This window comes from Vulpes lagopus, chromosome 2, assembly GCF_018345385.1.
Source record: "Vulpes lagopus strain Blue_001 chromosome 2, ASM1834538v1, whole genome shotgun sequence".
NCBI classification, from domain to species: domain Eukaryota; kingdom Metazoa; phylum Chordata; class Mammalia; order Carnivora; family Canidae; genus Vulpes; species Vulpes lagopus.
The window spans coordinates 975608-1252752 of record NC_054825.1 but is presented as its reverse complement, the minus strand read 5'-3'; the positions used below and the strand labels follow the sequence as shown (position 1 = coordinate 1252752).

The following is a 277145-nucleotide window of genomic DNA, read 5'->3' as shown; positions in this document are numbered from 1 at the left end:
GTAAAGCGACCCTCGTTCGTTCGCTTGCGGCCCAAGGCCCATCTCCGCGGCCGATTTCCCTTTTTCTAAAAAACTGGTTGACAAACTGAATCAACAGTGAAATGTAACCGACGTGGCGCGTCTTCCGCGTGATGTTGCACTTTGAAAACGGTCTAGGACAATCTTCACTGAACTAAGCCGAGCGGAACTTTGTGCCAGTGTTGAACCCGAGCTTCCAGGACAGTCAGGAGTGGCTCTGGAGGTTTGCGGTTGCAGCTTAGCCTTTAACTGTAAGATTTCTTTGTGGCAATTCCGCGGGTGTCCTTTGCCCTGTGTGTTCTGAGTTTCCCTTGTCACCCACGTGGGCCTCGGTCATCAGTCAGGGGAACAGATCCAGGGCGTCGTTCTGAGAGTCGTGGCAGCGTCTGTTGTATGGTTGCTGCGGAAGTCAGTGTCCACGCAGACAAGGCTGTGGACCGGGAGAGTGAAGGAGCTGGGGCACACTCGGCAGCGACGGAGACACGTTGACAGGAGACGAGGAAGGTTGGGTCATTGCAAGGAGGTTGCGGTGCCCCAATACCTGGCCGCAGGACCCTGTAGTATCCTGTGTTTGTTGAGATTCACAGCATGTGCCGTGTTTGTCCTGGCCTGAGCTCTCCTTGGAAGAGCCCTTGTAACCCGGCGCTTCCCATGACAACAGCTGGGGCCAGGCTGCATCAGGCAGTTCAGGGCTCAGGGCTGGAGGGGTGCAGTGCACAGAGACATCTCGTCTCCTTGTTGTTTCTGGGGACTCGAATCATAACTCCTGAAGGAAGTATGTACTGTGTACAATTTGATGGCTTTTTTTTTTTTTAAGATTTTACTCATTTATTCATGAGGGACACAGAGAGAGAGAGATAGGCAGAGACATAAGCAGAGGGAGAAGCAGGCTCCATGCAGGGAGCCCAACATGGGACTCAATCCCAGGTCTCCAGGATCACGCCCTGGGCCGAAGGTGGCGCTATACCGCTGAGCCACTCAGGGATCTCCAATTTGATGGCTTTCATTTATTTTTTTTTTTTAATTTTTATTTATTTATGATAGTCACAGAGAGAGAGAGAGAGGCAGAGACACAGGCAGAGGGAGAAGCAGGCTCCATGCACCGAGAGCCTGACGTGGGATTCGATCCCGGGTCTCCAGGATCGCGCCCTGGGCCAAAGGCAGGCGCCAAACCGCTGCGCCACCCAGGGATCCTTCGGAGGCTTTTTAATTCTAACCTAATGCTAGCCAGTTAATCAAAGAACACAGCCGGACCTGCGGCCAATCGTCGTGCTATCACCTGGAAGACACGTCCGTCACACACATCAGAGCACCCGCACGTGAGGGAGCCCAATGGTTAACGGGCCTTCCGACGGCTCAGAGGCAGATGGGCTAAATCTGTAGGATGGGAGATGATGACCCCGTGTCTCCGCTCCTCGTCACAGCCGTGCCGTCACTGCCTGCAACCGTTCCCTCTCACTGTCTCCGAAACTCTCCCACGACAGGCTGGCACCGTGCGCTCCACAGCAGCTGCTCTCGTGCAGCTGTCCAGGGCCACCGAGACGCAGCAATGCCACGACCACGTGGCCCACGCTCAGTTCATCACGCAGCGTTTGGGAGCCAGCCGCTCCCGTCCTGGCTTCCCCAGGCTTGGGACTCCGTGTGCTTCCGAGCTCAGGGTTACTCCTCCCGAGCCTCCCTCCGGGGTCTGCCGGGGTCCTCTTCTCCACCCGCCCTCCCTTCCGGGCTGGGCTCGCCCAGTCTCTCCAAATGCTCTCATCCTCTGTACCTCCAGGCCCCAACTTCCCTGTATGTGCCAGACTTTTCTATACAACTGCCTTTGCAACCGCTCTGCAAGTTCACAACCAACCTCTGCCCCTGCTCGGCTGCTCCTCCTGCAGCCCTTCCCACCTGTGTGCCGGGAACCTCTCCTACCAGGTGCTCAGCCCTCGGGGCACAGCCACCCCGGATTCCCTCCTTTCTCTCCCACGGCAGCTACCTCATCTGTAAACCCCAGGGGCTCTGCTCTCCAGATGCTCATCTCCGAAATCTGACCTGGCCTCACCCCCACCAGCACCTCCATGACCACCTGACCCTCATCCCTTTGCCTGGGTGACCCAATGACCTCTCAGCAGGCTCCCTGACCTCAACCTTGGGCCCCCACTGAGCCTAATCTCAGCAAAGCAGCCACAGTGGCCCTAAGGCCCGAGTCATCACCAGGGTCCTCCACCCACAGCCCCGTGGCCTCCTGTTCTGCAGGGAGCCCAGCCCTCTGCACATGCCCCTCGGCTTGCTCCCTCATCTCCGCCGCCTTCTCCCACCACCTACGGCTACGCTCCCTTCCCTCCTTCCTGCTTCATTTTTCTATCCAGCCCCTTCTGACTTGCTACATATTTGGGGGCTTTCCTCCATTATCGTCAGTACCCGAGGTGTATACTTTGTTCGCTCTGCGCACCGACAGACCCTGGAGACGGAGCTGACCCGTGAGAGGTCTTTGCGGAGAGGACGAACGTCCCTACTTGGCAATGATCATCTAGGGGTGTGACGCGGTCACGGCCGGATTCACTGAACCAGTTATGAGCTCAGGGGTGCCCAGGTGCGGCGGGGGGGGGGGGGGGGGGGGAGCCAGGTGCGGCGGGGGCGCCCAGGTGCGGCGGGGGGGGGCCAGGTGCGGCCGGGTGCCCAGGTGCGGCGGGGAGGCCCAGGTGCGGCCGGGGTGCCCAGGTGCGGCGGGGGGGCCAGGTGTGGCGGGGGCCAGGTGCGGCGGGGGCGCCCAGGTGCGGCGGGGGTGCCGAGGTGCGGCCGGGGTGCCCAGGTGCGGCGGGGAGGCCCAGGTGCGGCCGGGGTGCCCAGGTGCGGTGGGGTGCCCAGGTGCGGCGGGGGGGCCAGGTGCGGCGGGGGGGCCAGGTGCGGCGGGGGGGCCAGGTGCGGCGGGGGTGCCCAGGTGCGGCGGGGGTGGGCCAGGTGCGGCGGGGGGGCCCAGGTGCGGCGGGCGGCCAGGTGCGGCGGGGGGGCCAGGTCCGGCGGGGGCGTCCAGGTGCGGCGGGGGGGCCAGGTGCGGCGGGGTGCCCAGGTGCGGCGGGGGTGGGCCAGGTGCGGCGGGGGGGCCCAGGTGCGGCGGGCGGCCAGGTGCGGCGGGGGGGCCAGGTCCGGCGGGGGCGTCCAGGTGCGGCGGGGGGGCCAGGTGCGGCGGGGGGGCCAGGTGCGGCGGGGGCGCCCAGGGCGGAGCCGACGAGCGCCCCCATTGGCTGCTCTGCCCGTGGATCGCGCTGCCATTGGCCGCGGCCGTCTGGGGGCGGGCCCGGCTCGCGCGGGGACCGCGGCCGCCTCGAGCCCTCCCCGGACCCGGAGGGAGGCGGGCTGCGAGCCGCAGCTTCGCCGCGGGGGGCCAAGGGCGCGCCCACCCGGGACGCTGCAGCCGCGCGCCCTGGACGCCCCCTTCCGGCTCGGGCCCGGGGGGCGGGGCTCGGGCCGGGGGGCGGGGCTCGGGCCCGGGAGGCGGGGCTCGGCCGCAGGAGGCTCGCGCAGGCGCGGTCGGCGCTCCCCAGCCCCCGGCAGCCCCCGCGGCCGCGCCCCGCCCCGCCCCGCCCACGCAGGGGAGCCTCCCGGCGGCCCCGCCCCGTCCGGGCCTGCGGAGGAGGCGGAGGGGGATGACGTCATCGAGCGGGGCGACGGGCATTGGGCGCCATTTTGAAAAGGGAAAAAAAAAATCCCTCCCCGGCAGCCGCGGCGGCGGCGGCGGCGGCGGCGCGGCGGCGGCCGGGCTGAGGTGCTCGGGCGGCAGCAGCGCGGCGGCCGCCTCCTTCGTGCGCCGCCGCCTCTGCGCCCGTCCGTCCGCCCGCCCGCCCGCCGGCCATGGCAGGTGAGGGGCCCGCGCGGGGCGGGGCGGGGCGGGGGGCCGGGGCGGGGGCGGCGCGGGGCCCTGACGCGCCCGGTGTGTTCGCAGGGGCCGGAGGCGGCGGCTGCCCCGCGGGCGGCAACGACTTGCAGTGGTGCTTCTCGCAGGTCAAGGGGGCCGTGGACGAGGACGTGGCCGAAGGTGAGGCCGCGCACCTGGCGGGGGGCGGGGCGGGGCGGGGCTCCCGGGGCGGGGGCGGGGTCACGACCTCCGGGGCGGGGGCGGGGTCACGGCCTCCGGGGGGCGGGGCGGGGGTCACGACCTCCCGGGTCCCCCTGCCCGGCGGGCGCGGGGAGGGCGCGGGGCTGGGGCCCTGCACGGGAGGCGGCGCCGCGCGGTGCTCGGGAGCCAAGGTCACTGGGGTCCTCGGGCGGCTGCGGCTCCCGGGGGCGGGGACCTTGGGCGGGCTCGGGGCGCCGGGCCTGCGGGGGGGGCGGGGGCCGCGGGCGCCCGGAGACTCCCGCCGCCCTGGGACCGCCGCGACCTGCCCGCGGTGCGGTCACCCGCCGGCCCGGGACGCAGGGGCCGCCCTGCCCGCGCGCACCTGCCGCCGCTCCCGCCTCCCCCTCCCGGCCCGGCTCTGCGGGCGGACGGCGCCCGGAGCAGAACAGGCCGGACTGCACCTCGGGGGGTGTAAAGATGTGTACACGGTTTGAGCTTGGAAAGTAGGTGGTTTTATGTAACTGGAAAAAAAAAAATTTATGCCCATTTTAAGCACGTTACTTTTTTGTGTCTTCCCCGTGCACAGGGGTGACGGTTCAGCTGTAGCTCAACATTTTTTTTTTACCAGGAGTAAAGCGACCCTCGTTCGTTCGCTTGCGGCCCAAGGCCCATCTCCGCGGCCGATTTCCCTTTTTCTAAAAAACTGGTTGACAAACTGAATCAACAGTGAAATGTAACCGACGTGGCGCGTCTTCCGCGTGATGTTGCACTTTGAAAACGGTCTAGGACAATCTTCACTGAACTAAGCCGAGCGGAACTTTGTGCCAGTGTTGAACCCGAGCTTCCAGGACAGTCAGGAGTGGCTCTGGAGGTTTGCGGTTGCAGCTTAGCCTTTAACTGTAAGATTTCTTTGTGGCAATTCCGCGGGTGTCCTTTGCCCTGTGTGTTCTGAGTTTCCCTTGTCACCCACGTGGGCCTCGGTCATCAGTCAGGGGAACAGATCCAGGGCGTCGTTCTGAGAGTCGTGGCAGCGTCTGTTGTATGGTTGCTGCGGAAGTCAGTGTCCACGCAGACAAGGCTGTGGACCGGGAGAGTGAAGGAGCTGGGGCACACTCGGCAGCGACGGAGACACGTTGACAGGAGACGAGGAAGGTTGGGTCATTGCAAGGAGGTTGCGGTGCCCCAATACCTGGCCGCAGGACCCTGTAGTATCCTGTGTTTGTTGAGATTCACAGCATGTGCCGTGTTTGTCCTGGCCTGAGCTCTCCTTGGAAGAGCCCTTGTAACCCGGCGCTTCCCATGACAACAGCTGGGGCCAGGCTGCATCAGGCAGTTCAGGGCTCAGGGCTGGAGGGGTGCAGTGCACAGAGACATCTCGTCTCCTTGTTGTTTCTGGGGACTCGAATCATAACTCCTGAAGGAAGTATGTACTGTGTACAATTTGATGGCTTTTTTTTTTTTTTAAGATTTTACTCATTTATTCATGAGGGACACAGAGAGAGAGAGATAGGCAGAGACATAAGCAGAGGGAGAAGCAGGCTCCATGCAGGGAGCCCAACATGGGACTCAATCCCAGGTCTCCAGGATCACGCCCTGGGCCGAAGGTGGCGCTATACCGCTGAGCCACTCAGGGATCTCCAATTTGATGGCTTTCATTTATTTTTTTTTTTTAATTTTTATTTATTTATGATAGTCACAGAGAGAGAGAGAGAGGCAGAGACACAGGCAGAGGGAGAAGCAGGCTCCATGCACCGAGAGCCTGACGTGGGATTCGATCCCGGGTCTCCAGGATCGCGCCCTGGGCCAAAGGCAGGCGCCAAACCGCTGCGCCACCCAGGGATCCCTGATGGCTTTCATTTAAAACAGCAGGGTTTTGCTTCGGCATGGTCCAGGTCAGCGGAGCGCCATCAGGGATTTCTCACCTGCTGCCAGTAGGAGTAGATCTGGGCTCAGCGGGAAACTGGTGCTTTTCCTGCTGATGGCAGGATGCGGGAGTGACAGTCACTACTTCCCCTGCAGTTAGCTGCCTGTGTGTGTAGTCATTCCACCCAGCAGGTGGAATAGGTGAGTACAAACCACGGGGAGGCTTCCAAAAGGAAGTGAGAAGAGAAGTGGTTTGTTAGCATGTGTCTCCGGACCTTGTGCTCTAGGCAGTGAGTGCTGTGCAGAAGCGGTTAGGTGTTTGTGCAGATTTCCAGGTGTGGTACCGGGCCCCAGGCCCTACAACCTTGGGCCACATCCACTGGACAGACGCCTTTTGCAGATGTCACACGATGCTGCAGCCCTCTGCCAGTCTGTCCCCACACATACCTTGTAGAGGACCTGGCCAGCGGACATTGAGTGCTCCACACATGGCTCCGAGGTACAGCCCCAGGAGTGGGGGGACTGTTCTTCCCAGTTCTGGAAGCAGAAGCCAAGGCACAGAGGGCGGTTAACTTGGTCAGCAGCCTCTGTCCCAGCAGAGCCATGGTTTGAAGCCAGGCCGGCTGGCCCTAAAGCCCGTGCTTGCTGGACTGCTTCATGACCGGCTGTGGCCAGTGCTGCTGCAGCCCTCACTGGGACGTGGATGGCCGCCTTGGGACGGCTCTCTCAAAAGCTCAGAAGAGCACTCACCAGCTGGAATTGTAGGAAATGGCTTCTGAAAGCAAATGAAAATGAGATGCCTTGAGAGGAAGTGCCTGTCCCAGTGTTGGAAGGTGAGAATGAGGGTTAAAACCTGGCCTCCAGAGAGCAGGTGTCTCGGAGACGATCTGATGGGAAGAGCCTGAAACTTCACCCTGTGTACCCGGCAGACGATGCAGTAGTTTTTCCTTCGAGTTACTTTAGCACGATTGTAGACACCTTCTTGCAGGGAGCTCTGGGTCCTGCTGCCTTTGCACATTGATTGCTTTTCCAGAGAAGCAGTGGGGAAGGCTGGAGGAGGGCTTTGTAACCAGCCATGACCTGGTTTTCTATAGCTTTCTGTATAGCTTGATGGCAGCTGGTTCATCTTTGGTAATTGTACCTGTCTTGACTTTTTACTTGATGGTTTTGTTTTAATCCATTTCTTAATCCATGATTTGGTCTATGGTTGAATTGGATGTTAATCTTTTTCTAAAGAAATAGTACTAAACACCAAAGGTTCGTCTGTGACTGAAGCTTAAGTCTGGAGAGTCGTATAAATCCTGTGGGTATCTCCATGATGTGATATGGCCTTTCTAAAGGGGATTATGTAGATATATTATGAGAGGAAAACATTTAAGTTGGGGAAGGGAAACAAAAATTAAGGGCACTTGGGTATCAATACCAGGACGGTGCTGTGTTTCATGGAATGTGAGCTACATCTGATTTCACGATATTAACATGCGGGAACCTGTGCTCCCGAGAATCCATGAAATCCAGTATTTATGAATGTAAAACTTTTCATAGTTATTATTTTAGAATATTGTGATTTTTTTTTTCTGAATATAGAAAATGAGCATTCAGTATTTATCGTTTGTTTTTTAAGTTGTGATGGGACATGGTGTCTGGTTATTTGAAGTATTCCCGATCTGATAAGTTGTCTGCATTCCATGGTAGGATTCCCATTTAATATTTATATCTATGCCATTGAAAAAGTCCTTCAGGAAAGCATCTCATGGGGGGAAACCATCAAACAAGAAAATGATCTAGTAACGTTCTTGCTGTTTAACTTAAGGGAGAGCTTCATGGGGGGATTGTGCCAGTAGGAAATCAGATGTGTGTGGTTCTCTTAAGATTAAGGCATTTAACACACTTAGGAGCACGGCTACATTGTGATGCTTCTGAAATCAGGCTGGATGTTCAAGAAGCTGGACTGATCTTAGTTATGTCATCAGATGTAAGTGTAAGATACATGGTGATACTAAGTCATACTCCTCAATTTTTTTTTTATTCCTTGATTTTGAGAGTCTTGTTTTGACAGGAAGTTCTGGTTTTAGGTCCTGTCTGCCATCTATCAGGTGTGAAGGCCCGTTCTGAACCTCAGCTCACTTATCTAGAAATTACATCAGAAGATTTTCATCAAGATTAAATAGTCTTTAGTGCTTTTGTTACTTATAAAGTGTTGTTTGAGTGTCAGGTACAACTGTTAATTAATTCTTATGTGTTTAAAGGTGTTTGGGTTTGATTGTAACTATATTATAGACCTAAAAAAAAAAGCAGCTTCTTGGTTTTTCCTGATTTCTCCCCAGTCCCTTTTCTCCCAGTCCCTTCAATTAGGCCTGGCCTCTTGGCTTTTCCATTATTACTCAGTGCTCCTTTCTTGCTCATGTTTATTGTCCATACTCCTTGATCTTTGCTCATGTTTCTTTCCCAACTGAGAACATCCTTTGTGTTTCCTGCCTGCCTTCCCCACCTTACCAGTCCTTCTCACGGTCCACTTTCTTTATGATTCACTGCTCAGCCACTCTTAACACCTTAGGTTCTTAGCGTGTGACCTTTCCCTTTACATAGCTATCCTGATGTCTAGCCCTAGGCCCTCTCATTGTTTCTCAGGTTCAGACACGGGTTACACTTGTCTCAGCTTGGTACTCAGATACGGAAAGACATTTGGTGCAGATCCCATTTCAACCCTCTTACTAGCTTTGTGGTAACCTGACAGGTTGCTTGTCTTCTGGATTTTCATCTGTATGGCCAGCGTACTAGGCCCTGTGGCCATTACGAGTTCTTGGAAGATTGCACAGAAATGCGGGGAAAGCTCTGGCAAACAGGCACACAGTAACTGAAAACTGTGGAAATGTTATCCTGAGACAGTCCACAAAGAACTTACCCTGTGTTGTCGCTCCCAGGAGCCAAGTTAAGAAAATGAAGGGTGTTACAGGGGCCAGCTCTCAGCTTAGTTCATCTGAAAATTCACAACAGTGTCCTGCAGGGCTGCTGGTGTGGATGTTGGAAGAGAGAAACCTGGTTCCTGCCTCAAGAAGCCCTTTGTTGAGGCAGACAGGTCATTGCACCATCCTGAGAGCAGAGCAAGTAGAGGGAACATGCCTGAAGTGCCCAGTACACACACGTGGGTGGAGAGTGAAGGGGAGGGGATCAGGATGTGGGAAGGGAAGAAAGGGAAGAGGAAAAGAATGTTCCAGATGGAGAAGGCTCAGCAAGAGGAGATTGGAGAGAATGTTGTGCATCCTGGGAAACCAGAGTGCTGGTCAGGTCTGTGCAGAGAGGGGAGTGGCTGTGCAGAGGGGCAGAAATGAGGGCCTGGCCTAGGAGTGCTGAGGAACAACCTTGAGCACCATGCTGAGGACTTGCAGTTGTATCTGGAAGTGATCGTGATTGCAGCCTTTAAGCTAACAGAAGCGTGACATCAGCTTTACCTTCTTTAGGGAGGTCACTCTGGCTGTGGGAGAATGGTTGGTAATGGGGTAAGAATGGAGGCCAGTGAGAAATTCCTGCAGTAATAAAAGCTAGAAATGTGAGCTTACTCTAAATTAGAGTCTGCAGATTTTTTTTTTTTTTTTGGAAAGGGCTAAATAGTAAATATTTTAGACTGCAGGCCAGGCTGTTTCTGTTGCAACTACTGAGTTTGCCTGTGTAGCGGGAAAGCAGCCACAGACCCCACAGAATGAAGGGAAATGGCAGTGGGCCCACGTTGCTGATAAAACAGCAGAGGCAGGATTTCACCCTCAAGTTGTCCTTTGCCAGCCCCTGTGCTGGACCAGTGGTTCTCCAAGCCTTTGGTTCCAAGAGAATCAGAGTTTGTGTGGGTTCTGACAATATTTGCTACATTTGAATTGAGTTCAGAAGAACTGAAAATATTTATTTCACTTTAAAATAATAATGGGTCGGGACGCCTGAGTGGCCCAGCAGTTGAGCATCTGCCTTCTGCTCAAGGCGTGATCTTGGGATCTGGGATCAAGGATCCCACATCTGGCTCCTTGTGGGGAGTCTGCTTCTCTCTCTGCCTGTGTCCTGTCTCTGTGTCTCTCATGAATAAATACATAAAATCTTTAACAAAAATAATAATGGGTTGGGATCCCTGGGTGGCGCAGCGGTTTAGCGCCTGTCTTTGGCCCAGGGCGCGATCCTGGAGACCCGGGATCGAATCCCACGTCGGGCTCCCGGTGCATGGAGCCTGCTTCTCCCTCTGCCTGTGTCTCTGCCTCTCTCTCTCTCTCTCTCTGTGTGACTATCATAAATGAATAAAAATTAAAAAAAAAAATAATAATAATGGGTCTATTATATGTGACTGTAACATCTTTAATGAAAAACAACTTTCCCAAAACAAAAGATTTCGTGAGAAGGCATTGTTTTATACTTTGTAAACCCTAAGTATAGGATTTAGTAGAAGACATAGGAAGTATATGGGACTTTCAGATACTCTGCTTCTGTGTTCAGTCTGTTGAAATTGTTTTTATCGAAATATAAATGCGATGTCAAATTTTCTTCATGTATGTAGTTAGAAAATGGAAGAATGAATTAATAGCCTTTTCACGTAATTCTGGATATTCCTTAATACTACAACAGAACTATGCACATCATGGTTTCTTCAAGTTCACTTATGCTTTAGAACCTATCATTGAACTTTTATTCCTTGTTATATTAAAATCCATTATTTCTACTTTGTACTTATTTTTTAAGATTTTATTTATTTATTCATGAGAGACACAGAGAGAGGCAGAAACACAGGCAGAAGCAGAAGCAGGCTCCCTGCGGGGAGCCTGATGTGGGACTCGATCCCGGGACCCCAGGATCACACCCTGAGCTGCAGGCGGTGCTAAACCGCTGAGCCCCCCCACCCCCGGCTGCCCTCTACGTTGTACTTTGAATGGATCTCTTGCTCATGTGCATAATTTGGTCATTTGGAGGAAGTATGCCAAATATTGGTACACGAGGTTGTTCAGATCTTTGAAATGTTGGTACATTTCATTATAGAAAATAAAATCATATTTGTCAGTGTCACAACTGATCTCCTCAGAAAAGTCATCAAGCAGAGAAGCTGTCAAAGTACCGGAAATAGATACAAGTTACAAGTTTTCTGAAATTCAAATTTCCTCTTGAAAGTGTGGATATTAACATTGGCAACAAATGCCTTGTATTTTGTGAAGTGAGAGGCTCCCTTTGTTCATTTTCAGGAAACTTCCCTACCAGATACCCAGGTCTAAATAACCATAGTTGGTGAGTTGTTCTTTCAAGTGAAAATGGCATCTGTGAGAAGCACAACTAGTTCAGCTTGTGGCACAGAAAATCATGCATGTGCTTTTCCTTGAGACACCGCTCGCTATATTGGAACTGGAGCAGATTGATTTATGCAAAGTGTCCATTTCACTACAAAGAATATTAAAAAAACTCCTACCAAAGGGTTGGGATTGAGTAAAATTAAGGAGTTTGACTGTGTATCAAGGCCATTCGTAGGTAAGACTGGCTTGCTTGCTTTTGCTCCCCTGCGTGTGTGCGCAGTCCGCCTCCCACCGCAGCGAGCGCAGGCGCCAGCAGCTTCCGTCGCCCTTGTTTTTTGGTCATCTGTGCAGATGGCAACACATTTTATTTTGATCTCAGGAACCTCTGGAAGGTTCCTGGGGATGTCCCCCCTCCAGGGATCCATAGAGCAACATTTTGAAAACTGCTGCTTTAAAGTGAGCTATAAGCATTAGGAATATCAAGGCAGATTTCAAGATTAACTGTCCTCTCTCATCTTTACTGGATTTTATTGTTTTTGCATCAGTATAAAAGCAGAGCATTCAATATTTAAGGAAAATCTAATGATACGGATGTGTAAAGAGTAAAAGTGGAATTTCCTCTTCACTGCTGTCCAGGAATCCTCCCCAGAGGTAACTACTCTTAATGGTGTGTGTGTATTTTTAGACCATTTCCTACACATTTATTTGTTTCTATTTTAAAACTCTGTACATAAACAGTTTTTAAAATTTTTCACAAAATGCGAATTCTGATAAAAATATTGTTTTTGTGACTTCTTTGCATTCCTGGTATGTAATTTAAGATCTTACAGTGATCCAGGCTTTCTGCTGAGCCATGTATATACTTCATTTGTCTGTTGCAGCAACCCCTTGAGATAGAAGTGCTACTATTGCCTTTGTTTTATAAATGAGAAAACTGACTCTTGGGAATATTAAGTCCCTTTGCCCACTTTGCTCACAGAGCTAGTGGGTGCTAGAGTTAGGATCCATCGAGTCCAGGTGTTCTGTGTCCAAAGCCCATACTTAAATATTTTTAACCATGCTGTCCTGTTGCATAGCTCTATTTGGTCCCTTTTGATGGCTGCATATTGTTTCATTGTACAGATTATCTCATCTGTTTATTCTCAGTGGTTTCCAGTTTTTGCTGTTACTAAAGATGCCGCAGTAAATAGTCTGGCTCCTCACGTGCCCATGCAGGCATTTTCTGTGGCTAGATTCCTAGGAATGGACACATTGGCAAAGCCCATCGTTTATGTCTTGATGCTGCCAAATTGCCCTCCCAAAGATGATGCCAACTTATACTTTCCCCAGAACTTCTTACCCCATTCACTGACTTGGGGATGTCATTCTTTTTCATGTTAGCTGCCTTCATTGCAAATCTAATGCTGCAGTAATTCATGTTTCTTTATAAGTTAGCAATGAAGATTTTTTAGATGATTTGTTTCTTTGAATTGTTAGATCATATTGTTTATCCATTTTTCTGCTGAGCCTTTTAAAAATCAATTTTTAAAAGCTCTTTATACATTATAAATATTAATCTATAAATATTTTTATTATAAACCTAGAATTTTAATTCTTTTGCCCTCCCTCCCCCCCCCTCCCCCCCCCCCCCCCCCCCCCCCCCCGTTCATACACTCTCCTACCCAGAGTTCAGTTATGGCTGCTAAACATGTGTCTTTTACATGGGGATTTTTTGTTGCTATTGCTGCTGTTGGAAATTAATGGAAGTCAGATCCATGTGTGGGTCAGTGATGGTTTAGAAGGGGAACGATAGGTGGGGCAGAAAGGGTGGAGTTCAGAGCTCCACGGCAGGGACCAACCCTGAAAACAGAAATCCTGGTCAGGGCTTTGGGCTCAGAGTGTGGAATGAACTGTGGCCTGTGTGATCTCCATCAGAAAACTATACCTAAAATAGGGATGCAGTTGTATGAATGTACATTTATCTTTTTCTATACTTTGCACAATACCATGTACAACTTTGTCCCCTTGGACGTGTTTTAATGAATTATGAGTTCTCAGTGAGTCCTCATACTTGCCCCAAAGGTAGCAAGTTCCAGACAAGAATTAGGAAATTTGGGGTGAAAAAAGCAAATGAAAGCTCTTCTTCTTTAATCTTATCTATAGGTGTGTAATTCATTTTTTTAAAACGGATAATAAGTAAAAGTTAATATAAATCACCAAAGAAATGTCATTAATCAGCGAGGAAATTTTAATTAAGGTAGTAACGAAGTTTTACTTTTGTTTCACATTTCTGGAAGGAGTATCTCTATGCTCCTTTTCTGGAGGGCAGTTTAGCGTGTATCTGTTAAACGGAAAGCCAGGCTACAACCCCGTGATTCCACTTGCACAAGTGTCTGAACACTGCAGGAGCGTGTGTTTACAGAGCTGTGCACTGCAGCGATCAAACATCTGGAAAAACTTCAATGCCTGAAGTAGTAAAGTGATTAAAAGCATTATGGTACACCCATGTTGTGCATTAAAGGGGTCGGAAAGCAGCATGTGACGCAGGGAGTTAAAAACAGCAGCCGCTGGCAGAGCAGCACTCGGTGTAAAACGGATTGTCGTGAATGCGTAGGTGTGGAGGTGACCTACCCGGCGGTGCTTGGTGGGTGCCTGTGGAGAGCGAGGGCTCCCATGTACACCCACAAACGGCGTCAGCCTTTACGCCGTACACTTCCGTATTATGACACTTTTCACAACAGCGGTGCATCGTGTTCCGTGATGGTAAGGAGAAAAGGGCCATTAAGAAAAGGAAAAGACTAGCTTTCTGAGAACTGAATGCAGGAGAGTTCCCTCGCTGCTGCTCCGGAGCACCTGCCGTCTGGGCGGCCTGTCACTCCCTAAACACAGTCACTGGCTTCTCATAGTTCTGCTCCTGGCATCTCCCATGACAAAACAGGTATCTGTAAAAGCTTACCTACTCAGAAGCACTAGTATCATTAACTAGATTTCAAACAAAGCAAAACAATAACCCAGCTAATAATTATTGGAAGGGGGTTGGGGCTTCGGTGCCTCTTGTGCGTCACTGCGCTCTTCAGCACACCTGACTTCATAAAACGGCCGGGGATGCGTCTAGCTTTGCTTCTGCCCTTTGCAGTAAACGGTCTGCCTGCATGTTTTTCTTTGTTTTGTTTTAAGAGTTTGTTTATTCATGAGAGACACACAGAGACCACGGCAGAGGGAGAAGCAGGCTCCCTGCAAGGAGCCCGATATGGGACTCCATCCTGGGATCACGCCCTGAGCCGGAGGCAGGCGCTCAACTGCTGAGCCACCCATGCATCCATGCCTGCAGAGAAAGTTTTTTGGTTTTTTTTTTTTGAGATTTTATTTATTCATGAGAGACAGAGAGAGAGGCAGAGACACAGGCAGAGGGAGAAGCAGGCTCTGTGCAGGGAGCCCGACGCAGGACTCGATCCCCAGACTGGATCATGCCCTGAGCTGAAAGCAGATGCTCAACTGCTGAGCCACTCGGGTGTCCCTGTAGGAGAAATATATCAAATCTTCAGATTAAACTGTTTGCCACTTCATGTTTTGATAAACTCTGTAAGTTTCCTTTAAACAAAGTAATAATCTACATATTACTGACATGATAATGATAATAATAAACAGTCATGTTCTCAATATCTGGTCTTATATGCTTCAGATTTTTTTTAAGAAGTAAAAGTTACAGTTCACGTTGAAGTTCTTTTCATTAATTCCCAGTTCCGGTGCTAGCACCTCTCTTGCCCGATGAGCTGGGGAGACCCCAGGCCATGGGACCTCGTACCAGCCTGCCCCAAAGGACTTGCCAGAGGTTCCTGGTCTTGTCCTGAGAAGTTTAAGGATGGACGCAGCAGGGCAGCCAAGCGGGAGAGCCACCAGGGCAGGAAAGTCCACTAAAGGGAGAGCCCGCTCTGGAGATGGGAGCTCCCTGCGAGAGCCCGGAGCTATGGGAGACAGGGTGCTGTGTGACTTGACGGTTGGCTTTCTGTCTTTTACGGACAGTTGTCACAAGACAGTTGTCACTGTCTTTTATGGACAGTGTTCGTCACTTGGGGGTGCAGATTCCTTGGAAAGGGGTTTGTACCTTTTCTTCCTAGTTCGGTCAGGGGACCCGTCCTGACACCCACCGTCTTGGGCCCGTCTGGCTTGATCCAGCTTCGAGAAGTGCGGTCTCCCACGACAGGGTACCCCGTTAGAACCTGACGGCCTGCCTGCGTCCCCTTCCCTCGCCAGCTGCAGCTCGGCCATGAAATGGCATCTGGACTACCCTCACCTGGGAACTGGTACCAGAGCAGACGCACCGTTCCCCTTTCACAGCTTTCCTTCAGGCAAAGGCTGCCCGCCTCCGCCCCGCTGCTCCTGCTGCTCGTCCAGCTCTCCTCAGACTGGGGGATCCGATGGAGCGTTAGAGGGCGCGTTTCTTAGGTTTTGACTTTATGGTACCAGAAAGGATGTGTGTGTCCCGTATTGAAGGCATTGGGAATGTCTGAGAGCCCTGGGAGGAGTGGGAGTTACCAAGTATTCTTGCCCTGCTTTGCACAGAGCCGGGGGAAGCTGAGGTGTGCAGCCGTGATCACAGCTGGGAATTTGTGAGGCCGAGAGAGTTGAACCATTCTCAGTTAATGTTCACTGAGGAATAGTGGAATTCAGTAGTCAAAGGAAGGATTGACTTTGAATTATGAAATAACCGCTTAGGGACTTTCGGTGTACTCTTTAAAATAGCTTCAGGGAAAAGTATGCATCGGTAGGTAAAATAGTAACGTAAATTGTTGCTTTAGAAATCCCCTATTAGCTGTGGGGTTGCTGGCCATGAGGGCCTTGGTGTCCTGGTGGAGGGCCTGCTGGCTTGCCACTGCCTCGAGACTGGCTCCTGGGGTAGCATCTTTTCATTTCATTTGACCTAGAGAAAAATACAGAACGCTCAGGCTAATGTGGCTTTGGACTTTGCTTTTGTGGACTGGGATTTTTTTTTTTTTTTTAAGATTTTATCTGAGAGCGTGAGCATGAACAGGGGAGGGGGAGAGGCAGAAGGAGAGGAAGAAGTAGACTCCCTGCTGACCAGGGAGCCCGAAAGCAGGGCTGGATTCCAGGAGCAGAAGGCAGACGCTTCACCAACCGAGCCCCCCAGGCACCCCGAGGACTGGGACTTTGTTTTTCAGTGAAAGCTCTATCTGATTGCTGTGTTAATATTCTAAGCTTGCTTGCTTATTATTATTTATCTATTTATCTATTTATCTATTATCTATTATCTATTTATTTATTTATTATTTATTTATTTATTTATTTATTTATTTATTTATTTTTGTAGTTGAGGGTTAGGGGCAGAGGGAGAGGGAATCTTAAGCAGGCTCCATGCCCAGTGCAGAGCCCAACTCAGAGTTTGATCTCACCCACCCTGACACCATGACCCAGGTGGAAATCAAGAGTCAGACACTTAACCAACTGAGCTACCCAGGCTCCCCCTGAGTTTATTTTTTTTAATCCCCATCACCTGTTTTCACTCATTTTCCCCCATCTACCCTCCTCCCCTCTGGTAACCATCAATTCTCTCTAGTTAAGAGTCTGTTTCTTTGGTTTGCCTCTATTTTTCCTTTGCTGGCTTGTTTTGTTTCTTAAATTCTATATATGAATGAGATTATATGATAGTATTTGTCTTTTTCTGACTGACTTATTTTGCTTAGCATAATACTCTCTAGCTCCATCCATGCTGTTGTCAATGGCAAGATTTCATTCTTTTTGATGGCTGAGTAACACTCCATTGTATACATACCATACCTTCTTTATCCATTCATTTATCTGTGGACACTTTGGCTATTGTAGATAATACTAATATAAACATCAGGGTGCATGTATCCCTTCGAATTGGTGTTTTTGTATTTTGGGTATAAATACCCAGTAGTGCGATTACTGGATAATAGGGTAGTCTATTTTTAACTTGTTGAGGATCCTCCATACTGCTGTCCACTGTTACTGCACCAGTTTGCATTCCTACCAACAGTGCATAAGGGTTCCTTTTTCTCCACATCCTTCTTGATGTTGTTTCTCATGTTTTATATTCTAGCCATTCAGACAGGTGTGAGGTGATGTCTCATTGTGGTTTTGATTTGTGTTTGCTTGATGAGGAGGATGTAGAGCATCTTTTCATGTCAGTTGGCATCTGGATGTCTTGTTTAGAGAAATACCTGCTCATGTCTTATGCCCATTTTTTAACTAGATTGTTTTTTGGGTGTTGTGTAACTTCTCTCTCTTTAAAAAAAAAAAAATATTTTATTTATTTATTTATTCATGAGAGACAGAAAGAGAGAGAGGCAGAGACACAGGCAGAGAGAAAAGCAGGCTCCATGCAGGGAGCCCAATGTGAGACTCGATCCCAGGACACCCCCCCGCCCAGGAATCACATCCCAGGCTGAAGACAGGCACTCAGCCGCTGAGCCACCCTGGTGTCCCTGTAAGTTCTTTATAGATTTTGAATATTAAACCTTTATCAGATATGTCATTTGCAGATATCTTCTCCAGTTCCATAGAATGACTTTTATTTTTGTTGGTTGTTTCCTTTGCTGTGCAGAAGTGGTTGTTTTGTTTTGTTTTGATGAAGTTCTAAATAGTTCATTTTGCTTTTGTTTCTCTTGCCTCAGGAGACATGTCTAGGAGGAAGTTGCTGTGGCCGAGGTCAGAGACATCACTGCTTGTGCTCGCTTCCAGGATTTTTACGGTTTCCAATCTCACATTTAGGCCTTTAATCCTTTTTGAGTTTATTACTGTGGGTGGTATAAGGAGGTGGTCCAGGTTCATTCTTCAGGATGTGAGCAGCTTTCCCAACACCATCTGTTGAAGAGACTGTCTTTTCCATTGGCTATTTTTACCTGCTTTGTGGAAGATCAATTGGCCATGTAGTTGTGGGTTTATTTCTGGGTTTTCTATTCTGTTCATTGATCCCTGTGTCTGCTTTTATGCTAGTACCATGCTGTCTTGATGACTGCCTCTCTGTGATTTAACTTGAAATCTGGGATTGTGATACCTCCAGTTTTGTTTTTCAAGATTGTTTTGGCTATTCAAGGTCTTTCATCGCCCTGTACAAATTTTAGGATTGTTTGTTCCAGCTCTGTGAAAAATGCTGGTGTTATTTTGATAGAGATTACATTAAATGTGTAGATTGCCTTGGGGTGTATAGACATTTTGCCAATATTCTTTCAACCCATGAGCATGGAATTGGAATGTCTTTTCATTTCTTTGCATCATCTCATTTCTTTCATCAGTGTTTAATAGTTTTCAGAGAACAGGTTATTCACCTCTTTGTCAGTTTATTCCTGGTATTTTATTGGTTTTGGTACAGTTGTAAATGGGATTGTTTTCTTAATTTCACTTTCTGCCCCTTCTTTGTTAGTATATAGGAACGCCACAGATTTCTTCTGTTGATTTTTGTACCCTGTGACTTTACTGAACTCATTTATCAGGTCTAGTATTTTTTTTTTAGTGGATTCTTTAGGACTTTCTATATATAGTATCATGTCATCTCTATCACTTCTTACCATTTGGATGGCGCCTTTTTCTTTATGTTGTCTAATTGCTGTGGCTAAGACTTCCAGTACTGTGTTGAATAAAAGTGGTGAGAATGGACATTCTTGTGAGGTCTGGGAATTTTTTTTTAATTGTAATAAACTATTCAGAGTTTAATATTGGTCATTTTAACCAATATTTGTAAGCATGTAATTCAGTGATATTAATTACAGTCACAGTGTTGTGTGACCATCAGCACTCTGTGTACCTAAAACTTCTTCGTCCGAAGAAAAACTCTGTCCCCATTAAATAACAGCTCCCCATTTTCCCCTTCCCTAGGCCCCAATAATCTCTATTCTGCTTTCTGTTTCTATGGAAATCCCTGTCTATAGTAGGGGCCTCATATAAGTAGAGTTATACAACATTTGTCCATCTGTATCTAGCTTATCTCACTGTGCATAATGTTTTTAAGGTCTGTCTGTGTTGTAGTATATAGCAAAATTTAAAATTTTATTAGAGCAGTTTTAGGTTCACTATAAACTTAAGAGGAAACTACAAAGATTTGCCTCATACCCCCGTCCTCCCCCTCAGCCTCCTCCACTATCAGCATCCCCCCACCAGATGGTACATTTGGTACAACCAGAGAGCCAACACTGATACATCATTATTGCCCAGAGTCGTTATCAACCTGTTTACAGTATGGTTCACTCTGGGTGGTAAACATTCCATGGGCTGGGCAAATGTCTAATGGCTCGTGTCCGTCTTACAATATCCTGCAGAGCAGTTTCTCTGCCCTGAAAGTCCTCCCTGCTCTGACTGTTCCTCTCCTCCACTCACCCCTACAACCACCCATGTATTCATGGTCTGCAAAGTTTTACCTTTGCCAGGGTGTCATGTTGTCAGGGTCACACAGCCTTTTCATTCTGGTTTCTTTCGCTTCATTATATGCATTTAAGGTTCTTTCATATCTTTTCATGGCTTGATGGCTCATTTCTTTTTAGTTCTGAATAATAATATTCCAATGTCTGGATGGACCCACAGTTCACATGCTGGAGAATGAACATCTTGGTTGCTTCCAAATTTTAAAAATTATTATGAATAAAATTGCTATAGACATTTGTGCGCAGGTTTTCATGTAGACATAAATTTTCAGCTCCTTTGGGTAAATGCCAAGGAGCACAATTGCTGAATCGTATGGCAAGAGAATGTTTAGTTTCAGAAATGACCAAACTTTCTTGCAAAGTTCCTGCACCACTTTGCATTCCCACCAGCAGTGAATGAGAGTTTCTGTTGCTCCACATCTTTACCAGCATTTGGTGATGTCAGTGATTTGGATTTTTGCCATTCTAATAAGTGTATAGTGGTATCTTGTTTTCATTTGCATCTCCCGAGGATGTAATGTGAAGCATCTTTTCTTTCATATGCTGATTTGTCTTTTGTATATCTTGTTTGATGAAAGGTCTATTAAGGTTTTTGCCCATTGTGTAATTGGGCTGTTTTCTTATTGTTGATTTTTTTTTTAAGATTTTATTTATTCATGAGAGACTCAGAGAGGCAGAGACACAGGCAGAGGGAGAAGCAGGCTCCACGCAGGGAGCCTGATGCAGGACTTGATCCCTGGACTCTGGGATCACACCCTGAGCCGAAGGCAGATGCTCAACCGCCAAGCCACCCAGGCGTCCCTTTATTGTTGATTTTAAGATTTCTTTGTATATTTTGGATAACAGTCCTTTATCAGCTGTATCTTTTGCAAATATTCTCTCCTGGTATGTAGTTTATCCTTTCATTCTCTTGAATGGATCAGGATTTCATTCCATTTTATGGCAGAATTAAATGTGGGTTTGTTGAAGTAGGAAATTGTACATTTCTAATTTTTTTTGTTTAATTTTAGTCATTGAACTTTTAAATATTTAATTCTCAGAGAATATATTCTTAAAAAGCTATTTGGAAATGGAATTATTTATATGCACTGAATGAACTTACTAGTCAGAAATAACTTGCTACAATTTTCCAAAAATTACAATGGTAAGTAACCATTGTTTGCTTAAAATGTGATAAAACTTTGACTTCTTGTATCATTTACTTCGTAAATATGTCACTTACTTGATAATCTTACCTATTTTAACATTTCTTTAATTTAGAAATATTTGTGAGTTCTTCTACATGTGTTGAAATATACAGAAATGTTGATTTAGTTTTATAAGGAAGCATCTCAGGGCTATGCCTGTGCCTAATAGATACTAATAAAAGATGGCACATAAGGGGGCATCTGGTTGGCTCCATGGGTGGAACATTGGCTTTTGATCTTAGAGTTGTGAGTTCAGGCCCCATGTGGGACACATAGAGCTTACTAAAAATTTAAAAAAAAAAAAAAAAGATGACTGATAAGGAGAGAAATGATAGCAGCCTTGTTTTTCTAATATGATAGGCTAGCTTTAAAGATCATTTCCCAAACTCAGGGATTCTTCCCCTTTTGGTACCAATTTCTCAAAATAATGCCCTTTTTTACATAAACGACAAAAATGCTAGTCATTGTCTTCTTGCTAGTTTGAGTGTGAAATACCAAGGAATGGTTTTGTGGTACCTGGCTGGGTTTGCAACGGGAGGAGTTCTGCTGACAGCCGGTGAGCGAGCAGGGTTAACAAATGAACTCCGAGCCCCTCGTTCTTTTGTTATTTGGTGCGTCCAGTTCTGTGGGTGTGCCACCATGTGTGCGTCCATGCTACTAGCATACCGTGAGCAGAAGCACCAAGACACACATGGTCCAGAGACATAAGCAACTAAGTTGCCATTGTGATGAGGGTTCCAGAAAGAGTCAGCAGGCTTCCCTAGACAGTGGAACCTTGGGCTGTGGTGTGAAGGACGGACAAATATGGACAAATATGGACAGGGCTGAGGGGTAGGAGGAGCTGTCCTGGCAGAGTATAGAGTGTGGAGGAGGGCTTGAAACAGGAAGGATTATGACCAGTTTGAGGAACTAAGGCCTGGGTGATCAGACTATAGAAAGCAAAGAGGAGAATAGAGTGAAGATTTTGATCTTTATCCTAAGGCCAGTTGGGAGTTCACCTGATGCATATGAAGTAGGAAAATCACACAATCATGATTGTGCATAAAAAATCAAAGTTACCCTAGCTGCAATGCATGGAGGTGGGCTGGAATCATTTTGGGGGCAAGATGTTCATTTGGAAAGTGCGTATTTTTAGTTTTCTTCGAAAAAATCCAGTAAGTACTTTGATGATTGTGTTACTGTGTTACAAAGACACTGGCCTGTCTTTGGTAGTCCTGGAGTGCTTTGACTTGCCTTGGCTCAGACTTGTGCGTGGTCCCTGGGGTGGCTGTTTCCTGAAGGAGTCACCGTGCTGAGAGTAAGCAGTCTCCTCCTGATGACCCTTCCCGGTACTCAACTTTATCTGCAGGAGAGGGGAGCATGTTCTGTGATGGCCTTTAGGGACAAGAACTTCACATTTTCTAGGGTAGGGTAGGGAAGAGAGCATGGAACATTCTGTATGAATCAGATTTTCCTTGAAGAGTGGTTAAATCTCTGATGGGCTTTAACAACAGAAGTGAAACATGGTTTCCTAAGTTTTGAAGTCCACCGATGTTGGTCTGACAAAGGCTTGTAGTTGGAGAATGGTGCAAACACTGATTTTCCTGGTCCTCTGTGGTCTTCCCTACCTTATGCGCATACCCTTAAGAGAAGTAGGCAAGAGAAATAAAGGCTCTTTTGCTTTAAGTGAAATGGGATTAAAATAGTGTTTTGTTGAACAGTTCTTAGGTTTTTGTGTGCTTAGAAAAAAAACCTGAAATAATCTGGTCTACTATCAGAATACAGTTGAGAAATGTTACAAATTGAGGGCCCTTCCGGTGACTTGGTCCAGGTCTGCCTTTGGCTCAGGGCATGAACCCGGAGTCCCGGGATCGAGTCCATATCGGGCTCCTTGCATGGAGCCTGCTTCTCCTGTCTCTGCCTCTCTCTCTCTCTCTGCCTCTCTGTGTCTCTCATGAATAAGTAAATAAAATCTTTAAAAAAAAAAAAAAATCCCACCAGCAAAGTATGAGGTTCCAGGTTCCTTCTCTATGACCTTGCCAGCAGTTGTGGGTTCTGTTTTGTTTTGTTTTAGCCATTGTAATACAGACACACAGTGCTATCCCGTTGTGCTTTTGATTTGCATTTCCCTAGAGACTAATGATATCTCATCTTTACCTGTGCTCATTCAACATTCACATAATCTCTTTGGAAGAAATGTCTATTTAAGTCCTTTGCCCATTTTTTAGTTGGCCCTTTTTAAAAAAAAATTATTGAGTTCTTTATATATTCTGGATGCTAGACCCTTACTTGGTACACGATTTGCAAATATTTCTTCTCACTCTGCATTGTTTTTTCACTCTCAGTGAGTGTCCTTAGATGCACAAGAATTTTCAGTTTAGATGATATTCAGTTTATCTGTTTTTTTCTTCTGTCTGCAGTGCTTTTGGGTGTCATATCTAAGAAACCATTGCCTAATCCAAGATCATAAAGATTTGCTCCTGTGTTCTTCTGAGAGTCATATATTTAACTCATATATAGGTCTTAGACCCATTTTGAGTTAATTTGGTGTGTGGCATTAGGTAAGGGTCCAGTGACTTTCTTTTGCATGTAGATATTTAGTTGTCTTAAGTACCATTTGTTTAAAATGCTGTTTTCCCCCCTTGAGTTGTCTTGGCACTCTTGTTGAAAATGAATTGGCCATAGGTGCAAAGATATCTGTGTGGACTCTGAATTCCTTCCCCTTCTTCTGTATGTCTGTCTTTATGCCAGTACCACACTGTCTTAATTATTGTAGCTTTGCAGTAAATTTTGAGAGCAAGAAGTGTGGCTCTTCCAACTTTGTGGTACTTTTTTTCTTGAAGGAGAAGCTTTTTTTTTTTTTTTTTTTTTTTTAAGATTTTATTTGTTTGACAGAGCGCATAAACAGGGGGAGTGGCAAGCACAGGGAGAGAGAAGCAGGCTCCCCGCTGAGCAGGGACGCCCCAGTGTCCATCCCAGGATCTGAACTGAAGGCAGACACTTAACTCTAGGTGAGCTACCTAGGTGCCCCAATTTTGCTCTTTTTAAAAATTCTTTTGGCTATTCTGGGTCCTTTATAATACCACATGCATTTTAAGATTTAGCTTGTCAGTCTGCTGGGGGGTGGGAGAGTAGGGGATACTGCTGGAGTTTTCTAGGGGGTGTTGCCTATACTCTGTACGTCAGGTACTTCCATCTTCACATGAAGTCTTCTAGTCCATGAATGTAGTGTCTTTCCATTTATTTAGGTTTTCTTTAATTTCTTTAAACAATGTTTTTGCGATTCTTCATTTATAAATCTTGCAATCCTTTGGTTCAACTTACTTCTAAGCACTTTAGGATGATACTGTAAATGGAATCATTTTCTTAATTTCATTTCTGGATTATTCATTGCTGGTGTATAGAAATACAGTTGATCTTTGTGTTTGTTCTTGTGTCCTGTGTCCTCACAACACTTACTAGCTCTGATAGTTGTATGTAGGACTTTCTACATACAAAGTCATGCCATCTGCAAACAGAGAAAGTTTTGCTTATCCCTTTTCAATCTGGATGCCATTCATTTTCCTTGCCTAAGTATTCTGGCTGGAACCTTCGGGAGAAAGCTTCCCAGAAATGTTCAGGGTAAACATCCTTGTCTTCCTGATCTTATGGGGAAAGCATCCACATTTTCACCATTAAGTGTGATATTAGGGGATCCCTGGATGGCTCAGCGGTTTAGTGGGCGTGATCAGCCCAGGGCGTGATCCTGGGGTCCCAGGATCAAGTCCTGCATCAGGCTCCCTGCATGGAGCCTGCTTATCCCTCTGCCTGTCTCTGCCTCTCTCTCTCTCTCTCTCTCTCTCTCTCTCTCTCTCAAAGTGTGATGTTAGCTGTGGATTTTTTTTTTTTTTTTTGTAGGTGCTCTTTATCAAGTTGAAGAAGGTCCCTTCTGTTCTTAGTGTATGAGCACTTTTATCATGATCGGGTGCTGGATTTTGTCAAGTGCTTTGTCTACAGATGAGATAACCATGTGATTTTTTTTTTTTTTGTCTTTTAATTCTATTAACATGGTATATTATTGTGTTGGTTTATTCTGAGATGTTAAACCATCCTTGTATTCATTCCTAAGATACAGTTGTTCTTCCTTTTACTAAAATACTATTTATTCTGGTAGCAGAGAAAATGACTTTCAGTTGTCCTTTCTGATTTTTCCAGTTTATTTAGATAATCTGCCACAAACTATTTTTTTTTTTTTTTAGTGATTGACTAGAAAATGATATTCAGATCCTTCTGTTTTGTCATTTTATCCAGTCTACTCATAATTTGGAGAAACTGTTTTAGTTGCTTTTGAGATTATAGTGTGTCTGGTTTAGAACCCTGCTAATCTCTTACAGGTTTTCCATTTTTTATGTTTGGTGAAGGCTTAATTCACTTCTGTTAGTTCTTGTCTGGTTTCTGAAAGAGAACTCTTGCCTTTGATGATCTGCTTTGAACATATAGTTAAAAATGCAATATCTGTGTGTGTTTATATATGTAAAAATATACATTCATATATATACATGCACATTTATTTGTGTCTGCTAGTAGAAAATTTTTTATATAAATGTGTAATTTACATTTCAGAGTGCTCTATCATTGTATTCACCATAATAAGTAGAAATTCTCTATTTATCTGACATTCTCAGTAGACTTTTTGTCCTTGGAGAGTAGATAGTACTCATAAATCTGAATATAGTCAGTATCTTTTAGTGTGGTTTTCCCAAAGCCTTGTGTCACTGGATTAATTATCGGTGTTATAGTTGGGAGTTCCTATAATATATACGCATGCCACTCTAACAGGTACTATGGAGCATAAGGTAAATAGTGTGGTCAATGCCCTTGATACATCTCTTACAGAGTTCAGAGATAGGGGAGAGAATGGGTTTGGTGACAGTAAGAAAGGACCTGGGTGGGTTGAAGCAGGTGATCTTGCTGAATGGTGGAGGCAGACACGCCTTAGAGTGAGCTCCAGAAAGGGTGGGAAGAAAGGAGGTGGAGACTGTGAGACCATAGCACTGTCCAGAGGATGAAGTGGAGGTCAGCTTTTTTTTTTCTTTAAGATGAGAGATTACAGCATGTCTATGTGAAATTAGGACTCATCTCTCTGTTAGAGGGCGAAAATGGATGGTGTCATAGCATGAAGGTTGTCTTCCAAGCCGAATCCTCGAAGAGCCCAGGTCGGGCAGGACCCTCCTGGTGGCACAACTATGTGAAGGATCTGTTCTGGGTGCTTCTGTTTTTGAGTGAAATAGGCAGAATCACTAACAGTGAGGCAGGGGACTGGTGCACAGGAAGTGTAGGCAAGGACGAGGGGCGAAGAGGTGGTTGCCAGGGGGTGTGGGAGCACCTGTGGAGGGCCATGGAGGCGGGAGAGCGAGAGCAGACCCCTCTTCTAGGGAAGGCTGCAGGACAGCTCCGTGATTGGAGGCCCAGGCGCGGGGGAGGGCGGGCTTTTGAGTCAGCCCCTGGGAAGCCCAGGATGAGAGCCTGGGAGAAGGTGGACACCAGTAAACAGGATGTAGGGGAGGTACGATGAGGTTGGCTGCCGATGAAAACACACAAGCATGGAGTGCACACTCCCGGGTGCCTGGGAGCCAGATCGGAAAAGCACCCACCTACCCTTGGCCGTACTTGCACTGTGGATTCAGTTCCCCTGCTTTTGGACTTGATATAAATGGGATCACACTGTAAGTGCTCTGTAGTATTTTCTTTGTGAGACTAATCTGTTTTGCTTGGTGTGGCCAAAATCTGTCCGCTTTCATTGCTGTGTGGCGTCACCCTATGAATGCTCCACCGTGTGTGCCTCTTTCTACTGGACATTCTGGTTGGTCGTTGTGTGAATGTGCCTCTGTAGGTGCTGTCGCACTAAGCGCCTGTGTTGCTGGCGGCTGTGTGTCTGGTGTGGGGTTTCTGGGTCCTTGATGTGTGGCTGCTGAGCCTTGGCAGACGCTGCCAAACAGTCTTCAAGGGCTTGTGCAGTTTTTCTGCCACAAGCAGTGTGTGAGTTCCTGTTGTTCCCCATCCTGTGACACTTGGAACAGCAATTTGGGCGGGTGTGTGGTGGTTTTCACTTGCCTTGGCTGACGGCTGAAGAGGATGAGCACTGTTCGAGATCCTTACTAGCCTAGGATGGGGTGTTGATGAGGCCTTAAGGGGGAAGAGAGGATTGGCTTTCATCGTGACCACTTTCTGGGACTTTTTCACGCAGTGCCGGCAGTGAGGTGAGAAGGTCAGGAAGGGGCCGGTGGTCTCAGGAAGAGCGTGCACAAGTCTGGGTCTCCCCCACGTCCTGCTGCTGCTGTTGGGGTCAGCGGAGCTGCATTCCTTACCCAGGACAGACAGGTCTCTGGCCAGGAGGTTGCGTTTAAGTAATCCTCCACAACTTGAACTACCTGAAGAGAGGAGAGAAAAAACGAAATAGCTGGAAACTGTATCTTCCCTGTCATTGTTGTGGTTTCATTTTGTTTTGACAATGACTCAACAATTTGGGTAGTAAGTTCTGATTCTGTGTACTATTTGGTAAGCGGAGGAGTGCTGACACTTGTGTACTGCTGGGCCGTTAAGCAGGGTGATGGTCCGATTCATGCCTTTGAGAAGGTTCCTTCTCTGCCTTGGGCAGCTGGAGCGCCCACGGGCGTGGGAGGGAGTGGAGCAAGCTAGGCGGGAGGCTGCCGGGTAATTCAGCCTGAGATGACGGTCACTTTGGACACAGGGCAGTGGCAGTACAGATTGACGGACATGGAGGAAATGAAATGTTCACACTTGCATGTTTTGTTTTGAAAAGCTTAGAAGTTTGGGAAAGTGCAAGACTAATCCAGCAAGCACCTGTGTACGCAGGCACACACCCGGACCCGCGGCTAGTGCTGGCCGCCTCCCCCGGCCCCGAGGCCTGACTCCGCGCCACCCCTTGCTCAGTCTGTGTCTCGGCCCCCGTCGTCCTGCTCCTGGCAGGACCCAAACCTGGTCTCCCCATCTGCCTGCCCGAGCGTTCCAGAAGCTCTGCTGAAGGGGCTCATTCATAGTGACTCCACTCACTGAGATGTCCGCCCGGGCGCCAGGACTCCGCGCTCTGTTCCCCAGGGCCCCGGGCAGCCGCCCGCTTACAGCGGTCACTGAGTCTGTCGCTGCACGTTGAGAATCAGCTGCTGCCCCCCTCGGATCTCACCCGGGCACCGATACTGTGGCCGTCCTGCGTTTCCTTGATGAAGTGAAGAGCTGCCATCTGGTGAGACCACCTGTGAACCCGGTGCTCACCCGCCTCTCGTGCGCCCCGCCCTCCCCGACTGCCCACGCCGCCCCCCGCCACGCACCTTCCCAGGGTGGGGGCCCCGCTCCCCCATGTCGCCAGCCCCCCTAGGCCCCGCCAGGCTGCGGGCATGTGAACGTGGCTTCATGATCTCCGCCTTGTTGACGACAGTCTCCCTCTGGCCCCTTCCCCTCCACATGTCCTGTTCCTGCTCCTTCTGCCCTCCCGCGCCTCTCCCCACCTGCCCACCCAGCCCAGAAGCTTCCTTGGGGCCCCTGACCAGGCCCCCTCCTGCTAACGGCTCTTTCCTGGGTTTATTTTGAACAGTAAGTACTGACTTCCTGTTATGGCAACTGATGACTTAGCTTTTTTGCTCACATCACCTTCTACCCACGTGCACCCCTGCCTTCCCTGCAAAAAAAAAAGAAAGGGAAGAGACAGTTGAGAGCATCCTGTGGCCGTCTCCTGCTGACCGTGCGGATAGTGTCGGTCACTAACTGAAGAGGACGTTTTCTTTTCCACGCGGGCTTCATTTCCCAGAGCTAATGATTGGCTCGCGGGGCCACAGCTCGGTCTGTGTCCAGTGCGGTGTCCCCGCCCTGTGGGTCCCTCTAGCCCTCCTCTCCCCCAGTGACGACGTGGCTCTGCGGGGCCCCTGGCTCCAGTCCTGGGACTGTCCTCGCCAGTGTTGGGCTGTCACGTCCCCCATCTTCCTTTGCCTTGGTTTATTCTCATTTGCCAACTTGCATCTTCCAGTGGTTTCCTGAGAAGGGGGGTTTGGTTGTGGTTTTTGATGTTCCAGAACATCTTTACTCCTCTTAAACGCAATTGAAAATTTGGCTTTGTGTAGAATCATAGGTTGAAAATTATTTTCCTCAGAATTATTTTTTTAAAGATTGTATTTACGCATGACACAGAGAGAGGCAGACACAGGCAGAGGGAGAAGCGGGCTGGACGCAAAGAGCCTGACGTGGGACTCGGGCCCGGGACTCCGGGAGCCGGAGCCGGAGCCGGACGCTCAACCGCTGAGCCACCCGGGAGCCCCTTTCCCTCAGAATCTCGAGGATGGCTGGGTTCCAGCCGCCGTTTTCCTGCATCCCGTCTGATGCGCCCCGAGCCCTGTGGTGTGGGACCTGTTGGTTCTCCGTGGAGGACTTGAGAGCCTCCCTCTTGTCCGCGTGTCGCGGTCGTCCCGGGAGGCCGCCTGGGCAGGTCCCGCCCTGGGTCAGGCCCGGCGCTCAGCGGCCGCGTCGGCCGGGGCTCCCGTGCTCCTGCGCCGGACGCACGCCTCGTGGTCCTCGGATGTTTGCGCCGTTTCCTTGTCTCTCGCCTTTCTGGAGCTCGTGACCTGGATGACGCGCCACCTAACCTGACCCTCTGATTATCTTCTCTTTCTTCTCGTCCACCTCTTTGTGTTTTTGCTCTAAGAGGCGTTGAGTTTTAAATTTATTGCCACCGTCTGAATTTCAAAGCACACTTGCCTGTTTTCCCTTTCTCGGTAGTGGGTAGTGGGTAGAGGGTAGAGGTAGTGGGTAGAGGGTAGTGGGTAGTGGGTAGTGGGTAGAGGGTAGAGGGTAGAGGGTAGTGGGTAGTGGGTAGAGGGTAGAGGTAGTGGGTAGAGGGTAGAGGTAGTGGGTAGAGGGTAGTGGGTAGTGGGTAGTGGGTAGAGGGTAGAGGGTAGTGGGTAGTGGGTAGAGGTAGAGGTAGTGGGTAGAGGGTAGAGGGTAGTGGGTAGAGTGGTAGAGGTAGAGGGTAGTGGGTTGTAGGGTAGGGTAGAGGTAGTGGGTAGAGGGTAGTGGGTAGAGGGTAGAGGTAGTGGGTAGAGGGTAGAGGTAGTGGGTAGAGGGTAGTGGGTAGAGGGTAGAGGGTAGAGGTAGTGGGTAGAAGGTAGTGGGTAGAGGGTAGTGGCATGCCGCTCCCCCCGAAGCCTGCTGCACGTGACGGCACGCTGCACCCCAGCACGGGCCGGGGCTGCCGGGAGGCTCACCGGCTTCACGCGGGGCCGTGCTCGCTTAGAACAACAGTAGCTCCCTGAGGACATGAACTGTCGTGTCTTTGACGTTTTGGCGATGCGCTGTGCCTCTTCCCTCCAGCTTCCTTGTTCTGGTATTTTCTTTTCACCATCTGCAGAGCCTGAGCTGCTGGTTCATGTCTAAGATGCAGCCACTTTGGTGCCAACAGGCAGTTCCGTGAGCAGGTGGGCTTTTCACCTGGAGGGCTTCCCTGTGCTTGGTCATTTCTTTAGGGACCCCAAGGGTTTGAACCTTGAAGCCTCTTCTACCCAGATTTATCATTTTGGAGAGGAGGCCTGGAGGTGGTGGGAACTCCTCCGTCCTGGCAGCTGGCATTTGGGCAGCAGGAAGGGGAGGAGCTGCATGCTCTCACTTGACGGGATGGGGACAAGCTTAGGGACTCAGCAGTTCAGTAAATGGCCTCCTGCCATCTCCATGCCCAGCACCTGGTGTGGAGCGTGGCTGAGGCCCCCAGCAGATTTGAGACTTCGGCCCCCCGTGTGCACTGAGACTGTCACCTGCCATGCCCCCCGCCCCTTGCCGTCATCTGCGGGTCGAAGCCTGCCCACCACTGTCGCTTTGTAAATGGACACCTTTCCGGTTCTCTCCGGCACCTTTGTGGTGGTGGGAGGGAAAGGCCCGCGCCCACAGTGGGCCACACCGGACAGAAAGTCAGAGCTGGGTTCTTAGGGCTGCCACACGTGCATCATGGTTTCTGAGTCCGACCTGAACGTTTCCTGAGGAAGTTCTGCATCAGCCAGACGATGCCCTCCCAGCAGAGTGCCTCGGCCCCGGGAGCCTCGCTGCCCCTGTGCAGAGGCGCAGTGCCGTCACCCGTGGCCAGCGGCGCCCGAGCGGGCCCTGCACAGGGGCCTCTAGCTGCCCAGAGCCACCATGCGGTGCGCGGCAGGTGTCAAGCCCCCTCGGCGCCCTCAGCACCATATTTACACTTTTAGCATCACACTAGTTTTGTAAAGTAATGGCCATCATATTGAATTCATGTTGGTATACACATTCTGTTTTGTAATGTTGTTAGTATTTAGTTTGTATATTTATTTTGACTTTAGAGCTCTTCTAAACTCTGCGGACAGCATTTTCTAATTTTAGATTCATACATATTTACATAGCTTAATGAAAATAATTTCTCACCAGTGGCAGTCATGGAAGTTTCTCTTTTAAAAGATTTAGTCCATTTTAATTAAGTTTAAAAATCACTGACAGAGCTAGAATGCCATTAATTATATAATATCGTACACCCCCTGGGTATGAATGACAGATTTAGTCCCATTTAGTCCAATACAGAATGTTTTAATTTCATTTAAGCAAATTGGGTTATTTTGAGGAAATTAATTTTAAAAGTGGCACTTCTAACAAGAAGCCTAGTCTCCTAGTCCTGTTTTTTGTTTCTTTAAAAAAAAGGAAGGAAAGACATCCCAGGCAAAAGGATTCAGTGTGTGTTTAAAGGTCATGCACAGCGCAGGTGAGCTGAGAGCTTGTTTCTCAGGAAGTCCTGTATGAACCATTTGGCTAAAATGTTAGTGCACACCTTTAAGATTTGCAGGACATACGGCAGCTTTGGGGCGGGGGGGGGAGTTCTTCAAGCACTTTCAGTCGTGGGGTCCGTTTCTTAGTATTGGACACACTGGTCACAGTCGCTGTGCAGCAGTGTTGGTCTCTGAACGCTCCCGCTGCCTCCGTGGGGCCCTGCATGTGCAGAGCACTCACAGCTGGCCGGGCCCTTTGCCCTGGTGTCCCAGCAGCAGGGGTGGGTTGGTGCTGACCCAGCTCATCCTCGTCCTCTCAGCAGCCAGAGAGGAGATTGTCCAGGGCAGGTGATGAAGGTGACAGGTCCCTGGGGTGGAGGAGCCTGCCGACAGCAGGACAGCAGCCTAGACAGCAGCCTGTGCGGGACCAAGCCCAGGTCCTTGTCCTGAATCAGTCCACGCGCAGCGCCCCCGTGTGGGAGGAAACTGTCTTTTTTATTTTTCTTGATCCAGGAGTGCATTTCATGAATTCATGAAATTCATGAAGTCGAATCTATCCCTCTAGGCCTTAGCCTTAGGACACCTAAGAACTTTTCTTTCCCCCCTTGCCTGTCTGTACCCTGTGGCCTTTACCCTTAATGAGCTGATGGCCAGGATCTTTGTGTGGATAATGTCAGAAATGTCAGGTGTCCAACGAGCAGTGTGACTAGGTAATGGTGTCATTCTCAATGGTAATGACTGTATCCAGCCAATGAAGGAGGTTTGTACTGTGTATAATATTATTTTGTACAGAATCTAGCAAAAGTTATTGCAAAGGATATTAAAATATCGGTTAATGTCATGTAAGAATCAGATTTATCTAAGTTAATATTAGGCATGCCTGCATGCATCATAAAATGAGACAGCAGTCTTCTAGGACCAATATTTTTGGGGTTTTTTTTTTTCAATTGACTTTCTAAATTTTATTCTGTATTCTTATATAAAGATAGTGCTGTCTAGATGAATCCTGGTGTCCTAGGGACCAAGCATTCAATCCACCCAGCAAAACCCATAAGACCATATGTGCTCCTGGGCTCTGGGTGCCAGAACCACAATGGGCTGCTTGGGAATTACACATTTCCCATGAAAATGTTGCTTTATCCAGGGAGAAAGTTTTATATGTGTCTTTCTTTTGAATCTTTTTTATTGACCTTTGATATTATTATTCCTTTCAAAATCCTAATCTGGTGAATTATTTCTGTATTTTATTGACAGCTGACATCATCTCAACTGTTGAATTTAATTACTCTGGAGACCTTCTTGCAACAGGAGACAAGGGCGGCAGAGTTGTTATTTTTCAGCGGGAACAAGAGGTCAGTGATTCACAGTCCACAAGCCAAATGAGATCCAGCCTTTCTCGTGTCACTTGGAAGGAAGGAAAGGAGCACAAGCACTTTATCTCAGTCTCTGACTTCACTTAGATTCAGTTACATCACATTAACTGTTGAGAAGCTTATCGTGGGGGTGAGCAAGGTTGTATTTCAGCTCCCTGACATCCAACCACTGGGCCCCAACTGAGTCCCTTGTGCCCGTGTCTTCGGGGGGCAGCGAGCAGGGACTCCTTGCCCTACCCACAGGCTGTCGTGAGGACCAAATGCAGGATTTGGTGTGATGGAGTTCTGCCTCTATTTGCTTGCATCCTGTAAGTAATTAAAGTGGCTGTTGGTGAAAATCACTTCGGCCTGTGAAGGTGCTGGCTCCCAGTCCTTGTCCAGCTGTGCAGTGTGCTCCGAATGGCTCCTGCCGCACTAGCTGCAGGGAAGATTCTGTGTGTCCTGGGGGGCCATGAATTCTCTCTCCCTCCTCAGTCAGAGGTGAGCGACCCTGCTGCTGCCCTGCCCCCTGAGGGCCCCACCGTCCTTGCTGGGAGGAAGGGAGGACCCCAAAGATGAATTGCCCTCATGAGCAGTTTTTTTAGGTCACTCCCCCTTTTGGGGGGGAAAGGGCAGAGAAGTCCTCTTTTTCAGAATGGGGCGGAGAACCAGGTCTTGCTGGCACCGCCTCCCCTTTCTGGGGATCCTCATCAGAGTTCGTGCTGAGTGCTGATGAAGGAAGCAAGATCACTTGCTGCTCCGCTGGGCTGCTGTGCACAGGTTTCCAGGCGAGGACCACGGTGCAGCCAGGCCTGGGTTTCTGTCACGATCTGTCTCTTTCCCTCACAGCTTCACACATGAGTCCCTTGTCTGTGTCCAGGCAGGTCATGGGCAGTTACTTTCTCATCTCCAGATTCTAGTCTCTTATTTTTGTGGTAAAACTGATATGGCAGCTGGTGGGCCTCTGCTTCCTTCCAGTAGATGTGCAAGGCAGCGAATGCCGGCCCTGCCACCAGAGAGGGGGTGCCTAGGGGCATCTGCGGGAGAGTGAGCCCTGGGCGCCCCCGCAGTAGGAGTGGAGGGTTGCTCTGGTAAATGGGAAGAGATTTATGGGATGCCAGCATCGTTATTAAAATAGACCTGTTGCAGCTCTAATTTGGATACATCCATGTAGATTTAAAAACCTTTTTAATCCTATTTTTTCTGGTTTGCGATGGTGGAATTCTTTTATGGAGATAGTCTCTCTAGATCTTCATAGATGGTTTGATAAGTTTATAATTTTGCATTCTTTCCCCAGAGGTAGATTATTAGATGGTGCTGTTTTAAAAGAACTATGTATTTTATCCCTTTCAGCATCAGTGGAGTTTATTACTTTTAGCAGAAGGATTATTTAACAGATTACTGAGTCATAGCTGTCGTAAATTTAAGAGTTCACTTTTAGCTCCTTAAAGTTCACCGTTTTAATGATATCCTTATAGAAAATGAAATTTTTCTCATTTTTGTGAGTCACTAAACCTAAAAGATACTACCTTCAAATGTGAAATAGATTATAATTAAACTTAAGCATCTTGTTACAAAATATGTTGAGCATTACAATTTTGAGAACCTGTAGCATGACGTGTTTTGTTCAGATGTATTAAATCATGATTAATAATGTGAGAGAGCACAATTATACAGCAGGGGGTTGTTAACATTGTTTAAATTTGATAATCCTGGCCATCTGCAACTTCATGAACCCTGGGCAACTATTTTCCCCCATGTTTTTCTTCATGTTTTGGTTAACATAGAGCCTTCATGTTCCATCTATTTTGAAACTATTCCAGTGGTTGTCATACATAACCCTCACTGTGACTTGGATTTTTCCAGTGCCGTCAGGTACGCGGCCACTGCCCTCCCTGCAGAGCGCTGGGGCTCAGGCCTGCGCGAGGCACACAGGGTGAGGATGCCGCAGGGCTGCACTTGACGGCCGACAGGGGCCTGGGTGTCAAGCCTGGGGGTTGGGGCCAGAGGGAGCTGTCGGGAGTTCAGTATGTGCACCAACATGCCGTAGGGAACAAAGGCAGTGGGGTGATTTTTGAGCTTTTTTTCTTTTTAGAGCAGCGCCATCCATTTCAAGAAACCCAACGTGTCAGTGAAAGGTGAGCAGTTTAGGGAGGGGGCTCAGCTCTGCAGCTCACTCTGCAAACTATTCTATTTGAGTAGTTCCTCTAGTGACACCAGCACTCCGTGTGTCTGAAAACCAGATGCACCTTCCATCATCTTCCTGTCCTGCTTGTCAATCCTGTTCCCAGCAACTCAGGCTGGCAGCCTCATGGCTCTGGCTCTGCCCTCCCCGGGACCCACCTGCCGCAGGCAGGCACGTCTGTCTCGAGGCCCCTCCTCTTGCCTTTTCTGTACCTAACTCCTCCCTGGACAGAACATGGACACCAGTCCCTGTCAGTGGGTCCTCGAAGGCTGATGTGGGGTCTCACCTATTAGAGGCTTTAGGTGTGGGGGTCGGTGTGGCTCCTAACAGGAAGATGGGCCTGCAGTGCGAGAAGCGTCTGCCCCGGGCTCCAGTTCCTGGAGAGCGTGCCTGGGAGGATGGGCAGCACGTGCATGTGGGCACCTCATAGAGCTGTTCCTATTCTGTTTCTCAGAGTTCATTATAGTCTTGAGGTGTGGGACTAAGTGATTCCACAGATTTTTTTTTTTTTTTTTAAGATTTCCATTTCCTTTTTCTCATTGGCAAATTAGAAGCATCTGCTGGTATTCTCCTTACTTGTAGAGAGGGGTGCGGGCCTGAAGAGTTTATGCACCTCACACACCCGCTCATGGAAACCATGTCCTAGATCCTGGAGTCCATGCATGGTTTCCAGGAGAGTCCAGCACACAAAAAAGCCATGCAGATTCATAATATGCGATCCTAATTCAGAAATATAAAGAAACCTAGACATAAGGGTTCCTCCGTTTCACTTGATTTCTTTGACACACAGCCTAAAGTGTTAAAATATGTGATTTTAGGTGCTGACTATATACCAAGAATTAAAATCTTGGTATCCTTGGTTTTTAATTATGTAGTATTTTTACTGTTTCATAGAAAATGTCATTCTGGGTAACAGATGATTTCAAATTAATACAATTACATTTATGAACCCACCACCCAGGTATTATTCTTTCCTAAAAGAAAAGCCAGCCCTCGGCTCCTGTTGTGCTCTCCCCATCTTGTCCAGCTTTGTTCCCAGATCTTACCTCCTCCTTACTCTGCCTTCCCAGAGTGGGTTATTATTGAAGACAATATGCATCTCCCCCAAAAAAAAAAAAAAAAAAAAAAAAAAAATATGCATCTCCCCAAGGGTGTTCTACTTTTACTGTAATGTGTAGAAAAGTTTTATGTATGTGAAAAAGTGCCATCACAGATGTCCTCTGCTGGGCTGGTCACCGCATGGGTGACTGTACCCCGGGGCGGGGGGTGGGTACAAGTGTGTTGGCTGGCTGTTCCCCGGCTGTGTGCCACACTGCACAGTGCTGCCCCCTGTGGGCCCACCAGCCTCTCCAGAAAAAGTGTAAATGTGCAGGAGCCTCAACTGGCTCCTGCGCAGGCCCTGCTCCGGAGCGCGTGCAGGGGAGCAGGACAGAAGGTCTGGGAACGCCTCTGTTATGGAGTGTCGGAGTGTCGCCTGTCAGTTCTTGACCAGGGTTTTCTTGAACTTTAAAAACTGTGTGTGATCATTTTATATTCAGATCGATGGGACTGAACTTTTCTCCGCACTGTGCTTTGTTCATTAACACAGCTCATGTTTCCTTGCAGAATAAAAGCCGCCCTCACTCTAGGGGAGAATACAATGTTTACAGTACCTTTCAAAGTCATGAACCAGAGTTTGACTATTTGAAAAGTCTAGAAATTGAGGAAAAGATTAATAAAATTAGGTGGTTACCACAACAGAATGCTGCTCATTTTCTACTCTCTACAAATGGTAAGAGCTTTTTTTTTTTAAGTGGTTGTTTGACTTAGGATTTTATTTTTAATTTGCTGAGTGTAGCAAATTTTTACATTACTTTTTATTTTCTGCTTTAAACTCTGGGGAGAAGGTAAATTATTAGCTAGATAGCAGGTGATAGGCTAAAAACTTAAAGTATATGGAAGTGAGCACGCGCATACACTCCCCGTGTGGCATTGCTCTACGGCACATGCTTCCACGTCTTTACTTAATACGCTGACAAAATCCAGGTTTATCTCTAACTAGAAATTAATGTTCAAAGTCTCATAGCTTATAAATCAACATAGAACCACGTAGTTTTTCTGCTATAATACTGGACTAATAGTGGTGCGTGAATCAGTTTTTCTTTTAATATGGAAACTAAGGTTTTTATTTTCAGATAAAACTATTAAATTATGGAAAATAAGTGAACGGGACAAAAGAGCAGAAGGTTATAACTTGAAAGATGAAGATGGACGGCTTCGAGACCCATTTCGAATTACAGCACTGCGGGTACACACTGCCTTTCCTCAAACTACCCAGTTCTCTTCCTAGTGTGTCGGGGACAGCGCCTAATCAGCTGGTAGAGAAGGCGGCCAGTAGGACTGCTGCGACACTGCCTTCTCGTTCGTGGAAGCTGCTTGTAATCCTAGTCGTCAGTTTATGTGTGTGTTAAAATTGGGATTCCTCGTATTTCACATAAGCTGGAAGTCACACGGTATCTTCAGAAAATCTAGTGATCCTAAAGACTCCGATCTAATCCTACAGCAGAAATCTCTCTCTGTGTGAGCTGCCTCACACTGCAGAGGTTGTAAGTAGCACATAGGTGGCGGTGCAGTGCACATGGGACTCAGAGCGGTGTCCTGAAGGAAGCCTTGTGGGCTGTGGATGCAAGACGAGGCGTGCACGGCCAGGGTTCCCATTAGCTGGTGTACTGTTAGCTGAGGCACACACTGAGCTTTCAGAATTCTTTGCCTGACCATAGTATCATCACTTCTTATTCTAATTGTTAAATTTTTTTAATGCTTTTTTTTAAGGTTTTTATTTATTTATTTGAGAGGGAGCATGAGTGGGGGGAGGGAGATCAAGATAGAAGAGCACAAGCAGGGAGGAAAGGGAGAAGCAGACTCCCTGCTTAGCTGGGAGCCCAGCGCGGGGCTTGATCCCAGGACCCTGGATTCACCACCCAAGCCAAAGGCAGTCACTCAACCAGCAGAGCCACTTAGGTCCCCCTGATTGTTAAATTTTTAAGTATCCTTCACTCCCTTTTTGGTATCGCTGGGCACCCTTCGAAATGACCATTTTCATAAGTTCTGATACCTAGATTTTGTCCACATTTTAACATCTGTGAAATTGAGTAAAAGGAATTGAGTCAGGTCCATTGTCTTGTGATTGTCCCAGTGGTGTGCACCCTGGAGGGTGTGTGACATTGGATGGGCTCTGGGGAAAGAGGTGGGGCACCAGGACGCACCGTGCTCACAGGCAGTAGCGGGGGGACCAACGCTGGAAGTAGTTCGACATGGTCCCTAAAACCATCACCTGCTACATTTAAAGTCTGTTGGTTGGCCTGTTTGTTTTTTAACAAAGTTTACATTGTTGAATATTGTTTATCAAGTGAAGACCTATCAAGTGCAGAGTAGTGGTGAGGTGCCACAGGGAGGGACACCACATTGCAGGGACGCTTCCCTGCTCCACACCCCACCATAGCGACACTGGGGGCAGAGTGCATGTGGCCTGTCTCAGGTCTGTCCCTCAGGCTCTCGGTGCTCGGTGCACCACGGTGCTGGGTGGTAGGCGCAGAGGACAGAGCCACAGCCCAGCAGTGGAGGCAGTGCTACCCATGGTTGGGAAGGCAGCAGCGTGGCCAAGAAGAGCAGGATGGCTCATAGACTTAGGTCCAGAGTGTTGCCATTCGTCCAGAGGGTTGACACGGAGAAGCAATGTAATTGACTCAGGTCGAGTTTATAAAACCCTGATGTGAACCAAGATGTTTTGATGTAATCGTGGGCGGGTTTTGTGCCCCCGTGCCCCTGCTTTCACATCCATGTGGCTGTAATAAAGCACTGTGAGTGACAGCACTGGGGTGACAGCTGCCAACATGTGAAACTCTGAGTGTGACAGAACAGAAAAGGCACTGGGTGCCCTGGGGGCTGTCCTTCCTCTGCCCTGGTCTCCTGTCTGTCACAGCCTCCCGCCGAGCACCCTCTCCCTGAGCTCAGCCCACTTCGCCACACCAGACGCTTCCATGCCTCTGCTAGAAGAACCAGGGGTCTTACTGGGCCCAGTGCTGGTTTTCTTCAGAAGCATTTTTATACATTCACCCGGACACACTTGGTCTAATTGGCCAAAGTGTCATTTCATCAGAAATGGCTGTTATTAACACATTGTGGTTTCAGAGTCACAGGCTGTAAATTGACCTTTGTGACTTTAGGCCCATATTTGATTTAATTGCCTCTCTGAAAGCTAAAAAAAGGACTGCTTGTCTAAACTTAGTTCGGTAGGAGTCAACTATTGCTCTTTTGAAATTTTTCTCTTAAATTTTTAGTGCCAGAAAAGGGACTTGGTTAGAAGGAGCAGCCTTTCTGTCCTAGCATGAGAGTTGCCATGTGCTTTGATCACTTAGGGATTCGTCAGAGGGTGGTGGCAGCCTGCCCTGTGCCTGCAGAACAGACCTGTCCTGCTCCAGAAAATGCCACTATGGTGTCAGCACCTAGCTGGTTGAAAGTGAAGGAAATATTAATGCAGGTTTCCCCAAGCTCACTTTTGCAGACTTTTGGGCAGAGCAGATGATGTGAGAGCTTTACTCTAGACTTTCCAGGTGCTCCCTTTGGCTTTTAATTAGAAAAATAAGTTACTACTGTTAATTTTTTTATTTTGCTTTTAAACTTCTGCCTTCTTTCCCACTAGATGTCAGTGACATTGGGACTTTTTTCCTTTCCTTACATGTGGGCACGATCACCCATAATGGCGCCCTGCCTCTTGTGTTGGCATTTGTGCGCTCACACCAACCCCTTCCTCTCATCTGTTGCCTGGCTAACTCCACTCTTTACCTGTTGGTGTAGGTGTCCTATTCCCTGACCACAGCACACAGCACAGAGATGGGTTTTTGTGCCCCGTAAAAAAAAAAAAAAAAAAAAAAAAAACTTTTATTAGAGTATGTTATACATACGAGAAACTGTATCTGCCATAGAGGCAAACTGCTCCATGAGTGTTCACAGGCTGACCTGCCCAGGTAGCCAGCACCAGGTCAAGCATGGCACCTCCTCAGCTCTCTGAGGGCCCTTCTCTGCGCTCTCCCATCCCTGCACCCCTCCCCGGCACAGGGTGTGTGCGCCGAGCAGCAGGGCACCAGGGCAGTGAAGAGGCCCAGGCACCTGGCTGCCACTCTTCAGGGCAGCGAGTGCAAGGACAGAGGGGTTGGTCCTTGACTGGGTCTCTCCACCTACACTTTACTGCAGCTCACTGTGGCTCCGGGGACCAGCAGGCAAGCGAAGCCACGCCGTTAGGCACCCATGCCCTGCAGGCAGTTTGTTTGGGAGCCAGTTTAATCTGCCGTGGTGCTGGCCGCAGGAGGGACAAGACCCTGCCCACAGCCTGTCTCCATAGCTCTGTCCGCTGGTCACTTAGGGTGACCTACAAAACTCTCAGCTCGCAGGGAAAATAGATGTGTTCCTTATTGTTTCCTACTGTAAGTATTGTAATATTATGCTGCGGTGATCTTTGTTTTGAATTCCTATTTCCTTCCATTTCTAGGTCCCAATATTGAAGCCTATGGATCTTATGGTAGAAGCAAGTCCACGACGAATTTTTGCAAATGCTCACACATATCATATAAATTCCATTTCAGTAAATAGTGATCATGAAACATATCTTTCTGCAGATGACCTGAGAATTAATCTATGGCATTTAGAAATCACAGATAGAAGTTTTAGTATCCTTCCTCAGATGGCCGTCTTGGCATTTGTCATAGGTTTGTTTTTCAGGGAAGTTCTCTGTGCGTGTCTGCTCCTGCATTACAGTCTGCTCTCATAAATGTGGCCTGCTGCCTGTGGTGTAAGGTCTCTGATTTAACATGTCCCTAAAAATGGGAACTGCTTTCTACCCTTCGGGAAGGTTCTCTACAGAATGAGAATGACCTCAAGTCCATTGCCCTCCTGGGCTCCTGAAAGGTGATTTAAATAGTGTGTATGGAGGTTCCGTTAGCCTGGTCCCTCCCGCCCCACCCCGATCTGCTAGTGGAGAATAGAAGACACTGGCTTTGGGTAGGCTGGTGGCTAGTCATCAGGCCGAGGAGTGACCGACCGCGTAAGCATTCTGTTTCAGAAGACAAGCTGTTGAAGGAATAGACATTCAGGTCTTTTGGGAAGGCTGCAGTGATGCTGTTACTGTTCCAGTGAAAATCTACATACTACTGGTAGTCACCCATCTTAAAAGTTGTGGATTTCTCCAGAAATGAGAGTCCTGTCATTTGTGCACATCAAGGGGCCTCATCGGAATTTCTCATGTTTGGGAGCATTGTCAGGCTGTCCAGACAGGCTGCAGTTGAGATGGGGTTTGGCATGTGTGTGCTCCCTTGCACTTGAGGAAATCCATGCAAGTTCTACGTTTCACACTTGATTTTTATTATCTGTTGTCCTTTTACTTGATTTGGTTATGAATTTCATTAGTTTGCGAAGAAAGTGCACAACAGTACAGTCATTTGTGTGGTGCCGGCAGCTAGCGGAAGCCGGACCCCACACGCTGGCGGCCAAGGTGCTGGGGAGCTGACGCCTGCTGTGTCTCTTCTTTCTGCAACTTTGCAGGACTTCTCGTCTTTCAGGGTTCATGCGTGTGGGCCCTGCTTTCTCTTTATTCTCCTTAAATTCTTATATTTTAAATCATTCTTCTCTTAATACATGACCATTTTGAACAGAATTCAGATAATTCAAGGGAAGTTCTTCCCCCTTAATCCCCCCCTTCAAAGGTTTAACTGTTGTAGGCAGTTGATGTGTACCTTTCTGACATTTTTATGTCTTTGAAAGGAAGTTTTTGTTTAAGAATGACAGGGTTCATCCTCTACTCAGTGGTAATGAAGTTCCAAGCGCTCGGGAGTGTCAGAGGCCCCCGAGTTCAGCTTGATTGTTGTGCCCAAGATTGCGAATCCGAGAAACCACCGAGGAGCCGACACCGATGCAAGCGCACCAGGGTTTATTAGCAAGCTCGAGCTTGCATCCAAGTGTGCCCGACACAGCGGAGCAGGGACTTGGACCTCGAAGTGAGTTACAGCTGGGTTTTTTATAAGCTGGTCTAGGGGATTTTCAGAAGGGGGGGAGGAATTTCTCCAAGTTCTGTTTACATTCTGATGTGGGGCTTTCAAGGGCATTGAGCTCTGTTCTCATTCTAATATGAGACTTTCTACCATGGGCGTGGGCTCTGTTGTCTTTCTGATAAGGGATTACCGAGGACATTGAGGACATTCTGCAGTTTTTCCCATAAAGTTCAGCTCTTACTCACAGGGGCCTAAGATGGCTGTGCTTGTGCTAATGCTAAACTTTAGGTGGGATGGTCTTAATTTTTCTCGGCCTCCACGTGACGACCTTAATTAGCATTAGGTCACTCTGTCTGCCCAGGCCTTTCTCCTCCTCTGTTAACCCGCGCTCCTGGGGTGCTGCCTGCGGGTGTGTGGAACCCGAGAGCCCATGGGTGCAGAGCTGTCAGCACAGGGCCCGTGCATGGCAGGAAGCCCCTGCCGTCAGCCTCATCTTTGTCGTGATGCATCAGAGCTCTCTTTCCCTGTCGGTGATGCAGGTTTGCGCTGCGGGATGTGTTGTAAACGCTGCGAGCTGTAGACTGTTTCCGGTTCCTCAGCGTTGTGGCAAGTGGCTCTGCTCCCACGCCTGTGCGCTCACACCTGCGAGCCTCGGTCCGTAGGACAGGAGCTGCCTAGCAGGGCTGCGAGTTGGACACTTTGTGCGGGCTTGGAGACAGGGCTGCTCCACCACCCCTGAGTGTTTGTTTTAGGTCCACAACACTGGGTCTTTTGGAAACAACTTTGCACATCAGTAAAGCCAAAATAAGACCATTTTTAATTTCTTTGATAATAGGTAAGTCAGAGTATCTTCTGTTAATTTACTGCCCATTAATGTGAATCTTTTTCCTGTCCTTCGTGATTTTTCTCCTGTGGGAAGCTCATCTTTTTCCCTTCATGATTTGTGAGGACTCTAATTCATAAGTGATTTGTGTACGCAGTCCTATTTTTCATTGCTTTTATAAAAGTTTGCCCCACGATCATGTTTCAGATGACCTTCCTTGTGACCTAGGTTATGAAACATATACTTTCATATACTTACTTATATCCATTCATGCTGTTACTTTAAAAATCCTTCTGATCTGCTCACATGAGAGCCCTGGTCTTGCCGTGCCCCATACCTCTGCACCTGTCTGCATACCGACAGCCATCTCCTCCGCGCACTTGGGGCTTCTTGCCTCCTGGTTAACCTTGCACATCATGCCCTGTGTGAGCAGGGCACTCTCGGGCTATCGAGGTGTGTCCCCAGCAGCCTGTGTGGCTTCTCCACAGGGCTGGTGCTGACCGCTCCTCCCTGAACCTGCTGGGAGTGCTGCTCTGGCGCTGAAGGTCCCATAAGCTTCTCTGGACTCCCAGCAGTCCCCCAGGGCCACTGCCTGTGCTCCGATGTCCAGGGACGAGCTGTGGTGTCAGCTTTCTTACCTGTGTCAGTTGGTTCCATCATGGCCCAAAGCCAAACTCTATCCTTTCCTTGTTTTTTTTTTAGCTGAGCAATTTCTACATTTGGGAAGCTACAACATTAACACTGTTCTTTCTTTTTTTTTTTTTTCTTTTTAAAGATTTTATTTATTCATTCATGGGAGACAGAGAGAGAGAAGCAGAGACACAGGCAGAGAGAGAGGCAGGTTCCATGCAGGGAGCCCGATATGGGACTTGATCCTGGGTCTTCAGGATCACGCCCCAGGCCAAAGGCAGGTGCCAAACTGCTGAGCCACCCAGGGATCCCCCGTTAACACTGTTCTGACTGCTTAGAATGAGCTCTTGATGGCAGATCCAGAAAAGATTCTTGAAAAAGCAGCATCTTGGAATTTGGCAGTTCTCTTCTGTGTAATTTATGGATAGAAGTATGGAATTTTTGTGCAAATGTGGATGCTTGCTTCTTTTTCTTATTCACATCATTAAGCATGTCTGATCTTGCTGTGAACGTCTTCCCATGGAAGGTTAGTGCTAGCAGCAGGATGCAGGCAGTGCTGGTGTGTGCGTGGGTCCGGGCCCGGTGAGGCACATGGCAGGAGTTGGAGCGGTGACCCGGGTGCTCTGACTGGCATGCTCCTCTGCATACGGTCTGGAGGATCACCTCCTGTACGTGTCTGCCCTTCGCCCTCACCGTGGGCTGTTTCTCACCTGCTGTTTGCTTGAATGTGGACCAACGCCCTCCCAGCGCTCTGCCTTAACTGTGCGCCTCCAGACATCGTAGACATCAAGCCTGTGAACATGGAGGAGCTGACGGAGGTGATCACGGCGGCCGAGTTCCACCCGCACCAGTGCAACGTGTTTGTCTACAGCAGCAGCAAAGGGACCATCAGACTGTGTGACATGCGCTCCTCGGCCCTGTGTGACAGACACGCGAAGTGTAAGTGCCCGGAAGGTTCAAAATATCGGTGTTAATCCTCCGTTTTCCAGGCACAAGACCATTTCCCGAGACTTACCGTGTCCTTTGGTCTCCTTAGCCCTGTGCAAGTGTAGGACCTGCTTTTGATCATAAGTCCCAGGGTGGCTCTTTGGTGGGCCTTGGTGGCACCACGCGGACTCCCCAGTAGGTGTCCTGTGGCGGGGCAGCCCGTAGTGTTACTCTGCCCAGAATCTCAGGGCTTCGTCAGAGGGCTCCCCGGCGGCGTCCGGCCGAGAACCATCTGTTGCCTCTACCTCTGTGCATTAGGACCTCGGCTGAGGCTGCCAGGACGCATCTCACTCGTGACGGTTCTCAGCTGTCGGGATGGGCTCTGTTCACAGTGAGCTTTTGCTGGACTTGAAGCCAGTTCCCCCAGGCGAAGCTCTAGCGCTTTAATCCTCTGAGCCTTGAAGTTTCTTCTAGGTGAGGAAAGTTTTGTTTTTATGTTTAGCCATAAAGAGTAGGCCCAGCCTTCTAGGAAACCGGAAGTGTGTGTGTCGTGCTGAGGACTGTTGTGTACTGGAGACTGCTCGTGTCCCCAGGGCACGGACAGGTGAAACCGTCCTGTCAGGAATGTGCGTGGGATCTTCCCGTCCTGTGACACTTTCTCCCTTGGCACAGGCCACTCCCTGATCGTCGGTTGTGTCTGGAGTGTCTCCCCCTATGAAGTGCAGGGACGCCAGCAGTGCCCGACGTTAGGCGTGCTTGCTCTAACTGGCTCTCAATAACCTTGCCTTATTCTCATTTTTCTATGACTAAATGTGTTTTAAAGAACTCCTGTAGGGCTCCTGCAATGAAGAGTGAGCCTCCTGCAACGTGGGCCTAGGTCTTTCACGAGCAGGGGAGGGGCAGGGAGAGAGAATCGCAGTCAGACTCGGTGCTGAGCCCAGAGCCCGACGGGGGCTTGAGCCCATGACCCCGAGATTACAACCTGAGCCAAAAACCGAGACTTGGTCATCTACCTGACTGCGCCCCCACACACACATGTCTGGTTTTTAAACAGAAGCTGAAAACTTTGTGTTTTTCAGTTTTTGAAGAACCCGAAGATCCCAGCAGTAGGTCCTTCTTCTCAGAAATAATCTCCTCCATCTCCGATGTGAAATTCAGTCACAGTGGTCGGTACATGATGACCCGAGACTACCTGTCGGTGAAGGTGTGGGACCTCAACATGGAGAGCCGGCCCGTGGAGACCCACCAGGTGAGGCTGCCACACAGGGATGGCGCCAGACGCGCTCAACACTGTCTAACCTGCCTGTGGTTTCATTAAGGTCCACGAGTACCTGCGAAGCAAGCTTTGTTCTCTGTACGAAAACGACTGCATCTTTGACAAGTTCGAGTGCTGCTGGAGCGGTTCGGACAGGTAGGGCCTGCAGCGCCACAGGCCTCCTCGGGGGCACAGGGGCCGCCCAGCCGGCTCCCCTGCACTTGTGGTCCCGTCCGTATTCACACAGTACACGTGCTAATGAGGTTCCTTTTGACAAAGTTTAAAATGCATTTTAAATATCTTAAAAGTAACTGATTTTGTATCATTTCCAAGATGAGCGAGAAGGCCAAGCATGGTGATGGCCGCATTCTAGTTTGCCTTTTCTTCTGGCGGGGAGAAGAAAGTGCCCTCTGAGTTCACTGGTGGTTGTGCTTGAGCAGCAAGAGGGGTGGGTGGCTGACGGGAAGTCCTGGCGGACTTTACAGGGGGCAGCTGTGGTGTCTCGGTGGGTGGTTTTGTGCACATTCTTGGAAGAGAGTAACGGCGGGAGGGCGGGCCTGCTAGGGGTTTTGTCTTCGGTGTCAGACAACTCCGCGCATTTCTGGGTCTGGAAAGACACTGTCCTGCGTCGTCTCTAGTAGAATTGTGCGTCATGTGGGGCCTCCCCGGATGCTGTGACAGAGGGCCTGTGCTGCTGGCCATAAGGGACCAAGTGGACATTCTGAAAACCCTTTGGCCCCCACACCTGGCCCTGCTGCCTGTGAAATACTGAAAAATGCCTTTAAATTACCCATCTGCAGGAACATTCAGATGCTTTCCAGCAACGCTTAGCTGTCCTTTCACCCTTGCAAACTCTGCCCTGCCTTCTTGCCCAGAAGCACCTGTTGAGGGACAGCATGACCTGGGAGGTGACCTGCACTCTGCCCCCAGGGAATGGGATGGTTCCTGGCCGGCCGCTCGGGAAGCTGGCCCGTGATGTGGTTTGGGGCCCTGGGCAAGTGCCCGGGAGCGCCCCCCACCCCCACCCCCAGCCCCACATAGGCGCGTTGGTCAGGAGAGCCAAAGAGAGAGTCTGTATTGGAGCTGTTTGATCTCTGCCAGGCACCAGCAGTTCTGATGCGTGCCGCTGATGAGATAGCTTCCTCCTGAAAGAATCTCTTAGCAGTCTGTTCCGAGGGGCTGTGGCCGACGCAGTGGAGTGGGAGGAGCGTGGACGTAAGCCGCACGTGGGTGCGCTCCCTGCTCGGCCTTCCATGTCCGTAGCCTCACACGTGAGGCTGAGCCGGGGAGGGCCCCGGGCTGGGTGGTGCTGTGCGCTCTGGAGCTTCAGGAGTGGAACGGGGATGGTTAGCAGTAGACTTTTCTGAATTTATCCTGTTTTCTGGGTGCAGTTTTAGGTGCACTCAGACCCTGAGGGATTTGCTCAGGTGGTCAGGGTCTGCCCCGAGCTGGGCCGCTGTGAGACGGGAGGCCCGGGGCTCCTCAGGAGAGATGACAGGGAGCCGCAGGGACGGGCTGTGCTGCCAGCAGGGTCTGTGGGGCGAGGTCTGAACCGCTTCCTCATCTGCAGTGAGGCTCACTCTAAAGCCACGGGCCAAATCATGGCAACACTGTGAGCCAGGATCCTCCTGGTTTTCTTGAAAAAGACCAGAAGTTTGTACCAATGTAACAGACGTTTTCGACTGCAGACATCGTGGAAGCCGTTAGAATTAATCCTGGACCAGTAAGGTCGTGGGCAGCAGGGCAGCGACTGAGTCCACACTAAGGTCTAGGACGTCCCTTAATGCTCCTGTAGCTTCCTGTGAAAGAACTGTTTGACGTCAGAATACACTAGGACAAGTGTGACTAATGTTCACTGAACACAAACCAGCTTTGAGTCATTGACAGAGTTGCAGGTGTTCAAGACCCGAAAATAAATCACACTGTACTACTGATGGCTGGGACAGATGACTGCGTCCTTTTTTCTTTTTAAAAATGCACTAATGGGCACTGGGCTGGTCACTCAGGAGAACACCCGACTCTTGATCTCAAGGTCATGAGTTCAAGCCCCACTTTGGGTGTAGGTATCACTAAAAAAAAAAAAAAAAATGCTCGTAATTAAAAGTATGGTTGTGCCTTTTTTCCTCTTTTATTCTGTACTATTTAATTTTTGCCGAAGTGATTGCATAGATGCAGTTCAGTAGAAAATTTTCACTGCATTTCTCTCCCGACCATTCTTACTGTCCTTTCATAATTCTACAAATGGTCTTGTTGAGTGAGGGTGGGGGGACCCGCGCTAGGTGTCCAGGGCGCTAGGCCCACCTGCGGTGGGGGTGTTGAGCGCCCTGTCCTTGACGAGCGTTACTCTGTCTTCTTGTCTTGAGCAGCGCGATCATGACCGGGTCCTACAACAACTTCTTCAGGATGTTTGACCGGACCACACGGAGGGACGTCACGCTGGAAGCTTCCCGGGAGAACAGCAAGCCTCGGGCCAGCTTAAAGCCTCGGAAAGTGTGTACAGGCGGTAAGAGAAAGAAGGACGAGATTAGTGTGGACAGTCTGGACTTCAATAAGAAGATCCTGCACACGGCCTGGCACCCGGCGGAGAACATTATCGCCGTGGCTGCCACCAACAACCTGTACATATTCCAGGACAAAGTCAACTAAGGAAGCCAGCGCAGGGACTGAGCCCGGCCGTCTTCTCGGAGGAGGGGCGTCATCCTCCCTGTGAGAAGTCACGGGCCGCTGCCTCCTCCCCTGGGCGGCTGGGGGGCCCGGCCTTCCCCCTGCGGCGAGGCGGCCCGGGCCGCTGCCCGCAGAACACCCGTTCAGCGCGGACGTGGTGGACAGTGCCCAGTAAAGGCCATCACTCAAAATAAATGTATTTATTTCAGTCTGAGCCTTCCTTTCCAATTTGTAGACCAAAAAGTTCCCACCCAGGAGAAAAGCCGTCTGATGGAACGTGTCTCTCTCTGCAGCCTCCCCCGCCCCATCACACTCGCGCCTTCCGCCGCGGCCGCCGTGCCCCCCGCTCCGCCTCCCTCCGAGCCCGGGCAGCCCCGTGGAGGGCACGGGGTCCCCAGCAGGCTCAGGCAGCTTTACTCCCCCTACACCTGTATCTGCCATCACACCTTCTGGTGTGACCACTGAATAAAAGCAACACACTATAAAGTGTTTTTAAATCCAAGTTAAGTATCCGCTTTTTATTTGCCTTCGTTGCACATCATGAAATCATGCAGAATCGTGCTTTGGAACAATCTGAAAACCTCTTGTCCTCGGTCGGCAGAACGGTAGCTCTGATGCCCGTCCCAGGTTCTGCGGCTGTTTGCTTCTGTGGCGTTAGCGCAGGTTATATGCCAGGTGGGGTCTGCTCGGAGCCTCACCTGGGACCACCTGTGAGGAGACTTGGAGCCGCAGAACCGCTGCTGCCCGAGCCAGCGTGTGTCCCGTACACCTCCGGGTCACAGGAACGCACATGCTTGCTTTTTAAACTGCTCTGAAGAGTACTTGTGGGAGGGATATTCTTTTTAAAAACTGCAGAAATTCCACGCGTGCTGAATTTCATAGCGCATTTCAAGGCAGCACAGTTAGCCCGTTGTAATTCCTGCGTGACGCCACCACTGCCTGGGGTGTATTGTAACACAGGGTCTTTGATATCAGAAATCAGGTTTTCCCAAGACAAAACCCAGAGGCTGACGATGCTCTGTGACTAGAAGTCACTGGGATTTCACACACCGTGTCCTCCAGGGGACCGGAGCGCCGCGCACACGCCCTGCTCTTGAAATCGAGGTGTGTTTTGATTATTCACGATCCCCACCTGCAAGGACCAGTGTCTTGATAATGAACTTTCTGTTCATTACCCTGAATAAATGTTAATGGGAGCCGCTTTAATTCACATTAAGGTAGAATTGGAGGATTTAAAAGTACAGTTAATTTAAAGCTGATTGTCAGATGGGGGGCTCCATCGTGGCACAATCTCTGAATCTGGCGCAGAGTTCTCCAAGTACTAGGCCTCCCTGGCCCGTCGAAGAGTTCTAATGGGATCATAGGTGCGTGTTCAACTGTTTTGACCAAAAGGTTAATACATTTTAAATGTTTAACAGGATCCGCACTGTGTTGGGACGGCTTTTCCCACCGAGTAGCACGTGAGCTCCAGGGAGGGGACCCAGCGGAAGGGCCGCTGTCCCCGTGGCTGCCGCGTGGTCCGGGTGCGGGCCCCTGGGCGCAGCTGCAGCTCCTGCGAGACACGCGCTCCCGGGACGTGGCCAGCCCCCTCCTCTGCCTGCGACGCTTCCAGCTTGTTACGCCTTGTGTCCTGCTAGTGAGGTGACCGTCCTGTGGTTTGCAGACTTCATTTATATTTCTTTCTTGTTTATATCCTTTGTGAAATACCTATTTTCTTAGTCTAAAACTTTCCTCTCTTGTTTACAATTACAGACATTGTCTCTGTTCCGGAAAGTTAGTTGTGTGAATTGTTTGCATTCTTAGAATTCTGTTTCCTTGAAGCTCTCGTGCTCTCGAGGCTGGTGACCTGGATTGGGATGAACACGCTTTATTATGTGTGGGTTTAGACACGCTTTTTTTAAAGAAAAATCGAGCGTCTGAAGCCCGCTGAGACTCCAGAGTCAGTCAGCTGTCCACAGGGCGGCGGCGGCGTGACAGCAGCACGTGCCACATCTCGGCCCGCGCCCCTCCGGGGAGAGGGGGCGGCCCTGTGTTCGCAGCCAGGGGACGGTCCCTGCAGGCCGGGCGGCCTGGGACCGTGCAGCCTCATTGCTTCCTTAGGAGGAACTGTGTGCAGCCCTTCCTTGAGGGTGTGAGAAGGTCACAACTGGCGCTTTGACTTTCTGTCCAGCGCGCGCCGTGTGCCGGGTGGAGCCGGCGCCTGACTCGGGCCTGGGCGATGGCCTGTCCTCGGCGCTGCGATGAAGGCACAGCAGGTGCTTGTCGTCCGGAGGATGTGGCGCTGCGCACAGAGCCCCGGCCTGGGGGGCTTGCCCTGGGACCCTGGCGGGGTGCCAGGGGAGGAGCCCTCACTTCCTTAGGACCCAGCTCAGGACCCAGCTCGGGTGCTCAGGCAGGTGCAGGAGGTGGAGGACGGTCTGCCTCGGGCCGGTGAGGTGACTGAGCAGACGCCGGGCCCGGGGCTTCACGGAGACGGGCGCCCTGCTGCCCTGGCTCCCCCGCTCGGCGCCCAGGGGCTCCTGCATGCCCACGGCTGGGCGCCCCCCCGGAAGCTGGGCATGTTGCCCCACGAGGGTCTCCGCACAGGCTGGAGGCGGAGGTCGGGACCCTGTGGGTAAAGGCGGCCCACACACACACACACAGGGCTGTCTGGGAGGGTGGGGGACCGCTGGCCTGGGCGCTCATCCTGACGGTGACGACCCCCCTTCCTGGGGGCTGCGCAGGCCCTGCACAGGCCAGCGCCGCGAGTCCCGGGCCCCACGCTCTGCCCCCATGGAGCGGGTGAGGGGCGAGCGTGTGGGACGAGGGAGCACTTGCCCGAGGGGCTGCGGCCCCGAAGCCCTGCGCACAGTCGCCCGCTGAGGAAGCAGGGTCATGGGTGCCGCACCCGCCAGCACAACCTCTACCTGGAGCATGAGACGGGTCCCAGTGCCCTGCGTTCACCTCCAGCCCATGCAGTGGCAGACGAGGTGGCCCAGTGACACCTGCAGCTCCTCCAGTAAGCACGGTACCGGGATGTCCGCAGAGGAGACTGGCTCCCGCCGTGGCCTGCAGCCGTGTTGGGACGAGAGGCGCCGCACGTCTCTCGTAGGAGGGCCGGATGCCGGGTGCTTGCAGGCTGGCACAGGACGGAGGCCGGTATGGGGCCCTGTGCGCGGGAGCTCCCTGGCACCCATCTGTCATCGGGCCGTGCTGTTCCCTTGGGGTGCAGCATAGCTCCCAACGCGGCTGCGCCCCAACCCCGTCCCTGCGTGCCCCCAGGCCCGTTCATGTCCTCGGAGATATCAAGACGTCTCTGAAAAGGCGTGTCCCATGAGCATAAGGAGCGTTGATCTGTTCCAAGAACGGACTTGCAGAGGGCACTCTGGTCCCGGAGACCAGCATCGTCCCGCAGTGCCATTGCGCGCTTCTCGCTGGGGCTGCTGTCCTCCCGTAGGCGACCCAGACGGGCAGGACTCGGGGTTTGCACACATTGGGGGGAGCCCTGCACCTCTCGTCGCATCCGTCACCACACAGGACACCGGGTGGGCTTTCCTGTGCTGAGAACTTTTAAGATCTTCCCCCGGCCACTGGGTCCCCTGCTGTGGTCCCCACACTGGGCCTCACACGTCCCCCGCTGGCGTTTTCTACTAGACACCTGTGCTTCCGACCCCTTCCTCCCGTCCCGTGTCGTCCCCCCCCCCCCCGGCAACCACCGTCTACTCCGGGAGTGGGAGCGCGGGAGCTGCAGTTCTGGCTTTTGCTTTGTGCTGGTTTGTTTTTAGATTCCACGTCGAAGCGGGATCATGATTTGACTTGGGCCCCTCAGCATCACGGCTTCACAGTCCATTGTGCTGGAAATGAAGGAAATGGTAAGATTTTCTTCTTTTTTTTCTTTTTCTCTTTTCTTTTTTTTTTTTTTTTTTTTTTTTTTTTTTTTTTTTTGCCTGAATACTGTTGCTGTGAGGGACCGAGAGACGCAGCACACTTCACCATCAAGGGACACCTTGGTGCTTCCGAACCGTGGCCGCGTCAGTAGCCCTGTACGTGCTGCGGCGCGAAGATCTTCAGGCGAGTGTTTTCGTGTCTTCAGATGTGTACCTGGCAGTGCAGTTGCTGGGTCTCAGGAGGTTCTGTTCTTAACTTTTTATTTATTTTTTTTTTTTAATTTTTATTTATTTATGATAGTCACACAGAGAGAGAGAGAGAGGCAGAGACACAGGCAGAGGGAGAAGCAGGCTCCATGCACCGGGAGCCCGACGTGGGATTCGATCCCGGGTCTCCAGGATCGCGCCCTGGGCCAAAGGCAGGTGCCAAACCGCTGCGCCACCCAGGGATCCCTGTTCTTAACTTTTTAAAAGATTTTGAGCGAGCGAGTGAGAGGGCACGGGGGTGAGGGGCAGAAGGAGACGCAGACGTGCCCCCCCCCCCACCCTCCAGCAGGGAGCCGCTGCGGGGCTCCACCCCAGGACTCTGGGGTCATGACCTGAGCCAAAGGCAGAGGCTTCTCCCACGGCGCCCCCAGGCGCCTCCACACCGCCGTGCACTGTGGCCGCACCCGTTTGCGTGCCCACCAGCAGGGCACGAGGTGCCTTTTTCTCCACATCGTCCCCCACCCCTGTTGTTTCTCAGGTTCCTGAGTAGCCGTCCTGGCAGGCGTGAGGGGACATCTCATTGCAGGTTGGATTTGCATTTGCCTGGGGAGGATGTGGAGCGTCTCCTCGTGTGCCGGCCGTTGGCATCTGGACGTTGTCTGTGGAGAAATGTCCGCTCGTGTCTCCTGCCCACTTTTAATCCAATTCCAGTTGGAGGAATTATGTTGAATATCAGCCTCTAATCAGATAAATGATTTACAGATGTTTTCTCCTATTTAGTAGTTTCCGTTTCATCGCCTTCCTTTGGCGAGCCTGAGATTTTTAGCGGGCGCAAGCCCCTGGTTTATTTCTGCTTGTGTTGCTTTTCCGTGTGGGGTCAAATCCACAAAACTGTCACCAGGAAGTGTCCGGGAGCTCACTGCCTATTTCTCTCTGGTTTATGGTTTCAGGTCCATTGTTGTTTAACAGTTTTGGGGAGGAGGGGCACCCGGGTGGCTCCGTGGTTTAGCACCGCCTTCGGCCCAGGGCCTGATCCTGGGGACCCGGGATCAAGTCCCATGTCGGGCTCCCTGCGTGGGGCCTGCTTCTCCCTCTGCCTGTGTCTCTGCCTCTCTCTCTGTGTCTTTCATGAATAAATAAGAATCTTAAAAAAAAAAAAAGTCAAGATTTTGGGGAGCATGCGAGCAGAGGCAGTGGAAGCAGGAGAGAACGTCGAGCACACTCCCCGTGGAGCACAGGGCCTGACACGGGGCTCCATCTCGTGGCCCCGAGATCACGACCTGAGCTGAAGTCAGGAGGCAACTGCTTGACCCCAGGCCAGGCGGCTGCCCCATGGGGGCTGTGGCTCACACCCTGAGACAGGACCTCGTGCTCCACCCTCGGGGCCAGCCAGGCGCCTGCGTCGCTGTGAAGCCAAAGAACAGGGGCCCGGGTCCCCCAGCGCCTCCACTGGGGACGTGGGCTGCCCCCCACATGCCTGGGCCAGTTCTCGTGGGGCCACGACCGCGCGTGTGGGTCTCCGCGCTGTCAAGCTTGGAGTTTCCGTTCTGATCCCTCCGTGGGCAGGCTGAGCCCCCTTTGTACCTGTACCTCGTCACCAGAGCTCCTGGGGACTCGGCGGCCATGCGGCCGGAGGCTGCCGCGCCATCAGCCCTCCTGTGTTTACGGGGAACTCCGAGGGAGAGCCTTGCCTCCCCACTTGCTACCCACCCACGTGGGCCCAGGGGCAGCGCCATCGCCGCGGTGGCACCCTGGCGTCTGCGCCCTTCTGGACTCCGCAGCACGCAGGCCGGGCCCTTGGCCCTGGAACCAACTGAAGGGCGACGGGAGGAGCCAGATCCGGAACCTGCCAACTCGCTGCAGTCGTTGCTCATCCGGCCCCAGGGACCAAGCTGGGGGCCTGCCCATCCTGGGGTGCACACACATGATTGCCACGGTTCTGAGAGCTCAGCACCCCGAACGGACAGACACCCCCAGGTAGTAGCCACCTGCCCCCCCCCCCCATGCTGTACCGTGGGTCAGGATTCGGGATTTCAGCTCGGTGAGGTACTGCTGGGGGGAGTCAGAAGAAAGGCACAGGCCCTCCTTCGGCCGCTCCCGCAACCCGAGCCCCCTCGCTCCCCTGGAGGCAGCCAGCCTCCTCCATTTCTATATATAATTGGGATCTTTTTCCAGAAGCGAGTAGTTCTGTGTTCTTAGGCTTCTTGTACAAATGATGGCACACCACGTACATTTTTTTAGAGACTTTATTTTGTTCATCGGCCTGCAATGTGGGCTCAGCGGGTTCAGCTTGGCTCAATGGTACCCACAGGGGCAGCTCCCCTGGTGCCCGAAGGCCCGCGTCCAGGCTGGCCCGCCCCCTCCACGTCCTGCCCCACTGCCCGGCGCCAGCTCCAGTTCCCGTTCGTCAGGAAACCATACGTCCCAAGAATCCCCATCAGTTTGTTGACCCCCCGCAGTTGTCCTGAGAAGCTGTACTGGGCTCCAGCCAGGAAGCCCCGCGGCCCACTCCCCCCTTGCCTGCACGCAGGGCCCGCGCTTCCTTCAGGCGTCTCCTACTGGACACAGACCCTTAGATCTCCAGGCCTGGAGGGTTTAGCTTCGGGGCAGATGCCTACGCTGGGTCACAGGGAACGGGCAGGTGGCTGCCCATCCCCTCCAGAGCCGTACCCACTGTGCTCCGGGTGTCCCAGGGCCCCACCGAGTCTGCAGACTCAGACTCTGCGACAGCAGGTGCCAGGACCAGGAAGCTGCATTCAGAAGTGGCAGCTACGTGTTTCATCTGGTTAAGATCCGCAACTGTTTGAATTATTTAACATAATCCAAACGCGTAAACTTGCCATTTGGTGAATACAGTGAAGAGCACACGGGCTATTTGCAGAAGCTCCAGGACTAAGTGCATCCTGCCCTGAAGGAAGAACCAAATACAGATCCATGCAAATACAGCACTGTCACGAGTAAAATGTCCAGCCCCAGGCTGAGTGTGAGGGGCCCTGGTCTCGACCCCGTGTCACTAACAGCCCTTGGGCACTTGCAGCCAGTTCTGCTCAGTGCTCAGCTAATGCCACCCAGAGGGGGACAGAAGTGACTGCCTGGAGGGCCCCCCCGTCACCCGAGCGATGGCTCAGGAAGCCACAGGGGGGTCCCTGTGCACGAGGGGGTTAATTCTGAAGACGCTGGGCCTCGCTCGGCCCCGACGCTCCAGGCACAAGTAGCAGAGGAATGAGCCCCTTCGGTTCTGATGAAAGGCAAATACAACATCTGCTGTGAGTCACAAGGGCATTTCGCTTGGCCAGAGCATCCACGGGACTTGAATCTTTCTCTTTTCTAGAGAAGTTACATGAAGAACTCCGACGCCATTCATCCAGCTTTCTCCCAATGAGGTGGCTGTCAGCTGCTAGGTCCAAGGTAATCATTTAAATATGAACAGAAATTTTAAAAATTTAAATGTTATTTATTTTAACACAACTGAATTGAGTGTGGAAATGAACAAATACACAACGGGATACACAGTACGCCCAAGAGGCAGCCTTTAAGAGGTCATGCTGTCAGAAAGGTAACGGGGACACCGGGGCGGATGCCTGGTTTAATCAAAAAGCTTTTTGACATTTCATTTAAACCATGTGACTACAGTCATCTCTGAAGGATTTGGCAAAGATTTATTTTTTTCTATTTCCAGTCTTTTGAAGTAGACACAGGTTTGCTTAGAACGAAGCTGATTCTAAGAGCACACAAAAACCAAACACAAAGAGTAGACTAAATTCAGCAATCCAGAGTGATGAGTTAGGATCCTCAGCAGGCGCCCGGGACAGGAGACAGACTGCCCAGGACGGCTGCTAAGTGTCCGAACCGTACAGTGGGGTCTGTATCTGCTCCTCGGATTCCGCTGCGTACGTAACCAGGAACAGCAGAGTTCAGTGTTGTCTTTAGTAAAGACAACCTGCACCCACTTAAATGTAGTGTTTCCTATAACAGTGTGAATATAAGGCCACAATATTCATTTGGGATAAACCCCTTATGTAGTCATTTTAATAAACATTATTCATTCTTTTCAAATATAAAGTATTTTAACTGAATAACTGGTGACAGGTAATTTCTGTTAAAATACTACATGTGTTGTACCTAGTGTGTTAAAATTATTTATACTTCGATATTTATAATAGCCGAACAAAATTTACTACCAAATTATTAGATGTTAATCAGTATGACATGCTTAGTAATTGATCCCATTGTATGATTACAGGTTAGCGTGGTTTTTGTCTTTTCTTTCTACTAAATTAGCAACGCAGCATTTAAGAACAAACAGACCAAACAAGTGGCGCAGCTACCCACGGACCGAGACCGCTCTCCGTTGGTGCTGCCGCCGCCTCCAACCGAAATCCCCGCTATAGGAAAAAAGCCAGGTTCCGACTCTTCATCAGAAGGTGCTGGTGGAAGTCGTTAGACGCCTTCCAATGTAGATCCTTCACAGAGAAAGCAATCAGCGGTTAGCAGGGCACTCGTGCTGGTTACGGCCAGCGCGGTCGGGACCCGCCACCTTCTACCTGTCTTTAAAGCCTCTGGTACAGCATCCGCAGTCTTGTATCACGTGCCTCATAGTCTGGCACTGTGTATTTCATAATCTAATTTAGAAAAAATCCAACTGCTCTGACACGCGGTGTGCTCAGGACCAGTAGAGGCGGCCACTAACCACCAACCGGACGTGCCCTCAGGACATAGCGGCGCTGCCGGTCCCCTTACTTCTAAACTGACCCAGCAGACACTCATGGGGCATCGCTGTAAGCTCACCGCCACCCACCCCTCAGGCATCTACCCCAGCCAGAGAGGGACCCAGAAGGTAAGGGGCGCAAGTGCCAGGCTCCCAGGAAGGAGGGGGCGGAAACGAGAGCAGGCTGGCTGGGAGCGCGCAGGAACCAGCCCACGATCCTGCCGGGGGGGCCTGCTGGGGAGCCTGCTGGGGAGCCACCGCCCATGAGCGAGGGGGTGGACGCGACAGGCGCGGGGCAGCAGCAAGCTCCGCAGCCGGGCAGCAACGGGGAGAGGCAGGGATGCCAGCTGGGGGGGCTGCCCAGGCCCGGCTCCCACAGAACCTGACTTGCTGGTTCTAGAGGCAACGTGGACCCGCTCGGAGGGGCACGGGCAGAATGAAGCTGCGCGTGGGCAGCGAGGGGGTCAGGGGCTGGCCCAGGCTCCTGGAGGGCTCTCCCTCTGGCCACTGCCGTCAGGAGGCCCTGGCCCATGGCAAGCTGTCCCGGGCAGTTCCCAGGACGAGGGTCTGAGGCCCAGAAGGGGGGCAGGCGAGGCAGCCCAGCCCCGTGCTCCCTTCCCACGGGGCTGGTGGGCGAGGCAGCCCCTGGCAGGACCGGTGAGCCCTGGAACAGCCCGGGCCTCATCTGCCCCGTTTGTGGGATCTGGGAGATGGGGGTGACCGTGCTTCAGGGGCTTCCTCCTCCTGCTTCCCTCCGGGCCCCAGACGCCTGCCTCCATCAGGTGCCCATTGTGACAACCCGGTCGGCCCAGCCAGCTGCAGGCACGCAACACCGTGTGCACCGGGGCTTGCAGGCCACCACCTGCCTTGCCAGGCCGGGCTGAGCCGACGCCGGGGACAAGGGGGTCCGCGTCCTGGTACTGCCGAGCACGACCAGAGCGGGGCTGTGCTGGGGGAACGTGTGGCAGGTCCCCAAGGCCCCAGCTGCTGCCGCGGGAGGGAACAGCTTCGAGCACCCGGCCACACAGTGCAAGCAGCTGAGGACTGAGTGACACAGGATGGTCTGGACTGAGAAGCCGGGTGTCAAGGAAGCGCCAGGGAGACACGGTGCCCGGAGTCTCTGCCATGAGGGCCGTCAGGGCGGCCCCCACAGTGGGGCCGGGGACTGGGAGGGGGTCCTCCAGGGTCTGGGCTCAGCACCTGGGCCTTGTTCGCCTGCCTGCGTTACGTAACCGACGGACAGTCTGTACTTGAGCAAGAGGCCTATGAATTCCCTGGACCCAGACCCGCCCGGCCTCACTCACCCCAACCCGATGGCCAGCAGGTGAGACAGCAGCAGGGATGGGAGGAAGACCTTCAGGAACTCCGCCGAGAAGATGCCCCCCTTCTTCATCACGCTCGTGTTCCGCATGCTGAGCGTGGCCGTGCGCTTCGGGTGCTTGAACAGGAGCTCCCTGGGGAGAAGGAGGCCAGTGAGCCGCCACGCGGAGTCCGCGCACACCCCACGCCACTGGAGACACTCACTTGGGGGGGATGTTTTCTGGCCGACTTGACCAATCCCAAATCCAGTCTGAGTTCTTCTTCAAGATGCTCTCAACTTCTTTCCTTCTCTCGATATAATCTTCCTCAGACTACAACAGAAGCAAGGTGAACACCGCTCAGCGCGCAGTGGGTCCCACGGGGCAGGGCAGGCAGGTGGGGCCTGCCTCCCACCCCCCCCCAACCGCACAGACACCCAGCCTGCAAACACGGTCTGGAGGAAGCCGTGCAAGGTGAGGGCAAAGGCGTCCCCACAGAGACGCTGACCACAGGGCCGGGGAGGAGGAGAAAGTGAAAGCCATCTGCAGGCCCGGCGCGGCCGTGGACACGACGGCAGCAAGTGCTGCCAGCTCTGAAGGGCCGATGTCGTGTTTGGTGGGAGGAACAGAACCAAAAGCACATTTACACATACCTGCTGTCTCAAGCTACATCTAAAATATGTAAGACAAGACACAAATGATAAGGGACTTTAGAAAGGAGGAGCACAGGTGCTTTTCTCCCTTTTTGCATTTAAAAAACTCTGAACCTGAGTATAATTCCTCTTGAAAATCAGAAAAAGCACTGCTTCCGTTTTTGGAAATACTCTGGAATGCAGCAGGCAAACCAAGCGGCAGCCCCGGAGGCACCCCGAGGGCACCCAGGGGACCAGGGAGGGTGCTAGGAGGGCCCAGGTGAGCGGGAGGCCCAGAGGGGAGACCCCAGGGATCAAGGGCCTCAGTGGTACCAACTGCAAGACCCTGCTTCCTCAGAAATTTTGAAATAAATACGGAAAAAGACATCAACTATTCATGTTCTCATCATCACTGAAAGCAGCCAAAGGAAACATTTCCTTCGCAGGTGCAGCAGTCCTGGGGGCCAGGGCCCGGGGGGGCGCAGTCGCAGCCCAGCACTGGGGGCCCCCTTCTCAGGGGCCGCGCGGCCTCCACTCCTAGCGCGGAGCTGCGCCAGCCCCAGTCAGCACGGCCAGAGGCGGGGTCTGAGCAACGACGGCGTCCCAGCGCATCAGCAGAGCCCGAGTGTGCAGGTCACGCCAGGCTCCCCCGAGCAGCCGACACACGAAAGCCCACCCCCCACCAGGACAGACACCCACCGAGGGGCACCCGGGTGCCCTTCCCACTGGCCGCGTGGCCCTGTCCGGGCTGCGGAAGCCACCCACCATCCTCGGGTGTCGGGAGGCCCCCACCTCATGGCTTTCAAAAAGGCAAGAGCCTTCGCCTACAGCACACGCTGGTCTCCTCAGTCACTGGAAACCCGCAGCGTGCCGCGCGCACGAGCACCCCGGCCCACCTGGGAGCTGTTTTTCTCTCCGATGCTGTGGGTGTCTACTTCCAACGCTCGGGTCGTATCCTGCGGGGTCTGTGAGCGCGGAGGGCTGCGCAGAGACAGGAGAACGGGAGAAGGCGCACAACGTGAACATTGTCCGTTGTGACCGGCAAAGCCTCCGAGAGGAGGAGCACCGGCCCCCGGCCCCGACCAGGCCCCAGCCCCCGCCCTCCCCAGCTGGGCTAGGCCGGCATCGGGCAGCCAGAGTGGGGGGTGCGGGGCTCCCCACGGCCGCCTTCCCGCACTGGCTCTGTGCCCCGCTGCACAGCCGAGAGCAGCTGACCTTTGATTTCTGACTCAGCCCTGCCGCCGGGAGTCACTGGCAGCGCTGACGCACGGCAGCTCGTGGTGGCCAGGGGGCCAGGCAGGACACGCAGGGGCAGGGCCCCTCAGCTCTGCCGCAGTCCGCCCACAGACCAGGAGGGCGGAGGCCACTCCTGGACCCGGCCCTGCTCGTCCCCCGTGACGTCAGCACCGGAACAGACGTGCGTGTGTATGCCCACCTGTCACAGTGAGAACTCTTGGAGCTACTCCGTCCAGATTCATGCTGGGCATCCAGCAGTATTTTTTCCAGGTCACCGTTATAAATAGAAGCGGAGGCTGGAACGCTGCTCCCGTTCCCGTTGTTGCTGAAGTGCAGCTCTACCCAGGAGCCTGAGGGGACAGGAAGGCCATGCTGGGGGTTTTCCGCCCACCGTGGAGCCTCGGCTAGCACAGGAGCAGCCCGCCTGCCACCCGGGGTGCGGGGACGCACGCCCAGCCAGCCCCGGCGCCAGGTCCCCAGCCGGTGGCCAAAAGCGCTAACCCGGGAAGCCACGGGCCGCTGCAGGCCGGCTGACCACGGTGCGGTCTTGTCCTCACGTCCACAAGAGCCGAAGAGAGTGACATCTGTAAGGTTCACGTCATCTTTTTCCCCACCAGAAACACACTGATCCCGAGGCCCCACAGAACCCCGCCCCGACTGGATTCTGGGTCCCCTCCACCAGAAGCCGGACACGCGAGCTCCACAGAGCCAGGGGGGGCTGCTCACCGACCGTCCCCCAGTGAGTCCAGCCGGAGCCGGAGCCCCCCGAGCTGCTGCTGCCCACGTTCTGCAGATTCCGATCACCCACTTACTGAGACAGAGGCTCACACCCACCACCCCCGCGAGCGAGGCTGTCGCTTCAGCAGCCTGGGTCCTCACAAGCGCACCCCTGGACGTCATGCTGACATTAACACGGCCCAGGGCACCCTCACTGCTGCAGGGCCCTGGGACAGGGCGGGGGGGGGGCTGCATGGGTGCCGTGCTGGGGGGCGCAGGAGCGGGCCTGGCCACCCCCCGGGAGGCTCAGATGACCCCGACTGCTAGGAGCCCGGCAGAGCCCAGGACCTCGGGGCCGGCAGCGCTCGTGGGGACCTGCATGAGAACAGGCACACCCTCTGGCTCCGCCACGACTGTCCACACAGGACGGGGCCTGCTCCACGACTGCTAGGGTCTAAGATTTGAGAGACGCACAGCGCGTGTGTGCAGGAGGGGCGGGGCAGGGGGAGAATGCCAGGCGGACGCCCCGGACCTGGGGCGCGACCTCATGACCTGAGCAGAATCCAGGAGTCGGACCCTCACTGCCAGAGCCCCCGGGGGCCCGTAACTGCTGGTGTTTCCCGGTGTCCACACGCCCGTGTCAGCCCAGGAGCGGGGCGCTGGGCTCAAGGAGCACGTGCACACCCGTGTTACCGGGAAACGCCCGCCCTGCCCACTGAACCCAGGTGAGCCCCCCCAACGACACCAGACACCAGACCTGCAGCCTCACACTCGGTACAACCAGTCTCTGTGACCGTGTCCTGTGTGCTTCCTTTTACATCTCTCTGATCTCCCATGAAACCGGCCACCGTGTCATGTTTACGGGCCATTTGCACGCAGCTTTTACATCAGCTGTTCAGGGGGCTCCCGGGCGGCTCGGCTGGCCAAGCGTCCGACTCCTGGTTCGGCTCCGATCATGCTCTCGGGGCCCTTGGGTGGAGCCCTGCATCGGGCTCCTGCTCAGAGGGAGGCACGCTCGCGCCCTCTGCCCCTCTGCCCCTCCACACTCTCTCTCTGAAAAGAAGAAACAGAAGCTGTTCAAAAATCCCGCGCTCTGTAGAGGCTCAACGTGCAAGCCGCAAGCCGCTCTTCGTCTGCACAGGCCGCAGGGGACTTCCCTGGGCCCGGCCTCTTCCGAGCTAATGCCGCGTTCTGAGCAACAACAGTCTTTGATTTTAATCCGAAGCTCCAGTCTCTTCCTGCTGAGGCCACGGAGATCGGTGCTGCGGGGACCCCCCCCCCCCAGGCCTGGGTTCACCGAGCCCGGCTTCCCGCTGGGCGTGTGGCCTCCGGGAGGCTGCTCCCGCGCCCCGAGCCGCCTGCCCCTGCACCCTCTGCTGTGCTGCTTCCTGGCGACGTGCGCACGTCTGTCTCGGAGCCCGACCGTCTGTCTGTGGCTCCAGTCTGTGGGGCTCGGCGCCGTGTACCTGTCAGACGAAGGCGGGCCGCGGAGACCGCAGCCGGGTACCCGAGAGCCCAGCAGCCGCGTCCCTAGTCTCTCTGTCTGGCGACAGTCACGGCCGAGCTGCCTCGCTCCCAAACCAACACGGAAGCACACGGCTCCGCGGCAGGCGGCGCCCAGCCCGAGCCCCACGCAGGGCCGCCCCCTCCGCCCCGGGAGCACGTCTCTGCAGAGAATCCTCACCTGCCCTCTGTACCTTATTCTCACGTCGCGTTAATCAGAAAAACAGCAAAGCCCAGGCCCCACCAGCCAGCTCGCGTCCCCCAGTCAGCCAACAAACGTCACGCAGGCTTCCCAGCCGCGCGGCTGCCTCTTCAACCTCCCAAGCGCTTCACGCGGGCCCGGGCGCACGGGCCAGGGCCTCCGCGGAGCTGCGGGAGCTGCGGGGACCCCGGGGCCCCCCGCCCGGCACCCCGAGCCCGCGCGTCTGCCGGCTTCCCTCCAGGCTGCCGGCCCCTAGCCCCGAGCCCTCACTGTCAAAGCTCCAGAGTGGGGGTCCTTCCCCGGGACGCCCGGGCAGCTCGGAAACCAGCTCCTGGCAGCCCCCGCCCCGGCCCGGCCCGTGGCTTCTCCAGACGCCGGGCCCGCCTCCAGCACTCCACACTGAGGTGCGCCGTCCACTCCGCGGGCTGCCGGCCATCAGTGGGCCCTCCATGACGTCATGGACCTGACGTGACACGGGGGTGGCTCTCACTGGCTGGCCAATGACTCGATCCCACCGGCCCACAAGACGGCGCCTCCAGCAGGCAGCAGCTGTGCACGGATGCCCGGCTCCTCCCACCCACCCAGGCCCAGTCGTTCCCAGGAACCTCGCAGAGCTCAGGAAGCCGCTCTCCTCACATTTGCCCACTCATCAGGAAGCACAGCACCCGACGCACCTGGGGCTCCGTCGGCGAAGCCTCTGCCTTCAGCTCAGGGCCCGGGGATCCAGCCCCGCACCGGGCTCCGGGCTCCGAGGGGGTCTGCTTCTCCCTCTCCCTCTGCCTCTCCCTCGCTTGCTCTCTCATTTTTTTTTAAAAAGATACAACTCGGAGGAGCCAACTCTTGAAAAGACACCCGGGGCAGGTATGAGGGAGGGAGGCCAAGCTCCAAGCACGCCGGCACGTTCACCAGCGCACGTCTCTGCACCTCCTCCTGTGAGGTTCTGCCAACCAACCTCCCGCCCCTCCCGCCCCTGGAGGGGGTGTCCGCCCTCTGCTCCCACCCACGTGGGGTGGCCCCAGGGCCCCACCAAGTCACCTCACTAGCAGACTCCGTGTGTTCCTAAGGGGCTCCTTATCAATAAGCCACTAGTATTACTCAAGAAATTCCGAGGATTTTTGGCGCTCTGGGCCAGGAAGCAGGGAACAGACCACATGCATTTCTTCAAGCAGATATACTTGGAGCGCCCGGCTGGCTCCGTCGGGGGCCTGCAGCTCCCGATCTCCGGGTTGTGAGTTCACATTTCATGTTAGGGTGTAGAGGTTACTTACAAATAAAATCTTTAAAAAGATCAGGAATACACCGAGATATAACTGCCACGTAACACCATCAGGTACAGACACGTATGTATTTTTTTGTTACGTGACAAGGGCCAACTCAAGACTCAAATAAGACACACTCATGTTTTAAAGAATCGTGTCCTAATAAGCCCCAAGCATCCTGGGATAACAAAAATATCCCATTCTAGACTACGGTCTATAGCAAAGGCTTTGGGTCCAAAAGCTGTATTCCAAGAATGATTTACTAGGATGAGAGTTTTATTATTAACCTGCAACAACGGGGCAGGAAGCACACTTCCTGGCGAGGGGACACCGGGCTCGCTGTTAGTCTGCCCACATCACGCCACTGTTAGGATCGCTCATCTTTTTAAGCAAGAAAGAGAATTAAGGTCGCTTCGACACCTCAGAAAGCTCCCTCAGAATCACAAATAACTATTAAGGAACTCGGTGTAATCAAAGCAACAGGCAGCGGTTCAAGGAAGCCCCCCCTGCCTTCAGCCCCCCACATCCGCCTCCCAGCGCTAACGAGACGCGCGGCAGCCACAGCGAGCCCACGTCACACCTCTGAGCAAGCTGGAGATGAGGTGCCCACCGGCCTCCACCGCCACAGGCCCAGACCCAGGGCACCCCGGCCCCGGCCCGCTCCACCTCCCGGGGCAGCGTCCGCCTGGCTGTGCCGTGTCCTGCCGGCTCTCCCGCTGCTCCGAAGCCGGGCCCAGCACTCCGGATTCTGGTTTGGAACGCTGGAGCGGCGGCTGTGAAAAGTCGCAACGGCGACGTCGGGCAGCCAGGGTTGGAAAGCACAGGGCACGGGGTGGCAGGCATCCCAATAACCTACAGGGCAGTGGGATGAAAGAACACGGGGCCGTGGGTGAAGCTGGGGCACCCCGGGGGGAACGCACTGCGAAGCCCTGGCACCCTATTCTGAGGGCCTCTTCTCTGGGAGGGGGGGCTTGATTTACCAAACGGCGGGTTCTAAAACCTTCCTGTAAATATAACCATTATTTACAAGTGAATGAATAAAACTTTTAGAAAATACATAGTAAATAAAAGCTTCTCAAGTGGGGGCACCTGGGTGACTCCATGGTTTAGCGCCGCCTTCAGCCCAGGTGTGATCCTGGAGACCCGCGATCGAGTCCGGCGTCGGGCTCCCTGCATGGAGCCTGGGTCTCTGCCTCTTTCATGGATGAATAAATAAAGTCTTTTAAAATTTTTTAAAAAGCTCCTCAAGTTAACTGGGAGAGGAACAAGAGACTCGTGACCCCCAACTCTGAACTCAAGAGTCCACAGGGTGACTCAGGATCCTGGTTGCGAACAAGGCCTGGTTAAGCCTGCGTCTCCTCTGGCCAGGTGGTGGCCGAGGAGCCTGGTGACAGGATGCGGACCCAGGCTCCCAGCATCCCACTGGCCCTTCATGGCGAGCCCGACGCGTCCTTTACTTGCGGTCGCCTGCCCTATGTCCCACTTAGCCTCTGGGCCTCCGAGGCCATCTGTGAGATGTGGGCGTTGGGCTCGGATCTAAGTGTGTAGAACACCTTCAGTGGTACACTCCACAACACCATCATTTCCCTTGAAAAGAAATTCACTTTTTCTCTTCAGACCCCTCTGCCCACGGTGGGCTGCCTGTGACAACCGAACCGCGGGACTGTGCAGGCAAGGCGCTGGGCGCGGGGTGGCGGGCTCCCCCCTGAAGCCATGTGCTCAGGAGCAACTCGGCTTGGTGTTCCGGGGTCCCGTGGGCGTCAGTGATGCAACCCCTCCCCTCCATTCGGTCTCCCGGCAGCACCGTGGCAGCCGCGGGCCTAAGGGGAAAGGCACTTGCGTTATCTTGCCAGACAACAGCTTAGACCAGAACGGACCAGGGGTAGGAAGGAACGATTTTGCCCTTAACTCCGCAGGGAGGAGGTCTGCTGTAGTCTGCAGGCTCACCAGGGCTCGCTCAGGACCTGGTTCAAACATCAACAAGAGGTGATCAAATCAGAGCAGAGGGGACAGGCGCTGCCTCAGCCAGGAACCAGGCCTGGATTCACATTTCTTAGGGCAGCTGTGCGGTGGCCCCACGTGATGTGACGCAAGTGACTCCACCCACCCGGGGCTGATGCGGAGCCAGTGCCCTGCAGCACGTACACTCAAGAGAACGGCCCAAGAAGCCTTAAACGTGAATTTCCACTCAGTGTGTAACCGTCTTTTTATAGAATAAGCAAAACAGAAAAACAAATCTTTTTAACTCCTAAGCTGGCAGTTTTGCATTGCCAATGACTCAGCAGTTTGGGGTCAGTCAAGGAAAGGAGATCTGGGCCCCCCCAGGGACGCTCAACATTCCAGACACCAAATCCCAGCCTGCGAGCAAAATATACAATGTTGGAAAATAAGGAGCTTGATACCTAGAAAGAGGATGATCCTAAGGCAGAGTCTACACAACACCCTTGGATCTTACAGGGGACGGAGAAAATTTAAACCCTTCATCCATGTATTTGTTTCAAAGAAGAGAATAGTCAATGTTGCATTTTACAGATCGTGGAACTTGTAAAAAGTGGTCGCAGACACGTTAAAGACACGTTACGCGCTGCACGAGGCAACATCCTGCTCGGTAAAACTATGCTGAGGAACAAAAAAAGTAATTGGCAGCTCGCTAGGTCTACCTGAAATTGGGATTTTAACAGCCCTGAAACACTCAGCGGTCCGTGCGGCCCTCTCCAAGCTTATTTACACGCTCATTTTGTTTAGTGAACTCTTGCTTCAGAGAATACAAAGGTCATGGGCCACTGGGCTCCTCCCGGGGCCCTGGGGACTCCAAGGGGCCAGGTGGCGGCCCTACGGGGACAAGACCCGGGAGGCAGGGCTGCCACCGCGCCGCTGGTGCCAGGAGCCAGCAGGGCCCCTGCCCTGGGCCCCAGCTCCCCAGACAGGGCAGCGCAGGTGTCCCAGGGCAGGTGTCGGGGGTGCAGGTGTCAGGAGGGCAGGTGTTGGGGGTGCAGGTGTCGGGGTGCAGGTGTCAGGGATGCAGGTGTCGGGGGTGCAGGTGTCAGGAGGGCAGGTGTTGGGGGTGCAGGTGTCGGGGATGCAGGTGTCGGGGCAGGTGTTGAGGATGCAGGTGTCGGGGGTGCAGGTGTTGGGGCGGGTGTCAGGAGGGCGGGTGTCGGGGGCGGGTGTCAGGGGGGCGGGTGTCAGGAGGGCGGGTGTCGGGGTGCAGTGTGGGGGGACGGTGTCGCGGGCCCCCGCGGCCTGCAGCCCCACCTTCTGCTTGTGTTTCTCCCACCCGCAGATCCATCTCAGGCTCCGATTTGGAACGACGGCCCCGGCACAAGCGGACCCCGGTACCTGCGACTCCCCTGTGCGCTGTTCGTCTCACACCGCGGGGCGGCGGCGGACCGGGCGGCGGGGACCCCCGCGCCCCCCAGGCCGTCCCAACAGCCGCCACCGGAACCAGCGGCGGCTTCGTCGGACCCGCACGGCTCGGCAGGAGCCTCCCGGCCTCGCTCCCGAGCCAGCACCAGGGACGGCGGGACGCGGCGGCCCCGGCGCGGGGCGCGGGGGACCCCGACCTCGGTCCAAGCTGCGCCCCGCGCCCCCGGCCCCCCCGAGACCCGGGTCCCCCCCTGACCCCCCGGCCCCCGTGTCCCCCCCGGCCCCCGTGTCCCCCGACCCCCGGCCCCCCCGAGCCCCCCCGCCCGTACCCTGCAAGTTCTCCTCCTGCAGCCCGGGGGTCCCGCTGTGCGACATGGCGTCGGAGGGACGGCGCTGCGGCGGGCCGGGGCGGGCGCCGAGGACGGGGCCGGGGCCGGGGCGGGCGCCGAGGACGGGGCCGGGGCCGGGGCCGGGGGCCGGGCGAGGGCGCGGGCGGGGGCGCGGGCGCGGGGCAGCTCAGCCCGAGGCCGGACCGACTGACACGCGCCGCTGGACGCGCGACGGATAAACAGCGGAGCAGCCGCGGCGGCGCCTATTGGCCGCGGGGCGGGGCCTGCGCGTGCGCGACGACGAGGGGCGCGCGGGGCGCGTGCGGCGCGTGCGACGCGTGCGCGGGCCGAGGCCAGGACTCGTCTAAGGAGCGCAGCGCGCGTGCGCGGAACGGGCGCTGACGGGCGAGGCGCGCGTGCGCAGAACGGGCTCTGAGGACCAGGTCGCGCGTGCGTGAGGCGGGGCCCTGAGGAGCGAGGCGCGCGTGCGCAGGCGCGGCGAGGGGCGGGGACTGGACGCGGTGGTGGTCGCGCTTCGCGGGGCGGGGCCGCGGGCGGGGAGCGTCGGGGGCAGCGCGGCCCCGGCGCGCCGGGCGGACCAGGCGCATGCGCACCCCGGGTGCCCACCCCCCCCCCCGAGCCCGCCCCCACCCGGACGGCCCCGGGGTCTGCGCACCCGCGGTCCCGGCTCGGAGCCGCCTCCTCCGGCCCAGCCGCCCCCGCCCGCGCCCTGACCCGAGGCCCTCCGCGGCTCCGGCCCGGATATTCGTGGGTCTGATGCTGCTTTAATTGTCTCGAATTTCATTTGATCGCTTGTTCTCGGGGATGGCGCCTCCCGCGGCCTCGGCCTCGCCAGACCTACACGTTCTAAAATCTAAAGGAGCCTCCGCGGGCAGCGGCGCCCCCGCGGCCCAGGGCGTGACCCGGGTCCCGGATCGTCCGCGTCGGGCCCCGCGTGGAGCCTGCCCCCCCCCCCGCCTGGGGCTGTGCCTCTGCCTCTGTGTCTCATGAATGAATAAAACCTATAAATAATAAAATAATAATAATAATAATAATAATAATAATAATGATAATAAGCCAGGCAGCCTCGTGAACTCTGTGGACAGTTCCTGGGAAGGCCCAAGGACAACAGGTGTTTCTTCCCCAAGCGGGTTTTCTCTCTCACCTGGGGCCCTCGGGCAGGTGCCACGCGGGGCTTGGTGGACCCCGACCAGGGCCTTCCCGGGAGGCGCCCGCAGAGGGGGGGCGGCAGCCGGGGAGGCTGAGCAGCCCCCAAGTGGGTTGGGTCCCGGGAAAGCGCAGTGGGAGGGGAAAGAGTCGTGGTGGTGGTGGTGGTGGTGGTGGTGGTGGTGGTGGTGGTGGTGATGATAGTGATGAGGATGGTGATGGTGGTGGTGGTGAGGATGGTGGTGGTGGTGGTGGTGATGATAGTGATGAGGATGGTGATGGTGGTGGTGGTGGTGGTGGTGGTGGTGATGGTGGTGGTGATGGTGGTGGTGGTGGTGGTGGTGGTGGTGATGGTGGTGGTGGTGATGATGATGATGGTGGTGGTGGTGGTGGTGGTGGTGGTGGTGATGGTGGTGGTGGTGGTGGTGGTGGTGGTGATGAGATGATGGTGGTGGTGGGTGGTGGTGGGGTGGTGTGGTGGGTGGTGTGGTGGTGGTGGTGGTGGTGGTGGTGATGGGATGATGGTGGTGATGTGTGGTGGTGTGGTGGTGGTGGTGGTGGTGGTGGTGGTGATGAGATGTGATGGTGGTGGTGGTGGTGGTGGTGGTGGTGGTGGTGTGTGGTGGTGGTGGGTGTGTGGTGGTGGTGGTGAATGATGATGTGGTGGTGGTGGTGGTGGTGGTGGTGGTGGTGATGGTGGTGGTGTGGTGGTGGTGGTGGTGGTGGTGGGATGATGATGATGGTGGTGGTGGGTGGTGGTGTGGTGGTGATGGGTGGTGGTGGTGGTGGTGGTGGTGGTGGTGGTGGTGATGGTGATGATGGTGGTGTGGTGGTGGTGATGGTGGTGGTGGTGGTGGTGGTGGTGGTGGTGATGGTGGTGGTGGTGGTGGTGGTGGTGGTGGTGGTGGTGGTGATGGTGATGATGGTGGTGGTGGTGGTGGTGGTGGTGGTGGTGGTGGTGATGGTGATGGTGGTGGTGGTGGTGGTGGTGGTGGTGGTGGTGATGAGGATGGTGGTGGTGGTGGTGGTGGTGGTGGTGGTGATGAGGATGGTGGTGGTGGTGGTGATGAGGATGGTGGTGGTGATGGTGATGATGGTGGTGCTGACGATGATGGTCACAGTCATGGTGACAGGGACACCTGCACAACTGACCCTGTGCAGACGCTCACCTTCCCCACCCCGGAAACAGGCCTGTTTTGTTTTTGTTTTTTAAGATTTTATTTATTTATTCACGAGAGACACAGAGAGAGGCAGAGACACAGGCAGAGGGAGAAAGAAGCAGGCTCCATGCACCAGGAGCCCGATGTGGGATTTGATCCCGGGTCTCCAGGATCACACCCTGGGCCAAAGGCAGGCACCAAACCACTGAGCCACCCAGGGATCCCCGCAGTCCTGTTTAGGACGATCCCTCCTAGAAGGAAATGTCTATAGTCTACAGTCACCCTCATTTTTACCAGAGATATTCCCATTAACGTTAATTTGTAGACCAAGTCTGTCTAGTTGTCAGAAAACCTGGCCTGATTATTGATTAATGCAGCAAAAATAGCGATTCCCACCTGTGTCCTGTTTACAGGGAACAGATTCTTGTCCGGCCTGTGCACATAAATTCACTCGCCAATTCATGCACCCCGGGGGATGCACGGACAGACAGAAGATAAATGTCTCCATTTGTTCACAAAGGAAGATGTTGTCAATTTGCTGTGAGTCCGCTGAAGATAAAGAGTGGTCTTAAAATCTGCAAAAACAAAACACTTTTTTAAAAGTCAACAGAAAGTCATAAAAATTAGAATAGTCCTCCTTAGTTCATTTATTCCCGTGTAACCAACCGATTCTTGTTCTGCTTGGATACAGCTTTTTCACTAGTTCTGGACATTTTTACCCAGCCCAGTCTTATGATCCTAACATTATTAGAGACCTGGCCTCAGATCATTTCCCCCCGTAGTATCACAGAAGGCGAGCCACAGTTGCAGAGCTCCCCGCGGCGTCTCTGCCTCTCTCTCTGGGTCTCTCATGAATAAATAAACAAAATCTTTAAAATAAAAATAAATAAAGCATCTGAGTAGAGTAGGACTGTACAAACCTCATTCTAGATCTGAGGAGAGCTCACTTCGGGGCAATGAAGGAAATTTGGTCATTTCTGTGACACACAACATCTCAAGGTAATAGCATCATCCCAGGACATCACATTTCTGGGAGTTTCATATGATCTTTAAAACTCTTATTTTAGGGATCCCTGGGTGGCGCAGTGGTTTGGCGCCTACCTTTGGCCCAGGGCGCGATCCTGGGGACCCGGGATCAAATCCCACGTCGGGCTCCCAGGACATGGAGCCTGCTTCTCCCTCTGCCTGTGTCTCTGCCTCTCTCTCTCACTGTGTGCCTATCATAAATAAAAATAAATAAATAAAAACTCTTGTTTTAAGGGTGCCTGGGGGGCTCAGTGGGTGAGCATCTGCCTTCGGCTCAGGTCATGATCCCTGGTCCCGGGGGGGATCCAGTCCCCCATCGGGCTCCCTGTGTGGAGCCTGCTTCTCCCTCTGCCTGTGTCTCTGCCTCTCTCTGTGTCTCACATGAATAAATACATAAAATCTTTAAAAATAAATAAAGGGATCCCTGGGTGGCGCAGCGGTTTGGCGCCTGCCTTTGGCCCAGGGCGCGATCCTGGAGACCCGGGATCGAATCCCACGTCGGGCTCCTGGTGCATGGAGCCTGCTTCTCCCTCTGCCTGTGTCTCTGCCTCTCTCTCTCTCACTGTGTGCCTATCATAAATAAATAAATTAAAAAAAAATAAAATAAAAATAAATTTAAAAAAAGGAACCCTTGTCTTTTTTTCTTTCTTTTAAAGATCTTATTCATTTATTCATGAGAGACACATAGAAAAGCCCTTGTCTATTTTTTTTCAAGATTATTTATTTATTCATGAGAGACACAGAGAGAGAGAAAAGCACAGACACAGGCAGAGGGAGAAGCAGGCTCCATGCAGGGAGCCTAATGTGGGACTCGATCCCAGGACCCCAGGATCACACCCTGAGCTGAAGGCAGATGCTCAACCGCTGAGCCACCCAGGTGTCCCTGCCATGTGTTTTATATATCAATACGTCTAATTAGTTTAATTCCTAAAAAAAAAAATATTCCAGGAGTTCTCTGGTAGATTTCCATTAGGTTGTGGTCAAAATAGTTTATTTTCTTTTTTAAAAGAAAATTGTGACTTTATTTACATTTTTAAAGATATTTATTTATTTATTTATTTATTTATTTATTTATTTGAGAGAGAGAGAGAGCACAGGCAGGGGGAGTGGCAGACAGAGGGTGGGGGAGAAGCAGGCTCCTCACTGAGCAGGGAGCCACACCTGGGGCTCCATCATGACCTGGCCCCAAGGCAGACGCTCAATGGACTGAGCCACCCAGACGCCCCCATATAGATCTTTTAGGTTCTGCTTTGCTGGAACTTTTATAAGGAATCCCTACGTTGAACTCTTAGTAGCCTCTCCAGGCCAGGAGCCAAACCAAGTACTTGCCATCGGACGTGCCTGCAATACCCGTAGTAGTGAACGGATTTGTCTTCACAAGGTCCCCAAGGTATCCTGAGGTTCCTGCACCTGCCAAGAAGCGACATTCTCTACTCACCTGGTGAGGCTGCTGGGACTCCGTAACCAGGCATCAGGCCAATAGTTCCAAGGGGATTTATGGTTCCAAGTTTCATAAAGTCGACCTTAGTTCCTGGAAGCTGTTTGATGCCATCTGAGTCTATGCGTGTCTCCCTCAGCTATGACATTCCAGTCAAGCCTTGGTAAATAAACAAGGTTTGCAACGATGTCCCGATGTCCCGTTACAAGGAGAACAAGTTCTTAGAGAACTTACGCAAATGACCATTGTTGCCACGGAAGGGAGAATACTCACTGAGGCCTGTTGACTGTCAGAGTGCTCAGGTAGGGAGAAAAGCTAAATGCTTCGATTTGCTCTCAAATGCATACTTTATCACGTTTCTGTAAGTCACAGATATCTTAAGAGCAATTTCCTTAATCTGGAAGAGCAAACATTAGAGAACCAGCAGTGTTTCAAGCAAGAGTCACAAAAACTATAATCATCTCTTTTAGTTCATCTCGTCCCATATGTTGCTCATTCTTGTTCAGTTTGAATGCAGCTTTAGTGAGTTCTGGAAATTCTTACCCATTTCCTGTTTTAGGATTTTAGATCTATCAAATACCTATATTTGTCCTAAATCCTTTATATGAAGCTCCTTGAAGAGGAAACTCATTTTGCAAGAGAATAATTATAAGTGACAAAAACTCAGAATGGATGTGGTTAAAAATCTGATGAGAGGTTACAATATGGCTGGCAAGGAAAACGGGTTATTTCTGTGACACACGACACTTTAATAATTGAAATATCAAGTGATGACCTTATATCGAAGCAATGCAACCTAAGGCTTATTATTTAACAGTGCGTCCAGAGTAACTGAACCTACCAAACAAAAAGGCCGAATGAGTCAGAGGCCTCATTTACAATTTAAATCTTGGGAAGTTTGTTAAAAAGTTATCCCACTTTTATGGCACACAGAAAGTTATAGTGTGTACCTCAACAGGATTGCAGATCATTATGAAACTCAAATTTTATTTAACCAAGGTGACAATAAGAGCTTCCAAAGGCAAATACTCAGGGTCCTGTCGTTGTTAGCAAAACTTAGCTCCTGTAATATTGAGAAGTTTTAACCCAATCATCAAAGACCTGATAAGGACAAAGCAGGGGAACTGGTTTCCTGGGCAGACAAAAGAGGAAAAAAAACCTTTGTTTACATTTGCTTATCAAGAGCGGACCAACAATTCTAGACAACTTTGTTTTTTGGATGGAGAGAGGAGTATTCCAATCTCCTAACACTCTACTTTTAAAATCCATTCATTTTGATTTTAGTCATCCTGACCACACCTAAAATTTCTTTCCAAACATAGCCCCTCGCAGATCTACAGCTTTCCTTTGCATTCAGGTTTTGAACCAAGTCATTTCTTTCCAATCAGTCTCTTTTAGGATAAAATCACTTTTTTTTTTTTTTACCTTCGACAAAAATGCATTCCCATTCTTAGATCTTTCTTACACGTCTCCTACCTTTCTACACAGAGTTGCGTCCCTTGTTCTCATCGATCTTAATTACACTGAGCAGAGTTTTGCACTCTTAGAAACCTTAGTCTCCAGGGAAGACTAAGGAGTAACTCGGTGTGAAGCTGTCACACCGGAACTCTTTAGACGGCAAATTTATGAACCGGTTAAGCACAAAGCGTGTTTACCAACAGCCCCAAATATCCTCAGTTTCTCTGCAGTAAGCACGAACCTACGCCCAGTAACCCAGGCTGTAGCGCTGCTTGTAAGACCTAGATGCCCAATGGATCCAGCCCCATTTGTCATCCAAGCAGAATTTTAAAGTTCGGGGTCTCCGAAGACTTTGGAAGCTCCCTTAACAATTACCCATGAGAATTTGAGACACACAAGGTTAACCATCCTAACTCATTTTTTTGCTAACAAATGACAACAGATAACAGCAGCTTATTTGACCTTCAGCAAACCTCGAGAGAATAAAAGTTCCGTATTCAATGCCGACACCTCTAAAGGCGCGTCTATCTCAATGATACCAACAGATTTAAGACTCCGGTCGTGAGGACTGTAAATCTCTGTAAATTAACCCTTCGGTTTCCCTCCCTTAGCCTTAGGGCAGCGGGAGGGGGTGAGGACGGTCCAGGCATCCCTCCTGGGGTGGGGTGGGGTGGGGTGGGGGTGAGGGGTGTCAGCGAGGGCTTTGTCCTCAGCTCGCCTTGGGCTCCTCAGCGCTAAGCTTGTTCCGCAAACAACCAGACTCACTTAGGACAAAACCACCTTTCTTCTCCCTAAACAAAAAAACACATTCCGCTCCCCATACCGTTTTTATTTTTCCTGACAAATTTTGCAGGAGACAACGTGGATGTATTTGACTTTGGGTCAGCAGAAGCAGAAGCAAAGTCTTCTATTTAATGCTGATAATTCTTTTTTTTTTTTTTTTTTTTTAAGATTTTACTTATTTAAGAGAGAGAGAGTATGAGCAGGGGAGCCCGACTCGGGGCTCGATCCCAGGACCCTGAGGTCATGACCTGAGCTGAAGGCAGCCGCCCAACGCCTGAGCCCCCCAGGCGCCCCTCACCTGGGAGTCCTAAGGACACATCTGTTTTCCTTGAGCCTGACGAGGGAGCAGGGCTAGCGGGGGACGCAGCCGCCGACTCCGCCAACCACCCCACCCGGCGCACACGCGGGACGTTCTTCGGGAAGTCTCCAGGGGTCGCAGTGTGGATGCGCAGGGGAAAGCGGTCTTTAACCTGACAATGGCAAGGCCTCGGAGGCGGTAGGTCCTCCTTAGCAGGTGGAAGTCCTTTGGGGATCGGCCCCAACTCCTGGTGTGTAATCGGCCGCCCTGCCCGCCACCGTCCCGTCCCCGGGCTCCGAGAAAACCAGCATTTGGGTCTTGAGACCAAAGACGTGTCAGGGGTTCCTTCTTGGCCTCGGCCCCGGGCCCTGACTCCGCACTTCGTCAAACCAGCAAGTGACTGTGCGCTAGCCCCGCTACCTTCCAGCCCGCCAGGCTCCGCCTGAGTTTGGGGGCCCGTGTTGGCCGCACCTGCTTCCCCCCCACACCTAGCGCGGCCCCAGCGGGGGGCAGAATTCAGCAAAATGTGCGCTGACTGTGAGCTTAAAAAAAAAATCCGCAAAAAAAAAAAAAAAAAAAAAAAAAAAAAATCCGCATCTTTCTCAAATACCAGCAGTAAGTAGGGAGGGTGTGGAAACCCCTCCCTCCTCGGGGCCCAAGGACAGGGGCCCTACGAACAGACGCAGGGAGACTCGTTCGAGACCCAGAGAAGCGATCGAATCGTGCAGGACGGTGGGGGCGACACGGTGACTGCAGGCCAGCCTGCCCTGGCCGCGCCTCCCCGCACCTCCAAAGAAGGCTGTTTTCCTGAAATAGAGCAGATCTGTGTACGTGAAGCGACTCAGACGGGAGGAAGATACGTGGGCTCTGCGGGGTCGGCGAGGGACCAGCATTCAGAACCCGTACCTGGTCCCAGGGAAACAGAGGAACTGCAGGCATGGGGTGGGGGGCCCTGCAGGCGATCCCCGAGAACTCAGGCAGCCCCTGAACACGAGGAGGCGCAGGGAATCCAGCTCACATGGTGAACGTCCTTCCAGTTCCCACGGCCCCCACTGCCCCCCACTGCCCCCACCAGCTCTCTGGGTGCTTGGTCACCGACCACTCCCTGCACAAGCCCTCAGCACCCTGGGCCCCCTCCCTGCAGGGTCCCCACCCAAGGGCCCGCTGGGCTCCGTCCCTGCATCCGGAATGCACAGGGGGCAGGGGGAGACACCACGGAGACTGGGTTCACTCACCTCATGGTCTCACTGTGGCCTGTGGACCCTGGGCCCTGGAGCTCTGGCCCCACACGGCCCCTCACGCCCCAAGCCTCCACCCCACTCACAGCACAGGGAGCCAGGCACCCCCGGCCTCATGTGGGGTGAAGAGGGGGAGAGGGCCACGTGCCCATCACCAGGCCTGTGGAGCTATGGGGTGGGGGTGGCCTAGCGGGGGCCCCCCGGGAGGGCAGGCGGGGGGCAGCTGGGGGCAAAGCTCCGAGTGGGCAGGTGCCCCTCTGGGACCAGCGCAAGGCGGCCTCAGGCAGGGCTCCCCGTTCGCTGGAGCCTCCAGAGTCTCCGGGGAAGCGTCCTGAGGGGACAGTGGGGTGGGGGGCCCCCACCACCCAGGCAGGGCAGGGCCAGGGCCCCCTGGAGGAGGCCCTGAGGGCTACACCGGGCACAGCGTTCTCAAGGCCCAGGGGGACGTTTTGCAAGGTCTGGAAGTGGCTGCAAGCCTGGGCCCCAGTGCCCCGGGGACATCCGAGCCATTTGTTTCCCTAGTGGCCCGGGCGCCCCCGACTTGTGGTCATCCCCCGCCTGGGCCTGCGCTGACCCCGGGGACAGAACGTGCCGGCCCCAGCGTCCTCCCTAGACCCTCGAATAAGCGCCCTCGGGGGACGGGAGCCGCCACCGCGCCGTTCCGCTCCCTTCCTCTTCCAGGAGGGCGCGACCGTTTCCACGAGCGCCGGCTATTTTGGGGAGTCGGTGTGGTGAAACCCGCGGATCGTAAACAACGTGCCGTCACCGGGTGCCTGCGGCTTGCACCTGCTCCGTGTCCCCGTGGGTAAGGAGCAGGGCTTCCCCCCAAAGGAAAGGGTGTGATTGGGCGAGAGCCAGGCTGCAGTTGCCTGGAAATGGTCACAACAGGAAGGCGACCCTGGAGCCCAGGCGTCCCTGCCAGAGCTGCCGCCCGGAGCGCCACGTGCTGTTTATTTGCCTCCGGAGCGTGAAGCAATAGCTCGGCTGCTGCTCCGCCAAGACTGCTGACCGCTGTGTGGGGGACAAGCCAGGTGGCAGGGACGCACGCGCAGGGCAGCACTGTCATGCGGCCCTGGCACGTGGCGGCCGTGGACAGAGGCCAGGAGGCACAGATGCGGCTGGGGCCCAGGTCCAGGAGCTCAGGGCCGTGCCCGCGGGGGGGCCCTTGGCAGGGAGGCTAAGGGGCAGGTGTGTCCCGAAGGCTGGGGGCCGGCTCCCCAGCGACCTCAGCTCCCTGATGGCCCCGGGCCACCCTTGGCCGATGGCCACTATGCCCGGGGTCAGGCCACCACCGGATGGGCGCGGGGGGTGAACGTCAGATCACTAAGACCGGGTCCGGCTGGGGGCTGGGGGCTGGGGGGGCTACACCAAGGTGGCGCCCGTGGCCCCCCCCCTCCTCGGAGCCCCCGGCCACAGCCAGGGTGGCAGGGTTCTGGCCCCTAAGCACTGAGACCTTGTCCCCCAGCTTCGGCCCTGCTCAGCCACGCTCCGGCCCCGTGTCCAGGAGAGCAGTGGGGCTCTTTCTGGGACAGCCTGAGGGGGCCAAGGTGGACTTCGCAGGGAGGCCCGTGACATGCCCGACAGAAGAAGAAGACCGGCCAAGGCTGCGGGGATGGGCGGCTCAGGTGGGCGGTTCAGTGGCTAGAGCCAGGTGAGCTGGCTCAGGTGGGCAGCTCAGGTGGGCAGCTCAGGTGGGCTGGCTCAGGTGGGCTGGCTCAGGTGGGTGGCTCAGTGGCTAGAGCCAGGTGAGCTGGCTCAGGTGGGCTGGCTCAGGTGGGCTGGCTCAGGTGGGCGGCTCAGTGGCTAGAGCAGGTGGGCACGTGCTTTGCCAAGCATGGGATGCAGGAAAGGAACCACCGAGCAGGAGGTAGGGGAGGTAGGGGGCTGAGCTGGCGCCCCTGAGCTGGAGGTGGCTGAGCAATCATCCGGGGGCGGCTGGACGCGGACGTGGGAGGCACAGCAGGCTCATCCGGGACTGGCCGCCGGGAGTCACCGTGCAGGTTCCCCAGCAGGAGCCCGAGGGGCAGTGGCCGTGTGCCCTGGAAACGGGGCGGGAAGGTGTGAGGATGGGAGCCCGCGTGCCCGGGGCGCAGCTGGGCCGCACACACCTGGGGCGCAGGATTCCCCACAGGGCCGCGCTCTTGAGCCTGAAGCCCTCAGTACCTTAGAAGGATAATAATTAGGCACCAGGGGTTTGCATCCTTGGCCAGATGCCTTCCCAGGCCTGGGGTAGGTGGAGCTGATGGGAGCCCAGGGCCACCTGCCTGGGAGCACTAAGATTGGGGATGCTCCCAGCTGAGGATGAGCCTGGGGCTTGGACACCCACAGAACCCGCTTGGAGCCAGCTCTCCTGCTCGCAGCACCCTGCACACGGCCCCAGGCCACACCCCACCCCCCGGGGTCCTTCTCTCCTGCTGGCCTGCTGGCTCCGGAGGTGACCAGCTGGTGGTGGACACACACGTCCCCATAACACGTCACCTCCCCAGTCAAGATTTTTCTTTCTCCTTCTTTGATTCTCCTGCCTTCACGCCCCTGACCCCCGTGAATCCACTGCCAGAGGCGCTCCCGGCGCCCACTCAAGGCTGTGTGGGTACGTCCACGGCCCCCCCCACTGTCCCACCCACAGCCACCCTGTCCGTGGCCACATCATCCACACTCTCCCACCCACGGCCACACCGTCCCACCCATGGCCACAGTGTCCACGAGCACAGCGTCCACACCGTTCCATCCACGACCCGCCGTCCACGGCCACACCAGCCACGGCTGCCTTGCTGGCACCCTCCTTGCCGCCCTCCCTGCGCCAAGCTGGAGCCAGGGTGCCCCTCGGGGTCTTCTGTCCGCATCCAGCACCACTTATCCCTCCAGGGAAAGAGAAGAGCTGGTGGGGGCTGGTCAGCCTGGGAAGAAAGCTGCCGAGCTCCCAGCCCTTCTTCCCGCGGCCGTTCCCCTCGACCCCCCAGTTGGCCTCTGCGTTTCCCAAGTCCCACCCCGTGGGCGGCCCACCCCACTCCTGTGACCCCTGGATCTCCTCCCGAGCCCCCTTGGCACCTGCGGCTGGGGACACGGTGACCGAGGCCTCCTGGGAATTCCTCGTGGGTGCCGGGCTCCTCTTCCCTGGGGGGGAGCGGCCACGGGCCCACAGAGCTTGCTGGGGGTGCTCTCCGTCTCCCTGGCCCAGGGCCCCTCCGAAGCCTTGGATACGCCCTTGTGCCCCGTAGAGGTGGGGTCTCCCAAGCTGGGCGCCCCTGTCTGGAGGCACCACCCGGCCCCTCCCTGGCTGCCCCAGGGAGCTGGCTGGGATTGCCCCGGAGCCCCTCCTGCGGGGACAGCTCCAAGGACTGGCTTCTGTCTGAGGCCAATAAAGGGGACAGAGAGAGGGGGGCATTCCTACCCCGCACTGTTCCCGTCAGTCACCCGCAGATAATAGTCACCGTAACACCTCCCTCAGGCTGGACAGGCCCTCTGGGGGCACGGGGGACGCAGGGATGGCAGGTGGAGGGGGATGTGGGGACAGCCTGAGGGGGACGCGGGGACGGCAGGTGGAGGCCCCGGGAGGACGGCGCCCTGCGGGCTTCAGCGGCCAAGGGCAGGCCTGTCCTGCACACCGGGTCCTGCCTCTGGGCGCTCTGCACCGGGGCTTTTCCAAATGTTCCCTGGGGGCCTCCTGGAGGAGGTGCTCCTGACCCACTCCCCTGCCGGCTCGCGGGGGGAAGGGGGGGGCTCAGGCTCCCGTAAGGTGTCAGGTTAACGGGGGAGGGGGGCGGGGGGTGGGGGCTTGCGCAGCTTCCTTGTGGGTCAGATGTCTAAGCTCAGCCCCGTGGGGGAAGCCGAGGCACCGGGGACACCACCCCCGTGGCTCCAGGTGCTGCTGGGACCTGCCGCCTGTGTCGCTTGCGTCCCGTGATGTCCCGCGGGAACACGCCCACAGAAGGCCCCCCCCAGTCCCCCGGTCCGGCCTCCTCCGCAGGGTTACGGCCTGTCCTGACGCGTCCACTCATGTGCAGCGTCTGGACTTCAGCCCACCTGCGCCTCCAGCCTCTGGCGGCCGCCCCTGCTGCCCAGGACGCCCACCCGCGGCCGCGCCCGTACCACAGGCCGCCTCAGCGTTAGTGGGAGCAGGAGGCTGAGGAATCCGCCTTCCTCGGTGCAGCGCCCACGGGCTTCGGGCCTGAGCGGGAACAGGTCGGGGCGGTGGGAACTGTGTCCCCAGGGGGGTCTGTGCTGCATGCGCCCCACTGGCTGAGCCCACGCAGTCGCACACGCGAGACCTAGGCCTTTGGCCAGACCTTCCCCAGAAGGAAGCTGGAAACGTCCTGACGCCGGGCGCGGTGAGCAAGCTGAGGGGCTCAGGGCTGACTGTCCTGGGTCTGCAGCGTATCGGGGGGCACCCCAAGGTCGGGTGGCTTGGGCAGGGGCAGGGCACGGGCACGCAGGGACCATGACGAAGCCACCCCAGCAGGGCGCAGGAGCTGGACGCAGGCGCACGGCCGCCCCAAGGTTCTCTCAACTTTCCTACGGGGTTGGATCTTTCATGACAAAATGTTTGGGGAGAAGGAAAAGCAGGTTTAAGGACTGACCTTTACCCTAAAGGGGAAGGAAGGCGGCGTCTCTGGCGGGGACCTGAGGACGCTTCCACGGCTACCTGGAGCCTGCACCCCCGGGGGCGTGGAGGGGGCCTGCCCGCCAGGTGCCCGGGGGCCGCCGCGGCTCTAAGGACACCCTCCCCGACAAGACGCGTCTGCCGTGGGCGCGCCGGCGTGGGTGCTCGTGGCCTGCCCGACCCTCGGTCTGGTTGCTCGTTGAGCACACGGCGTCCGTCCTCGCGAGGCCCCCGACTCACACATGGGTGGAGCCGAGCCTGGAGGGGCCGTGTGCGCACAGACCGGGGGTCTCCGGAGGAAGACAGACAGACAGACAGACACAGCTTCCTGGACACCAGTCATTCCCGGCCCCCGGCCGTCCTGCAGAAGCAGAGAAGGACAGACAGCCACCGCGGGCAGGGGAGACGCTGGTCACAGAGGGACAGGGGGTCAGTGGCACAGCCCCCAGGGCTGCTCCGGAGGGACCACTGGCCCCGCAGCCATCCTGCAGGGTGTGTGAGCCTCTGAGCCCTCAGGTACGGGCCCCCGCGGCGCTGACCCTCCCGGCTCCCGACTCCGACCTGCACTCGGTCACTTCCCGGTGCCCTTGCCCCAGATCCGTGCTGGGTCCCGTGTGCGCGGGCCCCGGGCGGTTATCGCGCCCCCTTCGCTTACACCCTCCCCAGGTCTGCAGTTGGGGAGACGCGGCTCTGGGAAGGCTCCCGCCTCCTCCCTCCTGCCCTGTTCTCTGGCTTCCTTGTGTCTCTTGGCTCGATGTCCCCAACGGGGGCCCCAGTCCCGGGTGGTCTCGTGGGGGAGGGTGTTGAGCGGCAGTTCGGTGATGGAAGCGCGTAGGATGCTCACAGATAGCGTGTGATGCACGTGCTCCACGTACAGGTGTGTGCAAAGTGCCGCGGAGCCGCTTGGAGATGCGTCCAGACCCGGCTGGGCAGTGGGCACTGAGCGGGTCTGTGGGGTGAGTGACGGGGGTCGGAGGCTCAGGGTGGGGGTCCCGGGCGGACGTGCGCCCATATGCACGGGCACAGCACACGGTGGGCACTCCCTAGTGTTTGCTGGCTGAGTGAGGGAACACTCATACCTGTGCACAACCACCAGGCAGGTGTCTCCGTGAGCTCCGCACCTGCCCTAGTGACCTCCCAAGACCCACCCCCTCATGCCGTCACCCCCCCGGGGAGCAGGGCTTCAACATAGGAATCTGGGGAGGGGGCGGCACACGCGCTCCATGCTCCGTCAGCAACGGGGCTGGAAGGGTCGGTTGGGGCCGGTTTAATCAGGATCTGATGTTTATGCCAGAGGGGTCTGGTGTGGGCCCCGTGACAACGGGAGAACAGGCAGGTGCAGGCATCTGTGTCTCCACATAGACGTCGGGCCTGCAGAGGAGGAATCCGCGGCACCATGGGGGTCAGCGTCCCGCTGACCGAGGAAATAGCCGAGCTGGGCTTCGAGCCTGGGCACGGGCTCCGGGCCGGTGCGTCTGATGGTGAAGCCGCCGTGGCAGCGACTGCCGAGGGGGACCCGGGGCACGGGGAGCCGCCCGCCGGTAGAGCCGTCGGGGAGGAGCTGCAGGGCAAGGTTGCGCCAGCAGGTCTGGGCTCCTGAGCCCGGCTCAGGGCTTGGTTGGCAGCTGTTACCTCTGTGGACACTTGTGGTTACCTGACTTCCAGCGCTTGGGCGTCCTTCCAAGAAACCTGGTCCAGAAACAGCTGCATTTATGAGAAACAGAGTAATTAGTGCAGCTTAATCTATTCATGTACTCGTCCATCCATCCGCCATCCATTCCTCCATCCACCATCCGCCCATCCATCTCTCCATCCTTCCATCCCAAGTTCCTCCAGGAAGTAGCTTTAAAAAAAAATATTTTATTTATTTATTCATGAGAGACACAGAGAGAGAGAGAGGCAGAGACCCAGGCAGAGGGAGCAGCAGGCTCCAGGCAGGGAGCCCGACGCGGGACTCGATCCCAGGACCCCAGGATCACACCCTGAGCTGAAGGCAGATGCTCAACCGCTGAGCTACCCGGGGATCCCAGGAAGTTTCAACTCTGAAGACTGTGCTCTAAGGTCCTGAGGCACAGAAAGGAGGAGGGTTTGGGGAGGAGATACCCGTCCATCATGAAGCAGAGCTTGCCAACAGGAGAGGGTGCGAGGACGCGTCAGGGGCTAGCAGGGGGGACGGTGAGATGCTGCCGGCGCTGGCTGAAGGCCTAGGAGCCGGGGACGGGCGCGACCAGACTTGTTTTTAGAAGGTCACGCCAAAGGACCCAGGTGGTGTCCCCGAGGGGGATGGAGAAAGCAGGGGGCAGGCGTGTGTCTGTACGGAGGCTGCTCGCACAGGCGCTGTCCCGGGCGCTGGCGGGAGGCGTGGGGAAGAGCAGCGAGGATGGTCTGGGTTCTGCGTCCTCCTGGGAGGGACACGCCAAACGGGCACTGGAGGGAGTGAGCAGCCGTCCCAAGGTCAGTTCATGGAAGGGAGGAGAAGGGTAGTGAGGACGCGGGCGGGGGGGCGGGGGCTGTCTCCAGGGCTGGGTCGGGAAGGCCGCGGGGGGCCGTCCTCTCGTCTGGAAGGATGTGAGGGAGGAGGTCACGCTGCCACGGGGGGGCGGGGGGCATCCTAGATAGGGGACACCAGGCAGGGCGGGGGAGGCGCTGGCTCGGCTCTGGGCACCCTCAGGGACCCCGTCTGGACAGAGCTGGGTGGACAGGGCACGGGGGCCGCGCCCTGGTGATGGGTGAACTGCCTGCCTCTAGGGCATCTCCAGCCATGGGGGGCGCTGGCCCGTCCCGGGCGGGGTCGGGGTGCAAAAGCTGGCAGCTTCCATCGGAAGGCAGGGTCGTGTGGAGACGCCTGCTGCTGGGCTGAGCACCAGCGTGAGAAGAGGAAGGGTCGGGGAGCCGGCGACGGCCACGCTGTGCCTGGAAGGACGGGACCAGCAGGCGGGCAGGAGCAAGAGCGTCCGTCAGCGGAGACTCGGAGGCCCAGTGCTTCCAGGGCACAGGGGAGGGGGGCAGGGGGACGGGTGGCCGTGGAGGCCACCTGGGCCCTGCGCCTACGGAGCCCACCCCCTATGCCACCCCCCGTGCGCCCCCGTGACGGGCTGCACACGCTCCCGGGCCCCTGCGTTGGCCGCTCCCCGGCAGGAGCGCTGTCCCTCCAACACCAGCGAGGCTCCCTGTCTCCAGCACACGGTCACCCGCCCTCCACGTATGACACAGAAGGCGCCTCTCCCCGCTGCTGTCGCTCCCTCTAACCTGCTTACCCTGCCTTGACTTTTCTCCGAGCGCTTGTACCTGATGCCTTAAAACTGTCCGTCTGTCCGTCCCTGGGGGGTTAGCTGCGTGGGGCCCAGGCCGGGCCGGCGTCTGGCATCCAGTGGATGTGCCGCGGGCATCTGCCGGGTGCTGCGGGCAGACATCGGGTGTTCCTGCCCTGAGAGCCTCGCGGCGATGTGGGCCGGGGCTGCTCACGGTCCCTGTCCTCTGGGCTGCTGACAGCGAAGGACCCGACTAGTGGGTGGCGCGAGAGCACGTGCACGGCCGTCGTCTGGTGCGGCCCCGGGGTCCCCTGCTGCCCTGGCCTGCCCGGGCAGCCTCCTCCGCCGCCTTCCTCCCGAAGTGCCCTCTTCTCCCTCCCAGTGGCTTGGGGGGTGGGGCTCAGGGGTGGCCCAAGGTGCCATCCCAGGGCCCACGGGAAGGAGTGTTGGGCGTCCAGGGCCCGCAGGGCGTCATCCTGCAGCTGGGAGCGTGGACAGGGGTGGGGGCAGAGGCGAGAGGGTCGGGCGGGGGGCGGGGGGCGTCCCGAGGGGTGCACCGGGCAGTGGCCGCTCGCTTGCTGTTGCCGGAACGGCACCTCGCCCCGACGTCGTGCACCCCGGGCCCCGTGGGGTGGAAAGCTGGGGGGCATCCCCGGGTTCCCGAGAGCTGTGGCTCTCGCGGGCTGTGTGGTGCCTCTTGACGTCCAGGCCGAGTCCCCGAACCGTCCAGGGGCTCCCTCGTGGTCTCTCTTCTCCCTGAATACTGGGTCGTGGCCTCACAGGCCCTGGCGTCTACTGGGTTGTGTGCCCCGGCAAGGAAGTTCCTGGTCCCAGCGGGTGGGTGCCCCGGAGGGTGACCGCGTGCCCTCCTCTCATGGCTGCGGGCTAACGGGCAAGGTTTCCAGTTCTCCATGGGCCACGTTGAAAATTGAGGGGGATCGTGGAAATGTCTACAGAGCGAACCCATGCGGCTTGAAGGATGAGTGCGGCCGCCACCCGGGACAGCGGGCACCCCGGCCGCACCCACCGTCCCACCCAGCCCGTAGCCGGCTCCAGGCCTCCTCACGCGTGGGTCACCCTCGGTACCCGAGCCGCGTTCGGTTCGGCCCAGCTGTGGTGTCGCCACGGGGGGAGGCCTTCCACGACCCGGAGAGAAGCCACGGCGCAGGGCGGATCGTGGAGCGAGGGCTCCGTGTCGGGGCCACGTCTGGCTGTTTGAGGCAACTTCCCGCCGTGTGACTCGCGAATCGGAGGGTGCGTGGATGTCCCCTAGCTGGGCGGGTGCCGTGCAGGGCGGCCCCGGGTCCCAGGACCCTGCCCGCCGGCCGGAGCCTCGTGGCGTCCTGTGCTCCCACCCGAGACCCGTGAGGCCCATCAGCGTCCCCAGGGCGGGGCCCCAGGGGGGGGCCTCTGTCAGCGCCTGTGACAGGCCCCCGGGGGTGCACCGGCCGCTCACCCCACTTACTGCGCTTCTCTGGGGCCTTCTCTTCGGCGCACCTTTCCGGGCCCTTCTTGGCTGCCCAGGTCTCCTCTGGGGAAGCGTCTGTTCGAGTCTGTTCATGGGTTTTGGGGGGTTTTTTTTGTTGGTTTTTAAAGATTTTATTCATTTGAGAGAGACAGAATGAGTGGGGGAGACGGGGAGAGAGAAGCCGACTCCTCGTGGAGCAGGGAGCCCGACACAGGACTCGATCCCAGGACCCCGGAGATCGTGACCCAAGCCGAAGGCAGGCACTTCACCGACGGAGCCCCCCAGCGCCCCGAAGTCTGTTCGTGGTTTTATCGGTGGCTTTTCCTTTGGTCACCGAGCTGTGCCCCGCATGCCAGCCCCCGCTCAGGGGACGGACGCGGACACGCTCTCCTCATCTGCCTGTTTATCTTCTCGAGTGTCTTCCCCTGATATCTGCTGGGCTCGTGCATGTTTTCTTTTCGGGGAACCAACGTTTGGTTTTCTCTATATTTTTTTTTTAAAGATTTTATTTACTTATTCATGAGAGAGAGAAAGAGAGGCAGAGACACAGGCAGAGGGAGACGCAGGCTCCATGCAGGGAGCCCGACGCGGGACTCGATCCCGGGACCCTGGGTTCACGCCCCAAGCTGAAGGCGGCACTAAACTGCTGAGCCACCCAGGCCACCCGTGCTTCTAGGTCTAGACACACGGTGCACCCCCCTCTGTGATGCCTGCACCCCGAGCCCCTCAGGGTGTCTGGTCCACAGGCCGAGTTTTACCCCCTGTGTTCTCACTGTCCTCCGTCCAGGACACTCTCATTTCTCTCGTGATTTCTTCTCTGCCTCGTGCGTTACTTGGAAGCGTGTTGTCCAGGCCCCCGTGCTTGGCATTGTGCACGCAGCCCTCTTTATGTGGCAGAAATCTCCGTGTCCATACCTCTGGTGCTACGTGGCCAGGGAACACGTTCCTTATGATCCCTGCTTTTCAGGGCTTCTGGACGCCAGCCCGGCGGCTCAGCCCTGGGGAACGCCCTCGCGTGCGTGGCGGACGGCGGGTCCCGCTGGCTTCGAGTGCGGCCCGTCCCCCCGATGGCTCCAGCAGCGTTTGCTCCCCGTGGTGGGACTTGCTCTGAGACGCGCCGACATGCAGGCCTGCGAAGCCTTCAGAGGTGAGCGGCCCTGTTGTCACCGACGGGCGCGTGGTCTCTGGGTGCCCCGTGTCTCTCGCAGGCTGTGTCGTTTCACATCTGCGGCACATCAGAACCGACACGGGTCGTTTCTCCTCCTTGTTCTTTCCCTCTCTGTTTGGATCCGTCGCCCGTAAACGTCACTTCTTACCCCGCCCTCGCCGTCCCCCTCAGTGGGAGCGCTCGGCGCCCCGACGTTTATTCCACCACCCATGTGTCTGGACCCAACCGGCTCGGGACTGGGCTGCCACTGAGTCGCGGGCACCTTCCTTCTGCCCACGCGCTCTGTGCCCGCGTCCGACTTCAGAAGTTGATCCGCAGACGCGCGCACACGCCTTCAAGTCATCAAAAACTCAAGGACGGCGTATCCTTGAGCAAAGAGAGCGGCAGGAGCTGAGCATGGTTTCCCATGGTTTCCGCCCGTTTCCGGAGCCTCATCTTCGAGCTGCGCCGCCCGCTCTCCTACACGGGCGGGGACCTCCCTCCTGTGTGACCCCGTCCGGGTCTGCAGTAGAGTGCGGCGCTGCGGATTCTGCGTAGGATTCTCTATTCACCAACACACTTAAGTGATTTACCTTCTCTGGTGTCACCTGCTGCCTAAGAATGAAGATTCTGGGTCATCGGCGAAGCGTCTGCCTTTGGCTCCCATCACGATCTCAGGGTCCTGGGATCGAGTCCCGCATCCGGCTCCAGCTTCTCCTTCTCCCTCTGCTGCTCCCCTCGCTCGTGCTTCTCCCTCCCTCTCCCTCTCTCTCCCCCAAATGACTCTATCTGGTCTCGTCACGTCTCCTTCCTCCAGGACCTTGCTTCGCCTTCGAGCCTGTGTGTGCAGGTGGGTCTGCCAAGGATGCTCTCGGCCCTCATCTGCCTGAAAAACGTCCCTCCCATCAGCTTGTGGAAGGTTTTTTTTTTGCTGCACGTGGAGTTCGGAGTCCACGGGATTGCCCACCAGCGTGTTAAAGCTGTTGCTCCAGTGTCTTCGGGCCTGCGTTGCTTCTGAGGACACTCGGCATTGTTCTTTCTCTGTTCTGTCTTGCGGGTTGTGTTGACTTTCCTCCGGGTTGCTTTTAAGGTTTGGTCTTCCTCTTCGATTTTCAGTTTGGTCACAATGTGCCTCGGCACGCTTTTCTGTGCACGTGCCCTCCTCGGAGTCCTCTGAGCTTCCTGGATCTGTGATTAATACCTTTCATTAATTTGGGATCATCTTAGCTATTATTTAGCCTCAAATATTTAGTCCATCCTGTTCACTCGCTCTTGTCCTTCCGGGTCTCCATCTGTATACATTAACATGCATTATAGGCAGTTTGAGTTTTCCGTAGATCTTGGGTGTAATTTTCTTTTTCTTTCTTTCTTTTTAAGATTGTATGTATTTATTCGACAGACAGAGAGAGTGCAGGAACCAGGGGAGGGACAGAAGCAGAGGGAGAAGCAGGTGCCCGCTGAGCAGGGAGCCCTAGATGGGGCTCGATCCCAGGACCCCGGGACCATGACCTGAGCCTCCCAGGAGCCCCTTGGGTATGATTTTCCATTTATATTTTTCTTTGTGTTCCCAGTGCAGATGATTTCTACTGACCCATCTTCGTCAGTTTTCTCTTCTTGGTTCAGTGTGTCGGTAATCCCACAAAATAGTTAATCTTGGATGTATTTTTCCTTGCCAGCATTTCTCGCCTTCCCATCTGACTCAGACACATGTGCACATCCATGTGGAAACCTCCCGTGGGCGTGGACAGGACCGGGACACTTGTGTCCTGTGAGCAGAGTGCACACTGCCTGGGGCAGCTACTTCTGCGGGGAGGCCGCACACGACGGCGACTTGGTCTCGCGTCTGCTGGTGAGCCGGCCCGGATGGAGCAGCCACATGCCGGCCCGTCTGCCCGAGCAGCCTCTTTGGCAACAAAGTGGGAGATGAGGCCCCGCGTCCAGCGGCCCGAGATGAAACCGCAGCCAGCAGCCTCCGCCAGCACCTTAGTTGTAGCTCCGTGAGAGACCCCGAAAAGGAGGACCCGCCTAAAGCCGTCGCCGGGGCCCTGACCCCAAGATAAATGAAGGTGTCCTGTTTTCCTCTAAGTTTTGGGGTCCTTTGCTACGTAGCAATCGATACACAATGGGTACACACACTGCTGGGATTCTTATTGGGGTTGTGTTATGCTTCTAGCTCACTTTGAGGAGAATCGACTTCTTCATCGCAGCTCCGTCTTCCAGGCAAATAACTCTACATTCTTTATGTTTATCTTTAACATCTCTCGATACATTTTCATGATTTTATCTATAAAGATCTTGCAATTGGGGCAGCCCTGGTGGCACAGCGGTTTAGCACCACCTGCAGCCCAGGGCGTGATCCTGGAGACCCTGGATCGCGTCCCACGTCGTGCTCCCTCCCTCCCTGCTTGGAGCCTGCTTCTCCCTCTGCCTGTGTCTCTGCCTCTCTCTCTCTCTCTCTGTGTCTCTATGAATAAATAAATAAAGTCTTTAAAAAATATTCTTGCAATTGTTATACCATTGTAAATGGTTCCTTTTTCATTTTTAGAATTTTCATTTTTTTTAAAGATTGTATTTATTTGAGAGACACTGAAAGAGACAAAGAGAGAGCACGCACAAGCAGGGGGAGGGAGAGGGGCAGACGGGGAGGGAGAAGCAGACTCCCGGCTGAGCAGGGAGTCCCATGGGGGGCTCATCCCAGGACCCTGGGATGCCTCTCTCTTTCTCTGTGTCTCTCATAAATAAATAAATAAAATCTTTAGGGAAAGAAAACTTCAGGATTGAGGTTTTTTTTTTTTTTAAGGTTTTATTTATTTATTTATTTTATTATTTATTTTAAGATTTTATTTATTCATTCATGAAAGAGAAAGAGAGAGGCAGAGACACAGGCAGAGGGAGAAGCAGGCTCCATGCAGGGGCCTGATGCAGGACTCAATCCCAGGACTCCGGGGTCACGCCCTGGGCCGAAGGCAGATGCTCAACCGCTAAGCCACCCGGGCGTCCCCTCAGTGAAATGTCTAAAAAAAGAAAAAAAAGATAAAAGAAAAAAAAAAATCCTTCACCAGATTTAAGAAATTCCTCTCGATTCCAAATTTGCTTAGTTTTTTTTTAAAAAAAATCATGAATCAATATTGAATTTTATCTGCTTGTTTTTCCTGCATTCATTTTGTCACTCACATTTATCAATTACACGTTTTCTAAGGTAAGATTGACCAATGACTCCTTTTTCCTCATACTGTTCTTAAGGGGTTTTGCTATTCTCATGAAATAAGTTGGGGATTGTTACCCCTTTTTCTATCTGGAGCAGTTTGTATCAGATTTTATCTTTTGTTCCTTGCACATTTGGTGAAAACCGCCAATAAAGCCATCTGTGCTTAGAGTTTTATTTTGGGGAATTTTTTCACTACTGATTCAATGTCTTTAAAAATCATGGGTTTTTTTAGTTAATTTTGCTACATTTCTAAGAATTTGTACATTTCATGTCAACCTGCAAATTTGTTGGCACAGAATTTACATATTATTATTTTAATATCTGAAGGGTTTTCATAAATTTGTCAGAGGCTTGTGAATTACATGGGTATTTTCAGAAAACCCATTTTGGCTTAGTTTATCCTGTTTATTTCCCCCATTTTATCATGTCTGCCTTATATTTATTAGTTTCTCCTTTTATTCATTCAGGTTTGGTTTGGGCATTTTTCTAGATTCTAGAGGTAGGTGCTTAGCTCCCTACTTTCTGCTGTTTTCTGCTGCTGTATACACTCAGGCATAACAACACTGAGTATATTTTAGCTGCATTCCACAAATTTGATATTTACTATTTTTACCTTCGCTTATTTAAAAGCATTTCTGATTTTTATCATGGTTTATCCTTTGACCAACATGTATTATCTAGAAGAGCATTTATTAATTTCCAAGCATATGGCTATATTCTAGTTATCTTTTTGTTATTGATTTCCACCTTAATGGCACGGTCAGGGAATATGCTCTGTAGGATTCTTTTTTTTTTTTTTTTTTGCTCTGTATGATTTTAATTCTTGAAAAATTTTTGGGATTTGCCCAGAACCACTTCGGCTTGAAAACATTGTGTGTTTTGAATACAGTCTTTTTTTTTTTTTTTTAAACACAGTCTTGCATGTATGTCCATTAGATCGAGTTTGTTAATGAGGTTGTTCAGATTTTTAAAATATTTACGGCTTAATTTTCTGTTTATTCTAATAATTATTGTGATAAGTGTTATTTCCTTCCACTATGGTTATGTATTTTTATATTTTTCCTTATACTTCTTTAGTTTTTATTATTACTTTTTTAAGGATTTTTTAAAAATTTATTCATTAGAGAGAGAGAGCGAGAGAGAGTACAAGCAGGGGGAGGGGAGAGGGAGAGGGAGAAGCAGGCTCCCCGCTGAGCACGCTGGGTCCAGGACTTGGGATCATGATCTGAGCTCAAGGCAGACATTTAACCGACTGAGCCACCCAGGTGCCCCTCTCCTTATACTGCTGTCAAGTTTTGTTTTATATATTTTAAGCCTAAGTTATTATGTGCGTACACATTTAAAATTGATGTATCTTGCTGATGACTTGAACCCCTTATTATAAGTGACCATCTTTATTTCTGTTACTTCATTTTGCCGTAAAGTCTATTTTGTCAGATAATAGTATAGCTACGTCAGCAATGGGGTCGGTTGGGGTGGCAGTGACATTTGTGCTTTTTCCTCATCCTTTCACTTTCAAGTCATCTCTATTTTCAAGTTTGAGGATGTGTCTTTGTTCCTAAATAATTTCCCATATTCTAGGCTCAGTTGATTGCTTCCTTGTGATGCCTCTCATCTCCGGCAAGTCTGCTTGTCAACAAATTCTGATGTTTTTCCTTCATCTGAGAATATTTTACTTCCCTTTCTGTCTTAGTCCTTTCAGGCTACTATAACAGAATAACACATACTCATAAACCACAGACACTTATTTCTCACAGTTCTGGAAGCTGAGAATCCAAGAGTGAGGGTCCGCTCCCTGGTTCTTAGATGGCCGTCTTGCGGTATCCTTCGGCGGTGGAGGCTCAAGAGGGCTCCTTGCCGCATCTTTTGCAAGGCCACTAATCCCATCATGAGGGCCCCACCTCATGACCTCATCACCTTCCAGAGGCCCCACCTCCCACCACCACCTCACTGGGGATTCCATGTCAGCTCATGAACTTGGAGAGGACACACACACACACACACACACAGTCTACAGCATTTTCATTCTTAAAGGGTATTTTCTCTGCACACACAACTCTGACAGGCTTTTTTTCCTTCAGCATTCAACAATGCTGCTCCGCTTCCTTCTATCCGTCATGTTCCCTGCAAAAATTCAAATTATTTCCTTATACACAATTCATCATTTTCCCTGGGCTACTTTTAGGAGTGTTTTCTTTGTCTTAGTTACCAAATTGGAAAATTTTTCAGCCATTATTTCTTCAAATATTTTTTTTTTTACCACATTTTCCTCTTTTTCCAGGAGTTGGATAACACAAATGTGAGCCCTTTCGATATTGTGCCCCAGGTCCCTGAGTCTCTGTCATTTGTTTTTCAATCTTCTTTTCCTCTCTGTAATACAAAATGGATCATTTCCATTGCTCTACCTTCAGATTCACTGCCTCCTTCCTCACTCATCTTCATTCCACTGTTGAGTCTCTCTAGTGAGGTTTTTATTTTGGTTATTATTTTTTATTTTATTTTTTGGTTATTATATTTTTTAGTTCTGATACTTCCATTTGATTCTTCTTTATATTTTCCATTTCTTTTAAAAAATATTTTAGTTATTTATTTTGGGGGGGCATGGAGGGAGGAGCAGATGGGGAGAAAGAAGGAAAGGGAGAGAATCTCCAGGAGACTCCACGCTGAGCGAGGATCCCCATGTGGGGCTTGATCCCATAACCCCAAGATCATTACTTGAGCCGAAACAAAGAGTCAGATGCTTACTAAGTGAGCCCCCCAGGCACCCCTATATTTTTATTTCTTGGCTTTCCACTTTCTCAAGAGTGTTTACTCTTACTGGTTGGAGCATTTCTATAATACTTGCCTTGTCAGGTAATCCCAACGTCTGTTGTTTCCCCATCGGTGACTGTTACCTCTTCACATTCCAGTTGAGATTTTCATGTTCCTTTGCTTGCTGAGTAATTTTGGATTGTATCTTGCACACGTTGAATACCATGTTATGAAACTCTGGTACTTTCCAAGTTATGGAGAATGTTGATATACTTCGTTGTATCAGGCATGTGACGCACCTGAGTTCTTGCTAAATGTGCCATCCGACCTGTGCAGTGCTATTCAGGTCTGTCCCCTGGGTGCACCAGCCAGTAGGACCAGGGCAGTGGCCCAGCCCATTGTGCCCTCTCGCACTCGGTGCTGGGCTGCTGGGGCCAGACGCGTGCCTGGGCAGCCCAGGGGTGATGCCAGACCACACACAATTTTCTCACATCACTTTTCTTAGGCACCCCCTTTCTGCAGTCTCCCTAGAGCTTTCCAGATTTCTGAAGGTTCTCTTTTTGGGCATTTTTCTAGAAAACTCTGTATATACTTCTGATGACAGCACATGTATCTGGGGCCACATGGGAGGTGGAGGACAGAAAACAACAGCAATTTGCCCAACCCTTGTGGGAACAGAGTCCCTCAATTAGAGAGGGAGCTGCTTCCCGTAGAGTGTTAGGCTTCTGTAGTTGCTGCGGTTGCTGTCACCACCATTGGATTATGTGGGGGTGGGCCATGAGGGAACAAAGAAAGGACAAAAATAGAAGGAAGGTCTACTCCCCCCTCACTAAGCATCAGGGGAGCCGTTTCCTATTTCTTGAGCTGGAATTGGAAGGTGTCTCCTGGAATGATCTCCGTTCATGCCCCTGCCGCTTCCAGGTTGGGGCTGGATTTAATCCATGCTGGGAAATAAGAGCAACTCACCACCAGCTTGGTGGTGCTCCAAATTCTAATCTTCCCCCCCAATCTACCTGCTACCATTTACCTTCCAGAATCCTTAAATGGCTACTCCATGCCTCTGTTCAGATTTTAGAGCGGCATTTGGACAGAAATGGCCAGGGGTGGGGGTTGCTGGGGAATGTGCTTACTCCATTTTACACAGAACCAGAACACTCTGATGAGTATTTTTCCAACCCTAGCTGAGTTTCCCCTTTTATTTACATTTTTGGCCTGGTAAGTCCTCACATACATTTGAAGTGTTTTTATGTTCTGTTTTTAATTTGCTGCTAGTGACACTGAATTGGTACAAGTTTATGTCATAAAATGTTATTACACTTTATATAACCTTCACATACGCATTTAACTTTGGTTTTGAAAAACACCCAAATGCATAGAGAAGTTGTATTTAAGGTGACCTTTCTCATGCTGTTCCCTCGTCCAAGACTGCCCACTCCATGGTGGCCCCTTTGTCCTTCCACACAGGAAAGAGCCAGGACGATGCTTCCTCTGGATGCAGGCGCCTGCCTCGGTCCACGTCTGCCTTAGTGCCTTGGAGCAGGGAGAGGCTTTGGGCCATTCTGGGGGAAACAGCCAGGGGTGTGGGTAGGGTGCACACGATCAATCCCCTCCAACTTGTCTGTCTCCCTCCATCCTTAGATGGAAGCCCCCTGTGCGCCTTTGACTCCTTTGACCAAAGAGACGGGGAGGAGATCCAGACTTGAGTCACAGTCCCAGAAGTCACAGCCCTCACACGGTGGTCACACCTGAATCAGGTCACACACCCACATCCTTGTAGTTAGAGCTGGTGTCTCTGGGAAGGATCCTGGCCTCGCCCCGTGAGTACGAACATTTCTTCCTGGGCTGAAGAGGACCTGCAGCCACACTCCCCGACTGTGTGCTGGGAAAGGGGAACATGCGGACCTTTAGGGGATCCCTGCACACTGGGTCTGAAACAACAGCCCTGCCGGCATCTCGGTCTTGGACTTCCAGCCTCCTATCTGGAGGATTTTGTTATGGTGGCGTGAGCAGACCGACACAAGATTGTCCTCCAGCACATTCTAAACATGTAAACAAGTTGCCTGAGCAGATAGTTGATCCTCTGAAGGCACCTTCCCTCCACTGGCATCCTTAGTTTCATGGGAAGCTCCCTAAAACCAGCTGACCAATGACTGGGAAATAGAGCCTGGTGTGCACCTGACCCGGTGCCTTGATGGTCCGGGCGGGAGGGGGCTGGAACCAGCCTTAATGGGAGGAACCAGCCCTAATGGGGGTGGAGGGGCTGATAGGGAGGGAGGGCCACCCGATGGGCATCGGAAAGCAGCGTGTTTGGCTCTCCGCTCTCCGTGGAAGGAGCGTGAGCTGAGATACTCATCTACCCCCATCCCCATGACCAGGGGCTGATAAGGAGCAGCCCTGGAGGATCAGGGTTAAGGAGGTCTGGGAAGGAGCAGGCGGGTGTGTGGACCTTCCGGAGTGGATCAGATGTGAGAATACTTGTGTCCCACATGCACGCTCAGCAGATGCTCCTCCTGACAGGTGCAGAAGACCCATTCTACAGAGTCAGCCAGTGCTTCCTGAGTCTGCACCAAAAGCTCACGGAGGAAGCGGCAGTGGCGGCATGAGGGTGGTCCCACGCGGGCTTAGGGACCTCCAGCACCCAACCAAGGCTGGAGCAGTGCCTGCCGCTCCGCCTCCCGGCAGCTGAGACCCTGGGGAGCCGCACCGCACAGCCCGGGGCCGGCCAGCCCTCTGGAAGACTTACCTGGGTTTAGGTTTGCCTTCCTGGGTCCACTGGGTTTTTCCCGGGAATGTCCTCCAGAGACTTCCTTTTCCTCTTCCCGTTAAGCCACCCACCCACCCCTGGCTCTGACCAAGGACTGAAGAAGTGCAGCAGCGGGCGGACACTGTGGGCCTTCCAGGTCCCCCTGTGTGTCCACCACCCCGGACGGCGGAGAATGGTGAATGGGCCGGTGAAAGGTGCCACGGGGGTCGGCTGGGAGGGCACCCCTGCCCCTGAGTCTCTGGCTGTGGAATGCCTTCCTGGCCAACAATCAAGGAACCACAGGTGGTTCGGGCTTACCTGTGGCCGGAGGGCCTGGGGGGAGGGCCTGGGCCCGGGAAGAAGGGCAGTCAGGGGCCGGCACCTCTCCCCACCTCGAGATGATCCACCTGCAAACATGTTGCTGCCCACGCACAGGACCCCGGGCTCCTCCACCCTGCAGGTGCGCGGGGGTGGGGGGGGAGGGGCGCCCTCCCTGGGGGGCGACTCCCCCTGCGCGCAGGTTTTCACGCCGCATCACCCCGCCTGCCGCGCTTCGGGGCTCAGGGGGCCCCTCCAGCCCCTCCAGGAGGGCGCCCTCGCAGGTGAGCCCCGGGCCGCGGCAGGTGCAGGGAGCCCCGGGCCGCCGCCTGACGGTGAATTGTGGGCCTGGCTGCCGAGCTCCGCGGGCGGGGCGGGGCGGGGCGGGGAGCCCGAGCTGCGGCCGAGGCTGAGCACGCTCGCGCGGGGCGTGGGGCGCGGGGCGCGGGGCGCGGGGCTCGGGGCGGGCGGGGGCGCGGGTGCAGGTCCGAGGGCGCCGCGGCCTCCGCCCCGCGCTCTGCGCAGCAGCCGGGATCCCAGCGGCCGCGGCCCGGGCTTCCGCGCACCGCCAGCCGCTCGGCGAGGATGCGCTGCGCAGGGAAGGAAAGGAGGTGCGGCCGGGGGGGGGGGGGGGGGGTCGGGGGGCCGGGCCGGGGCGGCGGGGGCGGGCGGGGGCCTGGGGGAGCCGCCGCCCCGGGCCTCCGCGCTGCGCCCGCGCCTGGCACCGTGCGCCCCGGGCCGGGCCCTGCGCGGGGGCGGGGGGCGGCCGGGGGCGGAGCCCGGGGGCGGGGGCGGGGGTGGGGGGGCGCCCCTGCTGCGGCCCGGCTCCTCCCGCCCCCAGGGAAGCCCCGGAGCCCCGGCAGGTGCACAGGCCTGGGCGCAGGGACCGGCCCCAGGTGGGGCGCAGGTGCCGGACCGCCCCGGGGGCGTCTCCGCATCCGGCTGGGCCGCCCCTCCCCCTCGGTGTCAGCGGCTTAATTCCCTGTTCCCGCTTCCAGGGGGGGCGGCAGAGCTGCGGGGGGCCCCGGAGGGGAAGCGGCAGAATGAAGAGGCCGAGCGGGGCCGCGGGGCCTGGACGGGGTTTTCCTAGGGAATCTGTCCGCCCGTCCCTTTGACCTTGCATCCTGGGAGAGGCAGGCCTGGTGCCCGACCTAGGTGTGGCTCAGTCTTCCCTTCCTGCGGGAGGGACACCTTAAGAGGCTCTGCTGCGTGTCTGCAGGTGCCAGGAAGGGGGTGACCGGCGGGGCAGCGGGAGTCAGAGGCGCCCTCCCTGCCCGGGTGCGAGAGCTGGGTGCTGGCCGGTGGGGGAGCGCCCATGACGGAGGCCGAGGGCTCCTGCCTCCTTAGGGTGGGCTGGGAGGAGAAGGCTCCAGGCCCTGTGTCTGCCCGGGGGGAGGAGGGGGGGGTCTAGGACTAGAAGGAGGGGCTCGGGACCCTCCTCACCGCTTCCCTGCCTCTCTGAAAGCTGATTTGCGCCCCTACATTAAGACTGGCTTTGGCAACTGCCTGCAGTGCTCCCCCCGCCCCGCCCCCATTCATGACACAGAGACCTGTTTTCCTCCGTGTCAGCTTCAGTCCTCTTCAGCCCCAAGGAGGATCGTGTCCCCTGTAGAAGGGTTTCTGGGATCGGTCAGCAGAACGCGGCTGTGCTCTCAGGAGCAAGAACCCTGGCCCGGCCCCGTGCGTCTCGGGCTCCAGGGGACCTGGGCCAGCCCCGGGGCTGTGAAGGACAGTGCCACAGGCAGGCGGAGCCCTCGCGGTTACTGGGGAAGGGACTCAGCGGCTCAGCATCTTACCTGGACGCACCTGCTTTCTCCCAGAAAGAATCTGGTTGGAAAGCAGGGACGTTGGTAATGGTGCCTTTCGGTTGGGGGATGATGGAAGTTACGGTTTCTGTTCTAAATGGGGTTTTCAAGCAAACGGATGCATCACTGTGCGGCTTCTTGTTTGGGAGCTTTATTTCTAGTGAAAAGGTTTACTGCAGCGTTTATTGTCGGTGGTGACGGTGGCCGCTGAGATCCGGGGCGGGAGCGTGGGAGGGAGGGGCCGGCAGCTCGGCAGGTGCCCGGGGCCACCCGCATGGTCCCACAGCAGCGCTCCCGCAGGCCTGCTGCCCCCAGCCGGGGGCAGTTGGGGGCCTCAGAGGCAAGAGTTCCCGGGTCTGGGCTTCTAGTAACAGCAGTTTGCTCTCCTGATACTGCCAGGATCTACAGGTTGAGAACAACGGCCTAGCGAGCCGAAACGATTATAAAAAAGAAACGGTGATGATAAAAACCCACGTGCTCCAGGCGGTGTTGTGCTCTCTCCACCTGTGTGAAGGTGCACAGGTGGGCCTCGAGACACGGGACGGGCTGCAGGAGGCCCGGGACCGATCTTGAGGGGTGGGAGGCGGTGCCACCGTGGGGGCCAGGCTGGGCCACGTCCTCAAGGAGCCTGCAGAGGACGAGATGACGGTATCACAGAGCTTCCTCTACAAGTGGGGAGCCCAAGACCCAGGATGGGGCAGGGTCTTGTCCCAAATTAGGATCTGTGCCCCTAGTCCTGGCACCTGCGGACCCTCCCGGGGGCTGGAGGCATCCTCGGCTCTGCCCTGCCCGCTCCTCGGTCTGAACAGCCGCCTCCACACTCACCGAGGCCCTGGGTGAGGCCGGGAGCAGGCCCTCTCCACCAGAGCTCGGCATGGACCACGGGTCGCGGGTCACAGGGCTGTGCCGCAGTCCAGGGTGGAGTGATGGGGCCTTGTCCCCCCCCCCAGGACTTCCCCCCAAAGATTCCCTGCTGTGGCTGACCTCAGGGAAGGGCCGAGACTCCCCAGCTGGTCTGCCTCTTAGAGGCCTCTCGGGTCAGCCTCGTGTGTGTGCGCCCCAGGGAGGCAGTCGTGGGCCTCACCCCGGGGACCCCACGACGGGAGGCCCTCCCTCTGGGCACGGGGCCAGGTTAGGTGCTGTCACGACAGGCTGTGTGTCCCCACATTCCCGTGTTGGAGCCCTGCGCCCCTGGGACGGTGTGAGGAGGGGGGCCTGTGGGAGGTGATGAGGGTTGCGTGAGGTCCCGGGGGGCGGCCGAGAGGAGCCCGCAGAGGGCTCGCTCTGCCCTGTCTGGAGGCGGCTGGAGGCGGCTGTCTGCACCGGGAGGAGGGCGCCCGTCAGAGCCGCGCCACGCAGGGGCGCAGGGACCCTGATCTGGGACTTCAGCCTGCAGAGCCGCCCGGCCCGGGGCCCCGCTCCCTGACACGGGGCCTTCCGCTCCCGCACCCCACGTCTCCAGCTGCCGCGTCACCTCCTGACTCCGCGGGTGGACGCACCCTCCCCGCAAAATTTGCATCACGCTATTGTGATTCTATGTGTCATATTCATGGGTATCTTCAAAAATCAGTGAAAAGATGATTTGTTGTGTCTGTGTGACGTTCACCCGTCTCCTGAACTGGGTCCTGATGATCAGAGCTTTGGGCCCGATGCGTCCTTGGCCTCCGTGAGTCCGTGGCCCCCAGTAACTGCCTTAACGTGTGTAGTTGTCTTAGGGCGTCACGGCGGGGCAGGCGGAGTAGCGCAGGTGCAGGTGAGCTCCAGGGAAGCTAGAGCTGCGTGGGCATCAAGGCGCGCGGGATGGACGTGTAGATGCCACGAGGAAGCTGAGTGGGCGGAGGGCAGGCGGTTCCGGGGCAGGACCCACGAGCGAGCTGGGGACACATGCCACGGAGGGCGGTTCTGGGCTGTGTCGGCTCAGGGTCTCGGGGCGGGGGGGGGGGTGGACCCTGCGTCACACGTGCCCATGGCTGGGCCCTCTCAGGGGGTTGGGGTGCGGGGGGCCTCGTGGGGTGAAGCACACTGTGCCTGCATGTTTCCAGCGATGCCCCAGGTGGCCCAGGGTGGCGGGGACGTGGGTCGTGGAGGGCAGAGGAGCCGGGGGAGTCCCACCTGCCCAGCGGTTGAGCCCCGGCCGCCCGCCTTCTCCGGGTGGGACGGCGCCTCTGCAGCGTGGTTTCCACGGATCGTTCCGACGTTGGCGATGACGAGCAGAAGGTGGCCCCGCCGCTGCCCCCGCCTGGTGCCGCGGCAGCCTGAGCTCTGGGGAGCTGCGTGGTCCCTCGTTCTCTGCGCTGCTGCGTCGCGGGCTCCGGTGAGCCTGTGTCCCGGCTTCCGCGGCGGCCTCTGGAGTTTGAACTGCCTTACCCAAGGCCCCTGTGTCGGGTCTTTTGTACCGTAAACGGCGATTCTGCTGGTTTGCAGTTTCTTTTCTTTCTTTCTTTTTTTTTTTTTTTTTTTCCTGGTTTACAGTTTCTAATCCAAGCTTTCCTGGGCTGGGCGCCTCGGTGCAAAATCACAAGGTAGTGCAGGTGGTTCCAGGAGGAGAACGGGGCTGGGGTTTGTTGGGCCCAAAGCGTTTCTTTACGGGAGCACCTGGAGGCCAAAGGTCCTCGGGACTCTGGGGTCTTCAGCGCAGACGGTGAGGAAGGGCCGGAGGCGGACAGAATGTTCTTTTTTAAATTTATAATCTATTTTTATTTTTAAGATTTTATCTATCTTTTCAAGAGACAGAGAGGGAGAGAGAACGAGTGGGAGGGGCGGGCAGAACAGGGAGCCCGATGCCGGGCTCGATCCCAGGACCCCGAGATCGTGACCTGGGCTGAGGGCAGACGCTTTGCCCACGGGGCCCCCGGGCACCCCGAGGCAGACTGCTCTTGACTGGCCCGGAGAGGGAGGAAGAAGGCTCCGGGCGAGGCTCCCCTGCAGCAGCCCAGCCGCCAGGGAGGCCTCCCGCTCACCGGCCCGGGGCACCTGCTCTCCAGGCTGGTTTTCTGGGACATCCGGCGAAGATCCTGGAAGAAGAATGAGGTACTCCGGTGCCTAAGCCAGGAGGTCAGGTCAGGCTGAGGGCTTTTCCCCTTTGAGAGATGAGATGTGAGACCTTCCCTCTTGCCCCTTCCGCCCACGTTTGATCTCCGCGTGGCCACGCACCTCTCGGGAGAGGGTGGGACAGCAGAGGCCCGTCTGGGGACACGCGGAGATGCTCGCGGGGTGGGAGCTGCAGCCTGCAAGCTGTGCCTGGGGACGCCGAGACCCTCTGCGTGGGTCAGCACCGTCCCCTCCTGGCCCCACCTCATGGCTCGGGGCCACCACACTTCCCTCCCTGCCAAGCATTTCTGGGTCACCTTTTCTGGGCCAGGCACCCCGGCCCTCGTTGCGGAGGAGAGGCGGGGCCAAAGGCAGACACGGTCTCTGCCCTCCGGGAGTGGGCGGTGGCCAGAAACACAGGCCTGCAGCCGTTGTGAAAGCGCGTGTTCAAGTGTCCAGGGCCTTGCCCAACTCCTCGGGAGCCCGCGACCTGGCCTGTCCCCTGGCTGCTCAGACGGCAGCTGCCAGAGGCCCGGGGGGAAGCCGGCGAGGGGACGCTGGGGGTCCGCGGGCCAGGAGCAGGCTGGACAGGCCGCGTGGCTGTGGACGCTTGCTCCCAGGCTGGGCTGCTAGGGTGGCTTGGTCCTCAGAGCCCAGGGACGGTGGACGCGGGTGGGCGGCGGAGGTCAGCTCCTGGGTGACAGAGCTGACGGCCTTGGCCGCGTACGTGTGCGTCCAGTGGCATTAAGCACATCCGTTGCTGCAGAGGCCCCCGCAGGCCGTCTCCGGAGCTTGTCAGCTCGCGGCACTGAATAGCACTGAACTCCGTCCCCTCCTGCCCCTGGCGCCCACGCGTGTGACTCCTGCAGGGACCTCACGGGGTGGAGTCAGACGGTCTTTGTCCCCTGGGACTGGCTGGTTCCACTTGGTAGGACGTCTCCGTGGCTCACCCGCGTTGTGGCAGGTGTCAGGACTTCTCCCCTCATCAAGGCCCGATGCCGTTCCCGGGTGTGGATGGTCCACACTGCGAGTATCCGCCCATGGGCCCGTGGGCGCCCCTTTCCCTGCATCCTCCCCTGCACCTGCCGCCCTTCCTCACTTACGTCCATGTGAGCCGGAGCCTCGCTGCAGCTTTGGTTTGCATTTCCCTTTAGTGGTGTTGGGCCTCTTTTTAATGTGTTTATTTTTTAAAAGCTTTATTTTTAGCTAGTTCCAGGCTTACAGCCCAGAGCTCTGCTGACCCCTCGCCCGGGCCCCCCAGCGCTGGCAGCTTAGGGGACCAGGCAACGGTATTGCTGCGGCGCCGCCCACCCTACTCAGGCCTCCCCGGCCGTGCTAGCGCTAAGGCCCTTCCTCCGCCCCCGGGCCGCGCCCGGACCCCGCGTTGTGCTGGGGTCCCCTGGTCTCCTCCAACCTGCCACAATTCCTTGCCTGGTCTCTTGGGACATTGGTATGCTGCAAACTACTGGCTCGTTATTTGGTAAAATGCCCACAATTGAGTTCTTCTCAAACCGTAACAAGGTTACGTGTCTTTGGCAGGAAGCTCACGGCAGCGCCTGTGCCCCTTCTCTGCGTCCTGCTTCCCGAGCTGTCCGTGTCCCTATCCTGTCGACAGTGACACTGGTCCGGACGTCCTGGGGGCCGGGTTTCTGCACTGCAGCCGGCCAGTGTCTCGAGGGGCCTGTGGAGACCCCGCCTCTCCGGTCACCCCCGCTGGCCTAGCGTCCCCTGCGTGTCCTGCCCCCGACGGTGGTCACTGTGCTGTTTGCCTTGTGGCCCTCGAGCCCCTTCTTCGGCTCACGTCGCTGGTTGGAATCCTCCCATCAGGAAGAGCCGTGCCTGCCCCTCGTTATTTGCCCGCTGATTTCCACGTCAGTGCGGACACGTGGACGACCGACTCGTCCCTGGTAACGTCCGGTAATAACCCCGTGTGTTCCGTGTGACGAGCGGCCCCAGCTTTCTGCCTTAGGACCGCCTTGGGCTCGGCTCCTGTGTTCTTGCAACAAGCTCCCTTTTCTTTCAAAATTTTATTACATTATTATTAGTTATTATTATTATTAGCTATTATAAAAAGTTTATTACATTATTATTAGTTATAAATTATTAAAGTCATTATCCTTACTAATTTAGCACTTTCTTAGTTTCTGGAGCCATGGACATGCCGTACTTGGCTGCTTCTGAAATCCTTGATTCATGGTTTCTCTCATAGATTTTTTTTTTTTAATGTTTCTCCATTGTTTCCTTGCTTCTGTGTGAGTTTTTTTTTTTTTTTTTTTTTTTATTTATTTACTCATGGGAGACACGGAGAGAGGCAGAGACACAGGCAGAGGGAGAAGCAGGGTCCCTGCGGGGAGCCCGAGGTGGGACTCGATCCTGGATCCCGCCCTGGGCCGAAGGCAGGCGCTAACCCGCTGAGCCCCCCACGGATCCCATTCTGTGTGGGTTTTGAAAGTCTGACTATCGTCGGCTTCTTTTGACTCTGGAAGGCAACTGACCTTTTTGTCTGCAGCCTTGAGGATTTTTTTTTTAAGATTTTATTTAATTATTTGAGAGAGAGTGAGAGCACATGAGCAGAGGGGAGGCGCGGAGGGAGAAGCAGGCTGCCCGCGAGCAGGGAGCCCGATGCGGGGAGCGGGGCTCGATCCCCGCACCCCCGGGATCATGACCTGACCGACTGAGCCCCCCAGGCATCCTGGACGCACCGTTTCTTGTGAGGGAATTCCTAGGAGTGGGATGGGGGCCTCACAGGGTACGTCTACGATTTATTTGATGAGAAACTGCCAGAACTTCCCCCAGATGGCCGCACACTTGGTGTGAAAGTTCCATTCACCCCGTGTCCTTGGCAACTCATGCATGTGTCACCTCCCGTGGGGCTTCGGGTCCATCTCGCTCACTGACTGTGTTGAGGACGTTTGCACGTCCGTCGGGAATCAGCACATCTTCTTTGGTGACGTACGCGTTCAAATCACTAGTGTCTCATTCACTGGGTCGTGTCTCTGGGTGGTGGGCGCCAGGGCGTCGCTGGCCGGTCCCGCGCGGGCCCACGCGTGCTCTTAGCGCGCTCTCCACGGAGCCGAGTCTGGCATCTGGGTGAAGTCCCGGCCTCAGGCTTCTCCTCGGTGGTCACCGTTCCTGTGTCTCGTCAAGGCGCTTGCAGCCTCCACCGATGGGCCCGGGGCCCTGGGTCTTCTCCTGGGTCTCGAGCGACCTCGTGCTCTGGTTTGAGTCGCCCGCCCCGCCGGGGTCCTGAGCAGGCCCGGAGTGGGCCCCGTCCCCTGGGGACCCAGGTCTGCGGAGCAGGAAAGCCCCACAGAGCCGCGTTGGGGGAGCCTGTGGCTGCCGGCTTGGTTGGGTGTGACTTTCCTGACTGTCAGACAAAGCTCCAAGAAATTCTTTTATTTTATTTTAATATTTATTTATTTAATTAATTTATTTATTCATTTATTTATTACAAGAAATTCTAAGAGAAATACATCATCGTTTTATTCTGATATTTTCTTTTCTTTTCTTTCTTTTTTTAAAAAATTTTATTTATCATGAGAGACACAGAGAGAGAGAGAGGCAGGCCCCACGCAAGGAGCCCAATGCAGGACTCGATCCCAGTACCCCGAGATCACACCCTGACCCGAAGGCCGATGCTCCACCGCTGAGCCACCCGGCCGTCCCTTTATTCTGATATTTTTCAATTCAAATGTAAGACCGTGATTTCTCTGATTTTACATTTCTCTGTTTCCTGAGGCTGGAATTCGTGGCTCCTAGTGACCTTGTTAGGACTGCGTCTTGCTTCGCCGTATGCCCGGTAGCGTCAAGGTAATAACAACGTGGCTAGCGGACAAGGCTTCACAGCTTCCCTGCACTCACCTGCCTTTAGGGTGTCATGCGCGAGGCTCGTTTGTTTTACTTCACTTCCCACTTGTTAGGGATTGTCGGGCCCCCTTGGACTCTGTGTCACTTCTACGTTGGAGCATCCAGAGCGCAGCTCAGAGTGTGTTCTGGGAAGAGCAGCTTCATCCTTCTGTTGAAATCTTCTCTCTCCGCTGCCGGCAATATTTTCTGAGCCTTTTTTAGTTCATATTTCCGTTTAAACATAATTTAAGCAAATGCATACGTCTTTCCATATGTGTGCCTCCTCCCGACTTAGGCAAAAGGCAGCTTTCCGTGACCTGGTTCCACTTTGCCCCATTTAAAGCCGAGCCCCGGGCCTCCCTCTTGTCCCCGGGAAGAGCCTGTCCCCCCGTCTTGTGCCGGGGCGCCGTCCTGCCCCGGCGGCAGCTCCGTCTCCGACGGCGGACATTTGGCTTGTTTCCAGTCTCCTGCTATTAGAAGTACTTTTACTCTGACATAGTAGAACCTCGTGGGTACATGGTTTCATGTGTTTCAGCAAATCTTTCACTTGATTATGAGAAGAGGCGCTTCCAGACCAGAAAGGAAGCGCGACTCCACTGTGTGGACCACTCAGTCCCGGCACGAGGCGCCCCCTGCGTCGCTTTGCCAGCAGCATGTGGGCCTCACGCTTCCCTCCACCCCGACGGCGGTACCATCAGGTTTGTTGCTGGGGGGTGGTTGCCAGAGAGGGGAGAGACAGTGTGATTTTAATTTGCGTTTCTTTTTAAAAAATTGTTTAAAGATTTTATTTATTTATTTGAGAGAGAGAGGGAGGGAGGGAGGGAGAGGGAACAAGCAGGGGGAGGTACAGAAGGAGAAGCGGGCTCCCCACCGAGCAGGGAGCCCAACACGGGGCTCGATCTCAGGACCCCAGGACCCTGAGCCACCCAGGCGCCCCAATTTGCATTTCTCTTAACACAGGGTTGGGGGGGGGAAGTCGAGTGTCTTTTCATGTATTTAAAGGATATTTGCATTTCTTTTTATGTGAACAGTTTATACAGTTTGCTCATTTCTTTCCATTTTGCTCTGAGGTGGTTTGGCTTTCTTCTAAGATTTTGGAAGTTTCTTTTTTCTTTTTTAAGATTTCATTTATTTATTTGAGAGAGAGAGAAAGAGAGAGAGAGGGAGAGAGGGAGCACGAGAGGGAGAAGGGTAGAAGCAGAGAGAGAAGCAGATTCCCCATGAAGCAGGGGGCCCGACGTGGGACTCGATCCCAGGACCCTGGGGTCACACCCTGAGCTGAAGGCAGATGCTTCACCAATGGAGCCCCCCAGGTGCCCCAATTTTGGAGGTTTCTTATAGTTTAGGGATGTTCATCCTTTACTGTGATATAAGTGTCATATATTTTCCCCATTTTGTCACTTATTTAACTTTGCTGAGGGTAGAGTTTCTTTAAGTTTCCTCCTTGTTTCCCAGGAAAAATCGCGTAAGCATTTATCTTCTGACAAGATCCGCTTGTCTGGCTAAGCCTCCGCCTCAAGCGGGGACCCTCCTTCCACGGTAGATGCTTCGTGATCTCCGGGTTCTGTCCGTCGTGGAGCCACCCCAAGGCCCTGCTGACTGCGCGCGGCTCCCACACCATGTGGGGATCCGAGGTGGGAGGTGGGGGTGTCTGGTCCCCTGCCCCCCCGTCAGGCAGGCCCACCCCCCTCCTCTTCTCAGTGCTGATGCCCAGGCGCCCGCCTTGTAGCCTCTGTAGAGACCTCTCGGAGAGATCGCTGTCGGGGACACAACCACCACCGGGGGGTGAGAGGACGCTGGGGCCCCTGCCACCTTGCCTGTGTAGACGTGGGTGTGGAAGCCATCCTGGAGTGGAGCCCCCGCTCCGCAGCTGCATCTCAGGTTCCCGATGCACCTGCGTCCCGGAGCAAAATAAAACACTGGCTCTGAGCCTGTGAGTGTCGGGGCAGTTTGTTAACACCAGGCGGTGGGCAGGAGTGGCAGGGCTTTGTCACCTGCTGTTGCGGAAGATGTTTTTAATTTGTTCTACGTCTCGCTGTGCTGACTGGTCCGTTTTTGTGTGGAGAGGAAATCTGGGGAGTTTCAAAACTTATGACCACCTCGCTGCCGTTTTGCTTCTACCCGAGAAGTACATTCCTTAGTTTCTGCTTGATGGTTCTGCTGATGTATGTGGGTTGAAATCTGTTTTATTTTGTGTTATTCTACTTGTTGTTCCTATTTTTCTTCTTTCTTGCCTCCCTTCGCATTAGTGGAGGCGTTTTCCCCTTCTCTTCTATCTAAATGGTATATATTATGTTTTCTGTTATTTTCGTGATCGTGATAAAAAGTAGCAAGAAAACATCGACCTACTGAAGGCCAACCCTAATCCAGATCCTCCCCCTAGACGAGACAGCGGAACTTGGGAAATCTTACGTCATCCCCGTTCTAACTTTTATGTTTGTGTTGTTGGCATTTCATTTCTATCTTGCTTCCCTTTTAACACCACCGGAAACTACTGTTAGTTTTGCACCGTCGCTTCCTGGTTTAGGTTTCCTCACACATTTAGCACTTTTGCTGCTTTCTGTCTCTTCTTGCGTGTGGAAGCACCCTGTCACCCGAGGCACGGCCTGCAGAGCTTCCTTTACTCAGAACTCGCTTCCTACTCTCTGTCCCTCCCACGTTTTTATTTTTTATTTTTTATTTATGATAGTCACACACAGAAAGAGAGAGAGAGAGAGAGGCAGAGACATAGGCAGAGGGAGAAGCAGGCTCCATGCACCGGGAGCCCGACATGGGATTCGATCCCGGGTCTCCAGGATCATGCCCTGGGCCAAAGGCAGGCGCTAAACCGCTGCACCACCCAGGGATCCCTCTCCCACCTTTCACGTCTGAAAATTTATTTCTTTCACGAGTGAGCGTGAAAATACTCTTCCTGGGCACGGGGTTCTTGCACGGCCGGTATCTTGAAAGCACATGTAGTGCACGATTCCATTGCCCTCCTGCTCCCACTGCCCTGATGAGAAGTCCGCGTGACCATCCTGCCTTTGATCGCGAGCTCTGTTCCTCGGGCAGACTGTTTCTGCTGTTTTTTCCCCTCGTTTTTCATTATTGTATGTCGAGGTTTTGGCTTATTTTGCATCTTGGAGTTGTTGTCTTTCATCGATTCCAGAGAATTCTTGATCATTTTATCTCTAGATTCTACTCCTGGGGTTTTTTTCCCCCTTCATTTTCCCTTCTGAGAGAGCTTCTCATTCCATCTGTTTTCTTACTCCGACTCTGTGCGTTCTCTCTCTCTCTCTCTGTCTCTCTCTCTCTTTCTTTTTTCATCTTTTTCACTTAATTCTAGGTGATTTCTTCTGAATTATCTTCCCATTTACCACTTCTCTGCTTCACTGCGCAATCTGCTACCAAAAGTATCCATCGGGTGTTTGATTTCAGTGATTATATTTGTTTTTATGAAGTTCTCTCTCCTTGTTCAGCTTAGACGTATCAGTTCTTACAGTTTTCTGCTCCCTGACGTTATTGTCAAGCTTGTAACTTATTTCCTTAAATAAAATAGGAGGAGACTGTGCAGGGGTGTATGGGAGTTCTGCTTTCTGCTCAATTTTGCTGTGAACCTAAAACTGCTCTAAAAATACAGTCTATTTAAAAAATAGAAAGACTTGTTCTTTTGTAACCTGTGTTTGTTAATTCTAATGCCTGAAGGCTGAATGGGTCTCTTCTATTTTTTTAGACTCAGTTCTTGCTCATTTGCCTCGCCTCCTGGTTTCCTGGCTCTGGCTCTCATTAGCTGCATGTCGGCCTCCGTCCTTGAACATTTGCTTGTGGGGTTTCTCTGACACCTCACACGGATGTGCCCTTCTCCAGAGGAGGTCATGTCTACCCCTGCCAGGCAGCTGGGGCACCTAGTTGGGACCATGTAGGACCCAGCTTAGCCTGAAGTCCTTGGTGCCACTCGGGTCACCTGCTATCCAAGGACCAGTCTGTGGTCACCACTCTTGAGGGCAGGGGCTCCTTACTGTGACCAAGGGTGCCATCTCTACAGCCCCTTGAAATCGGGGTGCAGTGTGGGGGGTATGTTGTTCTGGCATCACTCCCAAGGGCTCAGGCATGGTGTGGATGACCAACAACCCCCCCCCGGAGTGAGTACCAGGGTTCTCTCCTGCCTTCCTCCCCCTGAGAGGCTAAGAAGCAGAGGTCCAAGTACAAGGCGGTGGCCAACTTTTTGGCAAAACTGCGTTGATTCTTCAGTAATTAGTGCGGAATGGCCCCTGGGATTAGTCCTGTTGGCATTTTGCTGTCCTCAGTGGAAGGTGAGTTCTGACCTAACTGAGCCGCACCACCACCCGAGAAAGAGTTCTGAAATTGTCCCCATGGAGAACTGAGGGGATCTGGGGGTGCTGGCTTCTGTCTGGGTGGATCCGGGAGCAAACGGCTGGCCTCAGGGCTATCAGCTCGAGGTCACGTGGTTGTGGTCTCACGTACACTTTTGGAATGACGGAGGGTGGGCCAGGGAGCTTTACTCTGTGAACTTGGAAGAGGACATGGAATCGGGAATCCACATCATGAGACAAGTTCTAATCCCAGCGCTTGGGGCTGCTGTCAACCAGGCTTGGAGAAACCAGCAGACTTAGGAGGGTTCAGTTAGCATAAGGGACACGCCTGGGAAAGGCCTGGCTCCTCTTCCCTTTTCCAACAACTTCTGTTTACCAAGAATTTTAGAAATGGGTGGTGGTGGTGATGATGATGGTGGTGGTGATGGTGATGGTGGTGGTGGTGATGGTGATGGAGATGATGATGACAGTGATGGTGATGGAGGTGATGGAGGCGATGGTGTTGTTGGTGATGGTGGTGGTGGTGGTGGTGGTGGTGATGGTGTTGGTGGTGGTGATGATGATGGTGGTGGTGGTGATGGTGGTGATGGTGGTTGTGATGGTGGTGGGTGGTGATGGAGGTGATGATGACAGTGATGGTGATGATGATGGTGGTGGTGGTGATGGTGATGGTGGTGGTGGTAGTGGTGTGTGTGTGTGTTTGTGTGTGAAAGACACGAGGTAGCTTCTCTGTGGGCAGGCTCAAGGAATGACTCCTGGATTAATGTTTCTCAGGTCACTCACCTTGGCACGCACCAAGGCTCTGCCAGAGGTTAGGAGCATTGGCAGAGGAGGAAGCAGATGAGTGGTCGTGCTGATTGGGGCGGGTGGGGTGTGGGCAGGTGGAGCATGCACAAGCCTAGACCAGAGCCACCACTGGCAGTCCAACAAAGGGGCTGTCCCTGCAGGGCTGACGGCAAACGCTGGGTCAGGAGTCGGGGAGAGGCAGGCGGGTGGGCAGCGTGGATTAAGTGGGGTCAGCTCTGGGGCCCCACTGAGGTGCAGTCAGTGAGCTGAAGTCAGGAACATAATTGGGAGGCGGCACCCAAGAGGCTGTGGCAGGAATCGGGCCACAGACTGCGGGGGACGGGGCGTCTGCACCCTGAGCTTGCAGGAGGGAGGCAGCCGGACCCCACGGGTGGACCGGGGCTGTGCTGGGGGCTCCTCGGGGTGGACTCGTCGGGACTGCTGGCGCCCGTGTTGTGGGTTTGACTCCTGCGGAGCCAGAGCAGCAATGCTGGGGTCCGGACTCCTGACCCGGAGTCGACAGCAAGTTCCTTCTCGGCGGGGAGGGGGGGTTTATCCATGACAAAAATGTCATGCGCAGTGGACACAGGTGTTTCACGTAGGCCCCGGGCGTGACCTGGTGACTGAGAACAACGAGTCCGAGTAATTGGCTTGGGAGATGGCGAGTCAATTAGAGTTCAGCGTCTTTCTTTTCCCGACATTTGGGAGGAAATGAAAGCCAAGCGGCCCTTGCCAAAACCCCGTAGGCCGCGATGAGCCCGAGTGGGGAAGGAGGCGGGAGGCCGCACGGCGTGGCCCCGAAGCGGCCCGCGGGCCCGAGCGGTGGCGCCGCTGTCCTTCCTGGGGACGTGGCTCGCCACACGCTGTGCTTTTAATTAATGCTCGTTCTCACTTCACTGGGTTGCTTGTTTTTCCATCTTAAATTCTGTGTCAACTTGGGCGCCTGGTCAGCGGGAGGCTAACGAGCTGCGGCCTCCTCTTGGCCAGACCCTGCCCCCGGCCCCACCCGGGCTCGCGGCGCAGCCTGGTGACAGACCTGGTGCTGTCAGCTGCCCGCTGCGGTCGCACGGGGCCTGTTCCCACCGCCTGGCTCCAGAGCCAGAAATCCAAGTCCGGTGTGACCTCCTGGTCCCGGCGGCACTGGGACTCCTCGCGGGGCCGAGCCCAGCTTCCCCTCTGCGGGGGGTGGGGGGCACTTCGAGCGTGGGCCGTGGGGCTAGGGAGGCCCTGGGCGCTGCACCTGTGGGAGCCTCTCACCCCCACACCCCTGCCCGCCGCCCTGCACGCCCGGTCCCTCTGTCACACCCTGGGCACATCCTCTCAGCTTGTGGCCGAGGAACACAAGTGCCCAGTGCCCCAGCCACCCCCAGGGGAGCCCCCAATAGCAGGGTGTGGAAAGGGCCCCTCTGGCGTCCGTGTTCTTTCGGAGCAGCGGGGTTCACAGAAGCCCCCCTTTAAAAGCAGTGGATCAAGCTCCAAACAAAATCTGGCTGCCTGGTCCCGGCCACCAGCCTCTTTGGGTGGGCGTGTGGCCCCGGGCGTGTGGCCCCAGGCATGTGGCCCCCGGGGTGTGACTCTGGGGTGCATGCCACCAAATGCCCCTGGGCCCCAGCCCCTCGCCTGCACCCCCGGCCGCCCGCCACTGGCTCCCTGGGCTGTGCCGCGGCCACACAGCCTGAGGCTGAACACTGTGAGGTGGACACAGCCCTCGGGGCCTGCGTCACGCAGCACACACCCCGCTGGGAGCCTGGATCGGGGCACAGCCGCTCAGCGCAGCGTTGAGTCTCCCCAGGTGACAAAGGTGCTGTGGGGATGGGGGGAGGGCACGGAGTGTCACCCCGACACCCTGCCCCGGTCGTCTCCTCCTCCCAGGCCCTGACTTTGCCTGTGGTGGTCCACTTGGTGGACTCGTGCCTTAGCCGTCGGCTCCTGGGCCTCATGTTCAGTGGACACAGGGCACAGGGGTCCGGGTCCGGGGCCTGGGGTCCTCCTGCCTTAAGTTGATGCTCGGCCACTCTAGCAAGGACCACCAGGGCCGCCAGGGCCGCTAACACAAGCTCAGCAACCACAGGTCCAGACAGTGACGTTGACCCATTCACACGAAGTGCCTTCCCCCTGCCCCCGTCCTTGTCCACCACCCGAGAGGCCGCTGCCTATCCCGGGGGTACGTCAGCCACTGCCACCAGCAGCAGGACCCCCCACCCAGCTTGATGGTGAGAAATCCCTCCCCGGGGAGACAGGCCCCTCCCCCGGGGACAGACGCCTCCCTGGGGCAGGTCTCTACGGCCACTGCTGGCACTGGCCTCCTCAGCTCGTTACCCGCAGTCCCTCCTCCCCCAGGCCAACCTGAGCAAATGGCCCGTGTGGGTCCTGGGGACTAGGGAGGGGGAAGAGGAGCGAGCCAGGGGAGCGGGGAGCAGGGGAGGAGGGACACTGGGTCATGGGCTGATTCAGCTGCCGGTCAGTGACCCCCTCCGGGTGGAATCCCACGGGAGCCGTGCGGGAGGATGGATGGACCGAGGGTGTACAGCAGGACAGTGGGACACCTGAGCACTGCCTTGTGGGGTGGTGGCAGGGCCGGTGGGACAAGGACATGGGTGTCCAGCCCGGGCTCGGGGTGTGGCAGGCGGTCAGCCCTGCAGCAAGGGAGGTGCTGGGTGTCCTGCTCGGATGCCTCTGCCCGAGTCACCTTCCTCTTTCTCAGCGGCCAGTGAGGCCTTGGCCTGGAAGAAGGGCAGCAGTGTCCTGTGTTTATGACCCTCGTGAAAGGGCCGTTGTCTCCGTCCTCCCGGGGACAGCAGCCCTGTGCGCCAGCGTGAATGGGGCTATTCTGTGCTGTGGCTCTGGGCTAAGCACACTCGCTAGCACCGGCACAAAAGGGCCGTGTCCACGCGGCACACGGGGCGCAGGGCACGGACAGGGCCCCGGGGAGTGCAGGAGGTGGGCTGCTCCTGGCCAGGAGGGGCCGTGCACACCTGCTCCCGTCATCATGACGGAGCCTGACCCCAGGGGTCAGTGGTGCTGGTAGTGGGCTGCGTCCCCGGGCCTCCCTTGTGGGTGTGGGCACGGTCGGGGCACGGGCTGTGTGAGGCCAGGGGCGGGGCTGCCTCCGTCGGGTGAAGGCCTCGCGCGGCACCTATGGGGACAACAGTCTGGGTGAGGAGCTGGCGTCTGAGGCTGGGGCTCGCGGGCTCTAGGAGCAGCCAGTGCACAGGGTGCAGGTCATGTCCCTGCAGAGCGGGCGCAGGGATGTGAGTGCAGGGGTGAGGGTGCAGGAGTGCGGGAGCAGGTGTGTGAGCACAGGTGAGGGCACGTGTGTGCGGGCTCAGGGGTGAGGGCGCAGGGTGAGGGCGCAGGGACACGGGAGCAGGTGTGCGGGCGCTGGAGTGCAGACGCAGGGGCATGGGCGCAGGGGCGCGGGAGCAGGTGTGGGTGTGAGCCGCCCCTCCCAGCAGGTGAGCCCGCCTTCCGGGCCGGGCCAGGATGCAGCAGCCTGCGTCCCCGCCAGGTGCTCGTGTCACAGGCACCGTGACCAGGGGTGAGTGCGGCCCCGGGTGGTTGCAGAGTCGCACATGATCTCGGCGGAAGGGACTACTGACCCTACAGGCTTTGGCTCTGGATCTCGAGGCGCCTCCAGCCTGAGGGGCGGGGCCTCTGTCTCCGGGCCCGGGGGCCCTGTGCCTTCTGTTCTGGGGATTGTCCCCAGGCTCCCTGCACACGACGGCCCTGGCGGGGAGGGAACCCCACAACGGTGCTCTGCTGTCTGATGCCGAGAGGCGCCCGTGCCTTGGGGCCCCGTTTCCTCCGTGTGTCTCTGCTACAGGCCACGGGGCAGGGGCGGGGCTTTCTTCTGGAAAGCTCCGTGGGGCCGGGTGCTGGCGACGGGGTTGCCGGGTTCCCAGGGAAGGGGGTGCGATGAAGCCCCTGTGATGGTCTCTGTGCTGCACCCACCAGGGGACACTGGTCCTCCCGCGGTGGGAGGCCTGTCTGAGGTCTTTGTAGGAGCTGAGGTTGGCCAGGAATCTTCTGGAGCAAGGCTACTGCCCGGAGGGTGGAGGCGGGAATCGTTCACTCATCCGGGTCGGGAGGGTCCTTCACACACACGGTGCGTGTATTTCCCAGGGAAGTCGGTGTTTTACGTGGTACCTGCGGCCACGTGTGACGGCCAAGCTGTCCTGCAGGCTCCGGCCCCGCCGCGTGTGTCCGTGCCAGTGGGTCTGCGTTGCCCTGTCCTCGGGGTCAGAGGACAGTCCCTCGGGGTGTCTGAGCTCAGGACAGTGGCACACCCGCGGGAGGTGCTGCCAGGCAGAGCTAGGCCCACCCAGCCCTGGGCCACGTGCACCCACTGGGCTCCCGGTGTCCCGAGGCCGACGTCGCCGCGGAGGAGCACACGGGAGTTGGGAAGTTGACCTCGTGTTGGAAGCTTTCCGTGTCAGGGCGATGGAGCTGCAGCGTCAGACGTAAATGGGATTGCTGGCAAGGTGGCCGAGATGGCGGGAGGGTGGGAGGCCTCCACGCCCTCCCCCGGCTGCTGGGTGGAAGGGGCTGCGGGGAGAGAGCAGGGGAGGGGCGGGGAGGGGGCAGGCAGAGACAAACCCGGTGGGTGCTCGGACCCTTAAATGCCCCACCCCAGGAGGGCTGCAAGTGCCCAGCAGGCCTGAGGGGTGACCTTGTCGCTCGCTACTCACTCGGGGCGGGACGCGTGTCAGGGAGACTCAAGAGCCAACCTGTGCTCTCCCAGGTTCGGGGCTTGAAATGATGGGACCGGACCCCCCACCAGGAGCAACGGTAAGACGGTCCAGGCAGGCGACCCTGGGGCGTGGGCGGGGACGCAAGGGTGGCTCCAAGGGATGGGGACAGGGCGATACAGATGCAGGAAAAGCGTTTCATAAATCGTAACAGCCGCCCGCAAGACGTTTAAAACCCTGCACTTAGCAAATTTGGGATACGGGGGCGTCTCTAACCTGAGGAGCAGAAGCCGAGGGGATCCTGCCGCAAACGTGATGCGCGGGGGCTGGCCACGCAGAGCATTTCCCTTCGAGACCGGCCTGAGAGGAGGATGCTAATCCCCGCGCCTGCCTCCGATCGCGCGGCAGGTCCCGTGCAGCCCGGAGTGCAGGAGGCTAGTTCGCACCCACGAACCGCAGAGGCGCAGCAGAACCGCGGCCCGGGGAAGGCAGGCCGGGGCCGCGGGGCTAAGGGACCCGGGAAGCTGCCGGCACAGGGTCAGTGGAGAGACACCAATTACGGGGCGCCTGGCGGGCTCAGGCGGTGGCGCAGGCGACTCTCGATCCCGGGGCTGTGACTCGGAGCTCCAGTTGGGTGTGGACGCGACTTAAAATCTTAAAAAAAAAATCGACACTGTTTCTCTACGGCAGCTCGCCGCCGGTGACAGCGAGGAGAGGCGGCAGCGACTCTCGATGCGCCTCGCGTGATGGTAGCGCGGACGTGAGGCTCCGGCGGAAGACACAGCAGACGGCGTGCAGACCCCTTGGGAGAAGATGTCCAGCTTCGTGGAGAGACATAAAAAAAAAATCCTAAATGGATGGAGAGCTCTACGAGGTCGCGGAAAGACTTGGTCTCAAGAAGACGTCAGCCGCTTCCCAGTTAACGGGTACGTTGGGTGTCATTCCCCTCAGGATCCCCGTGGGCTTCCTTGCTCTGGACACGTTGACGTAGACGAATCAATGTCAAAAAAAAAAAAAAAAGCCAAGTTCGAAAAGCAACAGGGCAAAGTAGACGCGCCCGGCCAGACGTCAAGACTTCTGACAACTGTGTAACCGAGCGGTGTGACGTTGGTGCAGCTTGAGGACGAACCAGGTGGCGCGGAGCCCCGGGAGCGCGAGGTGAGCAGGCCCCGCTGGCACCACGACGGCGGAGGGACGGTCGGCATCCTCGCTAAGGGGGACGGCACGTTGGCTTTCCACGCGAGACGATCCCCGAAAACGAACTTCGGAGGGTGCCTTGGTGCGTCGGGGCAGCATTTCTTAAGCAAGAAACAAACCATCATAAAACAGAGGAAAAGATGGATCCCGGGGTCCCGGGGTCGAGTCCCGCATCGGGCTCCCTGGTCGGCGGGAGCCTGCTTCTCCCTCGGCCTGTGTCTCTGCCTCTCTCTGTGTGTCTCTCATGAATAAATAAATAAAATCTTAAAAAAAAAAAAGAGAGAGAGAGAGAGAAAGACTCGCCAAGACTTTACCAACAGAAGTTAACATCCAGACTATATCCTGGCCTCCTTGGCAGCCACGAAGGACAAGTAAGCGACAGAGACAAAGGTGACAAAGGTGACGGGAGGGACGGAGGATGGCGGGGGCAGAAGCGCGGCCAGCGACTGGCACAGTGAAGATGAGCCGCCTCGTCGGGAGTCAGAGCTGCAGCCGGGCCTGCGGCAGGGCCCCCCAGCCAGGGGCCGGCATCACGCTGTGGGGGGGCACAGGCACGTCCCGGGGCCCTGGTGGCGGCTCTGGAGAGCGTCCCCGGCGGGCACCTGCCCAGAGCCTTCGGAGCAGACGCAGATGCGTGCGGGGCTGTGCTCACTGCAGCATCGTCCTTTGTGAAGGTGGGAGGGGCGGCGGGAAACAGACATGTGACATGTGCACCCACGCGGGAGCGAGCTGAGAGCGACGGGTCTACGAGCACCCGTGAGCCGAGACATGGAGGACTTGGTGTCGCTCGAGCGAAGCCGAATGCAAAGGACACGTGTGGAGTGACAGCGTTTCTGCTGTTTCTCAAGACCAACGAAGCAAATTATAATGAAGACACGTCGTCCACGCCTGGGTGGGTCTGGGTGACGAGAGCCGAGAGCCGCGGTGCCGGGGGCTGAGCGTGACCCAGGGGGGCCCAGAGAGGGTCCTGGCGGGAGGCGAGGCGTGGGCCTGAGGGCAGGGGCCTGGGAGCAGGGACCATGGTCAGGCTTGGTGGCCGGTGGGGTGGGGTCATGCCCTGGGGCGGGAGAGGGTGGCCTTGGGGGAGGGGGCAGCGTAACCGGGGATGGACCCTGGGTGGGGGGGGGCGGGCCGACACCCGGAGCCCTGGGGCAGCAGTGGGCGCGTGTGGAGTGGCCTGGGGCACAGCCAGGCTCCGGGAGGGAGGGAGGAGGCCTGGGGCAGCCGCAGACGTGACACCTGGGTGGGGCGGGCGCAGAGGTGGGCCCTCCGGACAGCGACCGGTCGCAGAGACGAAAGTGGCCATGCCTGGGGGTTGCACGGTGCTCCTGGGCCACCCTTGCCACAGCTCCTCGGTGCCGTCGGGCCGCGGGGATCCGTCCTGGACGCTCATCGGGGCCTCCGAGACCTTCGGGGCCGGGGTGGAAGGGAGGCCCGCTCCTCCCAGGTCTCCCGGCGGGCGGGGGGGGGGTGGCCTTCGTAGGCGAGCCCCCGTGGTTTCTCGACATTCTCTACAAGGCGCACGTGCCGCTTCCTGGCTCAGGAAAACAGCCGTGACTTGAATGAGCAAACTGCTCCTGAAGTTCTGGGGCTCAGCACGGCCCTCGGTGCACCCCGCGCTCCCCACCCCAGCCCCCCGGGGGGTTTGGAAGGGACGGACACCCGCCCTCGGGCGCCTATGCGAGGACCCTCTGCGAGGGACATGCTGGCGACAGTGATGAGGGGCCTGTAGGTGGGTCTGTGCACGCGCCTAAGTTTATTGGAAGACAGAAGTCGTTTTTTGTTTATTTTCTTTGTTGTTGAGTTGTAGGAGTTCTCTATGTATTCGGGATACTAATCCCTCGTCAGATGCACGATTTGCAAACATTTTTTTCCCTGTTCTGTGCCTTTTGGACTCTGTGGATAGTGTGTCTCGCACAAAATTTTTATTTTTATTTTAAAAAAAATTTTATTTTAAAAAAATAAAAAATAAAAATATTTTATTTACTTATTTGAGAGAGAGAGAAAGAGAGAGAGAACACAAGCAGGGGCAGAGGCAGAGGGAGAAGCAGACTCCCCACTGAGCAGGGAGCCCGACGCAGGACTCGATTCCAGGACCCTGGAATCGTGACCTGAACCGAAGGTGGATGCTTCACCGACGGAGCCCCCTGGGCGCCCCGATTCATGACATTTTAAAATTTTCATGAAGCCCAGTTCGACCACTTCTTGCTCACTGTGCCTTTGGCATCGTGTCCAAGAAATCATTGTCATGTCCAGCGTCATGAAGCTTTGATCCTACGTTTTCTTATAAAGGTCTTTGTAGTTTTAGGTCTTGCATTTAGACCTTTGATGTCATTTGAGCTCATTCCAGCGTGTGGGGTTAGGAAGGGTCCAGCTTCATCCCTTCGCGTGGGGACACCCCGTCTTCCCAGCACCAGTTGTTGAAAAGATTGTCCTTCTGCATCGAGTGCTCTTGGCACCTTGTCAGAAATCCTTGGCCACATATGCAAGGGTTGCTACCTTGGCTCTCTACCCTACTCTGTTGGTCTCTGTGTCTGTGTCTCATGCAGACGCTTACAAAGATGGCATTATACAAACCGGCTTTAAAATTTTTATATATTTATTATCATGATTTTTTTTAAAGATTTTATTTATTCATGAGAGACACAGAGAGAGAGGCAGAGACACAGGCAGAGGGAGAAGTGGGCCCGATGCGGGACTCGATCCCAGGACTCCCGGGGTCACGCCCTGGGCCCAAGGCAGACGCTCAACCACTGAGCCACCCAGGTGCCCCTATTATCACGATTTTATCACAATTTTTAAAGATTTTACTTGTAAGTCCTCTCTATACCCAACACGGGGCTTGAACTTACAACCTGGGGGTCGAGAGTTGCCCGCTCCACCCACGGAGCCAGCCAGGCGTCCCCATACACACTGGCTTTTGAAAGACCTTACTCAGTGTGGTGTTCGCCTCCTTCCATGGCAGCAAGCGTGGACCAGCGTGTCCGACGGTGCCCCTGTGTTCTGGCACACGCACATTCCGTGTTCACGGAGTCGTCTCTGTGTGGACACCGAGGGTGCTTCCAGGTGTCAGCGTCATGCTACGGGCAACGTTACCACGATCATCCTCCAGTGAGTTGGCTTTGAAGTCGCGAGGGCCGTGCCGGGCACAGGGTGGGTGCCACCGGGTGTTTGTCGGACCGCACCTGCCCGAGCGCCGTTACTCTGTCGTTTCCTTGGGACGGATTTCTAGGCGTCGCTGCTGGGCTCACGGCTGCGCACCTGCTGTGTCCCTCCGTCTGGCCTGGCCGGCAGCTGCCCTGTGACCGGAACGGCCCCCCCCCACCGCCGCCCCCGTAACCGTCCTCATCTCAGGCGCCCTGCGGTGTGGACCTGGTCTCCGGAGACCCCCTGCCCCCCGCCCCGCTCCGGTGCACGCCGCTCCAGCCCCCGTCAGCTGTGTGACCCGGGGCAAGCCTCTCCGGGCCTCAGTTTCCCCACCTGCGCTGTAGAGACAGCAGTGACAATGAGCCGGTGGGGCTCTCGCAGATTAGCGGCCGTGAAGCACCCAGGACGGTGTTGTCCCCGTCGTGGAAGGCTCGGCCCCAGCCTTAGCTTGGTCATTTGTTCCAATGTGTTGCTTACCCGGGTGTAGACGAGCACAAGGATCACCCACACCTGCCATTTCCCGCATTATCATCGCCGTGCCGGATGTTATCGGGACCGCGCTGTGGGTTCGTGTCAGAAAGACGCCCGCCGGGTCTGGGATGGGGTGAAATTTGGACATTTGTGCCCACGTTGAAGAGCTGGGGTGCAAGGGAAGGGTGGGTGCGGGGCGGGCTGGGCGCAGAGGGGCAACTAGCACCCTCACGGGCCAAGGATCGGGCCCTACGCGGCGGGGAGCCCAGTCCCCTCCTGGTTCCAGACCCGGGGGCAGTGGAGGCCGAGGTCCCGGGCGTGGGGGGGCATCTGCATCCTGGGTGGTGACTGTTTCCGGATCGCGCCGCCCAGCTGTCCCGGGTGCCCTCCAGCTCCGGACCCTGCAGGACCTGCTCTTCCCCGAGAGCCTCCCCCCTTTCACTTTGCTTCTGCGGAGCTTTCCCGCGGGGTTTGGCTGCAAGGAGATCCCCGCTCCTCGGTCGCGCGACTGGCGCCCGTCTTACTCGTCGGGCTCATTCTGTTTTCATTCCTCAGGGTTTGATGGATCCCAATCCTAGCGCCCCACCACTTAAAATCAAGCTTCCTTTTGGAGTGGAAGTGCCTTCTGATTATTGGCCTCCGAGCCCCTTCAAGTCCAGAGGGGATTTTCTAAGGACCCGGGACAGGACGGAGCCGCCCTCCCAGAGCCGCTGGACCCCGAGGCGAGCTCCGCGGCCAGGCCTCGCCCAGCGGCCCGCGTTTCTCCCTTGTCCCCGTGAGGCTGTGGCGGAGCAGCCCTGGCTCCGGGATCCCCCCCGGGTGCGCACGCGGTGACGATGACGGGGACGGTGGCCCGGCTGCGGGGCCCTGCCTTTGCCTGCCCGCCTCCTCCCCCGCCCGTAGCCGTCTACGCGGTCTGGGGACTGAGCGGCGCTGGGCGTTCCTGAGAAGCGGTCGGCAGAGCTGGGGATCGCTCGGCATCTGCTTAGAGACGCGGTGGAGACGTCCCTCCCCCTGGATGCGCGGCTGGCAAATTCCAACTGAAAGATAAAAGCCAAGCGCTCTGCTGAGTCATAGAACCTGGGAGCGGGCTGCAGCCGGCCTGAGTCCCGCGCCGAGGATCCGAGGATCCGAGGATCCGGGTCAGACAGCGCGGAGGTGAGGGCGGGGCGGGGCGGGGGCGGGGGGCTGAGGCCGGCAGGGGCGTCGCTGCCCTCGGCCTGGGCATTGGGGCTTTGTGCACACGCTTGTTCCCTTAGAGTCCGCGTCTGTGTTTAGCATCAGACCCACGGAGCTGGGAGCCAGCAGCGTGGACTGTCATCCCGGGTGTGCAGAGAACACGCGGGCCGGGAGGCCGGGGACGGCGTCCCTCTGTGCCCCCGAGCCCATCGGGGTGTGGGGCCTGGCACCCCGTGGGCAGTGGGCCTCTCCTGCCGGGCACCACAGCTTCCCAGGCTGGAGCGCGTCCCCACGGCAGCCGCGGGGTGCGGGGGTGCCAGGCCGGGCCCTCCGCGTGCAGGCGCTGCTGGGCACCCCGGAACGCAGCACCGGCCCCAGGCCCCGGGGCTCCCTGGTCCCCCAGTGGGACCGGCGGTGCAGGGGGTTCCTCGGGGCCTGGTTTGGCTGCTCAGTACGGGCACGTGGATGGCTCTCGCTCACCCTTATCGGCCGCCCCTGCCCCTGGTTGGGGGCCTCTTCTCTGTGACACTTAACAGGACACACGTCTTGTCCTCGGACACCACACTCCTTATTTGAGGAAATTGTGTTTTGGGGGAAACAACAGCTTATTAAGTGGTTTCCAACCCCCGCCCGGTCCCTCTGGCCGCTCAGGGGAACCGGTGGTTGCGTAGCGGCAGGCAGGGCTGTGGTGGAGACAGCATCACGGGGACCCTGACACTAGGCGGGCGGCGTGGACACGGGCTGGCGGTGTGGACGCTTGCCCCCGCTCGGCTCGGCTCCATCGGCGCGGGGAGCGGGTAACAGCCAGAGCAGGGTTTCCTTCGATTGCAGCCCGGACCAGAGCTGCGGACCTGGAAGATTCTCAGCAGGCCCGAGCCTCTGAACGGGTGAGCGGCGGGCGTCCCAGAGGAGCAGGTCAGGCCAGGGCGCGGCCTCGGTCCCAGGTTCCGGGGGCGGCACGTCTGTGCCAGTCTCCGTCTCCGTGACTCCGTGCTGACCTCGGGCACATCCCCCGGATCGCGGGCAGGGAGCGCGGTTCCCGGGGCCACGCGGACGCCCTGGTGGGCCCAGCACGTTAAGGCCCGCTGACATCTGAGCAGCTGGGAGGTGTTCCCGCAGCCGGGCCCCCCCCAGGGAGACGACACCGTCGGTCCCCACGCACCGTGGAACCGGCTGCTCTGATTGAAGCGTGAGCTGCTGGAGGCGTCACAGCGACACGGCGATCCACGCAGGACAGCCGCCACATCTGTGTGCTCCCTCCTGCCCAGTTTCCAGACACGCAAGCCGCATGGTCGCTGGTGCAGCCCTGTGTCGAGCAGACGCTGAGGAGGCCCAGGCCACAGAGCCGCGGTCTTTCTGGAACCAACCCCGGCCCGTCCTCCTGCACACGCGCATGGGCGCCCGAGTCCCACCTCAGACGTGGCGCCGTTGGTCCAGCACCCAGCGTGGGCTTCGAGGAGCACGGTGAGGGGAGCCGGCCCTCTCTGGGTGCACAGGGCAGGTGTTCTGGGCCGTGGTCGCCCCTCCGGCACCCTTCTCCGGGGCCCCGGGGGGCCAGCACTAGCAACAGCTCAGGGACCGGCACCGCTGGCGAGATGGGGCGTAGGAACCCGCACCTGGGCCGCAGACGGTTGGGCCTCGACGTGCAGCCAGATCCAAGCCTATGGGAAGGGGCCTCTGCCAGGGATTCTCTTCTGCCCGCGACGAGGGCTTTGACCCAAAGGGAAGGCCGTGAATGTTCAAGACCAGACACCTGGAGTCTCGGTAAGCCTCCGCTTCGCACGCAGCGTCTCCGCAGTGAGACTGCGCAGTGTCCAGGAGGTGCCGTCCAGGGGATGCCGTCCAGGAGGTGCTGTCCAGGGGATGCCATCCAGGGAGTGCCGTCCAGGAGGTTCCGTCCAAAAAGGTGTCATCCAGGAGGTTCTATCCAGGAGGTGCCATCCAGGAGGTGCTGTCCAGGAGGTGCCGTCCAAAAAGGTGTCATCCAGGAGATTCTATCCAGGAGGCGCCGTCCAGGAGGTGCCATCCAGGGGGTGCTGTCCAGGGGATGCCGTCTAGGAGGTGACATCCAGGGATGCCGTCCAGGAGGTGCCGTCCAGGAGGTGCTGTCCAGGGGATGCCGTCTAGGAGGTGCCATCCAGGGGGTGCCGTCCAGGGGATGCCGTCTAGGAGGTGTCATCCAGGGGGTGCCGTCCAGGTGGTGCCATCCAGGGGAACCGTCCACGAGGTGCCGTCCAGGGGATGCCCAGGTGGCACGGCTTTTAAAAGGCCTGTGGGGCCCCGTCCTGGCGGGCGCCAGGGCAGCAGGCTGGGGCCATGTCTCCACCACTGGAGCAAACTCAGGGAAGAAAGAAGAAAAGCCTCCTCCCCGCCGTGTCCTCGGCTCACAACCTCCATGGACACACGTGGGCGCAGTGTGCTCGGCCTGCGGGGTCCCCGCACCCGACGGCCAGCTGTGCAGCCCCTCACGGACCTGTTCCGGGCACCGGCGAGACACCAGGGTCCTTCTAACAGGTCATTGGCTGCACTTCCCCTTTAAAATACGGGGTTGATTTTTAATCACAAAGTGAATGCATTCTCATGACAGAACCGTTAAAAAAATCTAGAAAAGGAAAAAATGATAAGGGACCCACAAAATAAAATATTAAAATTTTAAAATATCCTCTTTTTCCTTTTTTTTGGGGGGGGGGGCGTCGTTAGGACCCTTCTATCCGTTCCCGTTTGCAGGTCTTCCTGCTCGCGCCAGCCGCTCGTTCCCGTCAGAGGAGCCCCCAAGCCTCCCTGTAGAGCCGCCCGGATCTCGCTGCGCAGGACTTGGTCCCACAGTGGAGGCTGGGCCCAGGCTCCCGACGGTCACCGGCGGCGGCGCACTGAACGTCTCTGAACGTAACGGCCGTGTCTACAGGCTTGTCATCCCTGCCTCCCGCCCCTCCCGGCCGCGCCCCGTCTCCGCAGGCCGCCGGCCGCTGTCGCTGCCTCCGCTCCTCTAGAATCGGGTATGATGCGGACGTGTAGTGTGAATGCTGTGGCTCTGGCTGCTCTCCGCGCCATTCTGTTGAGACTTACTGTTGCACGTGCCGTTCCGGAATCCTCCTTGGGTTTTTATCCCCCCCCCCCCCCCCCGCCCCGGCATCGTGGGGCTACGCCCTCGTTGGTCTTTCCAGGTGCCGGTTGATGGGTTTGGGGTTGCTTCTGGTTTTGCTGTTACGGACGGAGCTGCGAGGATCATCCACGTCCCGGCCTTGTACACACGTGACTTTCACTTCCCTTGGGCGCGTCCGAAGGCCGATCCTAGGTAGGTGTGTGGTTCGTTTGTTCAGGAAGTAACAAAGCCTTGCACCGTTGTGCGTTCCCAGCAGCCCTGGGTGAGAATTCTGGTTCCCCGCGTGCCCGCAGTGCCTGGCGTGGCCGGCCTTCCCCCCGCAGCCGTGCCGCAGGTGTGGGTGGGAGCACCTTGCTCTATTCTCATTCCCCGGACGATCGGACGATCGCTGGGGCCTCCTTTCATGTGCTTCTTTGCTGCCTGGTCCCTTGCTTTGGTGACAAGTCTTTCAAAGCTTTTGTTTGTTTTTAAACTGGGTTGTTTTTCGTTATTGAACGTTGAGAGTTTTGGAACGTATATATCTACGTATTCCGGGTACAAGTCCTCCATCAGGTGTGTGTTTTGCAAATATGTTTTCTCAATGTGCAGTGGTTTTCTTTTTCTTTATTTATTAATGAGAGACAGAGAGAGAGAGAGAGGGAGGGAGAAGCAGGCTCCATGCAGGGAGCCTGACGCGGGACTCGATCCCTGGTCTCCAGGATCACACCCTGGGCTGAAGGTGGCACTAAACCACTGAGCCACCCGGGCTGCCCGGTTTTCCTTTGCTTAACGGCATCTTTCAAAGACAAGAAATTTAAGATTTAAAATAAAGCCCCGTTTGTCAATATTTTCTTATATGGTCTCTGCTTCTTTGCCCGAAGATCATGATGATTGTGCCTGTGTTTTCACTTGGAGGTTTTGTGGGTTTGTGTTTCATTCAGTTCCATGACCCCTTCCGACTTGATTTCTGAATACGATGTGAGGTACGGGCCGAGCTGTGGGTGTTCGGGGCTTTCTCATTTGGGCATATAGACGTGTGAATGTTCCAACACCATTTCTTCAAAAGAACGTCTTTTCTCCGTTGAGTTTTCTTGGATCCTTTGTTACACAACCATTGACCAGAGACTATGCGGGTCTGTTCTTCTGTTTCATTGATCTGTGTTTTTTGTTTCTTTTTTAAAAAGATTTTATTGATTTATTTGAGAAGGGGGGTGGGGAGACCCCAAAGGGAGAGAGAGAGGGAGAAGCAGACTCCCCACTGAGCAGGGAGCCCAACACAGGGCTCGATCCCAGGACCCCAGGATCATGACCTGAGCCAAAGGCAGCTGCTCAACCGACTGAGCCCCCCAGGCGCCCAAATGCGTGTCCTTACGTCAATGTCACACCATAGCTGTATCGTGAGCTGGCAGTTGGGTAGTGATTTCCAACTCCAAATGTGTTATTTTTCAAAATTGCTGAATTTAGATGGTTTACTTTTTCCACTGCCATTTTAGAAACAACTTGTCAGTCTATCCAAAAAAAGATCCATTAGGATTTTGGTTGGGACTGTGTTTCATCTGAATTTCAATTTTGGGAAAATTAACATCACAACAGTGTTGAGTTTTGTGATCCATGAACACTGGCTATCTCTCCATTTAGTTGGTCTTTAATTTCCTCTCATGAACGAGTAGAGTCTTCAAGCATACAAATATTGTAAATATTTTGTTGGCTTGATTCCTAGGTATTTCATACTGTTTTGGTGCTGTTGTAACGGGTATTGTTTTGTGATTAAATAGCTTGTTGCTAGTATGAAGAACTATATCTAATAAACATAATTGATTTTTCTCTTTGGAATTTTAATTCTGTCAACCTGCTAACCTCCCGTGTTCCAGGTAGATTCTTCGGGATTTCCTACATCGACGATCGTGTCACACGTGAAAAAAATGCCTCTGGTTCTTTTCCTAGTTCACTTTTGAATACAAGTGGTGAGTGTAGGGAGTTTGCATTATTCTTTCTCTTAGGGGAAAGACGGTAAGATTTTCCCTATCCAGTATGGCATTCGCGGCAAGTGTTCTTCTATAGACGGCCTTTATCAAGTCAAGGAAGTTCCTTTTATGACTATTTTGCTGAAAGTTTTTATTGTGAATGGATTTTGAATTTTGTCAAAAGGCTTTTCTGCATTTTTCAAGACGAGGACTTGTTTTTCCCTTCAATGTATTAATATGGTGAATTAAAGGGACTCGCTCAAAAAATATTAAAGCGATTCTGCATTTCTTATACATGTCCCATCTGATCCGTCGTATTATCCTTTTCATGTATTGCTGGATTGGAGTGGTTGATTCTGTTAAAGATTTTTGCATCCATCTTAATGAAGGATATTCTTTTTTGTGATGTCTTTGTGTGGTTTGGGCATCAGAATAAGGTTGGCCTCATAACATAAGTTAAGCATTCACTTCTCTCCTGGAAGAGTTGATGGAGAATTATTATTCCTTCACTGAACGTTTGCGAGGATTCACCAGTGCATCTGTCTCTGCCTAGGATGTTCCATGTTGGAAGATTCTTACCAAATTCAATTTCTTTAATGATAAAAGGCTACCCAAGTTATGAGTGAGCTTTGTTAGTTTGTGTCTTTCAAGGAATTTATCCATTTCATTTGTTATCTCTTGATATCTGTAGGACGCATAGTGATGTCCCCTTGTCCATTCCCGATATTGTATGTATGTCTTCATTTTTTTTTTCTGGATCAGCCTTTCCAGAGATTTATTAATATTATTAATATTTTCAAAACACCAACTTCTACTTTTATTTATTTTATTATTGTTTTCAAATTTATTGATTTCTATGAACATTTATTATTTCTATTCTGCTTTCCTTACATTTACTTTATCTTTTCCTGTATTCTTAAGGTAGAAGCTTAGACTAGGGTTAGATGATGATCGGAGACCTTCCTCTTTCCCAGTATAAGCATTTATTGTCCTTAGTACCCTCTCTATACCACTGCAGTTATGATCCACAAATTCTGGTATTTGTGCCTCTGTTTCCATTTTGGTTCAAAATATTTTCTAGTTTATTTATAGTTTCTCAATTTCTGTTTCACCTGTTCCAATTTATCCACGACTTGACTTGTTATTTTCTGGGTTTTTAAAAAATATTTATTTTTAAAAACTTCTTACAGAAGAGCCAACTTCTTTGGTTCTGTTCAAGACTTTTTCTTTAGTTCTGGTTTTCATCAGTTTGGTAATATTTGGGGGTGTGTTTAACATTTCCAAGTACTTAAATGTTTTCTTGATATCTTTCTGTTATATATTTTTAATTCATTTTCTTGGGGAAGGTACAGAGAATGTATTTTGGATCATTTCAGTTATTTTAACTTTGCTGTGATATGTTTTAGCATGTAGTATGTTTTGATGAATATCATATGTGCACTTAAAAATACTACATATTCTGTTGTTAGACGATGTATCTATCCTACAAATGTCAGTTGGGTCAAATAGGTTGATAGTCTTGCTGAAATCTTCTATACTCTTAACTGGTCTATTGTGCACTTATTTCACCTCTTCCTGAGAGGTTGAGTGTTAAAGTCTCCAATTCTAGGTGTGAAACTTCTTATTTATACTTACATTTCCATTTATGTAATTTTTATTTTTTTTAAAGATTTTATTTATTTATTTGAGAGTGAGGCAGAGATAGTGGGGAGGACAGCACGAGCAGGGAGGAGAGAGAGAGGCAGGCCCCCCGCTGAGCAGGGAGCCCGATGCAAGACTCGATCCCAGGACTCCAGGATCATGATCTGAGCCAAAGGCAGATGCTTAATGCACTGAGCCCTCCAGGCCTCCGGGTTTTATGTATTTTTGAAGCTCTGTTGTTTGATTGCTGTGCTTTCTCGATGTATCAACTATCTTCTCATTATGTAATGTCCATCTTAATCCCTGGTAATGTTCCTTGCTCTGAGAATCTACATGATGTAACATGAATACAGTCTCTTCAGTTTCTTTAGTGTAGAGCTTGCTAGATATTATAGCTTTTTCCATCCTTTTATTTTTAACTCATCTATGCCATAATTTTATTTAAAATGAGTTTCTTGTAGATAGTGTAAAGGTGGTGCTTGCCTTTAAAAAAAAAAATCTCATCTGAAAATGTCTACCTTTAAATTGTGTTTTTCCTCCCATCTACCTTTAGTATTTAATGACACGATTGGATTTGAACCTAGCTTCCTGCCCTTTATTTTCCATTTGTGTTAACTCTTCTTTATTCCTCTTTCCTTGACTTCTGTGGGATTGAGTATTTTTATGACCCCACATACCTGTAGGTTCCTCATTGCCCTTCTCTTCAGTAGAATTTTCGGTGCTCGCTTCAGGGGCCCAAATCACCTCTAGCTCGCTGCGGTCCTTCTTGATATTGTGCCAGTTCTTGTGTAATTAATGACTTTCATTTTCTTTCCCATTTTTTCTATTGTTTTCAGATATTTTACTTCCATGTACTCTGCACTCCACAATGCACTTGTTCCTGGTTTTGCTGTGGATAATTTGTCATCTTTTAAAGGGATGACATATAAGAAAAGAGTCTTTTGTATACTCCCTAATTTTTATCACTTTGAGCACTCTTCCTTCCTCTATGTCGGTCAGTTTCCCGTCTGATATTATCTCTTCTGCCTGAAGAACTTCCTTGAATTTTTAAATGTTTTTTGGTAGCTCAGATCTTCTGGCAATAAATCCTTTCAACTTTTGTTTGTCTGAAAAAGTCTATTTCTCCTCCTTTTTGGTAACAGCTTTAATAATATGGAAGTCACCCACTGAAAGTGTGAATTCACGGGGTTTTAATATATTCACAGGGTCATGCAGCTGTCACCACAGATTTAGAACATTTCTGTCACCCCAAAAAGAAGCCCTGTACCTTTAGTTGTCCTGTTTTAAGCCTGCGGCAACCACTCATCTACTTTCTTTCTCTCTAAATTTGCCTTTTCTGGACATTTCCTTAAAAATGGAATCATACAGTATATGACCTCATACGTCCAGCTTCTTTCATGTGATGTCGTGTTTTCAAGGTCCATCCCTACTGTAGCCTGTATCAGTACGTCATTCCTGCTAGTTGCTGAATGATGTTCCATCATATGGCTACACCATGTTTATTTGTCCACCTGTCAGTTGATGAACATTTGTGTCATCTCCACTTTTTGGCTACTGTGAATAACACTGCCATGACCTTTGTGTGGACATGTTTTTCATCTCTCCGGGGTACATCCCTAGGAATGGAATTGCTGGATCATATGGTGACTATCAAACTGTGTAGGAAATGTCAGACTGTTTCCTGAAGCAGCTGCGCCATTTTACATTCCCGCCAACCATGAATGACTGTTCCAATTTATCCACGACTCGACTTGTTATTTTCTGGGTTTTTAAAAAATATTTATTTTTAAAAACTTCTTACAGAAGAACCAAGTTCTTTGGTTCTGTTCAAGACTTTTTCTTTAGTTCTGGTTTTCATCAGTTTGCCTATAACATGTCTACATTTCCTCTTCCTGTTTGTGGATCTAGAATCTGTCAGTTGTCGTGTTTGGCTAATTTTGAACAATCCCCTGTTGTTTTATTTCTTTATATATTTCTCCTCCCTGTGTTCTCATTTTACTCTGAGACTCCACCCCCACCTCCTCCTCCAGGTGGCTCCACTTTGACTGACACTGTTAGAGACTCTGCTTTCTTCTTCTCCCGTGTTTCATGTTGGACAGTTTCCTGTCTTCAGGTTCATGGAGATTTCCCTCAGCCGTGTCGATTCCTCTGCTGAGCCAGTTGAAGGAATTCTTCACCTCTGATGTCATGATCATTGTTTCTAATGTTTCCACTCGAGCCTTTCCTATAGTTCCCATTTCTCTGCTTCATCCATGATGTCCATCTTTTCCATTAGACCCTTGAGCATATTAGTCCTAGTTACTTAAATGTTATGTCTGCTAGCTGGAACAGCTCCACGCCTCTGAGTCTAGTTCTTCTGATTGCTTGACAGTGGGTTGTTTTCCTTGGTTTTTGTTTTCTTTTTCTGTTTCTCATAATTTTTAAAAAATATTTTATTTATTTATTTGACAGATGGAGAGAGCATAAGTAGGGGGAGCAGCAGAAGGAGAGGGAGAAGCAGACTCCCTGTTGAGAGGGAGCCTGACATGGGTCTCGATCCCAGGACCCTGGGATTGTGACCTGAGCTGAAGGCAGACACTCAACTGACTGAGTCCCCCAGGTGCCCTGTGTCTTGTAATTTTTTATTGAATGTCAGACATTGTCTGTAGAGGAATAGGAAACAATATTTGAAGAAAATAATCTTTAAGCACAGATACGGACACGTCTTGAGTTAATGTGTGAGCTTGAATCGACCCAGGAAGTAGCTGAACTGGGTTAGGGGTTTGTAGTTTCTGTCATCACATCCAGTCCCGCACGGGGTTCGGATTCCTCATGGTAGGCTGCCGACGCTCTGCTCAGTCTGGTGCCTGGAGTGCCGCAGACTCTGTTCCATGTTCCTGACGCAGCCTCAGCTTCCAACACTCCCTGCTCACCGGCTCCCCAGAAGGGGCCCTTTCTGCAGCCTTGCCCCTCACCCAGCTAGACTGATGTGGCTTGTTACTCAGTGTGAAGCTTGTTTTGAGGAAAGTGGATCTCAGTTTCTTCTGGGCAGCCTTAGATCGTAGAAGCATATGTGCCTGAACTTGGGCGGTCGGCCTTCTGAGGATCCCTGCCCCCCTCCACAGCAGCCAGGCTCTGCTCTGTGTCAGTGCAGGGCCCTGAGCCCAAGGGGGCCTCTGTCTTCCTCTCCAGGGGCAGGCATTTTGGGTTTCGACTCTTACCCTAGAGGTAGGGATTCTTTTTTAGATCCTGTGGCCGGAAGGAAGGAGGGATTTTAGTTTCATCCTTATCTCAGTGACCTTGTGGACAGGAGGGCTTGCTGACCTTCTCCCACTGGCTTAAGGCCTTTTGCTTTGCGTGCAACATGGGTTCTGTTGGAGGGAGAGTCTCGTACCTGTCCAGGCAGCAGACGGCCTCTTGCACATCTGCACCCCGTAGGGAGCCCTTCCAGCTCTGTCCTGCCCTCAACCACTCTTGTGTTTGGGCTCCAGTGATTCCAAACTGAGCTGCCAGCCCACATCCAGCCCTTAGAATCATGTTAAAATGGGAGCTAATTTCTTCTTACCTATTTCTTTCTCCAGCGCTCTGCCAGCGGTGAGCCAGCTCCTGTGCTTGCCTCCCTTCAGACGGGCAGGTCACCCCTTGGAATTTGGTGCCTTGGTTGCCTTGGGACTTCAGCTCTTTTTCTTTCTTTTTTTCTTTCTTTCTTTCTTTCTTTCTTTCTTTCTTTCTTTCTTTCTTCTTTCTTTTTCTTTTTTTTTCTTTCTTTCTTTCTTTCTTTCTTTCTTTCTTTCTTTCTTCTTTCTTCTTTTTAAAGGATTTTATTTATTTATTTGAGAGAGAGCGCACGAGCAGGGGGACGGGCAGAGGGAGAGGGAGAAGCAGACTCCCCGCTGAACAGAGAAGAGAGCCTGACTCGGGGCTTGATCCCAGGACCAATAGGCTTAAGGAAAGATAGGATTTTGTAGATTATGAATGAGTCATTCTCTTGTGATTTTTCTACATTGTAAATAGAGGAGGTTTTCTTGTGATTTAAACTCACTTTTTTTCTTTCTTTGTAAATTATCTGAGTACTTACCCACTTCTCTTGTGAGATCTTAGTTTTTATCAGTGAGTTTCATGATCTCCTGATATAGTTATTAACTTTTTAATTGAATTTACTGCAAATACTGCTTCAGCTTGTTTTTAGCTCCTTAATTGCACGACATCTGTGATGAGGAGATGTAAATTTTTAATTAGTGGAATCTGTTGGCTTTTCCTGTTACAAATTCCTTTTATCTCCTCTAAGCCTAGGAAGGCCTCTCTCTCCCGAGATTTGAGAAATGTTCATTTCTACTTTCCCTGCTTTGATTTTCATCCTCAGTTCTCTTCAATCCACTTAGAGTTTCATTAGGAAGACAGTATCCGTAGATCTATTTTTCTCTGACAACTAGCCAACTAATCTAATGTTTTTGAGTGAAGTCCTTCCCCTTCTTGTGGAACATCACGAATATGGACTATAATGTGGGGCCTGTTTCTGAACCGTGTGATCTTTCTCATTCATGGGCATTCGCGAGGTTGGGGTTTATCCTGCTTAGCAACATGACATGACTTTGACTAGAGCAACCAAAAGTTATATTTCTGCAAGTCCCACGTGTAGTGCTGTCTCTGGGCACCTTGGTCACGAGGGTCTCAGGGTGTCACTGAGTGGGTCCATCTTCCTTCATGGCTGCAGCTGTGTGGCCAGCTGCTGTCCTTTCTGGGGGTTCAGGGTGGGGACTAGGGGTCTGTTTCCTTGCTCCCTGGTGTTAGCAGAGCTCAGCTCTGTACCATGGGACCTTGCGGTCCATGTCCCTGTGCCATGTGACCTGAAGGCTCTGTGCCCAGTGGTGGTGTCGACCCCTGACTCACCATCTCAGGCCAGTGGTGGTGGCCACATCTTCCTCAGGCCGCGCCCCTCAGGCTTTCCCCGGGAAAGGGGCTCTGCCTTTAAGACTTGTGTGATTGGATCGGGCCACAGACCCCGTCTCAGAGTCTCAACCTGAACACGCCTGTGAAATCCCCGTTGTCTCATCAAGTCCCATGTTCACACGTTCCAGGCTTAGGATGCAGACAGTGTTGGGGGACCAGTATACGCCCCCCTCGCCGAGGGTTCCCTGTGTGTTCACAGGCTAACTACTGACCCTCTTTCCTAAATCAACACAGTAGTTCTGCTGGATGGAATTAGTCATGTTTCTAAGAAATCTTGTTTTATTTTTAAAAAATCTAAAAAAAAAAAAATTGTTTCCGTGGATAAAATGGGAAGGAGCTGAAAATTTCAGGTTTACACTAACAATGTAAATATTCTGCAAAAAAACCACTAATAAAGGCAATTTATAGGTGTATTTTTATTTTATTTTTATTTTTTAAAGATTTTATTTATTCATGAGAGAGAGAGAGAGAGAGAGAATGAGCAGGGTGGGGTAGGGCAGAGGGAGAAGGAGAAGCAGACTCCCTGCCAAGCAGAAGCCCAACACGGGGCTCGATCCCAGGATCCGAGATCATGACCTGAGCTGAAGGCAGATGCTTCACCCACGGAGCCTCCCAGTGCCCAGTGAGCATGTCCTCAGGTGACAGATACGCAGTATATATTGGTTAATCAAGGTAGACAAAATCTCACTTAAATGTGAGCCATGTCAGTAGCAGGAAGTTCTGGGACCTTCCAGGGAAGTGCAGGTGCCTTTACAGTGGTGGAAGCGGCCGGCCGGCCCCTGCTGAGCCCTCCACGCACCCAACAGCTCGTCTGCCTGGCGTCTGCGCCACACGCCTCGCCGTCTCAGGGACGCCGTTCTCAGGACGGGAGCTCCTAGCGCCAGCGGTGGCCCGCCCGCGGCATCCCCACCGTGACTCCCACCAGAGCACAGAGGTTTCTGGATGCTTCCCTGAGCAACTTCCCTTTTACTCTAAAGAGCCATTTCTGGAGTAAAGCCCCCGCGGATTCAGGGCAGAGCTGACCTGTGCACCCGCTCGGATCCTTGTCCGCTGCTGCGCGGCCTCTTCCCCCCTCATTTCTCGGCTTCCATCAGACCCCCCCCCCCACGATCATACACAAGCTAACAGCCCTCAGTCGATCTGTTCTTCCACCCGTGACGGACGCCAGCAACCACTGCAGCGTTTCCCCCTAAATTATATCTGCAAAACCCTCGTTCTGAGGCCTTTTCCGTGAGCGATGTGCTTCCTGAATTTCTCTTCTGGCTGCGACAGGCGGACCAGCCCTGAACCAGTCAGGTTCTCCACGTGCGAGGGGGTAGGTGACAGGGCAGCCCCGTCGTCAGGCAGTAGGCCCCGTGGCGCACAACTGCGAGCCCGCGAAGGGAGGAGCGCGCAAGGGAGCCCGTGGTGACGCCCTGGCCGCTGCGGGGATGGACACGGGCTCAGACGCAGGTGCCAGCCTGTCGTGGGGCAGGGACCGAGGTGGAGTGGGGGTGAGGGCCACGCAGGGGGAGCCTGGGAGTCTGGGTGAGGTTCCCGGGGGCCCGGCAGGGTCGCCCCCTGCAGGACAAGGGGGCCCCCATCATCCCAGGCTTGTGCCCGGCCAGTGTCCTCTGGTGTGAAGTGCTCGTTGGACTCGTGTGTCCGTGTCGCACTGGCTTGTCTGCCTTCCCCCGGCCTCCCAGCGTTCTCCGTGTGTCCTGGGCACCATCCCTCGTGCAGGTGCATCCTGGACGCCTCCGCCGATGCTGACACAAGCCTGTTCGCACCCCTCGGTCCCTCGGGCGCTGGGATTTCTTCATGTTGCGTGGCCGCAGCGCTCCTTCCCGGGGACTGTGCTCGCGTCCTGTTCAAGGCCCCGGCCATCCCCGGGCTCTGGAGCTCTGGCTCTTCCCCTGAGGCCTGCGGCCCCACCTTCCACGGCTACCTCCGGAGCCCCTGCACAGCGACTCGTCCGCGGTGAGTTTTCCCTTGTGGACACGCGGGTAGACAGCCGACCGTCCCCGCACTCGGCGCTGACCCTGGGTCACGCGTCCACAGCCACACACGGGCCCCCCTGCTCTGGGCCGGCCGGCCCGGTCGTGCTCTGCTGTCCTTCTGGCCCTTGCGGCCCTGGACAGGCGCCGACACCGACGAGCGCAGCCCCCAGGTCCCCTTGGCTGCCCTCCAGGCGCCGTGCAGGACTCCCGGGACCAGCCAGGCCCCGTTGGGACTCGTGGTCCTGGCCGCTGACCACAGCCCTTTGGAGCCTCCGTGGACCGTGTGACCTTTACTGGCGCCGGGGACACACGCGGGCAGGGGTGCAGCAGGACTCAGAGCCAGGGCGTGGGCTCATGTGTGCTTTTCCACAAGAAAACGCAAACCTCTTTGGAAACGGCTGGGTGTCCCCCGACCGCCAGGGCCCCTCCAGCCGCGGTAGGAAGCCTCGTTGCTGGGAAGGAGAAGGAACGCTGACTGTCCCTCTGTGTGACCACCTTCTCCTGCACCTGCCCGTCTAGCATCTATCTAGTTCCCTGCTGCATCCGCGGCCTTCGTCCCCGTGCCCGGAGCGTGGGGGGAGCAAGCCTGAGCCTCAGTTTCTATGGCTGTTTCTCTGACTGTAAGGATCGACTGCCCTGTTTGGGGGTCACTGTGGTCTTGGTCTCAGGCTGGGACTGGGAGCTCAGAGGCTGGGTCCCGTCCTGGGCCAAGGCCTCCCCCAGGGCCCCGAGCCAAGCAGTGGCCACCAGCCTCCACCCGGCTCGGGTGCTAACATGCCGGCGGACCCCCCCCCCCCCCCCACACCGTGCTTTGAAAACCTGACACTTCAGTTCAGTGGCTGCCGGGTTTCAGAGCCAGAGAAGCTGTAAATGAGCACGAAGATTGGAAAACATTTAATTTTTTCATTTAAACTCTTTCTGTATTTGGAGCAATAATGCAAGAAGCCGGTGTGATGAGGACAGATGCCACCGGCCGAGGGGAGTGGCATCCCCAACCCACTGGGGAGAGCCAGGCTTCGGGGTGGCCTCCGGGGCTCCTGGGAGCAGGGTGCAGACCACGTTCCTGACCCGCCGACCCGCCAGGACCGCCAGGCCCCCGAGAGAGGACGTTCCTTGTCAACAAGCCCGGGCCTTCCCGGGGGCCAGTTCCACCGGCTGAGGGGGCTCCTGGGGCAGGAGGGGCTCTGCAGGGAGCTGGCCCCAGGGCGGCCCGTCCTCCTTGTCGCCCTGACTCCTTTGGCAGGGACGCAGCCTTCCCCTCGGGGTGCCTGGCCTGAGCTTGGGGACGCAGCCCCGGGGACGCTCCCGCTCACCAGGCCCGGCCGCCCTGCCCGGAGGGGGCAGGGCACACGGTGGGTTTCTGTTTTCTGCCCTGAAATCCCGTTTCTGGCCCATTTTACAGGGAACCCTGCGAGGTATGAGCTCAGCCTGAGGGCCCGTTACTCAGGAGGCCGGTGGTCTTCACACAGTGAGATACGTCCTCACGGGGTGGGGGGGACCTGGAAGGCTGTGGGGGGCGGGGCACGCCTCGTCCGGCGACAGTCACGAGCTTCCTTGCAGTGGAGCCCACCCGCCCGCCAGGCCCTGCCCCGAGCCTCACCCACCCCTGCCCCTGGGACCCCTGGGCACCCGGCACAGGGAAACCCCGGCGGTCCGACCAGATGACGCAGAGGTGCCTTTCAAATGCGACTTTACTTTTTATACCTGCTAATGGATCGGAGTTTGTGGCACGTGTGCGGCTTGAGCCCGGCGCACAGCTGTAACCACTGCAGCGACCACTCAGTCTGCCAGACGTGATGGCAACCTCGGTTGCCGTAAAAACTTACATTCCCATTCATATGTATTTTGTCGTAAAGATGTAAGAAGAGTGATTAATTTAAGAGTTTAAAACAAGCAAAAAAGGGCAGCCCGGGTGGCTCAGTGGCTCAGCTCAGTGGCTCAGTGGCCTGCCTTGGGTCCAGGGCCTGATCCTGGGGCCCCGGGATCGAGTCCCACATCGGGCTCCCTGCGTGGAGCCTGCTTCTCCCTCTGCCTGTGTCTCTGCCTCTCTCTCTCTCTGACTCTGTGTCTCATGAATAAATAAATAAAATAAAACAAGCAAAAAAAAAAAAAAGCTTCACGTTGGGGGTGGTCGATGAGAGGGGGCGGACCGCGTGAGCTTCCACGGAACAGGGTCGTCATCCTGTCTGGGCTGCGCTTCCTGCGGCCTCGGGCTCTCGGGCCCTCCCTCCGGGCTGTGGTTGTGCTGGTGGCACCGGTTGGGCTCAGACACGCGCTCTCCTCCCCGAGCTCCTGGTCTGGATCTTTCCTCCCGTGCTCGTGCTTCCCGCCCCTGCCGGCCCGTGGGTGTTATTGGGGTGCTATCGGCACGGTGCTCTCACGTCCGCGCCTGTGGGGCCTGCGGGGCCTGCGACCTGCGGCTGCGCTTGTTTAAAGTGTTGCTTGGTTTTCCCCGTCACTGGAGTCCTGCTGCCCCGAGTCTTTGCCGCGTGTTTTCTCCGCAGTTTAATTGAGTGATAATCGACGGCCGGTCATTTTGATTGGACGCCCAACCTTGTGAGTTTTATATGGCTAGAGCTGAATTTTTTTTTTAATTATTTAAATTTTTAATTTTTTTAATTTTTTTAATTTTTTAATTTTTTATTTTTTTTATTTATTATTTACATTTTTTAGAAAAGATTTTGTTTATTTGTTTTTTGTTTAGGGACCACAAGCAGGGGAGGCGCAGAGGGAGAGGGAGCCGCAGGCCCCGAGTGGAGCGTGGAGCCGTGCTCGATCCCCGGGCCCCGAGGTCACGGCCTGGGCCGAAACCCAGTCGGAGGCTCAGCCCCCCTGAGCCTCCCAGGCGGGCGCCCCTCCTGTAAATGTTTTGGGGTTTGGTGCTGGGCCTCGTGTGAGGGGCGAGGCCGGCCTGAGGCCCCACACGCAGCAGAGTCCGGCCGCGCCTGAGGCAGGGCCCCCGGGGGCCAGGCCACGAGCCCCGCAGCGAGGGCGTCCGCGCTCACAGTCCTCCCGGCTCGCCAGGCCTGGGCTCTGTCGGGAGGCGGCGCCGGGCCCCCCAGGACGCGCTCGCCGGGCCCCCCAGGACGCGCTCCCCAGACCCCGGCTTCCTCACCCCGAAGAGCTGGCGTTGGGCGGGCGATCCGGAGGTTCCCTCGGGAGCTGGGGACCCGTGTTCGTCCGTCTCCATCCTGATCGGCGGTCGGTCAGGTGGCGGCTCAGGGGCAGGTGCGCGGGGTCCTGCCCTCGGCCGTCGGGGACGCCCCCACCCCGTGACCTCTCGTGGCACACCCGGACTCGCGAGCTTCTAGAGACGCACTTCGAGTCAGGCTGAGGCCTCTTTGGCCCTCGCCCCCCGCAGACCCTCCGTCTGTCCTGTGGCCGCCCCGTGGTCAGCAGTGGGACAGGCCCCCCTGCTTGAGGGTCCGCCGTGGTCCGGGGCTGTCCCAGGGTCCACGCTGACGGTGGGTGCGCCCCAGGCTCCTTCACCGCTGCCCACCCCCGGCCCAGACCCCAGGGCTGCTCCCCGCTCCCCACCCCCCGCCCCCAGTGCCACTCGAGCCTCCAGGTCTCCAGGTGTGGATCAGACTCGCGTCTGCACACGCGGCCGGCACCGCGTGGCCGCTGACCCCCTCTCCGGGGGTCTTCACATTTCCCGGGAAAAGTGAGTTCTGATGGGGAAACTGGGTGTCGCGAGGTTACCCCAGGCCCTCACCCGGCCTCCCCCCGGCTCACCCTGGGGACCCAGCCTGACGGGGGGCTCCCTGAAACGCCTGCCCCGGGGCCGAGAGCCCGGCAGGGCCTGCTCCCGCGGGCGTTTGCGTGGGGTTGGACGGGGCCCTCGGGCCCTCCCGCCTCCTCTTGCCGCACCTCGCAGCTGTGGACGTGATAAGGGCTGGAAGCATCGGCACCTCCCTTCCTCTCTGTAGATAAAGGGTTTCACCGGGAAAGGACCCGAGTCCCATACCATGGGCTTCAGGAGGTCGAAGCCCCTTCGTGACGCGGGCCGCCGGCCGGGTGTGCACGCGGGAGGCTGTCCCGGGTCTGGGCTCCTCCGCCCACACGGTGTGGAGCGTGAACCGTGGGCTCCGCGTTGGGGAAATCCCGGAGGCCAGCCGGGCGGCTTCCTCGTTAGCGGGTCGGCGGCTCGGAGGTTGTCAGGCGCGGGCAGGGAGCACTTGCTCGGAGAGCGGAGCTCCCCTATTTACTCCGTCCTCGGAGACCCCGCGCAGGTGGGCAGATGGTGTCAGTCTGACCACGTAACGACCTCCCGACAGAGGGTGACACACGTGCTGGCGGCGAATCAGCGTCGGTCCGCGCGCGAGCCTGAGGCGTGACCGTGACCTGCCCGCTTCTCCGCTCAGCCGGGGTCTCCCAAGAAGGTTCGTGACTCTGACTGGGGGGGGGGGGGGCTAGTCAGTCCAGCAAATATTGGGGATGCACAGTGTTGTCACGCGGATCCTGCCCCCATGGCCTGTGGCCGCGGGTTCCTCAGTGCCCCCCTCCCCGCACCCCTGCAGCACCTGCCGGCTGAGCTCCAAGACACGACAGGGAGCCGGAGGCCTGAGGGGTCTGGGGTTCAAGCAGTGTTGGCTGGGCCCGCCCATGACCGGGGTGGGGGGCTGGTGCAGCACCCTGGGGTGACCTGCTCTGACCCCACCCTCCACCCCCAGACCCTGCTTCCAGGGTCGCTGAGTCTTCCAGGCAGGGCCGAGTGCTCAGCCCGGAGCACCCAGCAAAGGCCGCCCTCCCAAGGCCCCGGTCTCCCTCCGGCCGCCCCTTCTGTCCCCCAGGGTGACAGGAACGACGGGGCATCCGTGACCTGGACGTGCTCCTCACAGCTGGTGCTTTCCCGGTGTGGGCACGGAGGGAGAGCTGGGGCGCACAGACGCGGCTGGCTCGGAGCAGGAGACCCGGCGCTTGCCTGGTGCCACCTCTGCCGTCCACGTGGGTCTGTCCCCGTAACACAGACGCTTCCTTCCACCAGACTCTCATCCCCTGAAGGCTTAACGCTGATTCATTAGCACAAATAGGATCTGGGGTCAGGCGTGAAAATCCCCTTCCCCTCGGGCAGTAATCCCATCAAGCGCTCCCTGAGGAGGCCTCCAGAAACCCCCTGGGTGTGGGCGAGGGTGCCCTCAGAGGGGCCGGGATTTATCTGGTTCCTACTCATCAACATAATAATAAAGTCAACGTGTTTATCCTATTTGCCCCCAAATTGGTGTCAGGGAAAGATACTAAGTCTGGGGAGTCAGGGAGGGCTCAAGACCTCCTGGTGCATTGAAAATTCTCAGTGCAGGGTGCTCAGTACCAAGGAGGAGGCAACCCAGCTCCTGGGGATCCGGGTGGGGGCTGGGGGCAGGACCCTGAGCCCCGGCAGGAGCCGACCAGGTCTGTGCTGAGCCTCGCGGGAGCGTGTTCCTGACGGAGGAAAGGCGTGGAGGGTGCGGGGTGGGCAGGGGCAGGCCCTTGTGCCACCATCCAGCCTGGGGGCCGATCCCACAACCCTGAGATCATGACCTGAGCTGAAACTGAGAGTCAGACCTCAGCCCGCCGCACCTCCCAGGCGCCCCCCACCCCAGCTCCCCCACCCAGGAGGTCTCCATGACCAAAGCAGGAACTGGGGAGCTTTTCCTCCGGTTGGGACGAGACTTCTAACTCTCTCTGCCTTGCCCCACCCGAACCCGCGCTGCACACCCCGACCCGCCGCAGGCGCAGTGGAGGCAGCCCGCGGACCGTGGGCACCAGCTCACCTGCCGGGCCAGAGCCGCCAGGACCCGTTAAAGCGGCGCTTCTTCCAGGGGCAGCCGCGGGCCTCACCTGGGGGGACAGGAGCCCAGGGGCCTCTCCCGCCGCCCGTGAGGACTTGAAGGCAGGAGGGAAGCATTGCAAGCTGGCAGAGGACCCTTTTGTGCCGAGCTGGAAAATCTGCACGACGGTCCCCGGGGCGACCCAGAACGTGTACCCCAAACCGAGAGCCAGGCCTTGGGCCCCGTGCTCTGGGGAATGTGCTCTTGTCTCCCGGGCAGGTGGCTGTGAGCAGAGGGCCTGGGTGCGGGCATCTCTTCTTAGGCCGCGGCCGCTGAGCTGCGTCTCCACGATCCCTTCCGGCCTCAGTCTCCCTCCTCTTTGGAAGGCAGCTGCCTCCCGCGTCCCTCCCCTGGCTCCGCACCCCAGGCCGACCGGGAGCCCTCTTCCCGGCCTTCCCCGTGCACGCCCATCGGGGGCTTTGACCCCATTCTGTGTCCCGAGGCCTCAGGGACTGAGCTGGGAGGGAGGCCAGAGGCCGCGGGGACTCAGTTGGAGGGCGCCTCCCTACAGGTGACACCGTCCCAGCCTGCGTCCAGGCCCACGCTCTGAAAGACGCACCTTGACCTGATACCCCAGGTCACGGAGACACCTTCCCGGCCTGTCAGCTGGGGCGGCGCGGGGCACAGGCCCCTCTGTGGCTCGGGTCCCTGTCCTGGTGTCTAAGGTGTAAGAAGGAAGCCTTGGGGGCCAGGGACAGCCTTGTCCCCCGTTTGTGCGGGAACAGAGGCACAGGGTTCCTGGGTCGGAACTGTGGAGCATGACCCGAGCCCGCCTCCTGCTGTGGAACAGGCCCACACTGTCTACGCGGTCGCCTGGTGGGCCTGCTTCGCACACCCGGGGCGGGGAGCAGCCTCCGGCCTGGGGGGCAGCGGGAGTCCCCCCATGGTGCTGGGCGATGCTGCCCCGGGCAGGGTGCCTGTGCGCCGGGTGGGGAGGGTGTGCGTTCGCCTCCTACGTTGGCTCAGGGTGAAGGTGCGCGTCCTCCAGGGGGACAATCTCGGGTCCCGGGAAGGGTCCGGAGGTCCCGGCCTCCACTCCACCACCCCAGGGGCTCCTGGCTCACACCCACCACCACCTCCAGGGCCACACACCCACGTGTGAAATTCAGCCTCTGCGGTCTGGGGCTGGGGGCGCGGCGTGCAGTCCCCACAGCATCCTCAGGGCAGGAGACCCCAGCCGTGCCCCCGGCCCCGGCCGCACACAGCCCACCTCCCACCCAGGGCGGGAGGCCAACCTGCTCACCAGGTGTGCTTTCCCTCCAGGTGAGCGAGAAGATGTAGCAGAGCTGCCGCGAGGCGCTACCTGCCCCAGCTTGCTGTGGACAGCCGAGCCCAGACGAGTGGCCCACCCCGGGCACCCCTTGGGCCACCCTCACCATGTCCAAGAAGGGCACGGGCGGCCGAGGCAAGGGGGACAAGGCGGAGGTCCTCGCGGCTCTGCAGGCCGCCAACGAGGAGCTGCGGGCCAAGCTCACCGACATCCAGATCGAGCTGCAGCAGGAGAAAAGCAAGGTGGGCCCCCCCCAGGCCCTCTGTCCCCTCCCCTGCCCCCACCCCTGCCCCTCCCCGCGTCCCACACCTGCCCCTCCCCGCATCCCACCCCCTACCCCCACCGTCCCACAGCTTCCTGGGCCCCAGGGTCTGCCTAGGACAGGGCATTGTGAGGTCATTGCCCAGCTGGTCCCGGGGTGGCCAGGGGCTCTAGGGCAGCTGGGGCGACAGGCAGCTCTGGGAAGAGGGCATGCACGGGTGGTGACCGCCCTGCTCCAGTGCCTGGGCCAGAGGGACCTCGGCAGGTGGCACCTCCCGGGGAAGTGTCCCTCCCGCTGACGGGTCACAGAAACATACCCACCGCACGGCCCCTCTGTGTGGAGGAAACAGGCCGGCCTCCTCCTGTCAGGAGCCCCCGGGGCGCAGCCGGGTGCAGCAGGGTGAAGGTACAAACCTCAGAGTCCGCCTCGTGCTCCTAGAGGTCGTCCCACCCGCGGCTGCAGGCCGGGCCTCACAGTGCTCGAGGGTCAGCACCGGCGTAAGGACAACGGGCCCCTGGCCCCACTGGGTGAGCGTGTGGTCCTTCCAGCGCTCCGAAGTGCGGACGTGAGACTGTGGTGCTGGTCCCGCCTGCAGGCCCTGCCCGTGCCCCCGCGGCCTACACCTTCATGGCGCTTTTAGCAAAGCCCCGCAGCTCGGGGGTGGGGGTGCGGGGAGCGGGCAGGCTCCCGTGGTCAGCCCCGAGGTACACGGGCTCCAGCTCCTGCCCCTCGCTGCCGGGCCAGGGCCCTGGGGCTGCCTGCTGAGGGCCTCCAGCCCCAGCCCCAGCCCCAGCCCTGTTATTATTCATGTTTTGGAAATATGTACCCCTTGGTACAAAATTCAGAAGGAACGAAGGAAAGGCCCTGGTCCCCCCTCTGGAGGGTTTGTGTTCTGGGTCCTCAGTGCACCTGCCAGGGCACAGATGACAGCGGGCCACACGCCGCGGCCTCTGGCCTCCCTTCGGGACCGCACACTGACTCGTGGGGGCTCCGCGTGCAGCACGCGGACGTGCCCAGGGTCCGGCCTCCGCCCACGGCATCCCGGCTGTTCCCAGGGGTCGGCCGACTCCGCAGCCCTGCGGTGAGCACCCTTGTCTGCACTTGAGGCCGCCAGCAGGGAGGCTCGCAGACTCTCCTGCGGGTGGGCGGGCCGGGCCCGGGTGTGCGTGCGTGTGCAGGGATCACACCCATGCCCCCCGGAGCACACGCTCCACACACATCAGCAGCCCTGGCTTGGGAGAGGCCTGAAATCCCGTCTCCACCGGCGGGGAGGCCTCTGAGGCTGCGGCTTCCAGACCTGGCCGCACGTCAGCCTCACCCGGACCTGGGGCGCCCGCACTTTGGGCCTCACAGCTCGGCCCGTCCTCACGGTCCTGCCTGCTGCCCCTGTGCCTCGGGGCCGAGCTGCAGTGTCGGGTGCAGGGAGCAGCGCCCCACGGCCCCACCAAGGGGTGCCCGTCGCGGGCAGTGCTGCACTTCCTACGGGGGCTCCAGCCTGCGCTCAGCTCTGGGTGCTGCTCAGCACCCCTCGCAGGCCGGCGGGGTCCCCGGCCTTGTTCACTCTTTTTATTTTTAGGATTTATTTATTTATTTTAGAGGGCGCTTGGGGTGGGGAGCAGAGGGAGAGGAGAGACCAGCCGATCTCCCGCTGAGTGCGGGGCCTGTCGCGGGCTCCATCCCAGGACCCTGAACCCCAACGTCGGTCCCTTAACCGGCAACCCACCCAGGCCCCCAGGTTCATCCGTGCGTCCTGCATCTGCCCGGGCGCCGAGCTGGGAGCAGGACGTCCCCGGGGGCTGGACCGGCGCTCAGGCCTCTTCCCAGGTCCCACCTGTGCTCTCCCGTCACCCCCAGCAGCCAGTTTGGCAAATAAAACTCACGTCGGATCCTGAGAAGGTGTCTCCCGCCGACGCCCCGGCCCCTGGAGTCAAGGCCCTGGGAAGCCCGTGGTCCATACGCTCAGCCCAGCGCAGCGACCCTCGGAAATGCCGCCAGCGTTGGCCACGACGTGCGCACCCTTGTCATGGGGAGCGGCGGGAATTCAGTCATCACGACTGTCAGCAGCTTTGTCCTTATCGGAGACCTCTAACGCCCCCACCCCCGCAGTGCGCGTCCCTGCTGTGGCCTCGGGATGGATCCGCGTAACCGAACCAGAGAGTGGGGTTGGGGGATGCTGTGGAAGCGGCCAAGGAGCGGAGGGCCTGTCCCGACCTCACGGCGGAGGCAGGAGGCAGCGGGGGCGCCAGCAGGACCCTGTCCCTGCCACGAGCCAGGCAGGCCGTGAGGTGCTCCCCCCACCCTGCCCCCGGCGCCCGGCGCCCACCTTCCTCGGGAACTCCCAGCAGAATCCTGGACCCGCAGCCAGGCTGCACACCCCCCCCGAAGAGCAGGTGCCTGCGAAGCGTGGAAAGGCGCCAGGAACGTAGCTGAGAACCCAGCACCTCGGATTTCGGCTCGATGGTTCCTTTATCACCAAGGGACACTTGAGTGAATGAAGACAGCAAGGAATGACGTGATTTAAATAAAAACCGGCCTGTCCCGCTGCCCACCCTCTGTCGGGAGACTGAAGCGGAGCTGTCTCTGGTGAAGAACCTTCTGGAAGGAGGGAGCCGGCTCTGCAGGGAGGCCTCTGGGGAACTGCGTGGAGATGAACTCAGTGGGGCCGGGTGCTGGGAGCACGGACGCAGACACCGAGGTGGACACGAGCTCCCACCAGGACGCGAGGCTCCGGCTCCCGTCTGGGCACAGAGCCGCCCCTGCTGCCCATGCTCTCGGGGTCCCACCCGCAGCTGGGCCCCAGCTCGTGAGCACCCCGGGGGCCGGCGGGAGGAACGGACACGCCAGCCTCATGCCTGCTGTCGGGAAGTGGCTCCAGCCCACAGGATGCCACTCGGGAAGCGCCAGGCGCCTGCGTGACCCCCAGGCCTCGTCCCCGTGGAGGACACAACAAGGAACAGGAAGCAGGTGGTGGGGCACATAGAGCCACATGACCGCTGCGCTGGCCGTGGTGCCATCAGTCCATGCGGCAATCAGGAAGGGCCTCTCAGAAGAGGTGGCCCTGGATGGAGACCCCGATGCCTGGAAGGGCCGATAAAGGCGGGTCCCTGTAAGGGCACACGTGATGCAGCGTCAGGAAAGGCGGCCCAAGACCAGGCCACGGAGGGCCATGCGGGTGGGGTCGGGAGAGGGCCAGGATGCCGGGTGGGCAGGGGCTGCAGGCAGGGCCCGGGGGCAGGGTTGGCATCGGTGTCGCCCACGAAGGTGTGGGGTGGGTCATGGAGCTCACCCCAGACCTCCGGCGGGCAATAGTCTTCTGTCCTGCGAGTCCCAGCACCGTGGGCGAGGGGCTCCCGGGGAAGCTGCGGGCCTGTCCTCGCGGGGCAAGACGCAGACATAAACCTCACGCGCGTAGAGCCTCCGGCCGTCGTAGACAGAAGCAAGGCAGGAGGGGACCCCCAGCCGGGGAAGGAGTGCCAGTGCCTGAAAGAACAGGGACGACGACGGAGCGTTCCGGAAACCGGCCCAGCCCAGGGAGAGGCCACAGCAGCTCACGGGAGCAGCGGGGTTGTGGGGTGCGGCCCGCCACCGCGTGTGTCCGTCGGGAGGGAGCGCCGGGCTGCTGGTGGCTGGGTGAGCGCCCGGGCCTCTGCGGACAAGGCGGGCGAGTGCACCTGCCCTGCTGCCGGCTTCGCCCAGGACCTCGACCGTCTCTAAGGATGACCCCGAATTACTTCCTGGAAATACGACCAGAGAGAAAAAGCTCCCTCCCAGCAGAAAACGAGCATGACCCGAGGTGCCCGCAAGCCGGGGGGCCGGGTCCCAGAGGTGCCATTGGCCCATTTGAGTTAAAATTCCATAAACCTCTGAGCAAACGTGTTTGAGAGCCGTAAGGTTTTGTGGCGTCATAAAGGGTTATGGCTGCTTCGGTCCACGGACGGGTGTGGTCCTGGGCCCGAGTGCGGAAGCCCCTGGCCTGAGCGCAGGCCCCCCGCGCGGCCCGGGGCGACGCTGCTGGCTTATTTCACAGGGGCCTTTGCTTCATTTATTTATTTTTAAAGATTTTATTAATTTATTTGACAGCGTGAGCAGCGGGAGGAAGGGCAGGGGGAGAAGCAGGCTCCTCCTCGGAGCAGGGAGCCCGACGCAGGACTCGATCCCAGGACCCCGGGATCATGACCTGAGCCAAAGGCAGACGCCTCTCCCACGGAGCCCCCGGGCGCCCCGTTTCTCTGCAATTTTAACCAGTAACACGATCTCAACCCCTAACGCACACCTTGGGTCGCAGGCCTACGTTCCTCGGCATGAGCTGCTAAGACTGCAGGCGCCTCCCGTCCTGCTCCGGAGGAGACGGTCTCCTGGCGCCCGGGCCGGCACCTGTGGGTCTGCAGCTCCAGCCTGTCATCCCTCTTAGGGACCTTCCATCAGGTCTGCGGACGGCGGCCACCCCGTCCTGGGAGCGCCTGCCTGCTGCCGGGCCTGTGCCGGTCACGGGCAGGGGCCGTCCTCGGGGGCCGAGGTCTGGCGGTCGTGCCCATCACCGTGGGCCCTCTGTGTCGACAGCGGGTCCAGGCCACCTGGATGGCCGGCTGGGGGCGGGGGTCCTGCCGGTGTCCACGTCGTCCCCAGCTCCACGGTGCCTGCGAGGACTGCGGGCTGCGCTGAACGTAGTTTCCTTCTGAACAAACCCCGAGGATGGCGAGGCCGCGGGAGCCGCCTGTGCTGTGGCCTGGTGGGCCTTGTCGGGCGAAGCGGAGGGAGAAGGGGGAGACTCCCCGGAATTCCTCAAGGGAAGATCAAGCGCTCAGAGAGCAGGCTGGGGCCCCCACGGCCGCGGGAGGCGCCTCACAGACAACCGCTGGGAAAGGAAGAGGGAAACTGGGGAGTCCAAACTGGGGGGGCCGTGAGTGCCGCGGCCCCTGTATGCCCCCGATGGCGTGTCTCCTGCAGGTAAAGGAGTAGTTAGGGGGTGTTCCCGTCCTGTCCCTCGGTTTCCTTGACAACCAGATCCTCCGTGGGAGGGGACGGGGGCGCAGAAGCTACGCAGGGAAACTTGAACGGGAGCCCTGGTTTTGGGTCGGAAACACACTGGAAATTGGAAACGTCCACGGGAACCTAGAGGCATGTCCTCTCACACGCGGGGAGGCAGACGCCGTGTCTCGTCCACGGGGAGGACCAGCTGTGACCCCGAAATACTGCTTCCCATCGAAAGAAGTCAGGGCGCCTGGGGAGCAGTCGGGGCAGGAGGTGAGTGGACGGGCCGGTGAGGCCCGACCTGCCGGAGAGCAAGACAGGCAGGCTCACGGCGCGTCCGAAGGCCCCAGCCCCCTCGCTGGCCGCAGATGGACGCTCTGAGCCTCCGTGAGGATGACACCAGCAGGCGCCAAACCCGCCACTCTGCTTAAACCCACACGTTCCTAATGAAACAAGTAACTGGGCTCCTGCCGGGCCGCCCGGGAGCCCGCCAGTCCCTTGAAAACTGGGTGAATGGAGGCGATGAAGAGGGACACCTGCCTGCCCTGCCCCCCCCAGCAACCCGACGACCCCTGGTGCCGACGGAAGACCCACCCCGGATGCAGGAACCGCTCAGCCCTGCGACGTCCTGAAAGGCAAAGCCGTGGCCCCGCTGGTCAAGAGCCCGGCCCGCTGAGCCGCCAGCAGCGTGTGGCCACGTCAGCCAGACTTTCACGAGGTCCCCGGAGGCCGCGGTCCGTGGGGAGGCAGCTGGGGTCTCAGGGGGAATATTCCTAACTGCTTGTTACAAAGCTGCCGTGTGCTCCTGAAGCAGGGCTGAGGGACGCGGGGCAGCGGGGCTCCGCGTGCGGCCCCCTCACATCCTCCACTGCTGTCGGCCCGTCTGGGGACAGGAGCCTGAGTTGCTCCCGCGGCCGCTGTGAGGCTTTCCGCCCGCCGCCTCCCCACCACCTGCAAGCTCGGGGCCACAGGCCAGGCCCCATTCCCGCATCCCCCACCTGGGGAGCCTCACGGTTCAGCCCACGCCAAATGGGAGGATGGCCCCGCTGTGCGTGCCTCCCGGGGATGCTTGCTCAGACGGGGCGGACACTACAGGCCCGGAGACAGGGATGAATAAGGCACCTGGGGGGGGGGGGTGTTGCTGTGAGGAAGGGGCACGACATGGCAGGGTCAGCGTGTGGAGCAGGGCTGGGCATCTGGGGCACCGGCCACGGTCTGCGGGCACTCGGGCAGGGGGTAGGCAGCAGGCCTGCCCGGGGTCGGGGGTCCAAGCGATCACCCTCGGGAAAGGACCCCAGAGCTGCTAGCTGGGGTGCCAGCGGCCCTGGCAGGGAGGGTTGACACTTCCCCAGATGGCACAGTGGGTGTGGTCCATGGTGACGCCCCTGGCTGGGCCTTTACTCTGAATGCGCCGGGTGCAGAGAGGAGGGCTGGGCAGGGCTTGACCCGCACAGACTTCCTCCCGTGGACAGTGGGTGGCGGCAGGTGAGTCGAGGTGGGGCTGCCTGCAGTGGGGAGCAGCGGGGCCCAGCTCCGGAGCTGGGTGTGAGGGTGGGATGGCTTTGGGGGGTGCATGAGGGGAGGATGGGATTGGGGATGGTGACCCCACACGAGGTGCCGTGGACGGCGACGGGGAGCCCAGAGGCAGGCGGGAGGCGAAGCGCCACCTGGAGTGCTGGACCAGGGGCAGGTGAGCCACACTCTCACCCCATATTAGGTTCTGAGCACCGACTCGGTGCCACGTGCAGGTGCTGGGGCCATTCTGCCGAGGTGGAAGTTCTAGATGGAAACAAGAGATTCAGACCAAACTCTGAGTGTTTCCAAAGATCTAGACATTACATGTCACCTAGGGAGCGAGTGCCTAGAGTGGCCGCCCCATGGCCCAGAACGTCACAGAAGGTGAGTGCGACAGCCTGTCATCCGTGCCCGAGGCACCCGCACCTTTTTCCCGGTGATTCGTTGGCGAGGTGGCCGGCGGGCGTTCCCGGCACGGTGGGTCCTGGTCGGGGGCGAGGCGCAGGGCAGACCTGCGTGGACCCCATGTCTGCGATCTCACCTCCCAGGCCCGGGGGGCTCCAGCCGCCAGCGCCCCGCGGACGCCTGGGCGCGCAGGTCCGTGCTCTCCACCCGCAGGGCTTGACTCAGTTTCCAGAAGGAGCCGCTCTCGGGGGAGGACGGCCCGCCTCGCGGAAGGAGCCCTGAGCTTGCCCACGCGGTCCCTCGGTGTCAGCAGGGGCCGAGGCGGTTCACCAGCGACGGGCTGGCTCTTGTGTTCCAGGTGAGCCGGGTGGAGAGGGAGAAGAACCAGGAGCTGAGGCAGGTGCGGGAGCACGAGCAGCACAAGAACGCCGTCCTGCTCACCGAGCTCAAGACGAAGCTGCACGAGGAGAAGATGAAGGAGCTGCAGGCCGTGCGCGAGGCGCTGCTGCGGCAGCACGAGGCCGAGCTGCTGAGGGTCATTAAGATCAAGGACAACGAGAACCAGCGGCTGCAGGCGCTGCTGCACGCCCTGCGCGACGGCGCCCCCGACAAGGCCAAGATCGTGCTGCTGTCCGAGGCCAAGGAGGAGGCCAAGAAGGGGTTCGAGGCGGAGAAGATCAAAATGCAGCAGGAGATCTCGGAGCTCAAGGGGGCCAAGAAGCAGGTGGAGGAGGCGCTGACCATCGCGGTGCAGGCCGACAAGATCAAGGCCGCGGAGATCCGGAGCGTGTATCACCTCCACCAGGAGGAGATCTCCCGCATCAAGAAGGAGTGCGAGCGGGAGATCCGCAGGCTGGTACGTGCTGGGGGGCGCGGGGTGGGGGTGCGTGGGAGGGAGACCTGCAGGCTGGGATGTGCTCCGGGGGCTCCTGGGAGGGGCACTAGGGGTGGGGGCACTGGGGGGCAGGGGGACATGGGGAGTGCGAGCAGGAGATCCGCAGCCTGGGATGTGCTCCGGGCCGAGGGGTGCACAGGAGGGCTCTGGGGGCGGGGACGTGGGGCGTGGGAGCTCCCAGGTGCAGCAAGGTGAGCCCAGGAGGCCCACGGGGAAAGGTCGGGGCCCCAAGGCCATCCTGATGTGGGGGCGACGTGGGAAGGTGCCCTCTCCGCCTGGACCGCTGGGAGTTGCCATCCTGTCAGGACAGGAATGGCCCCAGTGCCGCAGCTTCATCTGGGGCGTCAGGGTGGCTCAGGTCACACCCGCTGCCGGTGGCTGTCACCGCAGAGTCAATGTCCTCAGAGACCCGGAGCTAAGCCGTTGAAGAGAACATTCCGGGTGTGTGGGGGGCCGTGCCTGGTTCTCCCCGTCCCTGGGAGCCTGGACCCCCTCGGTAGTTTGAGGCAATGGAGCTCTACCTTAGACCCCCGTGTCCCCAGTCACGGCGTCACCAGGACCTTGCTGGCGTTGCTGGTCATGCTCGGGGCCCCTGGGATCCCCTTAATGGGATGCAGCGATCTCCCCACCAGCACGGCTGTGCCCCAAGTTGGAAGCAGGCCCCTGTAGGTGCAGTGGGGGCCCCACAGGACCGGACGAAGCTTTTTCTCCCCCCCAACGGGCGCCTGTGTCGTGCACCTGCAGGCCTGCCCCCTGCACAAATGGGCGATCCAGGTGGAAGCTGTAGGGTCGTGGTCTCCTGCGTGGACACTGCTGCATGCAGAGCCCTGTGGTTCAGGAGGACCCCCTGGCAACACCGTCACTGACCTTGGAGTGACTCCCCACCTTTACAGGATCCTATCCTGCCCCCGCGTGGAAGCCCCTTTCCTTGAATTTCCTCTGTGGGCGGGTCGCCTCCCTTGGCCGCAGGACAGGACACCTCCGCTGGTTCTTGGGGGGGAGGTCTGCCTTTTGGTCCAAACCAGCTGCTCAAAGAGCTCATTTTGGTGGGATCTTTGCGCAGAGACGCTCATCTTCTGGTTTCCTGCTGAAGGAACAGCGATGTTTCCGGAGCGTCTGCGTGTGAGCGTCAACGTTAGGCCCCGGAGCAGAGCTCCTTGGTGATACGACTGTATTTCCCCGGCCCCTTTGTTTTCACTAATTCCGTGTTGTCTCTTCCGGCGTCTCCGTGTGCGCGGGTAGTTGGGAATTTAGCAATTAAGGATTTCTTTTATTCTGTTCAGTTCACCACTGGCCTGTGAATTCTGTGATCTGGGCTAATGAGACGCCTCTCTGTTTCCACGCTGACTTCAGCACAGGGCTGGTTTATTAGCTTATTCGACCCTTAAACAGCAGGGGAAGCACCAAGACATCCCGTCCTGTCCTGTTGTTTATGTTTTAAACAGAGGCGTCTCGTAAACCCGGGGCCGTTCACCGTAGTGAGGGCCCCTGGCCCACCCGACTGAAGAATGGGCGGAGAGGGTCTGTGTTGCCCCCGCTGGGTGGGGGGAACCCAGATGCGGGGCTGGGAGGCAGCTGGCGGCTGGTGCGGAGGGCTCCTGGCGGCCGTCAGGGGGCTGAGTGCTTCAGGGAGAGCAGGGAGGCTGTGGACCTGGTGGCCTGCAGGGGCCTGGGTGGCCCGGGTGCTGCTGTCCCGCACTCTGGAGCCGACTTGTCTGGAGACCCCCCTCCTCCAAGACTTTGTTCAAACCAAGATTAACTAAAAACGTAGCTTTGCCTGCAAGCCGCAGGGCAGCGCCTCTGCTGTCTGTCCACGTCCACATGTCCAGCAAGGAGAGGCAGGCTGCAGGACGCGAGCATTGGCTCCAGCTCCCTGGGCCGGTCCCCTCGGAGAGGAGAGGAGGGCATGGCTCCAGCTCCCTGGGCCGGTGCCCCTCGGAGAGGAGAGGAGGGCATGGCTCCAGCTCCCTGGGCCGGTCCCCTCGGAGAGGAGAGGAGGGCATGGCTCCAGCTCCCTGGGCCGGTCCCCTCGGAGAGGAGAGGAGGGCATGGCTCCAGCTCCCTGGGCCGGTGCCCCTCGGAGAGGAGAGGAGGGCATGGCTCCAGCTCCCTGGGCCGGTCCCCTCGGAGAGGAGAGGAGGGCATCGAGAAACTTCTGCTTTTCTAACCCACAGCCTGCCTGTGGAGGGCGGACTTTGCTCCTCACACCGTCCCACGGTTGGGGCTCGGGGAACTCGGGGTACCCCTGCCCTGCCCAACACACTGGAAGGCAGGAGCTACAGATGGCCCCCATGGGCCTGCCCGCCAATGCCAGGTCCAGCGCTGGACGGGGTGGGCCCGCCGGGCGCCCAGGGATGCCGGGAGGGCTGCGCGGACTCCAGGAAGGAGCCTCAGTTGCTCCAGCTTGAACTGAAGCAGCAGAGCAGAGGCCAGCCGGGCGCGGGGGGCCGGGGGGGGGTCTCTCCGGCTGCGGCCTGAGCCTTGGGGCTCCCGTCCTCGTCCTCGGCTGGCCAGGCCTGCCCTGCTTCTGTCCCGGCAGGGCTGCTGCCATGGGGACCCTCCCGACGCGGGTTCCAGGGGTTGCTCCCTCTGTTTCTATGGTAACCGCAGATCTGTACTCTGCCTGCCTGTGTGATTGTGTTCTGTTCTCCTTGTAGATGGAGGAGATAAAATTTAAAGACAGAGCAGTCTTCGTGCTGGAGAGAGAGTTAGGGGTTCAAGCCGGGCATGCTCAGAGACTGCAGCTCCAAAAAGAGGCTCTAGATGAGCAGCTGTCCCAGGTCAAAGAGGCTGATCGGCACCTGGGCAGCCCCAGACGGGAACTTCCTTATGCAGGCGGTGCAGGAGACGCCTCAGACCACTCGGGAAGCCCTGTAAGCACCTCCCCATGCTTTGCCCGGTGACCCAGAGTCACAGACAGCGCTGCACGCGGCTATGTGGCCCCGCTCGGGCAGCTCCCCAGGGAGTTGAGAGCCTAGGTCCAGAGACCAGAACCAGAACCTCCTGCCCTGGGGATGCTGACCATGTCTGCAGCCCCCCAGCCAGACCCCGGACCCCTCGGCTTATCTGGCTTGGCTGGGAGGGCAAGCAGGCTTCTGTGTCCTTCCCCCCTTGCTAACGGGGCACGGCACTGGCCTTCACTCCATCCACCCTCCCACGGCCCCCCGAGGCCTCGGGCTTCCAGCTGGAGCCCACCTGCAGCTGCCAGGCCCCCAGGGGGCTAAGGTTCCTTGCTTGCTGGTACCGGTTCCTGCCGCGGGCTGGCGGGATGAGGCCGTACGGCCTCCATCTCCATGCGCACGAGCTCCTGGCTCTCTGCTCGCCCACATCCCCACCAGTCACCCCCACCCGCTTTTTGTGTGACCATGCCACCCTTCTGCTCCTCTTCAGGCTGCCGTGACAGCATGGGGGCTGCCACCAGCCACAGGGCTGTGACATCCTTCATTCCTCATTGCTGCTCCTCATTCAGAGCCCTCTGGAGTGGTTCTGGGCAATCTGGGGTGGGGGGACTCTAAATTCCATGAACCCTCAACGCAGGTCCTGTGGGGCCCGCTCCCTAGCCTCTCCTGCACCTGCTGAATGAGGAACCCTCCCTCTGTCCTTCCTGGACGTGCATTGTTTGCTTTAAGGACAAAATGTCTGAGCTGAGCCAGCCCGAGGACAGTGACATTTCAAGAATAGAAAATGATTTTTACAATCTTATTATAAATGGCCTAACTGAATTAAATCTTGCTCTGGCGCTCGATAGATTGTGTTAACTCCAGAGAGATTCTGAAACTGGATCAAAATGTTTTCATTGATTTTTGAATGAGTTTCCAGAGGTTTCCAAAGTGACCTTATAGAACCCCAGTGTGAGGGAGCACACTTCTTGGGAAGTCACCTTTTGAAAGTCTTAAGTTGAACATCTTTTCCCGTGCTCACAGGATCACACTAGGGAAACCGCGTCCCCACCTCTGGCATAGGGCAGACCCCTGCCCGGAGCTGTACCAGCAGCACCCCGAGGGGGCCCGGAGCACCCACGCCTGCGGTGCCTGCATTTGCACGCCCTTGCCTTCCACCTCCGCACACTCATGGACATTTCTGCTCCTCTGTTCTGTCCCCATGTGCGGTTTGCTGTGCCCGTGGTGGCCAGCCGGCACTCACCCACCCACCCGCCATGTGCAATCACGGGCGATCATGACACAGAGCTGCTTTGTTTTCCACGGTGTGCTGGGATTTGCAGAGGTTTTTATGCCTGTGCCTACGAACAGTTATTTGCAGTTGATTTTTGTTTTAGGAACAGCAGTTGGATGAAAAGGATGCTCGGCGCTTCCAACTTAAAATTGCAGAGCTGAGTGCGATCATTCGGAAGCTGGAGGACCGAAACGCCTTGCTGTCGGAAGAAAGGAATGAGCTGGTGAGTGGCAATGGGGCAGGGGCACGGGGGATCTGGATCCTATGGGTCTGGGGTCAGGGCGGGAGGGCAGAGGACGCCCACCTCCAAAATTCCCTTGTGGAAAGGAGTGATGGTGCCAAGGGCAGGGCTTGCCTGCAGGCCTCTCAGCCGTTTCAATAAAACTTTATGAACAAAACCTGGTGGGGGGGGGGGCCAGATGTGGGCCACAGGCACGGGTGGGCTAATGCCCGTTCCATATTATTGAGCAAAAAAGTTCCCTCAGTCCTGTGGGTTGTCTGGGGTGAGTGAGGCCCTCGCCCCGCGGTGGAGCCATCCCGATCGCTCCTGGCAGGCGCTGGAATTTCCAGGTACCTCTGCCTGCGTGGGAGCTTCTCCAAGGGCCTGGCCAGTTCGTGGCAGCTCTTATTGGCAAAACAGAGCCTCTGCCCCATACCCCTCCCTTGCTGTAGCCAAAGCTTGTTCTGGTCAGTTTGCGACTCTGTGCAGGGACTGTTGGCTCCAGTCACACTTAAAATCATGCTGAGTGATTAATTTGGTCTTTCAGTTAAAGCGCTTAAGGGAAGCTGAGAGCCAATACAAGCCCTTGCTGGATAAAAACAAACGCCTTACCCGGAAAAATGAAGATCTGTCCCATACTTTACGTCGGATGGAAAACAAGTTAAAATTTGTCACGCAGGAGAACATAGAAATGGTAAGGGGCCCTGACAGGTCCGACCGGCCCGTGGGATCGCTCAAGCTCCCCAGCGATGAGCAACAGCCCCCCCCCCACTTGTCACCTGCAAGGCTTGATAATAAGGTCCCCATCAGGCCTCTGGTCTCACATACTCTGTGGGGACGGGAACCAATGCGGAGCCTCCCTGGTTGAGGAGAGCACTGGAGGGAAGAGGTCGTGGGCACCGCCTGGGCAGATCCCGGCAGGGAGGTCACTGAGCAGGTCAGCCCCAGGCCTGCGGCCCCACCAACACCAGAGCTCCGGGGGCACCTGCGGACCCCCAGGAAGAGCGCAGCCCACCTGCGTGGAGGGGGAGGGGCTCGCAGACCAGCAGCGCGCCCCAGCTGCGGGAGGGTCCCCTAGTGGGGTGTGGGAAGGTCAGCTGGTGCCCCCGGGCCCTTCTTAGTTCGGCCACAGTAATTCAGCACGACCGTAGTGGGGGTCACCCCGCTCGCCCCCTCCCGCCGCCCCGTTGCTGCAGAAATGCCTCCTTCCCAGGCTCAGCCCCCAGGAGCCCGCGGGGTGCGCCGGGTCAGGGCGCCAGGTCCGGGGTGCAGGCTCGCCCCGCGCGCCCCCAGGGCCCTGCAGAGGGGCCCCTGCCCCCCGCCCCGGCGCGAGCCACGGGCAGAGAGCCCCTCCCTGCACCCCTGTGACGGTCTGGCTGGCTTTGCAGAGACAGAGAGCAGGGATCATCCGGAGACCCAGCTCCTTGAACGACCTGGACCAAAGTCAGGACGACAGAGAAGTGGACTTCTTGAGACTTCAGATTGTGGAGCAGCAGAACCTCATAGACGAGCTCTCCAAGGTGCCCGCGCCCCCGGGGTGGTGCCCTCGCGCCCGCGCTGCCTCCGCCAGCGCCCTGGGCCTGCTGCTGCCCTCCCGCCCCGGCCCCGCCCCGCCGGCCCCAGGCCCCGCCCCGCCGCCCAGGCCCCGCCCCTCCCCAGGCCCCTCCCACCACCCCGGCCTCGGCCCCGCCCCTCACCTCAACCTCCGCCGGCCACGCCCTCGACCGCGTGTCCAGCCCTCGGTCCCGCCCCTCCCCGGCCCCGCCCCGCCCGCCCAGGCCCCGCCCCGCCCGCCCTCAACTCCGCCCATCACCCCGCCCTCGGCCCCGCCTTTCCCCTCAATCTCCGCCGGCCACGCCCTAGGCCGCGCGTCCCGCCTTCGGTCCCGCCCCTCCCGTCATGGGCCCCGCCCCTCCGGCCACGGACTCGCCCCCGCCCCACCCTGGCCCCTCCCCTTCTTGCCTCACGCCCCGCCCCTCCAGCCTTTGACTTGCCCATCAGCCCCTCAATCTCCGCCGGCCACGCCCTCGGCCACGCCCACGCGGCCTTTCAGCCACGCCCCCACCACTCCCCTCCCATTTCCCTCGGTCCCGACCACCTTCCCCGCCCCGCCCGTCGGCCCCGCCCCTCGCCCCTCAGCCCCTCCCCTCCCACCCCCTCAGCCTCTCCCTTCCCTCCCCTCTCCTCCCCCCTTCCCTCCCCTTGCCACCCCTTCCCTCCCCTTGCCACCCCTTCCTCCCTTCCCTCCCCCCCTTTCCCCACCACTGCCACTCCCTCCCCTCCCTTCCTTACTCCTCCTGCCCCTCCCTTCCCTCCCCTCCCCTCCCCCCCCTCCCTGGGGACCCCACCAGGATCAGGCCCCAGGGGCCCTCTCTAGAACTGTGTGGTCTCCTAATCACTCTGGCCCCGGGGTATCCAGGGCAGCGATGCTGCTGCGGTGTTGGTTCCCTGGCCCTGGGGACAGGGGTGTCACCTGGGGGCTGAGCACACAGTCCCCCATTGTCAGTGTGGAGGTGGGAATCCGCGGGTGCCAGCAGGGGCCTGGTGCCTCCTCAGGTGCTAGGCCAGGGCCCATCCTGTGCCCCCGGAGGCTTCTGGTGGCTGTGGGCGTCTCACACCTGCTCCTGCTGTCTCCGAGGAGCCCGTCCTCTGTGTCCCCTTCTCTCCTGAGCACACCTGCCCACCCCACTGCAGGGCCAGCTCACCTCCTGACCCCTCACTCAGTCACATCTGCAAAGACCCTATTCCAAATAAGGTCCACATGCAGGTGCTGGGCATGAGGACCTCTACACTGCCCTGTCCCTGTCCCTACACCCCCTCTACGTGCCCTGTCCCTGTCCCTACACCCCCTCTATGTGCCCTGTCCCTACACCACCTCCATGTGCCCTGTCCCTGTCCCTGCACCCCCTCTACATGCCCTCTCCTTGTCCCTACACCCCCTCTACTTGCCCTGTCCCTGTCCCTACACCCCCTCTATGTGCCCTGTCCCTACACCACCTCCATGTGCCCTGTCCCTGTCCCTGCACCCCCTCTACATGCCCTCTCCTTGTCCCTACACCCCCTCTACTTGCCCTATCCCTGTCCTAAACCCCCTCTACGTCCCTGTCCCTGCCCTACACCCCCTCTACATGCCCTATCCCTGTCCTACACCCCCTCTACGTGCCCTGTCCCTACACCACCTCCATGTGCCCTGTCCCTGTCCCTACACCCCCTCTACTTGCCCGGTCCCTGTCCTACACCCCCTCTACATGTCCTGTCCCTGTCCTACACCCCCTCTACATGCCCTGTCCCTGTCCCTAAACCTCCTCTGCATGCCCTGTCCCTGTCCTACAGCCCCTCTACGTGCCCTGTCCCTGTCCCTACACCCCCTCTACATGCCCGGTCCCTGTCCTACACCCCCTCTACGTGCCTTGTCCTTACACCACCTCCATGTGCCCTGTCCCTACACCCCCTCTACATGCCCTATCCCTGTCCTACAACCCCTCTACGTGCCTTGTCCTTACACCACCTCCATGTGCCCTGTCCCTACACCCCCTCTACATGCCCTGTCCCTGTTCCTATACCCCCTCTACATGCCCTGTCCCTGTCCCTGCACCCCCGCTACATGCCCTGTCCCTGTCCCTACACCCCCTCTACACTGGCCTGTCCTTGTCCCTACACCTACACCAGTTTTGCAAGTAGTCCTGCATCAAATCCTCCTCCAATTACTCTGCTTGGGGGCCTTCTGCCTCTTGTTGGGGTCCACTGGGATCATTTCTGCATGTCGCCTTGGTCATTCTATGACCTTGGGGGGCAGCAGAAGGGACAACAGCACCTCCTTGCTGGTGTGGCTTATGGCCCAGCAGTGCTGGCCTGGCCTGGCTTCTTGTTGTTTTAGTAAGTTTAATGCCCAACGTGCAGCTTGCACTCAAGACCCTGAGGTCAAGAGCCACGTGCTCCACGCTGAGCCGGCCTGGCGCCCGGGGCCTGTCTCGTGTGATGATTGAAGTGGCCTCCAGAGTACCAGGAGATCGTACTGCCCAGCACGGGCTGTAGGACGGGGTCCCATCAGCACAGCCCTCCCCGACCGGCCCGAGAGTGACCGTCAGTCCCCACGTGTCTAAGAATCTATGGGCTGGGCGGGGGGTGGGGGGGAGGATGGGAAGAGGAAGAGGCCTTGGTCCATCGCCGTTGTCCACCATTGCAGATGCCGAAGGGTGGGCCCGAGCCCAGGACCCTGGGGGCTTCTGCAGGTCTCACGGTGACTTGGGAGGTCAGCTGAGGGAGGCAGGACCATGAGGCCGCGTCAGATGGCCCTCGGCAGGCAGTGGGAGGCGGTGGGCGCCCTGGGTGCCCTGGGGAGCAGGCTGTGCTCCCAGCTCCCTAACACGCTGTTCTGTCCCTAGACGCTTGAGACGGCCGGCTACGTGAAGAGCGTGCTAGTAAGTGATTCTTCCCTCCGTCCACACCCGTTTCCCGGGCCCCTGGTGCTGGTGGCTCCTGCTCGTCCACACAGAGGCGCTACCTGCCCAGAGGCTTTGCAGGGGTGACCGGGACGCCCACCCCTGAGCGTCAGCTAGATGCCCCTCGGGGCCTTTGGTGACACCTGCAGGAGGAGCACCCAGCTTGGCTCGTTACTCAGGGACGCGGCCCTCCCTGGGGCTCTCACCCCCACACGGTTTCTCCCCGGCCCGCGTGGTCGTGGCTGCTGCGTGGTCAGGGCCATGGAAACGCAGTGGAGCTCCCTGGGGAGAAACGGGTGTGTGGTCTCCCTCCGTGTCTGCAGGGTCCGTCTCCACCTGCGTGGGGACACCGTCCCCAGACACCTGCTCGGACAGTACGGAGCAGGGTGGGCTCCATCCACTTGGAGCCTGCTTCTGTGTGCATGGCTCAGCGCCCACCCCGAGCCACACGCTGTGACAGGCTGGAGCACCCTGAGCGTGGTGGGGCGACAGCCCCCCATGTGGACCACAGTCCCGCGGCACCACGTGCCCCCTGCACCGTCAGAGCCCAGGGCCCTCCGCGAGCGGCGCCGCGGGTCGTGACCTTGCAGGCAGCACGGCCACCTAGGAACCGCCCGCGGGGTCCCTTCCCTTCCGACGCCCACGCGGGAATATCAGCAGGGCTGCTCGCCCACTCAGGAAATCTCTTCCTCCGGTTTTTGCAGGAGCGAGACAAGCTTTTAAGATATCGGAAGCAAAGAAAGAAAATGGCCAAACTCCCCAAGGTAAAGTAGACAAAGTCGACGTACACGTGCGCAAAGTGTGTTTTTAGAAGCCACTTCACGTGACTGAGTTTCTCTCTGGAGGTGAAGAGAGGATAACCTCATTATTTCTAAAAATTGCCACCGAACAGCAACCAGAACGAGCCCCAAATCAGTACTCTGTGGTTTTAGATTTAACGCTCCTACCTTCTTGCTTTTTTAAATTTCCCAGAGAGGTTGGGATTCCTGACAGCGGGGAGGAGGGTTCCCGGGCGGCCTTCCCCTGCCCGCGTGGGGGTGAGACTCCCGTGGCCCTGGGGCCGCAGTCCCGGCCTCCGCTGCACCAGTGTCCGCTGGCCCCCCGCCGGCCCTCGGGCAGACCTGCGCCCCGGGAGTGTGAAGCACAATCCTTTCCTTTTATTTTTTTTTAAAAGATTTTATTTATTCTTAAGAGAGAGGGAGAGAGAGAGGCAGAGACCCAGGCAGAGGGAGAGGCAGGCTCCACGCAGGGAGCCCGACTCGGGACTCGATCCCAGGACCCTGGGGTCATGCCCCGGGCCGAAGGCGGCGCTAAACCGCTGAGCCCCCCGGGCTGCCCCAGAATCCTTTCCGACAGCTGTAAGCTCTTCACTAGAGAACGTTCAGGAGATGTTCCTGGGAACTCTCCGCTTTATGCAAAATGCGTGTGTTTTCTTGTTTGGCTTTTGAACGCTCGAGGGTGTGGTCACGCAGGCTGGAGAGGCTCCGGGGGCCACCAGTGCCGCTCAGCTGGTCCCGAGAGGCCCGAGGAAGGGGGACGGGCGTTGGGCGCTCTCTCCCCTCAGGGTTACTGCAGCGCATTTAGGGAGCTTCTGGAGGCCGGAGCCTGGCCCGAGGGCACCAGCTGGGGGAGGCCCAGGAGGGCGGGCGCTTCCGTGAGGCAGGACTGGGGAGACGCCAGGTGATGCGACAAAGGCCAGAGCCATCAGGACAGGCCAGTGGCCAAGGGCAGGATGTTGGTTGACGAAGGCGTGGGGCGCCGGCCACAGTCCCCTCTGACTTTGGTGACCGACGACCTGCACGGCTGGACCGTGAAGGGGCCCGTTGGGGTCTCAGCAGAAGGAGGACCCAGGAGGCTCCGGTGACCGTCTGGGCCAGGAGTCAGGGCGAGTGTCAGGGACACCGGCAGGAGGGACTTGGACGGAGAGGAGGTGGACGTGGGGCGAGGAGGGGACGCGGGTCCACGTCTGGGCTGACTCGGTTCCTTTCGGTCAGAAGCCGGTGGTGGTGGAGACCTTCTTCGGATATGACGAAGAGGCCTCCCTGGAATCCGACGGCTCTTCCATCTCTTACCAAACGGACAGGACGGACCAGACCCCGTGTACCCCTGACGACGACCTGGAGGAGGTAGCTTCCCCCGGGGCTTCTGGCCGGGGGGGGGGGCGGGGGCGGGGCGGGGACCCCGGGGCGTGGGGGTGGGCTGGCTGGCCTCCCTGCTGCGCCCCGGGCCTGGGATCCCGCACGTGACAAGGGCTCCCGTTGCTGGCCGCCCGTGCGTCCGTCCCTTTGCACGCGCTCAGCCCTCACCCCGCCGCTGAGCCCGTGCCCGTCCGACGGTGGTACGGGGCCTCCCTGCCCCTCCAGGGGCTGAACCACGCCGTGTGGGGAGCTCGGCACCAACGCCAGGGGCCCCGCCGAGGTGGACGTCAGGGCCACCAAACGGTGTGGAGCAGCGTTGCCTCTGACGAAAGCACAACCAGCCCGTCCTGCCCACCGGTCCTTCTTCTGGAAGGGACCACCCCAAATGCAGGCGGCCGTCGGAGCCCCGCACGTGGGGGGAGGCCTGTGCTTGGCTGGGTCTGACCGGCTCGGCCTCTGGGGCCGAAGGTCAAGGAGTGGCCGGCAGTCCACGGCCGGGACAGGCCCAGAGGCGCTGGAGGGTGGGGTCTCCCCTGGCAGATGCGGGTGGGTGGCCCCATGGCCATGCACCTGCTTGGAGACCAGACGTTGTAGCGCAGCTGCTCCAGTGGCCTCGGGGCGCGGGGGGAGCTGGGGCCAGGCCACTCTGGGACACAGCCACCCTCCGTGTCAGAGCTAGGCCTAGGTCTTGGAGCAGCCAGCACCTCGGGGTGCGGTGGGGCCCTGGGAAGGCAGCCGGCCGGGGCCCCCCCCCCCCCCCGTCTCCCTGGGGCAGCAGGTGTCCTCGTAGCCGGAGGAGGCATTTGGGCCTCACGGCAGGAAGGGAGCCTGCAGTGTGAGGTGGGGCGGGGGACATGCAGTCGCAGGCCCAGGGCTCACCTGACACCCCCTCCGCCGAGCCCCTGGCCCGGCTGCCGGCCGTGCGGCTCACCCTGGCCTCCGTGTAGCCAGGGCCCTTTCAGCCTGGGGGCTCGGGGCTCAGCTCCGGGGCGCAGGTAACGCCGCGTCTCTCTGCCCCTGCCCAGGGCGTGGCCAAGGAGGAGACGGAGCTGAGGTTCCGGCAGCTGACCATGGAGTACCAGGCTCTGCAGCGGGCCTACGCCTTGCTGCAGGAGCAGGTCGGAGGGACGCTGGACGCCGAGCGAGAAGTTAAGGTCTAAGTGACTTCCACTCCACGACGTTCCGGCTCCCGCTGGGCTCCTCCCCGCTTGACCCCCGGCCTTGGCAGGGACACTTGCATCGCTTCACCTTCCGGGCCGAGCCCTCTCTCCCACGGTTATTGTCGGGGCTGCTGCTGCTCGCTGAGGCAGTTAGAACCCGTGGTCGGGAAGCAGCGCTGGCGGTCGGCCCGGCGGGGGTGGGACCTGCCAGGGCGGGCCCGGGTCGGGTGTGAGTGGCGGCCCCCCCCCCCAGAGCCGTGTGCGTCCCCTCCGGGGACTGGCTGGTGGACAAGGTGAAGCCTGCCCCCTTGCAGGCCTGCCAGTGGCGCCCGGGGCAGCTCTCGCATAGTCGAGGCGCAGAGATGGAGAAGGGCCAGCACGGCAGCTCGGTTCTTGAAATTCGCTGAGATTATTCATTTATCTAATAAATTCCGAGCTCGGGTGCTGTCCCCACCTTGACCCTGAGCCTCACCAGGCAGGCCCTGCTGGGAGCAGGTACGTGTCCCCCTCCTGCCCCTGCTTCCCTGGACCCTGGGCCGGTGCTCATGCCCCGGCCACCAGAGGCAGGACATGGGGCCGACGGCCGGCCTCGCTAGGCTGCGCCCTCCCCTCCCTGAGCCCCCTCGCCCCTGCCCTGTGGCTCAGAGAGGATGCCCAGCAGAGGGAGATGGGCTGTGTCCCTGTAGACTGGAGGGCTCCCGGCCCAGCTGCCCTGGGGTCTGGGACCAACCGTGTCCCCAGCCACACAGGGCGAGAGGCCTTCGGCTGGCTCTGCGACTCCTCGCTGCCCCGAGCCCCTGGGCCTACTCCCTGTTGGCAAATAGACTGCCGAGAACTGTCTCCAGCCTCGCTTCTGTCACTGTGGCCCTGGGTGAGGGGGTGTCAGGGGCCTGGGGGGAGGAGGGCCATGTGGGCCAGAGAGGGAGAGCGGATCCGTGGAGCCACCCGGAGAGGAACCCAGGGCTGGGCGGGGGGATACCCTGCCCTCCTCAAGTTGAGGGACCCCGACCCCGGCCCAGCTGGCCCAAACGCTCTGTGGGCGCCAGGGAGCAAGAGCTTGGTCGGAATGAAGTGCCCTGTGGCTCGGACCCTCTGGGGGCACTGCGGGGCGTCTGCAGGGGCCGGTGGGCCAGGAAGGCAGGTGCACGCAGAATGCGGAGCACGAGGGGCCCCAGGACCGGCAGGGGCGCCAGTGTGGGGTGGGAAGGGCGGCCGGGCTGTGCCGGGCAGGTGGCTGAGCCCTGCCTGTGTCCTCAGTGTCGCCCCGAGGCAGGAACAAGCCCTGGGCAGCTGTTCCATCCTGTCAGCGGAGATTTCCCCTAATAACCTCTGAGAGTGAATCTTAGGGCCACCCCGCAACCTAACTGAGGCTGCTTGTCTCGCACGAGCCCCAGCGTCCTCCCCTCTGCCCAGCATGCCCTGCCCGCCAGGGGACGGCCACCTGCCAGGGGACGGCCCCTGCCGTTAGTGGTGGCAGAGGCGGAGGCCGGCTGGGGGCCTCCGTCCCTGTGGGCCGCCCTGGCTCGGAAAGAAAGTTTGACGTATGTGTCCTCCCGTCCTACAGACCCGTGAGCAGCTACAAGCGGAAGTGCAGAGGGCCCAGACGCGCATCGAAGACCTGGAGCAGACCCTGGCCGAGCAGGGGCAGGTGAGGGCGTGGAGCCCCGGTCCCGGGAGGCTGGAGTGGGGCTGAGTCCCACTAGCACGGAGGGGGCCTGAGGGGCACAGACCCTTGACGAGGGGTTGTCTGTGGGTGTGCGTGGGGCTCACCCTGAAGACTGGCACCCCAGTGAGACATGCAGAAACCGCGAGGGACAGATATCAGGGGAAGGGCTGACGCCTCCTCCAACGGGCCTGACCTGCGGGGACCCTGTGTCCCCCCCAACCCCTGGAGATGACCGGTCACGACCCCACCGCCATGGCCATCACCACCTCTGGGCTCTTCAAATACTGGGGGAGGGCATCCTCGCCCGTGGCCATGGGCCTCTGACCTGCTGGATGGCGCAGCCTCAGCTGGACCCCACACGGGGCTGGGGGACGTCCGCGAAGGGCTGGGAGGGTGTGCATGGGGGAGCACCTGGCTCAGCACCAAGCCCTGTGCACACCCACGGTGGTCCTCAGTGTGGTAACTGGTGGGCAGGTGGCAGGATGGGCAAGGGGAAGACCCAGATGACACGGGGTCACATTGCCAACACCCCCGCCTGAGCACGTGTGGCCCAGGATGCTGTGTGGGCACCTGCGGCCCTTTCCCTGAAACACGCAGGCTGGCTCGTGCCCCACCACGCCGCTGCCTCTCCGCCCACTCCCAGAGCCACCGCGCTCGGCAGCCGGGCTGGGCACGGCCTTCGTGGACCCCGCCTGGACTTGATGAGTGCCCGGGAGCGCAGCGGCGGGGCGGCCGGACACGTGCAGGAGGACACGCTCCCAGCGGGGTCTGACCTTGCAGGACAGCCCCCGAGGGAACCTGCTCCTGCCAACTCCGTGCCAAGGTCCCTGGACCCAGGACATCCGCGTGGCACCAGGCCGTGCCTGGCCGGGGCTGGCCCGGGCCGGGAGTGCCGTCCACGCGGTGGCGTGAGGGTCCCACGGGGAGCGGGGCTGCTCGCCGGCGCCCTGTCCAGGCCCCTCCCAGGAAACGGAGGGCGAGGTGGTGGCTTTCACCCGCGCGGCGTGGACGTCATCAGGGGCCGTTGCAGAAGCCGGGGGCGGGTCCTCGTGTTGAATCCTCCGTTCTGCTGGGTTGTGGTTCAAACGTTGGCTTCGCGGTTCCTCCGGGCGGGCCTTTATTTCTCCAATTTAATTCTGTTTTCAAGGACATGAAGTGGATTGAAGAGAAGCAAGCGCTGTATCGAAGAAACCAAGAGCTCGTGGAGAAGGTAGGGCCCAGGTCCCGGCCCGGAGCGGGGAGCCCTGCGCCTCCGCCCCTGCAGCCGGCCAGCCCCGCGTGCGGCCGCGTCTGGGCTCGTGTGGCCGCCGAGGCCCAGGGGGGCCCAGGGGACGCCGGGGCAGCCTTGCCCTCTCGAGAGCGCTGGCCTCACCCCCCAGAGGCCTCGGTGAGCCCGGGAACCCTAGTCGGGGGAGAGGTCCGCTGCGGGTCACGGGCGCCGGGCCTCAGTTTCCCGCACCGCGGAGCAAGCGGAGGGTGTGCGGCGGAACCAGGGCATCGGGCGGTGGCCCCGGCCGTGGCGCTCCTGGCTTCGGGCTCACGGGAGGCCCCCACACGCTGTAGCCCCGAGTCTGTGCGCCCCGCTGGGGCTCTGCTGGCCGTTCCCGTGGGGCCCGAGCCCCTGCCCGGAGCTGCCCAGCCCACGCTGCCCCCCGGCGCTGAGCGTCCACTCGGGGCCTCCCCCACCTCGCCACCCCGCTGAGGGCAGCGCTGGCAGCCCACAGGCCGCAGACGGTGCTCAGCCGTCACATGGCCCCCGGGCAGCTGGGGATGGGGCGGGAGCCGGGGCGCCGTGTCTGAGGCAGAAAGGCCGGCAGGGCTCCGGCTGCTGTGGCCATCGTCACGCTGTCGTCACACCGCGGGGCCCTTCGCCACCAGCCACCCATCTGGCCTGGCAGAGGACGGGCAGCCCCAGCTCACAGAGAGGAGCCGGCTAGCGCGTCCCCACCAGCCCTAGGGGCACCCCGCGACCCTGCTCCCCACTCAGCGGCAGCCTCTGAGCCAAGCCCGTCACCCCCCACTGAAGCCATCAGTCCTTCCCGGGGTCGGCTCTGGCTGCCGTTAGGTCTTGAACATGAGTGACACCTGCATGCTTCCCGTGGACCCTCCGGGTCCGTCTTGAATCAGGACAGCTGTTCCTGGGGTGCTCTCGTGCACACGTACACTTGTGTGCAAGGAAATGCACGTGTGCACACATAACGTTCACATGCATACTCACCCGTGTGCACGTGTGTTCGTGTTTTCTGTACACACCCTGAGCACACTTAAAGGCTCACTTGTACACATGACACCCACACGCACATAAATGCTTGTGTTCCCGAAAATACACGCCTGCATAAATATCTGTGTGCACACATGCTCATCATACACTGTTGTGCACACTTACATGCTTCTGAGCACACACACTTGTGTGCACACATAAATGCTTGTATGCACACTGCAGCACCTCCGTGCGTAGACACTCGGGTACGCACGTCCACACACACTTAAACATGTGTGTGCACACATAGATGCTCATGTACGGTACAAACACTGTGCACACTTATAATGCTTAGGTGCACACTTTATTTGGGAGAGAGAGAGATACAGAGATAGTGAGAGAGAGCGAGCACGGGTGGGGAGGAGAGGGAGAAGCAGGCTCCCCACTGAGTAGGGAGCCCCATGCGGGACTCGATCCCAGGACCCTGGGGTCATGACATGAGCTGAGCTGAAGGCAGATACTTCACACCGATGGTGCCATTCAGGTGCCCCGGGTGCACACTTTAAACCTGTGCTCCTCTCTGGCTACCGTGGACACGGGGTCCCATCCCAGGTGGGGGCTGCCCCATGGCCTTAGCTGTGCTGCGTGGGAGGGACCTGCCCCTAATTGCACTTTGCCGGGTGCTGAGCCTCTGGATCCGTCTCCACTGAGCGCCCCTGAGCTTCCAGGCAGGGCATTCAGCTCCCCACGTTCAGTTCGGGGGGGATGGCCCGGGCCACGTGCCCCAGCGGACGCCCCTCTGGCCCACCCTTCCCTGCCTCACCGGGCCACGTGCCCCAGGATGCGTTGCGCTTACCCTATGGAAGGTGTGCGGCGTCTCACACGTCAGGTTTACCTGCTTCTGGTTCTGTTCAAACAATCCCCTCACCAGTAACGCCAGCTCTGGAAGGGCCCAGGCAGCCGCAGCCCGTGGCCGCGCCGTCGGACAGCAAAGCGCCTGCAGGCCCCGGGCCAGCCTGGGCTCTGAGCACGGTTCTGGCCACGGCGGGGCCGCACGGGGGCCTCTTACCTCCTCTCCCTCGATGGGCCTCTCCTCTTCCCGTCTCTGCTCAGACCGGGCTCCGCGCCTCTCCGGGGGCTTCCAGGGCTCCTCACCCCCGGCCCACACCCCGATTAGCCAAGGGGTGGGGACTCGCCCTTTCCCACTAGGATGGACCCACGTGGACTCCAGCTGGAGGGCGGGCCCTGGGCGCCGCGGCGGGTCAGCTGTCCCCACGAGAGCCGGAAGCCGTCAGGGAGGCCGAGGAGTCGCCCTCATGTGACCTCACCTGCCTTATTTCACAGATTAAACAAATGGAAGTAGAAGAGGGTCGGTTAAAACATGAGGTCCAGGATGCGAGGGACCAAAATGAGCTGCTGGAGTTCCGGATCCTGGAGCTCGAGGTGAGGTCCAGCGCGGGTGCGGGGTGCAGGGGTGTGGGCGCAGGGGTGTGGGCGCTGGGCGCGGGGGCAGAGGCGTCGTCCCCATGCCCAGCCTCCTGCTCTGTCCTAGGAGAGGGAGAGGAAGTCGCCGGCCATCAACTTCCACCACACCCCCTTCGCGGAAGGGAAGAGCCCCCTCCAGGCCTACTGCGAGGCCGAAGGCGTGACGGTAAACGGGGGCCCCCCTCCGCACACCCATCCCCCCTCCACCCACCCATCCTCCTCCGCCCTCCCATCCTCCCCCTGCACACCCATCCCCTCCCCGCCTTCCCATCCACCCCCCCATGTACCCATCCTCCCCCCTCTGTGCACCCATCCCCTCTCCGCCCTCCCATCCCCCCTCCGCCCACCCGTCCCCCCGGCGCACCCATCCCCCGGCTGGCGCTCACCTCCCGTACCCCTGTGGTTGCTCTAGGACATCCTGGTCACAGAGCTGATGAAGCAGCTGGACATCCTGGGGGATAACGCCGTAAGTGTATGTCGCTCTCCTGAATTGTGCATGCCTCCTCACGCCAGCCCTCGCCCTCGCCAGCCCCCGGGGCCGGGGACCCCCATGAGTCCCGCTGCGCATGCCACCGCCCGCGCCCCCCGCGCCCCCCTGCGGCCACAGCTGCTTGGGCCGGCCCCTGGATTCGGGAGGTCCTGCCCCTTTCTCATGTTGTTCCTTCGCCTGGCTGGGTGGCCACTAGCACCCTGGGCTCGGGGTTCCAGGCCTCCGCGCTGCAGGATGGGGAAGCCTCTGCTGTGCACACCCGTTTCCGCCAGCAATGCTGCTTCTGGACACGCTCTCAGTTTCCGGAATCCCTGCCAGTCGTCAAGCTTTTCCACACCCTGATGGGGGTGGGGCTGCAGCTCCTTCCGGTATCTTAGACATCCCAGACCTCAGGGGTTCCCATGTCCTTGGTTTGGGGGGAGAGGTGGAGACCAGAAATAATCTGCCAATCTTGTTTCGGGCACAATTCCAACTTCTACAGCAAACTCCTCGAAGGCTGCTGGTTACGGAGTGACTGCCCCGTCGTCCTCCATCCGTCTGTCCTTCCCTCCACCCTCTACCCTCCAACCATCATCCCTCCATCCGTTCATCCTCCCTCCATCCTCCATCCATCCATCTACCCACCCTTCATCTTCCATTCTTCTTCCACCAATGCATCCTCCATTCACCCTCCATCTGTCCTTCATCCCTCCCTCCATCCTCCCTCCATCCATACCCATCCATTCCCCATCCATTCATTCATCATTCACACACCCATCCTTCATCCTTCATCCATCCACCCTCCATCCATCCATCTACCCTCTGTCCATCTTCCATCCATCTTTCATCCTCCATCCACTCTACACTATCCATCCATCCACCATCCATCTTCTGTCAGCCCTTTTTCCATCCTCTTGCCTTTGTTGAGTCCCCTGCCCAACAAGCAGCTCATCTGCGCTAGAAGGCAGCCCCACTCCACCACCCAGAACATTTCCCCCAAGGTATACTAATAAGTATAGTCTACAGCTCGTCCTAAGACACCTTGGGCTTCCCGTCCTGGTCACTACTCTTGAGAAAGAACCAGGCACTTAGTCAAATTCATTCACTTCATGAAGTAGAAGATGACAAAAAAGAGAAAAAAATGCGTGCAAACACACCCCTCCACACACTCACACACACACACACACACTCACACCAAAACCCAGGTGCTCACACATTTTCTCGGGCCACGTAGTTCTTGCTGGCAGTTGTGACATGCAGGGCCCTGAGTTGGCAGGGACGCTTCTCCCCTTACCCACTAATAGCGTGGGGAGGAGGCTCCACTGGTGCTATCTGCCCCCTCCCAGACCCCGAGCTCTCTCTGGGCTGTAGGTGGAGGTAGCATTAGCCAATAGCAGGGATGGGGTCCAGCCCTGAGTTATCAGGCCCCATCATGGGCTCTTGGGAACCATGTACGTTAACCTTCTGATTCACAGCTGGAAAAACTGAGGCCCCAGAGGACACCTGCCCAGGTCACGGAGCTGATGTAGGATGAGCCTAGCTCTGTCCAGTTCAGTTCAGGGCCCCTCCCCAGCCCTGTAGCTGCCTACTCAAGAGCACCAGTCAGCAGGACTGCTATGGAACCATCACATGGCCTCAGAGCATGGGGACAGAGGCTCTCAGGGACCAGAGGACACACCTTCAGGTTTTATGCTCAGGTGACCCTGCGGAAAGCTCGGCAGTTCTTACTGACTGACGGGCCTAGAGGACGTCCCTTCCGTGGTCACAGATGAGCATGGGGCGCACTACACATGCTTGTCATGACCCAGGACTGGGCCCCATAGAGCCTGAGCCCATAGATTCATTCCTGGAGCTCGGAGTGGCCCAGCTGAGGAAGCAGGTGACAGAGACAGCCTGGCCCCTACTACCTTCACAGCCAGGGCGTACTAGTCCTGTGGCTGCTGGGCACAGACCGCCCCAGAGAGGCCACAGCCTCCAAACTGGCTACGTGGGTACCTGAACCCCATACCTCCGTCTGCTCAGGAGTCAGGGCCCTTGGAGTTGAGCAGGGGCTGGCAGGGCAGTGTGGTCGCCCATCCTCCCCCGCAGGGGACACCACTCACCACCACTGTCCCTGGGCCGCAGAGGCACCGGTCACCCAGGGAAAGAGGAGCAGAGGCCAAGAAGGCAGAGCAGAAGGCGCTCTGCCCAGGCTGGGGCATCGGGGTGTCGTCACCTCCTGGCCAGGCTGCTCACCCAGTGGGACGTTGCAGGTCCTCCAGCCCGGTGTAACCTTGTCCCGGGAGGTTCTCCCCGAAGCCACTGGCTCGGCCTCCCTGGTCCCCTTCGGCCTTGGGAGGAGGGAGCACACCTGACCGCCTTTCCCAGGAGCCGGGGGTGTGAGGGGTGCCTGCCAGCGCCGCTCTGTGCTGTCGGGGTGCCCTGTGCCCCCAGGGCAGAGCTTGCCTCTGTGCCTACAGCGCTTGGTCACTGGCTCCCACCTCTGCTGACTGCTACAGGGGTGGGGCTCAGTGAGAGACCCTGCCTTTGGGGGAGCTCACACCCCAGATGGAGGGCTGAGCAGACTGGCCCTGAGCCAGGGGGTCCCCGGCTGTAGGGGGCTGTCCTCCACCTCAGGGATCCAGCAGGCTCTGCCCCGCTCTGCTCTCTACTTCCCAGGACTCCGCACCCCCCCAGCTCCCCACAAGCCGGGCCCCGCCTGGTGCTCATGCAGGTGGTAGTCAGGGTCTGAGCGGGTGAAGTGCCTGTAGCCTCGAGATGCTCGTGGGCCCCAAAGCCAGACTCAGCCAGACCACCCGGGGGGCCCCGTGGAAGAGGCACGAATACAACATGCAGAGAAAAGGCAAGGACGCCAGGGACCCAAGGCGTCTCACAGCCAGGAATACTAGGTCCCCGCCCCACGTCCCTAAGCGGGATTCTAACCAGTACTAGTGCAGGCTGCGTAGGCAGAGGGCTGGCGTACACGAAGATGTGGGCGAGGGACGCTGGGGACACCGTATCCCCGCGGCCTGTCTCACGCCGCCCCTCCCCACTGCCCCAGCAGGACTCACGGTGTCCTGAGCACCTGCAGTGGGAGGGCGGGAGGGGGCACATCAGAGTCACCAGGTGAGAGTAAAGGGGATTGAAGAGCCCAGGAGGCCAATTCAGTAAGAGTGACCTTACCTGTGACCCCTGTGCCCCTCATCACTCTCACTTCATTCACCCCCATCCGGCACCCAGGCACCCCCACTCCCCCCACCAGGTGCCCCCACTCTCCCCCTACCAGGCACCCCCATCCACCCCCACCAGGCACCCCAATTTCCCCCCACCAGGCGCCCCCCCCGGCACCCCTCCTCACACCCTCATTTCAATCTGGGTGCCTCTGCGAGCCCCGCTCCTGACCACCCCTGTCTGCTTTGGGTGCAGAATCTGACCAACGAGGAGCAAGTGGTCGTCATCCAAGCTAGGACAGTCCTGACCTTGGCTGAAAAGGTAATGGCAGCCGGTGGCCGCTCTGGGGACAGGGCTGGGCTCCCCTGGGAGAGGGCGCCGTCCTCGGAGGAGGGGCTCCTGGGGCGTGGGGTGGGGGGTCCGTGAATCCTGTGGGCCGCGGGAGGTCCCACCCACGCGGGGCACACGGCACCCACGACCCGTGTTTATAACAGCAACCAGACTTCATCTCAAGGCCAACCCTGCCTCAGTTTCCCTCTCCCGAGGCCAGGCAATGGAGTGGGGCTGTGCACCACTGGCTTCCTGTTCACCCCACCAGGACCCTCCCCTGGGGGCTGCCCGGCCCACCCAGGCACCTTGCCCACAGCAGGCCCCGGCCCCCCACCCCCAGCCGGAGCCTGGGCGGCCCACGGTCAGCGCCTGGACCTCCAGCAGGAAGGAGAGGGCGTCCCGGGGGCAGGGGTGCAGGGGATGGGCCCGCGGCTGAGTGCTCAGGTGCACCTGTTCCCGCCGAACCCCGCTCACGACCCCTGGCCCGGGCGCCAGCCGCCAGCACACAAGCGCACAGCGCCCACCCCGCCCACGCCTGGGCCGTCCGTGGCGCCCGGGGACGGTGGGGTGGCTCTGGTGGCCACCCGAGAGGTCACCGTCACCTGCTCTCTCGGTTTGTCCAGTGGCTCCAGCAGATCGAAGAGACCGAGTCGGCCCTGCATCGGAGGATGGTGGACCTGGAGAGTGAGAAGGTTGGTGGGCGCCCGCCTTGTGTCCGCAGCAGGGCGTCGCCAGGTGGGTGCGCGAGGCCGAGACGCAGGTGCTCTTGTGTTTCAGGAGCTGTTCAGTAAGCAGAAGGGCTACCTGGACGAGGAGCTGGATTACAGGAAGCAGTCCCTGGACCAGGCTCACAAGGTCAGCGCGGGCGGCTGCCGGGCCGGGCCGGGGGCGGGGGGCCTCAGATTTGGGGTAGAAATGGGGGAAAGTTCTGTACACACCTGCCGCGTCTTCGGGGGCTCGGGCCTGCCTTTCTGCCTCCGGGTCGGCGAGGTCCGAGGAGGCCTTACTGCGCCGGCAGCAAGCACCTCGCCCCGCGAAGGCAGGGCTCAAATGGATATTTAAAATGAGTTGAGAAAATAGGATTCAAAAAAAAAAAAAGAAAGAAAAGAAAAAAAAGAAATAGGATTCATTGAAACGTCCCGCACCTGAGTTAATCGAGCACAGCTGAATGTTTGTTAGAGACGTTCTCGGGGCTTCCCCTGTGTGCACCTGCTGCTCCACCTGTAAGTTGTACCCGCCTTTGCCCGCGTGCTTGGCTGTGGGAAGCCACTGTCCCCACTGACACCTGGGGGTGTCCCCACTGGGGGTTAGCGCGGGGATCTGGAGTCCCTGTAGACACGTCTGTGTCACTGAGACATGGTCCACGCTGATACTGGTTTGAGAAGTGACCTCTCGTTTGCGCTTGGGGCTGGCTCGGCTTCAAGAGGGTCCCGGGCTCGGGTTACCCCGCAGAGGCGCACGGCAGGGAGCCCCCCTGGAGGCGGGAAGCCCCCCTTCCAACAGCATCACTTACACTCTAAGCCGATGCCACCTCCCTGCGCGGTGCTGCCCCGTGTGACTTTGTCTCCCTCCGGCCACCGGTCCGTAGAGCAGAGCGTGTCAGGGCGCAGTTCAGGAGAAGCCGTCCAGGGCCCCTACGGGCGGCCCGAGGATCGGCTAAAAGGTCAGGGCTTTGGAAGTGACCGTGAGGCCAGGGACGGCCTGTGTGGTTAGTTGGGGTGTGAGCACCGCCCTCTGGGTGCTTCAGAGCACGAGGTCGCTGTGCGGAGGGCGTGGGGGGCTGCCCAGCCTGGAGGGGGGCAGCGTGAGGTCTCTGTGACCCGCACCCGGGCCCTGAGAGGCGAGGCTCTGCCCCCACTGAGGGCGGGCTCTGCTGCTGGTGACTGTGGCGGTGACAGTGGCCACTTGCCAGCCATCGCCACGGGATACCTGCGGGAGCAGCCATCCAGGAGGTGGCGGGGGGCAGTGGCCTCGGAGAGCCAACCCGGTGCTCACGGGCCTTCCCAGAAACGTGTGCCAGACCCACATTTCCGGCCCACGGTGTGGGGGGCGAGGATGCTCGCAGTATCCGGGGGCAGGTGGACAGCCCTGAGCGCCCCCACCGATGCTCCCCGTGCTCCGGACCTGCATCCCAGACAGGTGCGCAGAGCAGGGAACGGCTCCCCGCTGGGCCCAGGGGCCCCACTCAGGATACAGCTCAGTGGCGTCAGTGCAGAAGAGATGGGGCGGTGTGGGGGGTCGGGGAGTGGGCCGCGTAGGGCACACACTCGCACCTGCATCCCAGAGAGTGGGGCGCCCTGGGGGGCTGCAGGGCTGCGGATGCACCCTCCCTGCTGCAGGCACCACACCCTCCCTGCTCTGTGGACGCAAGGCCAGGGCTGGGGCGTCAAGGGGAGACGATGGTCCCGCCCTGGGGTGGCCACCTGGCTGTTCCTGCCCGAGGCCTCCGGCGAGGCTGTGCACCCAGGGGAGCCCCGCAGGTGGCCAGCGGCTGGGCTCAGGGTGGGGGCAGGTCGGCTGGGCACCTGCTTCCAGCTTCCTGTGAGGCCTTTGTGCTGCTGATGCTGATGCTACAGGCTAAGCGCCCCCCCCCCCCCCCGGCCCCAGCTGCATTTATTTATTTTTAAATGCTTGGGCTTATCTTCTGCTCTAAGAAGTGGCTCAGATGAGGAGTTGTGAGCTGGCTGTGACAGCTGGGGACAGTTGATTTTGTGGCTGTCAAGGACAATAAAATCTAAAGTCGAAAGACCTTCATTCTTTTTCTTTTTCATTTCCTAAAATGTCTACTAAAGCTCAAAGGACTTTTCATAATCATTTTGCCTGAAGAAAAAGCCCCTTCGTTCCTGAAGCGGTTACATCGCTCGATGGGAGGTTGGGTTTCTTGTAGTTTAAGACTGTGGTTGGTCCAAGGGCCCCATCAGGGAAACTTCCCGAGGAAAGAGCTCCGAGTCTACTCCGGACCAAACTGGTGAATCGGAGGAGCTTATAGCAGGGTCAGCACGCGGGCGGCTCAGTTGCAGCCCAGGGGTCATTTGGCTTTGGTTCCTGGTGGCTTCGGGGTCGCGCACTGGATTTCCCGAAGGTGCGGGAGCCCCACGCCCCCCGCAGCCCTCTCCTTGTCAGCGGCCCACTCACGGCCCGCGGCCCCGTCCGCCTTCTGCCCCTGCCTGGGGCGGGGGGGCGGGTGCCCAGGGCCCGGCTCCCACGCGGCTGGTCAGCTTCTCTGGGGTGTTCTTGTTGGGGGGATCTGTGGGACTTGGGGTCCTTCCCCTAAGTCTGCAGTGAGCACCGAGGTCCCTGGCTCTGGGGCAGCAGGAGTCCAAGGGCCGTGTGAGGCCTGGACTCTGGAGCCCCCTGCGGGGTCTGGGCCCCGACTGTCCCCAGTGGGACCCTGTGCAAACTGACCAACGTGTGTGGTGACCTGGGGCTAATAGGAGCTGCTGCCTCATGGAGGGGGGGGGGGGTCTTAACCCAGGTTGGGCCGAAGGAACCGGCACCAGGAGTGCAGGTGTTCTGGGGGTTTATCACCCGGACGGTGGAGGTGATGAAGCCGCGAGCACAGTAGGCACACGGGGCCCACGGCCGGTGCAGGTGAGGCCGTGTCGGAGGGGGCAGGGGGCAGCCGCCAAAGGGGGGTGCTCCCCCAGAGCCGGGGCCAGGAGAAATCCAGGTGTGGGGGCAGGACGCGCTCCCTCCGAGGCCCCAGGGGAGGGTCCCTGGGTCCCCAGCTCCTGGGGGCTCCAGGTGTCTCCCCGCCTCTGCCTCCCCGCTCACGTGGCTCCCCCCTCCCCGGCCTCTGGGACTGCCTCCAGCTCCTTCTCCTTGTAGGGACTGGAACCAATCCCTTACGACCTCCTCCTAGCCTCATTCCCCCTGCAGACCCTCCTTCTAAATAAGGCCAAGTTCCAGGGACCAGGTCCTGAACCTACCTTCTTATGGATATGATTATGGATATGATTGCCCCACCGCGGGTGGCACTGAGGACCCCAGAGTGGCCTGGCTTCCCCCGGGGAGCCGCTGGAAGTCCAGGACCCCCCACTTCTGTCCTTAGGTCAGACAAACCCCTGTGAGCGCTGCCCTCTTCCCGCAGAGCCCCAGGCTTTGAGGAAGGCCGAGAGCCGAGGAAGAGGCCTCCCCCTGCGGGCCCTCCGCCGCCCCTCGGCCGCCCCCTACTCTGGTCCCCGGTCTCCCCAGCGTTAGCATGAGCCGGGAACCTGCCCCTGAAGGGTCACTGCACACGCAGACGTTAGAAGTGAACGCTCTTGTCCTAATTACCGCGGGACTGGGTTTCCGCTCTCCAGGCGGGCGGGTAAGCGGGTCGAGGAGGAACCAGCCTCTGTGGGGCGGCCCGCAGCCCCCGAGCCCCAGGGTCAGGCCCAGGCCGTCCTCTCACCGCAGCGCACACTAACGCCTCCCTCCCGCCCCCAGCACATCCTGGAGCTGGAGGCCATGCTGTACGACGCCCTGCAGCAGGAGGCGGGGGCCAAGGTGGCCGAGATCCTGTCGGAGGAGGAGCGGGACAAGCTCAAGGTGGCCGTGGAGCAGTGGAAGCGCCAGGTCATGAGCGAGCTGCGCGAGCGGGACGCCCAGATCCTGCGGGAGCGCATGGAGCTGCTACAGCTGGCGCAGCAGGTGCGCCCTGGGGGGGTCAGTGGGGTGGGGGTCGGGGGTCGGGGCTGGGGTCAGCGGGGTGGGGGCCGAGGGGGGCTGGCCGCTGCATCCAGACTCGCAGGCCGCGCCCTCCCAGGGGTGCCCTCCAGCGGCCCCGCCCCAGGACGTGCCCTCCAATGGCCACACCCCCATGATATACCCTCCAAGGCTATGCCCCCACGATGTACCCTCTAATGGCGACGTCCCCACGTCCCCACGATGTACCCTCTGATGACCACCCCTCCAGGGTGTGCTCGCCAGCAGCCACGCCCCACAGCGGGCTCTGTGCCAGGCTACCTGCCCCAGCAGACCAGCCTCTGGGTGGCACATCCCCTCTCTTGGGACCCCTGGCCGTGGGGTCTCTGAAGTGCGCCCTCCTAGGACAAGGGGAAGGTGTGGTCTGGGAAGCAGCAGCTCCAGGGCTGGGGGCAGCCGCTGGCCTTGCCCTGACCTTGGGCACTTTAGGACCTCAGGCCCGTGCGGCCTGACCATCTCTAACAGAAGGTGAGGGACCCTGGCACACCGGACAGCCTTGGTGTGGAAGATCTGCCCCCGCCCCCCCGCCGTGTGTACCGCGGGGCCTGGAGGGGGCCTCTGCGCACAAAGCTCAGCTTGCAAAGTCAGATAAATCAGCAAAACAAGCTTCACCATGAGCATCCGTGGGGGACGTCTGACCGGAGACCAGTCAGTTGCCCGGACACTCGCTGCCAGGCTCAGGGGGTCAGCGCCAGGGCTGCTACCCGTAGGCGCGTCCTCCCATCAGCCAGGCTGCGGCCAGAGCTCGGCTGCCTCCAGGGTCCAGGCGTGGCATGTGTGTCCAGAGGGGACGCGTACAGGGCATCTGGTGGGCCCGGAATGCAGAGGTGAAGCCTTGGCGTCACGCACCGTGAAGTCCTCCCTGGGCCTGGCTTCGTGACCCTCGTGGCAGCTCTTGGTGCTGCTGTGGTGGCATTTGGGGAGGGCGTGAATCGGTTCCTTGGGGTTCCAGCACGTGGTTTACGATCTGAGGTTGGAGGGGGCGGGAGGAGCAGAGCGGCTGGCCGGGGAAGGCTGTGTCCAGCAGGGAAACTGAGGCGAGCCAAGCTGCCACCCTGCTCAGCCATGGCTGGCGGGGAGAGGAGACCGAGACCTCCGGCTGCTCGGGGCCGGCGTGGCAGCGGCTCTGTGACGGTCGTCCGCCGCCTAAGTGAGCGAGCAGCTTGGGTTCTGATGTTCCCCCTTTTACCGTTGCAGAGAATTAAAGAGTTAGAGGAAAGAATAGAAGGTCAGAAGAGACAAATAAAGGAGCTGGAAGAAAAGGTAACAGACACGCGGGTTTGGGGGCTTGTTTTGTCTCCTGGGTGCGCGGAGAGCTCCTGCGTGGCCGTCGGTGCGCCCTGGGGCGGGGGCGCTGGCCAACGGGGAGCGGTTCCAGGACCGAGGCCATGGCCCCGCCGGGCCACCTCGCAGGGGCCGCGTCCCGTCTCTCGCGGACTCATTTCCCCGCTGTAGCCCTGGGAACTGCGCAGGGACCTCGGGTCCTTGTCGTGCTGGTGGCCGTGCTGGAGTACAGGATCTCTCCACCTTCACCAAGCAGTGGGCCTAAAAATCAAACTCCCGAAAGCCTGGGTTTCCCTCCTGAGAGCCGTCTGTGCAGCCCCGTCTCTGGTTTCCGGTCCTTAATGCACTTCCTTGGGGGCTTAGGACGCTCAGCGCCGCGTGCAGTGAGTTTGGGGCCACGCAGCTTGGGGCTCGGGGCTGGGCTGGCTGGCGCTTTTCCTGGGCCCCCAGCGCTGCCAGGCGTGGAGTCACAGGTGCTCTGTCCACTCACGGTGACAGCCGGACGTGGGGCTCCCCAAACTCAAGTGCCCTAGAGGGAACCCTGCCTCTTGTGGGGTTCGCTCAGTTTGCGGAAGTTCTTTTTGTGATTTACGGATGTTTCCACGAGAAACACGGAGGCAGAGACACCGGCAGGGGGAGAGGCAGGCTCCCTGCGGGGAGCCCGATGTGGGACTCGATTCCAGGACCCCGGGGTCACGCCCTGAGCCCAAGGCACACGCTCAACCGTGGAGCCCCCCAGGCATTGCAGATTTAGGGGTGTTTTAATATCTCCGTGGTCACGCTGATGTCCGGTTCTTGGGTCGGTCCTGCCTGTGGGTGGATCTCCCCGAATGACCAGCTGCCTTCCCCACCGAGAGAGGCCGCACCTCCCTGCCTGTCTCCCCGAGGAGCCCCCAGGGCTACACCTGCTCAGCCCAGGCCCCCCCAGGGGCAGCCCCCCCACCCCTGCCCCTTCCCCGGCCTTTGCGGTGTCTGCCCAGCGGTCGTCATGGTAACTGCAGACCTGGGGTGCGGGAGTGCCCTGAGCCGCCCCTAGAACCCTGCAGGGAGGAAGCAGAGAGCTGTTTCTGCAAATAGGATTTGCTTCCCTGTGGACGCTGATGCACTGGAAGCTTCCACTGGGCCCTGGGGGGCGGGTGGGGGTGCTCTTCTCAGGGCGCCAGCCTCACGGCACATGAGCAGTCTCTTCCCCGCAAATAAACGTGTTTCCCTTTGCGTCTTAACGCAAGAGCCCTCCTTGGATTTTAAACCCTGGACGTGAATTCCTTTGATGTGAATTCCTGGCTCCCGTGGCTCTGCCTTCCTGTCCCCGAGTGGGCTGGCGCCCCTCCCCGCCCCAACCCCACAACCCAGGGGCGGCCTTGGGCTCCCATCTCTCCAGGTGCCGGTTGGGGCACCAGGCCTGTCGGGGTGCTGGGTTAGCCCGGCCCTCGGATGTCCCTCACCAGACCCCAGCCTCAGCTCCGCAGAGGAGGGAGCAGGGGTGGCGGGTGGAAGGTGCCCAAGGGGCGTGGGGGCAGCCCTGTGCTCTGGGGTTCCCCAGGATGCCTGCACCCTCCCCACCCCTAGCACTCTCCTGCCCCCCAGCATGCCCCGCACCCTTCTGGCCTTCCCCCCAGGACGCCCAGCACCCTCTCGGGCCCCCCCCCAGCATGTCCCACACCCTCCCTACCCCAGCAGGCCACCCCGCACCCTCCTGCCCCCCAGCACACCCGGGACCCTCCTGGCCTTGCCCCCAGGATGCCCAGCACCCTCCCAACCCCCCCAGCACACCCGGGACCCTCCTGGCCTTGCCCCCAGGATGCCCAGCACCCTCCCACCCCCCCAGCACAGTGCCCCACACCCTCCCCACACCCTCCCGCCCCCCAGCATGCCCCACACCCTTCTGGCCTGTCCCCCCAGGATGCCCAGCACCCTCTTGGGGCCCCCCCAGCACCCCCACCCCCTCCCTACCCCAGCAGGCCACGCCCCCCCACCCCCCAGCACCCCACACCCCCCTCGAGCACACCAGGCTCCGAGCCGGGGCGGCGTCTTGTTCTGTCTGTGTCTCCTTCCGCCAGAGCTCTACAAACTCTTTTTCTCTCTCTTCCCCTCCACGTCCCCGCCCTCCCCATCCCTTTTCAGTTTCTATTTTTGTTCTTATTTTTCTCCTTAGCTTTCATTCTGTGGTCTTAGCTCGCCTGGCCCCGACCGGGTGAGTATGTCCTGGGCTGGCGCTGGCGCTGTCTGGGGCCGGTCCCATCTAACCCTCCCCCCGCCCGGCCCGCAGGGCTGCTGTTCCACGGTCCCCCCTGCAGCCTTGAGAACCCTTGGGCGGCCCCAGGGCCAGGATTCGGGGGTCAGAGGGTGCGAGGGAAGGAGAGGACCCCAGAGGGGGCCTTCCCCCCGGGTAGAGGCCCACATGTGCTCCCAGTCCCTGCGGCCCTCTCTGTCTTGTCGCGCTCCGCTGCGGCCTGCGCTAACTCTCGCCCAGCAATGCCCGGGCCGCCGTGAAGCCGCTCGTGCTCCCCGTGGCGTCGTTACTGTGGCTTTGCCAGGGCCACGCGCTGCCTCTCTCCGACAGGCTCAGCCCATGCCCGGGCCCTTCCCAGGCTGCGGGAGAGGCTCCCCTGGGGCAGCGGCATCCTCCCCCTCCCCCGACCCCACCTCCCCACCCCCCAGCCCCCGTCCAGCCCCTTCCTGTCCGGAGGAGCCTCCCTGACGTGTGCCCTGCGTCTCCTTTCTTCCAGCCCCCAGAGGAGCCAGACCCCTTGCCCCCAGCCGGACCAGAGAGCAGCGGGGGCCTGGGCGGCAAGATCCCGTGCCCTGTCTCGTCCCTGAAGCCCCAAGAGGATCTGGTGTCTGCGGACCCCGTCCTGTCGAGGAAGAAGAGGGAGAAAGGGGGGCGTTGAGCACCTCTGAGCGGGCCACTGTCCTCTTTTGAGCCAGTTTTAGAACTAGTTTTCTGACTAGGGCTCCTCTGGAAGAGGCCTGGTCTCGGCTGCCGGACCCTGGGTCCCTCCTCGGACGCAGCCTCCCGATCCCGGTGACAGGGATGCATAAGTTCCCTGCTGAGCAGGTGCAAAGAGCCGCTTCTGTGCAGGAGCGTCCACAGCCCTACTCTCCCACCTCATGGCCCCTTGATAGTGCAGCACACGTCTCAGATGGACCGGTCAGAAAGGACGCAGGCAGGCACCCCGCAAAATGACACCCCGAAGCCTGTGGCTGCAGAGGCGACCTTCATTCAGGGAAGCCCAGACGGGTCACGGAGGATGTTCCGAGGACGGTTCCCCCGACCCCTCGGGTGGCCTAGGAGGACCCGGTCGCTGGGGTCCTGCACACCTGCTGGCCAACGTGTCCCTGCCTGGTTTATGACGCTGTCAGCTTGGGAACAGCGGCGGCTGCTGCCCCACCGGGCGTCAACCCCAGCCTTCCAGGCCAGCCTGAGCCGCCCGGAGCAGCGCGGTGGGACAAGAGGCCGGGCTGTCCTGGGATGCAGAGCCCCAGGCACCGCAGAGGCCGTGGGCTGCCGCCGGCTGGGGGGGGCCGCACTGCCCCGTGAGGCTAGGGCAGCCACGCACCGTGTCCTGCAGACACGAGAAGGGAGCCCGACATCCCGGTGACACGCAGGTAAGTGCCGCGTCCGTCCACGGGAGGCCGGGTTTCCCCTCCCCGCTGTTCGGGGCCCTCGCCTGTCACTGCCGCACCGCCTCTGGCCTCGTCAGCCTGCTTAGGGCGGCGTGGTCCCGGCGGAGATGTGGGGTGCTCTGCTGGGACCTGCCTGCAGTGGGAGCCCCGGTGTCTGTCCAGCCAGTGGAGACCGGCGGGGCTGGCTCACGTCCCACCACCAGCCCTGCCCAGAGTCTGCCCCCCCACCCCGAGGGCATCCCTGGGCGGGTCCTCAGGGTCCCTCCTGTGCTGACCCTGGGGGGCCTCCTCGCCCGGACCCAGGACACTGCCCCAGGCCCCCGAGGGTGTGCCAGCGGACGTCCCTGAGCTTCGAGGTCCGACGGTGGCCTCATCTCCCGGCGTGAAGGGCTGTCCCAAGGGCAACAGCCCCGGCGGGTCCCCTGTCCGGCACTGCCCACCCCCGCCTTCCAGGAGGGTGCTGCACGGCTGAGGCTGCCATCCCGGCAGTCTCCTGAGCCGCGGTGCTGACGGGGCCTGCTGGTGCTGCTGGAGGCTGAGCGAGGTGCTGGGCCCCCTGGGGCCGCTCGGGGAGCCCCTCCTCGTCGGGGTCCCTGGGCCTCAGACGCCGGGGTGAAGGGGGCGCCAGGACAACGGACGCTGTTCCGCTGCCTGTTCAGAAAGGGGACGGTGACGATCATTATCGCTCACGTAGTACGGGTGGCGCATATTCCGTTGAAGAGGCACGTGGTCAGCCTGCCGTGGGTCCCAGGACACGCGTGGCCCCAGGGCCCTCCAGGGGTGCACGGGCTACAGAGCGACCTCTCAGGTGTCGTGGGTTGAGCAGCCCCGGCCCAGAGATGCCCCGGGCTACACCTGCACCCCACCCACACCTGCCCTGGACACCTGCGGGCCGCGGCCCTGGGCTGCCTTCAGGGCCGGCTCTGAGCGCCGCAGCTGGCCCGTGAGCCCCGAGAGGCCCAGCAGCTCCAACCCCCCCGCCCCGAGATCCCGTGAGCGGTGGCCCCAGGGTCAGCCCTTTCTCTGATGGCGGGAAGGAGCCGGATGGGCTGGGGCGACGCTGTGGCCCAGGGTCACTCACCCCATGAGATGACATCATACGTTCATCACGGGGGATGGTAACCTCCGGCACTTGGTGACGGAGCACCTGCCGGGCTCTGCCTCCGTGGGCCGCGTCCCCCTGGTAACCACGCGGAGCAGAGGCCCCCGAGGCCACGTGTCCCGTTTCTCCATGTGCTTCTGTGCACAGTGGTTGGCGCCTGCCAGTGGCCTCTCCGGGTCCCGGTGACCGCGACTCCCCAAGGGGCCTCCCCGGGTCCCAGTAACCGTGGCTCCCCGACGGGCCTCCTGGGCCCGTTCCTGCTGCTCCGTTCCGTTCTCTGGGGAGCCCGTGCCCGTCCGGCCATCGCTTCCTCCATCCAGGTGTTCACGCCAGCACCTTTAATCCACTCTCTGGGTGACCGCCCACCGTTGCTACTGTCCCACCTGCACCACCGAGCACCCGCCCACCCGCGGCTCAGCACCTCCTGACCTGCCCCCCCCCAGGGTGCTCCCGGGTCGAGCGTCCCTGCCCCAAGGAGCGCTTCCTCCTGCTGCCTCCTGGGGGCGGGGGGTGTTTGGGAGCTGACCCCTTGGATAGCGGGGGGCGGGGCACGATGTCTAGGCCGCCCTGGGGGCGCAGCGTGGAGCTACTCAGGCACCCCCACGCCCGTGCGTATTTCTGCATCTGTCACATATCCGTCCGTCCATCCATCCGTCCGTCCATCTGTCCATCATCTTTTGATCCATCATCTATCTGTGGATCGTCCGTCACCTGGGACGAAGCCGTGAGTCCACAAGGTCACCCCAATCCCAGGCCGACCAGTCAGGATCCGTTCCAGCCCCATCTGTAACTCCTGCCTTGGCCTCCCACGGTGCACACGCCTGCCAGCCCGTGCACGGAGTGTGCTCACCGCTCGCCCCAAAAGGAGGCTCTGCCGACCCGGTGACCCCACACACGACCCTTTCCTCGCTGGCCCTGGGTCCCCACAGGGTCCGTCTCCGACTCAGCCTGGCTCCGTCCCCCGCGGCGGCCGTGCTGTCCAGTGCTCAGGCCCCGCAGCTGATTTCTGCTCTAAGTCCGTGAGCTTCGGGTCTGGGCCTTGCGGCTCTCGGGGCTTTGGCACACGCGTGTGCCCCCAGTGCTGATCCAGCGCCATCCCCGCAGGCTCAGCTCCCTCTGTGCCCTCTGCGGGCACCACCCCCACCCCTGCAGGCACCCTGTCCCACCCCGACCCCTGCAGTCACCCACCCCCACCCCTAGTCATCCCCCCTCAGCCCTGCAATCACTCCACCCCCACTCCTGCAGTCATCCCCCCATAGTCACCCACCCCACCCCTGCAGTCACCCACCGCATCCCTGTAGTCTCCCTCCCCAACCCTTGCAGTCACCCATCCTCACCCCTGCAGTCATCCCCCTCACCCCTGCAGTCATCCCCCCACCCCTGCAGTCATCCCCCCTCACCCCTGTAGTCACCCCCCCACCCCTGTAGTCACCCATCTTCACCCCTGCAGTCACCCCCCCACCCCTGCAGTCACCCACTCCACCCCTGCAGTCATACCCCCACCCCTGTAGTCTCTCCCCACCCCTGTAGTCACCCTCCCCAACCCTTGCAGTCATCCCCCTCACCCCTGCAGTCATCCCCGCCCCTGCAGTCATCCCCCCTTACCCCTGCAGTCATCCCCCCTTACCCCTGCAGTCACTCCACCCCCACCCCTGCGGGCACCCCCACCCTGCAGTCGCCCCACCCCACCCAGCCCTTAGTGCTGGACCTAAGGAAACTTTGATTCAAATCACAACTGTTTTCTCCCATGTTTCCTTCTAGAAGCATGTGACTTGGTGTCTGGCACTTCTATCCAAGACTGGTTCCGAGTCTATTTTTGCACATGGGGCACGGGCTGGGTCAAAGCACACGTTTTGCCCACGGTCGTCCATCCCTTGCTCCGTCCACCCCTCCGGGGCTGCGGGGCGACACACGTGACATTAACTGTCAGCAGACCCAGATTTACAGCCGCCGGCGAGCAGCTGCGCACCTCCCACGCCCGGTGGTGGGTCGCTCATGCGCGGCTCCCCCGTGGGCCTCGAAGGCCGCCGAGTGGCGGTGCCGGGAGCAGGGAGCAGCCGCTGTCGCTCAGAGCACATACGTCACAGTTCCCGAGCCTTGTGCACATGTGGGCAGGAAACTTCATTTTAAAAAAATATGTGTATAATTTCTCCATCATAACCCAGTGGAACTTTCTTTTTTCAAATGTGTTTGTTTATGGAGCAAGAGGTAAGATGCTCACGTTTCCCCGTAGAAGGTTCATCCGAGTGAGCCGCTAGCTCCTTGAGGCTTCTTGTCCCGGGGGTGGTGGCCGAGCTCACAGGATTGCTGTCCTCGGGTGCTGCTTGTCTGTCGTGGGGGCAGGGACAGGTGCCTGCCGGTGATGGGGCCGCGGACGCTGGCACCTGCCGCGCGCTGCGGGGCCCTCCTGGGCAGCCAGCCCCCCGGGAGCTTCGTCAGCCTGAAATGAAGGAGGATCAGAGCCCGCAGTCAGACGTGTGCCTGTCGGACGTGTGCAACCTCCGACTCCCGTGAAGCCACGGCGTGGCCACACTCGTGTGTCAGAGCGAGCCCGCGTGGAGGTCACTGCTGCTGCAGTCGTGTTGGGCCCGGGACCGGCTCACGTCACACTCTGGCCAGGGTCTGGGGATGGGCCGGCCGTGCTCCGTGGTTTGTAAGGTCTGCGGACACGCGGACTCCCAGCCACAGCCCGGGTCTCCCGGCCCGCGTGCCCCGGGGGGGCGCTGCCCTGCGCGGCGCTGAGGCAGACACGTGTGTTTGGAAAGGGCCTCGTGGCCGTCCTGTAAGTCCTCACACAGGGAGGCATCGTGCTTCCCGCGGTCGTGTGGACGCGCTCTGTGCTCTGGGCCCACGCGTGTGCGCGTGCGGGACCGCTTGTGCGTGTCTGACCCCTTCCTGGGTCTTTCCGGGGCGCTTGGCGCTTGCTCTTGTGCAGCTCGTTACTGTGGGAGATGCTTCGGGGTGTCCCCCAGGAGTCGCGACACCGGGCCCGCGGGGCCCAGATGCCCAGCCTGAGGAGGCCCTGCCCGACTCTCTCCTGGCTCGGGTTGGGTTCAGAGCAGTTTGTTTTGCTCCTCGCTCAGAATCCGTCTTCACCGCGTTGTATAAGGTTTTCTCTGACCATCTGAGGCGGAAATTGAAGAGGCGGCGAGCAGCCAGCGGCCTCCCCCCGCTCCCCTCGGGGCTCTGCTGCCCCTTCCAATCCTCCCGCCGGCTCCGGGCCTGCAGCCAGCCGGCCAGTCCTCCGGAATGTCGCCATCTCAGGGAGAGCGGTCACGGATCCCTCACCGGAACGGCCGTGAAGCCATTAGGAACAGACGCCGGTATAGTGAAGTCAGCATCGGGGGGGGGGGGGTCTCCTTCCCGGGCTGAGAGCAGCTGCTTTGGCCTCGATTGGAAACGAACTGAGAACCGATGGAGAAGGAGGCATGAAGTGTGTGCACGGGTGTGAGCCCCTGTGCATGCCTGTGTACTCTGCGTGTGGTGGTGTGTGTGCACGGTGAGCGTGCACTGTGTGTAGTTGTGCACTGAGTGTGCACCGTGTATGTTCTGTGTGTGCATTGAGTGTGCACCGTGTTCTGTGTGCAGTGTGTGCGTACACTGTGTGTGTGTGTCTTGTGTGCACTGTGTATACTGTGTGTGTACTGTGTATGCTGCATGTGTGCACTGTGGGTGTGCACCATGTGTGTTGTGCGTGCACCGTGTGTGTTCCATGTGTGCACCGTGTGTGTGGGTGTGTGTGCGTCTGTGCAGTTGGGTGAGCGTGTGGTCGGGCGGAGACCTAGGAGCCCGGGCAGCGGGGAGGGTGGCCCAGGGGCAGGGTGCGTGTACAGGTTGTGTAGCTCGTGCGTGTGGACGACCACCCTCCTCTCCGGCAGGGGTGGGACTGGATGGCTTCTAGGAGCCCTCAGGCCGTTCCCTGGGGGCCACGCTCCAGGCCCTGGTGACTTGGGGCTGATGTGGATTTGGGGGGGCCCTGGGTGCTCGGGTGGTGGGAAGGCAGGCGGTGCTGTCCGTGCAGTCCTGGCCGGTCCCCGTACATGACCACAGCCCTGGAAGTCACCTGCGCTATGCCCCTCCCCGCCGTGACCCCCAGCTGTCGCACTGTGTGTGATAACCGGGGCAGGGCCTTATGGGGGGGCCACCGGCTGAGCGGGGTGAAAGCCCGGCACTTGGGGACCGTGGTGCCTTGTCACCCTCCAGTTCCACCCCCCCCCCCCCCAGGCTGAGGCCGAATCCTCGTGTGTCCCTGAGAACTCGGTGGCCGGGCTGTGGGTCCAGCGCCTTCGTGGCACCTGCTCTAGGCTTGGGGACCGGGCGCCCTGCAGCAGCCCAGTGCTGCCCCCCTGCCATGGACGCCACGAGGGGCTGGGCGGGCCGCGTGGAGGAGGAGGTGAGAAGCAGAGCGCCGGGGCCTTGCAGCCCAGCGCCCCGTGCCCACCTGCCCGGCTGTGGGCTGCAGGGGCCGTTCCCAGGTGCTGCCGGGTGTCAGGGGACCGGAGAGCACTGCGCCTGCTGCCTACGGCCCGGAGCTGTTGCGGAGAAGCAGCGCCCTCCGGCCAGCCTGCCTGACCCCTTGTCCTGCTGCTGCCCACGCCGGTTCCACGGGCCCCACTCCTGCCCCCAGCACCCACCCCGCCTCCTATTCTCACCTGACAGGCGGCTCGGCCATGGCCCTCTCTGCCCCCCAGGGCTCCCTCTGGCTTGGCCTGCTCTGGGGACCCCACCTGCCCGCCCAGGGGACCCCGGCCCTGCGGGCTCCGGGCCGATGCTCTGGCTCCCTGGAGAAGGGGGCTCGGCAGGCACGGCCCCTCCACTGCCTCGGCCGCTGCCCTGCATGCTCCTCCACGGCCAGACTTCACCCCTGGGCATTGGGCTGGGGCTCAGGGTCCCGGCGACTGGGGGAGGTTGGTCCTGAGAGGCCGGAGCCTCACGTACATTAGAGGCTCCATCTGAGACACGCGGCCAGTGTGGACAGATGAGGGGTGGCCTGGGGGGCTCCTCTGGGGCCTCTGGCCTCATCCAGCCTGTGAGGGAGACAGGAAGGATCTAGACACGGTGAGGCCAGGGCCCCGCCACCTGGCAGGGCTCCTCTGTGATTTCAGGTCGGTGGCCAGTGGAGCCCCTGCCGTGCACCCCCCCCACCCCCCGCCACGAGCTTCAGGGCGTGCAGGGTGGACCGAGCAGGGGGCGGGGGTGAGAAGTAGTGCCAGGGCAGTCCCAGACACCCCAGGTGAGGAGTGTCCCATCCCCTGTGCCCCCTGGCTCCCGCCTGCCTCCACTCTGGCTGCGCCATCCGTCTCTGCTGGCTCTGCACCCGGGCCCCCCTTGGCCAGTCGGTGTGGTTTGCCCGCTTGCCAGGGTCCTCGGGGTCAGTGGTGCAGGGTCCCCGTCGGGCCCAGCAGACTGAGGCCATTGGAGAGGAGGCAGGACCTTGCCTCCCCAGAAATGACCTCCCAGCCTGAGGGAACCCATGGCCACAGCCCACCCCGGAGTGCCCGGTTCCAGGGTGGAGTCCCACAGATGCTGAGGCCATGGGCCTTGGACCCCACTGATCTGGGGCCCCATGAGCCTCGGACCCATGGGCCTGGGACTGCACAGACCTGGGACCCTACGGGCCTGGGACCCCACAGACCTAGGACCCCATGGGCCTTGGACCCCACGGGCCTCAGACCCCATGGGCCTCGGAGCCCACAGACCTGGGACCCCACAAGCGTCAGGACCCATGGGCCTCGGAGCCCACGCTGAGAACTGAGTTTCTGCAGGGGAGGGGCCTCCACGGGTACCGCTGAGCCCCCGGGGTTGGGGCTGTGAGCAGACCCCTTTCTACCTTGGCTGCGTGTGACGTCGTCTTGGGTCTGACTTTCCTAAAGTGACACTGTGGCGTGCTCTGGGACTTATGGCCTCCAGCGCGTCTGCGGGGGCTCGGGAGAGGCTGCCCTCAGGAGACCCAGCAGGCCCGAGTCGGGTCCTGCCGCTGCGCTGAGTCACGCGGCCACAGCAGGTGAGGTGACCTCTGTCCAGCTGGGCCTCCTCGCGGCGGGGGAGTCAGGTGACGCGTTGTACGGGTCCCGGTTCCCCGGAGCCCCAGACCCGGCAGGAGGTGTGTGTCCGTGTGTCTGTCCGTCTGTGGAGAGCGAATGAGTGTACGGCCTGGTCTTGCAGCTGCGGGGCTGAGCTGTCCAGAGACCCGCGCCCGGCAGGCTGCGGCCCAGGGGGCCCACGGGTGCAGAGGCCGCCCGAGTCCACAGGCCTGAGGGCCCGGAGAGCCGACGCTGGAGACTCCCGTCCAGGGAGCCCGGTCGGCCCACGCCTGAGGGCGGGAGAAGGCCCACGTCCCGGCTCAGGGCAGGAGGTCCCCTCTTATCCAGCACTTCCGTGCTCCTCACGCCTTCGACTGATCGCACGAGGCCCACCCGCACGGGCTGCATTCGGCTTTACTCGCTTGTGGATTCGGATGCTCGTTTCCGCCGGGAGCCCCCTCACCCACTGCCACGCCCCGGGTAATGCCGGCAAATGTCTGGGCGCCGGTGGCCCATAGAGGTCACGCGTGACATTAACCCCCCGCAGCATTCGCGAGCCCTGGGGCTGCCCCTCACCAGGGACCCGCCTTGTGACAGGGCCGCTGCCTTCCTCGTGTGCTTACCAGGCAGCTGCGGAGTCAAAGCCGCAGGAGGACACCCGGAGCAGGGCGCCGTGTGAGTGTGTGCGGCCCCCGAGGGCGAGCCCGGGGTCTCCGAGGGGACAGAGCGGCCAGGGTGGGGGGACAGCTGGGCTGGCGCCGGGCGCGTGTGCGAGGTTACGGGAAGGCCCTGCGGGGAGCCGGGAGCAGGGGAGCCTGGCCAGGGCGTCTATGTCTCGATATTTACCCCCATCGGAGCTTTGGGGGGAAGACCTTGGCCCCGAGCAGAGTGAGCTCCGAGCTCCCGTGGACGGGCTCTGGTTTCCGCGGGCCACTCTGGTCTGCGGCCCAGGGAGCAGGGCCCGGGCCGCCCGGTGGCCGTGGGGCCGGCGCTCGCCCACCCCCCGGCCCGGCTTTCCTGGGTTGTGCGGTTTGCGCGGGCCTGGGCCCCTCCCCTGGCGCTGCCATCTGCGGCTGGCGCCCGTCCCAGGGGGCTCCTCCGACCCCAGGAAGACGTCGTCTCTCCTTTGCCAACAGCTTTCTGTTTCCCAACAGTGGGGATCCCGGCGGGAGCTCCCGGCACAAACACAGATGGCGGAGCCTGTTCCGCGGCTGTTTTGACATTAGTCAGATGCTGTTTCCTAACCGTGTTCCGGGTGGCGTCCCCCGTGGGGTCCCGCTGCCGCGGCCTCCCCAGCGCTGGGCCCGCTCCGCGGCTGTCGGCCGGGTGCCCCCGTGCCAGTGCCCTGCTGCCCGCGGGGCCCCCTCGTGTCCTTCCCCCGTCCCGTGCTCATCGTCGTACTTGCGCAGCGAATGCTGCTCGTGACCTCCGTTACCAGCTCATTCCTGTGTTTCGTCGCTGACCCTCAGCGCGGCCCGATGTGAAGGTTCAGTCCATGTCTCCCTCGTTGGCTCCTCACCCCCATCACCCCCATCACCCCCATTGCAGTCTGTGCACCAGACTCCGCCCCCCGGGCCCTGAGCTGCTGGGGGGGCCCACCCTGTGCTACGAGCGCCTCCCACGTCCCCCGTCTCTCCTGCCACCTGGTCTAACCCGCGTTACCGTCCCTGGACCGGGCTCTTCTGTGACCTGTGAGCCCCTCGGGGAGCTGCGCGTGGCAGAGGTGTCCCGGCTGGCTCCCTGTGGAACCCCCGCATGGCCCGTGTGGACGCTCAAGGGGGACCTGGCCCCCAGGACACATGGATACATATTGGCCGCGTGAAGAACCGGATAAATGAACGGCTGCTCATGGAGGCCAGTCTCCCTCGGTCCCCGGGGGTGGGAAGCAGAGTGTTTGGGGTCTCCAGGAGGACCCACGTGCTCTGCGACTCCCAGGATGCTCAGGTCCCAGCACCGGAGCCACCGTGGCTGAGATTTAGGTCAGCGATGTAATCAGGATACGCAGCTGGACCCGGACAGAGTCCGGAGGGGATCCAGAAGCACATTTCCTGGGGTCTCTGCCTCCCACGGGGGCCGCTGCAGCCGTCTGTGTGCGGCGTTTGTCCAGGGACATCTGTTTGAGACTCGGAGTTTAGGGGTTTTGTTGGGGCCACCCATTTGGGCAGCCCCCATGCGTGGAAATGTCAGGCCCTCAGGAGGAAACAGGTGTTTGCCACAAAGTACGCCCTTTCGTACAAGCCGTCAAGGCCAGTCCACCAGCACCACCTTGTCACCCGGGGACAGTTTCACAGGCGAGGCTCCCGAGGCCTGTCCAGGGCTGACCTTGGAGGCTCTGCCCCTGCTCCGCCCTCGCTCTGGGCTGGGGGCCTGGTGGGCAGTGCCCCGTGGGGCCGTGAGACGACGGTCACAGCCACGAGGTGATCTCACACTCACCTGTCTTGTGTCTTGTGCTTCTATGACTCCTGCTTCGATGAGCTCGTGGGCTGCAGGGACAGTCAGGAGGTTGGGTCCCAGCCAGAGAAGGGACGCGTGGGGACACCGTTCCCCCCGAGGAGTTGGGCCTGGGGGCAGGAGGCACTTGGGAAGCCTGGAATCCCGAGGGCAGATCCGTGCCTGCGCGCGTGCGCGTGAGTGTGGGCGCAGAGCTGTGCTCCCGGACGGGGGCAGAGAGTCACCCTTCCCGGAGGGAGCAGCGAACGGCGAATAATAGCAAAGTAGGGCCGGGCCGGCTCAGGAAAGGGAATCAACCACCAGATGCCGTTGTCTTGTTCCTTCCATTTGGGAGAGTGACTTTTTAGGATTCTCTGTGTTATTTTCAATGAGATGTTTTCTGTTTGCGTGTGTGAGGTTCATGCTGCAGCCGGTTACCGTGTGTCTGGGAGAAGCAGTGCCTGGGGTGGGAGGGCAGGCGGGCAGGCGGGCAGGCGGGCAGGCGGGCAGGGCCCCTGGCTCTGGTCGGCCGAGAACTGTGACTTGGCGGGTGCCTCTTCTCCGGGAGCCTCAGCTTTTCTGTCTGCAAAATGGGAGGGCTGGTCCGGCCGGCCCCTTCACCTCTGGGTGCTTTGCGGGGAACCTACTTAGATACGAATCCGATCGAAGGGACAAGGAACAATGCGTCACTCTAATTGTCCAGAGGTTCCCGCTGGGACGTGTGCGGCGTGGGCCATGAGTGTGTGTGTCTCCCCCCCCCCCCATTACATTTCCTTTCTGCTTTGGGGGGGCTTCCTACTTAGAAGGTAAATTAGAAACCCCAAACCGAGAGAATCCTTTGCAGCGTCTCCTAGACTGAGAATGTGTGGGGTTTCTAACATGCACAAGCCCAGGGGTCCTTCCCTGGGTGCCCCGGCCCCGTCCCCACCCCCACCCCAACCCCCTGTGTGGAGGAGCCCGAGCTGCTCCTTCATGACCCATTCCAAGCAGTAAAGGTGGGAGAGGTAAAAGGAAGAATCAGTACCTAGTAGAGGCCTCCTCCCGGCTGCGGAGCGGGTATCCGGGTGGGCAGCTCCCCATACGTGACGAGGGAGGCGCCGTGGCTGGTGCTGGAGCCACTGTGGTCTCACTGTCCACGTGCGGAGCCCACGCTCCATCAGCGCCCTCGCCCGGGGCGCCTCTCCAGACCCCCCACTGTGAGCCTTGCCCCGCGAGGGCCTCGGAGGGCTCCCGCTAGAATAAAGCTTTTGTCTTCGCTCTTTTTCAGAAAGGACACGGCATGGATGAAGCCCGTTTTAAGCCTGAGGTCCCTCGCTGCCGGGTGCTCTGGCCCACAGCCCAGGGACGTCCTCCAGCACTCGGACACGGCCCGACTCCCGGGCGGGAAGTGGCACTTCCATCGACCCTGCACCCTGGTGGTGCAAGGTGTGTGTGTGTGTGTGCGCGTGCGCGTGCATGTGCGTGAGTCCCCGTGTATGCACTCGTGCATGCTCAACCAGGAGACAAGATCTTAGCTCTTTTGAGACACCTGGAAGTTGACGTGCTGGGTGGGGACACCTGCAGCCAGGGGAGAACGTGACCAACGAATGGCACAGTATGAAGGGAAAGCAAACTGCGTTTCTGAGGGTCTGGAGGGAGGGCCGCCTGGTCGGCGGGGGTCAGGTTCATTTCATGTCTGCGTCCGAAGACGTGTTCAACTGTGGTGCGGACAACCGACGCCAGACCAGGCTCGATGGCCCAGGCTGAAATCGGGAGAAAGCCTACGGGGTCAGACGGGTCTGCTTCTCTGTAGTGGGGGCGGGATTTCTGCTGGGCAGTGGGGGATTGCTCCCTTAACCGACCCTCGCCCGGGAAGGACCGTCCTTCCTGTGGTCACGAGAGCCGCAGTGACTCACCCACTTGGGCAAGATACGGGCAGGCCCACTGCTTCTCTAGCTGAGGCTGCTGCTGGGGTTTGCAGATCAGATCTGCGATCTTGTTTCACCCTCTGTGCATAGTCCTGTCTCATTCCAATGACTCCATCCTCCCGGCACACGTTGTGTTTGGAGCTGACTGGCCAACAGTGGCCTTGATAGAGCCTCAAAGCCCCCGCGGGGCTCTGGAGCTGGGTGGAGCGTGTGATGTAGGTGTCCAGAAACTCCGTGTGGGGAGGCGCTGTGGGGTTGTCTCCTGTGGGGACCCAGCAGTAGCAGCCGAACGGGCTGGCCGTTCAGGAGCTGACGATGTGCACTTGAAACCCAAATCCACGTCCCCTGTGTGCATTTGCATCATCATGATTTTGCACGTTGTACATACATGTGCCTGGAGCTCTTCCCAGGCCGTCCGCACACTTGCCAGACATTCTTATCACAGCTCTGTAGTCTGAAAAGGGTGTTCTGTGCGGGGCAGAGAAGCACGTAGATCTGGACCGGTGCTTGTGTGAAGCTGTTAAGTGTGAAAGTACATAGTGAAAATGGCTCAGCGAACGATTTAACTAATATTCCGTGTTCCAAGCTGCATTTGTGCCCTTGCCATGTTCCTGAAAGAAGCCCACGTGTAGCTGCAATGCCCGTTCCTCTCTTTGGAGGTCACTCTTTCTATTCGTGTGTCGTAGGCACCTTCTTTTCATCCGATTATAAAATCCAGCATTTCAGGACTGGGCTTTTGCCAAAAAGGAAAGAAAACAAGAAAGCAAATCTGAGCGTTTGCCACTGATTTCCTGCTCGTCCACTGGGCATCTGAAGAATTCAAGTGTGTTAAAATCACAAGCTTTTTTTAAGCCCTGGAGCACGCCTTTTATGCTAAGCCAGCGGGCTGCATTGAATTTCCTGAAAGTATCTGGGCTCTGTTACTGCAAAAACTCCTCAAACAGAGGAAGTCTGTGTGTCAATGCCACTCTCTCGTGGGACAAGAGGAGGGACCAGAAGTTGCCAGAAATGTTTATTGTGTAAACCAAGATGTGGACATGTGTGCAGCTTAACGATTATCAACACGATCACACTGTGTACACAATACCCAGAACCACCGATGTTTTCGTTTTGTCTACACTAGAAATCCATGTAAATCGCAGCTCCCTGGTTGACACGGATGTGCGAGTGTGTGCACCTCATTTCCACGTTTCCACGGTCTGGAGTCCCAGCTGCTGAAGGGCGGTGGCTCTTCCTCAAAGTGCTCTGCTCTTGCAGAACCCATAGCCTTCGGGACACCCCGCGTGCCTTACACGGCTTGTCAACACCGCGCTGGATATCAGGAACCGGAGGGTGCCGGGAGTGGGTTTGGAGGCATTGTGACGTCAGTCCACACTTACCATCACCCCATCACTGAAACCTTAAGATGGATTGTGTGTTTTAACACAGTAATGGATTTACATTTAGGCTCAGGAAAATCAAGTTGTAAATATGTGTATCAAATCATATATTTGTTTACTGTATTTTAAAAAGCTTTATTGTAAATTTATGCAAAAATGAACTAGGACTTGTTTTACCGCGGCAACACGCCAGCCAGCATCTGTGTCCTCTGAAGCAGCTCCTCACTAACCCCACTCTAAACATGTGATACTCTGTTCCGTGCTAAACAGTATTCACAGGCCTAAAATAGGTTTGTATCGTGGTCAACTACAAAATTTTGCACATATTTTTGTATTGTGATTCCTATGATATATATCAGAGAATTTTTACTCATTTGTAAATTGTTGTACAGTTTTAATAAAAAAAAATGTTTTAAATCTTAAGATATCCAAGTTCCGCTCTTCCCAAGGCACTCAGGTCTGGACATAGTGGCTACGCGGGCCACTTCTGTGTTCCGCCTCTGTTCTCTGATGCCGTGTTCCACCAGGAAGGGAACCTGGTGCTCCCACGTGCTGGGGAGGGGAGCCGGGGGTCTTACCCGCAGCCCCCTTCCGCCTCATGCAAAATCTCCTGGAAGATGGGCTCTGGAGCTGCCTGGCCCCACCTGGCTGAGGTCAGCCACCAGGCCGCTTCCTCCTGTAGCTCTTTACCAAGTGAGAAGCAGAAGAGAACACCGAAGTTCAGAAAAGTAAAAGAATTTCTGGGAATGAATGAGGAGGACACTTGTCACCACATTTCACTTGCCTTCGACTTTGCATAGGTAAGTAGAGGCCGTTTTATGGATCGCCTTGGGGGGGAGCGGAAACCAGGGTGGGCCGGCGGGCGGTGAGTTGCTGGTGCAGCTCCGCAGCGATGCCCCTGCGGCCCCCGTGCGTGTCCTCCAGGACAAACTTCCCTTTGTCCTCCCCTTGTCCAAACTTCTATTTCGAAATGGCGGCTGAGAGGACAGAACTCAGGGGCTGCGATGTCGTTTGTCGTTTCCTTAAAAGTCAATCTCTATGCGGTTTAACAGCCGGTCAGACTCCTCCCGTGGCGTGGCCCTGGCCGTGGGCGGGCTGAGTCCCTCTGGCAGTGTCACCCCAGAGCCTTGAACGCCGCCTTAAGGGCGGTCAGGAGCGGCTCTCCTGGGTGCACCCCCCACCGACCCTCCCCACTTGCAAACCATTTGGAGTCAGAGCCTCCTCGCGGGGCGTGGGATCCCCTGCGGGCCGGGACTGTGGCCGGAGCTTCCACATGCAGTGATCTCTTCGGTGCGTGCCCCTGCCCCTGCCCCTGCCCCCTCCCTAGGGCGGGAGCTGGACACCCTGCACTTGGGCGGACGAAGGCGCAGGCCCGGCGCGTTCAGCACCCGCTGCGCGGACAGCGCCAGGCCCTCGCGGGCGGGAGGGGCGGGAGGGGCGGGAGGGGCGGGGGCCGCGCTGACCCTCCCCAGGCCCCGCTCTCCTCTCCCCTCCCCGAGGGTCCCCGGGCCCCAGCCCGCGCTCGGGGTCCCGGCCCGCCTCGTCCTCCGCCCCCTCCTGGGTCTGGGTCCCCCCAGCGCGTCCCCGTGTCCCAGCGTCCGGGCCGGGGGGGGGGAGCAGCCTCCGGGAGGCGAGTCCGGCGCCAGCTCCGGGAGCGCAAACACCGCCCTGGCTCGGTGCGGCCCGGGCCTCGGACGCAGATGGGGGAGTCGGGCCGCGCCCCTGGTTCGGTCCCGGGCGCTGGGTGCTCCGGGTCACCCGGGAGGCGGCGGCGGCCGCGGGGCAGGGGCGAGGCCGGGCCGGCAGGACTGCGCGGGGCTCCCGCCCTGGTTCCCGGGACCGGCCGCGGCCCCTCCCCACCCGGCGCAGCGCGCATCGGCGGGTGCGGCGGGGCCCGGGGCGCAGGGATCCGGGGAGCCGCGGGGTCCGGGGCGGCCGGGGCGGGGCTCGGAGGCGAAGGGGCGGGGCGGGGCGGGGCGGGGGGCGGGAGCCGGGGGCGGGGCGGGGGGCGGGAGCCGGGCCCGGGGGCGGGGGGCGGGAGCCGGGGCCCGGCGCGCTCGCACTCGGACGCCCCGCGCCCCCGCGTACGCCTCGGGGCTCTGCGCGCCCCCGCCCGGGACCCCCAGGCCGCCCGCGGAGCCAGGCCGCGGCCGCAGGAGGCGCAGGATGTCGTTCCAGGGCAAGAAGAGCCTCCCCCGGATCACGGTGAGCCCCGCGCCCCCCCGCGCCCCCCCGCGCCCTCCCGCCGGCGCCCCCCGCACCCCGCCCGGCCGGGCCGGCCCCGGGACCTCCCCAGGGCGCGCAGGCGCCTCTCCGCGCGGTGCACGGGCGCGGGGGGGGGGGGGGGACCCGGTCCGGGGCCCGCGGGTCGGCGGCGGCCGCGCCTTTGTGGGCTCCGCGGAGGGGCCTGGCGCCCCCGATGCTGTCCCCGCGCGCGGCCGCCTGGCTGGGACCCGCCGCCGCGCTGCGAGCTCTTTGTCCGAGACAAAGCGGCTCGGCCCCCCCAGCTCAGCCTGGGCCCGAGGCCCGCACCCCCCCAGCCGGCCGGAGCCCCCAGGGGGCGGCGCTCTCGGTGACCGCGAGGGCGCCCCGCAGCCCCGGCTTCAGGAGCAGAGACCCCCCAACGACACCCACAAGCGGGGGCCTGCGGGAGGTCACAGTCCACCCTGCTCTGCCCGGGAACAAAGCGGCCCCTTCCAGGGGGCCTGGGCCCGGGGAGGCCGGGAGGAGGCCGAGAGGGAGGCCGGGAGGGAGGCCCAGGCGCCCGCTGCTCGGGGGCAAGGGGCACCTGTTGGGTCTCGGGCTGAGACCGGACTGGGGAGTTGACCTCAGGAGAGGGCGGTGGGCTGGTGGCTTCACTTCCTGAGATGCTGGGGGAGGAAGGAGGCCCTGTCCTTTCGGTGCAGGGCTGTCTCCGGGTCCAGCCGGATGTGGGAAGCCTGCCAGCCGCATGCGCAGGTTTGGGGTCGGTGGGACAGACCAAGGCATCTTGTTTAGGAAACTTCCACCCTCATCGTGGTGGGCATAGCACTTCATCTCCGCTGCACTTCTCTCTGGGCTCCAAACCCAGGAAGGTTTCCAAAGTCTGAGTTCAGGGGCCTGAAAAGGGGAGGAACGTCCAAGAGTAGGGGGCACATGGACCACAGGTCTCTTCCTAACTAGGGGGCAGTGGGGGGCACGGGGACCACAGGTCTGTTCTGCCCACAGCCTTCCCCCTTCTGGCTGGGGTTCCCTTGGGCTTATTTGAGATCGAGTCGGTCCACTGGGCAGCTGCCTGTGGCCTGTGGCAGTGTGTCCAGCTGGTGTGGACGGCGGGTGATGGTCTCACTAGTGAGTGGGCACATGGACGTCGCAGGAAGGCTCCCGTGCAGCGGCTGTGTGTCGCCTCGTGGGGCTCCTGCTAATCTCCCGGCATCAGGCTGATGGAGTGTGAGGAGCGTCAGCCCCAGGCTGCAGCCCTGGCCTGGGCCCGAGTGGACACTTGGGAGCCCCGGGCAGGGGGCCAGCCGTCCCCGGGAGGCCCACCTGTCTTTCCTGGCCGGGCGGGTCACAGCGTCTGAGGCCCGAACACGGGGCCGGGAGGTAGGGCTGCCGAGCCAGGTTCCATCTGGGGCGTCCTGCATTCCGCGTCCCTGCTCGGTTTCCATTCTTCTCCCCCTGATTCTCCCCCGGGTCAGACCAGCAACCCCCACGACCATGCCGTGTTCCAGGTGCGCTGCCGCCCCTCCCCACCATTAGGTGGGGTTCCTAGAAGTGGGTTTACGGCTGCCAAGCGCAGATCACCCGCCCTCGGTGCCGTGGGGTGACCCACCAACGGCTGGCCTTGCTCGCTGGTGCTTGGTCCAGCCACGTGGACTCCCTCCCGGCAGCAGCACGGCCTGTGGTCACCCCGATGCCTTCCTGGCCCTTCACCCCACAGCCCGTCCATCAGCAGCCCCTGCCTGCCCAGCTCCTAGCCTCTCTGGCCCCCGTCTCTGCTCAGCCCCCAGATTCCGGCCCGAGGTCCCCATCTCACCTGCGCAGGCTCACCAGGCCCCGGCCTCTGCCCCATTTCCATCCTTGAACACCAGTTTCTACTTCTCACACCGACCAATGTGATGAACAGGCCGTGCTCAAGCCCCTGCTTCAGGCCCCCCCCGAGGGGCCCACGGGCACCCCAATCCCACCATATCCCACCTGCCCCAGGCTCTTGGCCCCTCACCCTAGCTTCAGAAGGTTCCGCCCCAGTTTCCTCTCGTGTCCAGTATCAACTCAAGCCCCTGCCCCAGGCCCTTTGCATGGGCTGCTCCTGGGCCTGGACCAAGGCCCCGGGCTGCTGCATCCCCAGCCAGCCCCTCCAGTGGGCCCGTCTCTGTCCTGAGGCAGCCCTGCCTCCTCGCCCATCACCCTGTGACGTCACCGTCTTTGTGCTCGTGATTTGTCTCGGTCTGCCATGGCTTTGTGTGACTTCCCGGCCTTGTCTGCCTCCCTGCGCTGGTGCGCACTGCCCCCAGGGGTAGGGGCCCTGCCAGCTGGGGCGCTGCTCTAACCCCCCCGTTTGGCCGTACGATCTACCGTGAGCCGACTCCAGCTCCCCTCCGGGAGCCGCCTGTGTGGGCGGAGGGGGGGACCCTCCCGGTCAGTTTGGGATGACGTGATTGTGTCCCCTCTGAGCTCAGCCCGAGCTCTGGGACTTAGGCGCCGACTGTTGACATGGAATGCACGTCATTGTTTCGCTCTCACGTTGGCCCCCGTGGGTCACTGTGGACCTGGCGGGGTCGCACGGCCTGCCCAGCGGGTGTGGGACCCGCTCGGGTCCGTGGGAGCTGCCCACGTGCCGCTCTGCCGCCAGGGTGGGGGTCAGCAGACAGCGTGGGCTCCTGGGTCACGTCTACACACACGCGTCGCGCCTGAGGGTTTCCAGCTTGATTCCCGGGTCAGAAGCTACAGGAATGATGTTGACAAACTCAGTTTGGAGAAAACTTCTCTGTTTTTCATTTGTTTCCAATAGAGCGACCGCCTTTTGATCAAAGGTGGGAAGATCGTCAATGATGACCAGTCCTTCTACGCCGATCTGTACGTGGAAGATGGTCTGATAAAGTGAGTTTCTGCCTCAGATATCTGCGCAGGTCACCTGTGTGCACATTGGTCACCCCATATGCACAGGTTTACTTTTGGGTAAAATCCACCTCAATTTTTTTTTTTCCTTTTTCCAAAACCCAGCTCTAGCCCAGGCCTTTATGACAACGGAGCTCGCCAGCTAGGGGCAGGGTCTCGGGAAGCAGGACATGTATTTGTTATCACAGCTTCAGGACGACTGGGGGCTCACTGGGCGCTCAATAAACACTTACTGGCCACACCTGTTAGCTCGTCTGCTGCTGTCAGGCGGCTCCAGCCCCTAGTCTGGAAGGGGTACCTAGTCGGTGCGGCAGCCGGAAGCCCAGGTGGACGTCACCGGGGCAGGCACGTGGGCCCAGGTGGGACCTTCGCGCGACCGTCGTGAGCCCCTGGCCGGGGTGTCGTGCTCTCTGACTGTCTCCGGGGGCCGGGCTGGGGAGGTCTTGGCCCCACCACCCTTCCCCTCAAGGGGCCCGAGCCCGCACTCTGTTCCAGGCTCTGCAAACAGTGAAGTCTTGTGTTGCTTTCAGACAAATCGGAGAGAACCTCATTGTCCCTGGGGGCATCAAGACGGTGGATGCCCACGGCCTGTTGGTCCTGCCGGGCGGGGTGGACGTGCACACGAGGCTGCAGATGCCCGTCCTGGGCATGACCCCAGCAGATGACTTCTGCCAAGGGACCAAGGCCGCGCTGGCGGGAGGGACCACCATGATCCGTGAGTGTCTCCCGCGTGCCGAGCGTCCGCCTCCTGCCTTGCCCCGTTGGCCGGGTGTGTGTGTTGCGGGAAGAGCCTGACGATAGGACGCGTTCTGGGGGTTTTGGGGGCCTATTTCCCTTTATTACCTTTCAGTCTAGGAGATCCTTGCATATTCCCTGGTTACCGCCGTTCGCACTGCGAGTCCTCCTGCCGCGGCCAGCTCCGAACGCTCCTGGGGCTTCCGCGGGAGCACGTGGGTGTGTGCCCGGGACCTGATTGTGTCCTGGGAAGCTGGCAGCTGGCCAAGGACCAGGTTTTCAAAACTGCCTTTTGCACAAGCGAGGGCCGCGTTGTCCGAAACAGGCACGTTTGCTCCTGAGCCTCACGCCTCTGGCGCTTGGTTTGCACAAAGTTCCTGCCCGGGGCCAGAAGGGGGCTGTGTGTTGTAGGGAAAGAACAACAGAGGCAGTTACGGTGGCCGCATCAGGTTGCCCCTGGTTCCCGCAGGAACCTTCACCGTGCGGCTCGGCAGGCAGCCCCCCCCCCCCCCCCCGCAGCGTGCCAGGCGCACTGGCTTGCCCGTGGGGAGCAACTGGTAGGCTCAGAGCCCGGACCTGACCCAGGCCTGGTCTCGCGGCCTTGAAGCCGCCAGCTCCGCGGTGCCGCACGGGCGTCTCTGCTGTGGTCCAGCCCTGGCCTGACGCACCTGGCCGAGCCTTGGTGCCACCCCGTTCTAGCTGTTTGGCTCCAGGTAACTCCGCTAACTGTTAGAGGTCCCATTTTGCTGACCTCCTCAGAAGGTTGTGAGGGTGAGTTTGTGCACACGAGTTGCTGGGCTGTGCCTGGTGCACGGTGCATCCTGTCCCTCCTGCCACCGGAAGGGCCGTGCTGGGGACTCTGGGCTTCAGCGCAAGTGACATTTCGCCGTGGCCAGAATCGTACGTCAGTTTGGCTCACTCAACCACAAGGCAAAAAAAAAAAAAAAAAAAAAAAAAGCCAACAATGGTCCATTTCTTAGTTTGACGAAGGAGACTGGCCATTGTTGGCCGCTGCTCATGCTCATCCCTGGTGGCCAAGGCCAGCGGGACACCTCCGTGGCCGTCACCTGCTCGTGCCAGAGCCGGGGCGTCAGACAAGCCGGCCGGGTGGGTGGCACCCCCTCCACGGGGTCCTGGGCGTGAGATCGGAGCTGCGGGAAGCACGGGGCCCCCGTGAGGGGCGCGCTGGGGGAAGGCCCAGCGTTGGCCGGTGACCCCTGGGTGTGTGTGGCCTGCGTTGGCCACCCCGCCTCGGAGCTCACTCCCTGCACCGGGAGAGGCCGTGAGCTGTGTTTGGACCTTGGATCTGAGGCCGGGTGAGGGACGTGAGGGTGCAGTGGCCGCGCCCTCCTGGTTCCCCGGGCAGGGGGCTGTTGAAGTGCATACAGTGAGGCGTCAGCAGGGGGGCCAGCCCTGGAAAGCGGCTCCCGCCCCCCCCGCTGCTCCCCACGGGCCCTCCGGGTGCGCCTCCCTCACGCAGACCCCCATGCGGGAGCTTAGCGCCCTACGCGCCCCCGTGCTCCCTGGGCTGCCCGTGTCCGGCGCGGGGTGGCTCGAGTCCCTCCTCGCCCTGGCTGCGCGACGAAGGCCGGCGGCCGGGGGCAAGGACGGGGACAGAGCCGGTGGGCAGGTTCACGGGAGCGGCCCGGCACCGCCTCGCAGGGGCCCCTCCTGGTCGCTTGGGAACAGGAGCCCTGGAGGCCAGGTTGGTTCCCGGGGGCCGGGGGGCGCTCGGCTGACCGCACCGCCCCCCACAGTGGACCACGTGTTCCCCGACGCGGGCGTGAGCCTGCTGGCGGCCTACGAGCAGTGGCGGGAGCGCGCGGACAGCGGGGCCTGCTGTGACTACTCCCTGCACGTGGATGTGCCCCGCTGGCATGAGAGCATCCGGGAGGAGCTGGAGGCCCTGGTCAAGGACAAAGGTGAGGGCATCTCCCGACGCTGGCAGGGTGCTGGGGCGCGGGAGGGCCGGGGACTCCGGGCTTCCCTGGTCCCGCTTCCCCCAGGCCCCTGGCCGCGCGGGGCTCCCCCGGGGGTTGGGGTGGCCGGGAGGGGGGAGGTTGGACAAGCGGAAGGTCTGTCCTACTTCCAGAGGACCCAGGCGAGGAGGTGGCGGGCCTCTGTGTGAGGGACACGCCCCGTAACCGTCCCTAGCCGTGTCCCAGTCCCGTCACCCGCCGCGGGCCAAGGACGAGGGCCACCCGGGTCCTGGCATCTGAAGGTCTCTTTAGGAGCAGAACGTTCTCAAACCCGGGTTTTGGAGCGGCCTGTGCTGGAACAAGCCGGCCTATACCCAGGGCTTACTCTACCAGCCAAAGTCCTGAGCGGTTCATAGCGGTGCAGAGCGGACACGAGCTAGTGACTAGGACCAGACACCCGTGGGCCAGGAGCTCGGGGAGCAGCGGAGGCTCCCGGGTGTCTGACCGACGGCAGGCCGAGCGCCCGGGCCCCTCTCGCCTCTCCTGCAGGTGTGAACTCCTTCCTGGTGTTCATGGCGTACAAGGACAGGTGCCAGTGCACGGACGGCCAGGTGAGCGCAGGTGTGAGAGGAGGGGCCCGGGGGCTTCAGGCTGCCGGCCCGGGGGACGCGGCCCCACGCGCCTGGTGCGCTGTCTTCCCAGATGTACGAGATCTTCAGCATCATCCGGGACCTGGGAGCCCTGGCCCAAGTGCACGCGGAGAATGGGGACATCGTGGAGGAGGTGCCGGGCCGGCTGCCTGCGGGGCGGGCGGGGCTGGTGTGCAGACACGCAGGTGTGAGCGCCCGAGGGAGGGAATAGTGCACACGGGCTGGCGAGCGGCGTCCGGAGTCAGCGGTCGAGCAAGCACGAGCGGGGGAGCCCGGGGGGCGTTTGGCTCTAACACAGATTTTTCCGTGATCATCACGCTTCTTATCAGAAGTTCCCCAGAACCAAAGCGTTGCTTTTGGGGGGACTGAGATGGGGGTTCCCGGTCCTCCTGCCCTGTGGATGGGGCCCCCGGAAGCTGTTCCTTCTGAGCGCAGCTGCTGGTCCCACACCTGCCCTCGGGCCCTGGCCTGTGGGGTGGGCACCCCCAGGTGCAGGCGCCGCGGGGTACCTTGGGGGCTGGGGGCCTCCTCACACAGCAGCAGCCCCACCCCGCCACGAGGGCATCGTGGTTAGGAGGACGCAGTGGGTCCCGCTCAGTGCGCAGGCGGTGCACAGGGCACGCCAGGAAGACACCCCCCAGTGTTGGGGGTCTCGTTACCGGGTCTTTGGGGCCCAGAAGCATTCTGCTTCTCCCCCGTTCTTCACCGGGAAGCTTGGCATCCACGTCTTCGTTTATGCACGAGGTGGCTCAGGGTCATGGCTCAGGGTCATTCGGGGCAAAACCTGGGGGAGGGGGCAGGGCCCCCAGCACTCCCCGGACGCACCCCCACCCCCCAGCAGAACACACTGCGGCCGGCAGGGTGCTGTGTCCAGCCCCGTACCTCACCTGTGATTCAGGGAGCTGGGGTCCCCCTGACCAGACCCACTATGCTCCTGCACCCTGAGTTCTCTGTGGTTGGTGATTCTGGGGGGCCTGGCAGCCCAGGCTTAGTTTAGGGGAGCAGGGCTCCCATGAAATGTGGGGGGTCAAGGCATATCTCTGGGGGCATGACTCACGTGAGAGATCAGGAGTCAGGACTCATGTGAGAGATTGGGGGTCAGGGCTCACAGGAGGTGGGGGGTCAGGGCTCATCTTGGGGGGCAGGACTTACATGAGAGATTGGGGGTCAAGGCTCATGGGATATGTGGGGGGGTCAGGGCTCCGGGAGATGGGGCTCAGGGCTGATCCCAAGGGTCAGGGCTCATGGGAGGGATGGGGGGTCAGGGTTTCCGGGAGTTGGGGAGTCAGGGCGCTTCTTGGTGGTCAGGGCTCCAGGAGGTGGGGGGGTCAGGGCACTTCTCGGGGGTCAGGGCTCCAGGAAGTGGGGAAGTCAGGCTCCCCGGAGGTAGGAGGGTCAGGGCTCATCTTGGGGGCCCGACTTACATGAGAGATTGGGAGTCAGGGCTCACGGGAGGGGTGGGGCGGGTCGGAGCTCACGGGAGTGGTGGGGGGTCAGGGCGCTTCTCGGGGGTGAGTACTCGTGGGGTGTCAGGGTTCACGGGAGGCGAGGGGTCAGGGCTCATCCTGGGGGCCAGGGCTCATCCCGGGGCGAGGTCTGCTTACATCACACCCAGACGGAGGCGCTGCACCCCGCCCGCGCCCGCCTGAGCGTGTGGCCCCGGGTTATGCAGGAGCAGAAGCGGCTGCTGGAGCTCGGCGTCACCGGGCCTGAGGGCCACGTGCTCAGCCGCCCCGAGGAGGTAGGAGGCGGCCGCTGCCCTGGGCAGAGCCTGACCCGCGCGGGGCGGGGCTGTGACTCGTCCTATGGGAGGCGCGAAGCAACGGGCCCTACCCCCACTGGGCTCGGTCCCCACGACCACGGTGGCCCCTAGACCTTGCCTAGAGGGATGGGCTCTGGGTCCACCCAGCACCCGGGCCGAGCCCCGGGCTGGGTCCTCCGTCACACACGGCGGCCCCTCTGGGCCCAGAATCCCTGGGGGGCGGTCAGGAGGCCCCGGGCCCTGGCCCGGCCTGAGCACCCCTGTCCCCAGGTGGAGGCCGAGGCCGTGTACCGCGCCGTCACTGTCGCCAAGCAGGCCAACTGCCCCCTGTACATCACCAAAGTGATGAGCAAGGGTGCGGCCGACGTGGTCGCCCAAGCCAAGCGCAAGGGTGAGTGCCAGGCCCGGGTCCCCAGATGCTTGCTGGGGGGATAGTTCTCTCTGGGGGTCAGGGGTCACGCTCTCAGGAGCTGGGCTGGGTAAACTGAGGCTCAGCGCAGGGCAGGCTCGACAGAGACAGCGGCCCACCTGGCCTCTTGGTGGTGGGGGTCACAGGCGAGGGCCCCAGGGGCACCTCTGGGAGGTGCAGGCGCCGGTCCCTCTCTGGGGGCCCAGTCTCCTGTCTCGTCGGGGTAGCAGCTGCTCCCCAGGTGCCTTGAAGCAAGAGGCCTGTCAGCCCTGTTTGTTCAGACGTGGCAGCTGGTCCCCGTGTGTGTCACGTACGTGCACCTGTGCCGTCTCTGTGCGTGTGAGGGGGCCCCGGACTCTGTGCCATGGAACTTGGCCCCCAGCGGGAGCCCCACATCACTGCTCACCGTGCACCTCTGTGCCTGCGGAGCTGGGGTGCACGCCCTGTGGGCTGGGGGGCCTCTGCCCATAGAGCAGCCCAGGCTGGGGAGCAGGGGGTGCACAGGAGACCCTGGGGTCCAGGGGACGGGCCTCAGAGGGCAGAGGCAGGCCGAGCTGATCCCGTCGCCCTGCCGCCACGGCCTGGCTGCGTCCCCAGCAGGCCTGACCTCTGGCAGCCATGTGAGGGACCGGGGTCTGCAGAGGGCCCCCCACCTGGGGAGGTCCAGGCGCCCCGGAAGCTGAAGACAGGCTGTCCAGGGTCGGGAACGTGCGTGGCGGCTGGGGGTCCCCACCCCCGGGTTCTGGGGGGCAGGCAGGCGGCTCGGGGGAGCCTCTCATGCGTCTCCCTGCAGGGGTGGTGGTGTTTGGGGAGCCCATCACCGCCAGCCTGGGCAGCAACGGCTCCCACTACTGGAGCAAGAACTGGGCGAAGGCCGCGGCCTTCGTCACGTCCCCCCCGGTCAGCCCAGACCCCAGCACTGCCGACCACCTCACCTCCCTGCTGTCCAGGTAGGAGCCGTCCCCGGTGCCCCCGGCGCCCCCGCCCTGGCCTGTGAGCCTCCCCGCGGGCAGCCCCGGCCTCTGTGCAAACCCAGGCCCAGGGCCTCCCGGGCAAAGCCCCTGCTGCAACGGCCCCTCCCCGTGCCCCACACCGAGGTGGCCGCGCTGCCCTCCTGGACTCCCCCACCCGGGGGCTGTGCTGGCCTGCGGGGGGGGGGGGGTACAAAGCCAACCGGCCTCTGCTGGCTCCGGAGAGTCAGGCCACCATGCGCTCGTCTGACCCTGGCTTCTCTCAGCGGGGACCTGCAGGTGACCGGCAGTGCCCACTGCACCTTCACCACTGCCCAGAAGGCCGTGGGCAAGGACAACTTCACGCTCATCCCCGAGGGCACGAACGGCATCGAGGAGCGCATGTCTGTGGTCTGGGAGAAATGTGTGGTGAGCAGCGTGGGGAGCCGGCAGGGGCGGCCGCTTGACCAGCAGACACGTGGGACAGAGGGCAGCGCGTGTGGCCCCGGGCGTGGCTCCCCCAGCCCTGCCACCCAGGGCTCCCCAGACGTTGGGTCCTGGTGCCCCTGGAGGAGGCCCCGGCCCTCCCCCGATTCCGATTCCCGTCACCTGCAGGAGGCACCCGGGAGGTGGGGCCCCTGTGTCCCCTAGGCTCCCCGAAACGCCAGAGATTTCCCAGGCTGCCCGCACCCCCAAACTCCAGCCCTGGCCCCAGGTCCCCCAGGGGGACCGTCCCGTCCTTCAGGGGACACCAGCACCGTCAAAACGTCCGCGCTGACCGACTCGCCCACAAGCATGCCTGAGAGGGCCCCTGGGTTCCCAGGCGGTGGCGCCCTCGTGGGCGCGCGGTTCTTGCTGCGAGGGGGACGTGGCCGCTGTCCACACAGAAGCCTGGAGCCCGGCCCCCGGGGGTCGTGAGGACGAGCGATACCCGCCCCCCGTCAGCTTGGCTGTCTTGCTTCCCAGGCCTCAGGGAAGATGGACGAGAACGAGTTTGTGGCTGTGACCAGTACAAACGCAGCCAAAATCTTCAACGTGTACCCGAGGAAGGGGCGCGTGGCTGTGGGTTCCGATGCTGACCTGGTTATTTGGAACCCCAAGGCCACGAAAATCATCTCCGCCAAGACTCACAATCTGGTAAGAGACGCCTGGTCCCTAAGTCAGGGTCAGGGTCAGCGCGCGGGAGCCCTCGGGACGTGTGCCACACACCTGCCGCACACCTGCTGCACACCTGCCGCACACCTGACCCCCCTCGCGGGACACTCCGCCCTGGTAGAGGCTCATCCGAGTGCCCTCGGTCCAAGGCACCAGGGCTCAGGGACCCGCACCGCGGGCTGTGGCCACTTCCTTCTGAATTCCGGCCCCGCTGAGGTGACCAGTTCTGGCCGGAGGTCCTAGGACGGGCGTCCGAGCACGCCGGGCGGCCTGCCGTGGGCTGAGGGGCGACGGGCTCGGCGCCACGGTGCCAGGCCCTGCGCCCTGTCTCCCCAGAACGTGGAATACAACATCTTTGAAGGCCTCGAGTGCCGAGGAGCGCCCACGGTGGTCATAAGCCAGGGCAGGGTTGTGCTGGAGGACGGGAACATGTTCGTCACCCCGGGGACCGGCCGCTTCATCCCCCGGAAGACGTTCCCCGACTTCGTCTACAAGAGGATAAAGGCGCGCAACCGGGTGAGCCTGAGGCAGGCGGCGGAGGCTGCAGTTCTTGGGCCTGGTCGTGCCCGCGAGGCTTCTCGCCGGGTCGGCCCCGCCTGCTGCGCACCTGTGAGCACACACGTGTAGGTGGGGGGTGTCGGCACGCGCAGGTGCCCCTGGGGGAGCCCGGCCCCCCTCACGCCCAGCCCCTCGGCCCGCAGCTGGCAGAGATCCACGGTGTGCCCCGCGGCCTCTACGACGGGCCCGTCCACGAGGTGATGCTGCCTGCCAAGCCGGGCGGCAGTGCCCAGGCCCGCGCGTCCTGCCCGGGGAAGGTCTCGGTGCCCCCCGTGCGCAACCTGCACCGGTCGGGGTTCAGCCTGTCTGGTGAGTGGGGCCGGTGGGGGCTCCCCTGGGCTCACAGGTACCAGGGCCCCCGGTGTGGGGACTCGGGGTGGGGCCCAGGGTGTGGGCCAGTGGGGAGACCCCGTCCCGCCCCAGCGTCTGCCCCAGCGAGGCCGCAGTGACGCCACCTCCAATCAGCAACGCTGAGCCCCGGGTACCAGGGGGGGTGCCTCTGTGGGGAGCCCCTCCAGCCCTAGAATTGCAGGTGAGGTGCATCATCGAGGGGTCTGTGAGCGCGGGGACGGCCTGGGGGGCTCGGGTGGGCTGCTGGGCCTCTGCTCGGGGACCTGGCTGCGCTTCCAGCCCGCTGTGACCGGCCCTCCTGTGATCCAGGGCCAGGCCCACCTCCCGCGCCCGACGGCCCGGCCCGGCCTCTGCGTCGCGGTGACAGAGTCCCCGCTTGCCCCCGGGACACCCAGGCCCGGAGCTGGTCCCCTTGAAAGCCAGGGTCCTCTTACAAGGGGGGCAGCCTTCTCCGGTCACGGGCCAGGACCCACGGGGGGGAGCAGCCTGGCCCCTGCCGCTCTTCTGGGGCAGCCTCGTCCCTGCGCCGGGCCGTCACGGGTTGGGGGGGGCGGGGGGCTCTGCGGGTGTAGCCAGCACGTCCGCGTCCTCCTCACAGGGTCCCAGGCCGACGACCACATTGCCCGACGCACGGCCCAGAAGATCATGGCCCCCCCCGGCGGACGCTCCAACATCACGTCTCTGTCTTAGGGGCCCCGCGGGGCTCGGGGCAGCGGCTGTGGGGGACCCCGCTCCTCACGGAGCTCTCCCTCTGTCACACTTACCTGAAAGGTGCTTGGCCTCCCTCCCCCCCCGATCCCCCCCTTTTGGGGTCCCCGGTCCTGTAGGAGGAGCCCGTGCAGCGAGAGGGGTGTCACTGCCAGGCTGAGGAGGCTGGACGCGGTGGCGGGTCACCGGCGGCTCTCAAGACAGCCCGGGGCTGCAGGTCGGCAGGGCGGCCGCCCGGCCAGGGCCCAGAGGACCGGGTGTGCAGCAGGCCCGGCCGCCCCTCCCCGCGGTGGTCGCCGCCCCCGTCCGCCCAGCATGGGGAGCCCCCGGGAGCTGGCCCCTGCCCCAGAGCCGCTGTGACGTCAGGGACCCTCGGAACTTAGCGAAAGGCGGCCTCGTTTGTCCGATTGCCGAGGACCAGACTCCCGCTCCCGAGTAGCCCGCGTCCGGGGGAGCCTTAGGATCCTTTAGCGGAGATGCCGCCTCTACTAGGCCGCGCCCCGTAGTTGACTAGAGCAGCAGTTTGTGCATCGAGGACACCTGTAGCCAGGAACCTGCATGCCACCCACAGCGCGGCGGCCCGAGGCGGGTCAATTAAAGGCGTCTGCGTTAGAAGCCGCTGGCCTGTGGCCCCTGACTTCTCCGCCCCTGCACCGCCTTCTCACCAGGGGTTGATGCGCGGGGGACACTTTGGGGGGCTCAGTGACCTCGGGAACACCGGGGCTGGCTGCGCGGCCGGCCCCCCAGCGATGGCCCGGGTCCGGCTCTGGGCAGGGCAGACGCAGGGGCCCCAGGACAGCCGGCCAGACACAGCCACGGGGCTGCTGGGGTGATCCCGGCCGGAGGGTCAGAGGCGAGGCTGGGGCTGCAGGGGCCCCACCCACAGACGCGAGCCCTGGCCCTGCGCCCTCAGGTGGAGCAGCCCGGGATTTTGACCCAGAAGGAACTGCCGGGCTGGCCGCGCCCCACCTGCTTCATGGAAGTGGTGCCAGGTGCACCCCCAGCGGTGGGAGGTGCCCAGAAGGGCGTGTGTCCCCAAGAGCAGGGCGTTGATGGTCACTGAAGGCGAGTGGACGGCTCGGGGACGGCCCCGCACCTTGCACTGCCCGGGGCTCCAGCACTGCGCAGACGTCCGCCCCGAGTGGCGGGTCCTCTGCGGGGACTGAAACAGCCGCAGCCTGGAATCTGGGTCCCTGGAGAAGCTGCCTGGGTGCAGGGCGGCCCCTGGAGAAGGTCCAGCCCGGTGGGCCCCGTGTCCTTCTGGCCCAGATTCCTTTGGTCATCGTGGCCTCGCACCCAGGGTTCTGGGGCCCCGCCAGGGACAGTGTCAGGCCCCGGGGAGACAGGAGGTCACGAGCCAGGCCACACCCACCCCCCCTGCCACCAACGCAGGAAACAGGCGGCCGTCCCCTGGGGTTTATGGCTTGAACTCAGAACCGTGAGAGCAGGACCCGAACTGAGATCGAGGCGGACGGTGAACCGATTGAGCCACCGAGGCACCCGGGACGTACACGTTTTACAAACCCAAAACCTCCTCCCCTGTTCCCGTCTCTGACATCACGGGGGCCCCACCTAGAACGTCCTTGGTGGGTTGGAACCCCTCACGGGGCGTCCCGCCGCTGCCCGGCTCTGGGCCCTGCCTCCCCGCGTGACCTCGTGGGGCTGGGGTCCTCCTGGCCCGCCCGCAGCCAGTGGGGTGGGGGGCTGCTCGTCCTCACACGGCCTGCGCCTCGGGTCCGGGTCCGGGTCCGGCAGGCTCCACCCCCCAGGGCGCCCCCACTGCAGCCGCGGGACAGACGCCGTACACCCCCGGCAGCATCTACACAGCCGCTGCGGGCACACGGCACACACGACACGGGACACCGAGCAGCTCTTATGTCGTGATGCTCAGAGGTGAGAAATCTACAGAAACACGGAAGTCGCCGGAACAGTGTGGATCTATAAAAACACTCCATTTCCCCCCAACGTACAAGCCCGAGTGGGCCGTGGGCAGCCAGCGCACGACGTCCGGCTGCCGGCAGCGGGTCAGGGCCACCGGGAGCCACAGGCCTCCGGCCACAACCGCAGGAACCGAGCAGACGGGGGAGGCGCCCCCAGCCCCTGGCCCACCGTCCTCGGCCGCACCGACCGTCCCCGGTGGCCGTCCGCCCCGAGGGCCAGCGGGCAGCTCGCAGTGGGCCCGTCCCCGCGAGGATGGCCAGGAAGCGGCGGGGCCACCCGCCAGGCCTGCGCCGGGAGGAGCCGGGCTGCCTGGCTGGGCACGTCCACGCTGGCCTCTGCCCGCCGCCCCCGCCCGTCCTACGTCCTCCGGGCGGACTGAGTCCCCAGCGCGACCGGAGTTAAGTCTCGGTGAGGCGGGAGGGGCAGATGGAGCCGCACACGGGCAGCGCGTCGTCAGCAGCGTCCGCGGCCTCGGGGGCGGGCAGGGGCTCGCTGGCCGGGTCCTGGCTCCTCTTCAGCCTGCGCGGGGAGACAATGGGGCCTCCTGCAGCCGCAGCAGCAGCCGCAGGGCGTGCTGGCGACCCCCACGTGTCCGGGGGCAGGGCTGGCCCTCGTGCCCCTCCAGGCACCGCAGGGAGCAGAGTGACCGAGGTGACCACTCGGGCCAGAGCGGGGGCTGCTGAGGACGCCTCGCTCAAGCGCAAGTCCTTGACGAGTCTGTCCCGCCCACGCCGCTGGCCTCCAGCGTGGAAGCCCGGACCTTAAACCACTGCCCACTGCCCGCGGGCCGGGCTCAGAGCTGCCTCCTCCAGGAAGCCCTCTGCCTCACCTGCTCTCCCCTCCTGGGCCCCCCACGCTGGGCCTGCCCCCCCGCAGCAGGTGTCTTAGCCACGTGGGGCCTTCCCGCCAACCAGCCGAGCCCACGGTCCCCGGCACTCAGTGAAGGTCCTCGGGGGCGTGAGGGTGGCCGCCCATGGGACTCTGCAGGGCCACCCGCCGTCACCCCATCCGGGCAGCCGCTCAGTGCCTCCCCACAGAGCCCCCCACAGGCTGTACCGGGGCCGCCCACCTCCTGCCCGCAGGGCTGCTGCTCCGATGCCCCGGGGGGTGGGCATCCGCTTCCCGGGCCCCTGATGCCTCATGGCTGCGGGGGTCAGGACGAGCGTGGCCCAGAGAGCCCCCCCACCCCGCCGGGCCCTGCTGCCCACCCCTCAACACACACTCACTTTTCTCTGTTAAAAATCACAAAGTCTTGCTGGATCGCATCAAGGCAGTCCTGAAGGTAGTCATTCTCCTGTTAGTCAGAAAAACATACCAATGAGCGAAGTGGATGCTCTGGGGCCCCGTCGCATCCCTCAGGTGGGGGCCTGAGCCTCCTGTACCCCGTCGCCTGCACCTCTGGTTTTCTTTGGAGACCTGCCTTTGGGCTGCTGGAGACACTGCCCAGGCAAACAGGGCCTGGGGTTCGCACCTCCTGGGTGGGGTGACCCTTAGCCAGGGACCAGGGGACGCCCGCACAGAAGCCCAGCCCCTGCTCAGGGCGGACGCTGACCCGGGGGCCGTGTCTGCAGGACAAAATGTGGCCGGAGACCGCACGTGGCTTGGCTCCCTCCCCTCCGCGCTCCATGGCCGAGGCTGTGGGGGGCAGGGAGCTGGACCCCGGAACCTGGGACAGCCTCTGGGGGGACACACGTGGGCACAGGAGCCCTGCCACGTGCTCGCCCCTTCCCGCCTGCAGGAGGGCCCTGCCAACGAGAGGAGAGCAGTGTGCACTCGGGGCTGCTGCAGGTGCCACAGAGCGGCTCCCCGACGTCGGCCTGTACCCGCCCTCCGGCCTCTGATCGGTACCGGTCCAGGGGGCCCCAGCCGTGCGCGACCTGCTGAGGTCACAAAGGCTCCACCTGCTACAGGGGGACGGGGGGTGGGGGTGGGGGGAGAGGCGGGGCACACGGCCCCACGTGACCGTGACCGGGAGCTCGTTCCCTGGCCAGGGAGGGGTCCACCGTGCGGCAGGGTGGCTCCCGGGGCCGTGGAGGACATGGCCCGGGCAAGATTCCAGAGCAGCGGGGGACAAACGCCCGGGGGGGCTCAGTCTCAAGCTGGCAGCTGGAACGAGGTCAAAGAACCTCGGGCCCCTCGGGTGACCGTCTTCTCTGGGAGGACCCAAGGGACACCCCTGTCTGCGAGGCGCTAGGGGATGAGCTGGCGGGGGCGGGCGCCATGAGCAGCTCAGCGCTGCCCGTTCTCTGCAGGAGGACCCCGCGCCGGGGCGTCCACGGCGACGACCACAGGCCGCAACAGCCTGAGCCTGGACCCAACCGGGTGGGAGGAACCACCGCCTCGGGCAGCAGGGCTGCAGTGACAAGCAGGTCACCCCGCGCCCCGGGGTCTAGTGATGCCTGATGGGGCCACAGTGGTGCACGGCCCGGGCACGGGGCACACCCCGGTGAGGCCCAGGCACAGGGACAGAGGCTGTCACCAGCCTCCCTGCTGGGAAGTCCCAGCCCTTCCCTGGCACACCTGGGGGACGGGGACGCCCAGCCTTAGGCCTGTGGATCCAGGGCCTGCACCCACGCCTGGCCACGCCTGCCCTACAGTGGGGGGGCATCCGCAGCCCCACCCGGCGGCTCTTGCACCCCGCTGCCAGCGCTTGGCATGGTCATGGCGCAGTCACGTGCAGCAGAGGCCCCGTGCCGTCCCCGGGCCCACGGGGACAGCTGTTATGGTGGAAAAGGCAGAGAAGCTCCCGGAACCGCAGCCCCTCCCAACAAAGCAGCCTGGATCCTAAATAAAACACAAACCGGCCCCAGGACTGGGACGGCGGTGACAAGTGCCACCATCCACACCGAGGGCGCAGGGATGCTGCTCCCCATGACCTCACTCCGGCCCGGGGCTCGTGGCGGGCGGTGGGGACCCAGCACACGGAGCCCAGCGGCAGCTCCAGGCGCAGGCAGAGCCAGAGGCCTTCGGGGCACAGGCCGTGCGGAGCTCTGGTTCCACAGGGGCGGCCCCTCCGTGTCCCCAGGAGGACGAGGACCGGTCTGCGCTCACCCCGGGTGGACGGTGGCGTTTCCGTGGCCATGGCCCCGGGCCGCGCTCACCCGCCCCTTCCCTGTCACGACGGAGCCAGAAAGCCTTGCTGGGCTGGACGTCGGGGGTCGCGCCATGCTGGCAGCGTGATGCTAACGAGACGTGGCGGGCGGGACGTGGCACGTCCTCTGGATGTCCCGGGGACGCGCGTCCACGATGGGGGACCCGGTGAACCGTGCCCGGCCCTGTGGGCTCCGCTTGCTCCCCCGGGGCCCCTCCAGAAGCCCCTCACCCGGCGGGTCGGCGCCCGTGGAAGACGCAAGGCGGGCTGGCGTGCGCGGCGCCGTGGTCTCCCGTGGCTGCCCAGAGGAGCTGCCGCCGCACAGACGGGCTTCTGGGCCACGCCCGTGTCTGAGCATCGCCGGCCTTCCTGCGGGGAACACGCGCACAGGCGCCCACGCTCCCGGCTGCGGGGTGCGCGTCTGCGTGTCCGTCCGGCCCCGGGGTGCTCCCCTTCCGACGCCCGCACCGGCACCACTCAGCCCTTGGCCAACACACGCACAGAGACGGAGGCCCCGAAAACCCACGTGCCCCCCGGCCCTTAGTGGTGGCTGCTGGGGGCGGGAGGTGGACGAGGCTTCCTGGAGGCGGGGCCGACACGCCAGGGTCCCCGCGGGGTGGGGCTGAGGCCACCGCCCACGAGACTCCCCCTGACGCCCCCCCCCACGTATTCCCTGAATAATCCCTTCGGATGAATCCTCGCCTCCCCCCCAGACGACTGCGGGGCCTTCATCGGCAAGGCCGGCCCTTGGGGCATCGGACCCCGGGGGCCCCCAGAGCGACAGCAACCGAGCCAAGCTCCGCCCCAGCGCTGCCAGGAACACACCCGCTGAGCGGCCCCCACCCGCTTCCCAGACTCGGGGCTCCCCCGAGGGCCAGGGCCCAGGGCCGCCAAGCAGCCTGAAGGGCGCCGGGGTGCAGGGCTCTCGGGGCCTGATCACGGCACTTCGCACACGGCGCCGGGCGTCGGGACCGGGCCGCGCTAGCCCGAGGACAGACGGACAGACGGGGACACGAATAAGCCCTTGGTTTCCGCCGATTAAGTGTTGAAGTCGCCGCCAAGCCTCCGCCGCGAGAAGAGCCGCCGTCCCGACACCGTGCGCGAGCGTGGCCGGGGCTGCGCGGGGCCTGGACCCGAGCTCACGCGGCCGCGACGGTCAACCCAGGGAGACGGCGACGCTTGGGAGAGACGGAAGTAAACCTCGGAGGCCCTGGGTCGGGCACTGGCCTCCCGGGAAGACGCGGGAAGCCCGAGCGCGAGGACCGGAGCGGACACGGGCTGCGCGTCATCGGGGCCCACGCCCCGCACACCCCGCGTCCCGGAGGAGGAGAGCAGACCCACGGCGACCCTCCCCGACGGACGCTTGTCTCGGGAACGCACGAGGTCTCAGCACCGCGGAGGCCAGAGCAGGGGCGGGCGCGGCGCTCACCCCACCGCCCAGTGCCCAGGCCCCAAACTGGAAGTGGGGGGGCCGCACCTGCAGCTCCACCCGCGCTGCGCCCCAGAATCCAGGCCCGCGGGGAGGCCCCAAACCTGCACCCGCAGCATGTGGGGGGGTGCCCAGCTTCCGCCTGACGCCGGTACCAGGGAGCAGGCACCGGGGCTCAGACAGGCCTGGGGGGCACCCATCGCTCTCAGTGCCACGGCTGTGACCCCCACACCTGCACCCCCAGGCGCTTCTGCGACAGGTGTACCCGGGGACAGGTGCAGGGTCGATCTCATGCTCATGAGACCCCACCTGCCCGGGAGACACCGTGCGACCTGGAGAGGGGTCGTGGACACCATGACACCGTGTCCCCCCAGCTGGCATCCTAACTCCCAGGTCTGGGACACAGAGTCGGGCTAACAGATGGTCCCCCCTGGGTCCCCGCAAGGGGCAACCCTGCAAGAGGAGGCGCACAGGAGTGTGCATGTGACCCCGCACGTGACCCCGCGAGGCGTCCCCAGGCCCGGGGGCAGCAGAGGGACTTTCTCCCGCTTGGGAGAAGGGAGCGCAGGGCCCGACGGGGGTTGGGGGAGGAGACGTGCCGGCCGCCCACTCACGGACTGAGAGCTGTCCCTGCTGCTGTCCCGGGACCTGTTCTTGGCCAGCCGCTTCTTCTTCTTGTGCAGGGGCCTGGACTCCAGGATCATCTCCTCCAGCTCGAAGGTGGGGTCGCAGTGAAGGCGGCCTTTCTGGAGGGGGGACAGGGAGCTGAGCCCCGCCCGCGGGTCGCCCCGTGCCCCCCGCAGCCACCGCCCGCCGCCTGCCAGGCTTACGTTGGGCACGAAGCCTGGCGTCACCTTTTTCTCGCTCAGATCCTGCCACAGCACGCCGGCCAGTGACGGGGCCGCCTGCATGTCCTGCAGGCTGGACACCCGGTGCTTGGGATCCACCGTGAGGAGCTGAAACGAGGCCCCCGTCAGACGGCGCCCAGGCCGGCGTGACCTTGCTGCACAGGGCTGGCCACCTGCCCCCGCCAGGGACCCCAGCGAGGTCCCGCTAGGAGGACCTCAAGGGACAGGCAAGGAAAGGGGGCGCCGACCTCAGTCGTGCCGTAATGAGGCCAAGGGGGCGGCCTGGTCTAACGGGTCTGGCCGGGCCCGGAGGGCATGTGGGGCCCCAGGGACAGGCTGCTGAGCCTCGGCCTGGCCAGCGGCAGGGAGGGCCCGGGACTTACCCCCTGGGTTCAGCCTCCGGGGACCCCCAGGGCGCCCTGTGTGACCGGGTCACGGAGGCTGGGTATCCCCCCCCACCCCCCGCGTGCCGTCCCTCCTCTTAGCCAGAAGGCAGCAGACCCTCTCCGAGGCTTGCCCAGGGCCTGAGTCCTGGCACGTGGACGGTCCCCACTCCCCGTCCGGGCGTCCGGAGGCCACAGCCCCACTGGGGGAGAGCTCCGTCATGGACGCTGGGCCCGGAGCCTCCCAGGGACTGGGACAGGCCGTTAGCTGCTTGGCTATGCTCCAGGGACAAAGGCCTCCAGCAGGGGTGAGGACACGCGGGGGAGGGCCCTGTGGGCCGGGAGCCGGGAGCCAGCCTGGCCTAGAGCGCTCAGCAGGCTCCTGAGCCCGGAGACCCCGGTGCACCAAGTGGGGGTCCCTGAGTGGGGAGCGGTGGGGCCAGCCCGCCCGGGCCCCGATGGAGGCGCGCTGGTAGCAACAGCTGGCCCTGTCCCCGCCAGGCTGTCCCCCCCCCCCCCGCCGCTGCAGCCACGTGCTCGGGCAGTGGGAGGCGGGGGCGGGGGCTGGGGTCTTCTCCGAGCCCCCCCGGGTCTGGTGGCCGCCAGACTCAGACAGAAGGACGGGGTAGAGGAGGCCGGAGCGAGCGGAGGCCGGGCTGCCAGCCCACAGCCCCCGCCCCCGCCCCGGGGCACCCAGGTTTGGGCATCTGTGGCGTGGGGGGGTGACCGTGGGGATTCGGTTAGCCCAGGGCCACGTGGCTTCAGCTCACAGCCAGAGCTCGAGCAGCCGGGGCACCGCCTGCCAGAGAGGCCGCGGCTGGACGGGCTGTGAGCCCCGTCGGGGGGACACGGACACACGGCGCAGGGCCAGAGGCCTTCCTCGCAGGGGGGGCGGGGGGCTCACCTTCCGCAGCAGGGCCACCATCTCCTTGGACCAGGTGGGGACGTACTGGACGCTCACCGTGCTGAACAGCTGCACCAGGGACTCCACGGCGTTGCTGGAGTGGATGTCGTAGGGCCTCTGGGGCGGGGGAGGCAGCGCTGCACCGGGTGCCTCAGCCCCACACCCGGGGGCACCCCCCCCCCCCGCACAGCTCCCCGGAAGAGCCCGGGCCTGGGCCCTGCCTGCTGGAGGCCGGGAACTGGCCAGAAGATGCGGCCCGTGTGGCCGGGAAGGAAGCACCTTCCCCCGAGGAAGGGCTGAGGGTGCCCCCCAAGAGGGATGCAGAGGGTGGGCCGGGCTGTAGCCACTGGGGTGGGAACGTGGGGGCCCCCGTGGGGACCCCACAGGAAGGTCATTTCTCTGCTCTCTGCTCAGGAGGCCCCAGAGCCCGCGGCGGCTTAGCTTCCCTCCCGACCCGCTCAGCCCGCTCCCCCCGCCGACGCCCCGAAGTGCGCATCCAGGAGTGCGGGGCTGTCCCCCAGCACCCGGTGGGTGGGGCGGCCTCCTCCTTCCCGGCCCGCGGGCACCCTGGGGACACAGCCAGCCCAGGTGCGGGCCAGCCCCCAGCCCCGGGAGCTCCGTACCCATCCTCGCAGCAGCTCGTAGGCCAGCACCCCCACTGACCACCAGTCCACCTCAAAGGAATAGCCGCTGCCACCGCTGACGAAGGACTGGAAGATCTCGGGCGCTGCGCAGGGAGGGACGGGCAGCTGAGAACCCCGCGCACAGGCCCCGGCGACGCCCCCCTGCGGACCCCTGGGGCCCCTCCTCCCCTGTGACCCTCCCCCGCTGACCCCTGGGGCCCCTCCTCCCCCGTGACCCTCCCCCACTGACTCCTGGGGCCCCTCCTCCCCATGACCCTCCCCCGCTGACCCCTGGGGCCCCTCCTCCCCCGTGACCCTCCCCCACTGACCCCTGGGGGCCCTCCTCCCCCGTGACCCTCCCTACAGACCCCTGGGGCCCCTCCCCCCCCCACCCCCTCCTCATGACCTCCCTGCTGACCCCTGGGGGCCCTTCCTTCCCCATGACCCTCCCTCCCAGCTGACCCCTGGGGCCCTCCCCCCCATGACCTCCCCTGCGGACCCTGGGCCCTCCCCCCCACGACCTCCCCGCTGACCCTGGGGCCCCTCCTCCCCATGACCCTCCCCCGCTGACCCCTGGGGCCCCTCCTCCCCATGACCCTCCCTTGCAGACCCCTGGGGCCCCTCCTCCCCCATGACCCCCCTGACCCCCGGGGGTCCCCCTCCCCTGGTGTGGGCAGTGGGGTCACACCGGCTTTCTCAGCAGCCCGCCCCGCCCCACACCGCCTGGGCCCCCAGGCCTGACCCCGCAGCAGGCGGCGGCCGCGGCTCACCCATGTACGGCTTGGTCCCGGCCAGCGCGGTGGCTCTCTCCCCGTCCTTTATGATGGTGGCGATGTTGAAGTCGGTCAGGTGTGCGTGTCCTGCGAGAAGAGAAGACACTGCTCGTGTCCCGAGGCCCGGAGACGCGTGCCGCGGGCGGGGCGCAGCCACTTCCAGCCTCACGCGGCCTCGGCTCACCTTGCTCATCCAGCAGGATGTTGTCAGGCTTGACGTCCCTGTTGAGGAAGCAGGAAGTGGGCACATGGTCCGGGAGCCCCGGTCATCCCTCGTGGTCCCTGGCAGGGCGGGGGTCCCCCGAGGGCCCCTCCCCACTCAAGGCAGAGGCCCCAGAGACCCGTGTGGGCCTTGAGAAGGTGCCACCCGGCAACATTCTGACGGAGCCAGGTGAAGGCAGCTACTCTGCTCCTGGGGTCGCGGCCGCCTCTCGCCCCCCACCTGCTGAGGCCAGACGGGAGAACGTGCTGGACACGCGGGGCCCGAGCCCCCTCGCCGGGACCTGCAGGCTGGCCCCTCCCCCAGAGCCCTGGGGCTGCGCAGGACTGACCATTTGGGTCCCCGCCGTCCACCACCTGGCCTTGGGCCTCACCTGGCCTCACCCGGAGGTGCTCAGTGACTGTTCGGTGCCTGAGCCGAGGCCACGTAGCAGATTCCCCCGGGGCACAAACACACAGAGCCCATCTATTGGACTTGATGATACACCTGTTTACCTGTGGTTCTGCGGATACAACTTTATCCTAATTTCATCTGCTCTTGGCTAATGTTAAGTTTACTTCAGTTCCCCTGGAGTGCGGCAGAGGAGCAGATGGACTCTGCCAGGGGCGGCAGGGCTCAGAGGCTGGACAGACCAGGGACCCCATCCTGGCCCACCTGGGGCTGCTCACACGGGATCCACCCCCCGGTGGACATCGGGTGCTCAGCTGTGGGGCACTGACTGGCCCAGGTGCCACAGCTGGGGGCAGGTGTGTAGGCAAGTGGGGGGCAGAGCACGCAGGAGCCTGTCCGGGTTCTGCAGGAGTGTGGCCGCCTTGCAAGTGGATTGGCCCAGGCAGGCGCCCCACCGGCAGGTGTGCACACACCTGTGGATAATGTGCTGACTGCGCAGGTAGTCGAGGGCCAGCGCCATCTCGCAGATGTACAGCCTCACCGTGTCCTCGGAGAACTGGACGTTCTGCTGCAGGTGGTAGCGCAGGTCTCCGCCCAGAAGCAGGTCCACCACCATGAACATGTCCTCCTCATCCTGGAAGGAGTACCTATGGGTGCCAGGGGAGAACATGGCACATGCGTGCTAGGGAGCCGGGGTCACAGCTCCTGTCACACCCGATGACCCCCTCCCCCCATCTAAGAGCCTGGGCACCCTCCTTGCCTCCCACAGTCACTCCCCGGGAGCAGGGCCCTGCCCAAGGCACTGATTCTATCGCTGCTCAGGAGCTGCTCTGAGCCAGGACCCTCAGGAAAGACAGAGCAGCCTGTCCTGATGGGAGGCAGCCCAGCGAGGGGCCGAGATGCAGGAGCGGCCAGTGGGGAGAGGACACAGCATTGCCTTTGGCCATTTCCCTGCTGCTCCTCTTCTCTAGAAAGGGATAAAAACATCTGCCGTGGAGGGGTGTTAAGGAATGGAGGCCACAAGGCAAAATGTTCAGGCAGTGCTGGGCAAGGGGCCTGCTTCCAGCAACAGTAGTGACCATGATGGTGACGGTGACGGTGATGGTGGTTATGGTGGTGGTGATGACGACGATGATGGTGGTGATGATGGTGACGGTGATGGTGATGGTGACGGTGATGGTGATGGTGACGGTGATGATGGAGGTGAAGGTGGTTATGGTGGTGGTGATGACGATGATGATGGTGGTGATGATGGTGACGGTGATGGTGATGGTGACGGTGATGGTGATGGTGACGGTGATGATGGAGGTGAAGGTGGTTATGGTGGTGGTGATGACGACGATGACGGTGGTGATGATGGTGATGGTGATGGTGATGGTGATGATGGAGGTGATGGTGGTTATGGTGGTGGTGATGACGACGATGACGGTGGTGATGATGGTGACAGTGATGGTGATGGTGACGGTGATGGTGATGGTGACGGTGATGATGGAGGTGATGGTGGTTATGGTGGTGGTGATGACGACGATGACGGTGGTGATGATGGTGACGGTGATGGTGATGGTGACGGTGATGGTGATGGTGACGGTGATGATGGAGGTGATGGTGGTTATGGTGGTGGTGATGACGACGATGATGGTGGTGATGGTGATGGTGATGGTGATGAAGATGATGAAGATGATGACGACGGCAGTAATGAAACAACAGTTTAAGGACCTCCTTCTGGGGATCCCAGGGTGGCTCAGCGGTTTAGTGCCGCCTTCGGCCCAGGGTATGATCCTGGAGTCCCGGGATCGAGTCCCACATCAGACTCCCAGCAGGGAGCCTGCTTCTCCCTCTGCCTGTGTCTCTGCCTCTCTCTCTCTCTGTGTCTTTCATGCATGAATAAATTTTTTAAAAAAATAAAAAAATAAAGACCTCCTTCCACTTAGTAACTTCTTGTGTGAGCTCTCCGAGGTAATGCTCATTCTTAAGCAACTGACTCTTTTAGGAATAACGTTACAAAGGATTTACTCTTTCATGTGGTGTTCCCCTTCCTGCCCACCAGAAGCCTCCCTGCCCCTCATCTCAGGAGCCGGTGGCCGGGGGAGTGGAATATGGGGCCGGAGAGCAAAGAGACTTGGCCCGCCAGGCCCGAGGACCCGGAGGAGTGCTGGGGAGCAGTGGATGGGAGCAGATGGCCTGTCACACTGGGAGGCGAGGCTGCAGCAGCCCGGACTGCCTGGCTCCCGGGCCGGTGGGGGCAGGTCAGCCTGGGGGGCGGTACTGGCTGCAGGACGACAGGAAGACGTTGACTCTAACGATGCCTCACAGCCCGAGTCGCCTATGTGGAGCGCTTTGCGGGTATAGATGCATCTGTAGTTTGAACTGGGGGCCGCTCTACCCCTGTGTGCAGCAGGGTGGAGGAGTCCACCGGGGGGGCTGGGGGCCACCAGGCAGAGGGACTGGGGGGAGCTGAGGCCCCCAAGGTGGGAAATCCTGGGCCTTCCTTCTTGGCCAGCCCCGTGCCAGTGCCATGGCTGAGGGTCAACCACAGAAGGCAGCCCGCTCCCGTGAGGCTGCAAGCAGGCCCCGCTTCGGTGAGGCCGTTTCTCCCCACCCACTGAACTACCACCCCGGGGGGCAGTCACCGCTGTTGAGGACGAGGGCTCTGACCCACCCTGGCTGTCGGGCGGAGGGGGCAGGTGTAAGGGGTGCTTGGATGCCCCCGGTGTTAGAACCACAGTCCCAGGATGCTGAGCACACCCCATGGAGCTCAGGGACGGGGTGTGGCCCTGCCAGTCTGCTTGCGTGGGGCCTGGACAACCGGAGGGCCCTGGGGCCAGTGAGGGAGGCCAGGAGCCGCGTGCAGGGGTGAGGAGGAGGAGGAGGCCTGGGCAGCCCCGGGCTCCACTGCCCTGCAGGCCTGGCTCAGCGCCTCGCTCCCTTCCCTCTACTCCCCGGGCAGGGCCCGCCCCCAGCTCCTTCCTCCTGCACAACCAGGCAGGACCACGTCCCCACGAACAGAGCTGAGCTGCCGCGGTGAAGTGCCTCCCGCACCTGTGGTGGCCCCAGGTAAATGACCCAAGGGGGACCTTCAGCCCCAAGTGTGTCCCCTGGAGGAGCTGGCACCAGGTCACTCTCCACAACGGCCTGTCCCACGCGTCTGTCCCCACATGCTGGTTGGGCCGCCTCTCCCTCCGTGTTCGGCTAATGGACCCTCAGCTCATCCTGGGGATGTTTAAGTCTTCCTGAGGCAGCACCACCAGGACCAGATGCGTCTGTCACATGCCTCCCCAGCTGCCTGCACCGCTGTGCCCACCTCGGGCCCCTGGGAACGCCCCCCAGTCTGGGAGCCCATCAGGGAGCCCAGAGCCCAGGACGGGACGCTGTCAGGGAGGATTCAGGGAAGACCCTGCGTAGCAGGACCCCAGGGAGGAAGGAGGACGGTGATCTCACTGCAGCTTATGGGGTCCTTCCTCTCCAGGGGTGGTCGTGGGGCCCACTGCATGGAGGAGCTCAGGCCCCAAAACCCTCCCCAAGGGCCACAGGCCTCCTTTGTGGGGACGCCCGGCCTCCCTGTGCGTGGGCAGACCTGCACTCACACAGGGCGCCCTGCACACCCTGCAGCTCTGGCCCCGGGAACCGGACGTGAGTGGCTGGGGAGTCGGGGACAGGTTGTGGGCATCCCGGAGGCAAGGGAGGAGGGAGCACGAGGGGAGCCAGGGGCAGGAAGGGCGGTGGGTCACCCACCATAGGTTCACCAGGAAGACATGCTCGATCTCCTGCAGGATCTCCAGCTCCCGGAACACGTTGCGCACCTCGTCCCGCTCAATGCACTGCTGTTTGTTCATGTACTTCATGGCGTACATCTTCTCCGTGTCCCTCTTCTGCACGATGCACACCTGGAGGGCACAGGGAACTCAGCGTAGGTGCCAGCACGCCGGCCCCCCACCCTGGCCATGCAGATGTGACTCAGAAAGGACTGCAAGGCCTGGTGCAAGGCGCCTTCGTAAGCAGGCAGGACCCAGCCGAGAGCATGGCGCGGGGGCCCAGGCCCCTCAGCCGCGATGACCTGGCACCCCTTCCCGGGGCTCGGAGCAGCAGCTGACTGGGAAGGCTGCTGGGGGGCAGAGGAAGACCCCTCAGCCAGAGCCCTGCACCCGGGAAGGCCCCGTGTGTGAGAGCTGCTGTCCTCAACAACCCCGGGCCACCGTCCCCTTCGCAACGGGGCCCTCCGGTGATGACAGGGTCCCTGCTCGGCGCTTCTGTGCCAATCCCCTGGGGCACCGCCCTGCAACGTCCATTAGCGATGCCGGCGGTGCTCACGCTAGTTTTTCAAAATAGTTGGCTAAAAAACTCGAAATTCATACTTGGAATTATGCATGAAAATACGATATTCAATAAAAATCTCACCAATATGCATAGAAGTCTGATTTGGCTAAAAGTGCTCAGAGGGGGCCGCCTGGAGGGCTCAGCTGGCTAAGCGTCTGCGTCAGGCTGGAGGGACACAGACGCACAGAAGCAGCGCAGACCCGGCTGGGGCAGGCCCCAGGGGCCGACGGGCATCGCTCGCGACCAAGGACACAGGTCTCCGAAAGGAAGTGGGGCGGGGGTGAAGGTGGAAGATTCTGGAACGCGAGGTGGGCGGGAGACAGTCCCGGGGCCTGGGCCCGACCAGAAGTCTCAATGAGCATCGGAGTCTGGGCCAAACCCGCGGATGCAGCCCTGCTGGGTGAAGCCCACGTCCCCGCACCCGCGGACGCGTCAGAAGAAATGAAGGTGATTTCCCAGAAGACGTTCATCGCAGCGGAGCAAACGGCTTTTAACAGGTTCCAAGCAACCGTGACATCCCACAGTCAGGCTTCCAGCGCGGGAGGCAGGGAAAGCCCATGACGCCGCCACGGGGCGCGGTCTGTGCGCAGAACCTGCGGGGAGCGACCGTCCTCCCGCCCCGCGCACCTGAAGCACCTGAAGCGGCTCCGAAGGGCTCGCGGTCGCTGGGGGCTGGGAGGCGGGGGCGCCGGTCCCTCCTGCCCGTCTGCGGGGAGCTCAGCGCAGGGTCGGGGGCCTGGGGGGACACTGAGTCCAGCCAAGCGGGCTCTGCCCTCAGGCTCATAAAATGGGTGGTTGATGTCCAGTCCGTCATGACAGGTGCACCTTGAGATTCAGACTTTCCACCTAGAAGGACTGTCGAGGGAGCTCTCGTCCCAGACAACGTCCCACTGGAGCCCCTGCGAGGGGTGAACCCACCAGAGGCCACGGAGCATGTCTCTGTTCCTAGAGCCGCCTCAGTAAGACGGAGACGAGGGTGAGGGTCAGGCCCGCAGTAAACCTGCCCCGACCTGTGCCCCGACCTGGACCCATGCCCCAACCCCGTGCCCCCCAACCCTGTGCCCCCCACCCTGTGCCCCCCACCCTATGTCCCTGACCCTGTGCCCCCAACTCTGTGTCCCTGACCCTGTGCCCCCTACCCTGTGCCCCCGACCCTGTGTCCCTGACCCTGTGCTCCCCCAACTCTGTGCCCCCTGACCCTATGTCCCTGACCCTGTGCTCCCCCAACCCTGTGCCCCCTGACCTTGTGTCCCTGACCCCGTGCCCCCCAACTCTGTGTCCCCGACCCTGTGCCCCCCAGACCCTGTGCCCCCCGACAAAGTGCACCTGACCCCATGCCCCCGACTCTGGTGCTGGAGGTGGTGCAGGCTGGGTGCATGGCCCGGCTCCCTGTGACCAGGCCCCCTCACGCCCCCGTTATTTGGGTCCCCACCACAAAAAGGTGGTTAAGGAGAAAAAGGGAAAAGAAGAACTTAAAAATGATCCCAAATCCCCGAAAATAGGAAAATACGTCCCAAACTCCTTGAAGAAAATGCAGGTTCCTTCTGAGGGCGCGCTCACTGCCACGTGAACCTCGGGGGAGACTGGACTCCTGAAGGAGCAATGGGAACCGCGGACAAGGGACACCCTGAGGAGCGCTTCCCACAGGGACCGGTAGACGGTGCTGGGGGGACACGGGACAGGGGACCTCACGCCCCAGGGACGCACTCTGCTCCCGCTGACCTCCCCACCCCCACCCCCCGCCTCCGAGGGGCTGCCCGTGCTCAGCGCTGCTCCGTGGGCCCGGGAAGCGGGTGTTGCATAAGGTATTTGTGAATCTCCCAGAAACACGGACCCGAATTGTGCGTGTCCCAAGTCCTCTGATGGAGGATCGTCCTCGGGAGACACGAGCTGGTCTAAGTTCGCTGCTTAGTTAGAACGGGGAGTCCTCAGAGTCGTCCACACGGACAGTTTCTCCCCGGGTTTACTAGTCAAATAAGCTCATTTTATCTCCATCCTCCCAAATGCACCAGAAAAAAAAATGACTTAAGATGACGGATAGCTGTTTAATGTCTCATGAAATTTTCGGAAGTGATCTAAGCATAATTGTTAAAAAAAAAAAAAAAAACAAATTCAATAAATATAAGTAGGATAAAAGTAAATGAACTTAGAAATAGTTTTCTAGGTAGCTCAAAGCCTTAGAATTATAGTAAGTCACGTTAACTAATACATATTTGTTAAAAATCTAGATCATTTCCAAATTAGATAAAGTACTGAAATGTTCATTATTATACGTAAGTTTAGGTTTGTATTAGTTTGGCTTATGTCTGGATGTAGAGAGGCTGAAGAGACTTGGGTCTGTTACGAGACCTGCATTTGCCACATTAAGAAAAACGGTGCTACGAAAAAAAACCAGATCTCTAAAAATTCTGAAATGGCATATTCATGAAAAAAGGTCATAAAAGGTTTTTTTTTTAAAATTTAAATACCTTTTGAGTAATCTACCTAGAGAACAAAGATTCTGTGACTTAGCAAAATAATTTCCCGTGTTTCACATTGTCTTGATCAGGTCTTAGATTACTTTAAAAACAGCTTTTTCAGTATTCAAAGAACAAAGTATTTTTCCCCCTCAAAGATTTTCCTAAATCTTTGTTCCTTTGGTTAAATATATTGCATAAAAGCGTTGTGATCTGCAATCTTATTTAATCGAGTGTTTTAAACCGTCTGACATGTTTTACAAACTTCCCCAAGTCAAATTCAATACAGTCTTTTTGACCTCAAACGAACTCTGGGGTTTTTAGAGGGTCCTGGGGTGGGGTGGGGGGTAAGATTTGTCATTTCTCATTATAAAAACACAGACATTAAACTAATCAGGCTTCTCTGACACGTCACGTTCCAGGGGAAAACGGTGAAGTTACAAGTTCGCTAAATCTTCTTTACGCTGCCCCGGTACGGTCCGCACACAGGCTACTGACACGCGTGTTTCGGAAATCGTGTAAAACGGCCAGAAGCGTCAACATCCTTAGCGTCCGTAGAATCAGAATCAGGCCGACGATGGTCATAAAATGCCACGTGCTGCAGAAATAACCAAATTTCCTTGTCGGCTGCGTCATTTTTGCAATAAACTCTCACCGGCTCTTTAGCTGTTTCGGTCTTCGCCTCTCAGAGCCGGCGACTGTCGCCCTCCCACGCTTCGCTGAAATGTCTTCGGAGCCAGGGGACAAGCGAGCTCATCCTCGGCCGCCCACGGGCAGGGGAGCGCTTCCGCGGGGACCTGGAGAGGTGTCGGGGTCGCTGAAATCGCGTCGCGGAGCCAGACCAGACATTCCAACACTGAGGGAGAAGCCGACGGCTTCTATTGCGTGGCACTGGGTGACCTCGTGGGTAAGACCCACTCCTGCCACCTTGGGCTGGGAGCACTGCTGGCTCTCCGCCGTCTGGGTTCCCGGACGTAAGACACCCCGTGTGCCTCGGACGGCCGCTGAGCAGGGAGCCCGTGCGGCCCAAGGACGTGCCAGCCGGGTGCCCGCGCTCGGGGCTCCGGGCCCTGCAGACAAGGGAAGGCCCCTTCCCGGCGGGCCCGGAATCACAGGAGTCCGTGCGCCCCTGGCAAGACGGGTCCACCCCGACATGAAGGTCCTGATGCCCAGCCCGAGACCAGTTCCCGACCCGGCGTCTGGGCCTCAAGGGGCCGCATCTGATCTGAGATCCCGGGTGAGGGCTCCAGCGAAGCAGGCTGCGCACAGCCCCGGCCTGCCTGCCCCTGCCCCGGCCGCCCGCCGCCCGCCGCCCCTCCTCGGAGAGTCCAGCCTCCCGCTCCCCTCGTCCCCTAACCCAGGCCGCCTGACCACGCCACTCTGGGAGGCCCGAGGGCTGCGGGGCGCCAGGATTCCCGCGGAGGCAGTGGGGGGCACAGAGGGCTGGAGGCCCCGGCAGGTGGAAAGGCTCCGCTTCGGCCCCTGACCAGAGAGCTCGGGGGCGCGGGGTCTGCAGCTGTGGACAGGCGCCAGCACCCGAGCCCCCTGGCTCCCCCAGAACCCCCAGCGCCCCCAGAACCCCCAGCCCTGCCAGCACCCCAGCACCCACAGCCCCTCCAGCCCCATCGGCCCCCCAGCCCTGCCAGCACCCCCAGCACCCACAGCCCCTCCAACCCCATCGGCCCCCCAGCCCTGCCAGCACCCCCAGCCCCCTCAGTCCTCCCAGAACCCCCAGCTCCCCCAGTCTCCTAGTCCCCCAGGCCCCCACAGCCCCCACAGCCCCTGCCAGCCCTGCCAGCTCCCCCCAGTCCCCCAGGCCTCCCAGGTCCCCCAGCTCCCATAGCCAGCCAGTGCCCCAGTCCTCCCAGAACCCCCAGCTCCCCCCAGCTCCGCCAGCCCCATCAGCCCCATCAGCCCCCCAGCCCCTCAACACCCCCAGCTCCTACAGCCCCCCAGCTCCCCCCAGCCCCGCCAGCCCCATCAGTCCCCCAGCCCCTCAGCCTCCCCAGCTCCTACAGCCCCCCAGCTCCCCCCAGCCCCCCCAGCCCCATCAGCCCCATCAGCCCCCCAGCCCCTCAGCCTCCCCAGCTCCTACAGCCCCCCAGCTCTCCCCAGCCCCCCAGCCCCACCAGCCCCATCAGCCCCATCAGCCCCCCAGCCCCTCAGCCTCCCCAGCTCCTACAGCCCCCCAGCTCTCCCCAGCCCCCCAGCCCCACCAGCCCCATCAGCCCCATCAGCCCCCCAGCCCCTCAGCCTCCCCAGCTCCTACAGCCCCCCAGCTCTCCCCAGCCCCCCAGCCCCACCAGCCCCATCAGCCCCCCAGCCTCTCAGCGCCCCCAGCTCCCACAGCCCCCCAGCTCCCTCCCAGCCTCCCCAGCCCTGCTTAGGCGGCGGCGTGTACACGGGGGAGTAGAAGTGCTTCAGCCTCTTAGGACTCGGCCCCCCCAGGCTGGAAGCAGGCTGTCCACCCCGCCGGTTCCCCCAGCGCCCTGCTCTCGGCTTCCTGAGCCACTTCCCCCAATCTCGAGGTGAAGCAGGGACAGGAACGAGGTCTGTGACCCGGCGCCAGGGCGGCTGGGGTTCCGCGGGCGGGAGGGGGCACCCAGGGGCGGCCCAGGAGCGTGCTGGGTGACGCGTGGTGGCTGCCATTTGGATTCGACGCCGTGGGCGTGTTTGGCAGATTTAGTGATTCACCCCAAGCTCTGTTCCTTCCCAAGTAATTTCTGTTCCCCAGAAAGCAAATGCCTGACAGCAGGTACTTAAAGCCTCCAGCCTATAAGGCAAGTGCCTCCTGGGCCCCCTGGGAAGGTCTGGAGCCTGGGAGGGCAGGCGGGCGCCCTCGGAGGGAGGGGAGATCAGGGGCCACGGCACCGCCTTCCCTCGCTATCCGGCCGCGGTGGGGCCGCCCTCCAGGGCCCCGGGGAGCTGGGGGCGCTGTCTTCCAGGCGGGGCGGCCGGTCCTCGCAGCAGGCGGGCAGGAGGTGGAGGCAGCGGACCTGCGCGCCCCGGCCCGGGGTCCGACGTCCCTCAGCCCCACCCCTCGTCCCGCTCACCATTTGCTGCGCTGCCCAGCCCCGGCCGCTCTTCCAGCAGCCCCTTGGCCCCGGGATTCAGGGATTTGTCTGCCAGATGCCCCGCCAGCGCGTGAGCAGGACTGGCTCACGGTCATGAGTATTTTAGTAGACGTTTGAAGCAGGAGGGTCCCAGTGCCACCCAGAGGAGCCTCCTTCCAGGCAGAAGGACCACCAGGGCCCCAGGATGCTCAGCGAGCCAACCGCGGGGAGACGTGTGCACAAGCCTCCCCCCCCACCGCCCGCCACAGGCCATCGTGCAGGCCCTGCGCACCGGGGTCGGGTGGGGTTCACATCCATTGGCTCGTCCCATCCCTCCAGCGACCCCGGGGCAGGTCCACCACGGCCCCGCCTCACGGAGGAGGACTGCGGACGAGGAGGCGGGATGAGAGAGCGGCTGCCCCGAAGCCCCCATCGGGGCCGGCAACGGAGCCCGGGGTCGGGGCCAGAACCACAATGAGACACGAGACATGACACGGCCTCGGCTGCCAGACGACGCGCTTCTCCTCTGGATTTGAGAGTCGGGTAAGCGTCAGCCCCGGGGAGCGAGCGAGCACGCGCGTGGGCGGGCAGGTGGCGGCGCCAGGCCCCGACCAGCGACTGCGCCTCACGGGCCCGCGGGCCTCCCCACGCGGTCATCAGCGCAGCGGGAACACCACCGGCGCGGTTCACTGTGGTTCTGGTTCTTTGCTGTGTTGTGTCTGCCTCCTCCTGGAGCCGACGAGTCGGTCATCTGGGAAGACGCTCAAGCACAAGCGGGCAGCAAAAGTCCCGCAGCAGCAGAGCAAGGAGTGAGTTTGCCCGTCGGGCACGGGAGCTTCCTCGGGGAACGTGGTCCTGGGGCAGGACAGACGGCAGGCCGCGGGAAACGAGGAGAAAATCCAGGAACAGGCCCAGCAGGCGAGGATGTATCCTAAAGGCCGCATCTCAAATTCATGGGAAGATGCACTTTTTAACAAGCGATGTTGGGATCACCGAATGGCTTGACAATAAAAGGTATAGCTGGATCCATTGACGACAGTGACAAGCCAGGACACACCGCGGGCGCACGAGGTCTAACCTGAGAGCTGACACTCCGATGTGATCACAGACAAGACAACGTGACGGGGGCCTCCGTGACCCGAGGCCGGATGACAGTCCTGTGACATGACACCCCCGGCAACAAGGGCAAAGATCGATAACCAAGACACTACACGCAAAAAATATTTTACATGGAAAAAAAAACCTAAAGTCTAAAGACAACCCAGCGGAAGATATTTGCAATTTATATCAGAAACAAGACGTTAGAATCCCGGATTCCTAACGAGCCTCTAAAAATAAAAAATTAAAAGCCCCCAGAAAAACAGGCAGAGGATGTGCAAACGGCCTCCTAACACGTAACATGATGCACCCACCCCCTTGCTCAGCGCAGGAGGCAGAGGGAGGCCCCCCGAGACGCCGGGGCTCGTCGGCCGGTGCGAGTCCAAATTCTGGCTGCGTATTGAGTAGCGGGCGCTGCGGAGGCCAACGGAGTGGTGGCCGGCCCGGGGCGGCCGCGTCCAGCCACTCACTCACAGGAGCGTTTACTCAGCTTCCGGCCCCCGCGTCCACGCCCGGGAACTAAGCCAAGGTCACGCGGGCAGAGCTACGCGGAGGCTCATGTGCAAATGGCCCCGCGGGTAAGGCACGGGGCTGGGAACAGCCTCCCGCTCCCCACGAGCCAGGACGGTCAGTGGAACCCACGGGCTGACGCTCACGTCACCTCCTCTGGCAAAGGGGCTTCGAGGATGCGATTCAGTGAAAGATGCGGAGATGGGGGACCGTCCACGAGCACGGGGTGGGCCCGAGTCATCACCAGGGGCCTAACGAGGGAGGGGGGAGGAGGCTCTGGGGGAGCCGGGGCCACGGGCCAAGCCTCCAGGCCTGCGGGCTCCCCTGGAAGGTGGGCACTTGCCCCCGGAGCCCCCGGCAGGAGCCAGCCTGCCCTCGGCCTGCCCGGCCCAAGGCTCCCCGCATCGGGCTTCCCGCCACCCACACGGCCACCGAATACGTTCGCAGCGCCAGAGTCACGACACACATGCGTGTGTGGCCACAGGACTCGCAGCGACACGTCCGCCCAGCGTCCTGCTGCCATGAAACGGGGCGTTGGTGCGGGGTCGGCGGGCAGGGCGTCACGTTTTGAAACCTGGTGAGTGAAGGGGCGAAGCACGAAGGCTCGGCGGGCGGCTCAGGGACCTGAGCGCTGACCTCGGACGCAGGTCGTGTGGACGGGTCACAGAGACATGCATGGACGTACACACCCAACTATTCCCAACGGGATAGTTACGGGAGGAAGAGGAAACGGGGTGACGAGCAGGAGAGGCCCCTCCTTCCTGAGCGACCACTTGACAGATTTCCACCCGGCCCCACGCCAGTCACCTCCACGAGCATTACAGTCAATGCAAAGGGAAATCTGTAAAAGTTGGGAGCAAAATAAACTATAAAACTAGGTGTGGGGCAGCCCCAGTGGCCCAGCGGTTTAGCGCCTGCCTTCAGCCCAGGGCGTGATCCTGGAGACCCGGGATCGAGTCCCACGTCGGGCTCCCTGCATGGAGCCTGCTTCTCCCTCTGCCTGTGTGTCTCTCTCTCGCGCTCTCTCTCTCTGTCATGAATAAATAAAATCTTAAAAAAAAAAAACTAGGTGTGTATCCAGGAGGCAGGACCCTCATCACAGAGGAACGACATCAAGGGACCCCGAGGGGATGCCCCGCGTGGCCCTCCCGGCTCTGGACACAACAAGGCCTGTCGGGAGTGGCCAAGTGCAGGAACAGCGAGCGGCCCGAGTGCCCAGGCTGTGGCTTGTAGGTGTCACCTCTGCCGGGAGGAGCGGGGGGTCCCACGGGGAAACTGAGGCCGTGCCCCTGGGGGCTTGAGCGTCACGTCACAGCTGCAAACAATGACACCCCTCAGGACAGCGACCGCGTCGAGAGGGCCCAGGAGCCAGTGTGATGTGGCCAACGGGGGGTCGGGGGGCGCCGAGGATGGAGGACAGTGGAAGTGTCTGCACTGGGGTCGCAGCCTGGCGAGGGAACTGCCTTGCGAGCCGCGGGAGGACGGCAGGGAGTCAGCTGCCCGGCGAGGGGAGCGAGGCCCGGATCCTCCCCCAGCTGCCCTCAGCCCACGCAGACAAGATCCGCTCGTCCAAGAGGAAGGTCATATGGGGGCACTGGCACCAAACCGCTTGGCACGTGAGCCTCACGGCGCATCAGGGGAGCGGCGTCCTCACCGGCCGCCCGACTCCGATGGGGACCATGGCCACGGCTCGTGGAACCCCGTCCACCCCGCAGGTCTACACCACGGCCAGCTTGCACGAGGGCAGGGCAGGTGGGGCCCGTCTGCAACCAACACATCACGAGCTGGACGGTCAGCGGAGGACGGACACGCAGGGAGAAGGGGCAGGGGCCCGCCGGACGGCGCCGGACTGACCGCACCAGGCTCCCTTCTGAGCCTCTGTGTAAACTGTCACCGTCACAACCACCAGACATCTGTGAGCCCGTGGGCAGGTGTGTGTCCCACCAGGTACCTGCTGCACGAACCACCCGCGCCCACGACCCCGGGGGGGTTGGTATCAGCGCTGTGGGAGCACACTCGGAAACGTTCGCAGGTACCACAGGAGCCTTGGGGGTGCAGGTCAGCCCCCCGGCGTGGGCAGCGGCGGAGACACGGTGGCCGGCCACTGGGAACAGGTGTTTATGCCTGAAGTTTCCCGACATTAAAAGTGAAAGAAGATGCGAGGCCGCCCCCCCAAGTGTGGAGCCTGGGGTCCTGCAGCAGCCCTGCAGCCCCCGGGGACCCCTGAGGGCCCAGCTCAGTGCCAGTGCTTGGGGTGCCTGGAGGGGGGATCCTGGGGGCTGAGGGTGGGCTGAGAACCGACAGGCTGGCGGATACCCTGGCTGGAGATGGACCCTCGGGGCTCCCAGGGCAGCACCCCCACCCCCAGCCCTGAAGGCCGCCTCCGGCCGCGCAGAGGAAGCCTCCTTCTCAGCTGGGACACTTGTGGGGGCTGCAGGCCCCCCCTCAGCCGTCCGCCCAACACCAACGCCCAACGCCGTCCAGGGGCAAGAACAAGCCAGTGGGTGCGGGCGTGCTCCTCGGGAATCACTCCCTAGGGAGACGGCTACCTAGAGGCACAGAAGCAAAGCCCGGGCACCCAGTGACCAACCCAGCAAGGTCACGCGGTGCCCCGGGCCACTTCGGAGCTGGTGATGAGCCGTCTGCCAGCCGCTGCTCCTGGAGGCCGTCACCCTGGGCGTCCTTGGGTCTGCACGTCCGCAGGAGACGGCGACCGCTGGGAGAGCACCGGGCACCTGTGGGTCCCATCTCGCTTCGGCCCCCTGCCTGGCGGCGTCCAGGGCAGACCCCTCCCCCAGTGGGCTCCCCGTGGTGGGTCGGGGGGGGTGCTGTGCCCTCAGCCCTGCCCTGGCTGCTGCCGTCCAGCCCCTTGTAGCCAGGCGCTGACCTCTGCTGCGGCATGCACGTGCCCCTCTGGCTCTCCGGCCAGTGTCTTGTGCCCCTAAACCTTTGCTGTGGGAGCCCCCGCCCAGCAGGGCCCCTTCTGTGACAGGGGATGGACACAGGTCAGCTGGGTAGAGGCCCCCATGTGACTGCTGGCTCTGTGGCCAAATGCCTCCCATCAGGGCGGCCCAAGGAGGAGCTGCGTGCAAGGTCGCTCGTGCAAGCAAACCGTGTCTGTGAGCCGGCGGGGGGCGGGGCAGCAGCGCAGGGAGCAAGAGCTGTGAGCCCCCCGCCCCCGCTTCCCCGAGGGAGGCTGACGCCGGCCAGGGCCGCCCCCATGTCGGGTGCTCAGGGCTGGAGCACAAGCACGCCCGGGACCCCGGGCCAGACGGAGGCCGCGCTCAGGGTCCTCGGGGCACGTCCGCACCTCCTCTCCCTGCTGTCAGATGCTCTGCTGAGTGGCCGGACCCGCCGTGTTCCTCTGTCTGTCCGTCAGTGCGGGACACTCGGGTCCCCGCCCCCTCTGGGCGCCTGTGAGAGTGTGATGCAGCCCTGCCCCGTCCTGGGGGGCCCGGCGGTGGGATGGACAGACCGTACGGTACCTTGTCATATTTTAATGGCACAGTTTTAATTTAAAAAAAAATCTCTTCTGTGCATTGGGCTATCCAGGATTTCAACTTCTATCATCAGCTTGGATGATTTTCTACTTTGCTTGGTCGCGTTTGGGGTTTTGCTGATTTGGGCCATTGTGTGCGCGAGTGTGCCTGTGAGTGTGCGAGTGTGAGTGCGCAGACTCGAGCGCCGGCTTCTCTGGGATGGGATGAGGCTCTTCACCGCCGCGGGTCCTGGTGTCACCTGTGTGGCTCTGAGGGTGGAGCCCTGTGGGCTTGGGCACATGCGGGGACAAGTGGCTCTGCCCAAGGGTGGCCGGTGCCAGGCCGCCGGCTCCCACAGACACTGCTGGACACGCGGAGTCCTGGCGCCGCTGCTAGGCTGCCTTCAGCAGTGCTTCCCGAGGTTCCCCAAGGCCGGCGGCGTGGTCGGGTCACACCTGAGCACGCGATGGGAACAGAGCGCATGGACCCGGATTTCTAGATCCAGAGTCAGATCCGGTGCCCCGGGCGTCTCAGGGGAGGGGGCCGTGCCCCGGCTCTGGCGCAGCTGCGGGCGCTGGTCACTTGCGTCCTGAGGTGTGGCCGCGGCCGTCGCTGGGCATCCCCGCACACGGGGCCCACCAGGGAAGACGCACGGCCCCCGGCCCCAGGCCCGCACTTCCCGCACTGGCCCCCACCTCCCCACTCCCGCCTCGTCTCCAGGGTCCATGTGAGGATCCGCTGGTGGCAGTGGGGTCACGAGTGCTCAGGGCTGTCGGGGTCTGTGGCAAGGCGCGCTGTACTCCATCACCCCGGTCCTTTCCCCGTGAACTGGAGAGAAGCAAGACAGGCTGGTCTGGGCGCTTCATCCCCGGCTGCTGGCCGGTGCTCTCCTTGTCTCCACAGATAAGCCCCTGAGAGCTGGACCTGGGGGAAGGGGGGTCCCCAGGCCGCACAGCTGTGTAGGAGCCCCCATCCCTGCCGGATTTCACAGCAGCGCCCTGACTCGGACCCCACGGCCTCCTGATGGGTCCGGGCCGGCTAGTGGACGGAAGGGGAACACGCCTGCCCACCTGCAAGTCGGCAGCAGCAGGCGTGCCCAGAAGCCTCCGTGCGAGTTCCGGCCGTGCCTTTCCATAGGTGCAGAGGCGAAGAGGGTGCCCTGGGGGGCAGGGCATGCAGGGCAGTGGCGGGAGGCCTGGCCAGTGACAAGCAGAGACCCACCCAGGGTCAAATGGGGCCACAGAGGCCAAGAGGAGCTGAGGTGGAGGACCAGGGTCAGGACGGTCCCACTCTATCACCAAATCGCGCCCCCTTTGCAAAAGCCACTCACGTCTCTGAAAATGCACATGGGTCAGGGGACTCTGGACCCACAGGGGGACACCACAGCCCCAAGGCTCAGGCCTTTGCTTCCTCCAGGGCTGTGACCTTCTATTGCCTCAACCTTTACTTCCTGATGCTCTGGCAGCCTGAGCTGGTGCCCACCTGGGGAGGCTCTGCAGACCCCAGTCCCCAGGGGAGACCCCGCCTCTGCCCCGGGGACAGCATCCCCTGGGGCCTGGATCTTCCAGCAGGAAGGACATTCAGGTGGGCAAAGCTGGATTGATCCCCACCCTCTGGCCACACCCCCTGCGGCACTGCTCCCTGCCAGGCCGACGCCCAGGTCCTTGGGCAGCATGGGCCACAGTGGCGGTGGGAACACAGACAGGGGTCAGCAGGGGCTGGGGGGTGGGGGCACAGGGTGACAGACGTCACGGTTCCTAATAAATTGGAAAGCCAGAGAATAAAATCTGCTATTCACAATAACAGAAATCGCTAACGTGCACGACAGTTTAACGAGTAGTAACTATAACGACGATAGACAATACACATAAAACACTAAGGAGCAATGTGAAAATATAATATTTGAATAAAATAGTACTAAGTCCCTAGTTGGGTAAGATGTCCAGTTTCTCTTAACCTTTAAGTGTGATTCCTACCCAAACTCCGTGAGTTTATTCTGGTCTTGACAACATTCATTGAAAGTTCAAGTGAAAAAATAAACGTGAGGACAGCCAGCAGCTTGGAAGGGCGTGGGGGGCGCGGGGGCAGGACGCGGGGTGGCCGCGGGGTGGGGGGCGCAGCGGGCTTGCCCACGCGGGGCGCAATTCCAGGCGCTAAAGGATTCCTCCCCCCTCTCCCTCCCTGCTCTGTTCTGGCGGTGACCGCGCTGGTGGGGAGGCTCCTGGTCCTACAAGGGCGCAAGGAGCTGAGGCCGATGGGGCGGCCGGGACAGGGAGGGGGCAGGGAGGGGGCACTTGGGGACAGGGAGGGGATAGGGAGAGGGGGCAGCCGGGCAGGGAGGAGGTCCGGGGAGGAGGTGGGGGGCGTGGAGACGGGGGCAGGGAGGAGGTCCGGGGGCGGGGGGGGGCGGGGAGAGGGAGCGGGGAGGAGGTCCGGGGAGCAGGGAGGGGGCGGGGAGAGGGGGCGGGGAGGAGGTCCGGGGAGCAGGGAGGGGGCGGGGAGGAGGTGGGGGGCGGGGAGAGGGGGCGGGGAGGAGGTCCGGGGAGCAGGGAGGGGGCGGGGAGGAGGTGGGGGCGGGGAGAGGGGGCGGGGAGGAGGTCCGGGGAGCAGGGAGGGGGCGGGGAGGAGGTCCGGGGAGCAGGGAGGGGGCGGGGAGGAGGTGGGGGGCGGGGAGAGGGGGCGGGGAGGAGGCCCGGGGGCGGGAGGGGCGGGGAGAGGGGGCGGGGAGGAGGTCCGGGGAGCAGGGAGGGGGCGGGGAGGAGGTGGGGGGCGGGGAGAGGGGGCGGGGAGGAGGCCCGGGGTCCCGCAGCCCCCCCCGCGTTGCGCGGAGCGCCCGGCCCCGCCTCTGACGGCGCCCGCCGGAGGCACAGCGGGGAAGCGGGTCGCGCCCAGCCGGGCCCCGCAGGAGGGCGGAGGAGGGCGCCGACCGAGCCTCCGCAGAGGGGCGCGGACCCGGGGGAACCTCCGCAGCCGCGGTGAGCCCCGCCCCGCCCGCCCCGATTACGTGACCCGCCCGGGCCAATCAGGGGGCGGAACCCCGCGTGATTGGCGGGGGGGCGGGAGCCCGCGGTCGCCCCCAGCCAATCAGAGGGCGGCGCGCGCGCGGGGGCGGGGCCGCCCGCGCTGGTGACGCAGGCCCCGGGATCCCGGGCCGCCCCCGCCCTCCCCACGCCCCCTCCCCTCCCCTCCCCCCCGGGGCGTGGGCAGCAGCTGCGGGACGTCCTGGGCCTGAGCTGCGCACCGACAGGTGATCACAAGGGCTTGGGTACTTGCATCACAATAAAAAAAAAATTGGGAAAAAAAACCCCAACCAGTCAGCAGCCTTCATGCCCAAGGACCAGAAACCGCTTCCCGGCGCTGCTGGCCTGGGGTGAGCGGCCACTTGGTCAACAGCCGGCGCTGGCGCCCGGGGCACTCGGCCCCTCGGGAGGTGGGGGCGTCCGTGGGCTCCGGCTGCGCGTGGTTCACGTTCTTCCAGAGCCTGCCCGCGCCCGCGCCCGCTCCTGCACTGAGGCCCTGGGCAGAGGCACCTCTGGGCTCGGCCCCACGCACGGGAGCGGGCTCTCCGCAGTCCTGCCGAGCTTCCAGATGCTCCTTGTCCCCCAGGGGTCCCCGCCCTAGCCACCGAGGACAGCCCGAAGGACCAGAGCCCAGGTCTGTGGCAGGCCCTTGGCGTCTCCACGGTCCAGACACCGCAACTGCAGCCCCAGCCCGGAGGCCCCGCAGGCCTAATTAGGCGGCCTCGTTAGGAGCAGTTACAAGGCAGCCTGCATCCGAGGATAAAGTCCCAGCAGGACCTGACGGTCACCCCACCGCCGTGCGGAGCTCTGCTTCCGGGCCCCTGTGGCCAGCTGGCTTTTTAAAGCTAAGAACTGGTCAGAGGAGCCAGAACCCTGGAGTTCTGCAGACGTTGGGGGGGTGGGGCAGGGGGGCTGTGCTGCCCAGCAGGGCGTGAGGAGCAAGAGGGGGACAGTGGGGATGGGGAGGAGGCAGGGGACAGTGAAGTGTCTGTCCCAGCTCAGCCCCAGCACTGCTCCTCGGCCTGTTTCCGACCGTCTGGGTGGCGTCCTTGGCTGCCCATCCAAGCCACTCCTCCTGAAGCCAGGGCAGGGCTGGTGCCCTCCAGTGCCTAAGCCCCACCCTCTCTGCCCCAGACCTTGCCGACACCCTCTGTGGCCCTAGGGACAGAATTCACCCTCAGCCGGGACAGGCAGGGAGGGCAGAGGGCAGCAACTCGCAGACCTTAATACTCTCCTTAACTAAAGGGTGCTGGAGGGAGTTCTTGCAAAGGCGCTAATTGCTCCGGTTTAGAATGTCCCCAAGCCTCAGGGGAGCTGAGGCACCGTGTCCCAGCATCCTGACAGCTGTAGGGAGCAGGAGCAAAGCCCCACCCCCCCTCCCGCCTCTTCTCTGCTCAGGAGAAACTCTCCACTCAGAAGCGATCCATCTCCAGATCCATCTCCAGCGGACCCCTCAAGGCAGCGCCCCGGAGCTAATTTTAACCTCCTCAGAGTGCTCGTTAAGCCTCTTTGAGTTATAATTACCCCCAGTCTCTAGACACTACAAGGCAGCAATCAGGAAGTTAGATGTGGACGGGAGAGATAGAAGGAGCCAGAAGGAGCGGGACGGTCCGGAGCAGCGCAGTGCCGGGATGAGGACGCACGCTCAGCTGCACCGCGGCCCTGCCACCCACATGCACCAGGGGCAGCCTGCCCTCTGGGCTCCGAGTGTCACAGCGACCCCACACACTGAATGTCCGCTGCCACCCCCTCCCCGCCATGAGACACTTCCCTCCGAGGACTTGAGCGGGCGCCAGTGTCTCCAGTGGGTGGGTGTCGGGGTCGTGGTCCCGCAAAGCCCAGCAGCTGTGCCATCTGCACCCGAGGCTCCCAGCTGAGTTAGGGACCCCCAGAGACCTGGACTGAAGACCCTAGCGCTCCCGAGCAGGCTGATGGCCCACTGTGACCCCCCATCACCAGCCCCCCAGGCACAGGTGGGGCTGGCCTCCTCAGAGCTGGGGGCCACGGGGACGCTCCCGCCACGGCCGCCCTCCTGGCTCCACCTTACCTTGCCAAAGCTGCCCTTTCCGATGGCTCGAAGGATCTGGAAGTGGTCAAAGTTCACTGCGGAAGAAATAGAGGGACGTCAGGTGAGGTGGCAGCAAGACCCTGGACCCTCCACAAGCCCCCAGCTGGAGTAGCCGCCCGGGAGCCGCCCCCACCACTGCAGGGAGCCCCCCCGCCCCCCGGCAGCCCTCCAGCCACACTCTGTGCCCTGGAAGTGGGCCCGGGGCCCGGCTGGAGGCCGGACTGCAGGTCTTTGCAGGGCAGGGAGGGTGGCAACGGAGGGTGTACCGGACAACGGGTCAGAAGCACAGGACACGCGCACCATGTGCCTCACCCCACGTTCACACCCTGAGAAGCCAGGATGTCACGGACGGAGGGTCCGAGGGAAAGGGACACTCGGAGGTCTGCCGGGCACGGAAGTGGGGAGCTGCGGCCTCGTCCACGCTGGCTGGCCCTGTGGCCTTTCCTGGGCCTGCTTCCCGGGGAGGGGAGGGAGGACATGTACCCGCTGCACGTGCACCCCACTGTGGTTCTGAGACCCCGGGGCTGGGGGGGCACGACCGCAGACTGGGTTCTGAGCCAGCCGCAGGGAGGCTTGGGGGGGGGGCGGGTCCAGGAGCACAGTGCCCAGGGCGCCGCCATGGGGCCCAGGTGGGCGCGGGGGTCCTGACGTAGCTGCCTGCACTTTCCTCCCAAATCCCCAGCTGCTGCACAGAATTCGGCCCCACTTCTGGGTAAAGTTCCACCCCTGCCCCCCAACACCCACCCCTCAGCGACAGCAACGAGGTGGGGCCAGCAGGTGGGAGGGGCAGGGGGCCAGGCTGGTCCTCACCCAGGGCATGGGCCCCGGGGGCCTGCTGACACGGGTGGGGCCCAGCTCCGTGGGGGAGGATGCTGGTTGACCTACGCCAGGCCGCAGAGGCCCTGCACGGGGTTTCCGTGGCCGAGGGACACCATCAGCCCACTTCCCCCAGGAGACACCGCCACGTCACCAGGAGAAGGAAAGGTAACGTGGCCCCAGGGTCCTGTGGTCTCTGTGGCTCCTGGTCCGGAAGCTGAGCGCAGCCGGAGGGAGGGAGCCGTGCCCGGGAGGCGCCCCGACCCCGTCCCCAGGGCCCTCCTGCGGCGCGGGCAACACGGGCACAGGCTCTCCCTGGGACGGATGAATATTTAAAACACAAAGGATTAAGAATATTTATTCTTCAAGGAAGACTTTTATTCCACGGAGCCGGCAATCACAGCACAGCCGGCTACGAAAATAGGTCACCTTGACGCCGAGGGGCCAGGGAGGTGCAGGAGCTGGCCGGGTCCTTCCCAGGGCTGCGGGTGCCCGGGCCCCACCTGCGGGGTCCTGGAGGGATTTTCCCCACTCGCCCAGGCGGGAACCCCAGCACCGGACAGAACTCCCTGGGGGTTCTCGCACGTTCTCCGAGGTTCTCACGGCTTCCCCGGGAGCCGGACCATCGCCCGGAGAAGCCAGGAGCTCTCCTCCGGGAGTGCCGGCGACACGCAGGCAGGCACACTGCCCTCATCTCCCCGCAGCCCGACCCCACCCGACCCTCTGGCCACCGTGATGCTGCCCGGTGTCACTCCCAGATCCCCACGCTAGCCTCGCGCAGGACAAGGCGGCGAGAAGCCAACAGGTGGCGCTTGTGCAGACGCCCCAGAATCCAGAGCCCAGGTCAGGTAATATTTGAACTTTTCCCCTAAAAATAAAACAACGGTCTGCTGATTTGAACTCAGCGCTCGCCCTCCGTGAGCAGAGGAGCGCGCCCGACAGCAAGTTCGTAGGGGACCCGTGAGTCCCGTGAGATTCGGGCTGAAAACGCAGCCCTTCCACCAGCCGGCGCCCCGGCCGGGAGAGCAAGAGAGGAGGTGAGCCCTGGGAGCGTAAAAATAGAGCCTGAGTCACCGCGGTTGTTACTGGTGACACGGTGCCCGCGCCACGGGGTGGGGGGGGTGCCTGAGTCACTGGGGGGAGGGATGCCCACGCCACGGTGGGGGAGGGGGAGGCCAGCCTGCTCCTGACGCCCCAGCCCAGGTCTCCACGCCCTCAGGGCCCGGGACATGGGCCCCGCGTGGAGGGTGACGGGCCCACGGCCATGGGATGAGCCCCCTCCCCAGCCCGCCTTCCAGCACCCAGGGGAGGCCCAGCCCCCCGAGCTCCGGGTGAGCCCCACACCAGAAGTGGGGATTACCTGGAAAGCTGTGGCCCTAAGTCACACGTCACAGTTGCCGAAATCCACTCAGAAGCGGATGGCATTTTGTCAAATCTACGACCCAGAAAACTCCCGAAGAGAACCCTGGGGTCCAGCTTAGGTGGGTGCCCTGCAGTTTGCGTGGCCTCTGGGGGAGCCCCGGCCCGGCCCCCACCGCGCTCCTCAGGGCACGCAGACCGGCCCACATCAGCGGTCACCAGGTGGGCACCTAAAGGTGGCACTGGGGCCCCGTCCGCCCAGGCCGCCAGCTCTGTGGGGCCGACGGGCACACGCCTCGAGCTGGACGCTGCCTGGCCCTCCCGGTCCTGACGCCTGCAAGCTCTGAGCCACCACCTGGTAGGGGACGGACGCCCCCTTTCACAGGCGAGGAAACCGCTGAGCATCCCGGCAGACACAGGGCCGCTCGGGGCCGGAGAGAAAGGCGGCCAGCACCCCAACCCTAAGACCCAGGCCTCGGAGCCCGCCCCTCCTTCCGCCCGGGACGCCTCTGCACCCATCACTCCGGCCCCTCGGAAACACACGGGGGCTCCCCGCTCGGCCGCAGGGCCCAGGGCCTGGGTGAGGCCGCGCTGGCTCAGGCTGGGGGACGTGGAAGGGCAGAGGCAGACCTTGGGGGCGCCTGACCCGCAGCCCCCACAGGTCCACCCAGCAGAGCGGACCGACGCTCCGGCCGCCGCCCGGGCTCTGTCCTCTGAGCACCTCTACCTCCTCGGCCCTGTCGGGACCCACAGCGTGCGGGAGCCCCGGGGTGGGGACGCCTGTGCCTCCGGCTGCTCAGAGGGGGCGGGGGCAAGGCGCAGAGGGAGGCCGGCTCTGGAGGACAAGGAGCCCCCCGGGTGGTGCTGGCCACGTCCAACCCAGCCGGGGAGAGGCCCCAGCTGACGGTCAGGGCCGGCCCCGCGTCCTCAGGCGGCAGCTGCACTCGAGGGTCCCGGACCGCACGCGGGGAGCCCATCAGGAGGTCGGTCCTAGGGGAGGCACGAGGGAGGTCCCAAGTCCCCCAGAGGACGAGGGGTTCCACGGATACAAGGTGAACACCTGGTGGGAGATGCTCGAAGAGGCCGAGGGCGCGAGAAAGCCCCGTCCCGCTGTCCGGGTGCAGCCCCGCCAAGCCCCCGCGCTCCCCCGCAGACAGGGCTCTCCCAGGAGGCGGTGGACCTCAGAGGCGGGAGCCCCCGGCCCCCAGGCCCCAGGCAGCAGTGCCAAGAAGGGGTCTGCAGGCCCAGGGGGTCCCGGGGAGGGAGCAAGAGCGAGGGCGGGGGTGGAGGTGAGGCGCTGCCTTAGCCAGCACGCCCGCCTGCAACTGCCCCGGTGAGAATTCTCCCCGGCGCTGGACGGAGCAGAGGGTGGCGGGAGGTGTCAGGTCCCTTCCTGTCCACCGCCCAGCCCACCCCCACCTCGGTCCCTGGGGCTCCCAGCGTGAGCTGGGACAGCAACGCAGGCCCCCGACCCCCCACCCCCAGCCGTCGTCAACCCAGCTCCTCCTCCGGCGCCAGGAGAGGCCCCCGAGTCATGGCCCCCGGCCCTGGGGTATCTGTCAGCTGCCCTGAGGACGCGGGGCCCCTGGTCACAGGCTGAGGCCACACAGGTTGATGGGGCGCTAACCCCGCTGCTCACCCAGCTGCACCCGGAGCTGCCAAGCGGCACCCCTGGCACACGATCCGGGCAGGCGGCCCACCCAGCCTCGCCGGAGAAGCCCACAGGGGACTCCGGCCACGGAGCCATGAACTGAGGAGGCCCCGTTCCCAGCCAGCCCCCCAGACGCCCCTGGCACGGGGGGGACACCAGCCCTGCGTCCCTCCCTGCGCGTCCCTCCCTGCGCCAAGCTGGAGGCACACGGGGCGCTTCCCGCAGTTTCCCTGAGATGCTCCCTGCGGGCTTGGGACACGGCCCCCTCAGCGAGCGAGCCGAGCACCTTCCGGCACCGAAGAGCGTCCGACTCGGTGGCAGCCGGTTAGCCACTAGCCTGCCCGCCGGCCTGGGGACGCCTGGACCAGGGCGGGGCCCACGTCCCCACGGCCCAGGGCCGCGCTCGTCGCCACACAAACAGCATTAAGTCTGATTCAGGGAAGAAAGCACAGGGCTGGTGCCGGAAAAGACGGGGTCAGAGGCGGGGCAGGGGTTCCCGCATCAGAGGCACCCCCGGAAATGGCCTTCTGACGGAGGCACGTCCTCCACGGCCCGTGCTGCAGGCATGGCCACTGGCCCCAGCAGGGCTCCCGGCCCAGCGCTGCCGACCACCTGGGAGGGGCGGCCTGTCTCTACTCGCAGCCCGGCCCCGTCATCCTCTGGCCATCCCCCCTCCCTCCCCCCGCCATCCGCCCAGCCATCCCCCCACCATCACCGCCTTTCATCCCCCCCATTGCCCCCCACCATCACCCTCCATCATCCCCCCTGCCATTGCCCCCTGGCTCCACCCCCCACTCCCACCCCCCCACACGTGAACACAGGCTCCCGTGCCACGGGCAAGGCCGAACCCCAGTGCACAGGAGCCCAAGCCTTTCCAGAACCAGGAGGTCACACGGGGTGTGTGTGAGGCTCAGGTGGGCGCAGAGCCCCCCGCTGGCCAGTCCCCGGGGCTGCTGTGGGGTCCACTTCCCAAGCCCTCAGCCGGGACCACGTGTCACGGAAGGGCCAGGCCCGCTGCTGGGGCACCACGGGAGCCCAAGGGACATGCAGGGGCACAGCTCAAGCCGGAACCCGGGGCTCGGCATCACGTGGGGGACGGGAGGCAGGCTCAGCCGCACATGACCCCAGATACCACTGCGGCCTCGGGGCACCACACACACACCCTGAAACTACGGTCAGGGCCCCCCGCCCTCCGGGAGCCGGCAGGCCAGCCTGGCACCTACGTGGCCACACTGACAGCCCCCGAGGATGGGAGCACCGGTCCTGGGGAGCCTCCTGGGGCGCGACCATCTGCCCTTGGCCTCCGCCCACGCCGGGGCCCACACCTGCCACAGGCCCCCCAGGCCAGAGCCGGCCCATGGCTGACCCAGAGCCCACGCAGGCCACTTCCCGAATATCCAGGCACCTGAATGAAGGAAACAGGGCTGCCGGAGGGGTCCGGGGTCTTCTGAGAGGACACTGCACACAAGGTCCCTGTCGGCTCCCCAGCCCACCCATCCACCTCAAGAACAGCCTGTCACCCCACCCACAATGTTCCAGAAGCTTCTGCTTACAAAGTCCTATTGTTTAAACTGATAGAGAAAGAGGGCCGTGGGGGTCCCAGTGCTTGGCTGGTGTCAGCGGGTCAGCCCCCCACAAGGCCACCCCACACCCCGACCCTGAGGCCGGCCACAGACCCTGCAGGGGTCTGTGCGCAGGGTGTGGGGCAGGCGCAGGCCCCGGACGGGATCCCCTGGGCTGGCCCCACCCCACCCCACCCCACAAGCCAAGGGGCCTCCAGAGCCCGCTGAAGCGAGCCCACGAGGCAGTGCAGACCGTCTCCTTGTAGAGCTCAACGGCGAGGCGCACAGGCCGCAGCCCGCAGGCACGTGGGCGGGGAAGCGTGTCTAAAAGCCCAGGGAATGTGGCCACGGAGTCCAGAGTCCAGCCGCGGCCGCCCCGAGAGCAGCACAGGAGGGGGTCACCCGGGGCAGGGCCCACAGTGTGGGCGAGGCACGGGGAAAACCAGGAGATGCACCTCAGGAGGTCGCCCTCACCCGAGGCAACGGTGTGGCCCCGGGGCGGGGGGGGGGCAGTCAGGATGCTGCCGGGCGGGGGCGATGGGAGCGGCTGGGGGCACCCTCCGGGGAGGCGCACCACGCACAGGGGACCCTCGACGCAGCCAAGAGGTGGAGACACGCGGAGCCCCGCAGCCCACGCGCGGGATCGCAGGACACTGTGCTGCACGACACATGCCACCGCGCCACGGAGCAAGCAGCGCTCTGACACCCGCGGCACCAAGGCCAGACCTGGAAACCCTGGTGCCCCTCCCGACACAAACAGCCCACACCGCGGGTGGCGAGGCCCAGGGACACCCAGGACACCGACGGTGGTGGTCAGGGGCCTCCAGGGGGACCGCGTGTCCTTGGGAAGACGTCCTGGGACTGGACGGAGGCTGCAGTGGTGCTGCCGACGGCTCACCTGAAAGTGGAGAATTTTCTGTTATGTGAATTTGGCTTCAATAAGTAGCAATAATAACGTTTTTCGAAAGTGAACCACTAGCATGTGGGCTGGGGCCAGATGGGAGGGGGCCGCCGTCGCCTGGCCCCACGCGGACGCCCCTGCAGTGGGGGTCGGCGGTCAGGGCAGGCCTGTGCAAGGGAGGGGCACCCGGGGGAGCCCGACTCATGGGTGGGGGGGCCCGAGGAGGGAGGGAGGGAGAGGACGCGGGGGCACAGCTGGCCGGGGGACCAGTCAGATGTGAACGGGCACAGCCAGTTTGCTATTTCAAGGCGACCCCCACCCCGTGGGAGGCAGAGGGAGGGACCGTCGTTAAGCCTATCTCCGCTCACGGGAGACGACGAAACCGTGTGCACAGCTAAGGCAGCTCCGTCTTGACCCCTTTGCTTCCAAACCACATTAGACTACATTAAATTCATGCAAACCCAAGCCCCACCATCAAATCTGTATTTTATTTATATTCAGCCCAGTTTCGAAAAAAGGATTCCAGGCAGCGCCACATTTCCTTGGCCGGCAGGGCAGCAGAGCCACGGGGTGTCTGGGGGGACATGAGAGCCTCTGCAAGGAGCCGGGGCGGCCAGGTGGCCTCCGCCCCCATCTGCGGGGACCCCGGCTCCCTGGGCATCCGCCCTGGTCATAGACCGCAGCCAGCCCGGGGCTTCTGGAGCTCGGGAGGAGTGTCCACCATGGTGGCGGGGGCAGGGGGTGGGGACAGCAGCCAGGAGGGGCAGGCGGGGACAGGAAGCCAGCGGAGAGGGCGGGGTCCAGGCCGGCCGCACCCGAGCCTGCTCCCGTCACACCCCCAGAGCCTCTGTTCCTCTGGTTGACAGAGTCTCTTCCTACTAAAGTCCCCCCCGAGTTTGGGTTCCCAGGCAAGGTTGCCTCTCGGACCAGAGCCCCCCACCCCGTTCCGTGCCTTCCTGCATCTGCCCCAATGAGGCGTCATGGTGGACACCGGTGCCAGGGGCCTCGTTCTTCTGCACCCACTGCCGACGGGTCCGTCTGGTCCCACAGAATCCCTGCAGGGCTGTTGGCTCCCTTGAGAAAACTGACGCTTTGAGGACACCTGCATCCACTGAACTGCTGTGTGCTCACCCACGTCGGACATTCTCCACCTGGATGTTGCGCACCTGCTAACCCTACAAGGTGTTTTAACAGCTTCATCGAGGCATAAGCGGCACGTGGTGAAGGCGAACAACAGGAAAGCGTAGGACCGGATGGGTTCTGACGTCTGCGCCCACGCTCGTCCCCACAGCCAGGCGCCGCTCGCCACAGCGCCCCGTCAGGGGACGTCTGGGACACAGACAGACGACAGACACCCGGGGCGGGTGAACGACTACAGGCCAATAAGGAAAAGAGAGAGAAAACAGAGAGCGGTCAAGTTCGTGAAGAGGCACCTCGGAAGAGATGCCCAAGTGCCGAGACGTGGAACCGAGATGCGGGAGCGAGCTCAAGGTCTCGGTGACCAGGGAAACGAACTCAGAGGAGCAGGAATTGGTCCATGTCCACTAGAATGATCGACCAGAAAGCTGGCTGGGATGCGAACAGCTGGAGTTCGCGTCCACGACACTGCACGCGGGCCAGTCCACATCGACAAGTACAAACACGCGCCCCCAAAGACGTGCACAGGAAATGTGGCGCGGCCACTAACTGGAAGCACCCCAGACGCTCGGACGCGCGGAACGGGTGACTGAGATCTGTCCACACAAAGCTCCAGGCAGCGAGGATGCGTGCGTTCCAGCCACGGCCTGGACCAATCTCACAGACTCGACACGTCGAGAGAGAGGGGCCAGTCGCAGAGCAGCAGATGCTCTACGATTTCACTTACGTAAAGCTAAACTTTAGTAGACATTCCTTGTTTTAAGAAACGTGCATTTTTCAATTACTGGCAGCAGAACTGTGCACGTGTCCACCGCTCGCCCTAAAGTTCACGTCTCTTGTTCCCTGGCTGGGTGGGTCCCCCTGCCCCACAGGGACAGACAGATGGAAACCCCTGCCACGGCCCTGGATCTATCTACTGCTCTCTGCGCCCTCCATGGCTCCCGAGGCTGTTTCGTTGGGGGCATTCCCACTTGAGGACAAGGCCTACCGAGGATGATGTGGCCACAGCGTCGGAGGAGGGAGGTTTCCAGCTCTAAGTACTTATATCAGGAGTCGAGATGACAGGCGAGAACAAAGTGTCTCTAAAGTAGGAAGAAGAAAGTAATAAAGACCCGTAATAGAGGATCGTCGTCAAAACAGAACGTCATTTTTGTGACTGTAACGTTGACAAACCTTTGGAAGACCAATTGTTTTTAAAAAAAACTCGTTTATCGGGATCCCTGGGTGGTGCAGTGGTTTGGCGCCTGCCTTTGGCCCAGGGCGCGATCCTGGAGACCCGGGATCGAATCCCACGTCGGGCTCCCGGTGCATGGAGCCTGCTTCTCCCTCTGCCTGTGTCTCTGCCTCTCTCTCTCTGTGACTATCATAAATAAATAAAAATTAAAAAAAATAAATAAAAACTCATTTATCTATTATTGAGAGCGAGCGAGCAAGCAAGAGCGCACAGTGGGGAGGGGGCAGAGGGAGGCCGACTCCAGCAGGCTCCCTGCCAGCCAAGCACGGCGCCCCACGGCGAGATCCCGTAACCCGAGACCATGACCTGAGCCGATCAAGAGTCAGATGCACAACAAACTGAGGTACCCAGGAGCCCCAAGACCAACTTTTTTAAAAAAGAGAAAACACAAACATTAAGATTTTCAGAAACACAATCTCAGTATTTCATCATAGGAATCATTTTTCCTACCAGCATCTAAATAATAATTTAGAAAAATCATGAACAACTGCCTTTATGTCAACAAATTACAGTATGTGGATGAAATGGAGAGATTCCTTGAAATACGCAAACCACCAAACTGACACAAACAGAAATGCACCACCCGAACAGTCTCAGGTCCGTTTTTCTGTAATAATGCATTCATAATAATAATTTTAAAAACCACCGTATAAAAAAGATCTCCAGCCCGGACGGCTACACTGGTGAATTCTATCAAATTTTTAAAGGAGGAAACAGTACCAATCTCACACACACTCATTTAGGAAACAGATACCGAGCACCTTCTAACTTGTTTCGTGAGGTCAGCGTCTGCCTGAGAGCAGAGCCTGATCAGGCCGTTACAAAGGGCAAGGACAGACCAGTATTTCCCACGAGCATGGATGCAAAATTCCTAAACAAAGTATTAGCAGGTTAGCAGCATCGTAAGCAGCTAATCGCCACGACTGATGAGGGAGGTCCCTGCCAGGAAGGCAAGGTTGGCTTAACCGTGAAGACTTCACTAACTGGACGACAAAGGGCAACCCTGCAGTGAGACCTCCCTGCAAACAGGAACAGAACCTCTCCCCTGTCGTAGGGGCCCCGACAGAGCCTGCGGCTCAGGCCACGTGTAACTGTGTGCAGGGAACACTCTCCCTCCGCGTGGGGAGCAAGGTGAGGCTGTGCACGCTCAGCATCCTGCCTGACGTTATGCTGCCCTGGCCGGCGACGCAGCAGCAGCAGCTAAAAATAAACGGGAAAGATGGCACAGGGTCTCTGGAGAAGGTCCTGAGGACTCTAGGAACCACTCCCAGAGCCCACACGTGAATTAGGTGAGGTCGCATGACACGTGGTCTACACACGAAGTGTTTTGGATTTCTAACATAGTATCAACAAACTACTGAAAAATGAGATTTTTCCAAATCCCACTTATACCAAAGGCATCACCTTTGTAGGAACACGTACGGGTGCAAGGCCCATCCACCTTACACTGCAGAACACAGGGAGGAAGAAGGACCCAGGTGAGTGGGAGGTACACCTGGTCCCCAGGTGGGGACAGTGAACAGGAAGCTGCTACATCTTCCCAAAGGTATCCGTAGAATCAATGCAAAATTGATTTTTTTGGCTGTAGCCAAAGCCCTATGTGGATTTTTTTTTTTTTTTTGCTAGAAATGGGTGGGCACACACTCAAATGTATATGGGAATGTAAATGACCTGGAATGGTAAAAAATATAACCCCCCAAAAAAGAGTGAAGTTGGAGGACTTGCAGTACCTGATTTTAACTTAATATAAGGGTTCAGTGATCAGGACCGCGTGGTGCTGTGCAGCGTGGGGACAGGCACAGGGCCGTGCGACACACAGGCCGTCCACAAATGGGCCCACGTCTCTTGCTGGGTTTCACAAGGGCACAGACACAAGTGTACGCGGCGACGGGGGCCTTCAGCCAACGCTAACCGTGGCTGCACCCCATGTCATACCAACAACTAATGCTAGCTGGATTGCAAACATACTCCTAAAAAAAATTCCTGGAAGAAAAAAACATATTTTTGCAACCTGAAGGCAGGCAAAGATTTCTCAGAAGCGATGCCAGAAATGTTAAACATGAAATTTAAAAATTGTGCTTCATCCAAATAAAAAATGTCTGCTCTTCACTCTTCAAAAGACACCCTGAAGAAGCTGAAGAGTGAACCACGTCCAGATACACACGGGCCAGATCCGACCGAGGACCTGTAAGCGAATTACACAGAGGACGCCCGCGAATCAATCAGAGTCATTAGAATAAATACTAATTGGAAAAACGAGAAGTCTTGGACAGGCAGGTAGAAGGAGGACGTCGGAGAGGCCAGCCAGCACAGGGGACGACGGTCAGCGTCAGCAGTCGCCGGGGCTGGGGGACGCACGTCCGACCCAACGAGGTCCACTCCACAGCCCGGGCGCTAGACCGACAGCGCCAAGTGTCGGCACCCGTGCAGGCGGCGCGGCGGGCCCACGGCGGGTGTGGATGGAACACGGCCAGGTCGCTTCGGCCGCCCCTCACAGCCCCAAATGTGCACCTCCTGCGCCACCTGACGCCGCCTTCCCAGACACCTCCCGGGAGAAACCGAACAGGTGTCCACACGGCACCGTCCCCTGCAGCCATATCGCGGACGGCCACGCACTGGGGGCAACCCCACGCCCACCAGAGGAGAGCGATGGAGACACTGTGTTATGTCTGTACAACCGAGCGCTCCTCCGAGGCTTTCGTGTAAGAAGAACCAACTACTGATACGTAACGTGGATGGTTCTCAAAGCCCCGCGTTCAACGAGGAAGCCAGTCAAAGAGCGCGCACCGTGTGGAGGCATCACGCAAGGCCAAGCACCGGCAAAGCTAGTCCAGGGGGACAGAACTGGCTCGGCCTCCGGGCTGGAGGGGGCGACCCCGAGCAGTCCGGGACGCAGCTTTCCCGGTGACGGCAGCGGGCCCCGACCTCTGGGGCCCTGGTTACACGGCGCACACGTCTGTCAAACCTTCCTGTCTCTGGATTTACATAAACACGCGAGGAAGCGCCGATGGCTGGTTTGCAGAGGGGCTTTAGGTATCCAGGCCGCTCTGCTGCAGGAGAGAACCGCTCGCCGCGTGGAGTGCAGGGAACGGGGTCAGAGACGTTAAGTGACCTGGCCACGGTCGCAGCCGCAGACGGGGCAGTGGGTCAGAGTCCAGTCTCCAGGAGCCACATGCACCTGTGCCCGGGGGCAGACGGGTTGGGCCAAACCCAGGACACCGAGCGTGGGGAGGGGTTCAGAAAAGCTTCCTGGAGGACTCGGGAATTTGGAGTGGGCTCAGCTGGTGCGGAGGGACTCCAAGGAGGCTGGCGATGGGAGGCCACGGCATGGGAGCAGGGGTGGTGGGGGTGGCCCCAGAGGGTGAACCAGGAAGACTGGCTGCCTGCCCTGGGGCCTGGGGCGGAGGTGGGAGCCCAGGAGGGCGCTGGGGGCGAGGCCCTCTCTGAGGGGGCTGGGTGGGGGCCGCTGTGCGGGACGCCCTCCCCGACCCCCCTGGCGTGCAGCAGGCACAGCTAGACCAGCTGGCTGCAGGGCCTCGGCGGGGCGGTTACTCCGGAGACTGCGCGGTCAGTGGTGGCCGGGGCAAACCCCCCAGCCCTGGGAGCAGCAGGCGGCACAGAGCCACTCCCCCGGGGGCTGTGCCCACAAAATATGCCCGGCCCAGCTTGGACAGAGCTCCCCCAGTGCACCAGGGGCCGCCTCTCCAGAAGCGGGGTGCTGGGTGCAGGCTACTGGTCTCCTTTTGAGGTTCTTTGAAAGCTGGCCAAATGGGAGAAGTCTGCACAGCACAGAATTCATTTTTATTCTGGAGCCCAATGATGAACCTCAGATCACACCTGTGTGTACACGTGCCTCTGGGTATGGCTCTCTGAACGTGTGTGTGCCTGTGTCTGGGTGTGCATGCATGCAGGCATGTGTGTGCCTGTGGCTATGGCTCTCTGCACGTGTGTATGTGTGTGCTCGTGTCTGGGTGTGCATGCACGTAGGTATGCATGTGCCTGTGGCTATGGCTCTCTGCACGTGTGTGTGCATGTGTGCTCGTGTCTGGGTGTGCATGCACGTAGGCATGCGTGTGCCTGTGGCTATGGCTCTCTGCACGTGTGTATGTGTGTGCTCGTGTCTGGGTGTGCATGCACGTAGGCATGCGTGTGCCTGTGGCTATGGCTCTCTGCACGTGTGTATGTGTGTGCTCGTGTCTGGGTGTGCATGCACGTAGGCATGCGTGTGCCTGTGGCTATGGCTCTCTGCATGTGTGTGTGCATGTGTGCTCGTGTCTGGGTGTGCATGCACGTAGGCATGCGTGTGCCTGTGGCTATGGCTCTCTGCACGTGTGCGTGCATGTGTGCTCGTGTCTGGGTGTGCATGCACGTAGGCATGCGTGTGCCTGTGGCTATGGCTCTCTGCACGAGTGTATGTGTGTGCTCGTGTCTGGGTGTGCATGCACGTAGGCATGTCTTGCCTGTGGATATGGCTCCCTGCATGCATGCGCCTGTGTACGTGTGGGTGTGCATGTGCGTGCATGGAGGCCCCGCACAAGCTCTGAGTGTGGCTCTACCGAGCAGCTGGCCCCAGGTCTGAAACATGCACCCGAGCCTGCAGCTGCACTGGGATCCTGGCGACGCCTGTTCTCTGCGGTGGGAAGGAGACGCAGGATGAAGATGCTGGTGGAGCCAGACCCGGTGGAGCCAGACCTGCCGGAGCCGCGAAGCCCTTGGAGCTGCAGCGGGGAGGGTGGGGCCTGGGGAACTTGGAGGGAGCTTGAGGCCTCGCGGCCGTTTATCACCCCCGCTGTGTGCTAATGAGCTGTGAGCCTCTGGCTGGCCGAGGACGGATTTATCCCCAAGGCTCACGAGTTGCAGGCAGGCCCATGACTCTGCTTACACGGTAGGAGCTGCCCAGGCTGCCCCCGGGCCCATCTCCTGGGGGTGCCGAGCCATCCCCAGGCAGAGGTGGGGCTGCCCTGGGTCATTCCCGTCAGCATCCTAAGACTTGCTTAAGCCTCCCCAAGAATCAGCGGCCAGCCGGCCTTCCCAGGCTTTCAAACAATCCGGTGGGATTTCGACGGCGATTTCCGTGGGCACCACACGGCCTCACCCAGAGGGCAGCCTCCAGCCAAGACAGGAGCAGCTTGTCCCAAAGGGGCTGTGAGGTTCTGCTCCACGGCCCTGGCGGATCCAGGGGTGACTCTGGTGCCACCAGCAAGTTATCCCACAGCGCCCAGCCCGGTCCCCTGCACCCAAGAGGCTTGCGGAGTGAATGGTGGAAGGAACCGTGAGCGGGTGAGTGGGAGGCACGTCTCTGCCGGAGGTCCCGGGGCCGGCTTCCCCAGCACAGCCTGCCTGGCCGCAGCTACAGTCTGTCCCCGGGGCCAGGGGGTGAGCTGGGACCCGCCTCCCCGGGCCCGAGGTCTGGAAGCGGCCGACAGCCAGGCCTGGCCCGGGGCTCCGGGGAGGGCGGCCCAGCCCCAGTGACGCCGAGCCCACGCTGCGTTCACATCAACAGAAGCGACGCAGCATTGTTAAGGCAAAGATGCTATTTTAAATTCCGTCTCGCAGTAAGTGCGTGGTTTTATGTCAGGCCTTTTCTTTGCAAGGAAATTTGCACATGGTTTTGATGGAAAGTCGGGATTTAAAGATTAATAAACCACATGGTTGTTTGTTTTACAGGAAATGAGTGTTGACAAAGCCTTTTACCAGGCTCCAGAGGCCCTCCTGCCAGGCTGACATTTACCCAAGGCTTGGGCACCCGAGGGAGCCTGGCCATGCAGCTGTCTCCTGCCCCGTGTCTAGGGGGAGGCTCGGCCAGTCGTCGGGCCACTGGCCTGTCCGCCCAAGGACCCTGAGCATCACGGGCCCAGAGCAGGAAGGGCCTTGCGTCTCCCGGCGTGATGCCCCCTCGGCAGCTCAGAGCCACCCGCTGGCCAGCACCAGCCTTCCCCACCCAGGGGCACTGGTGGGGGCTGAGGCACTCCCTCCTCCACGCTCTGCAGGACATTCCCACTGCAGGGAGAGGACCCCGAGGAACCAGCCTGCGGCCCGCGAGCCCCGAACACAATAGGGCATCCCTGAGGCCCTAAAGGGGGCCCGGGCCCAGGGAGCGGTCCCAGCACCTGCCACGCCGCCACTGGCTCTGCCCTACAGCCGCCAGGGCAGGTCCCACTCCCCGCATGCCCACCGGCCTCAGCCGCAGGCGCTCGTGCAAGCCCTTGGGGCAGGGGGTGACCTGCAGGACAGGCTGGTGCCCGCGGGCAGTAGGGAGACAGGTGAGCAACAGGGAAGGCGCCCGTGCTTGTCAGAGAGGCTGGCGGGCGCCGTGAGCTCAGGCCCCAGCACAGCCCGGGGCCGCCCCCGAGTCCAGCGTCCGTCCTGGACTCTCCACCTGCTTCCTTCACACGCTTCCTCCAGCAACGAGATTTCCCGGCGCCGACGGACAGACCGCAGCGTGGCCAGCCCCACGCAGCCCAGAGCTAACCATCCACGTCCGTGATTTTAAAGATATATTTACTGATTTGGGGTGAGGGGCAGAGGGAGAGAGACTCTCAAGCAGACTCTCCGCTAAGCGTGGAGCAGGATGTGGGGCTCGATCCCACGACCCTGAGATCACGACCTCAGCTGAAATCAAGACTCGGACACTCCGCCGACTGAGCCAGGTGCCCCTACACCTGTGGTTTTAAATTGACCAGCCAGGGGTTCAGGGCCGCCGGACCCCACACCTGCCCCCTGGAGCTCGCCCGCCTGCCCTCCTCTGCCACAGGCCACCCCTCCTGACCCCTCACACAACCCCTCTCCGTTGGAGGCACGGCGCCTCCCCCCAGCCCAGCACCTCTCTGAGGAAGCAGAGATGCTCCCAGTGGGGAAGGGGAGTTTACAGGGAAGTCCCATCTGTCTGCGAAATCCGGGTCCCAGCCTCTCGGGGCCTCCTACTGCGGGGGGAGCAGTGGAGACAGAGCTGGCGGCGGGGGATGGGGGGAGCCTGGAGCCGCCAGGAAGAGCCCCGGCACGGGCTACGCTGGGCCTCCCCACCCGGCCCCCAGGCTGGGCACACGTGTCCGGGCCACAGGACACCAGACGGCAGATGTGCAGCAGCAGGACAGCAGGACAGCAGGGAAGGCGTTCATGGGAGGACGCAGGATGGTGAACTGCAAGCAGGTCCCAAGGCCAAGCAGCTGGCCCCGCAGACAGCCACCCGTGGGTCCCGGGGCGGGTGCAGGGTCGGGACGGCCACCCTGAGCTGCCCCGGGCGTCCAGGAGGGCCAGATGCGGGGTCAGGGCCTGGGCGCAGCCTCAGGCCCACCAGCCGCGCTCCCAGCAGCCGACACGCTGCCCCCCAAGCCCCGCCGCCCCCACCCCCCACCGCGGCTCAAGAGGTTGGAGTGTCATCCGGGAAAGGCTGGGTCTAATTTGGGCTAAACTGAATAGAACTAAGGCAAGGCATTATTTCTAGACAGACCATAAGACTTCTTTCTCCCTCGTGTTTCCAAAAATAAGAGTCAGGAGAACCGAGCGGCGCCAGGAGCCTGCGTTCCCGTGGGGGCTGCAGCTACGGCCTCCAGGACGCAGTGCTGGCCGGACGGGAAGCGAGGGGAGGCGGGCGAGGGTGGCCGGCCTCCGAGGTGCCCGAGAGCCTGCGGGGCAAGGGCCCGGGCGGCACAGCGTCAGCCCCGTGGTCCCCGGGGCCGGAGGTGGCGGGTGGGCTGTGCCATGACCGCATGCAGGCCCCGGGGCAGCGGGTCGTCGGCTCGGCAACATGAGCCGGCTTCTCCTCGAGGGGGGCGCTGGGACAGCCAGCCTCGGGGCCGTGCCCACCGCCTCCCCCGACGGCACATGGGGCGTCCCGGAGCCCAAGCACCCGAACACCTGCCGGCCTGTGACCCCTGGGGCCACCCACAGGCACTGTTCGCCACCTGGAGGGGGCTGCACGGGACAAGGTTCAGATGGAACAGGTTTCTCCTCCGTGCCCCTTGCACACGTGTGTGCGCACACACTGCTTTCCAACTGGCTTCTCACCCGGGGCCTCAATACAACACTCCCTCGGCCCCGTCCTCGCCTGTCACCTGGGGCCGGCCCGCGCTCTGACCCGTGGGGGCTCTTCCTTCACCGCTGGAGTCACACAGCCACGGACATTCATGCTGCGGGAGAGACGGGGTGGGGGTCCCCGAGGGGCCAACCGCTCACAGGAAGATTCCCTGGGACCCCGTCTCCCACCACCCTCACCGCAGATCCTGCCCTCTGACACGACTTTCAACTGTCTTTGCGGGGGGCGGGGGGCCTGCAAGGGGCGTAGTTTGCGGCAGAACCAGAGCCAGGTCACCCACCCGAGTGCGTGGACAGAGACCCCGAGAGTCCAGAGCTGTGTGCGGGACACGGGTGGGTGAAGTCAGCACATGAAGAGGGAAGACACGGAGCTCGATCCTTCTCAGACCTCACAACAAAATAAGATCCAAACACAGCCAAGGTGGGCGTCTGTGTGTTCACACATACGTGCACACACACACACATGCATATATGCACATGGGCACACATGTACATGCACGTACACCCATATCCACATGCATCACAGGTACATGCACACATGCAGTGCACACACATGCACACGGGGCACAGATGTTCATATCCACATGCAGACACACGTATATGCACACATACACACACCCATATACACACACGGGTAAACACATGCATGCACACACACCCATATGCACACACATGCACACGTATATGCACACATGCACGTGAATGCACACATAGACACACAGGTACACACATACATGTGTGCACACTCATATGCACACATGCACATACATGCACACAAGGGCGCACACATACATGCACCCACACTCATCCACATGTACACACACATATGGGCACACATGCACGTTCATGCACACATGCACATATACATGCACACACACCCATATCCACATGCACACATAGGTATATACACACATGCAGTGCACATGCACGACACACGGGCACACATGTTCATATCCACACGCACACACATGCACACACATATATACATATACACACACTGCATGCACACACGTGCACGTGTATATGTACACATACATGCACACATGCAGACACAGGGACACACATACAGCATGCACACCCATATCCACATGCACACATGCACATGTACATGCACCCACACTCATCCACATGTACACACACACATATGGGCACACATGCACGTTCATGCACACATGCACATATATATGCACACACACCCATATCCACATGCACACACAGGTATATACACACATGCAGTGCACGTGCACGACACACACAGGCACACATGTTCATACCCACACGCACACATATGCACACACATATATACATATACACACACTGCATGCACACACCCATATGCACACACGTGCACGTGTATATGTACACATACATGCACACATGCAGACACAGGGACACACAGCACGCACACCCATATCCACATGCACACGTACATGCACACACATACATGCACACACACACACGTGCACAGGCTGAACCCATAAGAACTCTATGAAAGTTATAGTGAATTTATTCATAATTCTGCAGCAAGAGAGACAAACCCCAGAAACCATAAGGTAAAGACTACCAAAAGCATCAGTTTAATTATATGTAAAATATTGAAACTTCTATACAGAAAAAAAAATAAACACTTTTCAGGTCAAAATACTACAAACTGGGAAAGGGTATTTGCAATAAACATGACAAATTGGGGCTAATTTCCTCATGTTGCAAATGAACCTGTAGAAATTAGTGAGAAACCCACCCGGACGGGAAAAGAGGCCCGACGGGCGGGTCAGACAGGAGACTGTGGCCGCCTCATCCTCGACAGAAAAGCGTCAGCGAGGAGGAAGATGGTGCCTTGACCTGCCAAAGGGCAAGTTTCGGTTCCCCCCAGGGCTGGAGGCGGCGCGGCGTGGCGGCGGGGTTGGGGGGGTAAGGCCAGCCTCGGGGACCCGCCGTCGGGCACACCTGCTCCTCCAGGCAATACCGCCCCCGCCATCGGGTTCCACGGCCACTCAGCTCACAGAGGCCCATCGAGCACCGTGTTCACAACTCACAATTCCAAAACCCAAGGGTCCCCGACACCCCAGGTGTGCAGAGCCGCGGAGTGGAGCATTGTGTGGATGTGAGAGCCCAGGCAGGCTTCTGAGCCTGTACGAAGACGTCCCGAAGAGACCGTGTAAAGTTTCCATGAAACCACGAGCACCTGCACGTGGCCGCTTCTGCCGGTAAACGCGCGACTCCACCCAGAGGCACACGCGTGTGCAGGACCTCCCGTCCCTGCGTCTCTGTGCGGCTGAAACGTTTACACCCTCCTCCAGAAGGGCAGTTTCGTGCCAATAGGGATTATCTGGGTGTGAGATTACGGGTTTCTTTTCTTCTTTATGCTTCTGTATTTATCAAAAAAAAAAAAAAAAACCACACCCCGTCACATGTGACTTGAAAATAGGTCCTGCACAGCTCTCCCTAACTTACTCTGCCGGCCCCTCCCACGGGTGCAAGAAACCCATTTCGCTGGCTTTGGAGGGTGCAGAACCGGGCCCGAGGTGGGCCACTAGCTCCGTGGGAACCAGGACCCAGAGCCGGGTCAGGAGCCTCTGCTGCTGGGGAGGCCGTTCCCCGGGGGCTCCTCCCACGCGAGTCTCGGCGACCCCACTGCGTGGCCCGTGGCTGAGACAGGAGCCGCCCGGAGGGGCAGACGCTCCGCCCGCGTGTCTGTGCCTTGTCCCGCAGAGGGGGCTCCGGGCACCTGCAGCCCCACCCCCCCAGCCACACGCGCTTGCAAAGAGCTCGGGCCGCCCCGGACATCCAGCCAGAGCTCCGGGGGCGCCGACGCCGTGCACCCACGGGCTTTGCAGAACCACCCACTGCCGCGCTCGAGAGAGCAGCAGACTCAGGCCGCCCCCTCCCTGGGCCACACGTGCCTGGCACAGCGGAGAGCCAGCCGGGACCAGAGAGGCTCCGGGCACCGGCCCCGCTGCCCGCAGCACGGCGTCCTCTCGGGGAGGCTCCCGGGCTCCCCCCGGTGCTGGGTGCCGGCCGCCGTCGGTGCCCCCCGGCCATGAGCCCATGCTGCCCTCACGGCCGGGCCTCGGCTTCGTCGGGAAGCCCCCCCCCCACCTTGAGGAAAGAAACAGCAAAGTCAGGGGCGGCCAGGAAGACGCAGCAAAGGGCCTTGCAACCTCTCAGCCGCCCTCAGGAGACGGGGCATCACTGAAACGCCCCGGCCACCAGCTGCCACTCCTCCGCGGAGCTCACCAGTGGACGTGATCCTGCTGCATCCTGTGGGGGGGTCACCAGAGGGAGGGGAGGGCACGGCGCCCAGGGGATGCCAGGACTGGTGCAGCGACCACTCGGCTGGCCCAGGAGAGGAGGACGGACCTTCCCGGGCCCCGGGAGGCTGAGGCCTGAGGAGGTGGCTCCCCCGCAAAGGGCCACCGCCACCGCGGCCGGACAGGGGGCCCAGCCGTGACTGGGAGGGGGCGGGCCGGGAGGACCGGGGCTGCACCTGTCGCCCCGCCGGAGCCTGCTGCTGGGTGTGTAAGCCGTCCCCGGCGGCCCCGGAAAGGCCTTCCCTCCCCGCGCTTAGCACCCGCGGCCCGCTGGCCGAGCGACCCCAAGGGGCAGTGCCCGCCGGGGGCCGCAGCACAGCAGGCTGTGGTGGGCATTTCGAGGAAGCCGCAAGTGTCCTGAGCACACGGGGTGAAGATCCCACCCTGCGAGTGAAGCCGCGGCTCGGGCGGCCTTTCCTGGCCGGGCAACCCAGACCCCCCATCTCCTGGGCCAGGGCTGTGGCCTGAGGCCGGATGCAGGCAAGGGCACAGTTTGCTACTGGAGCCATCGGAGCAGCGCCCGGGGGGTGGGGACGGCCTCCCGGCAGCTGCAGAGGCCGGGAGCCCCGAGGGGAGAGGGGTGCCCACGGAGGCTGCCATGGAGATGACCCAGCGCCACAGCGACTGGCATGAGCCGCTGGCGCCCGCAGGCTGCTCTGTGGCAGCGACTGCATGGAAACCGCCAGCTGTCACCTCCCACCCCTCCGCCCCCACGGGCCCAGATGGCTCCCACTTCTCCCCACGCACTCCCGGGCTGTCCCAGCAGGCCCTGCCCAGCCCCCACCGCACCGGGAGGCCAGGGGGCCCGAGGGAAACACGGGGCACAGCCATCCCCCGAACGCCCGAGAGACCGGGGGCAGGACGGACGAAGAGCAAGGCACAGTCGGAGCCTGACGGGCGCAGAAGGGGCCGCTCTTCGCCGTGGATTCTCCACGTTCTGGGACGTGCTGCTGAGGCCTCCGCCGCCAACGAGGGAGGCATCCCCCGGACACAGGCATGTGGCCTTCCCGAGAGGACCAGGACCAACGAGGCCTGGGACCACCCAGACCGCACACGGGGGCCCCCAGGCCGCAGGGGGAGCCGGGAGCGCAGGCTTGGGGGACGGGGGTGGGGACTCGCGGCAAAGGGCACAGGAAGAGGCAGCTGCAGCGCCGTCCCACGCAGGCACCACGCTGAGCGTCCAGACACATGGTCCTAGCGCTGCCGCCTGCACCCACGTCCCGAAGACCAGGGACATGTTCAGGTCACAGGTCTCAGGTGCTGGCGTCCGCGGCCACCAAGACTCCCGTCCCCTGAGGTCCTGACGTGTGGAAATTGATAAACAATCGACAAACCAGTAACACATGGGGATAAAGGAAACACAGGACAAACGGCACAATTGTAGGCTTAAACGCAAACATACAGGCTCAGCGGGTTAGCGGCGCCTTCAGCCCAAGGCCTGACCCTGGGGACCCGGGATCGAGTCCCGCGTCGGGCTCCCTGCATGGAGCCTGCTTCTCCCTCTGCCTGTGTCTCTCTCTCTCGCTCTCTCTCCCTCTCTCTCTCTCTCTCGTTTTCTCATGAATAAGTAAAACATTTTTTTAAAAAGTAGACTTGAAGCCAAGGGGGGTAAGGAGAGGCATCTCGTAACGGCCACGGGTTCCAGACACCGAACACCCGCGTCAGCGCCAGCGATGCACGCACCCGGCAGCAGACCAGGAGCTGTGAGGCAAACCCAGACACAACGGAAGGAAGGGTCGGAGGTTTAATCATTCCTGGTCACAGAGAAAACGTCAACATCAGGAACGGAAGGGAGGCATCACTACGGTTAGAAGGAAAATGAAGATTTTATGCCAATGAAGCCGACAACTTAGCCAAAACGGGCAACTTCCAGTCCTTGAAAGATACAAATCACCAAAACTAACACGGGAAGAAATGGAAAATCCAAATACGTCGTCTCCAGTTAAGAAACTGAATGTGTAATTAAAGTCTTCCCACGGTGGGACGCCTGGGTCCAGCATCTGCCTTCAGCCCAGGGCGTGACGCTGGGGTCCCGGGATCGAGTCCCATGTCGGGCTCCCTGAGTGGAGCCTGCTTCTCCCTCTGCCTGGGTCTCTGCCTCTCTCTCTCTCTCTGTGTGTCTCTCATGAATAAATACATAAAATCTTTTAAAATAAAGTATAATCTTCCCACGAAGAAAACACTAGGCTCAAACGGCTTCACGGGTGGACTCCAGCCAATACTTCAGAGAATGGAGGAGGGAGCCCCTCCGACCCATATCGTGAGACCAGCATAAACCTAATACCAAAGCCAGACGAAAGCTTTACGAGAAAATAAGATCTAGACCGATATCCCCAGTGAGCACGGGCGTCAGAATTATTTATTTATTTTTATTTATTTTTTTTTATGAGAGTCACAGAGAGAGAGAGAGAGAGAGAGAGGCAGAGACACAGGCAGAGGGAGAAGCAGGCTCCATGCACCGGGAGCCCAACGTGGGATTCGATCCCGGGTCTCCAGGATCGTGCCCTGGGCCAAAGGCAGGCGCCAAACCGCTGCGCCACCCAGGGATTCCGGGCGTCAGAATTATTAATGAAATATTAGCAAACTGAATTTGATAACATATAAAAACCCAACTCAGTGACCCAAAGCTGGGATTCTACTCAAAAGACAGCGTAATTTACCACATTGGCCAAGGAAGGGACAGAAATCACGCGATCACCTGCACGGGTACGAGAAAAGCACTTGACAAAAATTCAACCTCACTGATGATTTAAAAACAAAACCCCCAGCACCCGGGAAGAGGAAGTTCGTCAACCAGATAAGAGCACCTGGGAAGAAGCCCAGCTGACACCGCACCCGAGGGTGCTACGAACGCCTTCCCCTAAGATCAGGACAAAGGTCTGGTGCCTGCTCACCCACTTCTGCTCGACTCTGTGCCGAGATCCTAGACTGTGCGCTAAGGCAGAAAGTTCTAGAAAGGAAGGAATAAAAGTATCTCTGTTCACAGATGACGCGATCGTATAGAATCTGAGGAAATCGACAAATGGGATACTAGAATCGGTGAGTGCTGCAAGGTTTTGGGATACAGTCGATGTGCAACAATTCATTTTTCTTTTTTTTTTTAAGATTTTATTTATTTATTCATGAGAAACACAGAGAGAGAGGCAGAGACACAGGCAGAGGGAGAGGCAGGCTCCATGCAGGGAGCCCGATGGGGGACTCGATCCCGGGACCCCAGGATCACACCCTGAGCAGAAGGCAGGTGCTCAACCGCTGAGCCCCTCAAGGTGTCCCAACAATTCATCTTTCTAAATTTTACTATTAATTTTTTTTTTTACTATTTTTTTTTTTTTTTTTAGAAAAAACACAGGGCTTTATTATTCCCATTACGAAGGGCAGGTCCTCACAGGATGAGGGAGAGAATTCTGACCGGGAGGAGGCTGTACTCGCCAGGGATGAGCGGGGCCTGCAGGACCACGAGGACCAAGCGCCCACGCAGGAACATCTTGGAGATGGCGTCCTTGTGACTGGCTCGGTCTTCCTCCTGCCCTTGCTGCCCTCGGGGACCTCTGTCCACGTCTCCTTCGCGTCCCCCAGCACCACGTAGCAGCGCCTGTCGGAGGCCTCCACGCGACCCAGAGGCTTCTTACTGCGGGGGCCGTGGACGAGCACTAGGCTGTTGTTCTCGACTGACTGCATGAGCACAGAGGCGACCCGTGTCACACTCCCTCCTCCCCCTTCTCTGGCTCCCCTGGGGTCACCGCACTCTTGGGCTCCTGGAAGAGGCTCACGGTGCAGCGGCTGCACTCCCAGGTCAGTGCTGACTCCTTGTGCTGCGCCTGCCTCTAAATATTCAATGTGTGGGGATAAATTCAACAAAACGTGTGCAAGCTCCGCGCTGACAGGACGAAACAAAGCAGAGCGAGAGTAAGGACCCGAGTGAGCAGCGTGATTTGCCATGTTCGTGGCTGGAAGACTCGAGATTTTTAAGAGGTCCGTTGTCTCCGAATGCCATCCCAACCAGTGTCTCGGCCAGCAGAGCTTAGGAACTGGCAAGGTGATTCCAACATAGAGGTGGAAAGGCAAAGACTCTGGAATCGTCACAATAATTCTGAAAAAAGAACAGGAGCACCCGGGCGGCTCAGCGGTTGAGCTGCCTTCAGCCCAGGGCACGATCCTGGAGACCCAGGATCGAGTCCTGCATCGGGCTCCCTGCCTGGAGCCTGCTTCTCCCTCTGCCTGTGTCTCTGCCTCTCTCTCTCTCTCTCTCTCTCTCTGTGTTTCTCATGAATAAATACATAAAATCTTTAAAACAATTTTTTTAAAAAAGAACGAAGTTGGACGGCAAACACATCTGCTTCCAAGACGTATCATAAAGCTACAATAATCAATACGGTCTGGTATTGGCTTAAAGATCAAACAGACGTCCCTTCTGCAGAAGGAGGAGGAAGAGGGGAGACGGGGAAGGTGGGGAGAGGGAAGGAGGGAGGAAGATAAGAAGGAAGGGACGGGTGGCGGGAACCTTGACCCTTCCTTCATATCAACACAAAAATCAACTTGAAATGGAGCTTAAATAAAAATGAACAGACAGGGGCTCCTGGGTGGCTCACCTTCAGCTCAGGGCGTGATCCCCGGGTCTCCTGCTGGAGAGACCCTGCAGAGCCTCTGAGACCAGCCGGCCGCCCCGTGGGCCAGCAGGGGCCTCCACCCCAGGCCCCACGAGCACCCCCAGGGCCCAGCCAGAAAGGAGAGCAGGTCTGGGCCTCGACCCCTGCACACTCCAGAATATTCCCCGAAGGAGACCTGGCATGTGTGACACCCAAGTGGCCAGAAAGACCACGTCCACATCAACTCATGCATTTCTTCCTTCCACCCAGCTTGGTGACACGCAACAAGCATTTATTGAGCACCTACTATGTGCAAGGCCCTAGGGAGCCCAGGGTGGACACAACATGGCCTTGTCCTCGTGCACTCTGAGAGCCAGAGAGAGATGCATGTTCCCGCGACAGGAGACTCCCCAGACATCGGGGACGATGTCTGTCCGTCTACACGGACACGGATGCACACTCACGTGCAAGAGCATGGTCTCCGGGCCGAAGGCCAGTCTTCTTGGCCGGGTCGCTGCGCTGCCGTCTGTGAGGCTGCCTTCCACGAGGCCCCAGGAACCGCAAGCCCCCTCGAGGCTTCAACCCAAGGCCCTGCCCACGTCCCGCACGGTGTCCCGGGGGCCAAGGCCCCACCGGTCAGAGGGCGCTCATGGGACCGCTCTGCTGCCGTCCTCCGCTCACTAAGGTGATGTCCGTGGCAACCGCGTCGGAAGCTGAGACACGGCGCATCGGTAATTAACGGAGCCTTCGGGGCCTTTCAATTAACTCGGCCTGCAGATGAGCAAACTCCTGTTCCCTGGAGCATTGCTCTTTTTTTTTTTTTTTTTTAAGAGGAATTTGAGATCATCTTGTAAAGGTTTCTTGGATTCCACTGGACCGCCCCACGCGGCCGAAGCCAGGTGACCCGGGTCCCCTCCGCGTTCTCGGCTTGCAGCACTGTCACTCTACAGCTCTGCACTCGGAGTCTGAAGATGCACGTCCCCCACTGGGCGGGGGGCAGGGGGCTCAGCCTTCCAAGGACCCAGCAGCCCCGTCCCCCTTGGTTAGGCCGCGCTGCACAAACCTCACTTCCCGGCCCCCTGGTGCAGCCCTGCGACCCTGCGCTCGGCCCGGGGATCTCGGCCTGCAGCGCCGCTGGACGCAGTCAGCACGGGCTCCGTGTCCGCTATGGGCGCCCGACCATCTCTCCTAACCTCCCGGCCTGGACAGACAGACGCCGCGGCAGGCCAGCGGGCCTCGCCCTCCCCGTGGTCCCAACTCCCGAGGACTGGGCGTCTCTCGGATCCAAGGCCCCCTGCGCAGACGTGCAACTGCCCCTGAGCCCTCGAGCCCAGCTGCTTCTTAAAGTCACGAGGAGCGAGCAGCGCCCGGGCAGCGGCCCACGAAGGCTGCACCGAGGGTCCTGCACGCCGAGCACGGCACCTCCCACCTTGCAGGGACGAGGTGTCACATGGAGGGGACAGTGGGGCACGCACTCCCCAGCACGCTCGTGTGCCCAGCGGGGGCCCCTCCCGGACGCGGACGGCGCAGGCGTCACCCGGCCAGCTGGGCTCTCACACACACTCACGCTGCCAGGCTGAGGACACTGTGGAAGCGACACCCGCGCCCCCAGACCTTCGGCCTTGCCTCAGTGGCACTTCCCGGTGGCTCGGTGCTCCCGGGGGTTAGCACATGGTTCTCAGCCCTGGGGACACGTGGCAGAGCCTGGCTGTGCACCTGTCACGGGTGTGGAGGGGGGCATGCCGCGGGCACAGCAGTGCAGGGGACTGGCCCCCAGACCTGGAATGGTCTGGGCCTGGATGTCCACGCTGCAGAGCCAGCCTGGGGTCGGTGGCCCGGCTCCAGCCCTCGCAGGGCAGCAGCCGGCGGCCCAGCCTATGGGATCCCAGGGCTCCTGTGGTCCGAGCCACGCCCGGCGCAGGCCCCAAAGCCGCCACAGCACGGTGACGGCCCCAGGAGGTGCCAGGACCTGGGAGGTCCTGGGAGGGACGCGGCCCCGGCCCAGGACACGAGGCACACACCTGCTCATCAGCGGACTCCCGGCTCCTGTCAGACGTGCGTTTCATAACCAGCCCACACGCACTTCCAACCTAATTCGGGGAAGGAGCTTTCGGGACACTTGCACCTGCATCTGCCGAGACTCATCCATCACACGTGGCCCCAAGGCAAGAGCAGTCCGTCTCCCCGACAGCCGGGGCAGCGCAGCCCTGGCCCCGACGCGCCCTAGAACCCAGCTTCCTGGGGCCGCTTTTCCCAGTGACCAGGCGGCTTGGCCTAACCGCGTGGACAACCCGGCCCAGAAAGCACCTGCTAGAGAAGCTGGAACAGAGTCGTCCGGAGAGGAGCCAGAGCCCAGCCGCCCAGCGCGCCCTGCTGCTGCCGGCTGGGGAGGTGGGGCCGGTCTCTCTGTGCCCAGGCCCCCCCATGCCCGGTCCCCCTGTGCATGCCCCGCCCCGTGTCTGGTCCCCCCCATGCCCGGACCCCCGGGCCAGGGCCGCTTCGTCTGACGGGGCTGAGGGGCGAGCTCTCCAGGAGCAGCGGACGAGCCATCCCGCTAGCTTGGACGCCTGCAAGGCAGGACAGAGAGGGCGCTGCTCGGAGGGTGGCCGCCCGGCGGGAGCAGACGGGGGCAGAGGGCAGGCAGGGCCGCGCAGGGCGCCGAGCAGCAGGAGCGGGGGACCCTGGGGGCCGGGTGAGGACACGCGGCCCCAGGGGGGGTCGAGGCTCAGGGGCAACAGAACTGGAGTTGGGAGGGGCCAGATTTGAGTGTATGAGACACACGAGTGGTGGTATCGAGTCAGAGGCTGGACAGAAAAGTCTGGAACGTGGGAGGCAGGTCCCGGCTGGAGATATAAATTTGGGAGTCGGCATATGGATGACATTTGAGGCGGCCGGTGCGTGAGTGTAGCGAGACGGAGCCGGGAGAGAAGGGCCGGCCGGGGGCCCGGTGGCGGCGGCCCGAAGCCTCAGGCAGGGGGTCCAGGGGGGGTCGGGGCGGGTGCTGCTGCGGCTCAGGGACGAGGACGCCCGGCCGGGCACTACTCTCAGCCGCGTGGAGGGGACCTTCCCCGGAGCGTGGGCCGTGGGCCACGGGGGGCTGGACACCCGCAAGGACAACGGGGTCTCGAGGAGTCTCGTGGGATGAGGGGAGCAGAGCAGCAGGGACAAGTAGAGCCTGTTGCCACTCGGCGGGCACACGCGGCAGGCCCTAGGGACGCTGGCACCCCGTGCCCCTGGGACTCAGCCCCGTGCCCGGCCCCGTCCACCCTCCGGAACGAGCTTGCGGCCCAACCAGCCAACAGCTGCGAACGTGACCTAAGCACAGGCCACGGCCCGGGCTCAGCGGCCCCCAAGATGCCCCGGGGCAGGCCGCAGGGCTGCACACGCTTTGTGGGCCCACACCTGGGATCCGCACCCGGGCCGCAGGCGTCGGCGCCCCCACCAAAGAGCCCCAGCTCCGGCGAAAGGCTGACGGCGCCGGGTGCATGGATTCCTGCTCCGCGGGGGTCACCGGGGCATCGCAGCAGCAGGCGCCCCAGGGGACGGACGGGGAGGCAGGTTCGGGCCGCGCGGGCGGCTTCGCGAGGGGGCGTCGTGGCAGCGCCTCCAGACGGCCGGGGCGGGCGGGAGCGTGGCTGGCGGAGCAGCAGCCAGGGCAGGGACGCCTGACCCGAGGGCTTGGACCACGCTCACGACCTCGTCACGTTCGGGTGGATCACAGAGGGATCTCGTTCTCGTCTCGAGCCATCATGGCCACGGGGCCTCGTCCGACACCAGTGCTCTGCGGACTCATGTACGTGCGACACGCGAGCGCCAGGCCCGGCCGTGTGCGGCCCCCAGAGGCCCCGAGCAGTTTCCACGTCACATCACACGCCTTCTGCCTGCGGCGTGCCGACCAGGTGCCCTGCGGGGGGGCGACGGGACCGTTGTGAGGTCAGCCTGGGCTTCCCGGGAACACGCACCCGGGCCTGGGGACCCGGCTCCCTCCCCGACAGGAGCTCCCAGGACGGCTGGCTGACCCAGGGCTGCGGGGACAAAGCACAGCCTCAGCACGTGCCCAGGACGCAGGAGCCACTGCTGGGCTCACAGGAGACACAGGGACGAGGCCACGTTGGCTTATGGCCCGAAGCACAGAACAAGCACCGTGCCAAGGGGCAGGAGACACGGACCCGTGCAGCGTCCCCGATCACGCACACGCCGCCTCCCTCAAGGGCGTGGAGCAGGATGCCCACCTGGAAGTGCAGGCTCCTCCCCATAGGTCAGCGTGGAGGGGACAGCGCGGTCCCCCGGCCGTGGAGGCCCCTGCGGCGCGGGCTCAGCCGGGGGGCAGGGTCAGCACCTGCAGGCAGCAGACATGCCCCGGCCGAGGGCAGGACCCGAGGGCGCCAGCCCATGGCCATCCCCGTGTATCCACGCGGAGACCGCACGCAAATCCTACGAAGCACCTGTCCGGCCCGTCCTCGCCCAAACGTCGGGTCACCACATAGGGAGCGGCTGAGGACCGCCAGGAGCGAGCCCGTGGCCGGACACGGTGCGTGAGGACCCAGGAAGCCGGACTGGACCGTGGCCCCGGGGTACTCAGCCCTCAATCCCCGGGTCAGCGTGACTGCCCAGGGTGCCCGACCACGCCGTCCTGCCCTGCCTGGGGTGCTTCCGGGTGGCGTGGGCGCTGGGATCCGTGGACTCGCCGCAGCAGGTGCGCAGCCAGCGGGGCCCTAACGGACGAAGGGGGGCTTCTCCCCTTGTTCCTGCCTCGCCGCCCGGGTCGGCGCAGCTCGGGTCCTGCCCTAGGCCCGGGACTGCGCATCGCCTCGCGGGTTCCCAGGCCCGCAGCCCACGCGCCCGCCGGGCCTCCTCGGCTGTGCGAGTCTGCGCCCCTAGATACCTCCCCCGACACGCACGCACGTGCACACGGACACCCGCACACGCGTGCACACCGCACACACCCGTTCTGCACATCCGTGTCCCCAGACGGCCCCGGCCAGGACGGGGTCACGTCCCTGAGGGCTCCCCACATACACGCCGCGCCGACTTCGACGTGCACGGAAACAAGGCGTGAGGACTCGCTGCGCTGCCTTCCCGGCTTTGCTGTAAATCTAAAAGATCAAGGAAAAAGTTTCTAAAGAGTCATACGTGCTTTGTGTGCACGGAGCGTGGACGGGGGCCGGGGGGGCGGCACGAGGAACGCTCGAGGCTGTGGTATCCGGGCTGAGGTTACATAAGACGCTGGATTTCCTCATATTTTTTCTTGTCACTTTTGGTTATATAATAAAAAGCTATAAAGTTAAAAAAAAAAAAAAGGATCATCCTGGCGGTGTGTCTGGCGCTAGATGAGCAGCCTCGTAATCCGTCACCCAAAGCAGGACACGTCTGAGGGTGACGGGGAGGCCGTTAATCATCGCGCCCGATCACGAACGCGTCCCCCGCGCACCGGGGCCCGGGAAGGAGCTGGGTCGGGGGGGCAGGTGGGGAGCGGCGGGGAGGCCACGGGGACAGGGTCCCCTCTCGGGCTTGTCCCCGTCCCCACAGCGTCTAGCTCAGTGTCGTGCCAACCTGCCGCCGGGGGCGCCTCATGGACTGGGCCTGACCTCCACACACTCTAACCGCCGTGGGCTCCGGGCAAAGGCTGTCACGGTGCCACTAACGGGGGGTTCCACTGACCGACTCCCAGGCCCAAGAAACGCGCCCCTGGTGGTCCGGGGTCTCCGTCGACGTGCCCCATAAGCCCTCACAGCCCCCCCTGTGCCCGCAAGCACCCCCTCGGCTCCGCTCGCCGCCCGAAGCACTTGGCAGGACAGGCAGGAGGCCCAGGGTTCCCCCCGGCACACGCGGCCACATGGCCCCCAGCCCAGGCCCGCGCCGGGCACACATGTGGGGACGGGCCCTGCTCGGCGGCTGCCTTCCTCCCCGGGTCCCTGCGCCCCACTGTCCCCGTCACGCGCTGACTTTGCAGATCCTTGCTGCCCGCGGAGCTCAACTATGACGTCAGGAACACAAGGGGACCTTGATTCTTGAAGAGAAGGAGACGCCAAAGGACAAACGTGACCCTGTGGGGCCACAGGCAGGTCCCCGGGGCAGCAAAGGGGACTCTGAAGCCAGGCCACGGCCACCTTCCCGGGGGAGCACCTGTGAGCGGGTGGGGACCCAGGGAGCGGCAGGTGCACGGCCTCCTGGGTCTCGGGCTCACAGCACCTCCCCTCGGAGGCCCGGACTGAGCTCAGCATGTCCCAGGGTCCCCGGGGGCTCGAATCAGCAGCCACAGGTGCTGGGAGGTGCCGGGTCCTCACGCGGCCAAGAGGGAACTCGCCCAACGCTGGGAAGACGGGTGACACAGCCGGGCCGGGGCTTCCGCTCATCCCCAACCCCCAGCCCCCCCCCTTGCTCCCCCTCCCACCCCGTCCAGCTCTCTGGCAGCCCCCCCACCCGGCCGCCCCAGGTGCAGAGCCTTGGCCCCGTGCACCCCCCTCCTGGACCAGAGCCGGACCCCAGAGTGCGGCGGAAGCGACACGGTGCCCGTCCCCGCCAACCCCGTGCACCAGCCTCAGCCTCAGCGCGCCCAGTGTGGGGAGGACGGCCTGCTCGCCCGTGACCAGTGGACACGGAGAAGCCCTGAGACCACGGAGGGCAAGTGGTGGTTTAGGATACGCCCTGAGGGTGGGCGGGACACAGCGACGTGGGCCCAACAGCATAAGGGGGAGGCGACAGGCTGTGGCCGCCAACCTGTGTCCCGGACAGCACTGCGGCTTCCTCCTGGAGAGGCCAGTGGCCTGGTGCACAGCCACGTGAGCGGCCCCAGGGGAAGCCCACGTGTGGGGAGCAGCCCCCCGAGCTGCGGGCGGCACAGCCACGGCGACAGCTGCACGGCAACCCCACGGGGCCCCGAGCCACGTGCACAGGAAGGGCCACTCCCCACCCGCCGGCCGCAGAAACGGAGCCGAGGGGACCGCTCTGAGCCGCCAAGTTTTGAGGCGATGTGTTAGGTAACAGGCGACAGGAAGGTAACAAATAGCGACGGGCCCAAGACCCGACACCCCAGGACGTGACCTGCCTGCGTTCCAGCTGCGAACCAGGCCCCGCATCGGCAGGAGTGGCGGGGGGACCCGGCCCGGCCCCGGTGGCCCTGACCAGTCATGACAAATAACGAGAACAGGTGTCGCCGCGTCACCAGGTTGCAGGGCAGCTTGTCCCCAGCAGTAAACGGGTGCGGAGACCCGGCCCGGGCCCCGGGGAAGGACAGTGGCCAGCGGGTGCCGGGGGGGGGGCCCGATGCACCAAGCACGCAGCAGCCCCCTCCTTGCCCCGCGGGGTCGCCCTGGAGAAGGCCGCGCGCGTCCGCACCCTGCCTGACGCTCACAAAGAAATGACAAAGTCGCCTATTTCTTGCTTTTGCCACAAGTTGTGCCTTCTGCATACAAAGCACGAGGAGTCATGATGTGAATTCTGAAAGCAGAGACCTTTCTGAAGTCAACTTTCAAAATCGCTGTGAGAAAGTGAATGTACTCAGCTCCTATTTTTAATAAATTGGGGGCGACACTGACTCCCACCCACACCATCTCCTTGTTCGGAACCTAAATAACACGCACAGGGTTCTCACAGGGGCGACACGGGCCTGCGCCTGAGCCGTCGAGCTGGGGACCGTCCGTGTCATACCGCGGGGGGGCAGCGGGGACAGAGAGGTGGCCCCCGTCGCCGCTAGCGGAGCCACGCGGGACGAGCCCCAGGCTGCTCTCCGCCCTCGGCCACGCGGTCCTCGCCTTGGTTTTTAAAATAATAGATTGTAGGTCAGTGAAAGAAACTTTTTTTTTTTTTGATGAAGCAGGCATCCCAGATTTTAAAAATAACAATAATTTTATTAATTACAGCTTCTTCCAAATTGTCTCAAATCCTGATCATTAAAATCATTCAGCGTCTGGATCCAGCCGGTGTTCGGAGACGAGAAAAGTAGCCCAGCACGTCCTGCGGGCGCACGGCCAGCTCACAGCCCGGTGGGCAGGCCGCGCGAGGAGCTCTGCGGGGACAGTGATCCCACCCAGTGGATGGGGCAGGGGCGGGATGGGGACGGGGAGCAGGGATGGGGCAGGGACAGGGCGGAGACAGGGCAGGGATGGGGCGGGGACAGGGAGCAAGGATGGGGCAGGGGTGGGACAGGGATGGGGAGCAGGGACGGGGCAGGGACAGTCATGGACGGGGCAGGGACGGGACAGGGACGGGGCAGGGATGGGGCAGGGAGAGGGAGCAGGAACGGGGCAGGGATGGGGAGACAGGGGGGCAGGGGCAGGGAGGGCTGAGCGCTCGTGGGCACAGCCGCCAGCAGGAAGGGCGACACCCGCGGCCGTGGAGTGGGCAGGTTTGGGGAGGCCTGGGCTGCGCATGTGTCCGCCAGGCAGGGGAAAGTGCCAGCTGGGCCGGTGCTGCCCAAGGCTTCCCGCGGACGGGGACCTGGGTACCAGCCCTTGAAACAGGAACCAAGTGGCTTAAAGGGGGCCAGAGCGGCTGCCCGGGTCCCCAGGAGGGCAGACAGCACCATCCGCCCCCGGAGGCTGCGGGCGTGGGGCCCCACCCGCCATGCTCCCCACGCACCCAGGTGGGAAGCCAAGTGGCTCCCGGCAGCCAGCTCTGGGAGGGAGCATCAACACGCCCCAGCTGGCGGCATTCGCACCAGCAGCCCTGGGAAGGGGTCAGAGGAACGATGCCAAGTCCCCACGCACAATAAAGGGAGGCCGTGGAAACGTGCGGTTCCGTGTGTAACAGGCCGTCCCTGGGAGGAGTGACGTGGAAATACGAGCACCCGAGCCACGGGGCCAGCCCTCCCCGGCGGCTTCACGGTGAGAGCCAGCATGACCCTAGAGGGGAAGCAGCGTGGGGTCTCCACCCGAGCCTCGGGGCTCCCGGCCTCCACCGCCAACCCTGCCGCACACCTGCTCAGCCCTCCCCACCCAGAGTGGATCCAAGCTCGGGCGCAGCAGCGTCGCGGGGGAGCTGGTGGGAGCTGCAGGCTCCTGGGCCCCACGCAGACCCGCGGGGTGGGAATCTGCAGTCCCGGGCTCACGGGGGGGGGGGGGGGGGGCGGGGACCCCGCTCGGGCTGCCCTGGCCCTGGGCACAGTCAGCGCTCTCCATGCTTCGCCCCCCTGGGACCGCCACCCCCAGGGAGAAGCCCGAGCAAACACGCCCGTCGCATTCCCACGTTACTTCTCGGCTGGAGAGCTGGGTGGTTAAATTTTTAAAAGAAAATCGGCTTATTTTTAGCACTTTAAAACACACAACCAGATGGATAGGCAGGCAGAGCTGACGTGACAGTAGGTCCCAAGTCCATTCTAGGACCAGCCTTGTGAGCCACGCGGGGAGAAACACAGCGAGCGAGCTCGTGGCTGCCCACAGGCCCTCGGGGAAGCTGGGGTGCGGCCCGGGAGCCCCGAAGCCCAGGAACGGACGTGCAAGGGGGCTTCCCAAGGGGCCTGCGTGCCCTCCTGCCCAACCTGAACCCAAACACCCACCTCACGGGACTCGGCGCGGTTCCACCGGCCGGTAGGGCCCCGGGGTCTGCAGCCAGCAAGGGAGGCCTGCGCGCAGGGAGGGGTGGGAACCCCGGTCAGCCCGCCGCCCCGCCCCGCGCCACTCCTGACGCTCCAGGCCGTGCCCCTGGAAACAGGCTCCACACAAACAGGGGCCTGACCCCCAAACTACGGCCTCATAGCAGTGTCGGGCCAGCCCCGTGTGCACCCAGCTGCTCTCCTCCGCCCCACGAGCTCTCAGGATGCGGATGAAAAGTAGGGCACAAGCTCCGTGAAGGGACGGGTGACATGAGCGAGCACGAGAAAGCCCACGCCGAGCGCAACCCGACAGCTCTGGGAACCCGCCAGGGTCTCGGCGGCGCGGCCGCTCCAGGACGAGCCCTGCTGCACCGAGCGCTAAGCGGCGCGGAGTACGGCGCGGAGATGCCGCTCACAGCCAGCACGCGACAAAGGACGGTTTAAACTTAGAAACAGCCCCAGGGCGCTCGACTTCAGAAAGCAGAGGGCCCCATGGGGAGACCTCACGGCCGCGTCACACGGCACTCCCGACCGACTGGAAGCTTCCACGTCCACACCTAAGGAAGCCCCGACGCACGTTCGTCAACGGTAGTAACGCGACACCAAAGCCAGAAACTGCCAGAAAGGAAGCTATTGATGGATCCGGCCACAGAAAAATTAAACACATCCGTACCAAAAAAAAACCACACACACAAAAAAAACCCGCCCGTAGAGGTGCTGCAAGGTAAATGGCACAGGCGCATGTAGGGGGCCGTGCAAGGGTAAGGCCTTGTGGGCAGGGACGGCCCAAGACACGGCAGCCACGGTCCCGGCAGGAGCCCGGGCTCGGGAGCTGCCACCAATTCACAGGACACGGACGCCCCCAGCGCCGAAAGCACACAGGTGACCAATCCCACCAGCAAGCAGACGAGCTCAACGCGTTAATACATCAAAAACTTACAAAAACTTAAAACATTGGCAGCCGGCCGGCTCGGCAGTTTAGTGCCTGCCTTTGGCTCAGGTCATGACCCCGGGTCCTGGGATCGAGTCCTGCATTGGGCTCCCTGCATGGAGCCTGCTTCTCCCTTTGTCTCTGCCTCTCTCTCTCTCTCTCTCTCTCTGTGTGTCTTTCATGAATAAATAAATAAAATCTCAAAAAAAAAAAATCACTTAAAACCCCACTAGCAGCCAGGGTTGGTGAGGATTTGGGGCAAGAGGACTTCTGAGCATGCCCAGAGCAAGCGATGGCTGGCCGCCCGTCCAGGAGGCTCCGTGGACGTCTCAGCCCTGCTGCCCCTCCCCGGCCCCTCCCCGTCTGCTGCCCCATCGGTCCGGTCACCCTGCACTCAGCAGCCACATCCTTGGTGGCCGCCTTGGAAGCAGCGCCCAGGGCAGCGGCGGGCTCTCAGATGACGGCTCCTGCGGAAGCCGAACGAAGGGTCAGATGACGGGGACACAGCCCTGGGGCGGCAAGCTCGTTCCCCAGTGCGGGAACGTGGACACGCGGACATGCCCACTGCCAGGCCGCTTGTGATACTGAAGGGAGGCAGACAGCGCGGCGTCCTATAGTGGGAGATGACGTGACGGGAACAGGGTACATGCGCAGAGGCGGCGAAGGGCAGCGACCCGCCCGCCGCCCGTGGGAGCCCCAGCAGGGCCTGACCGGCCGGGTGCCGCGCTGCCACGGCAACTTCCAGGGGGCGGGGACCAGGCGCCGGGGAGGCCAGCGCCCAGCCAGGCTGGAGGACTGCGCCCGGCCGTGAGGCGCCCACACGCTGCTGTAGATCCCTCACGTGGGCGACACCCCGCTGAGCAAGAGAGCAGGTTACGACCAAACCATATATGGATCGCGATCCCATTTCTGCGTGAAGGGAAAAGACAGTGTTTCTCTGGCGCTGGAAGTGTGAGAACATTCCTAGAACCAGGCTGCGGGAGAGGCGCAGCGCCGTTCACTGTGCAGAGCCTCGGTGCTGAACCTACGTGCGTCGGGATTCTTCTATTTAGGACAATTTCAAGAAAAACAGGAAAGCACATGCATTTATATATTTTGATGCTTCCATAATCAGAAAAAGACAAAGGCTTTTTTTAAGTTCCAAGGAGGGTGACTTGAGCATCTGGCGGCCTCCTGCCCTGGCGCGCCCCCCACCCCCACCCCCACCTGGCCGGGGCCGGCGTCCTCTGCCTTCAAGGGCTCCCTCCCTCCCAGGCTGCTCTGCGGGGAGCAAACATGCATCCGGTTAGTGACTCCCCGCTAGTAAGCTGCTGTCACATGGGGCTCGGGCGCTGGCCACGACTGTGGAGGAGAGGCCCTCCCTCTCCCCCCGGTCACGCACCTGCTCCGCAGGCGGCACCGGAGCCCCCTCGGCAACCTCACCGCATGCGGGGTTGCCAAGCCGCACTGGCGCAGCTCTGGGGCAGGGCCTCAGGAAAGGCAGGTGCCCTGGGGTGCCCTGGCGGGTTCAGCCCCTGAAGTCCCCAGCGAGGGGTCGCGTGGCAGAGGCGCGGGGCTGGCGGGGGGGAGGGAAAGGTGCCCCAGCTCCTGCGTGAGGCAGAGGCACCGAGAACTTGGACATGCGCCCGGCACCTGCCGCGCCAGCCCGGGGGCTGTAGACTCCACTCCGCGGGACCGGCGGGGACTGGCGGGGACCGGGACATCTCTTTGACATCACAACCACAGGGATTTACCTGGCACTGCGTTAAAGTGCCCCCATTTCCCTTTTTCCCTGCTCTCTGCATACCAAACTTGATACATTAATTGGGAGTTTTAATCCAAAAAATCCATCCGAAGGACTTCCGTCGCCATGGCAACCGTGCAGTCACAGTAAATGCACGTCTGCAGCACAACACCGCCGCCTCTTCAAGCCCGCCTGGCAGCGGGGCCGACAAAGTAAGGCGAGCCCTGTCTGGAGGGGCGAGGACTTCGCACCCCGGCCTGGGAGAGCGCGGGGGTTCAGGAGCCATGGCCCGCCCCCTGACCCCCCTCCCTTCCGAACCCCAGTCCTCACCTCTAGATACACCTGCGGCCCTCTCCGCGAGCGTGTGCCCTGACGCCTGAGCTGTACGTGCCCCGGCGATGCCGCGCAAACGCGAGACACAGGTAACCGGGGGCGGCAGAGCCCAGGCCAGGCTCAGCCTCCCAATCTCACCAAACAAAGCCCAGGTAAGTCCCGAGGTGCGTGCGATCCGGGGACGTGGCCGCTGTGCCGAGTGATGAGCCTGTCCCCGACAGTCACGTGTCCTAAGGAGCAAGCACCTGTAGCCAAGGCAGCCACCTCCCACCCGCCCGCAGCAGCTGCTCCAGTGGCGGCGGCCTCCTCCGGGCAGGTAAAGGGGTGACTGAGAGGATCCTCAAATCAGACCGTGAGCAGCGGAAACAGATCCTGTGCTCTTTTTGCCTTTTTAATGATCCTTGAAATCTGAGACGTGACATACTGTGAGCACACAGAAGAACCCTCCGCGAAAGCGCTCAAGGCGGCCCTGGGGCGACAGCAGTCTCTCTCCTTCCGCGTCCTCCGCCTCGGGGAGCCCAAGGCGAAGGCACGAACAGGGCGGCCAGCTCTCGGCTACACCGGCCAGCGCCGAACCCACACGCGCCTCTCAGACATTCTCTCATCCCGCAGCCGGAGGAGCGAGACGTCAATCTGCTTCCTGACCGGCTCCTGATTCACCCTGCACTGTCGCTGCTCGGAATATCCACGTCAAAAACAAAAGTGTGGAACATAGGGGAACGTTCACAGCAGTGACTTCCGCGGCCCCAGAGTGCGGAACACGATGACGGGCAGACCGGGAACACGCCGTGCCGATGTGGCAGCCGGGGAGGCACCTCGGCGAGTCCAGCACCCGTGCCCCCACCCCCCCCCCGCCGCCCGCTGGCCGTGGCCATGCTCAGGCCAGGCTCTGCGGAGCCAGCACCCCCCGCCCTGCAGCCACAGCGGCCTCTCCATCGCCCTGGTGACCGCCTGCACGCGGCCTGCACATTCATCCCCACTGGCCTGAGGTCGTACTCCGGTAATTTCCTCTAATGCTTAAATTATTTATCAGAATAAATAGCTTGGGCTCTTGTGCTGAGCTGTGCTCTAAAATTATAAAAGACCCATCCTACCTCTGCAGGCTGCCTACAAAATGCAAAATGCATATTTCGACTATTTTAAGAAAATGTCAAAAAAACATCAAATGTGTCATCCTCGTACCATTTAAATTATCCGCATGACATCTGTAGAAAAGAGCCGTGACTGTACCACGGTGCCCAGAGGCGCACCTTCCCCACAGGTCGGCGCCGAGTCAGAGGTGGCCTATCACCTGTTTCCCCAGCGCACCTGCCTCCGCATGGCCACTCAGGAGATACGGGTCCCCCGGACCAGCAGCGTCACCTGCAAGAGGACCTGAGGGGAAACCCTCCAAGGGGGTCCCCAGAGGGCAGGTCTTGGCACAAAGGCAAAGCCACCTCTGCTGCACATCTGAACGCAAAGGTTGGGCCCGCGGCGCCGGCCACCGGGCCACCTGGCCACCCGGCCACCGGGCAGGCCCGACCCAGAGCTCCCAGGGCCTGGCCCCCGCCACCTGTGGGGCGGGCATCTTCCTTCGCCAGGGCGCACGCACAGGTGCAGAGTCCACGGAGCCTGCACATCGCCCCTAAAAGGAAAAGGAGAACCTGCAGCCCTGGCCAGGGCGGCCGCGCCCCCTCCCCACCTGCCCCCTGGACACGGGGGCGCAGGCGGGAGCCCGGCAGGCGCGTGGGCACCTCGGGCTCCCTCCGCGAGTTTCCCGGGAAACCGGGCCCGGGACGCCCCCCCCCGCCCTGTCCCCACGCGGGCAAGCCCAGGGCCCGCGCCCGTCCCGCCCCCAGCGGCCGCGCTCACCGTCCTCCTTGTCGTCAAACACCGGCCTCCGCGCCGTGGCCGCCGACATGGACGAGCCCATCCTCTTCTTCCACTTGCTCCACGGGAACAGGGGGCGCGGCTGCGCGCGGACATCGCCCGCGTCCCGGGCCCGGGGCTGGCCGGTGGCGGGCGGCGGCGGCGCGGGGGGCGCGTCGGGGCCGGAGGGGCGCGCGCGGCCGGGGGGCGGCGAGCCGGGGGGCGCCAAGGCGCTGCTGCCCCTGCGCTCCGCGCCGCTCCTCATCGCCGGGCCTGGGTGCGCGCGGCTGCCGGGGCCGAGACATGGCCCGCCCGCGGGCGGCAGCGGGAGCGGGAGCGGGAGCGGGAGCCGGAGCCGGAGCCGCAGCGGCAGCGGGAGCGGGAGCGGCCGGCGGTGCCCCGAGCGCCCGGCCCGGGCTGGCGGCTCCTGCGGCGGGGCCGGCTCCGCCGACTGCCGTGCGCGGGGGCGGGGCCGGGGCGGGGCGAGCGGGGCGGGGCCAGCTCGGGGGCGGGGCCGGGGCGG

At 60.1% G+C, this 277145-nt stretch overlaps 5 protein-coding genes across 8 annotated transcripts; 3 read left to right on the top strand and 2 right to left on the bottom strand.

The window, feature by feature from the left end:
- The first annotated feature begins 3724 nt into the window (after positions 1-3724).
- Positions 3725-48839, top strand: PPP2R2D (protein phosphatase 2 regulatory subunit Bdelta). 2 transcript variants are annotated; one of them, XM_041743649.1, is made up of 10 exons: positions 3725-3859; positions 3944-4036; positions 32734-32831; positions 36622-36787; positions 37191-37303; positions 40544-40721; positions 44266-44430; positions 45498-45667; positions 45738-45829; positions 48040-48839. In XM_041743649.1, exons 1-10 carry the CDS (start codon positions 3853-3855, stop codon positions 48317-48319), a joined length of 1362 nt encoding a protein of 453 aa, XP_041599583.1. In that variant the 5' UTR covers positions 3725-3852; the 3' UTR covers positions 48320-48839. The 2 variants fall into 2 exon arrangements, with proteins under 2 accessions (XP_041599583.1, XP_041599584.1); XM_041743650.1 differs by lacking the exons at positions 3725-3859; positions 3944-4036 and adding an exon at positions 26252-26424.
- Positions 48840-55843: 7004 nt separating this feature from the next.
- BNIP3 (BCL2 interacting protein 3) lies at positions 55844-67902 on the bottom strand. 3 transcript variants are annotated; one of them, XM_041743657.1, is made up of 7 exons: positions 67782-67902; positions 67661-67751; positions 60484-60634; positions 59945-60029; positions 58643-58749; positions 58423-58572; positions 55844-56873 (listed from the first exon to the last, which is right to left on the bottom strand). In XM_041743657.1, the coding sequence occupies exons 2-7, from the start codon at positions 67704-67706 to the stop codon at positions 56828-56830; spliced, it is 585 nt and encodes a 194-aa protein (XP_041599591.1). In that variant the 5' UTR covers positions 67707-67751; positions 67782-67902; the 3' UTR covers positions 55844-56827. The 3 variants fall into 3 exon arrangements, with proteins under 3 accessions (XP_041599591.1, XP_041599592.1, XP_041599590.1); XM_041743658.1 differs by lacking the exon at positions 67782-67902 and having other exon boundaries at positions 67661-67768; XM_041743656.1 differs by lacking the exons at positions 67661-67751; positions 67782-67902 and adding an exon at positions 62977-63213.
- A 52038-nt stretch (positions 67903-119940) lies between these two features.
- Positions 119941-193111, top strand: JAKMIP3 (Janus kinase and microtubule interacting protein 3). The gene is made up of 24 exons (XM_041743638.1): positions 119941-120155; positions 140845-141093; positions 148363-148860; positions 151557-151772; positions 153176-153295; positions 153840-153986; positions 154681-154812; positions 157678-157713; positions 158439-158498; positions 159732-159860; positions 160898-161026; positions 162597-162680; positions 163846-163908; positions 166243-166341; positions 166451-166549; positions 166796-166849; positions 170258-170323; positions 170956-171024; positions 171110-171187; positions 174761-174964; positions 176216-176281; positions 178458-178496; positions 179032-179911; positions 190752-193111. The coding sequence occupies exons 2-23, from the start codon at positions 140959-140961 to the stop codon at positions 179191-179193; spliced, it is 2685 nt and encodes an 894-aa protein (XP_041599572.1). The 5' UTR covers positions 119941-120155; positions 140845-140958; the 3' UTR covers positions 179194-179911; positions 190752-193111.
- A 1780-nt stretch (positions 193112-194891) lies between these two features.
- On the top strand, positions 194892-207679 carry DPYSL4 (dihydropyrimidinase like 4). The gene is made up of 14 exons (XM_041743642.1): positions 194892-194975; positions 197761-197849; positions 198398-198582; positions 200360-200524; positions 201071-201132; positions 201224-201304; positions 202844-202912; positions 203204-203324; positions 204136-204292; positions 204580-204721; positions 205259-205429; positions 205784-205963; positions 206149-206314; positions 206955-207679. The coding sequence occupies exons 1-14, from the start codon at positions 194937-194939 to the stop codon at positions 207044-207046; spliced, it is 1719 nt and encodes a 572-aa protein (XP_041599576.1). The 5' UTR covers positions 194892-194936; the 3' UTR covers positions 207047-207679.
- Positions 207680-208932: 1253 nt separating this feature from the next.
- On the bottom strand, positions 208933-276932 carry STK32C (serine/threonine kinase 32C). Its single transcript, XM_041743648.1, has 12 exons — positions 276626-276932; positions 237644-237699; positions 221399-221550; positions 218140-218313; positions 217241-217278; positions 217054-217143; positions 216284-216387; positions 215661-215777; positions 214356-214481; positions 214140-214271; positions 210232-210299; positions 208933-209524 (listed from the first exon to the last, which is right to left on the bottom strand). The coding sequence occupies exons 1-12, from the start codon at positions 276885-276887 to the stop codon at positions 209404-209406; spliced, it is 1440 nt and encodes a 479-aa protein (XP_041599582.1). The 5' UTR covers positions 276888-276932; the 3' UTR covers positions 208933-209403.
- Between the last annotated feature and the right edge of the window lie 213 nt (positions 276933-277145).

Excerpts from the sequence above, each read along its gene's own strand:
- PPP2R2D (XM_041743649.1), top strand. Across the intron at positions 45,668-45,737 it reads GGCCCGTGGAGACCCACCAG|GTCCACGAGTACCTGCGAAG; the intron begins GTGAGGCTGCCA and ends GGTTTCATTAAG. Across the intron at positions 45,830-48,039 it reads TGCTGGAGCGGTTCGGACAG|CGCGATCATGACCGGGTCCT; the intron begins GTAGGGCCTGCA and ends TGTCTTGAGCAG.
- JAKMIP3 (XM_041743638.1), top strand. The coding sequence starts at position 140,959 with ATGTCCAAGAAGGGCACGGGCGGCCGAGGCAAGGGGGACAAGGCGGAG. Across the intron at positions 154,813-157,677 it reads TCATAGACGAGCTCTCCAAG|ACGCTTGAGACGGCCGGCTA; the intron begins GTGCCCGCGCCC and ends TTCTGTCCCTAG. Across the intron at positions 171,025-171,109 it reads TGGACCTGGAGAGTGAGAAG|GAGCTGTTCAGTAAGCAGAA; the intron begins GTTGGTGGGCGC and ends CTTGTGTTTCAG.
- STK32C (XM_041743648.1), bottom strand. The coding sequence starts at position 276,887 with ATGAGGAGCGGCGCGGAGCGCAGGGGCAGCAGCGCCTTGGCGCCCCCC. Across the intron at positions 214,482-215,660 it reads TGGTGGCCCTGCTGCGGAAG|CTCCTCACGGTGGATCCCAA; the intron begins GTGAGCCCCCCG and ends GCCTCGTTTCAG. Across the intron at positions 214,272-214,355 it reads CGCCAGGCTTCGTGCCCAAC|AAAGGCCGCCTTCACTGCGA; the intron begins GTAAGCCTGGCA and ends TCCCCCCTCCAG.
- DPYSL4 (XM_041743642.1), top strand. The coding sequence starts at position 194,937 with ATGTCGTTCCAGGGCAAGAAGAGCCTCCCCCGGATCACG. Across the intron at positions 201,305-202,843 it reads ATGGGGACATCGTGGAGGAG|GAGCAGAAGCGGCTGCTGGA; the intron begins GTGCCGGGCCGG and ends CGGGTTATGCAG. Across the intron at positions 202,913-203,203 it reads TGCTCAGCCGCCCCGAGGAG|GTGGAGGCCGAGGCCGTGTA; the intron begins GTAGGAGGCGGC and ends CCCTGTCCCCAG.
- BNIP3 (XM_041743656.1), bottom strand. The coding sequence starts at position 63,157 with ATGGAGGGCCCACTGATGGCCGGCAGCCCGCGGAGTGGACGGCGCACC. Across the intron at positions 58,573-58,642 it reads CCAGAAAACATCCCCCCCAA|GGAGCTCCTGTTCAAGCACC; the intron begins GTGAGTGTCTCC and ends CCTTCTCCCCAG. Across the intron at positions 56,874-58,422 it reads CTGCTGGCCATCGGGTTGGG|GATCTACATTGGAAGGCGTC; the intron begins GTGAGTGAGGCC and ends TTCTCTGTGAAG.